The sequence below is a fragment of the Haliotis asinina genome, chromosome 6, assembly GCF_037392515.1.
Source record: "Haliotis asinina isolate JCU_RB_2024 chromosome 6, JCU_Hal_asi_v2, whole genome shotgun sequence".
NCBI classification, from domain to species: Eukaryota; Metazoa; Mollusca; class Gastropoda; order Lepetellida; family Haliotidae; genus Haliotis; species Haliotis asinina.
Window position 1 is genome coordinate 16458768 of NC_090285.1, and position 288358 is coordinate 16747125.

Here is a 288358-nt window from a genome sequence, read left to right on the forward strand (position 1 = left end):
TCAGTCTGTTCACCTGTCGTGCATCACATGTATACACAGGTACATAGTCAGTCTGTTCACTTGTCGTGCACTACATGTATACACAAGTACATAGTCAGTCTGTTCACTTGTCGTGCATCACATGTATACACAGGTACATAGTCAGTCTGTTCACTTGTCGTGGTCTACATGTATACACAGGTACATAGTCAGTCTGTTCACCTGTCGTGCATGACATGTATACACAGGTACATAGTCAGTCTGTTCACTTGTCGTGCATCACATGTACACACAGGTACATAGTCAGTCTGTTCACTTGTCGTGCATCACATGTATACACAGGTACATAGTCAGTCTGTTCACTTGTCGTGGTCTACATGTATACACAGGTACATAGTCAGTCTGTTTACCTGTCGTGGTCTACATGTATACACAGGTACATAGTCAGTCTGTTCACTTGTCGTGCACTACATGTATACACAGTTACATAGTCAGTCTGTTCACTTGTCGTGCACTACATGTATACACAGGTACATAGTCAGTCTGTTCACCTGTCGTGCATGACATGTATACACATGGTTTTCCACTGTCAACGGTACTATCCAACTATCCACGAATACACGCACAGCACACGAGCGCACACATACAAACACACACATCCACACGTTTAGTATCTGAATATATTGTAACAGTAACAAATAATCCCATTTATATTGAAAAGAGGTCCAATGAGATGAGACATTCAGACCATGAGGAAACATAGACTTGCCTCATTTAAGGCTCAAGCAGGTAGGGCTTGACAGGGGAAGATGATGTGGTTCAGGCACTATGAGACAGACTAGCATACACCTGTCCCTTCCGTAAAAAAAAAGAAACAAAAATAACAATACATGTATACGAGTATTGTACAGGGTGCCTCTGGTTTTCAGATTTCCCAGATGATCAACAAGCATGACTCACGGCCCGCGGTGACTCAGGACACAGTACTGCAGCAGTATTCTTCAATACGGTGTTTCCCAGCTGTGATCGGATCGATACCAACAACAACCAGAATAGCCCAAAGCGTGACTGCGACGTGATAACCGGTGTTCCTCGAAATATGACAAGATTTACCGTTCACCTGCTGCAAAGTAATTACATTTTGACTGGAGTTACTTTGACAACTTTAAGGTCTAGGGGTGTTGAAATGGTATGCATAGCTTTAAGCCAACCGGATAAGTCATAATATATATGGGGTTTTTTTGTTATAAAATATTATTTATTAAGCATGCTCTTAGGGTGCTGATGTGGTATTGACATCTGTGCTTTAGTCGATAAGTTTCACATGAATATGCTAGTTGATGTATGCAACACTGTGTGAACATGGAACAAACAAGTGTATAGCTTGTAAATATCACTGATTTTATGTAAATTTGAACAAAGGGTTATTTTTACATTTGTTTAATTATATAGTGCAAGTTTTAATTTATAAGTTAATCTTGCTAATGATGTATGTACGTATATTTATGAATAATACAAATGTATCATTTTTGCTTCTTTGATCCGTGAAGGTCCGGGGTAGAATAGGTCTTCAGCAACCCATAAAAGGTGACTATGCTTGTCGTAAGAGTCGACTAACGGGATCGGGTGGTCAGGCTCGCTGACATGGTTCACACATGTCAACGGTTCCCAGTTGCGCAGATCAATGCTCAAGTCGTTGATCACTGGATTGTCTGGTCCAGACTTGATTATTTACAGACCGTCGCAATATAGCTGGAATATTGCTGAGTAAAACTAAACTTACTCACTCACTCACTCTTTACTTTTTTGGCGTGCATGCAGGTGTATACTCATATGATCAGTGGCTCACAATCAACTGATAAAGTGACATATTTTCACCACGATAAGCACGGAAGCTATCTGGTGCCCGTTCTGGGACTTGTGGGTGATGGCAGAGAAAAATAAAAGTACGTGAGCGAGTTTAGTCTTAAGTTGCTTTTAGCAATATTCCAACAATATTACTGCGGGGAGCGCCAGAATAGGGCTATATACATCGAGCCCATGTAGGGAATCGAACCCGATGCTTCAGTGTGGCGAGCGAACGCCTTAACCACAAGACTATCCAACCGCCCCTCAAATGGACGGGTATTGGGTGGGTCATTTCAGTGGCGATTCAGTTCATTGAAGCAAAGTTAAGCAAATGTAATTAGAATAGGAGTTGAGGGTTGAGTATAAGACTTGGTGATCGATTCAATAACATTCGATCGAGTGTATGAAATGGGGATCTTTTCAATGATTAAGTAAATGAAATGGAGGTGAATGAAATGAGATGAGCATGACTTGCTCCTCGGCAACCCATACTCATTGTTCGAGGCGACTAGGGTCGTGTGGTCGGTCTCACTGATTTGGATGACACTTGCCAAAGTATCCCACCTGCGTAGAACTATGCTCATGCTGTTGATCACTGGCTTGTCTGGTCCAGTTTCGAATATTGCTGATTGCGCAAAAACAACGAATAAATAGTCATTCTATGTACTTGAGGTCTGAGTGATTTATATGTTTCATCTAATGTGGGGCAGTGGGGCTGCCTACGGGTTATTTATAAAGCAGTCGCGTCACGTGTTCGGTTCCCCACATGGTTACAATGTGTGAAGCTCATTTCTGGTGACCCCCGTTGTGACATTGCTGGAATGTTGCTAAAAGCGACGTAAAAATAAACTCCCTCACCCCTACAACTCATACATGGGTAAGATGCATTGAGACGTGACCCAGACTTGTACGATAACAAAAACAGCTTGACAAATAATAACATTCAACGAGGTACAGCCATTAAGATCCCATGTTTCTATGTTACATGTAATCTCCATTTTGCCTATTATATTACAACGACAGCTGGCAGAGCGATGCTGATCATTCTCCTCAGGTTACCTTTTCAATCAGAACGCCTCGTTATCCAAAACATGCATTCGTGGACGTTCGAGTTAGTCCGGTACTTTGTTTCGGAGATTACGGAAGAGACGAGTGGTGACGATTGTCTAGCATTTCATTCGTCACCCACTCGTATTATTCCGACAAGCTTAGTAGAGACTGGTTATTGAAAGGGGCATGTGGTGACAAATGCTTCCATTCGTGGCCAAATCATGTTTGTACCATAAACTGACAAGCAACGGCAGTGGTGACGAAAAGATTGCCGTCAAATATCACGCCATGTTGGATCGTATCATTCCGGAACAGGCCGATTGTAACGGAAAGAGCCGAGAGGCCAAGATTTCTTTTGTTTACGTCAAGCCATGTTTATATAAGCACGTACGTGACATTACCATATCCGTTGTATTCGTAGAACGTAGCATGATCATGGCTAGATAGCGATGCAAGTATGCAGATCATTGGTAAATTTACCTTGAACTATCGTAATCCGAGAGGCTTTAGTGCAAGGTTATCAGTTTGGCGAAAACTTCCTGTGGGTGAGTCACATTGCAGTCTTACACAGACAAATAAATGATCCCATGTGACAGACTTCATGAATTTAGGAACACATACCTGCAAAGCGGTCTAGCTCAAAAAGAACATTTGTCATACTGGTGCTTATTGTGTGTTTGTTGCTGCCCCGCGTGAAGATCCGCCCATGCTGTTCTCCGCGTGAACATTAAAATTGATCTTCAGTAACCCATTTGTTTGTCTCTCGAGAAGATCCGAGTTAGAATTGATCTTCAGTAACCCTTGCTGTTCTCCCCTTGAAGGTCCAGGTTAAAACTGATCTTCAGTAACTCGTGGTGTTCTCCTCGTGAAGTGCCTGGTTAGAATTGATCTTCTGTAACCCATACTTGTCTCCACATGAAGATCCGGGTTAGAATTATTGATCTTCAGTAATCCATGCTTGTCTTAAGAGGCGACTAAAGAGATCGGGTGGTCAGACTCAGGTCGTGGGTGACTCATATCATCATATTACCCGTACCATTAGAGTGAGTGAGTGAGTGAGTTGAGTTTTACGCCGCACTCAGCAATATTCCAGCTATATGGCGGCGGTTTATAAATAATCGAATCAGGGCCAAACAATCCAGTGATCAACAACATGAGTATCGATCTGCGCAAATGGGAACCGATGACATGTGTGAACCAAGTCAGAGAGCCTGACTACCCGATCTTACGACAAGCTTAGTCGCCGACAAGCATGGGTGGCTGAAGACCTATTCTACTCCGGACCTTCACGGGTCCCATACCATTAGAACATAAAGAATATAAGAATATAAAGACTTCGTAAAACATTCCACCACGTGTATGCGTGATATTCTTAATTAAAGGGGTATTTAAATATAGTAATAAAGATTTCTAAATCATTTCAGTGTCAGGGTCATGTCACGAGTGAGTGAGTTTAGTTTTACGCCACTCTCACCAACATTCCGACGGTCTGTAAATATTTGAGTCTGAACCAGGCAATCCAATGATTGTCAGATTTTTTTAGTACCTGAAGAACGTAGGCATCAAAAGAAGTGGTCTGTGTTGTAACAATGCAGATATTGCCACGAAAGACGTGTTTTCCTCAAGCACGTAGGAGGGACTGCGCGTCGTTCAGGAACAGCGACGCCATCATCATGCAGCTTCGACGCGGCAATACAGGTATACAAGCACAATTCCACGACTTCCTGAGAATTCTTCAAGCATCTTCCTCTATCGACGCTGACCACCTTGCCTGATTCCAGCACATTCTAAATGATAAATCAATGAATGGGAAGTAATCATTCAGATAATAGAAACCAAAACAAGCGCTCAGATAAAGACAAAAAAGATAAATGTAACCAGTCGGTCTTTTATAAGCGCACCTTGTAGTTAACTCTAAAACCTAGAAAGTTATTACATACAATAATACTAATTGCGTTAGAGACTTGCGCAAGGCTACTGAACACCCACAGGTTTGCAAGTGTCGCGGGAGGCGAACGGAGTGGCCCCGGAAATACGGGCTCTCGTAAACGAAAGGTTCTTCGGTGTAGAAAGAATCGGTTGCCATGGTAACAGCCGATTTTATAGGCGAAGATGTCTGTAGGTTTGAACAGAGATACATGGGAACAATTAGATTAGTTCTTCTGTAGCACATGATTGTATATTCCATTTGATGTGACGTGATCTCGTGCGTGAACATATGATATTCTCAGGAGCTTTTCAATGAGATCATGCGTACAGCCATATCATTTTGTCCTGTGGTCCGTCAGGGACCGTATATTGGTGTTTTGTCTCGGCTTCCGGAAGGTCAGGCAAATCCTGTGATCCCCTGCCGGGGCGGTAGCATGGCCTAGAGGTTACAGCGTTCGCTCGTCGCGAAGAAAAGATCTGGGTTCGATTCACCACATAGGTACAATGTGTGAAGACCATTTCTGGTGCCCCCCCCCCCCCCCCCCCCCACCCTTGATATTGCTGGAATATTGCTCAAAGTGAACACCTACTCACACTCATGTGATCCCGGGGATGGATATTTATACAGCGTTCGGGTTGTAGTGTAGGCCGGTGGTAGAGGCCTTCTCGCTTTAGTGTTCGATTCCATATTGTGTTCATGGCTTTCGAGTGTGTGGTTATGCTCTGTCGTTACGGGCATTAATACGGCTAGGTGTACGTATGCGACTGTTTATTCGAATCCGGAACATGGGCGTTGGGGTAACACAGTGGTTCAAGCGCTTGCTCGTCACGCCGAAGACCCGGGTTTGATTTCCCACATCGGTGCAATGTGTGAAGCCAATTTCTGGTATCACTCGCCGTGATATAGATGGAATGCTGCTATAATTAAATGCGACGTAAAACTAAACTCACTCCTTGTAGTCCGGACTAACGTTTTACATAGCACCATCCCAGTTAGGCAGCACATATTAACATTGATATGACCACGAGTCCACCAGTCCATATATTATTCCCTAACTGCTGAGCGCAAGGCAGGGTAAAAACAAGTACGATCTCGTAACTTCTCTTGAAAGGACGCCTTAGCGTTCGCTTTACGGTCAACACTATGCATGTTATAACGCGGAATATAAATCCGCTGGTACTGCTGTTGTTGATGTAGACGTCCATAGATAGCAAACAACGTTTATTAAATTAGGCTGTGTGATTACAGTTGCTAAGTGTCCGGATGTTTAGGGTTAGTTTGACGTCCTCTGCGTTTGACAGTATGGTAGCGCTTTGGTCAAGTTTTGAGAGCTCACTCTATCTGTGGTCGATCCACTTTGAACAGTTATTTTTTTCCAGTTATATGTGACATTTGTCAGTTGTTTAATGTGGCTCCCAGCAATAATCCACCTGTATATCGAGGCTTGGGACCAGACAATCCACTGATCAACAGCAGGAGCATCAATCTACGCAACTGGAATATGATGACACATGCCAACCAAGTCAGAAAGCCTGACCATTCGATCCCATTAGTTGCACCTTACAAGAAGTCCATCCTTTCAGTCACCTCTTAAGACAAGCTGAAGATCACGTCTAACCCGCAAACACCTTTACAGGTACATGTAAGCACAGCATGATGCTTGAGTGGGTGCGTGAATTTAGTTTTACGCCGCTTCTAGCACTATTCAAGCAATATCAAGGCGGGAAACATCCGAAATGGGCTCCACACAAATACCCATGTGGGGAATCGAACCCGGTCGGAAGAAAAGCAATTAAGTTTGGATCCCGAATTGGGAGACCTACAAGAGGTCTGTCTGAACACGTATGTAACTCTTTCTTTTTCTAAAGCAGGGGTATATTCTAAGAGGAAAATCTGTCGCAATGCGCAGAATGCATATTGAATTATCCAACTTATCTCATGAGACAAGTTTCAGAAAAACACCACAGAGAAAACGCTGGCTTTCCTTGACACCGCATGTCAATGATCTACCTTGACAGGTTCGCCTTCTGGCAAGCGCGACCGCCCACTGATGCCAGGTATACGATTCAAGAGCCATCAAAGCAGTTACCCTGTAGACAGTATACAAGCGCATTCCAACGCCTTGTGTTATCAGGAATGCCCGTCAGTTTGTGATATGGTTCTACTTCAGTTTCGTTTCTATATCACTGGCTTTTATATTTGTTTGACACTTCAGAATTTGCGAATTTCTCGGCAAATGGCTCTGCATCAAGGAAAACAGGGATTAACTATCCCACGCCATATCTGCTTTGGATATTAATAGTGAGAGGGGGCGGTTGGCGGTGGGTGAAGGAGTGGGGGTGTTGCTGAAGTTTAATTATGAAGGATCGGATCCCGTCACTACATGTGTTTTGGGTCTTTTTTTAACTCTTCAGGCAAGAATATTTCAGTTATGTGACGGTGGTCCTAAAATAATCGAATCTGGGCAAGAATACTGAGTGATCAACGCGATGATCATCAGTTTACGCAGCTGGGATATGCTGAAGCGTGCCAATCAAATCAACGAACCTGAGCTCGTCATCCCGTTAGACAGGGTTACCAGTTCTGGCCGGATCTCCACGGGTATCAGAATACTGCGCATGGACCTTCAAATGCACGCACGAGTAACAAGTACTGTGATGAGGATCATTTACTTGTTAAAACATTGTCTGGAAACGAAATCCTGAAAGTTATTTTAAAAGAGAGAACATTGTTACTATATTCCTCTGGAAGAACACGTTATGCTCAAAAGAAGTCAAGAACATCGAATGTTTTGTGTGAGTGAGTGAGCTTTTAAGTCACTTTGAGCAGTCTTCCAGCAATATCACGGATGGGTACGCAAGGAATGGGCTTCACATATTGTATCCAAGTTGGAAATCGAACCCTAATCTTCATCGTGACGGGCGAGCGTTTTAATCACAAGACTGTCCCACCGCCCAACTTTGTCATGACTACAGTCATAGCTATGGAAAAACAGCCATGCATCTTGAGTGAGTGAGTGTAGTATTACGACAAGTTTAGCAATATCCTAGTGCCATCTATGCGGGGAATCGAACCCGGATCTTCGGCGTGACGAGCAAACGCTTTAACCACTATGCTACACTCCCCCCCCCCTCCCAACACACACACACACACACACACACACACACACACACACACACACACACACATAATCACCACCACACACACACGCCACCAACACACACGCACGCACGCACGCACGCACGCACACATACCACCACTACCCCCAGTAGTTTTTGAGGAGTATGCGTTCTTCCCAGGGTAATGGTATATCTACAAGGATATTAGCACTTCCCTTTGTCTTCAACGACAGATTTATGACAGATGTAAATCTGGTTGTTTAGTTCTGTCTTACTGTCAAGGTCGCCCCACAGTGAAGTCCTGTCCTACTGACGGTGACCTCAACACCCACGGGAAGCCACTGGCCTCAATCGGAATCGAAATATATCCCTTCCCGATCTACACGTCTCAGACCTGTCAGTAGTTTACAAATAGAAGACGCATTTAGAATGACAAGGATTATATGCCATTACGCGTGGCGAGAAAGGTCGACACCAGCGCTCTATGGATATGCTCTAAAGTCCAGTATAGATAGTTCTTCGATAACTATCCGTTGATTATATTGACTCCGGTGACAGAAAATGGGTTTCTGTATCTTTTTAGACTGGTGACGTCAGAAATATACTGCTTGTCAAAGATAAGTAAGCGTGAGCTTGTTTGTGTTATAACTGGTGTCTGGAAAAGGAAGTAATTCAATCAAGTTATCTCTTTCTGTTCTGAAACACCCAGAAAAAGATGTTCTTCGTGGCGAGCAAAGCGGATTGTGTTCAAATAACGCAAGTTAATTCTGTCCTGTTTATAAACGGATTCTTTGATATGATCCTAATGGCGCGGGATCGGATTAAAGGGATAAGTGGTTTAGACAGATGTGAGTTTATAGACAGTTTAGTGCACATTCGTCTTTTTTATTTATTAAGGACAAGACCACCGGGTGAAATCGACTTCTAACAGGATTGGGAGAATATGCATGTTTATGATATTTAATCATTGCTTTGTCAGGCCCAGTGTCGATTAGGGACGGTGGCGTAGCCCAGTGGTTAAAGCATTTACTCGTCACGCCGGAGCCCCGGGTTCGATTCCCCACATGGATACAATGCATGTATGAAGCCCATTTCTGGGGTCCCCCGCGGTAATATTGCTAGAATATTGCTAAAAACAGCCGAAAACTATACTTACTCACTCACTCACTCACCAGACTCGATTATTAGCAGACTGCTGAATAATATTATATATAATTATAATACTTACAGTACACGTCACAGAATATTGGGAATTATCTGTTTCTAAGCCTATCGCTCATGTATCTATCGATTCTGGTGAGACTGTGAGAACCCATAGTTCATTACTATATGCGTCAGTACACCAAGTCCCACTGGGATGCAGTCTGTAAGGAGTTTTGCCATGTGATGTATAGAACCATGCATTATCGACCGATTTCTCACTTAAGAATAAACATATGTATGATGTTTTGTCAAGATTATACTTCATGCCGGACACTGGAACGACTGATGCGACTGGCTCAACATTGTTTGTTGTTTCACGTCGCACATAATAATATCCTAGCTAGGCGGTCTGTAAATATTCAAGTCTGGACCAGACAAACCAGTCATCATCATCATGAGCATCGATCTGCATAGTTGGGATACATGTACTACGACGTGTGTCAACCAAGTCAGCGAGTCTGACCTATTGATCCCGTTAGTTGCCTCTAACGACAAGCTAGAGAATCTGAAGTTTAATTCTACACCGGATGTTCACAGTGTACCCAAACACCGGCGACATGTACACCTTTATAAACTATAGAGTGAGTGGGTTTGTTTCCACGCCAGTTTGTTCCAGTAATATCATGGCGGGAGACACCATGCAGCACGCTTCACACATTGTTCCCATGCGAGGAATCGAACCGGGTCATTGTCGTGCCGAGCGAACGTTTTTACTACAAGGCTACTCCACCGCCCCTGTAATCTATAAACGTCAGGACCGTCTTCCTGTCCGTCTCGCCATTATCACTGCTTCGTATATCAATGAACAAATAATTATTTCCTTTTAATCTTTTAAGTTTCAGCCATGATGTCAAGTGAGCGGTGACACCCCTTTCATGCTGTAGATGAACTTTTTTTCGCTTCCTCGTAGCCAAAATAACAATCTGTGGAAACAACTTCCACTTTCCTTCATTTCAGACAGGTGGCATCGACAAGCATTCTTATCCTTTATTGGCTAGTCAATCACATCGGGCGACAGTAAATTGGTTTGGAAGATCAAAGAGACCGCGGTTTGGTTCAGTTGGCAAACACATCGACTACAGGCGTAGAGCAATAGTGTTGTGGTTAGACGCAATTAGGATTTTGGTTTGAAAAAAAATTCATTATCTCCAATTCTTTGTTGTCGTTTTTTTGTGTGTGGAATCTTTCATCCACAAGTGATGTAAATGGCATTGTAATGAGATAAAACTATACTCCATCATTCCTGATATGTAGTACCGGGTTAAATCAAGAAATAGCGATTTTAACCCCAGTAACCACTCTCGTCATCGCTTCCGAGACAGAAATATATATACGTTATATCTGATGTAGTTTTTCAAAGTGACTTCGCTTGTCGGCGCCAGATATTGGTGTGAGTGAGTGAGTGTGTATGGGGCTGTAATGTGTGAGTGAGTGCAGCTTTACGTCGCTTTAGCAATATTCAAGCAATGTCTCGTCAGGGGACACCAGAAAATGGGCTTCACACATTGTGACCTTGTGGGAAATCGAACCTGGGCATTCGGGTTGACGAGCAAACGCTTTAACCACTAGGCTTTTACGTCGGGGAATGTGCGTCCTGCAATCTTACTGAGTGGGTTTTAAGCCACACTCAGCAGTATTCCAACTACATGGTGGCAATCTGTAAATGATCCAGTCTGGACCAGAAAATAAATCCAGTGATGAACAGCATGTGCATCGACCTACGCAGTTGGGATTCTACGACATGTGTCAACTAAGTCATCTGAAAACCCGATCCCGTTAGTCGTCTCTTACGACAAGCATGGCGTCAGTTCTAAACCTGATCTTCACGACTGCTACCTTAGTGGGTTCCCACGGCAAAGCAGGCATTTGCATAAATAACACAAGCAGTAGCACACAAACGTATTACGCTCGCACGTACGCACGTATGCACACACACACCCAAGTTTACACTGCTTGTTCGTAAGGTTACAAATACTTCGTTTGGGCACATTCAACATCTTCACGCAATACTATTTTACACTTTATTTTTGTTCTATTTTTTAAACTGAATATGTTTAAGACATAAAGGTTATCAAGTTCGTAGATACGGAAGCTGCCTGCCGCAGTCCATTTCATATACATATCAAATGGTATATATAAATAACTATTCTTAGCTCTCCCGGTGAATATTACATGCTGATATTTTGTCGATATTTTTTTCAAACCGGTTAATGTATTCTGAAAGGTAGAAAAAGCATTAATCACTCGTCCTAAAATACAAACAAGATCTCTTCGATCGGTCGATATACATAAACATAGTTACTATTGACGTAAACAGGTTGATGGGAACTCAAGCGGGACCTCTGCTTGTTTTGTTTGAACTTTAACGCCTTACTCGTCAATATCCCAGCTATGAAGGAGGTTTGTAATGTGTAATCAAGCGTAAATTAAATAGTCCTGTGATTGACATAAGTAAAGATTCGCGCAAGTGAGATACGATGACGTGCGCCAACCAGCGAGGGTGGATGCCTGAATTTCACACACCTACAACAAACAACAACGACAAACACCAACAACAACCCCCCTATCCCCTCCCCTGTCCCCAACGCCCCTATAAAACTCCCCCAAACCAAAAACAAAAGAAAACACACAAAATTTAGAAAACAAAAATAACGCTCCCTCCCCCACCCCCAACTCCCACAAAGCAACAAAATATACCCACCCCCTACCCACAAACGCACACACAAAACTATAAAATCAATGACCTACTGAATCCAAATTAACGCGTGCAGAATCGACTCAGGCCTGTTTCCACTACTACTACTACTACTACTACTACTACTACTACTACTACTACTACTACTACTACTACTACTACTACTACTACTACTACTACTACAACACTACAAACACTACTACTACTACTACAAACACAACCAACGCTACTACTATACTACAGTAACTACTACTACAGATGCTGCTGCCACTACTACTACTACTACTACAAACACTACTACTACTACACACACTACAACAAACGCTACTACTATACTACAGTAACTACTACTACAGATGCTGCTGCCACTACTACTACTACTACTACTACAAACACTACTACTACTACAAACACTACAACAAACGCTACTACTATACTACAGTAACTACTACTACAGATGCTAGTACTACTACTACTACTACAAACACTACAACAAACGCTACTACTATACTACAGTAACTACTACTACAGATGCTAGTACTACTACTACTACTACAAACACTACTACTACTACTACAAACACTACAACAAACGCTACTACTATACTACAGTAACTACTACTACAGATGCTAGTACTACTACTACTACTACAAACACTACTACTACTACTACAAACACTACAACAAACGCTACTACTATACTACAGTAACTACTACTACAGATGCTAGTACTACTACTACTACTACAAACACTACTACTACTACTACAAACACTACTACTACTACTATGAGAACATGCAATGCGTGCCCATGGTGTCGGCTCCGCTTCATGTCGGGGTTTTCATTATCTCTTCCACTGAACATTGAGTGCGCTGTTCGGTAAACAAACCTCTTATCTCTTGCTATAGAATTATCTTCGAGTGTTTACAACAGTCAACCGACTGACATGAGCTGCTTTCTACTACACGATTGGCCAGTTTGTTCTCTTCCATTCATCCGATCAAGCAAGGTCAAGTCACGTGACACACATCTGCCGTTACAGGTAGGGTCAACCAGCGACCATGTCGTGAACTCGGTCGATAGGGTGTCAAGGTCACCCATGTTTACAGCGGCACAAAGGGATGACAAGGTGAAGGATGATTCGCCGGCACAATCTCGATCTAGCCGCGCACGTGGTTTTCAAACCGGGCGGATAAGATCGCATTCATGTAAACACGGTATCAAGTCGACTAATGTCAGACAAGCTTGACCACGACTGCAATTCAAAATTCTGAGCTGAAATTAGGTTGGTCGAATTTTGGGAAGGATGTGGACCTTGGAAAGTGTAACTGGACCCCATTCCTCAAATATATGTCAACACGTGATTTGTATCAACAATAAATAATTGATTTATCGCCAGCTTTGTAAACAGCTTCAGCAAGTCTTGTCTTGAGGTGTCAAAAGCACCTGGCTACAGTCTGACCTTGGCATTGGTTCTCGAGGTCTTGCAGCAGACTTGCGAGTAGGCTGTATTTGGATGTACCACGTGCCATACATTTGTTGTCATCAATGGTTCTACAGATATGTACATCGGATACGTTTCAGTGTACGGAATAAACAAAGGCAATCTACAGAAACTGGTGCCCTATACGGGGGGCGAGTCCATGCTTCCGAACCCCAGTCCGAATTAAGACGTATATATGTTGTTGTTCCCGATCAACTGATTGCATGTGGTGTCGTGCATCGTGAAATGTTTGTTACTGTGGCTGCCTGTTTCTTACAAAACGCAATCAAATGCAACTAATTCTAAGTTCCGACAAAAAGAAAACGACTCAAAGCGTAATGGGCTCTTCCTGTGGTACGTTTCTGTATTTTGACTTTGTGTAAGGTACGTGTACTGAAACGTACCTTGGTACACATCTGTAGAACCCGTGCCGACAACAATCCCTTCAGCCAAACTGATGTTGGCTCATTGTCCCGAATCACATTAATTCCACATTCATCAATATTCCAGCCATAAGCGACGATTTGTTAGTAGCCGGCTCTGGTTCAGACAATTCCGTGATCAACAGCATGAGCACCGATCTACCCCATTTGGATACGATGAATTGCATCATCCAAGTCAGTGAGCCTGAGCACCTCATTCTGTTAGTCGCCTGTTACAAGTATCGGTTGCTGAAGATCATTTCTAATTCGGATCTGCACTCGTGATATATCTAGAAAGAATATATTTAAGAAGCCAGCAAACTAAAACGAGGAGACCAATGAAAATATTCACAATTTCGGACCTGGTGCAATCTCGGCTTGTTCAGTCAATCTAGACTTGAGCTGGATTCAGTTTATTTAAGTTCTGGCAGGCAGACAAATGCAGCAAGACTAGATTTACCATCTCACTAGACCCTTCTTCGAGCTAAATTTAGCTGCAAGTTTCCAATATAATTCTATAATTCATTGAAGATTATTAGAGTTGTTGCTGACTTGGGCGTGTTCGCAATGTTCCAGCAATATCGCGACGAGGACTCCAGAAACAGGCTTCACGAATCGAGGCCCAGGTCAGGAATCAAACCCAGGTCTTCTGACAAACGGACGGTTTAACCACTTGGCTACTCTACCCCTCTTTTTTCTCATTGGAGGCGTAAGGAGTGACATGGTTTGACGTTGCCATTTAGATGATTTCTTGCGCGCGTGCGTGCATGCGTGTACTCTGTGTGTCTGTACTGGATTAATTCCGTTTTGATCGTGATCACTGAATCCCCAAGGATACCATACCTGACAGCGACCTAGTTTACTGACTTCGGTCGACCAGTCCTTGTTTTATTCTCTTTATGAAGGCAGGGTATCAACAACTACCGTTTTAACGTCGGTTTTCATGAAGTGGGTGAACATCGAACCACCGACTTACCATCCTCTGTCAAACGCTCTGTCCATAACGCCACAGTGAGGGTCTGCTACCCTTGAGCACTTAATGCGTATGGTTTTACGCCACTTACATATAGCAGAATGCCAACAATATCTATCACCATAGTGCTTGCCATAAAAGGTGACTGTGCTTGTCACAGGAGGCGACTAACGGGATCGGGTGGTCAGGCTCGCTGACTTGGCTGACACATGTCATCGATTCCCAATTGCGCAGATCGATGCTCATGTTGTTGATCACTGGATTGTCTGGTACAGACTGGATTATTTACAGACCGCCGCCATATAGCTGGAATATTGCTGGAGTGCGACATAAAACTAAAACTAAACTCACTCACTCACTCTATCACCATCGGGGACGCCAGTTTCACACATTGCAGCCATGTGGGGAATCAAACCCAGGACATAACGATCGGACGCTTTAACCAGAGTATCCCACCCGCACGGAGTATGTTTGAAAACTGCTACCTTTACTTGATTTGTTTTTTTTTTTTAATATGCGGAAAATTGCTGCTAGCAAGCCCAAAGCAAGTCTAACTTGCACGAGATTAAAAAATGAGCATTAAAAATGATTACAAAGGAATGTACTCTCTAATACCAGATTTCACTTTCGATGTTAATCATTGCTATATAAATGAGTGAGTGAGTGAGTTGAGTTTTACGCCGCACTCAGCATTATTCCAGCTATATGACAGTCTGTGGATACCAGCATCAGCATCGATCAGCGTGATTGAGAACCGATGACATGTGTGAGCCAAGTCAGAGAACGTGACCACCCGATCCCGATATGGCATGCATAGGTTGCTGAAGACATTGGTCCATTACTATTTGAAGCATTTTAGTGTTTGTAGTTCATTGTTTCTGTCAAACCAAAACAACATAATCTGAAAACCAGACTGAAGCTTGGCCGACAACGATCACAGTGTTTTCAAACTCTTTCTGAAACATCTATGCATGATCTCGGTATAAAAGTGATCATTGAGTGGTACGTGCATTTCCTCAGTCTATGCTGTGTTCACATGGTGGAAGGCGTGCATACCCCAGGGCCTATACGAAGCTCTGTTAGCTCTTAAGGTAGTCGTAAGTTACTGTCAGTGTATTGCACTTTGGGCTATCTTCGAAAATCTAGCCCCTGTCTTCTGAGGCGCCGCAGTACCATGTGCAAAGTTGTGCCCTTTTACATGCCCGACATCTATGATTCTGGGTTTGAACCCCCTCCTGTCTTGATAATGTTTCCAGGTTTACAGCACTAGAATATTTTACCCAAGTGGTTAACGTTGGTGGTTAACTACGGGTATATCTCCCTCATCAACCAGACACGCCGTGACTAGTGTAACTGAAAAACTGAAACTCATTCACTCACTCGATCGGTCGATCGATCACTAATCAACCAGAGTTTGTAGTAATAGTTCTTGTATTGATCAGGGCCTTCTTTCTGATCAGTGTTTCACAAAACACTAAGTCACTAAGGTAACCTCAGCGCAATGTTAAAGAATTGGAGATAACCACAATGAAGGCCGTTTCGTGAAAGCAGCCCCAGATGGCAAAACGACCTTTCCGATACACAAACCACGCCTTTGCAACGCGGGAGTGAGTGCACCTTTAGCAATACTTTACAGTTTTAACATTGAACATTAGATTGAGGGACAAATAGTTTCAGAGGGGAAATGCCAACTAAAACTGATCCCCAAAAAGATTCTCGTACATCCTCGTACGATGAGGGCGGTGTAGGGCAGCGTAAAAATAGTTAAAGTGTTCGCTTGTCATGTCTTAGAACTGTGTTGAATGTACCACATGGGTAGAACGTCTGAACCCCAGTTCTGGTCTCCCCCGCGGTAATATTGCTGGAATATCGCTAAAAACGACGTAAAACTAAACTCACTCACTGAATTGTATGGAAAGACAACAAAGTGGACTGGGTGGTCAAACTAGGTGATTTGGTTTAAACAGTGTTATAATACCCGACGGAGTGTTTCGGTGCTCCTAATGTCAGTCACTGGACTGCTTGTCCATGCTCAATTCTCAGACCGTCAGTCAATACCGAAGGTACGGGTTCGATTCCCTACATAGTTACAATTTGTTAAGCCCATTTCTGGTGTCCCCTGCTGGAATATTGTTAAAAGTGGAGTAAAACCCATGTCACTCAATCACAAGCCGTCAGTGGAATCGCACAGCTAAATACGACATAATACATGGATACACAGCTAGGGCAATAATTGTAATCCATTTGCTTTTCCATAACCTCCTCAGTCTTCTCGGTGCAGAATTTCCCTACAAAACAGTCTTGGTTTCTTGCCACATTACCCAATAATGCTGACATCGTCCATTATAAACACGTTGCTAGGAAACAGGTCTCCGAGACCTATGTCGGCAGACGGCAGACGACATCGAAGCAGACGACAGTAATGCATGAGTCTGCTCCAAACAATCCCGATTTTGAAGATGCGCTGTGACCTATGTCAGGTAGAGATGTGACGTAATGCGTCTGAAAATCTTAGAGTGGTTGATCAGAACGCCCCACGTAACAATCATCTAACCGCACAATATTTTGATCCTATGACTAACTGACTGACTGAGTTTAGTTTTACACCGCACTCAGCAATATTCCATATATATGTAGCAGCGGCGGATCCTATGAAGAAAGATATATTCTTTTCGTACAAATTGAAGCGATTGGAGTGAATGAGTTTAGTTTTAGTTTTATTATTTTAGCAATATTCAAGCAATATCACGGCGGGGGACATCTGAAACGGGCTTGACACATAATATCAATGTGGACAGCTGAACCTGGGTCTTCGGCTTGACGAGCAAACGCCTTAGCCGCTAAATCACCCCACCGCCCCTGAAGCCTTTAGATAACATGCTGTGCCATTGGGTAAACAACGTTATACACAGAGCAACTGGATGACTATAAGACAATTTGTCGGCTATATAATTAATTGTCGTGGATGGTGGTGTAGCCCAGGGGTTAAGGTGCCTGCTTGCCAAGCTAACCAGGGTTCGACTCCCAAGCTTTGTACAACGCTGAAAACACATTTATTATGTCAATGCTTGATATTCGCACTACGGCTTTTGACAGAGAAAAACGCCCCCAAACCGATTTGAACCCAACACTTTCAAACAATTCAATAATTTTCCAAAACAAACAGCCTTGTCTTAAGTTGGACAGAAATCGTCTGTGTGGAAAACATGGTATTAAATCGTTATCCGGTTTACACAGACAGTAATTTGACACCTGCTGTAAACAGGAAAGTGTTTACATTTTTTTCAAGCACCACTCCTTGAGCGGAGGAAGATCTGTATTAGTGACGCTTTGCAACAACACAAAATTATCCTGGGTCAGGACGTCATGACCTTTCGTCCGGGCAACATCAAGGATTTATTTTTCATAATCTCCAATAATTGAGTTAAACTGGCAGGAGCGGCAGTCTCGGGGTAATTATATCACGCGAATGCAATGATGACCGCACGTACACACATGCTGTTTGTGAACAAACAAACAAACAAATAATATCATTAAAAAAGAAGGAAGGAAAAGAAACATCTTCCTGTTTACATCCATTTCTAATTTATTTATTTATTTATTTATTTATTTATTTATTTATTTATTTATTTATTTATTTATTTATTTATTTATTTATTCTGCTTTGCTTATGACAAATTTTAGATGGACTTTGTTTTATTATATTTTTTCCCAGCGTTATATATGCACTTTGCATCCTTTGTTGGATCCTAGGATCCTTCATGTTGCATGACTTGCGCTTATGGCTGTGACGGAACATGGGAGAAAATATGCACTGGATAGAACCCGATCACCCGATATTTCTTGATTGGCTAGACCACGATGATCGATCTTTCATTATGTTTAGAATCTATTACGATTACATGATATTTATTATGGATAAGGCAGATCCGGAGTAACCGATACTTAATTATTTATAGATAGATCACGATTATCAGATGTTTAATTATGCATAAATAGATCTGGCGTAACCGATACTTAATTATTTATAGATAGATTGCGATTATCAGATGTTTAATTATGCATAAATAGATCAGGAGTAACCGATATTTAATCATGTATAGACAGACCTCGATGCCTAGATGTTGAATCGTTGAGATACCGCATTTCTCCTAATAAGCGCCCGGGCGCTATTTCTTTAACGGACTTCCAGACCCGGCCCTTATTGTAGACCCGGCGCTTATTGTAGACCCGACGCTTATAGGAGATCCGGTGCCTATTGCGCTCACTGGGTGAACCGGAATTGATTGTTAGTGAGCATGACGTCAAAGTTAAGGACCATTCCCTAATGAATATATTTTTTTGGATCAAGGGAGAACATATTTATTAAACAAGTACCTGGCGCTTACTAGAGACCCGGTGCATATTTCTTAAAGTGCTGCTTTACCTCCGGTGCCTATTACAGAAAATACGGTCGTCTATATCATAGTAAACAAGTTTGTGCCTACTATATAGTTTAACGTTGTGCTTCTACGTCAAATGTTGTGATACTCTCATGTAACGTTCTGATTTTATTATAGTTTAACATTGCCCTCCTTCTAAAATTTAACCTGGCGTTATTAAACTTTAACGTTGTGCTAGTTATATACTTAAGCAACGTGCTTCTCCTAAACATTAACGGGAGCTTCTTGAATACCATATTTCCTCCAATAAGCGCCCAGACACTGTTTTCTTCAACTAAATATAAATATATATATCACGTATCCGACGCTAATTTCTTAAACCACTGTTTTATTCAGAGCGCTTATTAGAGGAAATATGGTATGCTACAGGACGTCACTAGAATCATCAACAAGTCATTCATCGCCAAACTCGAATGACTACGGTTACAGATGATCACGTGACACAGAAAAAAGCCCAAACCTCCAGACAGAAATTATTCACATATTTCTTGTTGAACATATTTGTCGTTCAGTTAAAAGCGTTCTTGTGCATTACTGATATAATATATGACAATTATTATAGATCAATTATAAGCTAAAGCAAGTCTAGTTTCAATGATGAACTCAGTCGAAGTGGGAATATTCCATTAAAAGTAACCCACAGTTGTTTGGAGGAATAATATCTTATAAGAGTTAGTTTAAGGTTCCATACTCGAAAACTATACAGCAGTGTCTCGTCTAACCTCCCGTCATAACCTCCTCGACACCCCAGGTGACTCATACAAAAGTATCGGTTTTGTCATGTCAGCACAGACGGGAACCGATTCCATATTTAGTTTGTTTTTCCAATGATTGAGATTAGTCAGGGTCCCTGCGCTGCACAGCCCCTGCCACATCATGCATCGTCACCAGCGACCCAGCATTATTTAGTATCATGTTCGGAAGTTCGCTCCAAGAAATTCGAGCGCTGAAAGATAAATAAGTGTGGCCGTATCTGACACTTTGCCGTGTCAGTCGGTACAACCGCTTGTCCTCTGCCTCCCTAAATCCTGTTCCCATTTATATCCCCCAGCATGCACCCTGTATGCACTCAACTGTATGTACAACATCCCCATGTTGCATATCCTACCCTACCAACATTTTTTCTCACGGGAACGCCATGTGAACAATGGAAACATAAACCCACAAAAGGACAATCTGAACCATCCCACCAGCAACGAAGATGGAGTCATCTCAACGATTGGAAACAACCCAGATGAAGGCCATCTGAACCTTCAGCATCACATCCTCAGATGAACGCGATCTGAACCTTTCTGTTATAAAACCATCGCAACAACAGTCCCAGATGAACTCCAAATAAACATTCCAGCAGCCCCAGATGAACGCCACCTAAAGTCCCGAACAACAGATGCAGACAAACTCCATCTAAAAATCCCAGCAATTCCAGATGAACGTCATCTGATCCACCCAACAACAACCTCAGAAGAATATCATCTGAACCATCCCAACATAAAACCCAGATGAACGTCATCTGATCCCCCAATAACAACGTCAGATGAATGACAACTGAACCATCCCAACTTGAACCCCAGATGAACACCATCTGAACCACCCCAACATAATATTCATCTGAACCACCCAAACACAGACCACAGATGATCTTCATCTGAACCACCCAAACATAAACTCCAGATAACCTCCAACTGAACCACCTCAGCATTCACCTTGGATGAACGTCATCTATCTGTTCTACTCAACCCAACCATTATATGTTCTCTGCCAATTATCTGTTTGTCGGGGGAAAAACCGTCAGATGAGACTTTACGGGTTATAGTGTGCGACCTTGCTAACGGTGTGTCATCAACGGAGACAGTCACGAATCTGGCTTTGTCTGACCCAGACTTCTTTATTGGCAGATCGTCATCATATAGCTGGAATACTGCAGGCACACTGCACCCCACGCCCCTCCCAAGTCCACCCCAGACTGTTTATGTCAGTGTGCCACAGCTCATATCATTGCCCTATAGAAACATATATATTTAAAGTGAGTCAAACTTCATTCTACCACCTTCCGTATTTGGTCATCGTGTCACGAGCTGTATCCCACTTCCTGTCAATCCAATGGGGATGAGGTGGTAGATTCGTGTGGTATAACGACTTGTCTGAAGTAGAACAATAAAAAACAATTCAATTATTCATTGTCTGTGCTATAAGTGGTCGGGGCACCCCGTCTTCAGAAGGCTGACCTACACGCTGCATAGTAGGTTGATCACAGGGGGACATGACATTCAGATTCTATGACTGAGACTGTGATAACTGTTACAAACCTACATTAGATGTTACTTGTATACGTGAGGAAGATTAGACTTTCACAACCACCGTCACCTAACGTCCTGCCCGTGACGATCCGGGGTAGAATTGATCTTCAGTTACCCTTTCTTGTTTTAAGAGGCGGCTAACGGGATCGGGTGGTCAGGCTCGCTGACTTAGGTGATACGTCATCGGTTCCCAGTTACGCGGATCAATGCTCATGATTGTGATCACTGGATTGTCTGGTCCAGACTCGATTATTTACAGGCCGCCGCCATATAGCTGGAATATTGCTGAGTGCCGCGGTAAACAACAAACAACAACCACACGCTCCTTATTACACGTACGTAGTTGGTCAGCATCAAGAGAGAAAGGCCAACGTTCAAATATGACTCTAATATGCCCATAGTGTACGTAAGAACCACGTCCTTTTCCAGACACCCGTCATCACTATCCGTCATCTTCCTCCATCATCACCTCACACCATCTCCTTAACAACCCCGTCACCACCAGCAAAAGAGACCAGCTTCTCACCGTGTCCGTCACCACGTCCGTCACCACGCGACACCAGAGCGACAAGCATGATCGGGTGTTCAGAGTCGCTGACTTGATTGACACTGCCAAAAAACAATAAAAAAATTTAAAAATAAATAAATAAAACCAACGAAACCAACCCCCCCCAAAAAAAAACAAACAAACACAAAAAACAAAAAACAAACAAAAAACGAAAACAAACAAACAAACAAAACCATCCCAAATTTCTAATGCCTAAAACATTTAAAAAATCGCTGTCATTTTGAAACCTTCCCAAGGTATGGCAGTATGTTATTCCCACGGAACTGAAACAGAATTCAATATTTAAAGTCCACTTTCCCTCAGGTATTTTAGTTCACATACTGTGGTCAATGATCAAGCGAGTGATATACGACGAGTATGACGTTTCTGTGAGGACTGGCTGACAAGGGGAATGTGGTACATGCCTTGCGAATACCACAGTGGTGTGCAACACTAAGATTACAACACTTGTCAGCCGTGATGTGTAATATGTGGGATTAGGACTATTCGTGCCCACCGTCAGCATCGGAGTGGTAACCTGGAATTCAAAATTCATGTCTTAGATCGCGATCTGTTCTCAGTTTTGTCTTGGTTCGCGATCGTGGGTTTGAGCGCTCGCAGTAAGTTCGGGATCTCGTCGCGATCTCATCCTGACAGTAACGTGGACTGTTTTCATTAGGCTGGAGATCTTGCTGAGACTCGATCGAATTTGTAGCTCTGACCGTTAACGATAGACTGTAGATCTTGCCTGGACCCCATTGCTGTTGTATCTCTGACCGTTTACGACAGACTGTAGATCTTGCCTGGACCACATTGCTGTTGTATCTCTGACCGTTTACGATAGACTGTAGATCTTGCCTGGACCCCATTGCTGTTGTATCTCTGACCGTTAACGATAGACTGTAGATCTTGCCTGGACCCCATTGCTGTTGTATCTCTGACCGTTTACGACAAACTGTAGATCTTGCCTGGACCCCATTGCTGTTGTATCTCTGACCGTTTACGATAGACTGTAGATCTTGCCTGGACCACATTGCTGTTGTATCTCTGATTGTTAACGATAGACTGTAGATCTTGCCTGGACCCCATTGCTGTTGTATCTCTGACCGTTTACGATAGACTGTAGATCTTGCCTGGACCCCATTGCTGTTGTATCTCTGACCGTTTACGATAGACTGTAGATCTTGCCTGGACCACATTGCTGTTGTATCTCTGACCGTTTACGATAGACTGTAGATCTTGCCTGGACCCCATTGCTGTTGTATCTCTGACCGTTTACGATAGACTGTAGATCTTGCCTGGACCCCACTGCTGTTGTATCTCTGACCGTTTACGACAAACTGTAGATCTTGCCTGGACCCCATTGCTGTTGTATCTCTGACCGTTTACGATAGACTGTAGATCTTGCCTGGACCACATTGCTGTTGTATCTCTGACCGTTTACGATAGACTGTAGATCTTGCCTGGACCCCATTGCTGTTGTATCTCTGACCGTTTACGATAGACTGTAGATCTTGCCTGGACCCCATTGCTGTTGTATCTCTGACCGTTAACGACAAACTGTAGATCTTGCCTGGACCCCATTGCTGTTGTATCTCTGACCGTTTACGACAAACTGTAGATCTTGCCTGGACCCCATTGCTGTTGTATCTCTGACCGTTAACGATAGACTGTAGATCTTGCCTGGACCCCATTGCTGTTGTATCTCTGACCGTTTACGACAAACTGTAGATCTTGCCTGGACCCCATTGCTGTTGTATCTCTGACCGTTTACGACAGACTGTAGATCTTGCCTGGACCCCATTGATGTATCTCTGACCGTTTACGATAGACTGTAGATCTTGCCTGGACCCCATTGCTGTTGTAACTCTGACCGATTCCAATAGACTCGAGACATTGTCGCGAACCGATCGCGATTGCCTGTTCGCTATGGTTTGGGAATCTATTCCTGTCACACATATATCTTTAATCGTTCGCTTAGGGGTCTAGTCACCACCCTGGCACTCTTATGTAAAGTATGTTAGCTTTGAGAAACGAGGTACTGCACTGTCCGTGATAACAGCAGTTTGTATGCAAAAATATTTCAATTTGGCAATGATAAATCGGTACTCATGGGTTTGACAAAGTAGTAAAGCTTTAAACACCGGAATGGCCTTCACACATTGTACCCACGTTTGCAATCGAACCAGGGTCTTTGGCGTGATGATTGAACGCTTTAACCACCAACCTAATATACAGTAGAGAGAAGTAACGATGTGTGACGTTGCATTGTAGAATTTAGAGCATTTGGGATTTTTATATCTTACTTGCGACGTGACTTTAAAGTACCTGGATATATCCTCAATATATGCTCACAACAAACCACTTTAGATACTCGTGGTTCCGAGTGATTAGGTGTTCTGGGTGTGAAAACATCTGTCTCCTTCAACTCTGGACTGTTGTTGTGTACTGGTGTCGAATGAATGCTACGTACGGAACGTCTGTGTTGTTAACAGTTGAACTAGATTTATATACTCTGGAAGCTGTCATAACCCGAATCTGTCCAATCCGGCAAGTTGTGAACACTGGCATACAATATCAGTTCCATCTGTGGCTTGTACATGTATCATCAGCTCCATAATCCGGCACACTGTCTCAACTATATTATTTCTTCAGACCCAGGGAGTGCCGGTTTACACAGCTTCCACTGTATCAAGCTGTGATACGACAACTGTGTCAACCAAGTCAGCGACCTGACCAATCGATATTATTAGTCGCCTTTTACGAGTGAGTGAGTGAGTTAGTGAGTGGGTAAGCATGGTTTTACGCCGCTTTTAGCATTATTCCACCTATACACCACTTATGACAAACACGGGGTTCTTGCATGGATCTTCACACACGACTCTGTATTTTGTAGATAGCACTACTTAGTCTTAGCAACAACTATCCTTGCATTTTTGTACTATATCTGCGCATATCATTGCTACTCCTAAGCCTGTATTTTCAGTACCTCTACTCAAACTATTTTCAAACTACACTGGAAGCTTTCAAAACCGGCATCTGTCATATCCGGCAAGTTGTGATCACTGGCATACAATATCAGTTCCATTTGTGGTTTGTAGATGTATCATCAGCTCCATAATTCGGCACACTGTCTAAACTGGATTGTTTCTTCAGTCAGAGGGAGTGCCGCTTTAGACGGTTCCCACTGTACTACACCTCATGTATTTGGTAAGCATCCTGTTTAGATATCGAAAGATCGCAAATGGTACGCTAGTTCTAGCTATACCATGAGCTGAATAATGTGGGCTCGCCAACATCTGAGTCAGGACCAAGAAACGAACACGCCCTGGAACAGATCGAAGTTCACGCTGAAGGCGTCTTATACATATCCCAATCATTTGTCTGCAGTTGCTTACACATCGGAATAAACAAGCCACTCACCTGCTCAATAGCCATGATGTTGACAGGCAAGCGGGAGAAACCTTACTCCATAAATTACACGATTTGGATTAAAGGAAAAGCGAAATGATCCTTTGAATGTAACTTTCATTCTTAGTTAGTAGCATTAAATCGCGAGTTCGGGGAATTGGCTCGCTTGGCACAAGGTCTGGCTATGCCAACCCATACACAACACAACACCTGAGTAAAACAAACAATTCATTTTACATGATAATTCAATAGTAATATGTTATGATATACAGTTATTAATCAGCTTTCAAAGAACATAAACATCATACACAGATTCGTTTTACACACTATATTAATCACGACACACACATTCAAAAGTATACAACTGGATGTCAGTATTAAATACTCTACACACCAAGCCAGAGGTCGTTTATACATTGTCAATCTACTCAGTAGACAGTTACAAAACTGCATATTATTCACAACATAATATACAACAGATAATGTTTACCAGTACTGTCATCCGTACTATATACCTATTCCAGCTATCGCAAATAATCGCGTTTACAGATAAAACTTACGATAGTACTGTCATTGTGAACTTCAGATTATGTCATATAGATTGACCAAGGCATCGATGGGCAGTCGTGAATATGCCACGCACGCGATTTGACCACTGGGAACTACAAACAGCCGTAAAGACAGATACATGCATTGCACCTTGTTTCTGTTAGCTTTAGAGATACTGGTCTCGGATTAAGTCCGATACTCGTTATCACTGTGACCTTTGACAGGTTTAACATTGGTCAGCTTGTCTGTAAAATTCCAGTTTTCAATAACACATATACCATAATAATATATTAGTAAAACTTTGTTCAATTTTTCCGTGTTAATAATAGTATAAGCAGACACACATACACACGCATGCACGTCGTCAAATGAGCGAAATATTCATAAGTTCGACGTGAAACCCCCTTTCTCCTCACCTCATTTCACCTCACCTCACCACACCTGTATGTGCGATTTGGGTGAATTGCCTGAAGTGTTGTTTTCTGACTGTCGTCATTTCCTCGCACACCTCAAGTACACATAGACACATGCCCAATGCATCGTTTTGAAACAGAAACCCATTTATATGTAAATTTCACAAATAAGAAAACACTGTGATTAAACTTTCACTTTGTTCTCGCGATTGCGTCTAATTACGAATAGCTTCATTCAGTGCACCCTAAACAACCCCATGAATAAGACAGACATCTCACAAACACACCACCATTATTCTTTGGCACCACTCCCTCCGTACTTCCTAAAAACAAAGCACAACATAGTAGTCTCTAGACTAAGGCTTAGTCTCTGATTATATATAATTTTGATAGCAATACGCAAACCCATTTTAACTGAAAAGGAGCCCCAGAGAGACCAGAGATTCAGAACCTGAGGAAATCTAGACTTGCTTCATTTAAGGCTGTAGCACTGCAGAGAAGGCTTGGCAGTAGGCAAAGTAATGTGGACTGTGAGACACGCGCAAGGTGTGACATTCTTGATTGTGACGGTTTTCAAGGTCATTAATTAATTTTGACAATCATCTTGAATCAGTCTGTTTGTGGTAGTGTTTGTTTCTAGCCGAGGTTTCTATTTTGTTTGCTGGTTGAAAATAAAATCGTATACTCAATCAACTTTCAATAGCGATTATTTTACAAAACAAACTATGGCCATAGTGCAGGTGGCGATGCAATTTAAAAAGATTGTTATCGTTGACAAAGGCAGGCAATTTAATGCACTTCATTTAATCGTGTGTGTGTCCGGTGTGTGTCAACAGAACACAGCCTTTATATACAAAGTCACTGATTCCTGAACGTTTCAGCGAAGCATAGAACCTTCGCCATGTTTCCCTATGGACAAGTTAAACAATCCAAAGGGTGGTAACTCAAAAGTGCTACCTTAAAGGCCGCTAAAATAATAATAACACTGACCATTTATGATACGAAATGTGACCGATTTTAACTATCACTTAAAACTCTAAACAATATGAGCACTAATAATTATCACTTAATTAATATTACAATTTACAGAAGATACACTCTCGCAACAACATTAATTAATATCAACTCAACACTGACTGACTCCGATATATCTCCTATTTCTGGCTTCTGACTGTCAGTCAGCACAGAGCCATTTTTACCTTTTCTCGGCACTGTCCTGGAATCTCATTATATTGGTTTTGTCACAGACATCAACAAAAAACATTAAACTTCCTTTTAAAAGGTTCGTGAAAAAAAGCCGCCAGTATTCCCGGACGGTTAAGGGGACAAAAATACATCTCAAGAAAAACAAACAGCAAGTCGCGCCATGGAACTGTTCGGGAAAAGATAAAGCGAATTAGGTATGTCTACCGTAGAACTGGTCACGAGGATAAAGCCATATTCCCGCAATATGCAACCTGCAGTAGCTTTGCACATTGTGCCCATTCGGAATCGAACGTGCTTTTTAGACGTGGCGCTCGATCACTCTAACCTCTGGGCTACCCTCCCGTTCCACTAGAAAAGTCATCGTACCCGTGAAGATCCTAGTTGATCTTCAGTAACTAATGCTTGTTGTATGAGGCGACTAATGGGATCGGGTGGTCAAGCTCGCTAACTTGGTTGATACATGTCATCGTAACCCAGTTACGCTGAGCGATGCTCATGTTGATCACTGGACTGTCTGGTCCAGATTGGATTATTACCAGCCCACCGCCGTATAGCTCTAATGTTGTTTTGTATGGCGTTTACCTACAAATATTAAACCAAAGCAATAGTGATGAGATACATAGTATTTTTTATTTGAACCAGTCATTCTTTGAGGACAAAACACACGTGTACAACTTGCTGGAATATAATGCCAAAACCGGCTTACAATTCACTCACTTCTCAACTTAGGAAATGATTATCGTTATTAGGCTCTCTGACATTTAGTCAATTACTGAATAATTTCAACAAATTTTATTGACGATCGCTTTATTTGGCCTTTCCTTTACAAATGTAGATAAAAATCAATCTGTGAAGCAGTTCTATTAATAACAAGCGTAACTGGAAACAGACTACGAAACCTGTTGACAGAGAAATGCTTAACATAAAATAACAACTTTAAAAGGAAATTCGTTGACATAGCCATGAGATTTTTTAAACAATATCAAGATCAAATTTAATTCCAGTTTAGATAATGTATGCATTTTTTCTACTAGAAGTAAATGTAGATCTGGAAAATGATGTAAAGCACCTTCAGAATGCGCACGTGGTGTGTGGTCCTGTGCACAGAGCCCATGTCACAAATCATTCGAAGTTAATTGCGGAGAGTACTTGGATGGGTGAGCGTGTTTGGTAGCTTGGCTCCTGAGAATTTCTAGACCTTCACTCCTGCCTCACAACGAAGCACGTGTGACACATGTGGTCTCAAACTAGGTGAGTTTGTTTGAAATTGCTTTTGTTCGCCCAGCAGTGAATGGGTACCCGGTGGGATAGGTCATATGACTGGTAGCCTCCCAGACTCTCATGCAGCTTTGGCTATCATGGGAAATAATATGTCAGCGCCTTGAGCATGATCATGTGCGTGGAAACAGGCGCTTTATAAATAGCCATTATTAAATGACCTTCTAATAGACTGGCCCCGAGCAGGTCAGCTTTAAGATAACGGAAACAGTGACTGAGTCAGACATATGACATACTTGCTCTCTTATTTCCTACGGGTTAAACAAACAGACAGTTTTTGTTCGGCTTATTTTCTGTATAAATATTTATTTAATGAAGAAATGTTTGAAAAGATCAAAGCTGTTTGACCACAGCTGTCTGCAGTCTGATAAGGGTATTGTTGAGCTCATCTGTTGGGGGTTTCACATTGCGAGGAGGACTTAAGTTAATCAAACATAATAATGCACTAGAGAAGACGGGCTGTTACAAAGTCCGTTATTACTGTCACAAAGTCCAGATGGCTGCTACTGGTCAGCCACATGGGACAAGCACCACGAAAATACTCTTCTAATTGAGTGGGTCCCTCAAGCATTATTTTGCCACCGCGAGATTACATGAACGAGAGAATAATAGAATATCGACCAAGCGCTTTCCGATACCAATCACGACAGAAAGTTTGGATTAGGGAATTGTCTGGGTGTTCTTTTCTGCTGAGAGCGATGTGTTAGCCTAGTGGTTCAAGCGTTCGCTCGTCACGCCGAAGACCTGGGTCCGATTTTCCTCATGGGTCTCCATATTTCTGGTGCCCCCTGCCTTTATATTGTTGGAATATTGCTAAGAGCGGCGTAGAACTAAATTCACTCACTACCTTGTATGGAGAGGTAAGTGCATTGGGTGGTTTTGGTTTAAGAAAGTGGATTTGGTTTAAAGGGGGTGTTTCGGTGTTCTTAATGTCAATCACTGGACTGCTTGTAGATGCTCAGTTATTCACAGGCCGACAGTGGAAACGTGCTGTGTGCAGGGCAAACAAAATTAATAAACAAAATTAACAGACAACCATTTTAGGCGGTAACTGTAATCCGTTTGTTTTACCATAACTTCCCAATCTCTTTCTGCGGGCATCACGTGAGGAATTATTTTGTATTCACGTAAAGAATTTCAAAACATCGCCAAAATGGGATCAGAGTGTTTTATTAAATTTATACTGTAAATATGTTTCATAAATTCAAATAAGCGGTACGGTGATAGATGTAAAACAAACTGTAATATGAACCAAATGGTTTGAAATGCTGATTGCTGTGTCCTTTAACAGGTGGATACAAGTAGCCCATTTGTCCAAGGCGACGCAATTCGATTTCGCCGAGTTACGTCCCCACCTTCAGCAGCCCATGCTTGTGGTAGAGGTCACTAAAGGGATCAGGTAGTCATGGCTTCTCACTTGATTGACACACGTCATCGCATACCAGTTGCGTGTGTCGATGCTCATGCTGTTGATCTCTGAATTGTCTGGTCCAGACGCGGCTGTTTACGGACCACAGCCATATAGTTGAAATATTGCTGAATGCGGCGTTAAACACAAACTGACCAGATGTATGTTCATGATATCAATCACTGGATTATCTCCATCGATTATAAACAGACCACCGTCATATAACGACTTTGAACAACAAAACTGAGAAATCGTGACACGAACTTGCTGTAGTTTGGAATAATTCAACCGGGCTTGTTTGAGGGCAACTGTTTCTGGTAAAAACGTTCTATATTTTCAATATCAAATCATAGTAATTTGAAATATGCTTTAATATGCGGACAAAAACCTCTTGAGTACATGTTCTTAGAATGAAATGCCCCACTCAGGTTTGGAACGTTAACAGCAATGTAAACAAACATTATACATGCAGAATTATGCTTTGAAGGCGCATCTTGGCTACATCATCAACCAGAAGAGGGCCTGATTGGGTAGTTTCAAAAGTGAGATCGGTATGGAAATGAAATCATACCAGTGTATACAATTTGGTAAAAACACAAATTGTGTAGGTTTGTTGGACAAATTGTAGAAACATTGTGCTACATTCGGAAAAGGAATTGGGCTTGCAGTATTAAAATTACTTAAATGGTCGTGACACTTTTGGCATAGACCCTGGCATCCTTTTGATTACAGTGCAGCTCAAGGTAGATCACGAGATGAAGATCACTATAGCGTCTGGTGATTAGAACTATAGTGTATATCTATTAAATACGTACTCGTCAAGGGCGGTGTGGTGGCCCAGTGGTTAATGCGTTCGCTTGCCGAATTCCCTGGTTCGATTTCAGAGTTCACTCACGCACTCGTGAACCGTGTCACGATTAAAGGCAATCTAACCAAACAATATCTTTCTTTATAATTCACATTTTAGTACCATCTGTATCTCGAATCAAACCGTGGGTTCGTATGTTTATCTCGAATCAAACAGTTCGAAACACTGGATGGTCTGGTTGATACTTGATTATTTGCAGACCGTCGCAGAATATCGCTGACTTAAAACAACAAACAAACTTCCTTCAGGGGATTCGGACCTGGTTTTTTTTATCGTGACGAACCATTGCTTTAAAGACGAGACTCCCCCGACCATCCCACCAGCATACAGCTGGAATACTTCTGAGTGCGGCTATAAGCAACAAACAAGCAAACCCTTTGTATCAACGAAACACCCCCTCAGAAAACATCGCGGTTCCATTACACCCCACTTCTAATTTTGCGTACTTGGCAGATCGTGTTAGTACCATTTGATTTGAAAAACGAGTTTGTTTACGTTTTGACCATGACCCTGTAAAAGTTACTAAACATGTCATCAACTTAATGGTGTGGATTTGAAACACATGCCGGACGAAAGCGTCTAAATTTACACAACAGGTTCTGCAAGTTGATGCTGTCGCTCAACACAGACTCAAGGACATGGATGAGGTGTCGCCATGGTTACAGAGAAAAGATGCTTCTCTCAACTCTCGTGGGAACTGCGATAGAGAACTCTTAGGGCCAGTGAAGGGCTGGTTTTGTTTTACAGAGTTGCGCCCCTTTACCAAATCAGCACCTCGTTGCTTTAGGTTGGAATCAGAGAATTAGAATTTTAATTAGAATTCTAGGTTTGCCCGCATTTACCCCATAAAGTATGTTGTAAACCATTTTCGATTGCCCCTGAGTTTCACGATCGGGAGTTTGGCCACAAATGCCCAATTTTATGAGGTAAGGTGCTCATTGTCTCTATAACCAAACCAAGTTAATTGACTGCTCAGTTGTTACAGAATGGGTCGTCAGACTATAAATACCCAGGTTTTTGTCTCAAGTATAGTCTGATGTTGGTATCGGTTTACACGCTTTGAGCTATCTAAAAAAGACCTATCAGGCCCACCGTCCTTACTAGACCTATTGGATCCACCCTCCGTATTCCATACTGGACCTATTGGATCCACCCTCCGTATTCCATACTAGACCTATTGGATCCACCCTCCATATTCAATACTGGACCTATTGGATCCACCCTCCGTATTCCATACGAGACCTGTTGGATCCACCCTCCGTATTCCATACGAGACCTATTGGATCCACCCTCCGTATTCCATACTAGACCTATTGGATCCACCCTCCATATTCAATACTGGACCTATTGGATCCACCCTCCGTATTCCATACGAGACCTATTGGATCCACCCTCCGTATTCCATACGAGACCTGTTGGATCCACCCTCCGTATTCCTTACGAGACCTATTGGATCCACCCTCCGTATTCCATACTAGACCTATTGGATCCACCCTCCATATTCAATACTGGACCTATTGGATCCACCCTCCGTATTCCATACTAGACCAATTGGATCCACCCTCCATATTCAATACTAGACCTATTGGATCCACCCTCCGTATTCCATACGAGACCTGTTGGATCCACCCTCCGTATTCCTTACGAGACCTATTGGATCCACCCTCCGTATTCCATACTAGACCTATTGGATCCACCCTCCATATTCAATACTGGACCTATTGGATCCACCCTCCGTATTCCATACTAGACCTATTGGATCCACCCTCCATATTCAATACTGGACCTATTGGATCCACCCTCCGTATTCCATACGAGACCTATTGGATCCACCCTCCGTATTCCATACTAGACCTATTGGATCCACCCTCCGTATTCCATACTAGACCTATTGGATCCACCCTCCGTATTCCATACTAGACCTATTGGATCCACCCTCCGTATTCCATACGAGACCTATTGGATCCACCCTCCGTATTCCATACTAGACCTATTGGATCCACCCTCCGTATTCCATACTAGACCTATTGGATCCACCCTCCATATTCAATACTGGACCTATTGGATCCACCCTCCGTATTCCATACGAGACCTATTGGATCCACCCTCCGTATTCCATACGAGACCTGTTGGATCCACCCTCCGTATTCCTTACGAGACCTATTGGATCCACCCTCCGTATTCCATACTAGACCTATTGGATCCACCCTCCATATTCAATACTGGACCTATTGGATCCACCCTCCGTATTCCATACTAGACCTATTGGATCCACCCTCCATATTCAATACTGGACCTATTGGATCCACCCTCCGTATTCCATACTAGACCAATTGGATCCACCCTCCATATTCAATACTAGACCTATTGGATCCACCCTCCGTATTCCATACGAGACCTGTTGGATCCACCCTCCGTATTCCTTACGAGACCTATTGGATCCACCCTCCGTATTCCATACTAGACCTATTGGATCCACCCTCCATATTCAATACTGGACCTATTGGATCCACCCTCCGTATTCCATACTAGACCTATTGGATCCACCCTCCATATTCAATACTGGACCTATTGGATCCACCCTCCGTATTCCATACGAGACCTATTGGATCCACCCTCCGTATTCCATACTAGACCTATTGGATCCACCCTCCGTATTCCATACTAGACCTATTGGATCCACCCTCCGTATTCCATACTAGACCTATTGGATCCACCCTCCGTATTCCATACGAGACCTATTGGATCCACCCTCCGTATTCCATACTAGACCTATTGGATCCACCCTCCGTATTCCATACTAGACCTATTGGATCCACCCTCCATATTCAATACTGGACCTATTGGATCCACCCTCCGTATTCCATACGAGACCTATTGGATCCACCCTCCGTATTCCATACGAGACCTGTTGGATCCACCCTCCGTATTCCTTACGAGACCTATTGGATCCACCCTCCGTATTCCATACTAGACCTATTGGATCCACCCTCCATATTCAATACTGGACCTATTGGATCCACCCTCCGTATTCCATACTAGACCTATTGGATCCACCCTCCATATTCAATACTGGACCTATTGGATCCACCCTCCGTATTCCATACGAGACCTATTGGATCCACCCTCCGTATTCCATACTAGACCTATTGGATCCACCCTCCGTATTCCATACTAGACCTATTGGATCCACCCTCCGTATTCCATACTAGACCTATTGGATCCACCCTCCGTATTCCATACGAGACCTATTGGATCCACCCTCCGTATTCCATACTAGACCTATTGGATCCACCCTCCGTATTCCATACTAGACCTATTGGATCCACCCTCCATATTCAATACTGGACCTATTGGATCCACCCTCCGTATTCCATACGAGACCTATTGGATCCACCCTCCGTATTCCATACGAGACCTGTTGGATCCACCCTCCGTATTCCTTACGAGACCTATTGGATCCACCCTCCGTATTCCATACTAGACCTATTGGATCCACCCTCCATATTCAATACTGGACCTATTGGATCCACCCTCCGTATTCCATACTAGACCTATTGGATCCACCCTCCATATTCAATACTGGACCTATTGGATCCACCCTCCGTATTCCATACTAGACCAATTGGATCCACCCTCCATATTCAATACTAGACCTATTGGATCCACCCTCCGTATTCCATACGAGACCTGTTGGATCCACCCTCCGTATTCCTTACGAGACCTATTGGATCCACCCTCCGTATTCCATACTAGACCTATTGGATCCACCCTCCATATTCAATACTGGACCTATTGGATCCACCCTCCGTATTCCATACTAGACCTATTGGATCCACCCTCCATATTCAATACTGGACCTATTGGATCCACCCTCCGTATTCCATACGAGACCTATTGGATCCACCCTCCGTATTCCATACTAGACCTATTGGATCCACCCTCCGTATTCCATACTAGACCTATTGGATCCACCCTCCGTATTCCATACTAGACCTATTGGATCCACCCTCCGTATTCCATACGAGACCTATTGGATCCACCCTCCGTATTCCATACTAGACCTATTGGATCCACCCTCCGTATTCCATACTAGACCTATTGGATCCACCCTCCATATTCAATACTGGACCTATTGGATCCACCCTCCGTATTCCATACGAGACCTATTGGATCCACCCTCCGTATTCCATACGAGACCTGTTGGATCCACCCTCCGTATTCCTTACGAGACCTATTGGATCCACCCTCCGTATTCCATACTAGACCTATTGGATCCACCCTCCATATTCAATACTGGACCTATTGGATCCACCCTCCGTATTCCATACTAGACCAATTGGATCCACCCTCCATATTCAATACTAGACCTATTGGATCCACCCTCCGTATTCCATACGAGACCTGTTGGATCCACCCTCCGTATTCCTTACGAGACCTATTGGATCCACCCTCCGTATTCCATACTAGACCTATTGGATCCACCCTCCATATTCAATACTGGACCTATTGGATCCACCCTCCGTATTCCATACTAGACCTGTTGGATCCACCCTCCGTATTCCATACTAGACCTATTGGATCCACCCTCCATATTCAATACTGGACCTATTGGATCCACCCTCCGTATTCCATACGAGACCTATTGGATCCACCCTCCGTATTCCATACTAGACCTATTGGATCCACCCTCCGTATTCCATACTAGACCTATTGGATCCACCCTCCGTATTCCATACTAGACCTATTGGATCCACCCTCCGTATTCCATACGAGACCTATTGGATCCACCCTCCGTATTCCATACTAGACCTATTGGATCCACCCTCCGTATTCCATACTAGACCTATTGGATCCACCCTCCTTATTCCATACTAGACCTATTGGATCCACCCTCCGTATTCCATACTAGACCTATTGGATCCACCCTCCGTATTCCATACTAGATCTATTGGATCCACCCTCCGTATTCCATACTAGACCTATTGGATCCACCCTCCGTATTCCATACTAGACCTGTTGGATCCACCCTCCGTATTCCATACTAGACCTATTGGATCCACCCTCCGTATTCCATGCTAGACCTATTGGATCCACCTCCGTATTCCATACTAGACCTGTTGGATCCACCCTCCGTATTCCATACTAGACCTATTGGATCCACCCTCCGTATTCCATACTAGACCTATTGGATCCACCCTCCGTATTCCATACTAGACCTATTGGATCCACCTCCGTATTCCATACGAGACCTATTGGATCCACCTCCGTATTCCATACTAGACCTATTGGATCCACCCTCCGTATTCCATACTAGACCTATTGGATCCACCCTCCGTATTCCATACTAGACCTGCTGGATCCACCCTCCGTATTCCATACTAGACCTATTGGATCCACCCTCCTTATTCCATACTAGACCTATTGGATCCACCCTTCTAATTCCATACTTGGCCTATTCGACCCACCCTCTTTAATTCATGGGGGCGGTGGGGTAGCCTAGTGGCTAAAGCGTTCACTCGTCGCGCCGAAGACCTGGGTCGATTCCCAACATGGGACATTGCTCCTCAAGTGACATTGCTGGAATATTGCTAAACGGCGTAAAACCACACTCATTCGCTCATTCCATTCTTGGCCCATTCGACCCACCTTGCTTATTCCATACACATGTGACATGTGAAGATCCCGGTAAGAACTGGTCTTCAGAAACCCATGCTTGTCGTAAGAGGCGACTAACAAGATCTGATGGTCGGTTTTAAAAATCAAACCACACCAAAACAAAATGTCATTCTGGATCTACTCTGTTTATTCCACGCCGAGTCTAATCACCACGTTGCCCATATTCCATTCCGGACCTGTTTGACGCTCGGTTTCAATACCATTCTCGCACTTTCCATGCCATTTCCAGACATACAAAAATACACAAACAAGCATATAATTATGTTGGAATTATTGCAGCGTCATCAAAAGAGATATTTTTCTAATTACTATCTTCATTTCTCGTCTTTCCCCGAAATCCATACATCAGATGGGTTTGCGTGACAACGGTCGCGTCAGGGAAGGCTCGCCATGACCGCGGACACAACGTGATAGATGGGAACGACGCCGCGAAAACAGGAATGACTCAGTTACGAAAATAGCAGCCGGACTTGTTTGGTTCTTGGCGGTTCCTCTACGAGATGTTCCGAATGCAGTGCTGTCGCTGTGTCGTTGATGCAGCAAGGGCTGGGAAGAAACATCGTCCTTACATTTTTTACAAATGAACATTTTCACGTATGTTAAAATATTTTTCAAATACTATGTTTTCTATATTTGGACACACTTGAGTGGGAGTTTGCAAGGTAATGAGAATTCCTGGATCTTGTGTTTTCTTACTGTGGCATTTCACTGAAACGTATTCAGCAACCCATGCTTGTCGTAAGAGACGAGATCAGTAGCCTGTCTGACAATCCCTGAATCAGTCCGTGAATTTTCCCTCCTGTCCAGTCCTTTGCTAAAGCACTAAATCAAACCTACATTTTTTCGGTTAATTAGAACGCTGCTTTCAGTAATATTTGTATTAATTTTTTGTAGCAGACAATTTAAATGGAACGCCCCGCAGCATCAACTGACCAATGGAGATCCAGGTTAATTCAGAGCTTCAGTAACCCATGCTTGTAGCAAGAAGTCGCCATATAGTTGGAATATTGCTGAGAGCTGCGTAAAACCAAACTCATTCACTCACTGAAGAATAACTATTTTTTAAACAGTCTTGGACAAGTGTTTCCTTGACAAATATCTCTAATCTTGTCAGTTTGGGTTCTTATTCACGTATCGTATCAGACAATATATTCTCAGCTTAAGATCCAATTGACAATTTTGTGGCGAAGGTTGAATTCCGAACCAGTAGGGTTTCAAGTACTCTGATTAGCGAGTGAATGAACCTCACTGAACAGCTATCCCGTTTTATAACGGCATGTGGGAGGAACTCCCGAAGTAGTGACGTTTTTTACGCACCCTACTTCGTGAAAGCGACGAGCATTGGCATGGTGCACACAAACCAAGAAGCATAATATGGATAATCTGGATTCGAACTCCAGTTTCTCTCAAAGATCGACTGGTTAAATAGTGTATGTCACTGCATTCCAAATGTGACTGGCAATGCTTCTATTGTCAATCATTCAGTGAGTATACTGTGTCATAAAATTTGCTTGCTGCCGAAAACCGGTATTCATTCGTGGTTGGTTACTTTGCTCTGAGATTCGGAAACACATTCCTAACCACGGAAAGATGCGAGTTGTTACGAATACGCCTGTACGTGCATTCGTAACTACTCGTGTCATTCCGGCAAGCCGGATGGCGTCTCTTTTCGAAGGTCATGGAAAGAGACGAGTAGTTACGAATGCTGATGCACGTAGGTTTCCGATTTCATTGGTAATAATCGTTGTGGCTGTTGTAAACATACATTCGGCTGTCTTCGACAAATTCCGTTCTCGGTGTACATCGCCCGATGTGATCGGAACTCATTTGCTGATGGTGGTTTTGGTCGTTTCTTGAAGCACGTTTCATAATCGATTTTTTTCAAGGTGAAATAATACATTCTCACTAATGTGAGACACGTACACAGATGCGTAAATGGGACAGGAGGGTGAGGGTGGATCCAGTGAGACAGGTCACCCGCCTCGCCGAAGACCGGGTTCGATCCCATATCTGGATACAATATGTCCTTCTCTGTGATATCGCACTTTTGACTTCGACCCCAACATCCGTTTTGTGCAGTTGCAAGTACATCACGAAGATGTACACAAGTGTCTGTTGATTGGAACTATAGTACAGCGGAAGCTGTCTAAACCGGCACTCATTGGGACTGAAGAAATAGTCCGGTTTAGACAGTGTGCTGGATTGTAGAGCTGGTGACAAATGTACAAGCCATGGGTGGACTTGAGACTCTGTGATAGTGTTGACAACGTGCCGGATTGGACACATGCCGGTTAGGACAGCTTCTACTGTATTTATCTGTTCTTGTTAAAGACGGTGGAGTAGCCTTGTGGTAAAAGCGTTCGCTCTTCAGGCCGAAGACCCGGGTTCGATTTCTCACATGGGCACAACGTGTGAAACCCATTTATGATGTCCCACCATGACAGTACTGGGCAGACAAACGCTTCAGTCCCTGAATATGTAAAATATTGATAGTAACATATATTCCCATTTGAACTGAAAACGATCCCGGGCGTAATTTGCTTCATTACGGACTCCGGCATTGCAGAAAGGAACATAATGTGTTTCGGGGACCGAGAGACAGATTAATCGCTGGAATATTGCTAAAAGTGGCGTTAAACCATACTCACTATACGGTGTTGATATAATTAACTGTAAATGCCAAGGGTTCCACACAATTCATGTCGGATTAAACAACTTGTTTGCCACAGCGCATTGGAAAGTTGATTGAGCTCTATCACGCGGTATGTGCGAATTTGTATTTCAGATTAATTTCCGCTGACACATGCAAAGATAAACAGTGACTTCTCAGCAATACTGAAGTGTTTAGTTACTTGTGTAAATAGGTAATCCAAGACTTGGCAGATGATCAACAACAACAGGGATTTGGTTTGGTTTGGTTGTTATTAAACGCCGCACACAGCAATATTCCAGCTACATGGCGGCGTTCTCTAAATAACCGAGTTTGGATCAGACAATCCAGTGATCAATAGCATAAACATCGATCTACCCAACTGGGATGCGATGACATGTGTCAACCACCAGATCCCGTTGTACTCGCCTCTTACGATAAGTAACCCGGATCCTCGTGTTCCAATAACAGTGGAGTTGGGCTGTAATATACACGATGTGTACGACGTTGCAGGGACGTGATGATAAACGGCATCGCCAGCAGAGTGACCACAAACTCTTAACGGCCATTATAAGATATTTGTAAAGAGCGCATATCCATGCAACTAGTGCTTGCTCAAGGCGCTGGTATTTGTTTCCCTTGATCAATGGATGTCAATCTCAACGTCACATCGTGTTATCAGTCTCAACTCCCTTGAGAGTATACAACTCTTGCTGCCATTAGGTGCACCGAGTTTATTGTGGCTCACTCATCCTAACGAGGTACCCACTTCACAGCTTTGTGGACTGGGACACATTGTCATAGTACTTTGTTTAGTGCACGTTGCTGTACTACGTGTTTGCGCATATTCATGTGGCCACCACCTGTCATGTACCAACGGATTCATGGGTTCTTGTAAGTGCACAGGGTCGTGTACTGTACATTAGGGGCTGTGACAACATGGGTCTGCATATAAAGTTGACTCCAAGGTTTTCACACCCGGTCACAGGTGGGTTCGATCCCGACACCTCAACCTCGCTGGATCAGTTTGTCTCGCTTTAGTCAGCTGGCGGCCCACCGCGTCTCCAATCACCATCAGTGAGTCAAAGTAGTTTTACGCCGCTTTTAGCAGTATCCAGCAAGATCACGGCAAGGAACACTAGAAATGGGCTTCAAACATAGTACCCAAACAGTGTACCCGTGTGGGGAATCGAACCCTGTCTTCGAACCCCCAGACTATTCCACAACCCGTCTGAAAGTATATCGACTTCGTGGTAGTCGCTTTTTGTGAGAATACTGGTGTTCAGTCGTTGAACAGGAACATGTCAAACCACTTTGCCAACCCTGATGGTTCATTTAACAGAATAACAGCCTGCAAATGACACCAGTTGTTTAAGATAAAAGCTGCGAACCTCTGTTAAACGGTTTACACGCCATTGTTGGTGTCACGTATAACTGCGAGTGTATTCGTTCAATGCGTTTAATAAGGTTCATTTATCCTCGCGCGATATTGCCAACATGAGACGGTCTTCGGTGAAATGAGAAGTACTGGCGAGATATATTGACTTTATGGCGTGTTCTGTGTGTCTTGGCTGCACTTGAGTGAGTGAGTGAGTGAGTGACTTCAGGTTTACGCACCTTTTTGCAATATTCCCGCAATATCACTTGGGGGGTGGGGGGGTGGGTGGGGTTGAGCAGTAAAACCAAGTGTTGTTTTACGCCACATTTAGCAATATACAAGCAATATTATTGCGAGGGAGTACTACAAATAGGCATTACTAATAGTAATATATTTAAATAATAGCAATATATGTCAAAAATGACCCCATGCACATTCACTAGCCACAGTGGGGCCAGTGACTATGGAGATTTTCTGGCCCGCCTCGATTTTTACGAGCCTCGGACTAGAGGACCAATGGCTATTTTGCACACTGCTCGTGACATACGTGAGTGGCTAGTGTTAATGCTAACACTGAACAATCGGTAAACAAACGACGTTGTGTATATGGTGTATGCTCCATCTGGACTAAATCTGCGATACGACGTGGAGATATGTTAACATACGCTCGGTGACAGCCAGCACGTACGCTTCATATATTTTGGTGATTGGGCAATACAGGTGTATGACAACTGCCTGAAGGGTGATTTGTTTTTGTAACACCACAGTGAGCACGTTTCCACATGACAGATGTAATCGATTCTGTCCTGATGTTACTTACAGGTTACAGTGATGTTACATACATGCGGCCGTCATGTTACATATTGCAGTTATGTTAATTAAACGTTGCAGTGATGTTACATACAGGCAGTCGTGATGTTGCAAATGACTGTTAATTAAATGTTGCAGTGATTTTACTTTCAGGTCCCCGTGATGTTTGTAAAGGTTGCAGTGATGTTCCTTACAGGATGCAGTTATGTTTTTCACGGTTGCCGCGATGTTAGAGGTTGTCATGACACAACCTACATGACAATATATACAGTACGTTTAAGTAATGGTGAATGTTCCACAAGATGCGTCCAAAAATCGCTTTACAAGATTATTACAAGACGTCATGACGTTACATGACATTCACGCAGGAAAGAGATGACCTACATTCCATGTACACAGCGTGAGACATTCCATAAAGAGGATATACTGCCAGAAAGTAGGTTTATATGATCATTACAGGCACGTAAAGAGAACCGACCAATATCATAATCAGCTGAAAGTAAACCGAATACCGAACGGAGATAGCCGACTGCAGCCGAATGCATATTTGCAGCCAAGATTGATGCCTGTGACACAGACAGGCGACGTGCACCTGATTACGCACAGATAACCAGAAGGTTCCGAGTGTCTCAGTGACTTTATGACGTTACATGCATGGCTGCACAATTGGAACGCGTTTTTGAAGAGTAAAATACACCGTGATCGATAGTCTCTCGTACAGACCCTGAAGCAATATATAACACCAAAAGCCCACGCAAGTATAGAAAAGGTGCCAAGTATAGATTTCCACAGATTCAAAATTAAGAAAGTCTCAGGACTTCTTGTTTAGATTTAGTTTCTTTCACTATGAACCTTTTTCTGTTCAATATGTTCATTTCAGAGACTAGTTGTTAGTCTACGTGATCGAGTGAGGGTTCAGGATTACAGGCGATAGTTTAGATTAACGGTTCGTCCCTGAACAAATATAATATTGATAATATCAGTTGAACACATTCAAACTGAAAAGGAGATCCGGTGAGTGTGGAAATTCATTACCTGTGGAAATCTAGATATGCTCCATGTAGGGCTTTAGCATTGCAGGGAGGGCTAGGCTGTGAAGAAAATGATGTGGTTCAGGGGCTGTGTATAATTTACCCACACAGGCCCCGAATCACAAACTGTAGTCCTAACTTCCACAACATTACGCTTATGTACAAAGTCGTATCGATACGACTACTTTGTGAAATGGACTCTGTTGAAGATTGGATGGATACAAGGGTTTGCGAGAGGGTGTGAGTGAGTGAGTTTAGTTTTACGCCGCACTCAGCAATATTCCAGCTATATGGCGGCGGTCAATAAATAATCCAGCCTGGACCAGACAATTCAGTGATCAACAGCATAAGCATCGATCTGTGCATTTTGGAACCGATGACATGTGTCAACCAAGGCACCGAGCCTGACCACCCGATCCCTCTTACGACAAGCATAGTCGCCTTTTATGTCAAGCATGGGTTGCTGAAAGCCTATTCTACACCGGGACCTTCACGGGTCTTGCGAGAGGGTGTAAAGGGGACATGACCTACACGGTCGTATGGTGGAGTTCAAGGGTGGACATGGGCGTGCGTATATAATTTTCGTAGGAGGAAATGATTCCTTACTGAAATGCAGAAACACTAACTATTCAGCCTCAATTATACAAACGTTCAATTACGAAAAAGACCTACGCACCTTGCAAGTCGACTGGGTCTGACAACTAGACTAATGCTTAATCACCGAAACAGTCTTGGTCAGAAACAAATAATTCGTTTTAAACTGAAAAGAAGCTCCAGTGAGTTGGAAGATCCTGATTCCCAGGTTTTGGAATTGCTTCATTTGGGGGCTACAAGACGTTGATGCACTGTAAGATGTTTCCACAAGACGTTGATGCGCTGTAAGATGTTCTACAAGACGTTGATGCGCTGTAAGATGTTCTACAAGACGTTGATGCGCTGTAAGATGTCCTACAAGACGTTGATGCGCTGTACGATGTCCTGCAAAGACGTTGACGCTCTGTAAGGTGCTCTACGAGAAGTTGTTGCGCTGTGAAATGCTCTACAGTGGATTGATGCTCTTTAAAATGCCCTTGCCCTTTAAACCCCTGGAGACAAAGTCGTACATGAGATCGATGCACTTCAAGAGGATCTAGTGAGTGAGTGAGTTTTGTTTTACGACGCTTTTAGCAATATTCCAGCAATATCAAGACGGGGGACACCAGAAAACGGGCTTCACACATTGTACCCATGAGGGGAATCGAACCCGGTCTGTTTCAGACCCGATTATTTACAGACCGCCGTGGCGTAGCTGGGATATTGCTGAGTGCGACACAAAACAACAACCAGACTAGTACAATGTGTGAAGCCCATTTCTGGTGTCTGGTGATTTTGCAAGAATATTGCTAAAAAGCGGCGTTAAGCTACACTCACACACAACAACGTTTTATGATCTACAACATCGTGATGTTCTGTGGGGCTTCCAGCAAGAATCCATGTTTGTAAACTCTCCATCACGACAGGTGAACATGGCGGCTTAAACGATACATGCTACGGATACTAGATCAATTCTCGTTATCGCCATTGTGGAAAGGCTGCCCAAACATTACAGTCACGTTCGTCATCCTATCCTCCGAAACTTGAGATGAAAGTAACAGCGGCTTTCAAACTGCGTAAATTCCTGTCCAATCGATAGCATTAATATTACAATGATCACATCTGAATAATACGGCATTTTAAACTGAAATAGGTGACATTATCGGACACTTTAAATATTGATTGAATTTCTTGACGAGAATCCCCTGCTGATCTCTTTAGCCATGTAAATGTGAAAAACACACTCAATTAGATCTAATAAATATTAACAGGATTAGATTAGGTGTAGTGCAGAGAGACGTTGGATAGAAACACGCGATTATCGCACGTTTGACGGAACGTTCATGTAACGCTGTTTGAAGGTGCTGGGGTGTAGGGTCCGCACCTCGTGAACTCATTTTAAGACAAGCTGGTGGATTGGGTGCAAACTCCTTTTAAGACAAGCTGGTGGTTTGGGTGTTTTGACAATACACTGCGTACGTAGTTTTGGCTTTAGATTTAGAGGATGAAGGCTTGAAAAACGATGTGCTTTTGATATGGGGTCTGTTGTACAAGTGAGCAAAGTGGGTCTCTGTTGTACGTTCGGTTTCAGTGCTGTTTCCAGACGAGTGTTGAATCCAGGTTTTCTGGATGTTTTCACAAATGTTTCACGTCAGTGATGACTTCACCAGAGACCATATAATAGATGGGTTGTTTGTTTGTTTGATGTTGAACGACGTGGCCAGTGTATTTATTTATTGTGACTCATCTGTCTCGAAGATTGTGGTCTTTGGTCATGCTATCGACCACTGGTGTAGTATAGTCGAGGGTCAAATTGCCGAGCTGAAATATCAGGAATATTTCTTTTTAAATTCTACCCATATGTAGAACCTCCTTCACTCATTCCTTTCACGGCAGGAACCGAAGAATGCCGACAGGACATACATTTTACTGTTACATTTTACTGTTACATCGTTTATTACATGTCTAATTAAACTAAAAAATACTGAAATGGAAAAGGTCAAATTTAAGATTATTTAAACCCTCCATCTTGTATGGAGGCAGAGATGGTGGCATTCGCTTCTCACAGAGGTTACTTGTCATCGCGTCAAGATATGTCACGGCATCAAGATATGATGCAACCTCTGTGGGAAGAGAATGAGAACGCGGCGGAAGGGCGGCAGTTATACCTTAACGGTCTGCATAAATTTCGTTTGCTCACCTGCCGATGTATTTCCGCTCGCTTCAGCGTCTGGATGAGTGTCTGCTTTCAATTGCAACATTCCATGTAACAACGAACAAGGTATAAGGTTTTTATGGTTGAGTATAATTATACCTTTGACACTGAGTTTTTCCTCTTCGTGTACAGCTCCACGCCCATCGCTGTAGATTTATGTCAGTGTTTGACCCAAGGTTTACAGTATTTAAAGTGTTTGAGTGTACGCGTATTGCGGTAACGTCATTTTGATCTTGAGGATATAGATATACTAAAAATTTTGAAAGGAAACAAACAAAAACATAGTTGTTGGGTGTTTAGTGGTTATGGAAGTGGCTGTGGAAGCGGTTTGGTGGCTGAGTGGTTGTGTGATTGACTGGTTTAGTGATAGATTGCTTGAATGACTGCTTCGGTTGTTGTTACATCGGTTGGATGATTGACTGGTTGATTGATTGAGTGATCGAGTATTTGATTGATTGATTGAGTGAGTGGCGATGTGACTGATTTGTGGAGGAAGGATTGACTGACTGACTGACTGGTTTAGTGATTAAAAAAAATGGTTGACTGGTTGAGTGAGTGGTTGGCTGGTTTTGTGATTGAGTGGTTGTCTGAATGAATGGTTGAGTGTTTGACTGGTTGAATGATTGATTAATTGACTAGTTCAGTGAGTGGTTGATGGACTTGAGTTTGTGAATAATTAAGTGAGGGATGGGTGATTGACAGGTTGAGTCAGTGGTTGATAGCGTGGTTGACTGATTAAGTGTTTGAGTGTTTGAGTGAGTGAGTGAATGGATGGAAGATGACTAACTAGAGAGTAAGTGATTGGTTGACTGTGTAGGAGAGGGGTTGAATGATCGACTGGTTTACTGATTCGGTAATTTAGGCTTTGAGTGCGTGATTGATAATATATTGTTTGAAGAATTGACTCGCTCAGTAAGCAATGAGGGAATGAGTGAATATTTGAGTGATTGGTAAAATGGGTGAATGATTTACTGTTTGAGTAAGTGAGACAGCCATCAGGCGGAGTCACCACACAGCGTCAGAAATCCATTTTCATGATGGACAGACGAACGATTCACAATATACCAACATTCATTTCTAAACCGAATTTGAGAACATTTTAACAAGAAAACCGTCACTCAAAAACACAATTTAAGAAAAAAACACCCAGGGCGTCACCAAACATGCCGAGGAAAGGCAGCTGAGGTTTGCATGGAAAATTGTGTCACCTTTCATTAACTCGTGTCTGAGACTGACACGGATTGATGTGGAAACTCTGACAGACAACACGCTAGGGCAGCCTTACAGGGCTATGTAAATGTAATTTTTAGAATGGACGTGTTTGCACACAAAGGCCTGTTTATGTAAAGTCTTGTTATTTAATCACCCTTCATATCGCACGGCGGGGTATTCAAGGCTGACATTAACTCTGGGGATCAGCTCCGCGGGCAGGAGGTCAGTATGACATGACATATCGACACTGTATTTAGAATTGAGCCATTCGTCCCTGCTGTCTGGGGTAATTAAAAGACAATATGTGAGATGGAAGACGGAGAGCCTGTGAGTGTGAATGTTGTGTAGGCGTGGATGAGAATGTGGGTGTAGGTGTAGCTGTAGGTGTGGGTTGAAATGAACGCAGGGTCAGTTTTTGTTGGGGATCGTTGGTGACTTGGCCAGTATGGGTGTGGACACACAGTTGGTTGGTTATTTTGGTGTTTAACGTCGCTCGCAGCAATATTCCAGCCATATTGCGGCGAACTGTAACTACTAGTAATACAGGACAGATTTTATGGATAGCAACTTCTTGAGATTATTTTCACGACGTTTCGGGGCTTTCGACGAAATCTCACAATGGATGATTGCTTCATCGAAAAATATTGCTTAGCATCACTTATCAGACTTCCCTGTCCAGGTTTTATTGCATGTATGATTAACATGATACAACTAACTACTTTAAAGTGACGACCAATATATTACAAAGTACACTTCCTGTAGTCTTCAAAAAATAATCAGTCATGATTTTTCAGTTAGTGAAGTGGGTTTTCTAAGAATTAACAAGTTTTCAGACCCAGACAACTTCGAAAATATGGCAGTTGTTTCAAGGATTAAAAGAGTACGTCCAAAATCGTTTGCGTTCGATCATGAGAAAATGTGATCGATTGCTTGGTGGTTTGGTCATTGCGATCAATCTTCGATTATTTCAATTAATCGGAACACCGCTAGTGATATACTCCAGTCTGGACCAGACAATCCAGTGGCCAACAGCATGAGCATCAGTCTAAGCAATTGAACACGATGACAACCACCCAGTCACGTCACTGAGCAACATTTCAGCAACATCACTGCAGGGACACAAGAAATGGGTTTTACACATTATGTCCATATGGGGAATCGAACCCTGGTCCTCAACGTGGCGTCCTTATCATTAAGGTATCCCACCACCCAGGAAGAAATTGTATGTTGTGTCTGCACGATGCCTTTAATTGATCGGTAGTGTATCTACCTCGACAGCATCTACCTCAATAGTGTATCTACCTCAATAGTGTATCTACATCGATAGTGTATCTACCTCGATAGTGTATGAGCGCTATAGTCTATCTACCTCGCCTTTTGTAGCAAGAAGAAAGAAAAATATAAATGACAATAATGAGGGACAATGGATGTATCAATATAGCACATTCTAATCGGCCCTGTATAGTTCACAAGCCAAAGGAAACATGTAAGTATCCACCTAAATCACTGTTTCAAAATGTTGTATCTTTATATTTGGGGAGGATCATAGAAATGGGGCACACTGCATCGTTCGTTAGAACATTATCTCGTACATGCATGCCTCAGAGGCCGTCTTACTGAGCGTCAATGGTATCATTGATGAAATGGTATTTTCCAACATTCAGTCACAGTTCATGGATAAATGATGTTACTGAGAACAATAAATATCACACAATTCACAACATTTGAAATCGAAGCCATATACTCTAATTATGCACTCAAGATAAATAAGGGGTGGTCGGGGCACCCGGGTGGCTGAAGCACTGGCTTGTTGCAAGAAGAACCAGGAACCAGAATCAGAAGAACCAATTCCCATAAGGATGCGTGTTTGTCCTGAATCTCCCGTCTCGATGGGTCTGTGTATTTCTGTCAGTTATATTCTATCCGACTCTTAAGAGTATGTTAAAGCAGGAGGCCTTTGGGCGTTTTGAGTGGGTGGTGTATACACTGCTTTCTGGAAATAATCACGTTTTGCCTTTCAACAAATATGAAATTCGTCTTGCCGCCCCAAATTCCCATGTGGAGGGGTATCCTAGTAACACATTATTCCAACTGTATGGTGGCGGTCTGTAAATAATCAGTTGTGGACCAGACAATCCAGTGGCCAACATCATGAGCATCATTCTACACAGTTGGGATACGATGGCATGTGTCAACCAAGTCAGCAAGCTTGACCACCTCGTCGCGTTTGTCGCCTCATAGACAAACATAGGTTGCTGAATTCTAGCCTGGATCTTCACGGTTTCCCGAGACGGTAACAATTGGCATTCCGACATCTCGCAATTATGTCCCGATGACAAGGCAGAAAAATTGGTAAAAGCGGCGTGGAGTCACAATCAATGAAAAGGGGTAAATATCAGGTCAAGCGTCCTGACAGTGCAAGGCAGCAGGTATTCAACGTCGTTTAATGGTATGTGTAGCAAGTATACTTTGTAGGCCTATGGACTCTCCCAAAGTCAATATTTACCCACTTCCATTGAACACACGGTTTATTAAACTCGCCTTCAGTACATTTTCCCTGTAGCAAAGAGTTTCCTCTTCAACTTCTCAAGCGTACACAAGGTGTGTGTAATTAAACTGAAAATGTTTATCGAAGATGTTAGGAGTGTACACCCAGATATTGTGTTCCGCAAGCCATCATTTGTTCCAGATAAATGGCTTGATTTGTAAGCACCATATACCCGTTTTATTTGGATTCTAATGATTAAGACCCAAACCTTAAAGGCAAATCATAAACCAGAACAATATAACTGGAAGATTTCGTCACTGTCTCACAGTCCCTAAACCACATTATTTTCCCCAACTGTCTTGCCCTTATTCAGCGCTAAGCCCAGAATGAAGCAAGTCTAGATTTCCTCTGCATCTGGAATTCTAACCTGACTAGGTCTTCAGTTCAATTTAAATGGGTTCATTGTTACTATTAAAATTCTACATATTCAGAGACTATGCGTTAGTCTACTGAAAACCATGAACGTGGGAATGGTGCTAGCACACCCAGAAACTGTCGCTGCCAAACGGGATTCGAACCCTTGTAATAATTTCTGACGTACCCGAGCACATAAAAACAGAGACATAAGGCCATCAGGAATATTGACTGTTCTTGATGACAGATCTGTGGTAACACTAAACGTCTGAAATAATCCATCCCAAGTACGACTGTATGGTGCAAAAATGAGAAGACATGAAACAGTGCTGATAGCAAGTTTAGGTGACTCAGTGATAGGATGGCGTTCGCCGCCTACACCTAAAATCTCAGGAACACAAACAAACAAAACACATCCAGGTCGAATTTTCGTTCTCTGTTCACCGAAACTGCATTTCCATTACATGCTGGACTGGAAACTGGAGCGGAGTAGAATTGAGCAGAGCGGAGAGGAATGGAATAGAATTTAGAATGGGGCGGAGTGGAGTGAAGCGGAGTCGAATGGAGCGGAGCATAGTGGAGCGGGGTGGAATGGAGAGAAGTGGAACGGAGTGGAGTGGAGAGGGGAGGAATGGAGAGAGGTGGGACGGAGCGGATTGGAGCGGGGTGGAATGGAGAGAAGTGGAACCGAGAGGACTGGAAAGGATTGGAGAAGAGCGGAGAGGACTGGAGATGAGCGAAGCAGAATGGAGCGGAGCGGCGTGGAATGGAGAGGAGCGGAGTGGCGTGGGGCGGAGCGGCGTGGGGCGAAGAGGCGTGGAGCGGAGCGGTGTGGAGCAGAGAGGCATGGAGCGGAGCGGTGTGGGGCGAAGAGGAGCGGAGCGGCGTGGAGCGGAGGGGAGAGGAGCGGAGCGGAGAGGCGTGGAGCGGAGGGGAGAGGAGCGGAGTTGAGTTGAGCGGAGAGGAGTAGAGTAGAGTAGAATGGAGCGGCATGGTGAGAATCGGAGAGGAGTGAAATGAAGTGGAGAGGAGCGGGAATCACCTCCCCAAATAACTTATGTCTATTGTTTCTTATATTTTTCATCTTCTAGACGACAAAAGAAGTTCTAACACGTGTTAGTCTTGGTCTTCAGACTGAGCTAGATGCCTATCCCTGAGACTTCACACCTCACGCCAATTCATTTAATACCAATACCTTTTATACCGATAAACTTCTCAGAGAGCCGTTTTGTTCAGACTTGGTTATCTCGCGTTCGCGATTAACAATTCCTGATTGTCTGTTTCCGGACTAAGGAGTGAGTGAGTGAGTGAGTGAATGAGTGAATGTTGTTTCACGCCACTTTCTGCAATTTTCGGAATCGAACCCGACTCTTCCATGCGAGGAACGAACGGTTTAACCACTTGCCTACCCACCCCACCTCGGATTAAGGAGAAGAGTTACGCATAAGTCGATCACGTTGGAATATTTCCTATCATTTTTTGAAAGACAGTGAAGATCCACGTTAGCATTGATTTTTCTGCTTGACTGTCCTTACAAGTTCTGTCTAAAGAACAAGATGCACATTAAAACGGCTTGAGAGACAATACCGGCTTTGTTAACAGAACCTGGCCCAGTGGAAAAACGATCCTCACCCCGCGAACATAAACACATATCACGTGATCTTGTTTACATCATTGCGGCGAGGCTGTACTGTACCGTGTGCAAGGGAACAAGCGCGTTTCGTGGACCATTTCAGCTTGATATATATTCTCACAAATGCTTGTTTTATTGCAGGAAGATGCCGTTAGTTATACACAGTTGCCAGCCGGGGTGGATTAGCTTGATGACAGTGTTTTCAAAGTAAGCCAACTTTGCGTACTGGGACAACACCGTCATTGTTGTGATGTTGCGCGGTATTCTTTCTGAATGGTGACGTGTAATCTGAAACCGAAACTTGGCGGTACATGCGATACATAAGTTATTATTAGTAACAGAGTGCGTGACAGCAGATGAGATTAGAAGTGCAGGTCAGGGGTCACGTCCTTCACCGACATGTCTTGCAGGAGATCTTTCTCATCCATGTCTACATTAGGACAGCCAACAATTCTCGATTTGTATTAAATGATAGTATTTTGTTAAAGAACGAGGACCACCATGGTTCATAATGGTGTCAGGTGATGAGTTACATTGCAAGGCAGGAAGTAAGTCGAACTAGACTTGATTTGAGTCTCGAGGTTACAGAAAGCAGCACTCCGGTCCATACATGGTGGCGGGAAGACTGGTTGGTTTGTTGTTCAACGCTCAGCAATATTACAGGCGGTCTAAAAAGAACACCTCAAGATTACCAAGTAAAAGCTAGTTCAATTTACTCTGAAAAAAGGTTTGTTTCGTTGGTCGTTTAAGACTCCTGCGATCGGGTTCGATTCCCCACACGGGTATAATGCGTGGCGTCTCCTATCGTGATGTTGCAGGGATATGGCTGAAAGCGGCGAAAAAACCACACTAGTTAACTCACTACAGTTGTAAAATACATGTTGCCATGGTTACTTAAAGCTTTCTCACTTTGCGACATCTCATCGATATATCTAGGCATTTCCAAAAGCTGGCAGGAGGTGCTGGTTATGCACAAACAAAGGATTTGTGCAGATCATCGATATTCTGTGTGTATATAACATGCGTATATTTGACACACGCGACAGGAATGTAACAGCTAAGATCTCCTAAGCTGATGTTGCGGGATGTGTTTTGTTTCTGAAGTGTCAAATTAAATGATAAACCTTGTGTTCGGAAGGATACATATAAATTACAACACTGTTGGATAGATAGACAGATAGGCAACGTAAACAGATATACAACTTAGATAATACCAGTAGCAGACAGTTTTACAACGTAGACAGACAGACATATACAACGCAGACTGATAGATATATATGAATAGATATATAGACAGGCAACGTAAACTGGCAGCAAGAGAAACGCAATTCTGGCTTTGTCAATATTTTTAAAAAGAAGACATAACCACGAACGCTTAATTTTAAAAAAAGATTGCATTGTTTCGAAACTTCCGTTTCTTTTGCTGTCAGTATAGATAGACATACAGGTAAGCAATGTTGATACATAGATAGATATACGGATAGACTGTTTCGTGGGATATAAATAACCATACATTTTGTTGTAACAGGAGATAAACGTTGTTGCCCTTCATACACAACGTGATGACGTTCGCTTACGTTTGAGCTTTACATGACATAAAGTTTGTCACACTGAACATTTTAGATAAGATAACATTATTTATTGAATTAGATATTCGTCCCACAGGTGACCAGTTGCGACATTCTAGTGGGCCATGGTTCTACTCATTTACTGCCACGCTGACCTTTCAGGGAATGGCACACGTACGTGCTGGGGTTTTCACTGGCGAGATGAGTGCTGTTGCTGAATGCCGCTGTATCATATATTTTCCCCTCCTATTTGTTTGTTGTTTAACGCCTGAAATATTTCGGCGGTCTGTACAAAATCGAATCTCGACCAGCCAAGCCAGAGACCCATATCATGAGCACAGATCCACGCAACTGTTTGTTTGTTTGTTGTTTAACACCTACAACATTCCAGCTATATGACGGCGATCTGTACACAACCGAGTCTGGACCAGGCAATCCTGTGATCTACGCACTATGTTGTTTAACGCCGCAGTTGCAGTAATCCAGCCATAGGGCGGGGATTTGTATCCGACGCATTCGATGACATGTGGCAACCAAGTAAGGGTGCCTGATCACCCGACCCCGTTAGGCGGCATCATATAATGGAAAGGGATCCTTCTGGTTCTGAATCTCCCGTCCTGATGGGACAGTGTGTTTCCATCCGACATATATTTTCCTAGACTAAGAGTATGTCTATTGCTGGAGGCAGTGCTGATGTTTGAGCGGGTGGTGTATGCGCGGCTCGTTTTGCTTTTCAGTGGCCACCTAACAACCCCCCCCCCCCCACACACACACACACACACCCCAACCCACCCACCCCCAATGTGTGAAGCCCATTCCTGCTGTCCCTCGTCGTGATGTTTCGAGAAACACCAGAAATTGGCTTCAGACAATGTGCCCGTGTAGGGAATGAAACCTGAGCTTCGGCGTAGCGATTGAACGCTTTAACCAATAGACTATCACACCAAACCCTGTGGTTGCAGACTTCAAGCTAAGCAGTTCACCTGTAATTGTTGACTGAGTATGGTTTTATGCCGCATTTGACATAAAGACACCAGAAATGGGCTTCATGCGGTGTACCCATATGGGGAATCGAACACTTATATTGTCGTGAATAGCGAACGCTTTATCCATTAGGCTACTTCACAGTTATTCTTGTCAGTACGAACTTTCTGTACTTGTGTACTCGTACCTCGCATAAAAAACGGTATTGAGTTTTTTTTAATCATTTTTACGTCGAATCGATAAAACAAGAAATTACTATGGCATTGTCCAATTTTGACAGTCTGAATGTTTACAGTAGAATCTACAATCACATCGTCGTTGGGCACCCTTTGTAATTTGTTTAGCAGTTAAACTGTAAACTTTCTAAACTGTAATTCTGAAATGATTGATATTTAAGCGCTGAAACATCGTCAGAGACATTTTGAACAAAATCCGCTTGGAAAGCAATCCAATCCAGCAATCTTATCATTTTGTAACCAGCTTGTGACCTGGTCAAGTAGCGGGATCAGTGTGACCGTTGATAATGGCGTTAACTCTGACGTGTACAGAAGCACGCGCGTTGTGGTGTCTGGATCAGATAGACAAGAGACAACCGGCGTTATCTCTCTAATGGTGACCGCGACATATAACCTTGTATCATTAAAGCTATCTGTTTGACATGTCTTATAATCCGAACTGATTATATGGCTATGACGTTCTATTGTCTCATTGTAAATGGCACGGGGGTCAAAGACTGAAGGCGGTGGGGGTAGCCTGGTGGTTGAAGCGTTCGGTCGTCACACTCGGTTCGATTCCCCTCATAGATACGATGTATGAAGTCCTTTTGTTGTGCTCCCCGACGTGATATTGCTGGAACAATGCTAAAGGCGGCGTTCAACCATACTCACTCACTCCAAGACTGCCATTTAATAAGTAAGGTTTATTAGGTTTATTCTAAAATGTATTTATCTATGATACAGATCCCCTTTAAGCACAGAGCAGTCTAATTTTCTGAGCACTGAACTGTGTCAATCTAGGTTAGCCAGGTCCGTCTAGACTTGGGCAAGACTCCTCTTAATTAAACTCTGAGTTTGGAGACCCAGTTGGCATCGCAAGTTACTGCATGAAGCTGTGTCCAATATATGTTGAGTTGGAATCCAATATTCACCTTGATGAACTGCTAAACCCTGTTCAGTGACTTTCTTTTGAGAAACGACCCACGAGGATTACAGTTAAAATGGATCTTCAGTAATCTATGCTAATCGAAGAGGCAACTAACAGGATCTGGTGGTCATGCTCACTTAGCTGACACATGCAGTTGGTGCTGTTGATCACTGGATTGTCAGGTCCAGACTCGATTATTTACAGACTGCCACCACACAGCTGAGATGTTGCTAATTGCAGTGTAAAACTAGATCCACTCATTCACTCTTTTAAGAAACATACATTTCAGGAGAAAGCTATCCAAGAAGATAAAGGCTTGCACACACACAGGTAAAGTTTTAAGTTTCATGCAAGAACTCCAAAGAGTTGTCTTTAAAGCGATGATCCTGCTGAACCACCAAACTTGTCAGACTTGTTCTTCTTTGGTATCAGACCCCTGAAGGTCCCCAGCAGAATAGGCCTTCAGCAACCCATACCTGCCATAAAAGGCGACTAAGCTTGAGGTAAGAGGCGACTAGAAGGATCGGGTGGTCAGACTCACGGACTTGGTTGACACGTCATCGGTTCCCATTGCACAGATCGATGCTCATGTTGTTGGTCACTGGATTGCCTGGTCCAGACAGGGTTATTTACAGGCCGCTGAGTGCGGTGTAAAACTAAAGTCACTCACTCACTCTTTGACATCAAGTCCCCCAGAGTAACCATGGAACAAAGAACAACAGAGACCTGTCATATTATCACCTTTATTCCACCCTAATGTTTCGACCACACAGGTGTATGTTATTACTATGTACATCCACACAGGAATTCCTGACAATGCACAGTTACATACTGAACTATGTACACAAAGTGAGAACTATATTACAGGTATACCTATCAAGGTGCTATACAAGCATACATACACATACCTACAGATGCACTGCTGGGAGCTAAAAGGTACAATGCTGGAGTCAAATTTCTCTTGGTCTGAAATCTGTGCCTTGTGTTGAACTGTGGCATTGTGTATCTGAGTTCTTGAAGGGTATAACTGCTATGTATTTTTGTTTGTTTGTTGAACTCTGACTCAGCAATATTCCAGCTACATGGCAACAGTCTGTAAATATTTTTTTATCTCGGATCACTTGCTGTTAGTTTCTTCATATCAGTCTGTAAATTATATGTCTGCACATAAAATAAAATGAAATGAATAAACATCTGCTTACAACTAATTACAAACTAGACATGTTGGCAGATCTGGTTCACAGTGGTTTCAAATCTACTTGGTGAATAACTATGCCTCAGTTTCCACCAGTGCAAATGTATGAATTAGAAAGATTCAAATGGTTCAACCAGTTGGGGACAAAACTGGTCTAGAAATGTGGTCTCCCTTGAGATGACTATCTGGTAGTATAATCTAACACTGCTATCCTGCATACACATGGTGTCAGTAGCCTGACTGCATAACTGATGAGGTGAGTGAGACAAGGGAGATGTCTAGGTCATATGCTATTAGGGAGGAACACATTGTATATAATTACAGGCAACAACAGCTTGCCTGCATGGCCCTCTTATCTCTATCCTATTATGCAAGCACACAAGACTAGTTGACTTTGTCCTCATGTCAATGTCACATGCAATTAGTTCACAATGCGTCCAAGAAATTCAAAGAGTGATAGATGATAGCTAAGAAATCAGTAAATCTGAAAGTTATGGTGTTGGGAAAATTGAAGTAAACACGAGATCTTGTCCAGCAAGTGAAAAGCCTTGTAAAGGATCAAAGGACAAAGTTGAAACAAGAGAACACTGACATAAACTTGATTAAGGAACAGTAAAGTTGACTGAAAACACAGGATGCAACAATAACCCCCCCAAAAAAGTACAACAAAGAGTGAACTGCCAAATAATTGGCCATTTTTTGTGCACTTATTATGAGTTGTTACAATTCACATACAGTTCTGGACATGACCCAGAATTTGAAGAGTTTGTGAGTTTTCTTCATTTAGTTACACATGCACTGAGGATCTGCGACCTTGCATGGTAGTAAAATAAAGTTTGGAAGAATTAACATATCTTGAACTAACCAAGGTGTCAGAAAATAGCACATTGTCATTTTCAGATTGAGTAAGATTATGGTTTTATTCTGGTTTAAGCAATATTTCAGCAATGACATAGCAGGGAAGACCAGAATCGTACTTCAGATATTGTACCCATGTGCGGAATTCTTCAGCATGATGAGAAGACACTGGAACTACTAGGTTTCCACGCACCTACCAGAGTAAGTGCAAAAACAATGGGCATGAATTATTTCTCATTATGCTTGGTTTGGTTTCATTTGTTGTTTTCTGCCACACTCAGCTATATTCCAGCTATATGGCGGGTCTGTAAATAATCAAATCTGGACCAGACAATCCAGTGATGAACAGCATTATGACCCTAAAACAGCAATATGAGATATATCTCTGGATTTGCTTAACTGAATAGCTACAGTAAACTACTGATTGCAGTGTTTCATGTTTCCCCCACAACCATTACTTCTCAAGACAAGATCTGTATCAGCTACACAACTCTCAGCACAGTATAAACCAGCTGGTTGCTCTTAACAAAGCATTACACTGACAACACATACTATTCCAAGATCCCTCAACAAAACTAAGATTCAACCTGACAAGGTAAATGAGGAGTATGAGGAGGCTGTTTAGGTTATAAATGAAGTATCTGACATATAAACCCTTGTCTTTCCTAACACAGACCGATATGCCACAGTTTGTAATTTGCTGATGCATCATGCCCCTTATAATAACTGTTGCATGCCAAGCAAACAACCTCATCTTGTCTGAGTAATCCATCATAATTACATGTGACACAGAGTCAACATCAAGGCCACGAGCCTGGAATGATTAATATGACAGAATAAATTGGACTTCATGGTAAGGTAAACCTATTTTTTAATGATAAATGTACACACATAATCAAGATAAATAACCAGGGATATGAGGATGTGATGAGGGAAAGTGAGCAGAGTCTGTCAAAAGAGACATGGGTTCACCGACTTGCAAGAAAAATTGTTCATATTTGTCGTTTTGCAGAGGTGTTTTTACATCTGAATTCCTTCTGCTGTTACGAACCCAAATTCCTCAGAGATGATGAGGTTGTGCCCATAGCTGAGACAGATTATTAAGCTAATTATGCGGCAAGCTATTCTGAAACCTCTGTGCATGTCTGCTGTTTGTTATCATGACTTAGCTCCTTTTACACATGTAAACCTGATCTCTTTTGAAAGGAAATGAGAAACAATCTATTCTTTTAACAGGAAGGCGATAAGGTTTTAAATAGATTGAGTTAATGCTCACCAGGAGCATTATCCTTATTAGCATTATCCAAGCTATACGACTGTGAAACACACTGATTCTGCAGTAAACAATCCAGTGACTGATGTTATAAACAGTAAAACAAGTATTAAAATATCACTGAAAAAAGTCACTGATCCTATCCCACAACTCTATTTAGTTACAGTGTATTTATCTTATTATTAGTATAGATGCCAGGGACCCTTTGTCACTAAGTATCCCAACAGGGTTCTTTATGCTGGGAACTTTGTTTCACGACTGAGCAACCATGATGTCATTCTGAATGTAGAGACCATGGCCCCAATCCAGAAAGCGTTTTTAACATTACAACCTGTTGTAACACTATAGTCAGTTTTCAGATGAGAACTTAATATTGTGTCATCAAATGGGGGTTCAGATGATTCACAAAAAACATCAAGCTCCACATCCGTGGGTCTACTTGATGTTAATATTAATAGCAACCTCAGTCTGGACTTGACCCTGACACTGTTGAGCTAACCTGGTGATGACAATGTCAACGAGCCCTGTCTGGTGATGTCACCGTCTGCCGATCTCCTGACTCTCTGATGAGGGTTTCAGGAAGAAGAAACACAATTGTCTGACCAAAAATTTATCAGTCATTTCCTTTCCAAAGCTAAAAATATATCCAGTCACATCAGCTTTTCTGAAAGTATTACTTTCAAAGACAGCTCATATACTGGTGACTCTGGGTTAGAAATGGCCATATTGTTTTTAAGAAGTGACAGACAGGATGTGATCATCAGACATGCTGACCTGGTAGACACTTGACATGGTATCCTGAGTAGATTGATGTTCATGATGTTGATCACTGGATTGTCTGGTCCACCCACAATTACTTGCAAACTGTCACCAAACAGCTGAAATACTGATGAGTGTGGTGTTAAAAAACAAACAAATAAACAGAAATCATATCCTTGGTAATCTTCAAAACTGCCTTGTTAAGTTATTCTGACAGGGAGGCGTAGTAGGGGTGTTGGGACCGCTACCCTTCAGCAGCGCTGTTAGAACTATCCCTACCTCTTCTGTTACTCATTGAAGCCAATTATTAAGTTACCATGGAGCTAAACTTGCACAATGTGACTACACACGGGCTGTGTCTCTATGAGAATATATTTACAAGAGCTTCACATATCTAAAACTTGCTGACAATTCATGTTCCGTTAGTGCCCCAAACACTCACTGCATTTGCTATCATGGAAGATTACAGATACAAGGTCAGGTGAACAGGGCCATCGCAATCTGTACCACATCACTCTGTCCTAGTTGTAAGAGAAGATAATGGTCTAACAAACAGTGTAGGGACCATATCCATGTGGGGAATAAAACCTGGGTCATCAGCATGACAAGTGAATGCTAACCACTTGGCTACCTTACACATTAGTAAGGCTTAGTTCCTCTAGACCTGATGCACGTCTTAAACCTCTGCTTTACCTGTAACACTTATTCCAGTCCAGGGGCTAGACTTTCAAAGCTCTCTTTGCTCTAAGATAGTCATAAGTTAATGCTAATATATAGCACTTGTGACTATCTTAGCACTAAGAGAGCTTGGAAAATCTAGGCACAGACTAGCTATTCTTGAAATGTCTGTAGCCCTATGAACTTCTGAAGCCCATTCTTAACACATTGGCTATTTTAAATTATGAATTCTCAGGGCTATGGACGTTTTGAGAATAAGGGTCAGGTGCTTTTTGGAGGAAATACAGTATAAACACAGACCAAACCTACTCTGATGGCCAAGCTGTGCTATTTGCTACACACATGACCAGTTATTACGGACAGTTGTCCCAGACAACAGAATCTACTCAAATAAGAGCTGCCCTCACATTTGCTGACCTGTGTTTTTCATCTGTCGGCTTTACAGGAAAGGCTATTGTGTAATTGAAAGGGAAGCAGTAACTGGCTGCAGTGCAATCTCATTTATGTCAGTCTGCAGCTCATCAACTGTCATATATGTCTGCCCATTACAGGATGGGGACATATTGACATTTTCTTGGCAAGGCAACTCGAAACAAGCAACAACATTACTTGTGGACAGTTTTTTCCTGGCCATATAACATGCACGAATAGGACAAAAATGTGTTCATATTGGTAAACAAATACATCTCTTGTTCATGTTTACGCGGTTTGAATTGCTATCTGACTGTAGTACAATGACTTTGTTAGAAAGAATATAATTAAATGCGGCATCTCACTGATCTTTACCTTGGACAATACATTATCTGAGTGTTCATTACAATGTGGCTGTTAACACATCTTGGGTCTGAAGTGAAATCAGTTCCTGCATGTGTATTACATTAATACCATGTGTTTCTATGAATCTCGTCACATTCTGTGTTCAAAGTGCATCTTCTGGAAACCAGGATGCTGTACCATTGTACTACCATGTAAGAATTTTATGAAGTTAGGGATCCCCTGTTTATAAACTAGTTACTGATGGACCAAATAGCAAAGAATGAGCAGACCTGCTGAGTCGTGTATCCGAAGCCATGACCAGCCACAAATCCTACAGACTAAAATCAGGACTGTTGAGATACAAGACATATAGCTAAGTCAGCAAGTGTGAACAACCAATCCAGTCAGCTACATCTAGACAAACATGGGTTGAACACTCATCGAGTACACAGTTTCTAATAATGCGAGTCCTACGCTGAACGTCTTAGGTCCTCCTCATGGTTCATTTGGAGGAATTCACATAAAAGAAAAATCAGCTGAGGAAACAAAATTCTGATAAAAGTAATGTAAGAATACAAAAGGTGTAAAAACAAGAAGCAATTGTCAGAACATAGGAATTACCACAGTAACACGCAAAACATTGAGACTATAAGTCTTAGTGTCATCCTTCATTACCCAGGATACGTCATCACTGTGCTATTTTGACAAAACCCCTGGATTCCACTGTTTAGAGCCATCTCTGAGCTAAGGTGACCGTAATTCCCATAACATAACAGAGTTATGCTAGTCGTAGCATCTAGGTGTTTGTGCAACGGCACCATGTACCCTCTCACCGCCAGTAATGACAGAAGTGAAATCTTCATCTTCATCTTGGCCATGTATCTGTTAGCATGTAGTGACCTGATGTGAGTAATTTCATTCGATGGATTTATTTGGAGTCAGTGAGTGGGTTAGTTTAGTTTTATGCTGCTTTCATCAAGATTCCAGCAACATGATGGCAGGCGACACCAGAAATGGGCTTCACACATTGTACTCATGAAGGGAATTGAGCCCAGGTCTTCAGCACGACTAGTGAACACTTAAACCATGAGGCTGCCACACTGTTCTGGATTTAGTTGGACTGTGCCTCTTAAATGAAGCTCTTATTGAAGCATTCATAGCTATTGGTTCCAGGGTATTTATCATAACAGACTTGAGATGGCACACCCTTGATCATCGAGGATGATAGTCCATGTCCATTACAGCATCATATATCTGTTTCTGACATAGTAAAACATATCATTTCTTGAACAAACAACAAAAATACATATTTACATGAAAAACAAGACATGTAGAAACCAAGATCCATAAATAAACCTCATCTTCATGTTTGTTGTTTCTTTCGTTATACAGCAAATTTCCATCACCTGTATTTCTTCTGAAAATTCAACCTTGATTATAAAATTCATAAACCCCAACATTTGTAATCAAACTCCACAAAAGTGTCCGTTTTATCACAGATATGAACATAATACAACTCATGTGAGCACTTTTGAAGTTTTCCCAGATGACAAGCAAATTTCACTTAGAATTTTCACCCACAGTTTCTGACAGTTCGTCAAAGCTCAGACTTGTTCCATCATCAATACTTCACTGGCATCCCAAAATTGAGAAGGAAAAAAGGAAAAGTAAATTTCACTGGTATGTATAAACTATATTCCTCACTATATAACACTGATGAACGCACACAGCTGCCTTTTGGCATAGTGGGGTGGTGAGGGTGTCTGTTTACCATCAGCTATTGAAATGATGTCATGAATAAGTCATGAAAGTCAATTATGAACACATCATGCGTGACCTTGTGTAAATCCCATCCTGCCTGACAAGGAAGAAATTAGGGTTGACACCAAAATGCATGTTGCACACACCATTGTCTGTGAATCATGTAAGTGAGTGAGTGAGTTTTAGTTTTACGTCACATTTGGCAATATTCCAGCAATATCTAGCAACATTCAAACAAAATCACAGCTGGGGACACCAGAAATGGGTTCACACACTACCCATTTAATCCTCTCAATGCTGCCATCGAACCCATTTGACAGGAGTGCAGGATAATGACATCTCCAAATAAATCTTGCAATAATTATTCAACGAGTAGGATTTACGTGTCATATAAATTATGTATGGAATGCACCAATTCTCAGCTTTATAAATATATAATCTTCAATATGTATATGTACCTTAAAACGAAATGCCTGTGAATTAAAAATGTGATCGCCAAATTTCTCAGCGCGCAGTCGAAAATAACGGCCATTGTTGACTTTCAAGCACACCACGTTGAGTGGTACCCAGTATAATATTTTCTTCATAATGAAATATTTTTTGATAGTTTAACCAATACTTTTGTTCTTTGACGAAGAGAAAGCTCACACGTTTCCCATTTTCTGAAAATTGGTAACTTTCCGCGTAAATAATTACAAACAAAACCAATCTCAATGTTACATCATCAATTGGACGAACAGGAACGATCATGGCAACGGCAGTAAACAAACAAGTACACATGCATTGTGATGCCCAAGAAAATGTGCCCACGCGAATAATAGTCTTCCAAATGGTGAAATGGAGAGCTCATTGTTCTCTGTAGCCCTAATTTCTTTCTCACTGCAACAGGACCATGACTGAATAATTGAAAAGTGGGACCATATCACAGCAAGTTAACTTTTCAGCTTTTTTTAGCACTATTCCAGCAATATCACGGCTGTGGACACCAGAAATGGGCTTCACGAACTGTACCCATGAAGGTCTTTGGCATGACAAGTGACCATTTTAACCACTAAATTACCCCATCGCTCGACTACATCGCAAGGCAGTCATGAGTGTTCTTGGTTGATGAAGGATGTAATGGATACCAACCTGTGAAAAACTGACGGTGCCTACTTCAGATTCTTGTATTTCAGCTTTCAAAAGAATACATTATTCGCTGCATAAACCAGTATGCTGAACCAGTAACAAACATATTCCTTAAAAACAAACTTCATCAAACAGTCACAGAATGAAAACATCTTGGTACCATCACAACAGAAATATCAGGGTTGTTGAAATCAATATACTTCCGGAGGTCCTTCAGGTTTGTTCATGTAGTAATTGCACCATGGTTAGGGGAGGCTAAAAGGACAGATAATTGGAAACATTGTCGACAGGAAACATTATTGATATGAATAGTGTGCTACTGATGATGTTGTACACATGACTTTTGTGACAGAATCAAGTTCTGCTTCTGTATTAAGTTCAGGATGCTGTTTTGTTAGCAGTCCACACAGAACAAGTCAGCACTTGCAAAAGATGTGAAATATATTAATTTCTTTCAGACTCTTTTGGCATTTTTGGTGAAAGTCACATTTCATATATTTATGAAAAATTGATCGATATTCAGTTTGTGATTATAAGTCTGTATGACCTATATTGACAGGCAGCCCTAACCATTGTACAACAGGTTTATAACAAGGACCCCCAAACTTTCAAGTTTAACTTCCATCACTGCAATAACAATAAAGAAGAAAACCATGTGTCGTTCAGGCCATGATGATCAGAGCTGATGACAGAAACAGTCTGGTATGGAATGTACCGTTGTAACCTACATCAACAATCGAGCATCGATTTGATTCCAAGGGGAGGGAAGATGGGTCTTATAATTAAGCCCCAAATGAACAATTTGCTGGTATAACTAACAAATGTAAAAAATTATGTCGTGGAAAAACAATACACATTAAAAATTAGGAATTGACAGTGAAAATGAATAGATTATCTGACGGTGTTCAGTGAATTGATTCCAATCAGATTGGTCTGTAACACATTAACACCCAGCCCACCCAAACAAATCAAATGGATGCTTCCTAACACAACTGTGATCCTGTTTGCCTATCAGCAGTAAAGAAGAAAATGTAAAGCTTCTTAAAACAACCAAGATTAACACTGAACAATACAGAGAAATGGTCATCTGGTGGCATTTAACCGAGACTCCAAAATTCAACACTTGTTCCCATGTCCCACATATGTACAAGTTCTATGTCAAAGAGTTGGCCTCCTGCTCTATCTGCTTCAGAATCTCCTTCTCCAAGTCGTCATCTTCCAAATCAGCCCCTTCATTTACCATCTCATATTCCTGGAGTTCCTGCTGTAGCTCCTTCTCCCACTGGGGTATATCTTCACCTGAAAAACAGAGGGGGAGAGGCGCTTAGAGACTGTGCAGATGATGAATAGGGGGTTTGAGTCAGGATAGTGATCAGGTCACCACCTCATCCGCATCTGGAGGTGTCCTTCTGAGGTATCTTCTGACTGGGAAAACAGAAAGAGAAAGCTTCTCCCACTGGGGTATATCTTCACCTGAAAAAACAGAGGGAGAGAGACACTTACAGACTGAGCAGATGACGAATAGGGGGTTAGAGTCAGGATAGTGATCAGGACCCACTTGCACAGAGCAATTTTAGTTACAATCAATCTTGGGCCCCTACAATCAACTTTACAATCACCATACAATTGCACTAATCCACTTGCACAAAGACGATCTTAAGACAGCATGGATTTAAGATCGCACTCTTAACTAAGACCGAACTCTTCAATGTTGGAGGTAGAAATTTCTTAAACTCGACTCCTGTCTACAGTTGTCTTGAAGTGTGCATAGGATGCAGTGCAAATAAAACGTGGAACTGCTTACTGCACGCAAATGACATTCCTTCCTTAATCGCACCTTGCAGATTTTTCATGAAAACGAAACAAAACAAAAAAAACCCAAAATCCTAAACCACAAATCTTTCAAGGAAATGATAACGTTGAAGAAGGAAGCGATACCTCCGGGGTTATTCTCTAATTTTTCTACATTCTATTTTTTATAAAGTAAGCGTGATACTGCAACCACAGAAATATCATGTTTTATACAAATATTGAAATACAAACAAATACATTAACAAACTGGGTCTTATTACTGACCTAATAATCACGAAATTAAAAGATAACACATAAATAAAATTTCCTTATGATATAACACCTAAATGTACCATGATTTGTCAGTTGAACATAGTTTGGCATGTGGTCGGTGTTATTTGGAGTAAAATCCCAAATATATCCCACAAGCATTAGATTTGCTAAGATATGAAAGTGACATGACTGTGGGAGTGTTGTGAATAATTCATGACAGGGAAATATGAAAATGTTATTATTTCGTGCATGTTGTATGTGTTGTTAAATGCTCATCCACAGTATATTAATTACTTCATGCTATTTTGTTGATAATTATTTTTTCGTTTTGTTAAAAAAACGTTTTATGCAAATTTCACATACCCCAGCAAGTGTATTTTTTCCGTTTGAAGAATACTTGTATTATATTTAAAATGCATAGATTCAAACTCTTGTCTCTCGTTGGATTCAATTTTTACAAGTAGAAAAAAAACATAATTTTGTACGTTATTCAACTGTAGATTATTTCAATGATAAACTAAGACAAAATCATTACCCGAAAAGAAACATGTGGAGATCTGTTCTGTGACAACAGAACATGCATTGTATTTGGGCATGGCAGATTTTACGGCAACGGCATAATATACAAAGGGAAACCACTCCCATCTTGCATAAAAACTAAGATTAGCTGCCCTTCAGTTATTGAAAAGGTCATGGCCATTGCTAATTGCATGCAGACACCTTTCGTTACTGTCCTTTCCTTGTTTGTCAAAAAGGTATGGTGTTCATACTTTTTCCAACACTGAATCAGGTGAGAATTGTACCCTATGACATCGACTCGATAATGATGTTGTTCACTACCGCAAATAACGATATTTCTGATGTTAAATCGATGTTGCATTCTCCGTGTCGCTGAAGTGTCGAGGCGAATCGTACAGTTTTATGCAATATGAAAGCAATCCCCAAACGCAACTTTAGTCAATTTGCGTGAAATTGACACCAACTTGGACACCATTTTGCTACTGACTACAATGATCTTAGCTCCTTACAATTGGTTCCGACCAATTGTAAGTTTTGATTGTAACTTACAATGATTTTAGCCTACAATCGCTTTGTGCAAGTGGATAGCGATTGTAGCCGAAACCTAAGATCGCAATCTTAAGTCTTTACAATAATTGTAGCTCTAAGATCATTTTGTGCAAGTGGGCCCAGGTCACCATCTCATCCACATCTGGAGGTGTCCTCCTGAGGTATCTTCTGACTGGGAAAACAGAAAGAGAAAGCTTCTCCCACTGGGGTATATCTTCACCTGAAAAAACAGAGGGAGAGAGAGGCTTAGAGACTGAGCAGATGATGAATAGGGGATTAGAGTCAGGATCGTGATCAGGTCACCATCTCATCCACATTTGGAGGTGTCCTCCTGAGGTATCTTCTGACTGGGAAAACAGAGTGAGTGAGTGAGTGAGTGAGTTTAGTTTTACGCCGCACTCAGCAATATTCCAGCTATATGGCGGCGGTCTGTAAATAATCGAGTCTGGACCAGACAATCCAGTGACCAACAACATGAGCATCGATCTGCGCACTTGGGAACCGATGACATGTGTCAACCAAATCAGCGAGGCTGACAACCCGATCCCGTTAGTCGCCTCTTACGACAAGCATAGTCACCTTTTATGGCAAGCATGGGTTGCTGAAGGCCTATTCTACCCCGGGACCTTCACGGGTCCTGGGAAAACAGAAAGAGGGAGAGTCAGGATAGTGATCAGGTCACCATCTCATCCACATCTGGAGGTGTCCTCCTGAGGTATCTTCTGACTGAGAAAACAGAAAGAGGTCACCATCAGGATAGTGATCAGGTCACCATCTCATCCACATCTGGAGGTGTCCTCCTGAGGTATCTTCTGACTGGGAAAACAGAAAGAGGGAGAGTCAGGATAGTGATCAGGTCACTATCTCATCTGGAGGTCGTCCTTCGGGGGTATTTCTTCACCTAGGAAACAGAGGGAGATGATAGGGAGTTAGAGTCAGGATATTGATCAGTTCACCATGTCATCCACTCCTGCAGGTTGTCCATCTGGTATATCTTCCCACCTTGAAAACAGAAGGAGATAGAGGGTTAGAATAGGGAAAGTGATCATTTCTCCATGTCATCCACTCCTGGGGGTTGTCCTTATGGTATATCTTCCCTACTGGAAAACAGAGGGAGATAGGGGGTTAGAATCACTTACTCCTGGATATAGTCCAGGAACATATCCTCTCCTGGACAGACAGGGAGAGAGAGAGTGAGAGGGAGAGAGAGAGGGGGAGAGAGAGAGGAAGAGAGAGAGAGAGAGAGAGAGAGAGGGAGAGAGAGGGGGGAGAGAGAGAGAGAGAGAGAGAGGGAGAGAGAGAGAGAGAGAGAGAAAGAGAGAGAGAGAGCACAGAAATGTCAGAGGGAAAGGAACTCCTACATAAATATTTTGATCAACAAGCACAGCATCATATGTCTTGCTCTAAGCGTGCAGTTAGAATGGTACACCTACAGAATGATGTCAAGACAAATACTGAAGTTAAAACAGACATACATAACAAAATTCTTTTATTTACATATTGGCATATAAAACAGCACTGATAAGAAATAGCAAGTATCTACAATTAATAAATGATAGTGGGCAAAACACACTGCAGGCCAGGCTCTGATCACTTGGTCCTTGTCAAGAAATTGCACATACAGAACACACAAATAACAGCAAGAAGCCCAATCTAATTATTCATTACATTTCTTAAAAGAAATAGCATACAATACAATTGAAATAAAAAAAACCCAAATGAAGAGTTTATGCAATGTGGGGATGTTGAGCACTTGTGGAACATTTGGCTTTCAACTCCTACTCATGTGTAAAAGATTAAAGCAAGGGTAGACAGTGGACTCTGAGCTACCAAACTATGTCACGTCTTGAATATGCAGATACATGCATGAGCTCCATATCCTCGTAAAGGGGCTATGAGTGGCATAAGGATAACATGAAAGCACAAGCTCAGCATATCCAGTGTAGGGACATAGACATAATAAGGCCGTAAGGCCATGCTAAGGCCATGCTAATATAGGCACTTGACAGGTACAAGTTTACTAGAACTAAGCAGTGCTTCCACTTGGTGGCTTGGCTGATTGCAGAGGAGACCATGGGACTCAGCTGATGATGAACCTGAACCAGACACTACTACTACTACAACTACAACAACTACTACTACTACTACTACTACTACTACTACATAAGTAAGCATGCAAGCAAGCAAATATATCTTCATTAACTACTATAGTTCTATGCTTTGACAAAAGATCAAGGGTGTACTTTGATAACAAACAGTGCACTTTTCATCCAGATACTGAAAATACTTAAGCCCCAATTTGTGACCAATTTTGATAAAATTCTAATATTTAATTTATTTTGGCTTCAAAGAGTCCACTGTAGGATCAAACTGGTTGAATAAGGGACTTAAAAATAACATGCACCTTTCTCGGCAGTCATGTCAGAGGGCACCTGAGTTAGGTGAAGATACTGAGCAAAACCAACTGAAAATACACAAAATGTAACAAAACAATTACAAAACAACACAAGGAAAAACTGCAATAGGGAACTCTGGGGAGAAAACAGAGCTGTAATGAATAGCTGAAATGAAACATGCATGTAAGATGTACGTCTTCATCGACTTCAACCCTACAGAAGATGTTCACCAGTATGATCTTGTTGGTTACTTGGTGAGTGTAGAGTTAGAAGCTAGAGGAGATACCAGAACTTCACTGCCATGAAGCTACAAGAAGCCATAGGGGACTGTTCAACCACGACTTGGGTAAACAATAAAGCCCACATATTTCACTATGATATCTGTTGATACAGAGGTACTGGTACCAAGCCCTGCCACCAAAGCTTGTGATGAGTTGTGCAACTGTCCAACACCAAGTCTGTGTCAGGCTCAGTTGGGAACCACTACATCCTGCTTATCTTCGTGGACATCTGACGTTACAGAGACAGTGCTGACATACATATCTCAAAGCAATAATGACACTAATTTGAGAACAGGAGTTACATCCTCACAAAGTTCCATCATGGCACATTCTGTCTAGGTACCCATTTTCTTGATATTGTATTCACAGTGCACAATCTGTTGCAATTACAGTCCCTGAGTTGCCTTTTTCATGAATAATCTTCCTTTTATTTAATCTCTTTAAAGTGTTCCTCAAACAAAAACAATTTATTGTTAATCTTCCTGAATTTAATAAATAAACCCTAGCAACTGCAGCAAAATGTACATGTTACAAAATGGAATTTAGAAAATGCCCACACTAATTGTAGCAAATCATGCATAGAATTTCTGACCAATCAATGACCGTCTCACAGGATGAAAACATTGTCCTTCCAAATCAGGGACAGTCTGACAGTCTTTTGGAAGCAGATGCTTGCCTTTCAGGATCTAGGTTTGATTCCCCACTCTTACGAATTCTAATCCTTTCTGTTGCCAAGGTATTTCATAACTATTGCTAGTCTGTCTTACAGTTCCTGAGCTACATTATTTTCCCCACTGCCAAGCCCCTATCTGCAATGCTAAAACCCCACATGAAGCAAGTCCAGATTTCCCCAGGTTCTGAATTTCTGGTCTCCCTGGAGCTCCTTTCAAATTTATATGGGTTTAATTGTCACTATCAAAATTATATACATTCTGCGACTAAGTATTAGTCTAGAATCTTGTCCCGAGCTTTGTATTCTACTATTTTAGTTAACCAGCAGTATGACTACACTAGGAGCTACTGGCTTCCCAACTGAAAGTGACACACAGGAGCAGCACCAGGTCAGCAAGGTCCCGGAGTGAGTGGATGTCCCTGCTTGTCTTACCTACTGCTTCATCTCCATCAGTTCCTCCATCAGCTCCTTCTCCCACTCCTCACTATCCACATCATCATCATCATCATCATGGTCTGAAGCATGACACCCAGAACCACCTAAGCATGCAACTCTGTATTTATCAGTCACCTCCCTCCACCACTGGGATTGTCTGGGGTATTATTGTGTGCATGTTTTCCTTTACTGTTCATGGCAAGGGTTTTAGCCCTTTTCACTAACCAAGCAGGTATGTGGTTATAAGTTACAAGGAAAGGGGCAAGATATATTCTGTAAATGAAGTTCAGAACAAACGAAAACTTGTGCCGTAAATAACCAAATTAGTCATTGTGTTTCTATACATCTAAATGGGAAGTTGCACACTTTCCCCCTCTGAATCAGTTGGACACTGACCAAAACTGCATGCGACTGCATCAATGTCAATGTTCAATGTCAGCACAGCATACACAATGTAACTATTGATAGGGATATTCTGACTGTCCAGGTCACAACTGCATTTGATTCATTGCTGGGATAAGTTGTCATACAAGTGAAATTCAAATGCCTTGGAACAGATTTAATATCAGCATCATTACACATGGTAATTAATTCAAGCTGTGCTGGTATAATATGGTTACAGACTAGGAAGAATCTGAAGGTAATAATGACTTTTGCCAGAGACAAACAGCACCTAAACATCCACTTTGAAAGATAATTCTTCTATGTCATAACCAAATTAAAATATAACCATGACATTTCAAAATGTAATATAAGTAAGTTGCATAAACTTCTTTGGGCACTTCACTCTCCCACCTACCATTGAAGAATCTGGGCTCTGTTTCACAAAGCTAACACAGCCTATGACCGTCATAGCCTAAGTTACAGTAAAAGAGGTATGACAGCCGTAGCACTATAAGTTTGTGACACTGGGCCCTGTACATTACCAACAGTGATGGTCAAAGGGAACCCACTTTACGGTTGCACTTCAAACAGTCTACATGCAGATAACTGGCTCAGTTCAGGGTGGTGAAATGGCCTAAGATTGTGCTTATGGTGCAAAAAACAAGTGATGACAGTTATCTCATGCTGTTGTGTGCATGCAGACACAAACTGACAGAAACTGTTAAAGACACTGTGAAGCATTAGTACAATATTGGACACTGGTATACAGCATGCTGTTATGGATGTCCATTCAACTGATAAATGCCATACCAGCAAACCTGAAGCATCTATAATCAGTTGTGTGATTTGTTTGCAGAAGACCATGCTATCAATATCAGCTGTATTTGGCCTTTTGATGATTATGAAAACCTGCTTTGAATGTCATGACTTGCTATACCTGACTTGCTGCCTATCATTGTCAGATACTTGCTATCTTATGGGACTCAATCCAGCTTGTCTACATACATAAATACAAGATAGCTCACTTGACACAACATGGCATACACAAGAAATCTGAAACAATATAATCCAGTTTGATGGATATTCCTTATATATATATACACAGGACACAATTTTACATGTCCTGACTGACCTCCAAAATACACAAGAAATCAGACACAAGATGATGTCGTTGGAATGACCTTCCTTTATCAGACACAAGACATGTCTTACTCAGTCTTACACTTCTTGACTGGCCTCCAAAATTCACAAGAGATCTGCCACAAGATAATGTTGTTGCAATGACCTTCCTTAATCAGGCACAAGACAAAAATGTGTTTTGACCTGCCACCTTCATACACAAGAGGTCCTGACACGATACAACAAGTGTTCACTTCCTACCTTCTTTCGAGTCTGCCTCCTTCTTGTCTTCCCCAACCCCGAGCTGCTCCATCTCCTTTCTGATGTCCTCCTCACTCAACTCATCAGCATTGAAAGCATCACTAACAAACTCATTGTCGGCAGGGGGACTCTCTGGAGGGAGCTCCTCCACCTTCTCTGCAGCCTCCACTGGAACTGTCTTTGGGGAGCTGGAGTCTGAAACAGAAAAACATACTTTCATAATGACAGCACAGACAGCTAAATATATAGCCTAAGATACAACTGATCCTATCTATTTTACGAGAAATGCTGAAATTAATGAACTGTCTTTGGGATGCTTGAGTCTGGAAGAAGACAGATGCTTTCATAATGACAGCTAAGATGGCTGATTACATAGCCTTGGATTTCACTGATCTAAGTTTGTTTTAGGTTTATTAAGAAATGCTCAATTCATGTCCATTTTATTGGCAAAATGAACACAACTGATCAGTTCATTTTAATAATAAAGTATGTGATACAGTTGTGTTTCTTGGGTAAGCCACAAATTACTTTCAACCCCAAAACATATGTCACAATCTAACTAACCGAGTTTTAGAAACATATCTTCATCTCGTCCAAACCAAGTTCAAATAAAAATTCCGTCGAGGACATGCATGAGGCTGACTTTTTCAGGAATAATTTAACATGTATTACATATACTAGTATATACTAGTATGTATATGTAACCACTGGCAGAAGGTTCGGGAAATGTGCATGCAAGGTCTTGAAAAACGTTTTGGGTGATTTTTAAGTCCTGGTACATATATTGGCTGAAACCTATGCAGAGAATCCCCTAAAGTTCATGAAGATGACACAAGATTTTGAGGTCCTAGGCATATTACCAGTGACTGAATACCTGAAACTAAACATCTGGGGATTCATTACAACCCAAATTCCTAATTCCAAAAAAACAAATTCCAAAAAGAACACAAAAATTCCAAAGTAGTAATAGGAATATCTGCAAGCAATATTAATCCTGAAAAAATGATGTGCTGTATGAAACACATTTATGTCAGCAGATGTGAAGTCTACATCAATATATGAGGGAGGGTGAGTGACTTCAGTTTACCAGCTTGTTCTTGCAATATTCAAGCAACATTACGACAAGGGACACCAAAAATAGGCTTATGTGAGGGAATTGTGGGAAATCAAACCTGCATCTTTGGAGTGACGAGGCCATGCAACCACTCTCATCAATATGAGAAGATAATCTAAGCTGTGAACAGGGTCACTATCAACCTTACACTCATAAAGCAGTACTTGCAGGGGGTGGGAGGAGGGGACCAATAAATAACATCACGTAAAACTGGTACTGATGTACATATCCAACAACAGGCAGATACACAGACCAAAGACCAGCCAATTTATGACATACACCACATGCTTAAACCATCATCAACACCCACACAAGACTTTCACATCAGATCATTTATCACTTTCTGAAAATTAACATGGCCAAAATGTACCATAATTTCAAACATCAGAAGAAGGTTGTGAAAGAAATGCAAGGAAGATAGAACTGACACAAGTTCATCTAAATGACTGCATTGGCCCAGCTCTCAAACCTGGAAATACATACAAGCAGCATTTTCACAATGCCCTGTAAAATCACATTTGTACACCAGAAATTAGGTTAACCATGCTACATTAAATTGGACAGAGCCAGGACCCAAAAAATCAAGTTGAAAGCCAGCAATGTCAGCTATCTTGTACCTTGCTGGATTTCATCAGGTTATTTTGATTTTCTGTCTGCACTGTCTAGACGCCTGGCTAAACTGGCCTGCATCAGCCAGACAGATCTTGTTACTAGCTGAAAGTTGGCCGATTACCCCGCATTCATTATGCATGCAATCATTAGCTTCTTGCAACTTTATAAAAGTAAGAGTGACTGCTTGACTGCTTAATAGCCATAAACAATTTTCATTCTACGGATTACTGAACCGATGTGAATATTCAAAGAATGTGTGATGGTGAAAAAGCAGGATATTCTTTAAAGATTTCTTTTCAGGAATCTGGAGTAGGAAGAGCCAGTTCATGATGCATAAGGGATAAATATCATTGATCACTTCATCACAATTTTGACTCCAATAATTCAAGGATTGAAATTAGTCAGAGAGAGACGGTTTGTGAGTGTCTATTAGTCATTGCAGAGATATTTATAAAGATCTTCTAAATTGTGGAGATCAAGCCCAAGGCCTGCTGAATGGCAAGCAAACACACTGACCAGTGTCCTACAGGAAGAGAGTTGAAATCTGTGAGTTGGTTACATAATACAGCATACTTTGAGTAAGACACAAGTATAATGATGACATGCCAGCTAGATGCAGGAGGAAAGTAGTGCAGGTTTAAGATGTTTAACATTACAGTGACACCGAAACAAGTTTGCTGCTGAGGAACATAATTAGAAGGGACTGGGATTCAAGTGACAGGACTAGGGATTCAAGTGACAGAATTGGGATTCAAGTGACAGGACTGAGATTTAAGTGACAGGACTGGCGTTCATGTGACAGGACTGGGATTCAAGTGACAGGACTGAGATTCAAACGGGGATTCAACACGATGAACTGGGGGAACTGGGATTCAACAATCAGTACTAGGGATTCAACAATCAACAGTCAAACTTGGGATTCAACTGGCAAAACAGAGTTTCAGTTTGAGGAACTGGGATTCAATTGAGGGAACTGATATCCAACAGGTTTCTCAAATGCCGAGTTAACTCAATGATGCGCAGTTAATTAAGGCACCACAGACGATCTGGGACCAGATCACTGATTATTTGCAGTGATGGCGTAGCAGAACTTTGGAATATGTTGCTTATTATACTAGTGATTTCCTTTGTTTGAAGCGATACTCAGTTATTCACATTTTCATGATCAGTGTGAGCTTTAATTGTAGGATGCGTTGCAAACAACCAATCGCTTGCAAGTGATGTACAGCGATTCACCTCACAACAGAGAACTAACTTTCAGCCGCCTGCAATCGCAGCAATCATTGGATGAGGTCGCTTCATTCTAAAACCAAAATGGTGGCTTTGGAAAATTTGAACTTGAAGGCTGAACGAAAGTGTTCGGCTGCCAAATTGGCAAAAAAAACCCTAAACAGCTTACATCCCAGCATCCTAAGTTTGTTCCACAGGTTCAATGTAGTCATCAACAATCATAAATTCATCATTCATCATTGAGACTCTCCTAATACGCTCGTTATTAGTGCCAGACGAAAGTGCAAAAGTGAAAGAGCGATAAATGCTTGAAGATGTTGCAAGCATAAGAGATTCATTTGCTTATTCTAAGCGATTTTCGGCTTGCAACGCACCCCTAGTTGTTATCAACATGACCACCCAATCCCTTCAGCTCCTTCTCATGAAGCATGGTCCTCAGTTCGTAGGCTTGCGATGAAATAGTTGTCATAAAATACTCATAAACACCTTTCACATGCTTCTCCTCTTTCTTCAGTTTCAAATTACTCGATGACAATTACTATTACGGGTAAAGTGTAATTGCCTTAATGCCAATTTGCCAGATATTTGCTGATTTTAAATCTGCAAATCTTTCTAAAACACGAAAACCAGGATTCTGGATAAATGAGGACAACTGCAACAACGTATCTATCAGAAGAAATTAAAAAATAGAAACCGTGTGTAAATAGAACTGTAAACCTTTAAAGAATAAACACACATATCAATGAAATCTTTTAAACAACAAGTATACATTTTACCATGACCTCAGTAAATACTGGACTGTGATTGGTTAATCAAAGTCATCCATAGGTATATAATCACGTTATATACCTCTGATTTTCCAACACATTAAGCATTTGTATAAAATCTGAATAACATGGTAATGGTAGAATACAGATAAACGTATTGTGTTGGAAAATCAGCGGTATATAAAAAAAATGTAATAGCTCTAAATTTTGTATTTGAAACCTCACGCTACAAAAATAAAATAGCTCTAAATTTTGTATTTAAAACCTCACGCTACGCGTTCGGTCTTAAATCAAATTTAGAGCTATTAAAAGTTCACTATATACCTCTGATTTCCCAACACAGTATGTTTATCTCATAATTATCAAATAATAAAAAGAACACATATATATATATATAATAAGTTTGAATTGTAAAGTACATAATGATACAAGTTAATGTTATAGATATGTATCAAATTGCAGTATATATTAGAAAACACTGTGTTTCATCATCTGTGAAGAAAAATCCCAGATGACCGACTGTCCATCGATCCCAGTGAAATCTCGTGACTGAGAGACAATATGAACATTGATTAATTCCAAGTTTAGTTCAGGTACTGTGTAACATACTGCTGCCCTACTTTCAGCTGTGTGGTGGCCATGTGTGTGTTGTGGGCTGATACGTTATTAAAATATACACTGACATGGATATGTGGTAAGTGTGTTTGCGCTTTGTGAGAGATACACACACACACACACAGACACACACACACAGACACACACACAGACACACAGACACACAGACACACACACACATGAATGTGTGTGTGTTACAAGCAAGTGCTTGCTCCAGATACTCCTCCCATCGGGATACTCATTAACCTGTAGGGAGGGGATAAAGAAACACTTTAGTCATTCAGTTCATCATCTCCTGGCCCTGTTGTCCTTTCTCCTTCTGAAAGTGTAAGAGGGAGTACAAGAAAGCCATTAAATACTCTGTTATTCATCAGGGTTTCATTTCTATTGAGATAATGACAAGAGTTTTTGCATAACTTTATTTAGTTTCTTGGCATAACTTCCAACATTCCTTACATCATCTATCCAAGTGAAGTGAGTGAGTGAGTGAGTATAGTTATCACTCCACTTTAAGCAATATCCCAGCTCTTACAGCAATATTCCAGCAATATCTAGGAAGTGGGGGTGGACACCAGAAAAAGGGTTGAAATATATGGTGAATCGAACCAGATCTCTGTCATGACAAGTGAGGCAGGGAGTGATTTTATGCTGTTTTGATTATATCCACATTTGGTTTCTGGCTTCATGTGCATTTAAAGGACCAAACCGCCTTCTACCAAACACAAACAGTTACATTAAAACATTCCTAAGGAGTGAGTAAACCTGCTCCATCTTCATTTTCATAAAATTGAACAAACTGCTGCAGTTTCGTGCTAACAAATAATATACAACCATCATGTTTCACCCATCCTGACAAAAACACATGCCACCATTTACCTATCCAGATACTACAAATATTTACATCAATTTATACCCAGAGGCATCACTGAAGCTAACCTAACACCACTCAGAGTATTATGTTCCAAAAAAATCCAGTCCAAAATCTAAAATTAAGTTGCACATGTGCAGCTGAGACAACATTAGGCAGCTTTCACACCACAACTGCAACATATCCTACAGCGTAACATATTTCATAATGTCAACCGAAACCAGATACAGCTGTCACTTTGGGTCAAGGCTACTGGAACAACTCAACATGGATGTAAGTTAATGAATGCAAGGTAGAAGGTCACCGATATGAGCTGACTTTTGGTGTATCTATGCAAGGAAAACCACACTTGAGATTCTTTAGTTGCCGAAGTTAGATTGTCAAAATACTGTGTCCCATATTTGGTTCATTTCAAATTTCCAACTGAGCTTGAGTTGGCCAACATTTGTATTATTTCTAGTTAAAGCAGAAGTTTTAATGGTGGTTGATAATGTGAGTATGAGGTTTCACTGGTTTTGTACTCATTAACTGTTCTTTCAAATAACGCACTGAATAAAGAGAAATATATTTTCATCCATGAAAAAAAGATCAAAACCTTTTCATTTGAAAAATATGTTTTGGTGGAAAGGAGTATACTTTTGTATTCTTTTATCTATCAATGACAAAAATGTAAACATTTGCATTTGTAAATATGCTTTGTTTGTCAGTTTACTCCCATATCAGGACCTCAGATTGCAAAGCAGGAGCAACTTGACCATCAAAGTACAGGACCAAAGCAATATTCCAGCTTTATCAGTGATTGAATGATTATGACTATGCCACTTACAGCATTTTGGCAATATCATGGCAGCTAAGGAACACCAGAAATGGACCTCACACACTGTACCATTGTGAGAATCATCCAAGGTCTTCAGCTTGACAAGCAGACACTTTAACCACAAGACTACCTGACCACCCCCTGGTATATCAGGCTTATGTAAATAATCAAGTGTGGACCAGATAATCCAGTGACTGATATCACAATTGGGATATAATGACACATTTCCACCAAGTTAGCAAGCCTGACAAACCGATCCTGTTAGTTGCTTCTTACAAGCACGGGTTGCTGAACATGAAATCTGACTGGTGTTCCTAGGTAAATGATAACTGGGACAGGTAAAAACCTAATCGTGTCTGCGACCAGTGAAGCATGGCTAATATTTTGTAAGAGCAATCTGAAAAACATACAGAACTGAACAACTCCGTCCTCCCGGGCACAAGTAAACAAGTAAATACCTGTGCTATAATGAGGCCATTCATAACACAGATACCTTTGTGATGACATCCTTGACAGTGCCACATTTTGCATATTCAGCAGTTTCTTTTTATTCAGCCATACACATAGTCAGATGGGCTCTCTGATGCTTCCATGCCCAAGTGAAATCAGCGGTGTGTGACAACTTTAAAACTTTATACAGTAGGTGTTTGTGTTTAGAGAAATCTGGATGAATACTTGGACGACAATGCACTGTAAGGAATTTGTTCTGCTGTTTTGCAACATCCAACAATGAAGCTCTATGAGTGAGTTGGTTCATACACCTCTTTCAGCAATATTCATGCACTATGAAGACGATGAACACAAGAAATGGGATTCCTCTGTAGTACCTTAATAATGTGGTAAATCGGACCAATGCCTTTAACCATGAAGTTACCCCAAGTGGGGAACTGAACTCGGGTCTTTGGTGTGATGAGCTAATGCTCTAACCACTTGGCTGCCCTACCCTGCCTCAGGTATGATCAGCAAAGGGTATAGAGGTTGCATGTTTATAAACTATGCATTTAATAATTTCCACTTACACCATAGTGGCCTGTAAATAAATACTGTAAATCATTAAATTTTTGCGAGCATATTTTTGTGAATATTGCAAATGGCTTAAGCTCGCAAAAATATCATGACGCAATTTGCTGGTAGAATGCAATGAATAATCAGCAAACAACCTGTCCTGTCTTCGCTTTATTATTCACCACTTCATATAATTAACAATAGATCTAGACAATACATATATTGAGCAATGACAACAATGACAGGAATGACTAATCACTAGCATTACTCGTACTCATGTGTCACATGTCAAACAATGGATACCTGAACAAAAGTCACTCAATCAGTATGTCCGATACTCCAGACAGGCGCCAAGCACACATTTACACACATTTCTTGGAGACTGTTTGAAAGGCCGAGACCATCCAGCTGGCGTGGATAGCTTTCATGACACTTATCTGGATATCAACAGCTTCGCCGACACTGACTAAACTGGTCCTTCATCAGTGCCAATTTATTAGAGCCATTCCATTTAATCCCTTTGAACTGTTTCAAGCTTATATGGCCTATGCAGCAAGTACTGTTTTTAGGAAAACATCACTGATTGCATACATGCGGAAGTACTACACTAAATGGTGTTCAGGATTAGCGGGCAAACTTTAATATGTGATTGCATTTACTTCAGATAAAACTTTCAGATGCAAGTAAGTGTTGAAACTGTCAAACTAAACTATGTTTTGAAAATTAGGCAAGCCGCAAAAAAATCGTAACGCAAAAACGTCTGTTGGTCGCCACTCGCAAAAATATCATTACGTAAAATTTTCGTGAATTACAGTACATCAAGCCTAGGCCATACAAACCTTGCACAAGTCTAAAGTAGTAATTCAATGTTTAATTGATAATTACTAACAAGAATATAAGCAACAAACTGGGGTCCTGTCTGCCTATCTAGACTTGCCCCTTTAAAGGATATAACAAATGTTTGCCACTAATGTGGCATTGTCCCCTACCGCTAAAGAAGACTGTAATATTAATAACATATTCACTACTTTTTACTTTTTGGTCACAAACAAGATGCATGAAATGACTGGTATCTGCATAATCACCCAATGTAAGCTGTCGACAAAGTTGAAGACACTGGTTGCAATGTTTTATGAGAGATCACATTAACGCAAGTTTGAAAAGTGAACATAGTGTCATGGTCATATTGAAAATAAGATCAAAGTCACCCAAATGATGTCTGTGTAATCCCCAAATGTAGGCTGTCACCAAATTTGAAGACGTTGGGTAAAACAGTGCATGAAATATCAGGTTAACAAAGCTTGAAAAGCGCTCAAAGAATCACTGGTCTCTACCTAATGCCCCAATGTAGGCTGTCACCAAATTTAAAGACATTGGGTACAACAGGTTTATGAGATATTGCGTTAACAAGAGTCATGGTGATATTGAAAATAAGGTCGAGGTCACTCTACTTGACCGGTGTCTGTGTATCCCCTGAATATAGGCTGCCACTAAATTTGAAGACATTGGGTACAACAGTTCATGAGATTTTGCGGTAACAAGAGTTTGAAAAGTGGTCAGAGCTGTGGTGACCTTGAAAATATGGTCAAGGTCACCTAAATCAACTGATGTCTGTGTAATCCTCCAATGTAGGCTGTCACCAAATTTGAAGAGTTTGATGAGTGGGCAAAGAGTCAGGGTGACCTTGAAGATAAGGTCGCGCTAACAAGAATCATGACATACGTTCGGATGCACAGATGCTGCTGAATACATAGACCCCCAGTTCTGCCTTGTGGTTGGGGACAATTACTATGCATGCATGGGCTTACCACTCTGTACAGCCTTGAAGCAAGGCTAGGGCTTTACACACTTAACTCACTGCATGTTCCGTTAGTGCCACAAACACCCACTGCATTGCTATCATGGAAGATTACCAATACAAGGTCAGGTGAACAAGGCCATCGCAATATGTACCACATCACTCTGTCCTAGTTGTAACAAGAGCTAATGGTCTAACAAACAGTGTATAGATATTTGAGATCTAACATAGTGATAACAACTAATGGGGCTTAAATCCACAAAGCAAAGGCTTATGGACATAAATGTTTAACACAAGGTGATACTCCAATTATATGACAGCCCTTTGAAAAACTGAGAAGCAGGCAAACCAGTGCCAGATTTCATATCACAAAGATAAAGAACATTTTGGCCTTGATTACCCTTAAAACAAGGTAGACAGGTAGTGTAGGCAAGTCTTTCTAATAATGAGAGAGCGAGTGAGTTTGGTTTTACGCTGCTTTTAGTGAGTGAGAGTCAAGTTAGTCTTATGCAACACTCAGCAAAATTCCAACTAAATGACAGCACTCTGTAAATAACCCAGTCTGGACCAGACAATTCAGTGATTAACATCATGAGCATCAATCAATGCAGCTGGGCTGCACATAAGTAATATTCCAATGACATTACTGACACACAATCTACCACATTATTTCATACTGAACTGCGATACTAATACTGCATACTAACAGCATAGGATCTATATTTTGAATATTCCTACATTTTGTCACAGAACCATTGACAAAAACTGACTGTGAACATCACAAATATATGTAGGTCACGTAATCCAAACATACTTTCAAGCCAGAAGATCAAATGAGGTATACCTGGCCCGTTTGAGCAACAAAGCCCTTATAGTACTGTTATGTACTGTTATGATGCACGGCTGTGATGGATAAAAAAATGCAAGATTATTCCATGACTTTCCTAAGATCTCATCCATTCTTTTTAAATTCCATGTTTCTTCCAAAACTGGAAAATGGGGAGTGAAATTTCCAGGTTTTCCATGTCTTGTGGGAACCCTGTCATAGTTATGGACCTGAGAAATGAGCTTCACACATCATGGTCATGTAGGGAATCGAACCTGAGCAAAGCCTTAACCACAAAGCCACCCAATAACCCCAAATATATGCACACAGTGTGATAGTTTAAACAGTGCAAAATGAAAATAAAGTCATACAGACAGTGTACATCCTGACAACAAGCAAAACAGGTAGACAGTGTCTAAAGTGTGGCAAGCCATTCCCTTAACACAAATTCTGTGCGTCAACGACAATGGAATGCGGGAAATATTTCACATTAATTTCCTCACATCTATTTCAGGATAAATTCTCATAAACAAAATATTGAAATACATTAATCATTAAACTACCATTACTGTGGTTACAGCTACTATGTACATAAGTACTAGTGTGTGGTAAAGTCACTGGCAGTTGCCTGCATGTGTTCACGTATAACTTGTTTACTCACATTCCCAGACTTTAACCCTGAAAAGCAATGATTGTAGTAACACTATACATGTTATACACACTTAAATCAATTGTGGTCAATATCAGGGTATATTAATGTTGTATCATGATTTGTGAGTAGAAATACACTTGTTATACACTGGAAGCAGACTGAGTATAAGACACATTGATTAAACATTGGACTAAAACTGTATGGATGAGCAGGTTGCTTTTTAACTATGTGTTTATTTGTTGCTTCAGTATTAGAGTTTCCAACATGCAACTGAGTAACAGTTGTTTCCAAATAATTGAATTTGAACAAGATGAGGTGAGGTGAGGTGAGGTAAGGTGAGGTGAGGTGAGGTGAGGTGAGGTGAAATGGTGTTTAATGCATACTTAAGAATACAGTAAAATACTTTTATGACGAACTACAAGGGACCACTGAAATTAGTTCATTATATCCGTAGTTTGCTATTCGCGAAAATCCATTGAAAGAACAGTAAAACACACAATACAGTACAACACATTCCTACTCAGTTTATTCGGACATTCATTCGTATTACGTTCTTTTCACTACAAAGTCAGTAATCTTACACAGGTCACTCGTAACTATGCACCCGTCATTGAATATATCGTATTTTAAAAGTCTCACGAGTATCAAAAGCTTCTGTCCACATTTCTGATGTGTGTTGGAGGCATATACACGGGCCTTTTGATGGGATGCACTTGTCATTTTCTATTAAATCGCCAAAGACCGAGTTGCTGTGCCGAAAGTATACAAAACCAGGTCGTCAGAGATGGGCTTTACAGCCTCCGGCAATCTGACTGGTTAATAATGCAAACTACAACTTCACATGGGTGTAAAAACTGAAGTGTGTTTTGACGTCTATATGATATCATATAGTGGTTTATTCGGGACTTTTAAAACAGTTCGCTATAACCGTAAGTTCGTTATATCCGTGTTCATTATAAAAGTATTCTACTGTATGTCACCCATATGCATGTGTGCGTATGTTGAGGCTGCCTGTACTACACAAGTCTCAAGCTGGTTTTATCATAGCTCACTGAGATGCCATGCCGCAGTTAAGCATGAATACCACCGAGACACATTATACTGACTTTGAACTGAGTAGTTCTTATTGTACAAATCACTGCCAAGCACCAGACAGAGACGACCAACAACCATATTTTAACATGTTATGGTATGACACAGTTGGGGATGGAACCACCAGCCCTCCGATCTCAGTGCAGACTCTATAAGAACTACACCACAGGGCAGATTTGAACCAGACGACCTTATATTTAATTTAGTGAGCAATGTTCCTTGACACAGGGAAGTGATGACAATCTTTCAATGATCACCTGATCCATTTTTTCTTACTTTTATAACTTTTTCTATTTCGTCCAATTGGAGGGTTCGAACCATCCTCACGAAAACTGTACCCGCATATATGCCTTAAGAAATCTGCTAATAATGTTCAAGCACAAAAAGGTTTATCCTGGCCATTAGGCCATTAGGCCACCTCACAAAACAGCATGTGGTGAGTCACTGCTACTTGAGATAATTAATCATAAAATACCACATATCAAGTAAACATGAACATTAATCATAAAGATTCACACATTACGTAAACATTAACATGTCTCCCACTTAACATCACACCCCAGCATAAATCCCATGTCTGGATTCCCAAAATGGCCGCTACTGAAAACAGATTGAACCAGTTTACCAATTAAGGCACAGCGAAGTTCCCATGCCCTACCTGACATGAACCATGCAGGTAAGTTGATTAAAAATAATGTTTGTTTAATGGGTCAGTCAAAATAGACAAATTGATAAGGATCCTGTGTACATTAGTACTCTTCAACAATCTGTTTTTGTTTTTTAGCTGGTCAAACAAACCTTTCAACGACACAGCCTTGAACTGCTAAAAATATTACAGCCCCGAGCAGCCTGTGCCAAAATACCTTGAGTCTACTTGCCCAAGCCGGTCTATTGGCATAATTTCAATGCATATTAATATTAACACATGGACTATTAGTAGCAGAGCTAATAGGCAAAACAACATTTTTGTAGACGAGTTCCAGAACTACAATAGATAAAACATGAAGGTTGCATTCCGCAAGTGGACCACCTCAGGCAATCAATAGACCTTATATATAGACATGAGCACCTTTACTTCAATTCTGATAGCTTGAAACTCAACACAAGCAATTTAAAACTTCAAGGCCATGGTGGTATAACTTGTAGACCAGGCAATCAATTACTTGAACCAGTCTATAAAGCTGCATTCTGCTCACAGCAGAACATGTTTCGCTGCTCTGACAAAACATAGATACTCTCGCAGCAGGACATTGATTATCACTCAGGTCAGGACAGACAGCCATTGTCATGTCTGGCATGCTGCCAACAATGCAGGGGGTTTCAGGTTTTTCTTGTTCGTATAGCAATCATGCAGAACCGGTGTTGAGAAACCACTCGACAGGAAATGAAATGGTATCATGCAATCACAACATTAGCTCTATTGAAGGCCTGATTCGTATTCAGCCACATAAATTAACTCACATTTCCTCCAATCAGGAAGCGGTGTATTCATCAACACAGAAAACTGGTTCGATAGTGGGTGACTGTAGACTTGCCTCTGGCTCCAACATAATATTGGCATAATTTGCTTGCATGCGTGGTGCAATGGATGGAATATTTTATATTCGGGAGGGGCATAGGGCCTGTATTTTGTATGGACAGTATGGTATAGTGACAGGAACTTTAAGTAAATGTATCTCTTTCAATAGGTTTCTTACAACATGTATTTTATTGTGGCAGACAATTCGATTTTAACAGTAAAACATAAATATTTTAAGTATTTTCTAAGACAATACACATTTTGAAAGACAAGACAACCTAGAATAACGAGTTAGTCCTTGGGATATTAAAAGTAACTATAAGGGTTCAAGCTTTTATAGAGATAAAGGTAAACTCCCTCATGGTACAACAGAACTAGCACACAATTCACTCAACACATTTAACTTATATTTACATGACAACACATCCATTCACAAATTCAAAGTCAATCTCCTAATAGTGAGTGAGTGGGTGGGTGGGTGAGTGAGTGAGTGGGTGAGTGGGTGGGTGAGGTCTTATGTAGCTTTTTGCAATGTTCCAGCAATATCACAGCAGGGGACAACAGAAATGGGCTTCACCCATTGTACCCATATGGGAATTGACCCTGGGTCTTCGTTGTGATGAGCCAACGCTCAGGGGGGCAATGGAGCAGCATTCGATGCATATGTACATCACACACAATCACTTCACTGTATATAGTCTTGCCTACTGGTTGAGCAATGACATATAAATAAGCTATGAAGGACAACCTAAAATGGGAAGTTGGGGTAAGAGGGCAGGAGGGACTCCTTTGAGACTGGTGGTAGGGCTGGAACAAATCCACAACGAGACAAATACAATACATATTGTGAATATTGGGTAATGAATACAAGTATTGCAAATATGCCACAACAAGTCAGCAGTTGATGTGCTATTCGATATAATCAGTGAAACAATAACACAATCATTATTTGTCATGTTTTGGCCATGATGGCAATGCTCACTATTGGCAAAACCAAACGTGCTGGCTCGTATCCTCCCTGGCTTGGCTATATTCCATTTTGCTCATTTTGATACATAACACACAAACTCAAACAAAAACACTCCTTTTTTGAATAGCTACAAATATTTGATCCCAATGATCTGAAACAGGAATTGAATTCAAGTGGGGTTACAGTTCAGTTCAATGAATATATGAGTGAAGTGTAACAGCATGAGTCTGAAGGGATTATTGAGTAAAGTAGGTGAGTGAGCTGGATTTTATGTACCAATATTTCAGGAATATCACAGGGGAGACACCAAAAATGGGCTTCACACACTGAGCCGAAGTGGGAAATCGAACTTGGGTCTGTTGTAAGTGAGAGAAGCAAATACTTTAACCACTAGGCTACCCCACAGCCTCTCATTGGTTTGAAAGACAGAACAGGCTTCAGACATTGTACTCATGCTGTGAATCGACCTGGTGATGAGTGACACTTTAACCACTAGGCTACCCCACCGCCCCTGGTTACAACAGGGACCATAGACCACATATCAATGGATCCACAGAAGATTTTAAGTAACAATGGCAACATACACTTAAGAACTGTAGTGAGTGGGTTAGTATGATTTTACGCCACTTCCAGCAACAATAATCCAGCAAAATCATGGTGGGAGGAAACTAGAAATGAACTTCACACAATGTACCCAAATGGCGAATCAAACCAGGACCTTGCGTGTGAGGAGTGAGTGTTTTAACCACTGCCCATTGCCAAACTGTAACTAACCTAATGATTCAAACAGACATACTATTTGCCACCCAGCAAGACTGTTCATGTCATGTCTGTCTGCATGTATGTGATGCAAGATTTTGTGTCCAGTAAAACCTGAGTGGCAATATCTTCGGTCTTGCCATGCAGTGTCAGACAGATAGCTGTACATGATGCTCTCACTGGGACACAAGACACACTGACTACAGTACTGTATACACAGAGAAGATTTTGTTGAAATTTCTGAACACATCTCTTTTCAGCCTTATGGGTTTTCTATACTTTTTCAGGAAAGAACAAATTTTAGTATCTTGGTGGTTAAGTCCTATACAGAATTAGAACGCCACTCAGAGTAAGAGGCACCAAATTCCCAACACACAACCCAAGTACAATGCCATGGTGCTAGAAACCAGCGATCACAGTCCGAATGAATCCTGCATTCAAATCCACAACCATAGGATACTGGTTTGTCTAAGGGAGGGAAATCTGCATGGCAAACTGTGGAGCATCAGATATGTGGGGCACCCATGCCCCTAAACTAAATATGACAGCATAATTCAGTTATCTCTGACACATCATCTGACCATTTGGTAGTAACTAATCAATCATTGTCATCGGGTCAACCACGATTGTCCCAAAACAAGATCCATCGTCCTTAATTCCTGAACATCTTGTAATCACTCTCAAGGACAGAGACAGACAATACAAGATTAAATATACTCATTGATTCAAAGACCTGAACTAAGTCTACCATACTCTATCAAAAAGCGATACAACAAGGTTTCTATCCTCACAGAGATCGTCGATATGGTCCATGACAAATACATGCATAAAAACTTGCATCTGTGTATTGCTTTCAGGTCCAAGAAGAATACTACACTTTTTTGCAAATCCTCTGCCTTGCTTAACTTAGCTTCAGTATTTCACCATCCTTAGGGAAAATGCTAATCACTGTCAAGTAAGCTTGATGAAGGACCCAACCGTTACACCTGATGCATTGCCGACTGTCACAGAGATAGCTACCATACATCACTCTTGGTTATTGTAATACCACTGAGAAAACTAGTGTAGTTATTATTGATTTCAATGTTTTCCATGTTAAATGCCTTTGTAATGCTCTTGATGTAAAAATCATGACTGCAGAAGGTAAAGATCAACATTATGAATTATTTGTGTTTAAAGACGTTGATTTAAAGATCAACAGTATTATATGACTTAATGCCAGGATCAAATCTAATTGATTTTGCAGAATACATCTTTAAGTTAGAGTCTCTATGTAAATAACGAAGCTCTATGTAATAAAGACTATTAGTCTGAGATACTGAAGCCAACAATGATGAAGTGTAGAATTTGAACCTGTCAAAATAGTGGTATGAGTCAGTGAGTGAAGTTAGTTTTATGCCACACTCAGCAATATTATATGGAGCTGTTCTCTGAGTTTGGGTCAGACAATCCTGTGATCAACAGCATGAGCATCTGTCTACGCGTTTAGTAACTGAAGACATCGGTCAACCAAGTTAGCGAACGTTACCAACAGATTCCATTAGTTTACCACCTACAATAAGTATTGGTCACTGAAGATCAATTTTAAGCCAGATCTACAGAGGTCTGTAAACAATATGAACATTTATAAAGAGTTTTGTTTTGTGTCTTGTTTAACACTGCACTCTGGAACTTTCCAGCTATATAGGATGGCAGTCTATAAATGATTCAAATCTGGATGAGACAAACCAGTGATTGACATTATGACACCTATGAAACTAATATTCAATGACATGTATCAACCAAGTCATCCGGCTGAAGCCAACTGCTTGATTCTGAGTTAGGGGTCTTTGTGATTCTCATGAAGTTTCTCTCTTCTCCTAGGAATCAAAGTGGTGACATCACAACAAGAATATTGTGATGAAGTAAGTCACATAGCACTTCATTAAGGAAGGCAAATTCAAAACTTATTCCAGATTGCATGAACCACAACACAAACTTATTAAAAGAACACAACAGACTGGTTGCATTAGCCCAGTGTACCCAGTATTACGTTTCTTAGATAATAGATTGCTTATCAACTACAAACTGATGGACATTCCAGTTAGATGATGTTTCTTGAAAATATTTGGTTCGAAACCATGCAATCTGGTGACTGATATAGTGAACATCTATCTAATTCTGACCAACCATTTCATTAGTCTACATCTTACAAATTACAATAATGGTGGTGGAGAACCAGTTTTGTCTCCTAATACAACACATGATCTCCTGTCACTCAAAGTTCTTCATGGTTAAGCTGTCCATAAGATCTACCAAAACTGTGATAATCTTCTTTTGAAGTATATCATAAGGAGGATTATTTACTTAACAGATTCCACGACTGGTGTTCAAGCACCTTCTAAAACAACCATCATCTCTATCCAAGCCGTACAGTAAGTTGACAGTCACCACACCTGAAGAGGAATTTTCTGAACTATTTTCTGCAACTTAGCCACACAGAAACACATTACATACTGCATGCACATGGGCAATCAAAACTGTCCAGTGGAATAGTCTCCTCTGTCTCCATCCATCTCAAACTATTAAACACACACAGCCATCTGTGTAATTACCATGACAGTATATTTCTGACTGAAGAACATCAACGAAGGTTCTAATTATGTTAGGACTAAAAGCAACTGTCAATAAAAAGCTAAATAATTTTTTAAATACAAACATGCTCAAATGAGCACATTATTTATAATACACAAATAATACACAAACTGAAGAAGCAAAGCTGGTATATTTCTTGTTTGGCATAAACTAGAGTACAATATAGAGAGTTAGTATGGATCATTAAATGAGCAGAGGCTGTTAGTGCTGGCACAAAGTGCTTCTGGGATACGATTAGTAAAATGCTGCTTTCACTTAGTGTGGCAATATTCTGCAAACAACGATGACTCAATTTGAGCTCAATGAAACCCTTTCAGCACTTTCTAGTCTAACTCAAAGGGCAGACAAGGTTAAGTTAAACTTGTATTTGAAAACATTTAGGCAGGGAGTGTTTTGTGGTTTCCTTGTCTGACTTCGTGAAGATGTAATTTTGCTGTTTGGCTTCTTGGTCAATAATACGGTTGCATCTGAGTTTGAGTAAAGTGATAATCGATAGTATACAGCGTTTCTGCTATATAACACTCACTGCTAGATTTGCCATGACATTTACCATTATCAGTCTTCCTTCATCCATGCTGCATATTTCATTGTTTTCAAGACAGGCTTCTAAAACATGTATATGATACTTATCATTTTACATAAGAAATCAGAGCTTCAGCTTACTTTGTATATTCTTTCAAATTCTTTATCTCTTGACCTTTCATCCTTCTTAAATCTGATTCCTATTTCTAAATCGGATCTTTTTGATTACTTCTTTCTAGGTAAAAATAAAATCAAATCATCTCTGTGGGTTGAAGTTACAATACTAATCAACTGTATTAGATGTTCCAAACAAGCTTTCTGAGAAACGTAAAAGTCAGTGCAAATGATTCATATTTGTCTTTTATTCAAGTAAAATATGTTGATATTTATTTGCAAAGTTCTGAACATGCTAAAGTGTATATTACAAACTGATAAAACACTACAGCTTGAGTGAAATGAGAGTGATTTACGCTTCCCAAATATAATCATCAGTGGAGCAAATGAGCTTAACACTGCGCCTAATCTCCATAAAGTTGGTACCAGGGAAGATCTAGGTAACTGGTCTTAGCAACCCATGCTTGTCATAAGAGGAGACTTAAGGGATCAGGTGGTCAGGCATGCTGACTTGGTTGGAATTTTTCATTATATCAAACTTGCACTGATTGATGCAGATGCGGTAGATCACTGGATTGTCTGGTCCCAACTTGATCATTTCCAGTACGCTGTCATATAGCTGGAATATTGCTGAGTGTGGCGTAAAACTAAACTTACTCACCCTAACAACCAGCTTGGGTTTCTGAGGAACACTCAAGGAGCACAGACAAGTCTTTAGACACAATTGTTTAAGTTTCTGTGATGTTCCATACTTTTTGAAATTTTAATCCAACCTAACAAATGTAAAATGTCTATATTAATTTATAAATAAACATTACAAATAGAGATGTTTACCAAGATAGATATTCAGGCATTACTAGTGTGAGTCCTGCTGGCAAAACAGCCATAAATTTAATTTTCTATTTATACAGTCTCACAAAGGACATTGACAATTTCTTTAATACTTTGTAAGCCACCATTATGGAAACCATTTATTGGCGAATATCCTGTCTAAAAAATCACTGTTCCTAAATCAATACTACTGTCTATTTCTACTGCTTCTAAATTCATCATGAAGTGTCTGTTGTATGCTAAATATGGCAGCATATTGCCACACAAGTACATAATTACTCTGCGATGCAAAAGAAAGTCCCCAAGATACCTTCACTGCTGGCTGCGTCTGTCCCTTGTGTAGCTTCTGCAAATAGCAAAACAGTCACATGACCTTCTACTCATGTGGACCAGGCTCACAGCGCTTGGGACCTAGAGATCATTCATGTTACGAAAGGGACATATTCTGTCATTCATCTGATGAAGGGGCAAGAAGTGGTCCAGAAATGTCGTCTTGTAAACATTAAAGGTCACATGCAACGCAAAACACAACTTTGCAGATCCTGATACCTTTCTGTTTGGATTTACAGAAACAAATTATCAGCAAGAATCATCAGAAAATGACTGTGGCCCCCACATAGTTGAAAGGACAAATCATCTGACAGTTACGATGTTTTCTTAGATTAAGTTTGAATCGTATATCCATGGAAGTCATGAAAAATATTAATGCCATATATCTGTAAACAACAAAAGGCACCAATTCAAGATGTGTCTCATATATCTGCCAAGATCTGTAGAAAGATATGACATGGTTTTCGAGTTGTGCTCTGGAAATGAAGCCTATCCCTCCATTTTGAGACTAAGTCAGAACTGTTTCAATGGAAACCAGGAAAAACATAAATGCCCAAACATTGTAAATAGCAAAAGGCACCACTTTGTGGTCTGCCTCAAATATCTGCCAAGTTTTGGTGTAAGATATTCAATACTTTTTGAGTTGTGCTCCAGAAACGAAGCCCGTCCCTCCATTTTGAGACTAAATCAGAATCGTTTCCATGGAAACTGGGAAAATGATAAATAAATAAAATCTGTAAATAGCAAAAGGCACCATTTTGGGGTCTCCTCTACATATCTACCAAGTTTTGCAGAAAGATATTAAGAAGTTTTTGAGTTGTGCTCCGAAAACGAAGTCCATCCCTCCATTCTGAGACTAAGTCTGAAACGTTTCCATGGAAACTCAGAAAAATACTGAATGGTTTTTGAGTTCTGCTCTGGAAATGAAACACACTTCTCATAAAAACCTGTAAATAGCAAAGGATACCACTTTGGAGTCTGTCACACATATCTACCAAGTTTTGCAGAAAAATATTGAACAGTTTTTGAGTTCTGCTCAGGAAAAGAAGCCCACCCCACTATTAGACTAATACCAAAATGTTCCATGGAAAAACAAAAAAAAAAGAGAAAAACAATGAAAATGCCCAAACTCTGTTGATAGCAAAAGGCAGAACAATAGGTTGAGATTATTTATATCTATCAAGTTTGGTCTAAAAATAATGAATAGTTTCCAAGTTATGCTCCGGAAACAAAAAGATTATGGACGGATGGACTGACAGACAGACATACATACATACAGACAGACGAGCCATATAAAGTTGATGAATAACTGAAAATAATGAAAGGACTGTGAAATTGCAGTTCAAACGATTCACTAATGCTGGGGGGAAAAAGTGGTTTCACCAGCTGTGTTACGCTGCGCCAATAGTGTGTGTGCAGTGATTAGGTTTGCGCGGCTTGAACTGGAAAGGCTACTGGTATAAACACAGCAAGTGACATGTGAAAGAATTATCGCAGTTGAAGTTGGAGAACAGAGATGTGTCCTGTGATTACAAGCATCTTGGGTCTCCAGTAAATATACACTGGATCCATACATGCAGATTTGCAAACCAAGTTTTCAAGAGAGTGTAGCATTATAAATACTGATTTAATACTTCAATCACTGACCACATGCATTTAACACATATCAGGCTATACACCATAAACAGCAAATACACTGATTTATGGCTTGTGCACCTGGGTTCTCTCTTTGTCACATTATGTAATTACACACAAAGGCTGCTGTGATACTGGTACACATGACAAGCTATTATATCTGTGGGTTGAAAACAAACTGCATCTATTTTTCCCAGATGACTCAATCGGACAGAAACTGGTGCAAACTCAAATTGTCAGTTTCAAGTTCTGCTTCGTACTTGGATGAATGACAGTTTCCAGCCACGCAGTAGTTCACCATCTCAGTATTTGTTGATTGGATCGAACGGAAACGCAGAGAGCATGACTTCACAAAACCCAACATCTCTATATACATTATTTATGGATAACAACTTCTTCTACTGTATATGATGCAACATTTTGGTATGGATTCTTATGTCATTATCTCTCTTGCATGACAACGGTATATGAATCCATAGTGAAACATTGCATCATATACAATAAAAGTAGATGTCATCCATAAAAAAATCTTATTTCTTATCACTCACTCACTCACTTCTGAAATGCCAATCAAACACATTATCTCTATATACACACAATGAGCTTCTGCGTATCGCCAAATGAACCAGCCAATGAAAAGTCTTCATTACACTTGAGTGTACACCCTCCTGCTCCTACCGGGTTCGGTCTCCCAGGTGCTTCGTTTAGAAGAAGATTATACCCAAGTACAAAATATTGCATTTTAGATTTGCACTTTTGTGTGCTTATAATTCTCTTTATTTCTTTATTCCCAATTCACAATGTATATTATAAGTCATGAATAAGTGATACTTGTGTTTTAATTATTTTTTGGCTTTTTGTTGCATATGACCTTTAAAGATGTAAATCCATGCCATATGCTTTTTAAGTTACCCCCCAAATGTCAATCAAGCATCTGTGTATTACTATGTTCTGAATATTTGACAATACCATTTCACCTTCTTTCATCACTGTACTTTCCTTGACTTCGAGATCTTTATTTGCATGATGATGTTTGCCACCTTTTAAATATCAAAGACGAGGTGATATCACTCTTTTTCAGATGTAAATATCAAAGACGAGGTGATATCACTCTTTTTCAGATGTAAATATCACAGAAAAGGTGATATCACTCTTTTTCAGATGTAAATATCAAAGACGAGGTGATATCACTCTTTTTCAGATGTAAATATCACAGAAAAGGTGATATCACTCTTTTTCAGATGCAAATATCAAAGACGAGGTGATATCACTCTTTTTCTGATGTAAATATCACAGAAAAGGTGATATCACTTTTTTTCAGATGTAAATATCAAAGACAAGGTGATATCACTCTTTTTCAGACGTAAATGAAAGAAGCATTCCAGCTTCAGTCAATCAGTTAGCTTTCTACACTAGCTTCACTTTGTTTCCTTACCATTTTCATTGGGAAATTATGACCATATCAACAGGGAATGAGTGAGTTGGTTTTACACAGCTATTAGCAATATTCTAGCAATATCATGCTGTGGGAACACCAGAAATGGGCTTGATACATTGTACCCACGTGGGGAATTGAACCCAGGTCTTTGGATTGATGATAGAAAGCTTCAACCTACCCTACATCACTGTCCCCATATCGACCGTGATATGCCACAGAACACAAATACATATGCCATAGTACAATCTTTTAGCATGTCTATACCATGGTGCCCTGAAACACTGGATCGACAAGATATCCACACCAATAGCCCAGCTTTCTTTCGTAGCATTCAGGATTCAAAAACTATAGATACAGAAATCAGATATTCTTGCCTCACTGCTTCATTCAATCACATTAAGTATTCAAAAGCTCGATGCTCAAAGCTGATTTATCAGAAAGTACATCTGATGTAGTGATGTTTCAAGATCTGCGCCATCAGGGCACAGTGACTCACGATCAGTCAGGTCAAAGTCTCTGATAAAGCAATACTCATTATATAGCTCTTGACATAAACAAATTGGTAAACAAGTCCTTCAGGTACATATCAAGTTATCATACAATTAACATTCTTGCAGGGTGCAAACTGACAAAAGAACATACATAATAACAGCAAGGGACCTTTTATTGCCTAAATGCCACCTGGGCATGTCTACTAAACCAAAATGGTAATACACTTTATAGATGACAGAATAGTTGGGTTATTTGGTATGGATTGTTTTTCAATGAGGTACTCAGCAATATTCCAACTATATTGTCACAGTCTATAAATAATGAAGTTTGAACCAGATAATCCAATAATCAACAGCATGATCACTGATCAACACAACTGGGATATGATGACGTGTCAAGCATGGGTTGTTTAAGACCAATTCTAACTCGGATCTTCACAGGTTGAAAGAACAGACTTATTTACATTTCAACTAGACACTGGGATGCTATTTCATATGGATTAACAAAAACAACATGATTGTATGCATGAAAACATACCTGTCATGAGACATACACTTTTATTATTCATGCAACCCTCTCATGACAAAACTGATAAATGTCAAGCCAAATTTAGCATGCAGATTTTAACCACTTAAAATCACACAAACGGACCTGTTCAGTAAGTTTGCTGGGAAAGGAACTTGCAATTATGGGTTGGCTTCAAAGAGGCTTAACTCCAACCAGGTACCACTCTGGACATGGTCCTTAGAACCTGCATCTCAAGCTGTTTTCTATCTTGTGGCTGGTAGCTCTATGAAAGGGATCAACAACTCAATCTCTATTAAATGTACATAAGTTCTTTACTCGTGACAACAGTGTATGAAGGATTGAAATAGTGTTTAATTTGCATTAAAGTAGCACAGATGAAATATCTTCAATGTACTCAACAGCAAGACTAAAAAGTCCTCAGAAGATGACATATCCCTCCGGCTCCCACATGTTTGAAAGGACAAATTTTCTGACAGTTACTTATTGGTTTTTTAGACTATGTTTGAATTGTTTCCATGGAAATTGTGAAAAATATATGTGCCATGTATCTGTAATCAGCAAAGTCACCATTTCAAGATCTGTCTCATATATCTGCCAAGATCTGTTGAAAGATATGAATTGGTTTTCGAGTTGTGCTCTGGAAACGAAGCCCATCCCTCCATTTCGAGACTAGATCTGAAATGTTTCCATGGCAACCCAGAAAATACGAAACCACAAAAACCTGTATATACCAAAAAGGCACCACTTTGGGGTCTGCCACACATATCCACCAAGTTTTGCTGAAAGATATTAAGAAGTTTTTGAGTTCTGCTCGAAATACTTGAAACACACCTCTCACTTTTGAGACTAAGTCCGAAGCGTTTTCATGAAAATCGAGAAATAAAAAATCATAAAAACCTGTAAATAGCACAAGACATCTTGATTGATTGATATCTCAACCAAGCAGAAAAATACTGAGCGTTTTTTCAGTTCAGCTCCAAAAACGACGCCTACCCCACTGTTAGACTAACACCAAAATGTTGCACGGAAAAAGAAAAATACCCAAAATCTGTAAATAGCAAAATGCACAACCATAGGTTGAGATTATCATATCTATCAAGTTTGGTCTGAAATATTGAACAGTTTCTGAGTTATGCTCCGGAAACAAAATGATTACGGATGGACTGACAGACGGACAGACAGACGAGGCATAGACTATATCCCCCGCATTACATGCCGGGGCATAAAAAATATAATGCCAAAGTTCATTTAGTAGAAAATGTGATTGATTTGACCAACTCTATGATAATAAACCTATTTTTGGCACCCTATCAACCAATGGGGTTTTTTTCCAATATTTTTATTCATCTGCCCTATCAAATTGTTAATGCTGGCACTTTATCTTCCAGTTTAATATGGGTGTGGTCTTTTCGAATTCCACTGGATTAACAGGAAATCCTGTTCTGGACGGTAACATAGCTTGTGGGCTAGTTTACGGGTCCATTACAAATAAAGCTGAAAATATTCCTGTAGCCACGATAAGAGTTCAGGAAATCTGCCTCTAAAGTGTAAGGGTTTACAAACTGATTACAAATCATTAAACAATTTACCAAATCTAACACTAGTTGTGATGCTTTGAATATAATCAATCATCACTAGGTATGGCCACACATGAATTTACAATGGCACAAGTACAATTTCTCTCTGGTGTCTATGTCACTCTTTGAAAAAAACTTGCATTTCTATCCCTGAAGAATCTCTACCAAAGCATTGCATCATAATATATTAAAGAAGCTGTCATGCATCCTCATCTACTCCTACAATGACAAACAGATAATACTTCATGTAAGACGAATGACAGACTGTGTACAGATCATGTCTACTAAAGAAATATACTGAGGGAAAACAAAAAGGGACCACATGGATTATTTTCCAGATTTTTTCACAAGTTATGCGATACAAAGCTTGTGAAAAAACCTGGAAAAAATATAAAGGAACAACTTCACTTTCATGTGGTCCCTTATTTATTTCCCATTCTTTTTCAACAGAAGTTACTCCTGTCATATCTTACTATGTAACCTCTGTTCTAATATCGCCAATTCTTGGTGTGAGTGTTCTGGATTCGTGATTGGTTGCAATCAAATTTAGTAGTTCAGTCAGCAACGTCGTTTCAAAAGTGATGTCTCACAAAGTCTCGGTAATTTCTGTAAGCTTTGGGAAAACTAGAACCTCTTTCTTCCCCAGCACAATGCAACGTTTCATCTAGACAGAATCCAGTCATATAATGGTGGATCAATGGTGTCTCCATGCCCCTCATTGACAACAGACAAGCCATCCATTAGATGTCTTAAGTGCCACATCAACAAAACCATCTTGTCCATTTTGACTAATTCATGCACTCTGTATTGTGCTAGTTTCTGCTTTCACTTGAAATATGTGATATACTGTGATAAACTGTCCTGCAATTTTTAGCTGAGGTATTTTATGAGAAACGAGGAATATGGCTGTATTATAACAGAGGTGAGAAAGGAAGCTATGACAAGAGCAACCTCGTTGGGAAGAGAATATTCTATCCCAACAGGGACCTGAAAGCCAGTGACCTTCACAATAAGGATAAGAAACAGTGAGTGAGTGAGTGAGTGAGTGAGTGAGTGAGTGAGTGAGTGAGTTTGATTTAGTATTAATGCAGATGTGGCATGTGATCATTTCAATGGGAGCTCACAGGTACTAATGTGTTTATGAAGTGTCAAACATTTTCTAAGTCAAACATTAACTAAAAAAATGTGGCCATAAACGTAATATATGTTTGAAATCCATGACAACTGTCATTAGCAATAATACATACGAAATACCACTTCAAAATATTCCATGTCACAAGACGCATACATAAGTAATTATGGGATAATAAACCATGACAATTCATTACTACTGATCATTTTCATCCTCCTCCACTTCACAAAACTGGCAGTCTATTTTATTATAACATCGAGGAGGAGGGGCAGTCCAGTGGATAAAATATCCACTTGTCTTGCCAAAAGACCCTGGTTTAAGCCTTTTTCTGGTGAACCTTGATGGAATATCACTGGATTTTTTTTAGTTCCCACATGGGTACAATGTGTACAGCAAACTTCTGGTGAATCTTGCTGGGATACTGCTTTGATTCTCTACATGGGTACAATGTGTGATGCTCACTTATGGTGAACCTTGCAGGAATATTGCTGAAATATTGCTTTGATTCTCTACATGGGTACAATGTGTGATGCTCACTTATGGTGAACCTTGCAGGAATATTGCTGAAATATTGCTTTCATTCCCTACATGGTTAGAATGCGTGAAGCCCATTTCCAGCAAACCTTGCTGGAATATTGCATTTTGTCCCATTTTTGGTTCTTTTTGATGTAACGTTCCATCATGAATTTATCTGCTATTTCATGTCAGTCTTTAAATATTTTATTCAGGACAAGACAATCCAGTAACTGACATCGTTAGCATCAATCTGCACTGCTGTGATACTATAACATCATTTAAGTCAGCGAGTCTGGTCACCTGGCCCGTCTAGCCTCTAATGGCAGGCACTGGTTGCTGAGGATCAATTCTTCGTGGGTTTGTCTCATGGCACCTGCAGAACACTCTTCCTTTTTCAGTGAATGAAACACACTACACGCAAAACTACTGAACTAATGCCAATCAACATTCACGATTAAACATCTCGGTGAAGATTATTTTGGAATTCGCTGTATACATATGTCATGTGAATCACACAGCTGTCAACCTTTTTGAAAACATTTAAAATTTGTCACATTCAAAATAAAAAGTTGTGAAAATCTTAGAATCATCTGATTATGGTCTGACAAATATATTTGGATTCATGCCATAGCATCAAAATATCAAATGCAATTTACTACTCAAACAGAAAGTGGGTTTGATGACTCATCAAACATGTGGCAGTATTTCACATGCATCTATATACAGTTTCTCTTGATCAGAACACATCCATCAGGAACTAATAGTGATAATCTTTACCAATTTTATCCACAAATGAAAAATATCCAAACAGAAGTTCAGAAAAAAAAAACACACCAGCACTACGTATTTGGCACAGCGCCAACATGACAAGTGTAACAAAATGTCACCACTGTAATTCTGGATAATGACACCAAATTTGTAATTATCGCCATTACTAATTATCATATGATTGCAGATACTGTTTGTTTGGTCATTATTTCTGCCACGTTATCTAAACGGAAAATAGTCACCAGATTGAATGTGATATGCAGTGTTGTAATGTATGCCATGTCATGTTGACAAAATGAAACAGAAAACAGACACCGAGTCTCCAAACAAATACACAACAAATGACAAACACAATACCTCCCGCAGAGCATCAAATATCAACTAGTTTCCTTAATGCTCCTAACAAATAGACCATAAGAATGCCCAATTAATCATCATATTTGTAACTGCAGTCAGTCACAGATCTTCCGAACACTAGACATGTGAAGACCCAGGTTAGAATACGTCTTCAGTTACACTGCTTGACATAAGAGGTGATTGATGGGATCGGGTGGTCAGCCTTACTGACTTGGTTGACATGTGTTATCGTATCAGAGTTGTGTAGATTGATGCTCATGCTATCGATCACTGGACTGTTTTGTCCAGAGTTGATTTACAGAGTTATTTACAGATCACCGCCATATTGCAGGAATACTGCGATATGTGTAAAGCTCACACCCTCGCTCACTCAGAACCCTTGCAGCTTGGGTGACAAAGACTTTCAGCATGATGAGAAACTGAAATTGTAAATGACTTTATTCATAGCTGTGTGCATTAAATGGATGATCCCAATTTAAAACAGGTTACAAGAAGCACTGAGGATCCTGTTGCCTAGCAACATATAACTACTGTCACAGATACACCTGATAACCCTCCCAAACCAAGCTTTGCATGATGATGGGGACTGTACATTAAATAGCATTTTAAAAGCAATTTTGAAATTGAAGTTCAAAGTTACATTTCGTAAAACGATCTTAGCTCTGTCATCTCTCACATTCGTTAATCATGTTCTGTGGAATGGAACCATGACGAATAAATCTCAAACAAACCAACATATTTGTTTCTCAGGGCTATGTGAGACGTATGACCCTGATGATCTTGTCTTTATAAACTTCAACCTTGTACATCCGTGCTGGAATCAGTTACAGCAGCAATAATGCTTTCTTTACTGGAAGAGATAAAAAATTAATTTCAAACACTCTCTTCAACAGACATTTGACTGTATTTATGGACTATCATAATTCCATTAGCCATATCTTACTTTTATTATTTCTTGTACATTCATTCTTTGAACATGACTATTCTTAGTAAAGCTATCAAAATATAAAACAATTTGATAGACTTTTGCTTTGGAGTACATCAAAACCTGCATTTTGATATCATTTTATATGATTTCAAGGATCAAATAGCCCAATTAACATTGGTTGTCGAGGAATTTTATCCGGGAATAAATCAAACTCAGTATTAGGTGACAGCTGTAATCATCTGCCACTGTTCAAAACGGATCATGCTCATTCCTTATCCTCTAAGGGTTATTCTTATATCGGGGCGGTGGGGTAGCCTAATGGTTAAAGCGTTCGCTCGTCACGCCGAAGACCCGGGTTCGATTCCCCATATGGGTACAATGTGTGAAGCCCATTTTCTGGTGTCTCCCGCCGTGATATTGCTGGAATATTGCTAAAAAGTGGCGTAAAACTAAACTCACTCACTCACTATTCTTATATCATTTGAATTTGAACTTGAAGAAATCATAAACTTTGCTTTTCCATCTTAATTCAGAATTCAAACCGCTGTCTATCCCAGTGTGTTCCAATGGGCAAATCTGACATTTATAAATTAGGAATTAGCTAAAAACTTTACTGAAAACCAGCTGAAGTCACAAATCAGTGCACCTAGCCTTAAACCTCAGTTTCATCAGATAAATGTTTACAGTTCAGTTTCATACAGTGTTTTCACTGAACTAGGAGTTCTGTCCTTAAACACACGGTCTCCATAACGCTGTGTGTCAACCCTGTGTGACAATCCAGGTATTCAGTACTTCAATCACTAGGTCTCCACAACCCAGTGTGTCGACCAAGGTATTCAATACTTCGATCACTAGTTTTCCGCAACCCTGTGTGTCGACCAAAGTATACAATACTTCAAATCACTAGTTTTCCACAACCCTGTGTGTCAACCCAGGTATTAAGCACTTCAACTACTAGGTCTCCCAAACCCTGTGTGTCTAACCAGGTATTCAGTGCTTCAATCTCTAGGTTTCCACAAACCCTCTCTGTCAAAAATGGTATTCAATACCTCAATCTCTAGGTTTCCACAAACCTTTGTGTCAACCTAGGTATTTCAATGCTTCAACCACTAGGTCTCCACAAACCTGTGTTTCAACCCAGGCGACCCGTAAAGATCCTGGGATAGAATAGGCCTTTAGCAACCCATGCTTGCCATAAAAGGCGCCTGTAATGTCGTAAGAGGTGACTAATGGGATCGGGTGGTCAGGATGGCTGACTTGGTTGACACGTCATCGGTTCCCAATTGCACAGATTGATGCTCATTTTGTTGATCACTGGATTGTCTGGTCCAGACTCAATTATTTATAGACTGCCACCATATAGCTGTAATATTGCTGAGTGTGACGTAAAACTAAACTCACTCACTCGCTTCAACCCAGGCATTCGGTGCGTCAATCACTAGATCTACACAACCCTATGTGTCAACCCAGGTTTAAGTACTTCAATCCCTAGTTTTCCACAACCCATCCAACCATCCTGTGTGTCAAGCCAGAGATTCAGCACTTAAATCACAAGGGATATCAGACCTGCAGTATCTAAGGCACACCCTCCCATGCCCAACATCTGAAGAATGTACTCACCTCTGTGTTCACTGCCAGTTGAAGATCTCCGGGAGCTGCTGGAAGACCGACTTTCTCCTGTGCTACCTGAAATCATTTAAAAGGACCTGAATCTATATGGCACATCTTCCCAAGGCTAGGGATTTAATTGTCCACTTTCTACTCTTGCCTAACAAGGCAGGAATTTAAGAGAAATAGTTCAGTTCGTGGCATCACTAACAACAAGTAATTTGAAAGAATATATTTTGGTTAAAGTGGGTGGGCAAGAACTGAATGGGAACAGTTAAAACTTCTTTCTCTACATCGGTTTATCATCAATTAGAAACCTCCACTTGGTCATAATATGACATCCTATACAACAGCAAAACAGAAAAACAATGACAAATCTCCCACCTAAAATAATCACATCTTTACTATCATTTAATACCTCTCCATTAAGAATTATCCAAGGCGGTTGTTATCAAGTGACCATTGTTAAAATAATATTTGTCTGGGTAGATAGAATGACCACTGGTACTGACTGGATAAATTATTGTGATGATTAGCCTGCCTTATAGACGTACATAAAAACATATTGCATGATTTGTCTTCACTTCAGTGCTTAACTGCTCATCAGAAATTGATGAAAAATAGTCATAAGATATTTAATGACATGGTAACAGTGGAACAGTGGAACTATCAGAGCAATCAGACAGATATACAGTGATTAAACAACAATGAAACCTAACAGTAAGTGCGGGATTGAACAACCACTCCAACACTGGAACATGCTGTTCAAGGGGAGGCAACTCCAAATCCCCTGCTACGTCAATTAACACTTTGCCATTCTGTTGGATGTCAGAGTTTTACTCTCCTTAAGCAATATTCCAGCAATATCCTGGTAGGTGACACCAGAAATGGGCTTCACACATTGTATCGATGTGGGAATGGAACCTGGGTCTTTGGTGTGACGAACAAACACCTTAACCTCTAGGCTACCTCACAGCCCCTATTCTAGCAGTACTCCAATGTCAGATCATAATGCTCACCACTACTTCAAACATATACATGTGACAGTATCATGTGACAATGGGGCAAGATGTATCCTGGCAATGTGAAACTGGAGTCCGGCAATATCCCATCAATGATACTTTTTGGATAAGCACAAAAGTCAAAAAAGCTCCCAAATGACACAAAAAATAAGTTCTAAAGACAAGTATCTAACACAAAAGGTAGTATGTGTAAAAGTGTAAAAAAACATATGGGAAGTGGACTGCCAAACTCACCTGAAGACTGAGCAAGGGAGGTAAGTTGCGTGGACTGTTTGATGAGAGAGACACGGTAGAAGTAGTTCCGCCAAAACACTTCCTCTTTCACACTGAAAATGACATCTTGAGTATAATAATAATTCTAGAGCTTAATTTAAAAGAAACAACTTGATATACCTGTACCTGTATACCAGTTTTAGGATATATATGAAATTACAGAGTTACAAAACACCAAATGTAATAATTCTGAGACCAAGAAAGGTCTTTAGTAGAATGATCTAGGGGAGTTAACTCTTACATAGTTCATCCCACAACAGGTGTTCTTATTCAACAACAATTCACAATATCCATGATACTTCCACAAGAACTTCTGCCCACAAGATTTTTACCAAATTTTCTTATGAAAATAAGATAGGAATGTTTTAGTTAATTAATTTGTAATGCCCTATTTGAAACATTTCTGCAACAGTCTATAGTGACTCACAGTTTGGGCACAAGTTCAAATCTCATTTTTTGCAAGTTTGGATCCTCCTGGAGTGTTGCCATGGCAACTGGCTGGATGGTGTTGAAGTCAAACTGGAACTGTACCCCCGATGGGGGGTTGCGTAGGAAGTTCCTCTTGTCCTGGCATCAGAAAATGTTTAATCAGGGAAAGCCCTTTCCATAGTTACATTTACATTATATAGTTACAAATAGGACAAAACAGTTACTCATTTATGACAAAGTTAATTGTGTTGAAGCTGTTGGTAATGATGCTGTCCAATAAAATTGTAGACATAAAATGAACAGGTTTACAAAAAATGGTGCAACAACAGAATTAACTGATAAGGATTTGTTGATACAAAATTTCCGAAGACTGACCACAAGAAGCGGATGAACAAAGGATGGTGGTTCAGCTTGTATATGGAACATACCGTTTTCATACAGACTATAAGGGCCAAGCTAGGACTTTGGTTTATCTATGGTACTATGCAGTATTCATTTTGTTTTTTCGACTCCATTAACATACAAACAATCCAGTTGCTTGATCAAAACAACATTTGTAGCCACCAAAATATTCACAGAAAAAGGGTGTCAATGAACAACTGATGAAATTTTTAGATGGACTTGGATTTGACTATCATTTGCATGGGGTGTGCTCAGACCACTAGCTTGGCTGATAATTTTTCTTGTTCTCATTCTGATTACTATACAGCAAAAACACAGGGCTAGCAAAACAATGCCAACTTCATCTTAAAAAATGTAATTTTCCGAATAAAATCGATATTCTATACTTACCCTGAGTCATGCTTATTATGCTTATTTCCTCCCTCTAATCGAAGATAGTGGAACACCTGAAAACCCTTGAAGTTCCCTTCTATCTGAAGCAGTTGTATGATACACTCACCCAGCCTCCCATTCTCTCCATTATGGTCACATGACCAGCCACGCCTGTCACTCTCTCCGAAATCTCCATAAGCCCAACACGAGAATTACTGTGTATTCAGCGTGCATGGGAGGGGAGGTTGGGAGGGCTTAACACCATGAGTCAGGGTAAGGATAAAAAATAAATTTCATTCAGAAAATTAGATATTTTTCCTTATCCTGACTCACGCTTATTATACTTATAGAATCCAATAGAAATGGCCACATTTGATTCTGTTGGCTACCATATAAGTACGTCCATTACTCCCCACTTCGGGAACTATAATGGCGGTAGTTCAGTCCTGTTCTTCCAATGTACACAATTAAGATGGGGGAAATCACATCCAGTCAAACGTGTCTTCTCATGAAGCATTCATTGAGTGGAATATGATGATATATAGATCAAGATTTCAGTCAAGACCAGTTGCAACCCTTCTTCATGTACAAGCATCTTCATTACAAGTATTGGGTCATAATCACTCATGCTAGCCTGTTTAAGACGTGTGCATGGACTTCTAAAAGCAGCCCTCCATCATGGATGTCAGCGAACAATTTTCTTCGTGGGTGTTATTATGGAGGTTCCTGCTGCTTTGTAGACACTCAGCACAACAGATCTCATCCATACTGAGACAGTGTTGCAGGATACTTCCATAAGTGTCTCAGTAGATACTGGGATGAATAGGTGGTTGAACTTTTGTCCCCTTTACTTAGTTCACTGAAGATGTATTTTCAATCCTCTGACAGGGCATAATGATAAATCCTGTGTATCATGTAGCTTAAGGACTGTCAATAATGCTGGGATGTGTAATTGTCCAGGCAGATGTCCAGGCAGTTGATTTTGGGCAATAAAATACCATCACAGTCCTTGGTACGAAATCTCACAATGATTGGTGTCAAATCGTGTACAATTGAAGTCCAGAGCATGTATTTCTGACATCCGTGCTGGCAAGTAGAAACACCTGTGTCTGTGTCAACAGTCTGAAGGATGTCTGATCCAGAGGCTCGTGTGTGTCACTGGTGAGATGATGAAGTACAACATTCAAGTCCCAAGCTACTGTTTGTTGGTCGAGCTTTTTAGGGCGAGTAAAACTGGCACTTTCATCAGCTTGACCCCAGATCTCCTGGTGATGATGAAGCTAAACAGGTTGATGGTGTCGAACCTTGAAGTTTTTTAATATTCCATAGGTGATATAAGTCGTCTGCTACTTGAGGATGTGTGGCATCCATTGTAGTGAAGCCTTTCCGCTTGCTGTATGGCTCAAATTGCATCCATTTATTGTCGTATAAGGAGTGAGTAAATCTATGTAGAGCTAAGGTGACTGCCTTCACCGCTCTACCAGAATATCCTCAATGTTTCCAGCAGGCTTTGGTATGATCCATATGTGTAGTTGGAACAATGTCTGAGTGCTTGTTTGGTAACAATGTCTGAGTGCTTGCTTGGTGTGCAGATGGACTAGTAGGTTCTTCCACTGACGAAGTAGGCGTGAAGAAGTCAGTTGCAGCATCATCGTCTACTTTATCTTACTGAAGACCTTCAGTAGTATGACTGGAGGTGGGAACGTGTAAGGGTTCTTTCATCCCCATGAGATGCTGACAGAGACTCTTGCTCGTGTAAATCGATCCAGTACTGGAGATGCGAATGTTGGTATATGTTGAACCTGGTGGCAAACAGGTCTATTTGTGGTGATCTGAATGTCTGACTGATGAGCTGAAACGCCTCCTGATATATCCTCTCTGTTGGAGATCATGTGCCCTCCCTGTCTGAAATGATGCTGCATGCACCTGTGATGTGGCATGCCTTTATGTAGAGATTCAAGTCATCGACAATGTCTCAGAGTGGAAAGGTTAGCTGTAGCAGGCTGTGAGATCATGTTGACCGTTGCTTGTTTATGTAGAATGCTGCTGTGGACTTGTCTGTGTTGACCATCAGTAGTCTGTTCCTCAGTGCAGTTGACCACTGTAGAACTGTGTTGATTACAACTTTCATCTCCAGATGGTTGACATGCAGAGTGTGTTCGCTGCTTGCCCAAATTCCGGTTGCAACCTTATTGTCCAGAAGGGCACCCCAACCTTACAGCAAAGCATCTACATAGAGATGACTGGTGCAGTTCAGCTCTGTCAGATAAGTCTCTGCAACACTGTAATGGGCGTAGTTGCAGTTTTTCCCTTTGGGTCAAATGCTGCGTCAAGGCAAGTAGATCAAGAAGATACTGCCACTGTCGTAGTGATGATGTAGAGAGTAGAACTTCCGATGGTGATGATCTTCGTGAATGAATGCAACACAATTTAGTTTAAAGGACTGAAAAATAAAGAAAACTTATCCGCCATATCGCCATGCCTCCAACCATCCTCGTCGGGTGCTGAAGGAGAGAGTGACAGGCATGGCTGGTCATGTGACCGTTTTGGTGAGAAATAGTGGCTTCCAGTGGGTGAGTGTATTGTACATCCGCTTCAAATAAAAAGGCACTTCAAGGGATTTCAAGTGTTCCACTATCTTCGCATAGAGGGAGGAGATAAGCATAATAAGCATGAGTCAGCACAAGGAAAAATGATACATTTGAGACTTGTTTTATTCCAACTTTATGAAATGAAAAGTTGGATCTGAACAAGAACTCATATAAATGAAATGACTGTGACGTTTTTCCTACTGTGGTCATGAACTCACTGCGGATAGTGCAAGGATCTGCTCCTTCATCACTTCCTCCTCATTGTAGCCGATCCATGGCGGCACTGACGCATCCTGCTGCTTCGTCAAGTCCTTCTTCTGAGATACAAACTTGTCCTGCTCCTTCACAAAGTCACCAATCATCGTCTGAACGCAACAGAAAGCAGATCATTTTCAAAGGCACAATGTCACACATTTTCAACAATATTTTGGCATATACTTTACATATTGTGGCACATGCACTTGTTATCCCTAAAGACTTGTCTGAAATGAATATTTGAAACTTTGAGGCAAACAGCTTCCAAACAGATTACACTTGCCATACATGGAATGTAAACAACTGCTCAGTACATCGACAACTGTCACACACGGTGTTGTCGGTGTTTCCAAACCTGGTTTTCAATAATAAGCTGTACATTGTATATTCGTGAAGAGAGTTCCAAGAGACATAACTCAATGGGGTTTAGCACACAAAATACATACATTACTTTAGTTATTGAGACATGAAGAATTCAAAGGGTTATTTTGCAATGGGAAAGGACTTATGACATTTAACCCCCTGGATGCCACAGGGACATATATGTCCTTCCTCTACATACCTCACCTGGAAGTCCAATAAAATTCTAAATATACCACTCATATATAAATACTTCACAGTTTTGAATTCTGCAGAAAATTCCCAGTTTCATGATACCATCCACTATTATCTCAGACCAAGCTAAAGTGCTTAAAATTGCCTTTCAAAATAGGCTTCATCGTAAATGTCGCCATTTTTCAAACTGTACAAAATCGAGATTCACAGCGTTATTTGCAGTATGTTTTGAAATGTGAAAATCGGATAATTACTGTGAGTAATGAATTTCAAAAATAGCACATTAATGATCACTGATATCAAGTTTTCATGTAACCAGGAATGATAATTCTGAAACGTCACCGATGTACCAAGAATCGGTTGGGATGTTTTCGAAAATACACTTACACGAACGCCGAAGTGCGCTTTCTGCCATATTGGATAGTGTTTACAAAATCACGTTTCGAGAAGGCTGGTATTGAGAAGCCTATTACATCATGTATACTTCATAGTTAGCTGCGACAAATGCATCATTGAATTCCCCAAGCATCTTAGAATCAAATTACAAATGGGCTTTGTCACCAATACCAACTGTTTAGACAAAACGAAACGAAATATACTTTGTATGGAAACGAACGCTGTGCTCGAAAGACAGCGCTTGACTGAAATGTAAACACAAAAAAAATTCCAATTTTACACTGCGTAGCATTTTCGGAAATTTTCCAACATCCAGCCCTCTAATCATTGCTTACAATGGCTCAATACGGTTAGTATATTCAGGGGAAGAGGATCGTGGTAAAAAAAATAGCAAATTGAAAATAGATACAATGAAATAATTTGGTAATTCATAAGAAACTGTCAAACTGTTAGTGCAGTGTGACGCCATGACTGACGCAAAATCACGCAGAACGACAACGGTACTTATCGGCATTTGTGGCTTCTTCCGTCATTTACAATGTAAACGACAAGAACATATCACAATACACAGATAGTCAGAATAATTCTGATTACTTACATCTCACATTTATACACGAAAGATCCCTGAATCAAGCAACACGTCGTCGCAAAATCCTGTGTACCCTTCTCAGTGAAGCTGCCATTTTGAAAGAAATCGGTCATCGGTAGTGATGTCACACGTCAACATTGTTGCACATATTAGGCAATTTCTTTGAGGTGAAAGTCGGTTGAACAAGAGTAAACACAATGCCCATACCATTCCGATTGCACTTTTAGTATTGTGATGTATATTTTGCGCATCGTTCAGATATCTTTTCATGAAATTGATATCAGTATCTACATATATCCATGTTCAACACCATATCATGTGTGGATATAAGGTATCCGTTTTTTTTCTTTGAAAGCTTTTGATTGTTTGAATAATATTTACATGGGAAATTGACTCAGTAAGTGTATTATACCACATTTGAAGCCTCTACACAAGTGTTGAAAGATCACTCGCAGCCATTACTGCAACATGTGCTTTAGTTCCCGTGATGTGCAATATTCAATACGTTGGGACAAATATTGCAGTTTCATATCAACAGGTTAATAAACAGTGATTTAATTCCAACTTATCCGTAAAACGGATAATATTAATGAAAATGATTTGTACATTTTATCAAATGTAGGGGCACACATACTACTATTTAAAGGAATTGTCTTGTTCATTGTATTGGTTTGAGTCGTTTTTACAGACAAAACTATTATGAATATTAATTGACCAGGTGCGAGTTTGTCAAAACGTTTCATGATTCATTATCATTTTTTTCGATAATAAAGTCAGTTCAAATGCGATTAAAATATATCTGATGGCAGAATGTCTCACTCAAACAATATTTATACGGATCTTAATTTGGACAAGCCTTACGTCCATTTTCTAATACTTCTTTACTGAAAAAGCGATCTCTGTACCTTTCATTGCATACTTATGAAGGGAATTGATTTCATAATCATGAGAAGAAAAGTCTTTTTCCTAAATGAATACTCAATGAATATTCAGGTTTTGTGAAATTTTCATTTACGCTAAATTGATGCAGGTGCGCGTGTTGCTCACAATAAGATATGTAGTAAAACCGTGTAAATGTTGATATATTCAGGACACTATTTCAGTGATAAAACCATTCATTTTATATTTTGGCTAAAAAGTGTTGAATTCTGACACAGAGGCCGAGATCTTTTACACATTGAGTGGAAATTAGGTTAGATATATACTATTCAGCAACCAGAGTAGTCTTTTTCCGACGTCACAAAGTGCACAAAACATGACGTGACCTCAACTAAAATATGTTGCATTATTTTCAGTTATTACATTACGTTTGAAAATGTGGCTGTTACTCCGTTAATAATGATGGAAAATTAATAAAAATACATACACACAAACAGGAGAATATGGCAATCTAAGAACTAAAATATGTATCAGATAGGGACATCCAAATCGCTATTGCCTGCTTTTTGATGTAGTACACTTGCATCTTTTCTTACAAATTGTGAAACTACCAAAAGGTATCCTCTCACATTGGGGAAATTTGTATTGGAATAGTTCGGTTCACTGTGAACAAAACATCACGAAAATATACTGTCCATATCCACAGCAAATTCTCTCCATGTGATCGGAGTTACATTGACCTAATGTAAACCATAGTTGAGTTATGCCCCCTTATCTTTATACGTGCATGACCTCTCTGTCGACGTTTGACGTCATAGTAGAAAATCGATTTTTGACATTTATTGCAGGTCATTTTTAATTTTGTGAGTATGACGTTATGCATTAGCACATACATCCATTTCATATACACTTATGTAGTTCAGATATCAAACTGTATTTTCTTCGCTCACACTTTCCGTAAAGATGCCAAATTAAAAAAATCGTAGCAGAGTGCTTTTATTGGTGCACGATAAAAAACTGAGAAATTTACTGTTTTTTAACGCACACAAAAGTTTTGGACAACTTTTAGCAGTGTCTATTTCTCAAACCACTGAGGTAGCCGCAATTATATTTATACCAACGGATAGGAAATTAAATATTCTACATGTCTGTGCAATTTCATAGCCGTACGCAGATCCAGAACCACGCGAGCGCAAATCTCGCACAACGTTCACTTTTCAAACCTTATGAAAATGCGCGTCTGAAAAAAAACTCGGCATCCAGGGGGTTAACGCATGCCTGATGCAACAAAAAAAGAGTTGTTAAAAGATGAATAAATATACTTGGCTTCATCATACCTTTTCCTCCACTGTTGTTTTGAGTTTACTTGCTGTATCTGCAACCGTCTTCCCCGCAGCCTTGCCGAAGCTGAACAGGAAGCCTACCAAACAAAGACACTCTAGTAAGTACGAGGAACATTTGAGTCAATTTATAGACACCGCACAATGGGGAAGCGCCAGATGGTAATGACATTAGTTTATTTACAGTATGTCATAATACATGTGAGTGAGTGAGTGAGTGAGTGAGTGAGTGAGTGAGTGAGTGAGTGAGTGAGTTGAATCCAAGCTCGATGTTATTCAGAGAGTTGATGGCGACAAAACCTTTTCAGATGTCAGCTGGTTGCATGTCTTAAATATTATTCACTGTAAGCCAACTAAATACCATTGCAGTCCAAACATAATAAGACACAGTAAAGGGCCACTTTTTTTTCAAGTCCACACTGCCTCAATTCATTTGATGGTCAATTTCCTTTCTAAATTTCTTTTTAGTGACAACGCAAAGATGTAATAATTAAGTGGGATTTATGTTACCAACATTTGAGCTATATCACAGCTGGGGATTCCAGAAATTTGAACACACTGCAAAAATTTTGAGAACTGAAATCCAGGCCTTCACCATGGTGAGCAGATACTTTAACCACTAGGCTACCCCTCCTCCTCCCCCTCCTATGCATGAGTAATTTATGTGACACTGGCTGCTGATCAGATAAAGTTGGATAAGTGTATGGGACCAATGTGCCACCTGGTCTTGTTTGGTGTTTTTTAGTTCATGTCAACATGCACTTTGAGTGAGTTTAATCAATCCCCTAAATCAAGCTTGGGAAAGGCCTTAAGTCAAAATACATTAAGTGCCAAGAGCATTTGATCATTTTACAAATAGATACACTTCTCATTTGAGAAATGTTACGTGACAGAGCTTAAATTGCTTTTTTAAGGATAGACAAATAAAATGTAAAACTATTTCTTCATATTGTTTCTACAGTACACACATAAGCTTTGAAACTTTGAAATTTTTACGAGTCTCCCTGTATTAGTAAGTGAGTAAACAGTAGTTATTAGTAAACAGAAAGAAAATGTCTGTTTGTAGCCATCTAACCAGTCAAGTTGGTATCTAATGCTAAACTGAAATGTTTACAACTATTATCATCCACATTCCCTTAAAAACATCACACTGAGAGTGATATTACCTGCACCAATGTAATGTTTTACTGTAGGACAAATAATCATGACTTTGTGGGCCAGATCCAATTGTTCAAATGAAGCTCAAAGCTACTAACAAACAGTTGGATAAAACTGTCTTAAGGTTATTTCTCTGTATCCCTAAAACTTACACAATTGCCTATAGAATATGTCAAACAAACAACATCAGCTTAACTGGGTGTTAAGTGACATGCATACCAGGATATCCAGAAAGACTTTGCAAAAATATAAATAACTGCTGAATGAGATCAGACTGTAGATGTCAAATAGGTTGTTCAGCCAGGAATGACAATGGCCTTCGACTCACCTGGTATGAAATGCATGGGCTGCCTACAGGCACGGGGGTAATCTTAAAGATATTTTATGTTTTTATATTTTTTTTTATATGTGTTGAATATGTCTTATTTATAGATTAACATCTCATGTGTCTGTCTTTCAGAAAGTTACTGTTGAGATATGAAAAAGTATATATCCCTAAAAAGCTAAAGTCAGCCAGTGTATTAAATGTCTCAAAATATTGGTTGCACGAACACACGAAGATCGACAGGACTGGATGTAATTTGTGTACTGCTATGACATGCACTCCCCGTCCCCTGAAGGAGTATTATATCTTAGCTGTTATCTCGATGTCCTCAGTCAAACATTTGCATCATCAGATTTCACTTTTGAGATGACCCCCGACACCTGCTTCTTTTTGTAGTGATACTGAGACTCCACTGTAGCTACCTCCTTCATAGTTTCAATATTAAAGTTATTAGATTTTACATCTGTGATTGTCTATAATGCAGCTAAGTCTAATTTCAAACTTATTTTGCATAAAGCCATGGTCTGTTCCAAATTAGTTACTTTGGACTTTAAAAACCTATCCTGCTCATTTCTGCACTAATCTCTCCTTAGTAAAGTCCTTTCTTTATATTTTATATCTCCCTACCATTAAGACTGTGGTTAGGCAGAACTTAGTTTAACACTACATATTTCACACTTTCACATATTATCTACATATAAGCACACTAGAGTGCAGTCATATTTCAATATATATGATTTGTTAGAAGTTTTCAAGGTGTTTCCAGCATTGTACTCATGATCACTGAAGTTGAACAGGCATTCTTGCACATGTCAAAACATTTAACAAAACAAGAACTTGATCCATTTACGGTAGACAGATGAAATGTGTTCTCAAGACGGTTTCCCTGAGTACAAGAGTCTACCTTAGAGTGAGTGAGTTTAGTTTTATGCCACATTCAGCAATATTCCAGCTGTATGGCGGTAGTATGTAAATAATCGAGCCTGGACCAGACAATCCAGTGATCAACAGCATGAGCATTGATCTGCGCAAATGGGCACCTATGACAATCTATGTCAACCAAGTCAGCGAGCCTGATCACCCGATCTCGTTAGTCGCCTCTTAAGACAAGCATAGTCTCCTTTTATGGCAAGCATGGGTTGCTGAAGGCCTATTCTACCCTGGGACCTTCACGGGTTGATCTACCTTAGAGGAGTTCACTCATTCCCATGCCTGACTGACCCTGGATTTAATAGGGTCAGTTGCTTCAAATAGTACCTCAGAGCCATCTCTCGTGGAATGTTCTGTCTCTCTGTCAGATGGACATGATAACTTTTGTGCATTGATTAAAGTATTACAGTCATAAATTCTTTAAAAAGATTCTGCATACTTGCATAAAATTATATTTAGACTGTAACAATGAAACTCACAAGAAGTAAAAAACCCAAACCCAATACATAAATACAATCAAGTTGTGTTAATCCGACATCTGTTTATCCCACAATTGCCTTTATCCGACGGTAACAAATTGAAAACGTAATTTAGTCTCAATTATTTAGTCCAACATCCTTTTAAATCTGCAACGGAAGACGTCAGATTACTGAGACTTGACAGTAGTTACTTAATACATTTAATACTATCATCATACTAGTTTTAATATCAACACACCTGAATACAGAGACCATGCACAGATAAAATCATCATGATCCTTTTCTGTGAGTATTTACTGTGCTCAAGCACAGATCCTAATTTATAGGGTTTTTTTATACCTCAAAAGATCAAATCCATTCCATAATGAATTGAATTCAGTAACACATGCAGTCATGTGATTATTGATTAACTAATTGAGCAAACTTCATGAAAGACCAATGTTTTTTCTACACAATATACACCGTCTGAAGAGTTATTTATTGCGAGCGACTATTGATCTTGGAATTCACACATATAGATGCCCTATTCACAGTAGGTTTTCACTATCAAAGGAGGTACCGACAGTTCATTTCTAAACATTTGCTATGATTTATCAATAGTTCATTTCTAAGTACGTCAAGGTGAAGAACCATTGCAAAATACATTCATTTCTTTATGAGGTAATATCTTAAGGGCAATGAATGGTTGGAAATCTTCCATCAGGATTATCATCTACCTGCAGTTGTGCAGAGGCACTGCACCTTTTTTGAGGGAAATGACGTCACCACCTCTATCATTTCTTTTCCATCTGAGTGCTATGTGATTGAATAGTTAATCTGAGCTGTCATTCCCATAGCATTCAAAACAGAGATATGGTATAGTCTGTTTGCAGTGAATTTCAGTGAATTTCACTTTAAACAAAAAAGTAAATAAGTGAAATTAAGATTGTGAATCTTCATAATTTTACCTTGCCAAATGGACTATGAAATCTCTGAATTTTATTGATTAAAGCTCAGAGCTCTAGACAATGTTTTCAAGCAATTGGGTATTTACTCCCATGTCTGTTTATGTATGAGTAATTGCAGTTTTTGAGGAGTAACTAGCATTTTGTATACTCCCACTAGTCAAAAGAATCGAGTACTTTTACTCAGAGCTTCTTATCCTTATTGGGTAATTAACTAAATATATAAACATAAATATATCTCAACAGACGAAACGTTTCTAGTATTATCATATTGCCAAACAGATGGCAGCCATTTCTAAATACTGAACGTGGCAGTCATGTGACTATTAAAGTAAACCCTGGACAGGGGCTACAGCTATATAATGTTATGTGTATATATAGGCATCGCCTTCCATTTGCTAATGCTGTTGTGGAGTTCAGGCGATCATGAGCAAGGCGATTTCGTTAGTAGATTAAAATATGCAAAGTATTATAGACCTATTGGGTTTTAAGTGATTCTTACGCGTTTCTTGTACTCCCAGATTTGTAATTAATCGAGTAAATGTGATTCTCATTGAGTAAAATACGCAAATACGCACCCTATCTGGAGCTCGGAAAGCTGTTTAACAAATATCATAGTTTCAAATCACCATTACTGGTTTGTATTACAAGGGGGTAAGTGCAGTAGTTGGAACAGTGAAACAAATGCACATGCTGTATGTGATGAGTGTTACTTATACCACCCTACTTATTGTTTCAGTCAATGTGCACCATACAAAGGCACCACTCTAGGGCCATAAGAACTTACACCACTACAATGACTACTGTATATAATGTTAGCCAAACAAACGGTAACCACGTGAACAGGAATATCTTATTTGTTCATAATCAGCATGCCAACTAAAACAATAAGTCTTTGATTAAAACATATAAGGTTTAGAGAGTTCGTGGTTAAACACATCAATTAGAGTTAAAAAAAAGACAAGACAACCAAGTGGTTGATAGTGTCAGCATCGATCCAAGCTGGGTGCAATATTCCCAGAACCTAAGCCAATCAGATATTAAACACCGATCATTTAGGCCAAGACCTATCTGGAAGAACTATTATATAAAACCATCAAAAATGAGCAGTGGACAAGCTAGGGCCAACGGTGTCTATTCGAGGGACAGTATGAGTTTGACAGTTACATAAACTACCAGCGAAGCTGCATGCTGTAAAACCATCAGCTCAATATATTAGGCCACACTTGAAGTTTTTTTCACTCAGGAACATAAACAGAGGATACTAAATGATCTTCTGTGCAATAATATTTTTATTGAACGAGCTAATGATTTGGTATCAAACGACTGAAAGTGAGTTTACTTTAGTATTCTGTTTATTACTCTCCAACATAAATTACCAGAAATGGCCTACAGTGTTATGAATCTCAGCTTTCTGCAAGTCAAGCAACATCTAATGCCATTGTGAGTTATTATCATTGTGACCTCCCTGTAAACCATCATTATGATCATCATGTTATATGTCTAGTGTAAATATATTACATCGCTATATCTTCCATGGGCGTGTTATAATGTAAGTTAAGTTAACTACAGTATGGTTCAAAATTATTGAGAATAGCTAAAGCATTTCATATTATTAAACGAGAACAAATCAGAGAAAATTGAATGTATTGTGAAAGTGAACTGACCTTTTCATGTTGTGTAGGTAACAAATTAATATTTTATCAAGTCTCCTTGAGCTTCACGGCACAGTCTAAGACGGGTAGGCATACTTTTTATCAGAGAGGTTAGTGTCTCGTGAGTTATGCTGTCCCAGTATCGGACCACTTCTCTCTTCATGTCTTCAATTTTTGTCAACCCCTTTTGATTCACACATTCCTTCATCATCCCCAAATGTTCTCAATGGGATTTAAGTCAGGACTATATGCAGGAAATGGTAATGCAGTCTCATTTTTCTCCTGAAACCACTGCTTGGCATGTTTTGCGGTGTGTTTAGGATCATTATCTTGCTGCAAAATCCAGTCATTTCCATAAAACACATGTGCACTTGGAAGGAGAAAATTATCTAATATGTTAGTGTAGCGTTGACTTGTCAGATTTCCCTCAAACACACACAGCGGGGTCGTTCCTAATAAGGATATCCCTCCCCATACATGAAACTTTGGGCTGTACTTAGATCGTCGATACAACGGTGCTGACGCAGACTTTGTCCATATTTTCACATTATTGGGATATACCCATATTGAGCTTTCATCAGTAAAAATCACATTTTCCCAGTCAAAGTTTTCATGTGCCAAACACCACTCAACACGCCTGTCTTTATGTTCTTGTTTCATGAGAGGAGAAGGAATTCCAGTCTTTTTCTCCCATCCAAGATCAATCAAATTTCTTCTAACTGTAGATTTTGATACAACTGTTGATCCCCTTTCTATCATTTCATACCTGATGTTGGAGATGCTTGCCCTTTGCTTTTTAGACGCTAAAATTCCCAGCCGGACGCGATCTGAGAAGTCCAATTTTCTGGGTCTCCCTGCTCCTTTCTGATGCCCAAAATCCTATCCCTCTTTAAAATTCTGCCTAATCCTATACACAGTTGAAAGAGGAGTTCCTGTTCTCTCTGCCAATGTATTTACATCATCAATTCCTTGATTACACAACTCAAAAATCAACCTTCTTTTATCTTCAGCACACATTGTTGACAGTGCTGAGGAAAATGACGTCTGCTATAAATTCAGGGGAGGTAACTCTAATTGTACTATACTCAGTAGGCCAAGATGAGTTACCTCCCTTATACCATTACCTAGTTTTAAGTATCAGTGAATCAATTGAGTTGTTAGGATAGCTCAAAGTAAGAAGAAAAATTCTCAATAATTATGAACCAGACTATACATCTTTTTGGAATCAGATGAAATCCCTACATCGACCATAAGCTCCACATAGAATCATAGTAATATCAGTGACTGGTGTTTATTGTAAATTACACCACTAACCTAACACAAACCACAAACTTAGTCTCAGTATTATATGTTACTTTCAAACCCTAGTAGGAAGTCGCGTCAGGTGACTTTTGAGCGACCAATGACCATCCAGTCAAACACGAGACGGCCAAATGGATGCATCCAATCAGACAAGGCTATACTTTTTAGTGTTTGGCTGGACTTACAAAACTCAACAGTCACTGTCACTAATACCTCAACAAACAAAAATCTTCATAAAGCACAGGTACTTGACCTGCAGTATTAACGCTTTGGGTTTTTGGTCACATGGTTACCATTAGCCAATACTTCCACAAGATGACATCCTTGAATATTGACAAAAATGCTACTTCGGAAACATTCGGGTACAAACGTTTTTGAGGCAAAACATCAAGAGGTATGTGCGAATGTTCATGGTTTGGTAAGCTGTGTCCTGATTGGGCAATCTGAAAAGTTATCTGAAGCGACCTCATACTAGTGTTTGTTAGACTCGGTAGAGGATTATAACGAATAATCATGATAATACTGAGACCAAGTTTACGTAGACTGACCTTCACTTAACATGCCTATTTCATCTAGCTGTTTCACGGAAGGAAACTGGTGGCAACAATGGGAATATCTATCTGCCTCTATGTGAACCTTTGATGTGTATCAAAGATCACTTTAATCACTTCAACTTAGCTGCGAGCAGTGCAGATTTCATCAAGTGGTCAGTTTCTGGGGTTACAAACCACATCAAATGAACTTTTCACCTCAATTTCTATCTAGTCGGCATAAGATCTGAGACCGACTTGACCTTTGTACTTCTATTTATGTACTGCTGATTTCCTGCAGGCAAGAAACACAAAGGTCTAAATGAGGGATTAAAGGTTATTGATCTTTCTAAATAATATCAAGATAAATATAACCTGTTCTTATACATAATGTTACAATGTAACTTACATCATGTCACTGTCAATCAGGACATTGTCACAGTTAATGAGCTATATAATCACTGTTACTACAACTGTTGGTTGAAATTTGACTCTGGAATACTTTTTGGAATAATAACGATTTGAATCTGATTTTCAGAGCGAGCCAGTGGAAGCTTTAGGCTGATTTTACTTTTAGCAATATCGCGACAGGGGGAACCAAAAATGGGTTTCACTCAATGTACACATGGGCAATCGAACCCTGGTCTACAGTGTGACAAGTGAACACTTACACCACTAGGCTATCCTACACCCTCAGTCTCATTTAACATGCTGCGCAGAAAAAACTAACATGAACCATCAACTACAGGTTTGCCTCCATTGTTTTCAACATTTTCTAAGTAGTGGAGTCAGTATTACTGAAAACAAAAGAGCTTGAGTCAGAAAACTCTTCACAACTACAACTCATTATTAAAGTTTTTTTCAACAGGACCTGACATATGTCTAATGTCACACATCCTCAAGAACCATCTCAACAAGGCCAAATAAAAAAAATGTCGTGGTTCCCATTACATTGAAAGTTAAGGTAGGTGTGGTAGGATTTTGTTCACATTTTTTCAAAAGTAAAGTACAAAGTAAAAAACGTATTTCTTTTTATGTAATTGTTTATTCAAAAAAGCTTCGGTCATCATGTTGACTTTTTCTATCACCAGTATCAAAATGACTGATGTCAATCAATGGTACCTGAAAGCTTGTTCTATTCATACCGCTTAAAAACAATAAGGTCAACACCAGAATTCAAGGGTCAGTCGGGTAACTGGAACCACAACATTTTTTAGGCCCAAGGTATATGAATTTATGATAATACCAAAACTGATGTGTCGAGAGTTGCTGGATACAATCATGCTCAATGAAGCCCTTGGCATCATTGATTCTGGTAATCTTATCCTATCAAACAGGAAATGGAAATTGATGGAATCGCCCTGAGCTGGTTCACCTCCAACCTGGCTTGCTGGTCGCAGTCTATTGTGGTCAATGATGAAAGGTCACTTGCAGTGTCATTCAAGGTTCTTTCCTTAGTTTTGTGACCCTAGCAGAATCTTGACATCTTGTCTCAGACATATTGTTTTCTCATTAAAATTAAAATATTTCTTCAAAACAAAATAAATAAAGAAGTAGCCTGAACAATTCTGAATTCACAGCTAAGGCAATCTGGACTGGTCCAGTCACTCAAGACTTGAGATGGACTCCTTATCAGAAGCATTCTTGAGTGTCTGGGACACAGTCTGAGGAAACCTCTCCAAGGACTTATCTAGATCTGTTTCGTAGACAATAGCAATTCAGTTACAAGTCTGCAGCAAACGATAAAATTATAAGGACAATTTGGATTGAAACTTTACTACTTTCTCACACGCAAAAGATCCTTTTTGGGGACAATACCAGGATAGTGTTCACAGTCTGTCAGTCAATGTTTAAATCATAGATAAGTCACTGCCATGGGGGGTACATAATAGGAGTCTGCTACTGGACATGATGTAAGATCTGACAAATGACAGTTTATTATGACAGAACCCCTTCATGTTGTCGCATCAAGTCATAATTGAAAGATACTATCATTCAAACAAGTGGAGGTCTGGTTGTATTCAAGTCAAATGGTCTTCGAGCAACAGATACACATAACTGCATGATACAGTTCCCTCGTAATAACACTCTTCGCAATCCACAGATTCGGTTAAACTGCAGGGTTATCGGTGGCTCCCATAAAAGAAGCATCAGCCTTTAGAGAGTTGTGAGCTCTCACCACACTCGCAAAATATTCCAGATATATGGCGGCAATCTGTAAATATTCAAGTCTGGATCATACAATCCAGTGATCAACAGCTGGATCATACAATCCAGTGAGCAACAACATGAGCCTTGATCTACACAACTGGGATACAATGACATGTGAGCATCTAGTCTTGTGATTCACCTCTTATGACAAACTTGGGTTGCTCAAAAACAATTTTAACCTGGATATTTGCAGGTGCAACCTTTAGTGGGATGTTATCATGGTTACCAGTTAATGTTGGTTAGTAAAAGTTGGGCAGTACAAAGCTATGAGTTTGCAGCTAATATATATGGAAGCATGGTAATCTTAGCTCATTCAGCAATAATCGGTTACTATTTTGGGGGAAGGTTCATATCTGAAATATGACTTCACATACTGAGTCAAAAGTGAGTGAGTGTAGTTTTACGCCACTTAGGTCATAAGTCAGATCAGTTGAAGTTCAGCAACTTTGGAAGTGGAGAGTCTTTGGAATGGGTTTCAATGTGTGACAGTTTGACTCCTTAGAGTTTCTAGGCTTCCTCACCTTAAGTAAGTGAGTTGTTCATAATTGCCTCTATTCACCAAACAAAAAATGGGTATCCTGTGGGATAAATTGTGTGACTATTAACCCTCTAGCGCCTCACAGGCAGCTTGGGTTGTCCGTTATAAAAAAATACTAATCTAATTGTGATCAGCACCATCAAGCACAATCCGATGAGAACTAGGAGCTATACAAATCCATTATTATCACTATAAAATAATGATCTAAATTTCCTCTTGTACATAGTTTTATGATTGGAAATGAGCTGTGTTCATGTACATTCACTGTCATCAGCTCTTCTTGTTTTTACTATAAATGACACCATGTATCATTCATGATCATGATGATGTTCTATATTTAATGATCTACTACAACAGACATGGTAGAACTGCTGCTGTGGAGGCGATGGAGCAGAATGTTTTGATATTCCAAGGAAATGGAGTAGCATATTTCATGGATGACAAATGAGGAAAAATTGATGTTTTGTCCTTAAGAGAGAAATATATATCTTCATATGGTTTGAATTGAAAACGGTAGCTTCAGTATTTGATGATGATTCATTTCACTGAAGAAGAAAAGTTGAAAAATGAATAGCTATGACCTTAATATTAAAATCAGCATAGGAACACACATCAAATACAATGCCAAGCAAACTTTCAACACAGTGTATTGTTGATCTTGTGAAAATAAACGAAATGGAGTATCCAGTTGTTGTTTTTTTAAGAAGGAGTATTCCCATTAACCTCCAATGTTTCTTACAGTTTCTGTTTTCTGTGAAAGGGAACCCTCTTTATCTCAAGGACTTTGTTTCAGAATGTTGAATATTGTTGATTATGATGAAGAGATTTTCTGGCAACAAAAATGGCACTTGTAAAACCCCTTCACTGTGACTGCACTGAAAAAGTGTGCATGCATTCTTGTTACATGAACATCTCTTTGTAAGATTATCTATTTGTCTTTCTAGTTTGGGGACTAAAATACTCGAGGCTATCCACAACATTTACATTGTGTGATCATAATGGACGGTATTAGTAATACTGCCCATTATGATCACACAATGTAAATACTATTACAAGTGTCCAAATTTCAGATCCACAAAATGTTCTTCACACTACGTCATTCATAAGCCCATAACAAAGCATACTGTTATGATAGGTTGTGACATTACAAATGATTTGTCAATTAGGACCCAAGCTCTTGATTATACATTAATGTAGCAAATATTTTACTCAGGACAAAAAACTTATGATTTATAATTACTTTGCATCTTTGTTTACACCCATTTTATGCAATGACTTGTACACAGATATCCTATGCAATTAACAGAACATAAGCACTACTGTAACCTTATCAGAACTTGTCTTTAGTCTTACTTGTTCTCTGGACAGAGCTCAATGACTGATATGCATGATTGCCTATTCCCAGCTGTCCTTGACAATAACTCTTAATGCTGACCTTTGCATATCACCACTGGTGCAGTTTCAAGATATATACGCATCTACAATCTACCAGCAATTTGAGTTTGCACATGTCAAGTTGATACCAAACATCAATAAATTTAGGGTTCCTTGACCGAGATATGAGTCTGTTATGACGACACTAGTACTAAATTTGTTATCATTTGTTTTATATTGGTGCTAAAAAGAACCAGTACGGCAATAAAAAATAAAAAACTCACTCCCAAACTCTTTAGCAGTGTTGATGGCATTTGCAGACAATTCCTCAAGAGTTTGTTTTGCTGTTAAATCTTCCGTTTCGGAGGTAGACGTAGAGTCCTCTGTTTTCGTGTCACTTATGCTACTGACACTTTCCGTTGGGGATGAAACACTTGTGTTTTCAGACGTCTGATTCTCTTTATCGTCGTCAGAGGATGTTGGTGAAGATGGCTTTTCACCAACACCAAGCCAGCTCGTCACAGAACTAAACATTTTTCTTGACAATGGCTAAAATTACAGCTGATTCAACTTCGCAAATGAATCCCACCTGGGCATAGGTTTATAAACATATGTCACGTGATCAAACTCGAATTCTATTTTTATTCACTATTTTTTTGTTGAATACATTCTTGTACCATGTGCTCTTAATACTTAATGGAGAACGTAAAAATTAAATAATTTTATCAACATATTTAATGCTGTCGTTGAAGGGAGAAAATACGATATGTAAATATTCAACATGGCGACTTTCTTTGGCGAAATCTTGCCAGTCACGTCCCGTGCTGTTGACGACGATGATGACGAAGAAGATGACGTACCCGTTGCAAGGTTTTATGCCTGATTTATATAACAAGCTTAAAGTATATAACCTGCTTTCTTACATATGTTAGGCAGCCCATGATTAGTTCTCAACCAGCATGTTTCCAATGACGCACGTGATTTCTTACCGCAGTGTCACATATTTTCGTGGCACATAAGCAATGATAAATGACAAGTGTTCGTTTTCATGATCATAGGAAATGCTGCAGGTTATCAGCGCCCAACGAAAGAGTATACCGACTTCTCAAGCAGGACACAAAAAATCTGTTACTTTGTTGTTTAACGACGAACTCGGCAACAATATCTTTACCATTCGCTTTACTTGTATTCGTACGTACCATCCTTCTTAACCCGGTGTGTTGTGCAGCTTGACAAAAACTGGATTGGTGTGGAGAGCAACTGCTCTTTTCAAGTGGCTCAGGTGTATTTGAATCATCGAGATCAGATGCCCTGTCAGTTGAAAAATACTGCCATTTTCTTTTTGCTAACAGGTCTTCATCAATCACCATGATCATGATCACACCCCAACAGTTTCGCCTTTCATTTATTCTATTTTTGTTGCAATTTATTGCAATTAGCCATGTTTCAAATACATTTCAAAGGAAGTTCAGTGACTTCTGGTACTTTCATCATGCTTCCATTTCATCAATTTCATCTTCTGATTGGGGTTTGCGAATTACTTACCTGTCACACAGTCCACTTTATAAGTGCTCTCATGGTACCCAGATATTTGCAATCTCTTAATCGGTGCTTGAGTATTACATGTTCTGAGTGATGCATGTTCAAATTAGCCAACTGCACCACACTTGGGATGGCAGCATAGGTTTGTAGGCTTCATCCATCATTTAACATGTGCTGTCAGTCAAGACGTGACCACCATGTATCAATACATATTTTAGTAGTTAATAAATGAATTTTGATATGCATTATTTTCATAATTTATGGTATTGTTGAACTTTGGAACACTGTCTTGCATTCGGTTCTCAGTTCCACTATACTGTATTATGATAAAAGGTAATGTTCATCATATTTATAATCATATATTATATTATAAATGTTGATATTGTTTGATCAGTTCCTCCTTTGTACACTGGTCGTCAAAGACCAGAGAGGAAATGGAGATGACATCCATGAAGAAGTTGCCATGTGAGACCCTCATCATTGCTGTGGGTCCAGCAGCCACAGGTAGGAATTGCTGTTGTAGTCCTGCAGTAAAAACTTGGTAACTATGGTAACAGTTAGTCAGATGTTTGAAATATTCTTATGGAAACAAATAAGGTTAACACATGAAAATACATGTGTTCTTTTATTCTTTGTTTTTTGTTTTTCTTTTGTGTTTCTCAGTGAGTGAAATTCTAGAAAATTATAAAGGAACCTTCATGCGTTCCCTTATTTGTTTCTATGAATATATAATAATTCCTGGATGTTGACTAAACCTGAAAACCATTTCTCTAAAATTTCGGTGATCTGTTTTCAATTTTTTTTTATATGGTTGACAACACGAAAGTGATAACAATCAGCTAGAAGCTCGGTTTTCGTTAGGGCTGCCACAAGTTCATTATGAGTGAGTGAGTGAGTTTAGTTTTATGCTGCACTCAACAATATTCCAACTGTACGTGTGGCAGAGGTTTGCACATAATTGAGTCTGAACCAGACAGTCCTGTGAACAACAGCATGAGTGTTGATCTATACAGTTTGGATATGATGACGTGTCAAAAAAATCAGCGAACCTGACCACCTGATCCGGATAGTCGCCCCTAATGATAAGCATGGGTTACTGAAGGCCAATTCTAGATTTTCGAAGCTCTCTTAGCACTGAGATAGTCATTAGTTAATGATAATGTATGGCACTTATAGCGCTAAGAGAGCTTCGACAATCTAGGCGCAGGTCTACACGGGTTAGTACATTATAATGTGAATTTGATATGTATCCTAACCCTGTCCTGTGTGACAACCCTGTGTGACAGTCCAGGTATGCAGTACTTCAAGAACTAGTTCTACACAATACTATGTGTCAACCCAGGTGTTTAGTACTTCAATCACTAGGTCTCCACAACCCTAGGTGTCAACCCAGGTATTTAGTACTTCAATCTATAGGTCTCTACAACCCTAGGTGTCAACTCAGGTATTTAGTACTTCAATCACTAGGTCTCCACAACCCAGTGTGTCAACCCAGGTATTTAGTACTTCAATCACTAGGTCTCTACAACCCAATGTGTCAACCCAGGTATTTCGTACTTCAATCACTAGGTCTCTACAACCCAGTGTGTCAACCCAGGTATTTAGTACTTCAATCACTAGGTCTCTACAACCCTAGGTGTCAACTCAGGTATTTAGAACTTCAATCACTAGATCTCTACAACCCAATGTGTCAACAGAAGTATTTAGTACTTCAATCACTAGGTCTCTACAACCCTAGGTGTCAACTCAGGTATTTAGTACTTCAATCACTAGGTCTCCACAACCCAGTGTGTCAACCCAGGTATTTAGTACTTCAATCACTAGGTCTCTACAACCCTAGGTGTCAACTCAGGTATTTAGAACTTCAATCACTAGATCTCTACAACCCAATGTGTCAACAGAAGTATTTAGTACTTCAATCACTAGGTCTCTACAACCCAATGTGTCAACTCAGGTATTTAGTACTTCAATCACTAGGTCTCCACAACCCAGTGTGTCAACCCAGGTATTTAGTACTTCAATCACTAGGTCTCTACAACCCTAGGTGTCAACCCAGGTATTTAGTACTTCAATCACTAGGTCTCTACAACCCAATGTGTCAACTCAGGTATTTAGTACTTCAATCACTAGGTCTCCACAACCCAGTGTGTCAACCCAGGTATTTCGTACTTCAATCACTAGGTCTCTACAACCCAGTGTGTCAACCCAGGTATTTAGTACTTCAATCACTAGGTCTCTACAACCCTAGGTGTCAACTCAGGTATTTAGAACTTCAATCACTAGATCTCTACAACCCAATGTGTCAACAGAAGTATTTAGTACTTCAATCACTAGGTCTCTACAACCCTAGGTGTCAACTCAGGTATTTAGTACTTCAATCACTAGGTCTCCACAACCCAGTGTGTCAACCCAGGTATTTAGTACTTCAATCACTAGGTCTCTACAACCCTAGGTGTCAACTCAGGTATTTAGAACTTCAATCACTAGATCTCTACAACCCAATGTGTCAACAGAAGTATTTAGTACTTCAATCACTAGGTCTCTACAACCCAATGTGTCAACTCAGGTATTTAGTACTTCAATCACTAGGTCTCCACAACCCAGTGTGTCAACTCAGGTATTTAGTACTTCAATCACTAGGTCTCTACAACCCTAGGTGTCAACCCAGGTATTTAGTACTTCAATCACTAGGTCTCCACAACCCTAGGTGTCAACCCAGGTATTTAGTACTTCAATCACTAGGTCTCTACAACCCAATATGTCAACCCAGGTATTTAGTACTTCAATCACTAGGTCTCTACAACCCAATATGTCAACCCAGGTATTTAGTACTTCAATCACTAGGTCTCTACAACCCTAGGTGTCAACTCAGGTATTTAGTACTTCAATCATTAGGTCTCCACAACCCTAGGTGTCAACTCAGGTATTTAGTACTTCAATCACTAGGTCTCTACAACCCAATGTGTCAACAGAAGTATTTAGTACTTCAATCACTAGGTCTCCACAACCCAGTGTGTCAACCCAGGTATTTTGTACTTCAATCACTAGGTCTCTACAACCCTAGGTGTCAACCCAGGTATTTAGTACTTTAATCACTAGGTCTCTACAACCCAATGTGTCAACAGAAGTATTTAGTACTTCAATCACTAGATCTCTACAACCCAATATGTCAACCCAGGTATTTAGTACTTCAATCACTAGATCTCTACAACCCAATGTGTCAACAGAATTATTTAGTACTTCAATCACTAGGTCTCTACAACCCTAGGTGTCAACTCAGGTATTTAGTACTTCAATCACTAGGTCTCTACAACCCTAGGTGTCAACTCAGGTATTTAGTACTTCAATCACTAGGTCTCTACAACCCAATGTGTCAACCCAGGTATTTAGTACTTCAATCACTAGGTCTCCACAACCCAGTGTGTCAACCCAGGTATTTAGTACTTCAATCACTAGGTCTCTACAACCCAATGTGTCAACCCAGGTATTTAGTACTTCAATCACTAGATCTCTACAACCCAATGTGTCAACAGAATTATTTAGTACTTCAATCACTAGGTCTCTACAACCCTAGGTGTCAACTCAGGTATTTAGTACTTCAATCACTAGGTCTCTACAACCCTAGGTGTCAACTCAGGTATTTAGTACTTCAATCACTAGGTCTCTACAACCCAATGTGTCAACCCAGGTATTTAGTACTTCAATCACTAGGTCTCTACAACCCAATGTGTCAACAGAAGTATTTAGTACTTCAATCACTAGGTCTCTACAACCCAATGTGTCAACTCAGGTATTTAGTACTTCAATCACTAGGTCTCTACAACCCTAGGTGTCAACTCAGGTATTTAGTACTTCAATCACTAGGTCTCTACAACCCTAGGTGTCAACCCAGGTATTTAGTACTTCAATCACTAGGTCTCTACAACCCAATATGTCAACCCAGGTATTTAGTACTTCAATCACTAGGTCTCTACAACCCTAGGTGTCAACAGAAGTATTTAGTACTTCAATCACTAGGTCTCTACAACCCAATATGTCAACCCAGGTATTTAGTACTTCAATCACTAGGTCTCTACAACCCAATGTGTCAACCCAGGTATTTAGAACTTCAATCACTAGGTCTCTACAACCCAATGTGTCAACTCAGGTATTTAGTACTTCAATCACTAGGTCTCTACAACCCTAGGTGTCAACAGAAGTATTTAGTACTTCAATCACTAGGTCTCTACAACCCAATATGTCAACCCAGGTATTTAGTACTTCAATCACTAGGTCTCTACAACCCAATATGTCAACCCAGGTATTTAGTACTTCAATCACTAGGTCTCTACAACCCAATGTGTCAACCCAGGTATTTAGTACTTCAATCACTAGGTCTCTACAACCCTAGGTGTCAACTCAGGTATTTAGAACTTCAATCACTAGGTCTCTACAACCCTAGGTGTCAACTCAGGTATTTAGTACTTCAATCACTAGGTCTCCACAACCCAGTGTGTCAACCCAGGTATTTAGTACTTCAATCACTAGGTCTCTACAACCCAATGTGTCAACAGAAGTATTTAGTACTTCAATCACTAGGTCTCCACAACCCAGTGTGTCAACCCAGGTATTTAGTACTTCAATCACTAGGTCTCTACAACCCAGTGTGTCAACCCAGGTATTTAGTACTTCAATCACTAGGTCTCTACAACCCAATATGTCAACCCAGGTATTTAGTACTTCAATCACTAGGTCTCTACAACCCAATGTGTCAACAGAAGTATTTAGTACTTCAATCACTAGGTCTCCACAACCCAGTGTGTCAACCCAGGTATTTAGTACTTCAATCACTAGGTCTCCACAACCCAGTGTGTCAACTCAGGTATTTTGTACTTCAATCACTAGGTCTCCACAACCCAGTGTGTCAACCCAGGTATTTAGTACTTCAATCACTAGGTCTCTACAACCCTAGGTGTCAACTCAGGTATTTAGAACTTCAATCACTAGATCTCTACAACCCAATGTGTCAACAGAAGTATTTAGTACTTCAATCACTAGGTCTCTACAACCCAATGTGTCAACTCAGGTATTTAGTACTTCAATCACTAGGTCTCCACAACCCAGTGTGTCAACCCAGGTATTTAGTACTTCAATCACTAGGTCTCTACAACCCTAGGTGTCAACCCAGGTATTTAGTACTTCAATCACTAGGTCTCTACAACCCAATGTGTCAACTCAGGTATTTAGTACTTCAATCACTAGGTCTCCACAACCCAGTGTGTCAACCCAGGTATTTCGTACTTCAATCACTAGGTCTCTACAACCCAGTGTGTCAACCCAGGTATTTAGTACTTCAATCACTAGGTCTCTACAACCCTAGGTGTCAACTCAGGTATTTAGAACTTCAATCACTAGATCTCTACAACCCAATGTGTCAACAGAAGTATTTAGTACTTCAATCACTAGGTCTCTACAACCCTAGGTGTCAACTCAGGTATTTAGTACTTCAATCACTAGGTCTCCACAACCCAGTGTGTCAACCCAGGTATTTAGTACTTCAATCACTAGGTCTCTACAACCCTAGGTGTCAACTCAGGTATTTAGAACTTCAATCACTAGATCTCTACAACCCAATGTGTCAACAGAAGTATTTAGTACTTCAATCACTAGGTCTCTACAACCCAATGTGTCAACTCAGGTATTTAGTACTTCAATCACTAGGTCTCCACAACCCAGTGTGTCAACTCAGGTATTTAGTACTTCAATCACTAGGTCTCTACAACCCTAGGTGTCAACCCAGGTATTTAGTACTTCAATCACTAGGTCTCCACAACCCTAGGTGTCAACCCAGGTATTTAGTACTTCAATCACTAGGTCTCTACAACCCAATATGTCAACCCAGGTATTTAGTACTTCAATCACTAGGTCTCTACAACCCAATATGTCAACCCAGGTATTTAGTACTTCAATCACTAGGTCTCTACAACCCTAGGTGTCAACTCAGGTATTTAGTACTTCAATCATTAGGTCTCCACAACCCTAGGTGTCAACTCAGGTATTTAGTACTTCAATCACTAGGTCTCTACAACCCAATGTGTCAACAGAAGTATTTAGTACTTCAATCACTAGGTCTCCACAACCCAGTGTGTCAACCCAGGTATTTTGTACTTCAATCACTAGGTCTCTACAACCCTAGGTGTCAACCCAGGTATTTAGTACTTTAATCACTAGGTCTCTACAACCCAATGTGTCAACAGAAGTATTTAGTACTTCAATCACTAGATCTCTACAACCCAATATGTCAACCCAGGTATTTAGTACTTCAATCACTAGATCTCTACAACCCAATGTGTCAACAGAATTATTTAGTACTTCAATCACTAGGTCTCTACAACCCTAGGTGTCAACTCAGGTATTTAGTACTTCAATCACTAGGTCTCTACAACCCTAGGTGTCAACTCAGGTATTTAGTACTTCAATCACTAGGTCTCTACAACCCAATGTGTCAACCCAGGTATTTAGTACTTCAATCACTAGGTCTCCACAACCCAGTGTGTCAACCCAGGTATTTAGTACTTCAATCACTAGGTCTCTACAACCCAATGTGTCAACCCAGGTATTTAGTACTTCAATCACTAGATCTCTACAACCCAATGTGTCAACAGAATTATTTAGTACTTCAATCACTAGGTCTCTACAACCCTAGGTGTCAACTCAGGTATTTAGTACTTCAATCACTAGGTCTCTACAACCCTAGGTGTCAACTCAGGTATTTAGTACTTCAATCACTAGGTCTCTACAACCCAATGTGTCAACCCAGGTATTTAGTACTTCAATCACTAGGTCTCTACAACCCAATGTGTCAACAGAAGTATTTAGTACTTCAATCACTAGGTCTCTACAACCCAATGTGTCAACTCAGGTATTTAGTACTTCAATCACTAGGTCTCTACAACCCTAGGTGTCAACTCAGGTATTTAGTACTTCAATCACTAGGTCTCTACAACCCTAGGTGTCAACCCAGGTATTTAGTACTTCAATCACTAGGTCTCTACAACCCAATATGTCAACCCAGGTATTTAGTACTTCAATCACTAGGTCTCTACAACCCTAGGTGTCAACAGAAGTATTTAGTACTTCAATCACTAGGTCTCTACAACCCAATATGTCAACCCAGGTATTTAGTACTTCAATCACTAGGTCTCTACAACCCAATGTGTCAACCCAGGTATTTAGAACTTCAATCACTAGGTCTCTACAACCCAATGTGTCAACTCAGGTATTTAGTACTTCAATCACTAGGTCTCTACAACCCTAGGTGTCAACAGAAGTATTTAGTACTTCAATCACTAGGTCTCTACAACCCAATATGTCAACCCAGGTATTTAGTACTTCAATCACTAGGTCTCTACAACCCAATATGTCAACCCAGGTATTTAGTACTTCAATCACTAGGTCTCTACAACCCAATGTGTCAACCCAGGTATTTAGTACTTCAATCACTAGGTCTCTACAACCCTAGGTGTCAACTCAGGTATTTAGAACTTCAATCACTAGGTCTCTACAACCCTAGGTGTCAACTCAGGTATTTAGTACTTCAATCACTAGGTCTCCACAACCCAGTGTGTCAACCCAGGTATTTAGTACTTCAATCACTAGGTCTCTACAACCCAATGTGTCAACAGAAGTATTTAGTACTTCAATCACTAGGTCTCCACAACCCAGTGTGTCAACCCAGGTATTTAGTACTTCAATCACTAGGTCTCTACAACCCAGTGTGTCAACCCAGGTATTTAGTACTTCAATCACTAGGTCTCTACAACCCAATATGTCAACCCAGGTATTTAGTACTTCAATCACTAGGTCTCTACAACCCAATGTGTCAACAGAAGTATTTAGTACTTCAATCACTAGGTCTCCACAACCCAGTGTGTCAACCCAGGTATTTAGTACTTCAATCACTAGGTCTCCACAACCCAGTGTGTCAACTCAGGTATTTTGTACTTCAATCACTAGGTCTCCACAACCCAGTGTGTCAACCCAGGTATTTAGTACTTCAATCACTAGGTCTCTACAACCCAATGTGTCAACCCAGGTATTTAGTACTTCAATCACTAGGTCTCCACAACCCAGTGTGTCAACCCAGGTATTTAGTACTTCAATCACTAGGTCTCTACAACCCAGTGTGTCAACCCAGGTATTTAGTACTTCAATCACTAGGTCTCTACAACCCAATATGTCAACCCAGGTATTTAGTACTTCAATCACTAGGTCTCTACAACCCAATGTGTCAACAGAAGTATTTAGTACTTCAATCACTAGGTCTCCACAACCCAGTGTGTCAACGCAGGTATTTAGTACTTCAATCACTAGGTCTCTACAACCCAATATGTCAACCCAGGTATTTAGTACTTCAATCACTAGGTCTCTACAACCCAATGTGTCAACCCAGGTATTTAGTACTTCAATCACTAGGTCTCCACAACCCAGTGTGTCAACCCAGGTATTTAGTACTTCAATCACTAGGTCTCTACAACCCAGTGTGTCAACCCAGGTATTTAGTACTTCAATCACTAGGTCTCTACAACCCTAGGTGTCAACTCAGGTATTTAGTACTTCAATCACTAGGTCTCTACAACCCAATGTGTCAACTCAGGTATTTAGTACTTCAATCACTAGGTCTCCACAACCCAGTGTGTCAACCCAGGTATTTAGTACTTCAATCACTAGGTCTCTACAACCCAATGTGTCAACCGAAGTTTTCAATACTTCAAATCACTAGTTTTCCACAACCCTATATTGACCAAGGGATTCAGTACTTCCTCAACCCTGTGTGTCAATCCAGGTATTAAACACTTCAACTACTAGGTCTCCCAAACCCTGTGTGTCTAACCAGGTATTCAGTGCTTCAATCTCTAGGGTTCCACAAACCCTTTCTGTCAAAAATGGTGTTCAGTACTTCAATCTCTAGGTTTCCACAACCCTTTGTGTCAACCTAGGTATTTCAATGCTTCAACCACTAGGTCTCCACAAACCTGTGTTTCAACCCAGGCAACCCTTGAAGGTCCTGGGATGGAATAGGCCTTCAGCAACACATGCTTGCCATAAAAGGCGACTATGCTTATCGTAAGAGGCTACTAACAGGATCGGGTGGTCAGGCACGCTGACTTGGTTGACACATGTCATCAGTTCCTGATTGCACAGATCGATGCTCATGTTGTTGATCACTGGATTGTCTGGTCCTGACTCGATTATTTACAGACCGCCGCCATATAGCTGGAAAATTGCGAAGTGTGGCGTAAAAATAAACTCACTCACTATCATGAAAACAGGGTAACAAATGCAAATATTAATTCACAATGCTCTATGTTTGACATACTGAGATGAAAATAAGAAACCCCTCATGCTATTGCTTTGGTTGAATAATTTTGTTGATTAAATTTTGTAAAGCAGTCAGGGTATACAGCACAACAATGTCCCTTATAAATGAATGTTTTGACAGTATGGGTAGACTGACCCAAGTTGAACAACTTCTTTGCTTTTTGGCATGTCTAACTTTTATACATGTTTATACTACAATCGTGTAACCTTGTTTCATGGATATAAGGGGAGTGCAGTGAAAATCATATTTCAGATGCATGGTTTCATGCCTAATATTCCACTTGTAAATGAAACGTTTGATTACTGAGGCCATTTGCAATTGTCACTCTTGTGTGTGCACAAAACGAGATGTCACCTTTGTTCATGAATTACCTTGTCGGTAACTGTTTATGACAGCCCATTACAGTAAGTATTGACACCTAGGAAAGCACACGATGAGATGTGAGAAGGTTCGTGCAAACGGTATATTTTTCACTTGACATTTTGTTAAAACAAAATTTGGTATTAGTATCATTAGTGACCTTATCTCAGGGTTGGACAAATAGATTGTGGTGTATTTATGTATAATGCAATGATTTAGAAATGTTTGCCAGTGAGGCATGGCACTGTATGCTCATTCAAAGTACCGCTTCTTGACATCATACAAGACTTGATTTATGATATAACATGATAATTACCATGTTCCAGAATCAAGGTTATTCCTGAATTTAGTTTTCTGTTCTGTATAACAAAGTTCAAGTAGAAAAAATTTTCCATATGCAAATTTGTAATTATCCCTGCAACACGTTTTGTGGAGGGTATTAAAATGGGCTCTGTGTGTCTGTCCTTGCACAATTATGTTTTATGGAACAGAATTTCAAAACTATTCACTGTTTCTTCACAAAACTTGGCACAAACATGGCACCGGTGCTTTTTGGTATTTTTGGAATTCTGAATAAAATATATACTATAGCCAAAAAGTATCAAAACACCCTAAAATTTGATAGTCATATATAATTATATAATTAAACATGGTGAGGTCATGTATACTCTGTGGCAAGTGTAACTTTGTGTGTGATTAATGGGCACTTCAACCGACACGTTAGAACATGCAGTGAAGCAACTCATTCAGTATTCGCTGAGTTTGAGTAAAATGAAAAAGTGTCAAAAACAGTGAAAAACAAGAGAGCTGAAACACACCAGCACTGGGTGGGATTCAGTCACCCATGCACAATAGGCTAGTGCATGTGGAAGAGATACAGTTTTCTTGAACCCACTGCCATAGCCAGAGCTTTCAAATTCAAGTGTCAGACATGTTAAGTAGTTAACAAAAAAATCATTATATCAACCACTGGTCCAGTCTAGAGTATTATAATTATCTTTGTGTGATATTACTGTGTTAAACATCAGACAAACAGATGTGACGTTGCCATTATTGCTGTTATATACTGGACAAAAATAGCTAGGGATATGGACAAAAATAGTTAGGGATAAATTTTGAAATTATGAATGATGATCTATCTATTCAGGCATAAAAATACCAGTATCCAGTATAACTTATTTTGTTCAGTATATGTCAGTTTTTTTCTGATCTTAATTTCAGGATTCACACAAACATTTATTATGCAAGATAGATATGAAACTCTTGGTGGAGTCTTCAGCGGTCTCAAAGATCGTGATATTGTGACACTCGGTCAGCAGTCAGCTACGGACAAAACATGCTTCCTGTATAGATCCCTTGACTGTCCTGGGGTGGTTGTGTGTCAGTGTAAAACTGATGTAGCACAGGAACAGTGTTTCTCCTGGGTGCAAGAGGTAGGAGGAGGATGATGATGATGATGATGATGATGATGATGATGATGATGAGTTTAGTTTCACATGACACTCAAGAGATATTCCACCTTTATGGCGCGGTTTTGTTACTGAGTCAGGACCAGACAATCCAGTGATTGATCTATGCAGTGGAGATCCAGATTGGCGAGTCTGACCACCTGATCCCATTAGTCCCCTTTTACAAAAGGCATGGGTTACTTAAAATCAATTCTATCTCAGACAATGATGATGATGTTGATGATGATGATGATGATGATGATGATGTATTGTAAGTTGATGATGGTGATGATTAATTGATTCTAATCTTCAGATAGTATTGATATTACAAAAACAGCTGGAGTTTTTTAGTGGTTTAATTTGAAATATGCATTAAAAAGCAATGGAAAGCGTGAAAGAGTATATGCATAGGAAGTGTCTTTAGTGTTTCATTATTTACTTCTGTGTTGGTATTCTCAGTTCTTGATATTACTTATTTGCAGTAGTCAAAGAATATATCTAACTCACACACTCATAGTTAGGGTTTTCTTTCCAGGTTCTAAGTAGTTTTGAGCTGTCCAGTTGTTATGTGGCTGTGCTGTGCTCTCAGATGACCAGCGAATATAAAAGTGACATTCCAATATCAGAACTCACAACCCCGTTTTTGCGAGGGTTGAAGACAGCACATTACCCAGCATCCCCTGCATGTGCAATCCTGGAGCAGCCGAGCATGCTGACGGGACTTCCAGCTCAAGGTGAGTTTGATAAATCCATTTGTCTGTCTCGTATTTGATTGGACGGTCGATGTAGAGATTTCATGCAAAAAGAAGTAGTTAACTCAACTTACGATATAACTCACCCATGGAAGATATAGCGATGTAATATATTTACAGCAATCTTACACGTGTGTAATACCACTAGATATATAACATGATGATCATAATGATGTCACAATGATAATAACTCTGTCACAATGATAATACCTCTGTCACAGTGATAATACCTGTCATAGTGATAATACCTCTCTCACAATGGCATTAGACGCTGCTTGACGTGACCCTAAACAGTAGCTGTTGTCTGATTGGTTAAGTCTGTCAGGCTGTCTCAAGTTTGATTGGACGGTCATAGGTCACTCAAAGGTTACCTGACATGACCTCCTACTAGGGTTTGTTAGACTCAGTAGAGGAGTGTAGTGAATAATACTGAGACTAAGTTTAATTAGACTGGTGCATGTTCCTGTGTGTTTGCCTCCCAGTGAATGTAAATGTATCATATGTATCATGTATCACAGTGATGAGCTACTGTGAGGTGCACAAGGTGAAGGCAGTTGTCTACATCAGCTATACTGACTCTATCTTCCTCGACCTGCCCACAATGAAGATGTTTAAACCTCTGCTTAAAGCTACACCTCTCAAGAACATTGTCAAGGTGAGTTGAGTATTTATCAGAGTAAATTTAAGGCAACATCTCTCAATAACACTGTCAAGCTGAGTTGAGCGCAATGTATTTGTCAAAGTGAATTTACGGTTGCACATCTCAAGAACATTGTCAAGGTGAGTTGAGTATTTGTCAAAGTAAATTTAAGGCTGCACCTCTCAGTGTCCCTCACCCACAATTGCAGAATGCTTGTCTGAACAAGAAGTATCCAGGGCCTCCTTTCACAAAGCACTAAGGTGATTGTAAATCATGAAGGTAACCATAGAGCAGTGTTAAAGAATGGGAGTTAATGTAAACCTTAGCAAAAGTTGCCCCCGCATCATCTTGGTCACAGTATTAGTTGGTGCCTTTTTCATTTGCACAATATCAGGATTGTGTTCCGTTATTGCATGCATGAGTTTTCTTGGAGGGTTTACAATAACAACTAAGCCCCGATTATCTATCAGCATATTGTGAGCGATAAGCAGCACTAGTAACATTGAACTACTGCTCAGTGTTATGCTTTCAACTACTAGATCACTCAGTTCTGGATCCTCTTGGGAGATAAACATCATGTGTTCGCCAATTTCTGGGTGTTATTGAGTATTTGAAGCACAGGCATCAGCCGGAGGTTTCAAATGAAATATTCCCGGGCTTCAAATACTCAATAAGACCCGGAAATTGGCCAACACATGTTTATCGACATTGTAAACAAAAAAGTAAACCAGAGGGTTTTACTGTCTGCACTCGTTTACTCTGAGTATGGGTATAGCAGTGAAGTGTCATCAGGTGGCCGTTTCAGCTTGTTTCTGTGGTAGCATCTAGAGCTGCTCATCAGTGACGTTATTCTGACTTTACGTCACTATGTGATTTGAATGACGTCACCACTGTTGATGACAACAACAAAACAATTGTTTGCAATGTTTCTACATGTCAATACACAGCGAATAGTCTTGCAGTTTCTGGGAATCAAATACCACTTGATCATGTTTTTCAACCAATCAGATTACAGAACACAGTGACTTTTGGTTTACAATTGTATATAAACAGTGTCAATCCCATATCTTTCAGAGCAATCCTCAAGGCGACAAGATGCTGTTGAAGATCGTTGACCAACATACAAGTCAAAACACTTTGTACTTGTAGTGATTTGCTTTGAGTATGACCCCTTTGTGGACACTTCTATTGAAGGCAAATAAGATGAAGACTGTGGACCTATTGGAGCTTTCCATGGAAAAACAATCAATGATTGCATCAGTTTTTGCATAGTCTTTGATATCTCTGCTGGCGAGAGGGTAGTTGAGCGGTCTGTCTTGTCACAGGAAGGGCATGAGTGTGAGACCATGTGGTACATGGGTAAAACCCATTCATGCTGTGCCAACATTATGACACTGCTGGAATAGTGCTGAAAAAAATGTTAAACTGGGAGGGAATAACCCAGAGTTATCCGCCTTGACTAAAAGCAGAGGGGTGGCACACTGGTTCAAGTGCTTGCCTTTCAAAACAAACTCCTGAGTTCAATTCCCATCGTGAAAACTTTCAAGCACTGGACTCTGCATATGACCTCCCTTTAATTTTGTGAATAAGTTTTGTAACATGAAGTTAGCAGGAGACATTGAGGATACTTCAAGTGTTCCCAGTATTCAGTGTGGATGTCTATCGCCCAATTACAGTCCTTTGTTTGTATAATCACTGAAAGCAGTATTCCAGCTGTGTGATGTTTGTCTGTTAATCATAAGCCCGGGCCAGACAAACCACTGACTGACATCATGAACCACAAACAGGAACCATCTATCAATGCACTGGTGGAAGGGGACTTATGTTTGCCCCAGAATGTCTATAAGTGATGATTACACAGATGCTATTGATAACCAATGAATTATACTACAGTCTGCTAACTGTAAAAGGGATGCCAATGAGTGCTCTGACCAACAAATGCAGAGATTACAAAACGATGGTGATCCCATATTGAACAGAGCATTGGGCGATCTTTCTCACAAAATATTACCAAATTTTGGACTGACCTTGAGATGGTACACATTTCTATTAGTGCATTAGCCAGCTGTTGAAATGTAGGTGATCCAAGAATGTGACATGATAGTCCATGATTACGATCCAGGCGTCTGTTTCTTTCAGCTGACGTCTGCTTCATTCAAATCAAGACATGATGTTGATTATAGTTGTGAAACTGACATGTTTATTTTGATAGATGACAAAGAATTCTGTACAGAGTGAGAGTTACCGACAATGCTGTACACAGTACAAACATGATACATGTATTGATGTAAATAAACAAGACATACACAACCTCGTGTGGTTTTGTGGATATCCATGATCACAAACAGTCCTGGTTGCCTGGAGGTAAAGAATGGTTTCAACCACGCATAATCATCAAAGAGTGCTATGGAACAGTATTCCACAGTTAATCCCCAAACTACAGAAATGAAGACATTTTCTTAGGTAATCAACCGAACTTGAAATTTTGATGAAATTGAATGAACAGAAAATACAAATGTCACACAGTTTGTGTCAGGATATATAAAATCTAAACTGAACACTGATTGATATTGGCACAACTGAGTGAGTGAGTTTAGTAGTTTTACTCCGCTGTAAGCAATATTTCAGCAATAAGACCGGATGACCAGAAATGGGCTTCAAACAACGTATCCATGTGGGGATTTGAACCTGGGCATTTGCCACGATTGTAAGAAAACTGCTGAGTGTCAGACTGCAGATTGCACAAAGTCCTAATAAGATGTATTGATACAGTTTTGTATTACAAGAAGAGGCACACAATATGATGCGTCGACCAACATCTCTAGTACAGTGATACATTAAATTACAAGTTTTATTCATGTAAAACCATGAAGAATGCCTGGGTTCAAAAGTTTTTTCAAAAGCCTCTTACCACAGGGCAAGTGATTTAAGAAAGATAACTCTACTTCATTATCATTGTGTAAACGAAAAGCTACATTTTAAGTGGACATGAAACCAAGTTTATTTGAAGTTTGAAACCATAAGCAGAAATTATCCAGTAGCCATTGGACAAGTAAGAAACCATTATCTGATTGCCCAAAATGAAAACTGAATTGCGTCGGGCGATGGGATTTTTTAACCCCTGCAATTTCAGAAACTGTTCAAGAACTAGCTTATGCACATTCTCCAGTACCTTGCGTCTGGCAGAATCTTAACTGTTCCTGTAACTTTATGTGTTCTCCCCTTTATCATCTCTGAGATTTAAAAAGAAATAATTCAAGGTTGTGATACACTACTGCAATGGGATGTGGATTTTAGTGCACCCATATTACTGGGACACATGCAACCTCATCTAAAATCTCATATCACATTTCATCTCAGCTGTTTAACAAAGTGGTACTAAGAGTATTATAAATTCTGACTCAGTGTAATGGAGTTGGAATCATCTTAGCACAAAATACATGTTCCATTAACACGCACCTGAAACTTAACTTCATGATTTCAGGGGCAGTGCGGTAGCCCAGTGGTTAAAGCTTTCCCTTGTCATGCCAATAAACATTAGTTTGATTCCCCTTGTGGGTACAAAATGTGAAGCCCATTCCTGGTGTCCCCTATCATGGAATATTGCTAAAAGCGGAGAAAAACATTGTCAATGTTGATTATTGGCATGGCCAATAATCTAGGCCACTAGTTTTCATTAGTCCCGCTGTCATGGATAACATACAAATGGTGGGTCTTGTAATGATCCCATCATTATGACTTTTCACCACAACACTTGGTGTCTTTGTGAACAACTGCCTCTGTGGTTAGTATGTCCGCCCAGAGAGCAGAAGGTTGCGGGTTCAACCTCCGGCCATGTCATACCAAAAAATATGGTACTTGTTGGTCCCTGGCGCTCGGCATTAATGGGTACAACAAGGACTGGTTTACTCAGAGTCAGTATAATGTGTCTGAGCTAGCACTACAGAACCAGCTAAAGTCTGGGCTAGTACAATCAGCCACACATACACCCACATGCACGTAGTGTGAGTGAAATATTCTTAGTGCGCGCTAAGTCCCATTTCGCCTCATCTCACCCCTCTTTGTGAACATGGGCCATTCCAACAGCAGATCCTGGAGCTATGAGCTGAAGTCTGTCAGTTATAATCAACTTAGTTCCTTTAGGAGTCAGTGAATGAGTGAGTTTAGTTTTACGCCACTTTTAGCAATATTCCACCAATATCACAGTAGGGGACACCAGAAACTGGCCTCACACCTGGGTCTTCAGGTGAATGTTGTAACCATGTGGCTACCCTACAACAATGGTTACAACATCATGTCTGTGGCTACTGCAGTAGCACTGACCTTGTACACTGATTTGGTTTGATGCGGAAGGTGAAATAAAATGAAGGGTAATAAAGTAATACATTTTAGAAGCAAATTATGCTAAATACAATGTTATCAGTTAGGGAGAAAGTCCTTTTTGATCTGTAATTCACAAAAACAATCTCACAATATAATTTTGACTTTTACCATCTCTCTTCAAGAAGCATTTCATTCAGTTTCACATGATGCACACGTCTTCCACATAAAACTGCAAATAGTATTGCAAGACTAATTCTCATTAGATGAAGAGTCTTCCAGTCCAATCCAATTCTATGAAGTGGCCCCAGAGAAATATTTAAACAGGTGCCTACTGATACTTAACATACAACACTCACACAAACTAGATTCTGAATTTTTAAAATAATTTCAGAGGGATCACTATTGCATGATAATAGATTTACTGGCAAACAAAGATAAGTTGGACTGTTGCAAAGAATGCATTTACAAGATGTAGGTGGTGCACTGCAGTGAGCAAACCCAATTGGTTTGTGAAAGGGAGAACAGATGAAGGCTAGTGCACATGACAATAAAATTGATTCCATGCATAGCAGCACACGCCTTGCTCATAAGACTCTCACATAATCAGTGTAGCAAGTCGGTGATATTTAACCTGGGCTCCTTAGCTCACAAAGGCAAGTGTCAGTGGGCAGCGCTAATACATGCTAAAAGGGGTCAGTTGTCAGGGCGATGCTCAACTTATCCTTGTTTGCCAGTTTTTGAAACCATTTAGCCTCCATTTCATTATTCAACTGGATCAAAAAGCCAGTATAACAGAAATGGATAGAAATAGTTGAAATTTGCTACCATTTACCATAGCTTCATCTTTAATGGATGGGGAACATACTAATGTGCCTTCCATAAAACAAATGAGGTTGACATTGCACATAGCTCACAAAAAAGAAACTGAAATTTGGATAGAGTCTCAGAAATCTGGATAGGGTATACTGTGATATGTAGTAAAAGTTAAGGTCTTTTACGCACAATGAGATCAAACAACACTGTTTTTATGATCACATGTCAATCTAAATGCCCAATTCATTTTGTTTTTGTTGATTAATTTAACATTTAGCCACAAAATCAAAGCAGGATGAAACAGTAACAACTACTTCTGACAAGAAAAAAGCAGAAAATGACACTTGTCCCTCTCACATATTCCATAGATTATTGACATTTTTACACCACGTCAAATGCAAGACACAAGAAGCTCCGCTCTCAAAACATGCTCCATTCACCAGGACTTGAAAATAATGGTATTTATACACATGATAAGTTTGATATAACTTCTCTAAGTGTTTTCAGAAATAACAAGTGAACATTTCAAAATGACTACACATAAGAATGTCCATATAATTCTAAACTTTGTAGAAATAGTGATAATATAGCTTTCACAAGGAAAGAAAACTCTTCCTCCTAAATCATAACACGGATAGTAATATAGCTAATGTTTTTAACAAATTATTAGAATGGAACAAGACATTACTTAGTCCAGTTATTAGAAATTATTTTTCACAAAGCAAGTTTCGGATGAACTCATTCTGCAGACAATATCTTTGATTATTATGTTTCAAATACCAAAATTTCAAGGCTAACAGAACACACAGTCTCCAGATATAGAGAGGATGAACACTGCTTTCACACTTCAACAGGAACGACAGTCTCTGATCAGTCAGATTTACTTTTGTCATCCAAGGCCTTTAACCTCTCCAGCAATGGAGGATGAGAGTAGTGCCACGTTGAGAACAGCCAGTCAGAAACAGGGAAACCAAGATTGTCCTTATTGAGCTTGACGAGGGCTGACTTGAGGGCTGTGGCCCGCTGTAGGGTTTTTGCGAACGCATCTGCCTGGAACTCAAATGTTCTGCTCAGCATTGTCATAAGGAACGATAAAATCTGGAACATAAAAAGTACATATTAATGTGTTGGTCAGATGGAAAGCAATTTCTCTTCGACATTGTTATCTTCCCTGTTTCCATGACAACATGGAAACAACAAAGCATGAAGTGTTATATTTACTATAGTATACATAAAAAGGATTTGTTAATATAATGTGTAAAAGTAACCTTTAAATACTATTTTTTGATGCCTTACATCCAACCACCTCACAAAACATAGGGATGGTGGGGGTAGCCTAGTGGTTAAAGTGTTTGCTTGTCATGCCAAAGACTCAAGTTTGATTCCCCACATGGGTAAACTGTAAACTGAAAACGTACCACTGAAACAGCTCTCCACTTTTTTACAATACCCAGCTCTGCCATTTTGTAACGTGGTGCAATTTTACCTTGACTATGCCAGGATTAGAATCCCAGGCTGGTGGATCATGATATTTTTGTGGATTTCACTGAACCGATAACTTGATTTAATCCGTTCTAATTAAGATTCAATATTCCAGCTGTTCAGTGTGATTTTGCCAGAGATAACATGACTAACACATTACAGACCTCTTTATAAAACTAGTGTATTACCTCATTATAAGGAGAGAAGATGAACTGGAAGATGATGAACAGTCCGATGAGCTTTGGTTGTGTGTTGAAGCCGAACGCTATAAACAGGTCCTTCCGGTTGATGAGCATGGCAAACACCATGAAACACAGGAACATGTTCACCTGTAACCATGGCAACCACAGACAGAGTGGCACTTTAGTAATGGGTCCATAACAAATTTAAACAATGTCTCTCATAGGATATTAAAGTGAGCGAGTGAGTTTAGTTTTACGCAGCACTGAGCAATGTTACAGTTATATGGTGGCGGTCTGTAAATAATCAAAGTCTGGACCAGACAATCCAGTCATCAACAGCAAGAGCATCGATCTGTGCAATTGGGAACCGATGACATGTGTCAACCAAGTCAGCGTGCCTGACCACCCGATCCTGTTAGTCGCCTCTTACAATAAGCATAGTCGCCTTTTATGGCAAGCATGGGTTACTGAAGGCCTGCTCTACCCCAGGACATATAGGATATTAAAACATGATAAGCACATTGATGTTGGGGTTCAAAATAACAATTTTAGTTTTTGTCTAACGTAATATCTCCTCATATTATTGGTCATACAAATTTATACTATGGATTAAACATGGTCAGCAATAGTGCACAAAGATAGTTCTCTGCATAGAAATCCGGAATGGAAACACCAATTAAAATAGTTGACAGTGAAATATGATCAGATACATTGCTATAACAAGACTACATGCTTTGTACAGCTGGGTGTGGAGTCATCCTGCCTCTTTGGTCATGTGGACAAGGCCGTGGTTCAAATTCCAAGTGGGACTAAGATATTTTATGGCCACTGCACTGGCAGCCAATGTGGGTCTGAGCATGTTCTTATGAAATTTGAGCAAGAGTAGCCTTGTTTGTGAACCAGGATGTGCCTTCTGTTGACAGGGGGAGATGTTACCTTTTCAGTTTGTTGCCAGGGTTAGTCTCTTTGGTCATGTGGGGGCGCCTATGCAGCAGCCATAATATTTCAGTGTATTTCTGGGATTTGAACCACAGACCTTCTGAGAAGGTAATGATGTCATCTATGGGATGACTCCACAATGGCTACACTAGGCATGATCAGTCCTGTAGTTCAAATTATATGCTTCAAATTATCCCTCTGACTAGACTTGAACACATGAAAGACTTACCTGTGATATGATAAGATTTTTCAGGTTATGGCTGAGTTTCCAGTGGCCAAGCTCATGAGACAGAACAGCTAATACTTCCTCATCATTACAGCCCTGCTTCCTCTTCTCCTTCTTCTCTGTCTCCTCATTCTTCTCCTCCTCTGCCGCTGATTCCTCCTTGGTCTGGCAAAACACAAGATATGTACATGTAAATACAAGGCATTATCAAGGAATACAGAGTTGATACAAGGTACTATCCAGATGTAGACAGTGTTAATACAAGGTTCTATCCAGATGTAGACAGTGTTAATACAAGGTACTATCCAGATAAAGACAGTGTTAATACAAGGTACTATCCAGATGAAGACAGTGTTAATACAAGGTACTATCCAGATGTAGACAGTGTTAATACAAGGTACTATCCAGATGTAGACAGTGTTAATACAAGGTACTATCCAGATGTAGACAATGTTAATACAAGGTACTATCCAGATGAAGACAGTGTTAATACAAGGTACTATCCAGATGTAGACAGTGTTAATACAAGGTACTATCCAGATGTAGACAGTGTTAATACAAGGTACTATCCAGATGAGGACAGTGTTAATATAAGGTACTATCCAGATGTAGACAATGTTAATACAAGGTACTATCTAGATGTACACAGTTTAAATACAAGATACTATCTAGATGTACACAGTGTAAATACAAGGTACTAACTAAATGTACAGTGTAAATACAATGTGTTATCAAGATGTACATAGTCTAAATACAAAGTACTGTCAAGATAAGGTACTTTCCAGATGTAGACAGTGTAAATACAAGGTACCATATAGATGTAGACAGCATTAATACAAGGTACTATCCAGATGTACACAGTTTAAACACAAGATACTATCTGGATGTGAACAGTCTCCTGATATAATAGTGTAAAGACCTCATATGTACATAGTGCAAAAACAAGGTATACAAAACACTGCTGAAACAATCTCTCACCTCGGCATCCCCTGCAGCTGAATCTTCTTCCTTTTTCCTTTCTTCCTCCTGTCTCTTCTCTTCTTCTTTCCTTCTCTCTTCCTCAGACTTGTAACCTTCTAGGAGGGTGTCGAACAATACGATACGCTTGTTCTTGAAGAACCCGTAAAAGTAGGCATTACTGTGAGAGGAACGCTTGGAGCCTGCAGAATTACAGGATGGTTCATCATAAAATTTTAATCTTTAATTATTTACTTAATATGTAAAACTGGCATTTGTATTATAATTTTCTTTGGTATGTCATTCTTATGTATTTCCCAGGGTTCTGGGTAATTTTAAGCCAATGTGAAAGCAGTTACCATGAAATATTTCTGCATAAACAATTAACGTCCTCATTTCAATCAATACTAAACAAAAATAAAAACATTACACTCGTTTCAAAGTCAATAATTGGAACAGTTTGGAAAATGGGTTTGAAATAACAATTGTATTCGATTCTCTTGTCATTAAAGATGCCATAGCATACAGATCATGTTTGTCATGGAATCGGTTCCACCGGCAATGCGACTATTATGTCCATGATCAAAAACTGTGAGTCACAACTGAGTAAGTCATGTCAATATCAGGTGTGTCCTCCATGGGAGTTCACAACTGGGATACAGCGTCTCCTCATGGATTGGATGATGCGTCTAAACACAGCTTGGGGAATGCGCCACCATATTTGTACCAACATGGCACCAAGCTCCTGCAAGTTCTGTGGAGGATTCCTTACTTGACGGAGCTGCCTGTCTAACACATCCCACACATGCTCTATGGGGTTGAGGTCGGGAGATCTTGAGGGCCACTCCATGGTATTGACACCAGCGTTCCTGAGGAAATTCGTTTTCAAATTGGCTGTATGAGGTCTGGTGTTATCCTGTTGGAAAGTCAGACCTGGGCCATGAGCTGCCATGAATGGCAAAAAGCTCTGGAACGAGCACCTGATCCCTGTATGCTACCTCATTAAGGTTTCCCTGGATGACAATGAGTCTGGATCGAGCATGACCGTTGATAGCACCCCAAACCATAACGCTACCGGCCCCAAATCGATCCATCTCCTGTACGCAACACTGCGTTCTCCTCGTCTTCTCCAAACTCTAACCGTTCCATCAGCAATGGTTAATGTGAACCTTGATTCATCACTAAACACAACCCTATTCCAATCTTGCTGGGTTCATCTCAGGTGCCGTCATGCCCAGAGAAGATGTTGGTGTCGATGGAAACAGGTTAGAATTGGTCCATGATATGGTCACTGTGCATGACAACGAGCAGAGCGCAGGCGACTTTGAATGGTTTGGGCTGTCACTCGACCTCCAGTCTAAGTAAACTTATCCTCAGTACTTTTTGTTACACGCCACTACTGAGTCTAACAAAACCTTATGGGACGTCGCGTCAGGTAACCTTTGAGATTGACCAATCAGAAAACAGCTTACCAAATCGCGAAAGTGCACATTCGCACATAACTTTTGAACATGTATCTTGAAAAGGTTCGTACCCAAACAATTCTGAATGCTATTTAGTGTACGCTCGCTTCCGGGTGATGCACACGGCGTACGTACAACCATGACAACGGTGAGTAAACAGTCGTTGAAAACAGTGGTTTTGGCAATATTCAAGGATGTTATCTTGCGGAAATACTAGCTAATGGTAACCATGTCAAAAGAAACCCAAAAGCGTATACATGTATACTGCAAAATAACTTTGGTCATTGGTCAATCAAAGGGTTATCTGACACGACCTTCTAGGTTTCGTTAGACTCAGTGGTGGAGTGTAACGAAATACACTGAGACTAAGTTTGCTAGACCTCCAAACAATACATTCCCAGTGGATGTGGCAGTGACAAACCGATTACACAAATGACGTCAGTGCTACTGCATGTGACGTCCCACGTGGTCGACTAGGACAGGGGCGGTCAGCTGTGGTGCCAGTTTGAAGGACACGTGTCTGGAGATTATGGATGGTCTGTTGACTGCATCCCATAACCCTCGCAACATCAGTGACAGACATTCCCGTATTCAGCATGCCAATGGCACGCTCACGTTAAATGTTTGACAGTCGTGGCATTGCAAATTAATGAATAATTAACTGTAAAACCATGTTTTTCTGAGATGACACTCTACTCTGCTACCGTGAGATCAACTGCATGTGTATCAATAGGTCACGTGACTTGTGGCACATGGAAACGTGATTTTAGCGTGCAGTGCTCTAGTACGTGCTACATAGGCCCAACCAGTAGAATGAATGTGTGACGTAATGCCCTTGACAATGCATTTAACCAAAATCACAACAAGAACTCTTTCAAGAAAAGTTTCAAAACACTATTTGAAAAATAATGAGTGTCAAGTTTTTATTTTTGCTGAGTTTATATGCCCTGCCTTCAGAGATATACTTTCAACAACATACAGATATATCTCACATCATGGTGATGTACCAATATTGCATCTATATGGCATCGATCTGTAAATAATCAAGTCTGGAGCAGACAGTCCAGTGATCAACAGTATAAGCATAAAATCCATGCAGTTGACGTGTCAACAAGTTGGTGAGTCTGACCACACGATCCCATTAGTTGCCTCTTATGACAAGTATGGGTTACTGAAGACCATTCTAACCTTAATGTTCAAGAGACACACCTTCAACTACATACAGCTTCTTGAGAGGAAAAGAGATACTGTCGGCCAATTTTTCAATCTGATTCCGTAGTGGTCCATCGGGAAGGGGAGTAAACTTATCAAACAGTGGCGCAATATAATCAGCATAGATTGTGATAAGTACCTGAAAGACAACATTCAAAACCATTAGACCACCCCTCAACATGGTGAAGACATTTTCACACATCACCAAGGTGATGAAGCGAATATGTCAACTTTGAGACAACTCCAAGACCTGCTCTACAGCATGGCTCCAATTCTCCCATCTAGAACAAAACTCTTTTTTCACATTTTCTATCAGCATGGACCAATCTGCCACAATACCTTGGCATTGCGTCACAATCTCAATCTCTGAATTTATCATCAGCTTGAAATGAATAAGTACTCACAATGATTTTCATGAAAACACTATACGATGGTGTTGGCATATTCACGGTCTTGTTTATGCATGTATTAAAGAGGATTTTGATTTGTGATATATGAATGCGTCCATGAGCTCCACACGTTATGTAAGTGAGTGAGTTGACACAAATAAATATGATAGGTACGTGACTTAAATTGCGTGACAGGTCGCTTCAGTTTTCATTTTTTGTGGGAGGTGTACATTATTGGAGGGGAATCCCGCAGCCTGGATGCGACTCTGCATATGTCAGTATACCTTACGGAAAGGTAACTGCAATATGCTTTTCTTGTTCTGATAAAATGGTTATGTGACATGACAAGATATGATATGTTTCATTTTTTCAGAGCGTTCAACCAAATCTACAAAGTACAAGCAGATTCATTCGTAGAAAGACATTTCTGTGCACATTTCACTGATGAATGGTGTAAACACAGAAATGACTTTCCTCTTAGATTAGTTTTTCTCCCGTTTCCCTGACTAAGTAATGATTGTAAAGAGATACAGGATCAGCTCGTACTATCAGAGAAAATCAGACGAACATCTTAATTCCCAGTATATATCAGCTTTTTATTGTGACTCAATGCACACCCTTTTTCTGTATGCACAGATCTACATTTGACCGTGTAACATCACATGAACAAGCGTTTCATTAAGGGAAGGGAGGTAACTCATGACATTCCAAGTTGTATTGGTTTGTTTGATGTTTAAAGCCACACTCACAGTGACAAAGCAATATTCCAGCTATATGATGGCAGTTTGTAAATAATCGAATCTGGACCAGACAATCCAGTGATCAACAGTATGAGCATTGATCAGCACAGTCGGGAACAGATGACATGTGTCAAGCAAGCCCGCCACTCTGACCACCTAATCCGTTAGTTGTCTCTTACGACAAGCCTCTTACTGAAGGGCAATATTCTAACCCAGACCTTCATGGGCCTTATACTGTTTAGGATAATATCATTCTGACACAGATGACAGCAGTTATTAACAAAAGGAAACTGTAACTATGATACAGAATTAAAATCATTCTAGATATGACTAACTTACCAGTGAGACAATGAGTGTGAAGAGCCAGGCATAGATGAAGAAGTAGTCTCCGCCAGCCTTGATGATGTAGACAAGTGAGGCAGTGATGGGCAGTGTGATCAACTGCATCACCACAAACTTCTTGGCCTGATCTTTGAAGAAGAAACCTAGAGTCTGGAACATAAGAGAACAGGGTTGCAGAAGATCAATTCTAACCCGCATTTTCACAACTTGGTAACTCTCTTGAGATCCACAAGTATAACTGAGGGGAAATACATTCAGCAAATTAAAATTGTGAAATGAGATTTGCTCACTGACATCTTACGAACAAAACAAAATTCTGTACAACGACATGAAAATTTATTGCCTAAGCCAGAATTTAGAAAGAGGCCACCAGGGGAGATGCACGGCATGTGGATAATATACATTTCGGACACAGTCTGCAGTGCTGGGGTTCGCTGATGGAAAGTCAATTTACCTGTTTGTTAAAGCCATGTTTTTCTTCAACAACAAATGTGCTGTACAAACTCCATGGAAGAGAGGTGAACGTTGAGTACAGCATCCAAATGATGGTGAACACCACTGACTGTAGGATCTGAAATTCACAGGATGGCAAACAGACTGTCGGATCTGTTTTATGGAATACACAAGATAGTGAACAGACTACAGGAGCTGTTTTATGGAATGCACAAGATAGTGGACAGACTGTCGGATCTGTTTTATGGAATACACAGGATAGTGAACAGACTGTAGGATCTGTTTTATGGAATACACAGGATAGTGAACAGACTACAGGATCTGTTTTATGGAATACACAAGATAGTAGACAGACTGTAGGATCTGTTTTATGGAATACACAGGATAGTGAACAGACTACAGGAGCTGTTTTATGGAATGCACAAGATAGTGGACAGACTGTCGGATCTGTTTTATGGAATACACAGGATAGTGAACAGACAGTAGGATCTGTTTTATGGAATACACAGGATAGTGAACAGACTACAGGATCTGTTTTATGGAATACACAAGATAGTAGACAGACTGTAGGATCTGTTTTATGGAATATACAGGATAGTGAACAGACTACAGGATCTGTTTTATGGAATACGCAAGATAGTGCACAGACTGTAGGATCTGTTTTATGGAACACACAGGATAGTGAATAGACTACAGGATCTGTTTTATGGAATACACAGGATAGTGGACAGACTGTAGGATCTGTTTTATGGAATACACAGGATAGTGCACAGACTGTAGGATCTGTCTTATGGAATATACAGGATAGTGAACAGACTACAGGATCTGTTTTATGGAATACGCAAGATAGTGCACAGACTGTAGGATCTGTTTTATGGAACACACAGGATAGTGAATAGACTACAGGATCTGTTTTATGGAATACACAGGATAGTGGACAGACTGTAGGATCTGTTTTATGGAATACACAGGATAGTGCACAGACTGTAGGATCTGTCTTATGGAATACACAAGATAGTGCACAGACGCACAGACTGTAGGATCTGTTTTATGGAATACCTAGAATAGGGGACAGGCAGAAGGATTTGTTTTATGGAATACATGGGACAGTGGACAGACTGTAGGATCTGTTTTGTAGAATACACAGGATAGTGGACACACTGTACATGATCTGTATTATGGAATACACATGATGGTGAACACATTGTAGGATCTGTATTATGGAATACACAGGATGGTGAACACCACTGACTGCAGAGTGTGAAATACACACAATGCTGAAAAGAGTGTAGAATCTGTACTGGAGAAAACTCAAGATGATTTGACTTATCTGAAACGTGTCAGCAGATCATCCTACCTCGTAGTCTGGTCCATATCCATGTCTGGCAATCATTCCTCCTGCCACTGACCACACGAAGGGCATCCCCCCAAACACAAGGATCAACTACAAAAGAGACACCCTAGTATCATTCCTCCTGCCACTGACCACACGAAGGGCATCCCCCCAAACACAAGGATCAACTACAAAAGAGACACCCAAGTATCAACATAAGTCTAATATCCACTTTTAAAGGGAAGAAGTGGCTTTGTGGTTAAAGCTATTGCCTGTGAACAAGTTGAGTTCAGTTATCCTTGTGGGTTACAAGGTACAATATACAGTATCACATCGTGTCTCGGGAAATACAGGGTTTTATCAGTCCCTTGTAAGGTTGTATTCCCCGAGCTGGCGCTTGGGGTATACAACCTTACGAGGGACTGATAAAACCCCTTTTCCTGAGACAGGATGTGATAACGCATTTATCTAGCTGAATGCTTTCACTAAATCAAAACAAAACAACACGCATCGAATCGACTTGCTGCCATGTTGACACCAGCTGATCGTATGACCTCAATGCACCGCACGTTACTAAAGGCTTGTCGATGCACGCTTTTCTCACTTCGCGTCATCACCGAGGTGAAGCGGGCTGATATGACTTCGTAGCGGGAGTACACGACTTTTATACTACCGCTCGTGGATCGTGATGGATGTACATGGTATTTTATCAGAGTCAAACTCGACATTCTTACATGAGGCTAGATAATGTGCAATATCCATTTATTGTGTTTCAGATGGTGGATTGTTGCCAAAAATGTATTCACATTCACTCACTACTTTGAAAAAAGTGGTACAAGTACCTCTTTGCATATAATAAGTTATATCGTAAAAATCTGAGTTGAAAAATGTCAAAGATATCTTTTTATCAACACACTTTTCATCATGTTTACAACATGACATGACGTTTGAGCAGCTTGAATCTGGACACTGTGACGTACACAACAACTAAGGACTCTACACTTACCGTTGATTCAATCTGGGAATACAAGTCATGATAGAAGCTGAAGTTACTCTTGTCCAGCTGATACAACCGAGCTTTCTCAAATGTCTCAACATCAAGTACATTCTCAAGGGCACTTGGCACCTTCTTTGCTGTTTTGTACACATTTCTCTGAAAATAGAATGTTGTTTCTGGGGATGCAATAAATCCATGATGAGGGAAATATCACACATATAACAAATGAATATTATTATTATTTAACAAATAGAACAAAAGTTGTTACATAATTCAATATATTCAGTGAAACGATAACAAATTATATTTTTGACACATTTTATCAAGCTGACTGTGTTAATTCATCATTACAATGACAACATACTGGTCACAATAGTGCGACTGTTATCCACTCTGGTGTGGTTATATTCCATTTGGAATATCTTGTTTTGATTAAATAACAATCAAATTCAAGTAAAACACTTCATTACAAAACAAGAACCATGGACATATGACTTTACTATTCATGAAAAAGTAACTGATTTCATGAAGGACTCTGTTCCATTCATTGATTACACAAGTTTATCATACAGCCCTACTTCTCCTTGGATTGAATCCTTGCACTAACTAGACCACAAAGGATATTAACATCCTATGATTTGGTTTGCTTATTGTTAACGTGGCACTCAGCAATATTCAAGTTGAATCACAGCTGGCTGTAAATAAAGAGTTTGAATTAGACTATACCATCGAAGTCTAGGTCCCTGTTCAGGAAAATAATAATTTTGAGCTTGGTATTCGCCCACCCCTATCCCCTACCCCAAAACAACACATCCTGCTTTGATGCTTTGAATCGTTTGATTTGAGATCAGGCTTAGACTCGTAACATAATGTGGAAGATATTTAACTTCTAGGGGATTACATCAGAAAATCACTACCGCATGGAAAGTTATTTACAAAAATGAAGCATGTTCAGTTTCAAGAACTATCGAGTCATGTTATGAAAGTTTAATAACCTGACTCGAGAATTCTTGACATTGAGCAAACGGGGAAACCCGGAAATAACTAACCAACACTTAATCAACCTACAATTTTGCGATCATGTGAACAGATGACACATTCCATGTTGAATACTTGTCAAACCTAATTTACGTTTGAAGAGGGTTTTCTTCGAGATAAAGATGATAATGATCAGGCTGATAAAGGTTTTCAAACCTTTGTATAGACGCGCGTTTGGGTATCCAATATGGGGGTTCACCCGGCATGTCTACCGGTTTCGCCCTGCGAACCGAATTCGTACATAAACTACTGAGTGGAAACTGCATTTTACCTGGCGAGATGAAAGATATGTTTCCCAGAGGTAAACAAACCACAGGAAACAAACAACCGATTGAAATATGAGTGACTCGTCCATGTCTGCGATTAATCAAAAGATAGTGCAACAGTAATGAGAGTTGTCTGCCCCAAAGGTAGACAATCTGTAAACCAAAGTTCTTTGGAATACCACTAAATATGTCTTGTATTACGCTGTGCTCGTCAGTTCGCGCATACGAACACAAATCTTGATATAAATCTCACCTTTGATGTAAATAAACTAAGTTATTACACCAGAATTAAAAAGTACATGATCGTGATGTGGACGGTTGCTCACTATATTAATCACTGGATTGCAGGGTCAAATTAATTATCGGGTGCCCCAAACTAATAGCGGCGTTAAACAATATTCATAACATGTATGTAAATTACCATGAGTGATGATTTATCGCAATAATCGTCGCTGTCACACAGTTGTTTTCGTAAGTTTGGATCAATCTGGCTTTTTAGTTCAACATTCTCAGACACCCGAATAACTAGCCACTGTTTTCTGTTACAGATTATTGAAATCATAAACAAAGAATTTTTTAAGACTACTTTTTGCATAGCTTACACACCTTTACTAGAACACGGGTTTTAACCGAACCAAACACTAACGGTTTTTAAAATGTGTAAGTTAAAAATTCAATCGTGAAAACGCTCGTCTGTAATGTCTATAATGAGACCGCATGTATCATATATGCTTCGTTGTGGGGCAGGACTGAAGTCCTAGAAACTCTCAGGTGTCAAGCTGCCAAACATGGTCACTCTCTCTCCGTTGCTTAATTAAGTTCAGCGATTTGTGACCTGAACTCTCTGCACTTGACTACACGCCAATACTAAGTATAAGGAAATGATATGAAACGAATGGCATCACCCATAAGTGTGTAGCTGGTGCAACAGTTCACAGAACCTCCTGTGTGTGTCTGGATTCAGAACCATCAGGTATGGCCTTTGTATTCTACGCAGCCACGAAATGGACCAATCTCCGCCAGTCTTAGAACTGCACAAACCTTTTCACCATTCAAATAATATCTGAAAACCTTTTTTGTTCCCAGCAGCACACTCACAAGGCTAGCCCAACTCCCGATGTGAATGGCATACTGTTTAGAGCAGCGTCACTCAATCATAATCCTTTCGATTAAAACTACTCATGGCGTTGATTTGTATACATTGTTTTATCACAGAAACAGCAGAAAACATGACTAATTTGGATTTCAGGAACCGCTTCCATAATAAAACCATTCACGATTGCCAAGTAGGGCTATACAAGACATTTGTCTTTGAACAAAATGGATTAATGGACATATATAATACAGAGACCTTTGGACAGGGACATATAATAATGAAAACTAAACTAACATAAATTATCAAACACTCTCTCTTACCAAACCGAACCCGCCCATTTCCCTTAACCTCAGTCTTTTAGAAACGTCTCTTCTATATGTAGAAATATACCTAAGCAGAATCTCCATAGCGACGCCGGAAGTTCCTATTCCATACGCCATGACGGATGTCACCATGCAAGTGACGTCATAGACAGAGACTCGCCAAGAAGTCGCCCTTACATAGTTTTGTCTCGTGGTGTAAACGCACAGAATGTCTACTCTGGCTTCAGCCGCTTCAGCATTTGCTGCACAGACATTAAACAAGTAGGTGAATGTGTGAGTGAGCTGGGTGTTACGCCGCTTTTTAGCAATATTTCAGTAATAACACGGCGGGGGCCCAGATATGGCCTTCACACATTACAGCCATTTAGGGAATCAAACCCGGACCATCGCGCGACGAGTGAACGCTTTAACCATTTGAAAACCCCGAACATGTAGGCATAGGTTTCTTAACTGCATCGGAAATCTGAAATAGTTAAGGATTGTTCTTCGTTGTTCTGTACTTTATGGTTGGTTTTGACAAATTACTGTACCAGAAAGGACAACATTTTTGTTGCCTACCAGAAACGATTTTATGAGTCAGATCATATCATAGCGACACAGACAAAGAGTTGTCAGTGAATAACCCTGAAGTTTCTTACGTAAAACGTTTCTGTCTCCGTTCAGTAGACCAAAACATTTGTACACGTGTTTACAATTATTATGTAAATTAATATTAAACTAGAATATGCCTTCAATCCGGTGGTGCCTACAAATTATGTTTTCTCAATTTTGCACCAACGTCGATGTATTCTACATCAATTTCACTTTGGAAGCGCCAGCTATTGTACTGTAAATTTCGCAATATTGTGCAAAATGCAAGATAACCCTCCTCTTCCACCATCGCCCCTCCCAACCAACTTCATCCCCCTAACACACACACACACACGCACGCACGCACAAACACACAAACACACATACACACAAAACACACAAACACACACACACATGCGCTGAAAGCCGACAGATGACAGTGTAACGGTCATACGAAGAGTTTTGTAAATGACTGCCGCTGAAACTATTAGATACTCCACAGTAAAGTTTCAGCTTCCTAGTAATTGTTGTGGACAACTGGACAGACGACACATTTTACAAACAAAACTATTTAAGATTCTGTTTCTGTTACAGATTTTCAAGTCACCATTACGGGTCTGCCATCAGTGCAACGTTGAAAGGTTTGGATAACGCGAAAGGATTTGGTAGTCTTTAATATCAGTATGGAATTTGTTAAGCTTAGGCATTTTCAACAGCGCTTGACTCATAAGTAAACAAGAGCAACATAAAGAAAAAAACCACATACACACAAACAAACAAACAGACAAAGAAACAAATAGGGACAAAAAAACCCCCCAAAAAACCAAACCCAAACAAACTGTCAACCCTTGTTAACTCATTCTCAGTATTGTTGATTTCATGACCTCTGCCAACCCCCTCTTGGTACCCATGAGTCGGTGTCTGTTGAGACAGGCTGGTACTCTCACCACAAAAGAACTCTTGCTTGATAATGTTTGAAGATTCACTTTGTGAGACTATCTCTGTATCCGTTGGTAACAGCTGATTCGATTATGTTTCTGTGATTTTTTTCAGACTTAGGATCAAAGTTTCATGATAACTCTAAACTTATCGGCGGCAGCTTGCTTGTGGGAGCAGGTAAGGTTAGGCCACTCAGCACCATTCGCCGCTTTCCGTAACTTACAAGAACAATCGTCATTATTCCGCAATAGCGACACGTGACCATCTCTTTGCCATTTATGCGATTGGGTTCCCTCTTAGAGCAAACGTGCAAAGCTAGAAGCATTGTCAACTTGTACAACTTTATTCTGAAGATTATTATTTTCCCTGTGAGAAAAACGACGTATATAAATATTACATACATCCTTTTAGGACGGACTCCGTTTCGGAAACATGTCGCGGAGTTGAATGCCATTGGAAAGTACAGTTTATTGACACGTTAGCATTTGAAAAAAACATTCTAATACAACAAACTGTTGAATATTAACACCACTTCACGTTTTAATTAAGTAAAGGAACATGTTCTAATGAAGTTTATTTTGTCTGTCCAACTTTCAGCAACTACTGCCGGTGCCTATTTTTTGTGGAGGAAGGTCATGCAGCCATACGCCATTCCTGCTTGGCAAAGATGGAGGGATGGGCCACGTGACAGCGTTTCCGGTGGCTATATTCCGGTAGGCGTCGGCTCGGAGTCATCAGATGATGGCGTTGATGACGTTGCAGCAGACGACGTGGATTACGATGGTGATGATGAATATGAGGAGTTGGCAACGGAACGAGGAAATGGATGCATCATATTATGAAGAGATATTCAAGTCATTCTTGTGCCAAAGTGGTTCATACCTGTGGGTGACTGACAGTCCAAAATGGTTCATGCATGTGGGTAACACACAGTCCAAAGTGGTTCATACCTGTGGGTGACTGACAGTCCAAAGTGGTTCATGCATGTGGGTAACACACAGTCCAAATTCTTTCATATGTGGAAGTAATTCACGGGAAACAGTAGATCAGGGCCCAGAAAGCGGCGTGTGCATGGAGGTAGTTCTTGTAGATAAGTGGTCCACGTGTTGAATCGATACTTCACGTGGTTCAAGTGATGCTTGTAGAAACTGATTCTCAGGTGCAAGCAATGTCTGTGGAAATGTGATTTTGTGAACAGGAGCTGCCAGTGGAATAGTGATTGACGTGGGCAAGAGATGCTTGTGGAAATGTGAATTTTATGGGCATGCGATGTCTGTGGAATAGTGATTCATGGTAGCAGTCGATGCCTGTGGAATAGTGATTCATGCAGCAATCGATGCCTCTGAAATAATGATTCGTGGCAGCAATCGATACCTGTGGAATAGTGATTCATGGTGGCAGTCAATGCCTGTGGAAAGTGATTCTAATGTGCCAACGATGCCTTTGGGAAAGTAAATAGGACAGGAGAGTGATGCCTTTGGAAACAGATTCTTATGGGCAAGTGATTCGGGACTATAGAGCATGTGCTACTTGCGGAAAGTACGTCTTATTGGCAAGTGATTAATATGGAAAGCGATTCTAATGGGCGAGTGCAGTCTGTGGAAAGTGATTCGTAGGAACAACTGATGCATATGGGAAATTGGATCTAATGTAAAACTGATGTCTATGGAAACTGATTCCAGTTGCCATGTCATGCCAGCAGAACAGTGATTTGTGCTGGAAACTGAACCAATTTCTCTTCGAGGGAGATATATTACTTCCCGAGTCATAACATGTTGGAACTCAGTATGAGACACAAAGGGAAGAAATACTGGGAAAAATCATTTGCTGATACGTTAGTTTTATGCATTTTTTAAAAAAAATAAAAAATAAAAAAATAAAAGCCTACCAAACATCACCATGTCGTGTTGATTGATTCTGCGATGTGATGATATGGCCTACCTACCTCCCTACCTACCTACCTACCCACCTACCCACCTACCCACCTACCCATCTACCCACTTACCACCTACCCACCCACCCAGTTGTGGTCATACGCTTCATGACCCGATGCCCATTTCTGTGACAGAAGACACGTTGGCATTTCTCAGCTGCTTGGCTCCTCTACATCGTCTGCCTCAGCTAACAGAAACATAGTGGGTTGTGTTTTTTTATACCAGCTATTTGACTGTTGCCTTGTATTAATCTGGACCAAACAATCAAGTGATTAAAATAATTGATTATTTCTGAACGACACACTCAGTAATATATTTGCTAAATGGCGTCGTTCTGTGAGTCTGGACAAGACAACCCAGGGGTCAACATTATGAGCATCGATCTACGCAATTGGGAGACGATGACCTGACCTGACCCGAACTGGATTTGTATTTGAATGTGAATTTGTAAAGGGCACGCACGCACGCACGCACGCACGCACGCACGCCATCCCCCGACCCGATCCCCCGCCAAATATCACAGACAAGAAAGAACCCCTATCTCAAGAGAATATAAATAAATACGAAAAGGAAACAAAACATTCTTGACATCCGGGGCCTACTGTAGTAGGCTTTGTTAGATATATGAGTTATAACCGCCTTAGCGCTAAGATCGTATTGTGCATGGGTGCCAAGAGGTTAAAGCCAGTCTCATTCACTCACCATTTATTTGATATTGTTCACGGCAAATCCTATAATCCTGATATCAGAAAGATCAAGCTACAAAACAAGGTCATGGAGAAAGGCCTACATTTGCTATATTACCCAGAGGCCTCTCTCCTGAAAAAAATACATTGAAAGGAACAACCAGGTGTGGATGGAGACGGCACAGCACGGGTAAATGAATCAGTAACTTTGTCGGCACTAGCACGTGCTGTAGGTGCTCCTAGCTCCTGACCACAGTTTCAAAAAAATTTTGGTGACATACAAATTCTACAGAAAATCTCCGAGTTGGTCTGATATGTTGATTATGATAAGCGTCTCTTGAGTATTATATGTTTATTGGTTGTTTTTTTTATTTCAATTCGTCCGTTTGCTTTTGAGTCAACGGACTACAGCCATTTGTACGATCTCCCGTCACGCCGAAGTTTCGGGCTGATTTTATGCCTATGAAAAGCTGATGTTCCAACCTGTGGAATGTCTTGGAATGTAATGAGCATTGCTGGAAGTATTCACTCATTCACGAGTGATAAAGGTTATCTGGACTAGATTTCAGGATTATACGATAATCGATTACCAAGTAGGACTATATTATGTGATCTCTTGTAATAAAACAAAATAGTGTGTATGTAATACAAAGGCTTTTGAAGAGGTACACATTATAACTAAAACCAATATTTTTATTTTATAAAGAATCATTAAGACATTTATTAAACATTCCCCACCACCAAACCCAACTCCGCCCCAATCTTTCAGAAACATCACTGCTATATATAGAAATATACTCAATCAGCATCTCCATAGCGACGCCGGAAGTTCCGCTTCCATACGCCATGACGGACGTCACCGCACAAGTGACGTCACAGACAGACTCGCCAAGAAGTCGCCCGTCCACAGTTGTGTCTCGTGATGACAATGTTCGCGTTGGCTTCAACCGCTTCAGCATTAGCTGCACAGAGCTGGAACAGGTAGGTGAATGTGTGAATTGGGTTTTACACCCGGTTTAGCAATACTGCAGCAATATCACTGCGGGGGACCCAGAAATGGGCTTCACACATTGTACCCATTTGGGGAATAGAACCTGGGCCTGCGACGTGACGAATGAACGCTCTACCCACTTGGCTATGAGGTATATATCAATATACATGAAGTTTCAATGGATAATCCTGAAGTTTTTTACCCACAAGATTTCAGATTTCGAAGACCGATAGTTTAGTTAATAGTTTATAAATATGTAAGTTGATCTAAAACAAGCCTAGAGTGCGGTGGAACCTACACGAACTGTTTTCTCAATTATGTTCTTCGATGTATTCTACATCAATGTCTCTTTGTTGGCTGCATATGGTGAAAGTTAAAACTTGACATAATGTGCCAACATGTCGACAAGTAATATATTTTTAATTGAACGCTGTCGCTGAACCCCGTAGCAAAATTTCAGCCTCCTTTTTATTGGAGTGGACATATAGACGCCTGGACGGAGGACAGTCAGCGTGACACAACAAAAATGTACATGGCCAAACAAACCTGTTTCACATGCCATTGAATGCTTTTGGCTTTTTGACGCTTGTTAAAATGAAACAAAAACATTTATGAGTCTGTTTCATTTACAGATTTCCAAGATTCCATTGCGGGTCTGTCATCAGTGCAACGCTGAAAGGTTTGCATAACGCGTTAGATTTTGGTAGTTTATTATGTCAAATATTCAACGCGCCTATTTTCCCAATTTGCTAAGTGAGTTTCATTCATTTGCTGCATATCCCGTGACCACTTAAACGATTTCGCTATAAAGAGCTGTTTCCCCTAGTTGTGCCAGAATCCGCTGATGGGTGGATAGAAAACAAGAGTAGCCCTATAGTACCATTGCTTTATCAGCACCATAACTTCTTAATTTGGTTTCGTAATCTGAATTAAAACGATCTCCCCAGCAGCAGGATATTTCTGAGGGGTGGTGTTTTGTTTGTTTGTTGTAATGCCGCACTTACCAATATTCCAGCTATATGGCGGCTGTTTGCAAATAATCGGGTCTGGACCAGACAATTCAGTGGTTGACATCGTGAGCATCGAACTACGCGACTGGGATGCAATGACATGTGTCAACCACGTGTTAGCATCATGAACAAACAAACAAAATTAAACAACTGCTTACTTAATAATATGTATCCAAGATCCAAACTTGAAATACAGGTTCAATGCTCAATGACAAAATAACGGTGTCGGGTCACATGTCCTTTCCATCATTTGTGGATACTTTTCAATAATAAAGTGTTGTATCCCGAACTTTTCTCTGTATTTTCAGATTGAGATTTTGAGTACACGGCACTGGGAAATGATGCTCGCTCATGCTTCTCTGATTTCTTTTCAGACTTAGGGTCTAAGTTTCATGACAACTCTAAACTTATCGGCTGCACCTTGGTTGTAGGAGCAGGTAAGGCCATTCGCTACATTCCGTACCATGTAAGAACAATGAACGACGATGATGTCGTGTTATTCCTGAACATGCCGAAGAGCATCTGGTAGTCTTTTTGCGATTTTCCGTACCATGTTGAGTCTTAGTGCAAAGGGACAAATCTAGACATTGCCAACTGGTGCAACTACTTCCTACGCCTTGCATAATGATTCGCTTCTGTTTTTCTAATTTAATATAAATACTGCAGATGTTTTACTGGATATGGCTAAACGTGGCGTAAAACAATAGTCAGTCATACTCGCGTTGGATACCCCTGACACTGCTCAGCGCGACGTTAAAGGCAACTCACTTGGTATTATTTAAAGTTTAACAGTGCAGTAAAGATACTTGTACGTGTACTAGTTAATTTTGTCTAACCAACTTTTCAGCAACCACTGCCGGTGCCTATATTTTGTGGAGGAAGGTCATGCAGCCATACGCCATTCCTGCTTGGCAAAGATGGCGGGATGGGCCACGTGACTTTGGTGGCTATATTCCGGTAGGCGTCGGCTCTGAGTCGTCAGATGATGGCGTTGATGACGTTGCAGCAGACGACGTGGATTACGATGGTGATGATGAATATGAAGAGATGGCAACGGAACGAGGAAATCGATGCATCATATTATGAAGTGTCGAATTAATGAAATGGTCTACATTTTGGAGGTGTATATAAGTACATGTGCTACTGACTCAAATGTGGTCCATGTGTTGACGAAATCCATGTAGCCTATACGTGCAAGTGATTCCCGTAGAAAAGTGGAACTTCTACCAGTCGAACAGTGAATCTAATGGACAAAAGATGCCTGTGGAAATGAGTAATGTCTGTAAGCAATGCCTGTGAAAAAGTGTATTCTTATGGGCAAGCGATGCCTGTGGAAATGTTATTCTTACGGGCAAGTTATGCCAGTAAAAATGATTCCTATGAACAAGTGATACCTGTTTAAAAATACTTCTACTGGACAAGCGATGCCTGTGGAAAATTCATTTTCATGGGCAAGTGGTGCCTGAGGAAAGTGATTCTTATGGATAATGTCATTCGAATGGGAAAGTGCTACCTGTGCCAAAAATGATTCTATCGGGCATGCAATGCCTGTGGGCAAAGTGAATCGTATGGGCAAGTGGTGCCCGTGGAAAAATTATTCTAGCGGGCAATTGGTGCCTGAGGACAAAGTGAATCGTGTAGGCAATTGGTGCCTGTGGACAAAGTGAATCGTGTAGGCAATTGGTGCCTGTGAAAAAATGATCCCAACGGATAAGCGATGCCTGTGGACAATGTGAATCAGACGGGCAAATGGTGCCTGTGGCAAAACTATTCACGCGAGCAAATTATATCATTGAAAAAGTGATTCCTATCACAAGCGGGACCTGTAGAGAAATTATTTGTTTTGAAAAATGGACGAAGTTGGTTCGAAAAGGTTCATAGGACAACTATTTCAAGTAACTCCTTTTGGGAAGAGATTTGTGTTCAAGCCAGAGAAGGAAAGCAGATCACACGTCATCGACTATGGAGCGATGTGTTTTAAAAATAGTTCATTATAATATGTTTGGATGTAAATTTTTATTTAAATAAAAAACTACCATACACCTACCGTGTTGCTTCATGATGTGATGTAAACACGGCCCATCCACCAAGCTGTGGCAATATGTTCCACGTACGGCTATTTCTATGTCTGAAGTTAAGACGTTAATACGGCCTGTATTTAGGATCTTTCTTAAGGCTGGCTTACATCAAACAAGTTTACCCAACAAAACGTCAACAGTGGATTGTGTTTATTTTCTTGGGGTGTGAGTGTGATTTACACCGCTATCAGTAATGTTCGCTCAACATCAGGGATTCGATCGCATACTCTCGATGTAACCCACTGACCTGGCTTCCACGTAAATGGGATGAGAGTTGTCCATTCATCATGACAGCCTCTAAGTTGGCTACAGATTTAAAGGAAATAAATAACCAAATTGTCTCATAATATGGATTTTGTGTGTATATCTTTCGAAATTTGTAGAAAAGAGATATTTCGTGAATATAACTGAAACTAACTGAAAAAAATAAAAATTCCCAATATTTCAGTGAAACTACAAATAACGGTAAATCAACGTACTTACAAAAACATTATCGAGGGAACACGAAAAATTTTTAATAAACTGTCTGTAAAAGAATCTATGCTATCAAAGTGGCACCATTAGACTTTCATAATTTTGTAATCAAATATTGGGCCACGTGTGTAAAGGGATGGACAAATCGGTGTAGACTTCCTTGTTTTCAACACGTTTATAACCAAGATAGTCATAGGTTTCTTGACATTCTTCATCAATAAACTGAACTTTATTGTAATCCAGATGAAGCCGCCATTCCTGGGACGCTCTTGCAGAATTGGCTTTAGAAATACACATGGAACAGTTCTGTTCGTGCCCTTCCATCGTAACATTTCTTATATGCTTCAAAACAGAAGGCATCATGGGTAAATTGACGACGCTGTATAACTGTCTAGACACACTGAGAGGACGTTCTGCTAAATGTTCATAAAGAACTCTATGGACCCTGCTTGGATCCTTTTCTTTAATTGCGTCAGTTGTTTGGAGATCTGTTAATAACCTTTCGCAAAATGCTCCAACGAATTTCTCAAAGTCTGTCTGCTTGTAAACTTTGAACCGCCCTTGGGACCATATTGTTGCACGGGGATCACGAATAAGATGGATGACACGTAATTTGGAATCTGAATCCATCAAGTCTTTGGTAATAATAGCGCTGAGCGAGACAGTCTTGGCGAGGAGTACTTTTGCGCTGTAGCACGCTCTGCTGAGGTGCTGCAGGCAAAGAAATACGCCCAGGACCCCTGGGTTTGCTGTCAAACAGTTATAGTAGGGTTTGGTCGTACGGCTGTTTTGAAGATGGAAGTCACTTAGCGTATCAATGTCTATCTTTTCAAAGTCGCAGTTCAGTAATGCAGACATGGTAAGTTTAGTTAAATACCTTTTGTGAATATGTTCCACTTTTCTGAAACAAAAAAAACCCAGTTACCGATTTAATAAATGTTTTCAATGATGGTAATTACTGACATATGTCAGCTAAAAAATGGGTACCAGAAAGTATGTAGGTCGTATATGTTGCCTTGTTTTGTTTAACGCGGTATTTGCGAATGTTCCATTCCCCAAATGGGTACAGTGTGTTTAGGCTATTTCTGGTATCCCCGATGTGATATTGCTAGGATATTGCTAAAAACCGCTTAAAACTAAACTCTCTCCCTCTAAACGAATGACTACAACATAAAGCGAATACCCACTGATTACCCTTTACGCAGTGGTAACGCTAACCTAACCCAGACATGAGACACTATATAGGGTGTGATAAATTCGTATATATGTTCACGGCTGGTAAACGTTCAATGCATGACAAAGCTTGGTCATGCGATTATGGCTTAAGGTTTGTATATCTTTTTGATTTATGAAGAAAAATAGACCCATAATTAGTTTCATCTTGGAATACTGGCATCCGCGGATCAGACAAACAAACGGCCTTGGATCGGTACAGGTGTACCAAAACAGTTTTGACACACAGCACATAACATGTATTCTACAATGACGTCAGTAAATACTGGATTATGATTCGTTAATCAAAGTCATTCAGATTTTTTCCAACACTTTAGGTATTTGTTTTAAATCTAAATACCACAGTTATGGTAGAATGGAGATAAACGTATTGTGTTGGAAAATCAGAGGTATATAACGAAATTATAATAGCTCTAAAGCTAGCTACGCGTTCGGTTTCAAATCAAATTTACAGCTACGCGTTCGGTTTTAAATGAAATTTATAGCTATTATAATTTCGTTATATATCTCTCATTTTCCAACACAGTATGTTTATCTGCTAATTATCAGTTCCCGCACACATATAAAACTATGACCGAAACAACCGACCCAAAAAAGTAAAAGAATCTCACTTTTGTCGTAGTCTTAGATAATCAAATACGGTATGCTTCTCCTTGGACAGGAAGTGAAGTGGTTCGAAGACGTAAAACACATCCGGGTGCGCAGAAAGGATGTCTCCCGTTAATGTCGAGCCACTGCGCATGTACGTTAGCAAAATGACCTTTGTGTGAGCTTTGGGTCGACAGGGGCTAGTCGTGTCGCACGGCAGAGAGTCTTTAGAGAACACTGTAAGGGTAAAACAAAATATTGATGATTTTAAACGATGAAACAACAGGTAATTTAGCAATGCTGTCATTTCATCATTTTAGGATAACCAGTGATCGTGCAATTACACATAAACACTGTCCTAGTTTTATTCGAGGGTCGTTTCATAGATTTTCGGGGGCGGTCTTTATTTATATAAACATATGTGGAATCGAACTGAACCCTTTGACGTGATGAGTGGACGCTTCTGCCACTAAACCCGTCCCGTCCTTCTCGAATCGTCTGACCACGGCACTTGATTGTGCCTAAGATGCACATTGCTCAATTTCGTGATATAATACGTTACTCGATGCTGTTGACAGTGATCACTGGATTGCCTTCTCCAGACTCGATTATATACAAACCGTCGCCATGTAGCCGACATAGTGATCACTGTGGCGTTAAACAACAAGCAAAATAGACGATACCTACAGAATCATTCTAGTGTCTTTTGATATCAAATATATCACCACGAGTTGATAAAGTAACAAATATCTGAGGGTCGCAGAGGATATGTTTACTTTTATCAACGAGCGTTGATTTGTTTGATATCAGAAGAGACGAGGGTGAGATTCTATTGTTCATAAGAAAAATCACTCTTCTCTAGTTTTCAATGAAAAATTTACATCTCTGAACCGAGTACTGTTATTAGATGTGTTGTGTAGCGATGTCACAGCACTGTGGCGTCATCAAGTTCATCAAAACGTCTTCTATCTGATCTATCAAAAGCAATATCTCCCGTGTAACAGTTGTAAATAAGTTACTCCTCTTCTCTAACTCCCAACACCGCCACCTGTTTCAAAGCGTGTAAAACCGCCGCTTCATGAAGTATCAGTTAACTGATTTTACAAAGAGCTAAATATCGTTTGTAATGTGTATTGATCATCGTATCAATGGAGAATCGCCTCTCTGTAATTATGTTTAAAGACCAGGGACGACATATGGGCTGTTACCTGAATAGTTAATACTTATTCTTGATATGGACTGGAGAGTTACGTCTGATATATATGTCCAATTGATCGAATGATAAGCAGGTTGAAACGTCATAACCATCACCTCGTTCTGGATGTCCTTGGGGATCGACCATCTGGACAGAACATGAAAGCATGTCTTCTGTTTTCGTATCTGCAAATGTATGAATAATTATATAAATAAATGAGCCAGTGACTGAAGGCATGAATGACTTCGTGCACTAATGGATGAGTGAAAGAGTGAGTGCGCGCATGCGTACCTACGAGGGGATGTCAATAAGTTGTGAGCCTTGCATAGAAGAACACAAAATATTGGTATGAACCACATTTATTTTTCAACATAGTCCCCTTGTGAGTCAAGACACTTGTTCCATCTTTTCTGCCAGTCGCTGATGCCATCACTGTAGAAGGCGCCATTTTGGTCCTCAAACCAAGCCTCAGTAGTAGCAATAAGCTCATTATCATCCTGAAATCTACGACCACGCAAGTGTTTCTTGAGATTTGGGAATAGATGGTAATCACTTGGTGCCAGGTCTGGAGAGTAGGGGGGGATGCGGCAAGATTTCGTACCCGCATTCCTGGACAGCAGCGGCTGCAACGCGAGAGATGTGTACTGGAGCATTGTCTTGATGTAGAAGAATGCCACGTCTGATCTTGCCCCGGCGCTTCTCTTTGATTGACTGTCGCACTTGCATCAAAAAGTTAGCGTAATATTCCCCATTCATTGTTCTTCCTTTTGGTAAGTAATCTATGTGGACGACGCCTTTGCTATCCCAGAAGACTGTCTCCATTACCTTGTGCACTGATCTGGAGGCTTTGAACTTTTTGGTCCTGGGAGAAGTGATATGTTTCCATTCCATGGATTCTTGTTTTCTCTCAGGACCATAGTGATGGATCCAGGTTTCATCACAGGTTACTAGCCTAAAGTGAAAATCTTCTGGATTCTTGTTGTATCTGGTTAGCGTGGAGTTGCTTATGGTGACCCTTGTTTGCTTCATTTCATCTGTAAGCATTCTTGGCACCCATCTTGCGCACACCTCAGACATGACGAGATGTTCATGAAGAATTGTCTCGATGGATCCGTGTGAAATGCCTGTGGTCTCCTCTAACTCGTCGAGTGTGATTTTCCAGCACAAGTCTATGCACTCTGTCAATGTTTTCCTGACTAGTGCTTGTTCTTGGGCGACCTGGACGGGGGTCATCTTCAAGACTCTCTCTACCATGCTTAAATTCATTGACCCATCGTTTGATGGTAGCAGATGAAGGGGAAGACTTCCCATAAACTGCTGAAAGCCTTTCTTCAATGTTCTTCGCCGAGTTTCATTCAAGAACTAAAAACTTAATTACTGCTCTATACTCAATTTTATTCATTTTCACTGCCGGGGATGGTGGTGTGGGTGGGTGGGTGGTGGTCTCTTTCTGTCAATGTGAGCTATTCAATAACTTCTGAGAGTGGGCCACATCAGCCACACCCCAAGGTTCAATGTCGTACCATAGGGTATGACACCTGGGTATGAAAAATGCTCAAGGCTCAAAACTTATTGACATCCCCTCGTACGTGCGTGCTTGGATGAGTGGGTTTAGGAGTGAACGAGTGAATATGGTTTTAGGTCGCTTTTTGTCCAGCAATAACCTTTGCTGGACATTTGGCATTTGCGTCATACATTGCACCCATGAGGAGAACCCGGGATTTGGGGAAGCGCACGCGTGAACTACTAGGCCATCCTCTTCGTGTACATTTAAACTGGTGGTGAATTGGTAATTCCAGTTATGCTTTCTGATCTGTGAAGTGTCAATCTAAGGCGGGTAATTTGCGACCATTAGTTTGTAAATTATCTTATCAATGATAGAAATATTGGGTATGCACGTAGAAGGTATGACCTTAGTGATTTGTCGAATCTCTTGCGTACATTGAATTAGTATATTCATTAATATGAACAGGTTACACTATCGACTCAGCAACAGGTGGTGCAGTTTCGTTTGTTGTCAGTATTACATACTTGCACCTACAGACCTTGAGGATCTGATATAAGCAATGGACATGAGACACTTGCAGCCCAAAGCCCCAGTGACCATTTTCTTTAAAATGAACTAGTGAGAGATTGAGTGAGAGAGCGTCGCACTCAGCAATATTCCAGCTATATGGCCTGCGTGGTCTGTAAATAATCCAGTTTGGACCAGACAATCCAGTGATCAACAACATGAGCATCGATCTGCGCAATTGGGAACCGATGACATGTGTCAACCAAGTCAGCAAGCCTGACCACCCGCCTCGTTAGTCGCCTCTTACGACAAGCACAGACGCTTTTTATGGCAAGCATGGGTTGCTGAAGGCCTATTCTACCCTGGGACCTTCACGAGTCAAAATGAAGTTCAGAAAGCTGAAGCGCGAAATCATTTTGTTGAAAGAGCTCCAATTCTTTACAACGGACTTGAGATACTGGCAACGCGAAGATAGCATGAAAGATTTCATGTCCTTTACTATGAACTTAGATAGCTGTAACGTAAAGATGGCTTCAGGCAAGGAACGTGACACAATCCTAACTACAATCTGTGTCAACTGGATTATGAATATTATTCCATACAAATGACAATACGGGATTTTATGAGAAACCCGGATGTGAAGGTATTTGTTAGAGATGGGTGACAAATGTGAAATTGAAATTGGTTTTGTTAAAACCTAACAGGATATCGTTTGTACAACTCAAACTCAAGTCAGCGAGCCTGACCACCCGATCCCATTAGTCGCCTCTTACGACAAGCAGAGTCACCGGCTATGGCAAGCATGTTCTGCTGAAGAACTACTCTACCCCGGACCTTCACGGGTCGTGAGGTGTTAAAGGAAAACAAACAAAAAACAACTCACCTGTCCTAACGCTGTTTAGTAATCAACGGCGAGCTATGTTCTATGTTCCAGTACGTTAGGATATATATGAATTTATACTTACATAGGATATATATGAATTTATACTTACATAGGATATATAAGCACCATACACACAGACCCAGCATTGCCGGTCTGAGCCACATTCGGAGGGACCTCTTCATAGCATCCAAATCATCGCATCCCCAAACGGACAGCTGACGCGGCGTTGGTGGTGCGGTTTGTGTCAAGAGAAACAATATCGACTTACGTCCAAACATATCCGAGTCTCTGTTCTCGTCCAACATGTTGCAGATGTTGCAGAAAACAATATGGACATCATGACAATCTGGACTACATGACTCAATATGAACACAATTCTTTATTACCTCATTGAAATAGGTAGTTTTATTAAATAATAACATAACTTGGGACAATCATCATCCAAAATATCATTTCATAAGTAAACTACCGCATCTCCCCCAAATAAATAAATAAATAAATAAATAAATAAATAAATAAATAAATAAATAAATAAATAAATAAATAAATCAGTCTAGTTTTTTCTGATTCCGTGAGTACTTTGGCTGATTATTCTCAGTTCGGAACATAAGATGGAACAACGCTTACGGTAGGATTAGCATAAGCCGAGCCGGCCACCCGTTTTAGTTGGCGAAAACCGTTGGATGCGGACTGGGAACAGTGTTCACGGGGGTTCTTTTAGTCATCAGTGCAAATGCTGGTCACATCTGATTATTAAATTTTAAGTTTTACCTCACCTCTCTTCTAGAGTGAGTGAGTGAGTTTAATTTTACGTAGCAATATTCAAGTCATCATCGCATCCCCAAAAGGACAGCTGACACGATGTTTGCGGTGTTTGTCGATATTGTTGAAGATAAATGAAATGAGGCAGGAAAAAATATTTTGTCATAAAAATACTGGCAATAAAAAGAACATTGCGAGATATTAGACACTTGGGACAAAGCGAATCTGTCTCACCATTCCCTGATATATTTACTTTATAGAGCCCGTAAGTCTCACGAGGTGCTACTTCCGGTACCAGATTTTCGGTGACATGCGAATGCTCATGAACCAGTTTTGGTTCCACATTGCGCGACCGCCAAATATTACTTTATTACAAATTAGAATACGTTTAATTTGCTGTTTAGTGTACAGCAACTATTCCAAATTATAATTATTTTATACATATTTATATTTGTTAGCAACTATTTAATAAAAATGTGATCAATGGAGACACATGGCTTTATGCAAGGTAGAATGCATGCGCATAAATACTTGAGTTGTTAACACATATAGTTTGTAAATATATACTTAGGCTCAGAACATAATAAAGTTCAGGTGACAGAAGACAACAATACAATAAATATATTGTTTGCATTTAAAAGTTCACAGAAAATGTATTTACTTTAGTTCTGACAGATGAAAGGAACGACATCATATGTCAAATCCTTTTTATTCGTTAAAACCCTCACCCATATGAATATTCATCATGGAACAATTATTTATAATGTCATATAAACAATATGATAGTCAAGAGATAACTTACCTCTGGTTGTTTCACAATATCACTTTTACACTTATTACTTCTGCTTCCATATTGCTGATACACATGAAGGTCCCGGGATAGAATTGGCCTTCAGTAACCCATGCTTGCCATACAAGGCGACTCTGCTTGTCTTAAGAGGGGACTAACGGGATCGGGTGGTCAGGTTCGCTGACTTGGTTGACACATGTCATCGGATGCCAATTGCGCAGATCGATGCTCAAGTTGTTAATCACTGGATTGTCTAGTCCAGACTCGGTTATTTACAAACCGCCGCCATGTAGCTGGAATATTGCCGAGTGCGACTTACAACTTAACTCACCCACTCACTCAGTAATGCTGAGTGGTCAGGAGCATGTGTTCTCAGTGATGTGTTAGTTATGTACAGGGGGTAGCGACATTGAACCGCGTTAATGACATTTCCATGTGTACAACATAACATTTGGACTGACGTGGATGGAGCACTAAGGTAGGTGATGCATATTAACATTTTATGGCTTCAAACAGGATTTGGTTACGTATGGATGTCCAAAGCATTTGAGAATGAGTCATATTTCATGAGTGAGTGAGTATGGTTTTACGCCACACGCAGCTACATTCTAGCTATATGGCGAAATGATCGAATCTGGACCAGACAAACCAGGAATCAACAGCATGAACATGGATCTACGTAACTGGGACATGATTGTGTCAACCTAATCAGAGAGCATGACACCCGACCCCGTTAGTCGTCTCTTACGATAAGCATGGGTTACTGAAGATCAATTCTAACCCGGATCTTCACGAGTACCGGTTACTGAAGATCAATTCTAACCCGGATTTTCACAAGTATCAGTTACTGAAGAACAATTGTCACTCATTATACTTCTTAAATCGAACACATGTGTGAACCCGTGGTTAATGAATGTATGCATATTCAATTTCGTGATATGGATTGTCGATAATCCTAGTGCTATCATAGACAACACACTGTATGAGGCCAACATCAGCTGGTCTCCGCACTTCAAGAAAGGGATTGTCAATAATTCATGTACATATAATCACTATCAGCTGTTCAATAGTGAGTGAGTGAGTGAGTTTAGTTTTACGCCGCACTCAGCAATATTACAGCTATATGGCGGCGGTCTGTAAATAATCGAGTCTGGACCAGACAATCCAGTGATCAACAACATGAGCATCGATCTGCGCAATTGGGAACCGATGACACGCGTCAACCAAGTCAGCGAGCCTGACCACCCGATCCCGTTAGTCGCCTCTTACGACAAGCTGAGTCGCCTTTTATGGCAAGCATGGGTTGCTGAAGGCCTATTCTACCCCGGGACCTTCACGGGTCAGCTGTTCAATAAACGTGTAGAAGTTGGTGTAGACGTATTGGAACGTGCAGGATGCACTGGGTGTGGATGTGTAGCCTTGTATTCGAACATGCGTTACAGCCAGATTGTGAAATCAGTTGTCATTTCGTAAATGACTAAATAATTCATTCATTTCGTGAAATGACTAAGAGGCTCAGCCATTTGTGCCTGCTCTGGACACAGCGGGTGTCAAACAAACAGGTGTAAATGCTTCGAAGTCAAGCTGCAGTGCAACAGTCGCTCCCACAATAGTTAACGACAATAAGTGATGTTGAAATTGTGATCCGCTCTTGAATATGAAGTTATTAAGTGTAACTGCATGGAATGGCTGAGCATATTGATTTGTGTCACACAAAAATGACGCGAAATGGCTGACCCTGAGAGTCATTTGACGAAATGGCAGATTTCACAATCTCACTGTAACTTTACACATCCTGAAGGACGTCGGCCAGACGAACCCTGCCAAGTCGACTGTCATCAACTGCGCTGCACCAACAGAGATCATCTCTAGTAATTCAAAAGCTGTTGTAGACAACACACTCTATGACGCCAATATCAACTGGTTTCTGCATAAGACGCACTTCACACATAAGAAATAGTGAATTTACATAGAGCCACTATCAGCTATTGAATCCACGTACAGAAGTTGGTGTAGCGGTCCACTGAATTTAGAAATATTGTAAAGCACCTAAAACCTTGAAATTGTTCATACGTATCGACAGTAGTGAGTGACCTCGCCTACTGCCATACCGACTGTCATTATTTTCCCTTTGATTTCAGCTTGTCGCCGGCTGTCATCTGTTGAGTTGTTGTAATAGAAATGTTTAACTAACCAACTGTGATGAGTACATTGATCTGTTCCATGGAGGACACGCTTCTGAGTGCCCGGTTCTAGGTTTCCTGCAAACGAGTATGGTTTTAGTAATATTCCAGCAATTTCACAGCGGGGGTCCCAGAATTGGGCTTTACATATTGTACCCATGTGGGGAAGGGAGCCTGTGCCGTTGTAACGACATTTTGCTTACACATATTTTTAGAAAAATAAACTTAAAAGTAAAAGTTCACTTTTAACGAGTTCAATGTATACTGGACAAAAATAGTTAGGGATATTTGCAAATTTTGAATAATGATCTATTTATTCATTCACATACTGATAAAATATAAGCCATCATTAAAAATACCAATATCCCTAACTTATTTTGTCCAGTATAGATTGTTATCAGACTTTAGGAAGATGTTTGCTTCTTTTCCAGTCTTAATTCAACTTTTCAAACAAATACTGACAAACATTTATTTTTCAAATGTGTAACAACGGGATTCTGAAGATAATTCATGAAGCTTAATATATACGAATAACCATACTTTCATAGTCTCTACTGAGTGAAGACACTTGCGCCTCCAACATTAGGAATTGTAAAAGACTGAATATAGCATTACATTTCGCTAAAGTACTGTCGGAAATAGTAAAAAACCCTCTTTCTCAGCATTTATATCTACAATGTATGTAGTTACTGTGAACGTGTGGAATATCTGTTCTAGGGAGGCAGTTTAGTTTTGCGCCGCACTCATCAATATTCCAGCTATGTGGTGGAAGGCTGCACCAAACAATAGAGGCTTAAACGGTAAATCCATTGGGTTTCCAGGGACCCTTCCCCCTCCCTGAAAGAAAGTGTTGAATAGTTGTTCATCAAGTAGTATTTCATTGCTATGGAAGGGGCACACAAACAACATAAGGATGTTTCCTTACTCCAGACCATTATTTTTATTATTTAACAACGACATGCGCAAAAAGGATACAAACTGTCCTGAATGGCTAACTTACAAGTGACCTTTGCCATATTGCAACAGACGTTTCGACAATACATTATCTTCCACAATTTCTTAAACAATATGGCTTGTTACTTTCTGTGTTCAACACCGTCCTTAGCAATATATCAGGAATATTACCATGACTTGTCAATCATATAAGAAATATGAAAACAATCTATTGTAATTGATGTTGTGAGCAAGTGTGATCCTAACGATGTTGTAGGGAGCTTATACGACAAAATTCCAAGCTCGTTTGTTGTTTAACGACGCTGTCCAGATTATTTGAACTTTAAAAAAGCGAATTGTACGTATTCGAGTCTGGACCAGAGCATTCAATGATTGACATCACGAGCATTGGCATACGACAGTGACATACGATGACATGCATCAATGACGTTAATCACCCGATCCCGTTAGCTGTCTCTCACGACAAGCACTGGCTGCAGTAGACAGTTCTAACCTTGAACTTCAAAAGTCAGTACCCTGAATTCCAACGGGTCTACATCACATCACACAAATACATCCTTTGAATTAAAGACCTAACCAATGTCTAAACTCATTTGATCAAATGATAGGCCACGAGTGTAAAGGGATGGACAAATTGGTGTAAACGTCCCTGCTTTCAACACGTTTATAACCAAGAAAGTCATAGGCCTCTTGACATTCTTCATCAATATACTGGACTTTTTTGTAATCCAGATGAAGCCGCCATTCCTGGGACGCCCTCGCAGAATTGGCTTTAGAAATACACATGGAACAGTTCTGTTCGTGCCCTCTCATGGTAATGTTGACCACGTGATCATACACAGAAGGAATCAGCGGAAGTTTCATGACGTCATACAACGCCCGAGACACGTTTATTGGATGCTCTGCTAAATTTTCGTAAAGAACCACATGCGCTCGTTTTGGAACCTTCTTTTTGATTCTGGCAATAAGTTTTATGTCTTCCAACAGGTTCTTGCAGAAAGTTCCAACGTACGTCCAAAAGTCTTTCCGTTTGTAATAACTATACCGACCTTCTGACCAAATAGTAGCGCGAGGGTCTCGCACAAGATGGATGACGCGTACCTTTGAGTCCTTGTACATCATTTCCACAGCTATCTTCATGTTAAGGGCGATGGTTTTGGCAAGAATGACCTTGGCATTGATGCAGATCTTGTACAGGTCCGGCAGGCAGTGGAGAATACCAAATATGCCGGGGTAGACGTGCAAACAGTCGGAATAAGACTTCGTTGTGCGGCTGTTCCGGAGATGGAACTGACTGACCGTATCGATGTCCATCTCTTCAAAATCACAGTTTAGTAAGCCCAACAATACCTTTCTGATGAGGTACCGCTTGAAACTGAAACCAGAGTGCCTGCAAAGGAGAGGCATGATATATAGGGTAAAGATTTTGAGTGGGGGCCCATGTGATATTCGAATGGCGGTATAGGTGAGGACTGACATTGGTTTCATATATGTGTAATGTAGAATATTATTTCTTATTAGTAACAAAACGGTAGTTTTTCAAAGAGATACTAAACTTTTGCCACCAATATCAGTACACAGATACAATTATAAGGCCATGCAGTAATTAATGGATGTATACCTTGTTTAGCTTGACCTGAGCTAATCTATATATTCATATATAAATAGGGGATCAGATAATGTTATTAATGTTGCGTTCATGCTAAGCATACATACATCGGAAACATTAAACCATCGTAGCTTATCTTTCAAAGAAAATCAGTACAATGCTAACAATGTCTCGACACTGAGATGTCATACGGCAACCTTGTCTCGCCTGTTGACAATCAACAGATGAAGGTGCACCCCTTCACAGTTATGGACCTAACAAGCTGTGACAAGGTCACGCAATGCATTAGTAATGACCTGATCAGGTTAAACTGAACTATCTGTAGATTCCAACGTTGATACAAGAAAACAGAAACTGATTACTGGGTGTAGAGTCAAACCTTGCTACCTCAGACAGAACTGTCTACTGGGTGTAGAGTCAAAGCTTGCTACCACAGACAGAACTGATTACTAGGCGTATAGTCAGACCTTGCCACCAGAGACAGAATAGTGTACTGGGTGTAGAGTGAAACTTAGATATCACAGGCAGAACCGATTACTATTGGGTAGAATTAGCTGTTACCCCAGTTACGATCTGAAGACAACCTTGGTACCATAGGCTGGCAGTAATTATAAATGAGTATCATTGTTTGTCTGAGAGGTTCTTTCGGTTCATTTTACAAGTTGATGGCTGTGCCGAAAAGAAAGAAATATCATCATCTTGTAAACGTAGTTCTAATTTGAATCTGGAGGTTTATGAAATACAGTGTGACGTAAAGTCTTAATCTCAATGATATTACAAAAACCCCATCACTCATTTAGTTCTGCCAACACGACCAAAAACGAGTGCTCTGAGCCTTTCCGTTTCCCCCAGTTTCTGATCAGATGATTAAGCAAATATCCCATTTCCATGACATGAACAATTCACACTAAAGTGACACATATCTTCAACTTATTTGATCCATCCTGATTTTCTGGATTGCTGGAAACATCAAACAAAGGTTTGAACAAGGTAAATTATTAGAATTTGTTTTAATTTCTTGAGTGTTATAAAATCTTAATCCTGTAGTTCCAACACATGGTGCGAATGAACCCTTATGATGCTTGAGAAAGAGTCACAAAACTTTTTTTCGGATTTGATCTGAAACCTTTGGTTACTTCAGAAAACACTGAAACCATACTGACCTAACCCCGAACATTCACGTCAGTATTGGCCATGGAGAATAAAAGAGACATTATGCAGCAACAGCTAGATGGTTCAGTCCGGAAAATTACCGTGTTTCGCCCGAGTACGATGATTTTGAATGTGAGTTTAGTTTTAAGGCGTTTTTATTGCAATATCACTGTAGGGGACACCAGAAGTCGCCTTCACACACTGTACTCAAGAGGGTAATCGAACCTGGGGTTTCAGCGTGACGAGCGAGCGCTCTGACCACTAGACTACTCCACCGACCATTTTGATGGTAAACATGACGTGAAGCTTACCGAGTGTTGTTGCGATGGTGATATCGACTGAAATGCACATGATATGGATTGGCCTTCAACCTACGTCATATACACTTATATCACAGTGATGGGGATGTTCAGTCTGGGTTTTACACAGGATTGTTTTACATCGAGATCAATACTGTACAACCGTCTTACAATCAGGTGACATACCTACGGTCACCACAACACCACTTTGACGATAAATCATGCAAGTTATTGAGTTTGGTGTTACGCCGCATTTGGCAGTTTTCCAGCATTATCACGGCGGGGAATACAAGTAATGGGTTTCACACATTGTGCCCATGTGGAGAATCGAACCTGGGCTTTAGATGCGATGAGCAAACGTTTTAACCACTAGGCTACCCCACCGTCCCACAAACCACATGTCATAGTATGGTTTTCGCCGCGTTAGCAATATTCCAACACACAATCTACTCATGTGGGGAATCGAACCCGGATCTTCAGCATGACGAACAAACGGTTTACCCACTAGGCTACTCCAGCGCACCTCACTCAAATGAAGATCCCATTCAGACAGAGTCACTGGTAGGGAATTATATACTCAGAAAATCAATATTACAAGAGAGTTGAATTGACACTATGTCCAAATCCGATTCACTGACCAGACTGGACTAACCATACTCCGTCTGCTATATTTTGGGACTGGGAATTATCTGTGACAATGAATGAATTCTCCGTTACATCAATTTCGTAATCACAAAGAATCTGTGACATTTGACAATTCATGGAAATTGATACGCACGGTTCTTTCCGCAGATAAAGACAGTAGACGCTTTATGAGGAAAGGGGATAAACCCTCACTGGAACACTTTGTATTATTTTTACACTTTTTTGGGGGATCATTGGGGCCAAAACAAAACGATTATTTATCAAAGACTCTGACATATTGCATGGTGTCCGTCACAAAAATCACAAAGGCTTCACTGTGTCCAAGTTCCCTACCAGTGACGTAGCTACGGAAAGGTATGTAAAGGAATCGTGCTCTTCAATTTCATTTTGAGTAGTATAGTTAAACAACAAGTGCATGTGCGAGTCAAGGTGGCTGGTTAGGCTGTCTTTATCCACAACAATACTGGGATCCCCAATCCATAGAGATGCAGCTCTGCACAAAGCTCAAGCTGACCTCCACTGAGCTCGGGGCAGCTTCAGTCTATGTAAACTTATCCTCAGTACTTTTCGTTACACTCCACTACTGAGTCTCAGTGGTGGAGTGTAACGAAATACACCGAGATTAAGTTTAATTAGACTGGGGCAGTTTAGTGGTTAAAGATCGATTTAGTGGTTAAAATGGGTCGATTCACCATATGGATACAATTTGGGAGACCCATTTCTGGTGTTCCCCGCCGCGATATTGGTGGAATATTGCCAAATGCGGCGTAAAACTGAACTCAATCACTTCACTGGGCTCTGTGTGGGGTGAGCACCAAACTACTCAGTAAGAATATTCTTTATTCAGTAATTTGACCGACTTGGAGTGGGACTTACGCCTTTTTACGGCGATTTTATTAGTATTCAGTACTGCACCAAGTTCAAGGGCTGGAGAACTGATAAAAAAGATAACAATGGTGAATATCGTCGATATGGAAATTATTAGAGGTTTGATAATAGTGCCATCGATAAAGTCCCACATGCAGTTTGTTACAAATGTTTAAAGCTTTAATTTACTCACGCAATACACAAAGTAACGTTTGTGATCATTTACTGATTCTAGCTGCTGCTTATGACGCTGTTTGGTAACCACTCAGCAGGTATGTGAAATATTTCAATTTCTTTCAGACATTTTGAGCATACTTGTTCAAAGTTACATCGCCGATATCTATCAATAATCGACTGATATTTAGTTAACGATTATCGATCTCTGTAATCCGTATGGATAGTCAGCCCTATCGGATGGGGTCGCCGAAAATGGGCTTCCAAAATTAAAACGTGGGGAATCAAACCCTGGTTTTCGACGACGTAACGAGGGAACACTTTAACCATTAGGTTATCGCCAGCTGGAAAACCAGGGATTCGAATCCGCAACACCAGACCCATGTAGGACAGTCCCAAGAGATGTGATTTCGTTGCAAACCCGGCTAATATCATATCCAGTAATTAAATTAAGTGAGTGAGCTTAGTTTTAGGCCGCACTTAGCAGTTTTCCAGATACATGGCGACGATCTATAAATAATAGCGCATGTACCAGACAATCCAGTTATCAACGGCATGAGCACCGATCTGCGCAATTGGGAACCGACGACATGTGTCAGCAAGCCTGACAACCTGATCCCGTTAGTGGCTTCTTACGACAACCATAGTCACCTTTTGTGGCAAGCATGGGTTGCTGAAAAGCTATTCTACCATGGATCTTTACAGGTCCAGTATTCAAAGGTTACAAAAAGTTTCGACTTGAAACAACTAATAGGCCATTCAAGACCCAGACTTTGTGAGAAACAAAAGGTGTACAAAAGCAAAATAAGAAGATTAACGGACTCACAATTTCCGTTTCCGCAAATAATCGAATACAGTGTGCTTCTCCTGCACTAGAAAGTGAAGTGGTTCGAAGAAGTAAAACACATCCGGATGCGCAGAAAGGATATCTCCTGTAAAGGTCGAGCCACTGCGCATGTACGTGAGCAGAATGACCTTTGTACGAGCTTTGGGCCGACAGGACTTGGTTGTGTTGCAAGGGAGAGAACGATTAAAGAGGCCTGCGGAAGGAAATAAAAATACTAGTAAGGTCTTCCAGTTTATATTCATCTCCACCTCAATTCTACCGGTTTGTACTTTACCCCATCTGAACTCTACCAGTTTTATTCTCATCCCCATCTGATCTCTACCAGTTTATACTCATCTCCGTCTCGGCTCTACCAGTTTATACTCACCCTATATCAGCTGTAGTAGTTTATACTCATCCCCATATCGGTTCTACCAGGTTATACTTACCCGTGTCAGTTCTACCCGTATCAGTTCTACCAGTTTATACGCATCCTCACCTAAGCTCTAGCAGTTTATTCTCATCCATATCCCGGTTCTACCAGTATATACTCATCCCTACCTCAGCTCTACCCGTTTACACTCCATAATTCCCCATAATTTTATAAAACAAACCCCACCATCTCACCCCTACCATTTTACACTCCTCCATATATCTGCTGTGCCAGTTTAAATGCATCCAGTCACAAACACAACGGGTGAAAATATCACTTTCAAGATGGATGATCATTTGTCAATAATAGATGAGTCTAGACCAGACATTCCTGCGATTAACAGCATGAGCATCGATCTACGCAGCTGGGATACGATGGCATGTCAAGCAAGTCAACACAATCCGGTATGTCGCCACTTAGGAAAAGCGACCATGTTTGCTATAAAAGGCGACTATGCTTGTCGTAAGAGGTGACTAACGGGATCCGGTGTTCAGTCTGGCTGACTTGGTTGGCACATGTCATCGGTTACCAATTGTGCAAATCGGTGCTCATGTTGTTGATCACGGAATTGTCTGGTCCAGACTCGATTATTTACAGACCGCCGCCATATGGCTGTAATTAAACTCACTCCCGCACGCTTAGGACAAGCGAATCTTCGCGGCTGACAGAACCAGACTTGCTTACGTACCTGAAAACTGTGCGAAGAGGCTTACAGGCTCTGGAAAAGATGCGACCATTATGAGTTCATAGGGTAGGATAACGGAATTAAACAACCTGGGACCACTTTATTGGTAGCGAACTTGGTGACAGTCCGTGTAGAGTCTTTGTGATTTTTGCGATGGAAACTTTGCGATATATCAGAGTCTTTGATAAACAATGATCGTTGTACTGGGAAAAGCAATACAAAGTATCCCAGTGAGGGTTTATCGAGTCAGTTTCCACTGTCAACTGTCAAATGTCTCAGAAACTTTCTGATTACGAAACTGATGTAACGGAAAATTCATTCAGTGTCACTGATAATTCCCAATCCCAAAATATAGCTGACGGGGTATGATTCGTCCAATCTAGTCAGTGAATCGGTTTTAATTCAACTCTCTTGTAATATTGATTTTCTTAGTATATAGGACAATTATAACTTACCCCTCCCTTGGTGATGCTAATATCACAAAGATTCTGTGACGTATCGCAAAGTTTCCGTTACGAAAATCACAAAAAAAAACACTCTACTACCAAGTCCCAACCAGTCTCTTGATCCTAGTGAAGCAGCTAAGCAGCTGTTTATTGATAAAAGCACAAGTTTCAAGACCTTTTCTGAAATAATTTCAGATATAGAGGCACATATTTCTATATATGTGCGCGCAGACAAAAATGTTTTCAGGCTTTCCTCTTACATGGTCGGCATAAACAATAAATACAAACCAATAATTTCACATTAATTAGAAACATCCCCAAACTATAAAAGCTCCTCCCATCAGGTTGCAGACAACTTTTCGAATATGGAGCTCCATGAGAAGAGAAAACTATGTTATGGCATCACCTGATCAATCCTGACTACAAATGTACGTACTATTTTGGCAAAAGAATTCAAGGACAAGTTAACGTTTTTGGATATTTTAAACAATGAGATCAGTAAAACGTTACAACACTCAACGGCAACTGTGGCAGATAGTCCTGACTTGTGTTTCGCAAGCTAAGGAAGCAGTAATTATTTTATTAGAGTAAACGTAATTATGAAAAAAATCAATTATACTAGGCGATAATGTTGCCTAACTTCAGCATAATGAACTTGTGGGGTTTTGGTTTTCAAGATGGTTGCTGGTAATACACATTCATAGACATTTAATTTGAAATAGGAAACTTATGGTGACACATTAATCGTCTTCGCTTACAGGTCTCGAGGCAGTTATACTACAAATGACAAATTACCATATATTACGTAATACTGAATTTGGGCTTCATGCTCAAGGTCATAATGAAATTTACCCATGATCATTAAAATCAGTACGAAGGCACATGGTGCATACATAAGCTTTGAAAACCAAACCTCCACGGATACAAATGTAACTGGAATAAACTTGAGACTGATTTCAACAACAACAAAAACAACAACAACAACAAAATCCACTGAAACATGGTAGCACATGACTGCAAGAAGAATACACAGACATATTAACATCAACAATGCTGAAAAAAGGAATGGTCACCATGACTACACCAGAAATCGTATTGTTTTGGACAATGGTTGTTCTGATTGTAGGAGTGAGTGAGCTGTTTTACGCTGCACTCAGCAATTATCCTGCTTTGTGGTGGCGGTCTGTAAATAATCGAGTCTGGACCAGACATTCCAGTGATCAATAGCATTAGCATCGATCTGCTCAAATGGGAACCGATGACATGTGTCAACCAAGTCAGCGAGCCTTACCACCCCACCTCGTTAGCCGCCTCTTACGACAAGCAGGGTCGCCTTTTATGGCAAGCGTTGGTCGTTGAAGGCCTATTCTACCCTTCACGGGTCTCTGATTGTATGAACCACCACAGCCGACCACACGAGTGTCGTGAGCAGCCATTTCTTGGACTTACAACATCTGCACGTCTCCTGCTCATACTGCCACCCAAGAGTCGTGTTACCAGCATTTGATTCCTCTGCCATTCCAGATACAGTGCATGTCTCAATTCTTCACTTTGAATTGCTCAGATCAATGCTCATGCTGTTGATCACTAAATTGTCTGGTGCAGACGCGATTACTTCAGACCGTCTAGCTGGAATATTGCTGAGCGCGACGTAAAACTAAACTAACTCACTCACTCTTCACTTCGAACAGGATAAGGTGTAGCTCGAACTTAGTCCGTGCTGACATAGTCCGAAGGTGTTCCTTATTCCTTGCGGGCCATGGCTATGTTTCAGTGGAATTGCTCCCTAACAAGGGCGATTGAATTGTCATCCATGAGTATCTGACGATTGGCTAAGTTAACAAAATGTGTTCCCATGCCTGTACTTTCTATCGAAAATTTGACCCTTGTGCTTTCCAGGTACAGCAGTTAAATCCAATTGGCAGCCGTACGAAACGCAAACCCAAACCCCCACTACTGATAGGGCCATCTGCATAGAATATCTCCTGAGATACGACGTCTGTGTAGTGACAACGGAAGTCGGCAACGTGCCAAAGAATGAGACACCAAGTAACTGTAAGCAGTTTGCATCACACCAGGATTTCTTCCTGTTCCTATCTGTGAAAAGCGGCGTCTGATCGGACGACGTACTGTCAGACGTCGCTGACATGGCATTGAAATAGTAACTGCAGATGTTGTGGTGCTTACGGTAACGTTTCCTTTTGCACGATATTTTTCGGACGACCTCGCACGACAGATTTCGCTCACGTTGAATTATCAGTAATTGTTTCCTTTTCTGCGTTTTTGACGCACGACGTGGTACGACGTCTTTTTCTACCGCTGCATGTAGCGATCTGGTCGTGTGATGGATTCCGTCGTACGGGTTTCAAGGGGCAACTGTGCTAAAAATAATCCGGTAAATTCCAATTTTCAGTTTTGACCATGTGCTTCGAACTCTGTAATGGCGAATGTAGAAAAATTCATTGAACTTGTGAGGGTCCAGGACATCATTGTATGATGTTTCCTGTCCCAAATAAAGGGATGACCAGTATGTCAGCAGCGCTTGGGATGAGATCGCCACAGAAATGAAAGTCCACTCTATGAAAGGTGAGTTGACTGAACTTAATTTGTATACTCTTGTAAAAATGATAGGCTGTGAATGTACCGTTATGTCACTTTGTCAGAATCTGAGTGGGTCTCTTTTTTAAAGTATGACTGAATTCATATACGTGTCAATGGACGATGGGGTACAAACAACTACATTGTGTGTTTTTCTGAAATTGTAATGAAACTGCTAAAGATACACACATTTGAAGACAAATGCTTTTTTACATTTGGAACTGTTTGTGATTATACACAAAATTGGAATATGCTTAAAGATATGCACTCTTTTCTTTTAAGGACCAGAGTGAAAAAAGAAATGGCGGAATCTCAGGGGCACCTACGTAAGGAAGAAAAGGCAGATAAAGGGGAGCACAAGCGGTCAAGCTGCCACCAAAGTGAAGAAGTGTCCCTATTTTGCAGTCTAAGTAAACTTATCCTCAGTACTTAGGTATGTGTGCGAAGGTTCGTTCGATCGAATTCGAGGATGTGTTCGAGGGTGTGTTCGAGGGTGTGTTCGAGGGTATGTTCGAGGGTGTGTTCGAGGGTGTGTTCGAGGGTATGTTCGAGGGTGTGTTCGAGGGTATGTTCGAGGGTATGTTCGAGGGTGTGTTCGAGGGTATGTTCGAGGCTGATGTCGAGGTCAAGCTTTAGACCCATAAAGAATATAGGCCAGGCACGCTGATTCGGTTGACATGCCACTATACCTCATAAGCATAAATTGATGCTCATGCTATCGATCACTTGATTGTCTGGTCGAGTCGATTTCTCACACACCACTTCCATGTAAAAGGAGGAAGCAGTAATATTTCTGTTTGTCACCATCTCCGCATGAGCAAAATGAAATAATTTTGACTGCCTCCATATCTGAAAATGTTCACTTGCATCATTCAATAAATGTTCAGTTTTATGATAAAATGCTCAATATATCTGTTATCACCAGCTAGTATGTATCTCCATCAAAAGTCAGTTTACACAGAATGTAGCAATATTCCATCAATATCATGGCCGGGGCCCCGGGACACCGGAAATAGGCTTCACACGTTGTACCCATGTAGTGAATCGAACCCAAAGTTTCGGAGTGACGAGCGACATATACCCCACCACCCCTGCCTGAATTAGGAAAACATAAAAGAATTACCTGGCTATATTTATTAACCAATTACAATTTCATGACTTGCTGGAACTCTATGATCTACACGAAACACGTGCTCTCGTGCTCGTGATCAGAGGCCCTTGTGCCTTTGTCAGAATTAAAGCTTAAGAAAAAATATATTTTGAGACGACCCGACTCAATACTTCATAGTACAATACATCATTATGTAGTGAAACATTTCGAGTCCGGGTCATCTCAAATGTTTATGTGTTTTAAAAAAGTATTTGATACTCGCAAAGACACGGGCCTGGGCTCGTGATCACAATTATAGAAGGCTATTGAGTGCCCCTAAAGGAAATATCTGACAAATCAAATTTATACTTTTGCTATGAAAGGGCGTCCAGTCAACACCAACGTTGCTGGGAAGCTGGTAAATGCAAAGGCACAGTGAGTGAGTTCAGTTTTACGCCGCACTCAGCAATATGTCAGCTACATGGCGGCGGTCTGTAAATAATCGAGTCTGGACCAGACAATCCAGTGATCAACAACATGAGCATCGATCCGCGCAAGTAGGAACCAATGACATGGGCCAACCAAGTCAGCAAGCCTGACCACCCGATCCCGTTCGTCGCCACTTACGACAGAGTCGCCTTTTATGGCAAGCATGGGTTGCTGAAGGCCTATTCTACCACGGGACCTTCACGGGTAACAAAGGCAGAATACAGTGAGTGAGTCAGTGTACTCTTACCCCACATTCAGCAATATTCCATGTATATGGCGTCGGTCTGCATAATAATCTGCCATGCGGTGAGCCTGACCACCCGATCCCAATCTCTTACGACAGGCATGGGGTGCTGAAAATCATTACTGACCAGGATCAAAGGTTCATTTAGATATTATCACGTTGGTACTTTTCCCGTGACTTTACGTAAACGGTGCGATGTTGCGGTGCGAATCATGCAACAGTCCCGTCGTTGACGTCAAAGGGACAAGCAGCTACAACGTCGAACACTGTCTAATGTACAAATCTCACCTTTGTTAGAGGTGACTTGTCTGGGTGCCTCGGTAGTCCTGACAACAGGAAAGGAATATGGCAGATACTCTCTCCCCGTGTTGTCTGCGAACCAGAAGATTTAGTGAGTGGGGTTTGTACAGTATTGGAGTGAGTGAGGTTGGTTTTACGCCGCGGATATAACGCAAGAAGAAGTGGGTGAGTGAGTGAATTTAGTTTCACTCAGCAATATTCCAGGGTTGCGGTCTGTAAATAATCGAATCTGAACCACCCGATCCCGTTAGTAGCCTCTTACGGCAAGCATAGTCGCCGTATGGCAAACATGGGTTGCTGAAGGCCTATTCTATCCCGGACCTTCACGGGTCGGAAGAAGAAAAATGAGTGACATTTTACACCGCTTTTAGCAAATATTCCAGCCATATCACGGCAGTGGGGACACCAGAAATGGGCTTCACACATTGTACCCAGGTGGGGAGTCGAACCCGGGTCTTCAGCTTGAAGATCGCATTAACATCCACGCTACCCAAATGCCATGCATAGTATTTGAATGGAAATTATATCAACTTAAAGTTGGAATCCCGGAACTGATGTACGTACCGGACGTGTATGAAATTGGTGATTGAGTTTAGTTTAGTTATACGCCGTTTTTAAATAGTAGTCCAGCAATAACACGACTGGGGACACCAGAAATGGGCTTCACACATTGTACCCATGTGGGGAATGGAAACCGGCGTTAAGAGCGAACGCGTTAATCGCTTGGCTAACCCTCATCCATTGGCCCACTATAAGAATGATAGTCTGTAAGAACGAGTGTGACTGAATCTGCAACTTAATTTATGAACACGTGCTAAACTTTCCAAGCTGTATTTCTGAGAGAATAAAATAGATATTCTTCTTCCTCGTCACTTTTTTCTATCAAAAATCAAACACAAAGTTATACCGCCCTCGTCACTTTTGAAAAAAATGTGCCCGAAAAACATTTAATTTTTTCATGCAACCTTACTGTAACTGCCTTCCCAGCAACGTCAACCGAGACCAGCTACGTCGCCATCAAGCCTTCAACACTGCTGCAAAAATCATTACTAAAGTTTAGAGTCTTCGATCATATTACTCCAAAACTAACAGATATACACTGCCGACCAGTCACCACAGGACCTGTCTACAAAACCACTGAAATGATGTCCCAGAAGACCTCGCAGAGTTACTGCCCCTGTATCAGCCCTCACGCTCACAGAGATCACAAAAACAAATGCTAGTGACAGTGCTAAACCTCAAAACCAAATCTGGCAAAATGTCGTTCGCTTCCAGTGCAATGACGTGGAATGCACACTGCTTGAACTCTAAACTAGAGTATCACCACCATCATTTAAGACTGCCCTCAAAACATATCTTTTTATGTGTCATTTTCCATCCCAAGCGCGCAGGGCTTTCACTAGTAAATTATGCACTGTAAGTGTAAACATTATCACCATCATTAAAAATAACAGCGGGTTTTGTCCTAGCGTCACTATCGTCAAAAACACATGCAAAGGCATGGCAATGGATCACCTAAAACTAACTATGCAGTCGTTGACTGATTAAAGATAACTGCAATGCTGCTTATCCTGTGGATATTTCGGTTTCAGCCATTAGTCGAGACTCGGATCGGTGGGGTGGCCTTATGGTTAAAATGCTTGTTCGTTGGGTGTCCGAGTTCGATTCCTCGCATGGTTACAGCATCTTTTAGGTCTCCGTGATCATATTGCTGCAATAAAACTTGCGTTACAACCAATCAACTCACTGGTCCAACTTCCATATATGATAACAATGACATGTAATGTTAGTAAGAGATAATTTTGACTCGGGACCAAAATGAAATAGTGAGTATAGTTATAAATGTTTTTCAGTTGTAGTAATTTCCTCCACTATCGCGCTGGAGGGACACCAAAAACAAAAAACTGACATTGTAACGTACTCATTAGGGGGAATCCCCTACTGGGATACTCCACTACCCCTTTAAGAGTATTAGGTAAATACCCGTAACCACCCCTTGAAATGTAGTGGTTTAGGTTTATGGTTTAGATTTAGCATTATGTTAGGTTTAGGGTCAGATTTGGGGTTGAAAAATAAGATGACAAAAATAATAACAACAAAACCATCTATTCATTAAATCATTAAATCAAATCAAAAATGCATTAAATCATAAACCCATAAAAGGAAAATCTTTCTGAACACACTAGGGGCGATGACAAATCCATTCACTCCGACTCAAAGAACAGAAGGTATGATTCCATGAATTCTTTTGAGTTAGGGATGTAAAGACTCATAGAACAATCGATGAATAGCAAGTACTCGATGCATCGCGGTCGACAGTATTCTATTTACATGAATATTTCTACCCGGTGTAATATTCCAACACTGAAATAAGTTCATTGGCTGTTGGGTTTTTTTCATACCTGTTCTAGTTGTGTATATAGGTTCAGGTATGCATGCCAGTTTGTAATTTTGACTTTTGATTGGAGTGGGAGATACTCTAACCATCGATAGTTTATTAATTGACTTCCGTTGACAGATAGTTATGTTGTTTTGCATTTTGATATTGGTTGGGTGCAGACTTGCAGTTTCTTTGAGTTTATGTTTTATATGTTTGCTTCGTCAGGGTATCTAGTTTGTTGTCAGTTATTAAAAATAGACTGGGACTACTTCAGTTTGTATGTCGTATGAAGTATAAAATCATTTGGCAAGTGACTTCAAATGAGACAATTCAAGGAGGAAAATATTATTGCAAATTCAATAATTGCTCGCAATAGACTATCTCTTTCTCTAGAGTTGTCTCCCCTCAATAGTCACCCCCTAACAATAAGCACTTACCTCTAACATAAAGTACATACATCAACGCGATACATCCAGCAATGATAGGTAAAATCCTTTTCTTCGCTAGCTTTCGCATGTTGTTTCTCTTCTTTTTAATGAACGCCCGAAACGAGCTCACGCACACATACAAACACTCATCCGCCAGGCAGTCTAAAAATACGATCCTCGTTTCGCACGTGAAAGTCGTGCTGAATGTCATAGCGATTCGCGCACGCTCCTCGGTGGATGGAGGGGGTGCAAACATTATTGATATTTTAGTGTGAGTGAGTTTAGCTTTGCGCTAATATTCTAGCAATATCCCGGCCGGTGTTACACGAAATGGGTTTAATAGATTGAATGTGGCATCGAACCCGGGTCTTCAGTGCAACGAGCCAACACAAATATAAGTGGACCTTTATTGTGACGTCATTCAAAAAGCAATAACCTGTCTGTAAAAATGATCTTAAAGCACATGATCCGTGCATATGCAGTTGGTACCTCTAACATAACTACTGGTTGTTGTTTAACGGCTTACTCCGAAATATTCCACTAACTTGGTGGCGGTCTGTAAGTAATCGACTCTGATCAGATAATCCGGTGATCGATATACTGAGCATCGATCTACGCATCTGGGATACGATGGCCAGACCACACGATCCCGTTAGTCGCCTCTCACGACACGCATGGGTTTTTGAAGTTCAATTTTAACCCGGGTCTTCAATGGTATCAATTTATTAATAAAAGTTCCACTGCACATTTGTACGTTTTCACATTTTTTGCTTTTAAGTAAAAATACATATCTTATTATAGTGCATGTAGTGTATCAATACACAAAGGTTGGTGGAAACCTTCTTTCGTGGTGTCTAGATTCAACGTCATAATTCCTAAACTAACAGCAAACACATCAGTTGAAATCTACAAGCATTTCACATGCTACACACAGAAAATATATGTAAATATGTCGTATGTAAATCTGGAGAGAGAGTCAGCTCATGGGAAATGTTAGACACCACAAAACCTTAAAATCATGAATTTCCGTGAAATGGTATTGATAGCGTAGATGTAAATTCATTTAAGTAGATATTCTATAGGAGAGTTTTACTGTCACAAAACACCATTACATGTACATTCTAAGTCGATTAATGAAGCTGGCAACCATAAACGCTCTTCCTCGTGTGTATCGCGAAAAGCCATTGAAAGATCGTTTACATGCTGTAAGACGAAATGATCTTATCGAACCCCGACTACATTTGCTATATCGATGTTCTAAATCATCAGTACAATACAATAAAATGTTTCCCGTTAAAACGTGCCGATGAATTTCACTAAACAAAAAGGACCCGCGAAGGTCCGGGGTAGAATAGGCCTTCACTAAAACATGCTTGCTACAAAAGGCGACTATGCTTGTCGTAAGAGGCGACCAACGGGATCTGGTGGTCGGGCTCGCTGACTTGGCTGACACATGTCATCGGTTCCCAATTGCCCCCATGTTGTTGATCACTGGGTTGTCTGGTCCAGATTCGATTATTTACAGACCGCCGCCGCCATATGGCTGAAATATTGCTGAACGAGGCGTAAAACAAAACTCACTCACTTAACCTAAAATGTATATAGAAAAAAGTGAAATTACGATTGCGAATGATCATAATTTTACCTTGCCAATTGAACATTTAAATGTCAGAATTTTATTCAAGTTAGGAGAAAAGTCGTTTAACATACTTACCTCACTCACTCAATCACTCTTTCTTTGTTGGGCTTTCTTCGGGCGAATGAGACACATTTGGCGAAGGCGTACGAATATACCCCGAAATGTCATATTCCACAAAATAAAGACTTTGACAACCATGAAATTCTCGCTTAATTCTGATGTCAGAAACGTGAGAAATACTTACACAACACGCACAGGACACAGGTGAAGATGCACACGACCAGAACGCTCTTCGCATGGTTGGCCGACATCTTTGAAATGACTTTTGATGGTGAAGACAATAAACTCCCACTGACCGGCAGCTGTAGATCCACACAAGCGATGCCCTTTATTGATGTATTGTATTCACTTTGTGTGACCAGATCAATACTTCACTACACATCGTTTGTGAGTGCGTACATAGAGAGAATTTGAAAACCTTTAATGTATTCTTACCAGCAAATATGTGAAGAAGTAAATGAATAAAGGAACTGATGAATGAATGAGCGAGTGGAGCAGTGACGTGAGTGGATGAGTTGGGAGTGGTGTGTGTGTGTGTGGGGGGGGGGGGGGGGGGAGGAGTGAATGAGTGGATGGGTGAGTGAGTGAATGTGTGGGGTTGGTTGGTGGTGTATGGGTGAGTGAATGAGTGTGGGTGAGTGAGTGCGTGGGTTGTAGTGTTTGGGTGAGTGCATGGGTGTATGGGTGAGTGAGTGGATGGGTTTTGGGTGAGTGAGTGGATGGAGGTGGGGTTAGTGGTGTTTGGGTGAGTGAATGAGTGGGTGGGTGAGTGAGTGAATGTGTGGGTTGAGGTGGGGGTGGTGTTTGGGTGAATGGATGGGTGAGTGAGTGAGACGTTGAGTTTTGGGTGAGAGAGTGAGTGAGTGAGGTAAACGATAACCACATCATGTTCGGGAGACATTAAGACTTTGTGTCATCGGTGGAATTAAAACCTTCTCTTCTCAGAAAAAAAACCCCTCTTCACACTTCTTCAGACAAGCTGCTACCAAATATCTCTGCAGGCATTTGGTTGTCAGGACGAAAAGGAAAAGTAGACGATTTGTCTTCATGATAACGGACATGACCTTCTGCTGAGAAGAAAAGGAGAACATCCCCTTTTCCCTTCTTCACCTGTACCATATCACACCCCTTCTCTACCTATACTGTACGTAGTTTCACCATCCTAAGTGATATATATCACGATTTTTTACGATATATATCACGATGCATCGATTTCTGTTTGTGTATTGAGACGAACCGATAATCTTTTGATAACCTTTTGATAATCTTTAGCATACACTACAGCACAACAATGTACAACAATGACAATGCCATACACGGCGACGACAATAACCAGCAGTGAACTATAACATGGACATCTCCTCCAGACATACTCACGTTCAAAGAGGAAAGAAAGACACCTGGGACCCGTTTCACAAACTCCCATCAGCCTAAGGTCTCGTAACTTTTCTCGTAGCACTCGTACCTCTCATAATGTAATGCAGGAGGAACACATGCTCCGAGAACGAGGTGAAACGGGGCCCTGGTGTTTTGGGGTTGTTTTTCCAAAAGCAGATGAAAATATTTGGATTGTTTTTAGACTTTCGCCTCAGTAACATGTGCAAGTCACAATCAGAACACTTTCCAAAGTTCAAACAGTTACGTGGTTTTTATTTCAAACGAATCTCGAAGTGCTGGGGTGTACAGTTTCTTTTGTACACCAGTTTAGTCCGCCTCAAGGTCCAACCATGTTTTGTCTCTTCCCCGCAGCGCAAGTCTAGATTTTGTTCACTGACTTTGTTCACACATACTGTCGTGTTCTAACTGATTAGATCGATGATCATGATATTCATCACTGGATTGTCTGGTTCGGGTTCAATTATTTACAAACAGCCTCTATTTAGGTGGAATAATTCTGAGTGAGGCGTTAAATTACAAACAAAACGAAGCCAAAGATTTTGCTCAGGTTCTGTATCTTCCTTCCACTCCAGTTTTAACAGAATCCTGACAATATATTCCCAGAGACTAAGCGTCAGTCTAGTGTGCAGCGAATTCCAAGTTCGTTTCATACTGATCACCATCTTTACAAGAAACCTAACGCTCAAGCCGAACCGAGCTGTAATCCCATCTATTGATGGTGTCTCGCAATATTGAAGAAGCAATGAACTGCCTCTGACGAAAGTTGAGATCATTTCAAGCAGAGGAGCCGTGTTGCTGACGCCTCAGTAGACTCAATATCACGAAGTCTGTTGCTTATATTGGCTTTATTGACCTTTGAGATACAATTGATAGCAGATGTACTCTGTAAGAATATCCGCTGATCGGAATTGAAATTACAGTCCAATGTGATGACGGCTGGATACATGTACTATATCGATCCTGATTAAGCATCGATCTCATGTTGCAAGATCACATATACTAAAGGGAGTGCAAATGCATAGATCACTAATTGACATCGTTATAAATGAAACCCCTTCATAAAAACTGCTCAATTCGATCCTTTATTACCTTAAATCGACCTTTTTGACAACAGTGCACAATTATCAGCCGTAAACGAATTTCAACCAATTAGAGCGGCGCGTCTCCGTGATGTAATAGCAGGTATAGATATGTGGGTCTATGCAGAATTCATCTACATTTCACCCACACAGGTTTGTACAAACCTGAAATCGCGACAGCTGTTGTGAAAACTGAAAGCTCTATGTTCTTACAATCTACTATCATTTAGTGTTGTGTCCTGCTTTGGCTAGTTTCTGAGTTACAACCCTTGTTTTCATAGACGATTCTGTCAAAATCACTTGGTGTCGCTAGGTTGTAATCCGTGTTAGGTGGTATAAACCTACACGTTATTTGTCATCATTCAGTGATGCTCAGTTAATGAATTTATAACAGGTATAATTAGTGGTAACGCCACTTAGATTACCCGACAAAGGTCCCCATTTGGCATTTACTGTGTCTGGACCGATCAAAGGACTAACCGATAACACGTTGATTGATTAATTACTTTTATGCGGATTTCAATGGCGATTTGTCAAAATGTATGTACATTTACTAATCTGTACTGAATACACTCTATCGTGTATGTGCCTATGTAGAAACACACCCTTCTTTCAGAGGATTAACCGCCAATACATTGATTGATTGCTCATTATTGGCTAACTAAATAACTTTTTAAAAAGAATGACCTACATTATGCAATTAGTTGCCAAGTGTGCTATCTTGGGTGACCAGTGAGACTATACAGCAATGTGAAAAACCTGAAACGATGCATTTCGTATATTAGACTGTTAAAAGACACACCACTTGGGAAATCCTCAGATGAATTATATATCACTCGTTTTTGTGGATACTGATGGATACATTCCTCCAACAAGGTAAGAGCCTAACATTCCTCCTATAGCTTTAATTTGTTTTGATTTTAATAATTGCATTTTGTTTTTATTCAGTTGTCGTAGCTTTCAACAGAATCATTGTTTTCGTCGTGACGTTGTAATGATACAGACGACATACACATGGGCGTGCGTGCGAATTGTGATTCATATAGGCAAACTATAAAATGTCTAGACATTACATTCCTGTTATACATTCCCAGATCGCTTACAAGTTGTGTCATCAAACTCCTTTTGGTCATGATTCAAATACATATTTAACTACTAGTAGAAAGTAGTTTTGATTTTCTAACTTGATGAAAACAAACCATAATCTCATTAATTCAAATGGACTTAAGTCCGTGACTTCACGATTTTCAAAAATGGCGACGCCCTATCTGAGAATGAATGCTATTTAAGTTTGTTTTCACTGACTTACAAAATCAAAATTCCTTTCTACTGGTAGTAAAATATGTATTTCATTGTTGGACAATAGGATTTTGCATGATATTGCTTATAACATAAAGATTTCACTCTTGGAAGCGAGGGGGAGGGCAATATAATATTACTTGCAATATTAATGTCACTTCGACCCCACCTTTCTTCCGTGGAAGAAGTCGTTATGTTACAAGTTGTGTAATGCAAAATCCTTTTGGCCATGATTCCAATAAATATTTAACTACAAGTAATAAGTAGTTTTGATTTTCTAACTTGATGAACCATAATCTCAATAATTCTTCACCATTTTCAAAAATGGCGGCGCCCTGTCTGACGATAAATGCTATTTAAGTTTCTTTTCACCGACTTACAAAATCAAAATTACTTTTCACTGGTAGTAAAATATGTATTTTATTGATGGACATTATGATTTTACATGATGTTGCTTATAACATAACAATTTCACTCTTGGTATCGAGGCGGGATTGGGTATTATATTACTTACGATAATATTGGCACTTCGACCACAATCTCGCGTCCGAGGAAGAAAGCGTTATATTCAAGCAAAATACTTTCTTTTGATGCTATACCATCACGGTATTAGATGGGTGTTTAAATGATATTGCATAGTCTTGGCAGGCGCTCAGTAGATTACTGCGTGTGGGATACGGCACCCCACATCATGACACCATCACAACCATATCGGTGAGCTTTGTCAGTATTTGGATCATCCTATACTGCTTCCATATCGGGACAGAGATGCATCTAGATCTAACGAACCTTGAGAAGGAGCGATTGCATAGAAGGATGTGATAGAAAGATATTGCCATTCAAGGTCACGGAACGATGTGAAGGAACATCAATATATATATCAATGGCACCGTTCCCTCGTATCATTTGTTCGTTTTGTCGCTCAACATTAGCGTTCAACCTTTCATTGGCCTTGCTTCATTGTTTCAGTGCTACATTCTTTCGTTGGCGAGAAATAAATTGTCACAAGGCACCTTTCGTCTAAAAATACAAGCGACTGACTGCCCCCATGAGATATTTCTGCTACACGCAGAGTTGATTCAGTTGATGAGTTTATTGATCACCATTACACTTTACTGATGTCCAGGGCCGTTACGGAAAAACGGTTGTACCTGTAACACAGGACACAAACAAATACAAACGCAGGTCAATTTTTATCCCTAAAATAAGTTGCTAATCACTCTTGTTTAATGTTTACACTAAAGACGTTGTCGAAAGCATAGAAATCAATATTCATCTATTTGCAGACGACACGTCCATACATATCCCAGTTGACGATCACATCTCCGTAGCAACTTGTATCAATTACGATTTTGCAAATATTTCAAACTGGGCCGCAAAATGCAAGTCGGATTCAACCTGGATAAGACCAAAACTATAACATTTAGTCGTAAAGTCGGATCTTACGCAGACCCCACTGACTTTAAAATTCCGACTTTATGTCGTTTAGTTGTACGACTGTACATTATGTTCAGCATCATCTCAGTCTAAATATACTTAGTCTCAGTGTATTTCGTTATGCTCCCCCACAGTAGTGGAGTGTAACGAAAAGTACTGAGGATACGTTTACTTAGACTGAGCACCATCTATGTGTACTAACCAGCAGTTTCAACACATTACCTGGACAGGTGTTTGCATAAGTAAATTTTGCTATGTTACCAATCCAGATTTCTGTGAAGTACAAATATGTTCAAATCATACAAACGCAGTTCCATTTTCAACCTTAAACACTGACTAACAGGATTAATATCACTTTGCATATCTCTCTCAGTTATGAAAATAACTTTAAATGAAAACAACATGTGTGTATTTTATGTTTACTTCGTGATGAACAACTGATACTAGAGAGTAAAAAAGCAATAACATTTTGAGAAAATTCGAAAAAATTATATATATTTTCTAATCCTAACATTACTTGTTTAATATGGACATTAAGATACTTATAGAGACATCAAAATATCGAGAGTTATTTTTGACTTCATATTGCGATATTTATCGAAATAATTTGAAATGTGACTCTTTATGTATTTGTAAAAATAGCGTAGAACGTTATGTGTGTACTTGTGGCTCGAACAACTTCTTTCATTGTGAATCTTAAGAACGTGACAAGAGAACATGGGAGTTACCTGCCCTTGTTCAAGTACGCTTCAAAATAATTACTTGAGGTTTTAAGTATGTCATTGGAGTTTGGTTTTCCAAAGTACTTTTCTGATAACCATCTGAAAGTGTGTACTGTATGAGCAGGTTTGACAACAGAACAAATGTAGAACAGGAGAGTTATTCGGGAAATATATGGAACTAGCGTTTTTACGACCGTCAGCTTATTTATAGATGGCGCTGCAGGGAATATTACAGCAGACGACATGGGGGGCCGACTGACTGTTTACAAACAAAAGTAATATTGTGGCCCTAACCTGTCGTGTGGTGGGCGTCGTACATGGCTGTTATTTTTTTCAAGAACAAACGTGGCAGGTATGTTACCTCATACCCCTTTTATGTAGCTCATGTGTTTCCAGCGGTCAATAAGACCTCTCTGAAAAATGTATACACTCGAAGTCGAAGACTGAAAGTCCTGATGATTTCTGGCGTTACCGTTTATTCGGGGATTGGGAAAGAGAAATTTGGCAATGGTCCATTTTCAGGATTATTAGCCATTTTCTGTCTTTAGAATGGACCATTGCCCTTGTCAGTGTTCACGATGGTGTTTCAAAGCAACAGGACATTGGGTCCTGTAAGTTTCAGATTCTGTCTGACCCACTGAAAATTCACAGGACCCACAAAATAAAGTTAAACAAATATTTCAGATTTAACATTTCTTATGACTAGCATTGAAATTATTAACATTATATGATAACAAACATAAGATTTCTAAACAGCAAACAAGTGTCAGATGCTGCAAATAACAACTTCACACAAAGTCATTGTGAAATATTCAGACACTGGGGCTGGCGGGTTGGTGATTTCTATCTGACCACTGGCGAATCTGCCAGATTTGTCAGAGGGTCAGACACTATTCGTGAACACTGCCTTGTGTCAACTGTAAACTTCAAAATTTTAATGCGCCATTTTCATTCAATCTGCAAAATGGCCCATGGCTCCTGCCTTTCCGTATCCCTGTTTATTAACCTAAAACTGTTACAGGGCTTAGGCACCATTGCATTTTAGAGTAGCCTATGCTTGTCTGTTGATAAAGGTATGAATTAGCTAAAATGCGAAACTAAAAATTGATGTATGTTTCATTTATGTTGACTGGACCACAATCACTGAATCAGTGTGAATAAGCAATATTTCAGTTTTCCAAGTAATTATGTCTAATGTGGTTGATAATTTGAGCAAATCCCTTTGCCATGAGTTTCAATGATATATATTTTGTTAAGTGAGAGAGAAACCCTGGTCCCAAGTCTGTGATGTAGACATGATGTTGAGGTAAAACAAGAAAAATGAATGTGGAAAACTAGAAGTCATTTGTGTAGAGAACTAGTTACGTCTAATTATTTGACTTATTTTCAGAATAATTTTCCTTCTAACAGAAGACCCAACCAACAGAGGAGAATTACAATTCCACTGGAGTTGAAAACGGATTCTGGAAGTGCTGAAGTGAAAGTGGACAATGAAACAAGCAAGGCCACCAGTATTCAAACCACTAACACAAACAGAAAATACATCTTTGTTCAGTTTTGAGGTATGTTGAGACTATCATTGTTTGACTTGTTACAAAAGAAAAATTCTTCAGGGATTTATATCTTATAATCTATCAGACTGTAAGTAAATATAAAAATAGAGACCACTAAGATGAAGACTTGCAACAAACAAGAAACTTATTCAGTTTATGATTTTCAAGCACCCATCAGTTTTTGATATGACATTTTTGTTGGAGAAAATATATTTATAATATTTAAAAGAGTACATTAAAGAGACCCTGTGTTTCAAATACAAATCTGTTGTTAGTCCACCATAAATTCATTAAACCCTTAAAACTTTCAAACTGAAAATTTAAATACTATCAGAATAGATAGAATACAATGTATGATTTATATAGCTGTATTTCTGCAGAAATTTGAAAGGGAGTACAATTATTATATGTCTACACATTTTGCTTTTCTTTACAACAGCCTCCAGCTTCAACAGTAAGGACTTCAGCTCCTACTCCTTTCCTCCGTTCAAATGGTAAGTAGTAACCCTGAGCATGCCTGCAAGTAACATTGTGTTATTTTAACTACGAAATTATGGTTTAAATGTTGCCTATTTTCTGTCTGTTATATTCTGGCATGGCTCATCAACAGTTTTTTGCCTGTTTTTAGAGAACCAAAATGTCAACAATCAGAGTAAGCTGGGTCAAAATCAGGATGGCACAGAGCGTCTTTCATCACTCCATGCAAAACTTCATCAAGAAGCAGACAAAATTAGAAAGTGGAAAGTTCAGACTGAAATTGAACTGAAACAAAAGGTAATTTAAAACAGTTTATGGTTTATTTTATTGTATACTGGTGGGTAAAAGAAACTTTCTCCTGCAAAAGTGTTCATTATGTTAACATAAAGAATTACAAGCAAATGCATATTGCCCCATAGATATTGCCAACAACAAAGGTGCGATTCTTACCAACATCAGCGCGCAAATGCACCTCTTGACATCTTTGCATTTAAAACAGCAAAATGCATGTGTTTTGCAAGTGAGGGTAAAATGTATGTGCATGCATGGTATAAAACCACCTAACAGCACAGAGCAGATTGTGCTTCAGCAGAAAACATTACAATGATGAGCTTAAGTTCAGCAGAGCTAGAGAGGGCCATCAACATGCTGCATATAGGCGCTACAATGGGTCACATTACAAGAACCTTCAGTTGCTCTGTCATGACTGTCAGGAACCTTCGTCGGCATTACCAACTGACTAGTCAGACCCTCGGCCCCATGGTGACAACTGCTTGAGAAGACCTCCACCACCTGAGGGCGTTACACCATAGAAACCGCTTACTGACGGTAACGTCATCAGCGTCAACACCACTTATTCACCCAGTGCATCAAAGGACAGTGACAAGAGACAACAAGCCTGTGGTATCAGGGTGTACCAACTGTAATGAGGAAATTGCTGCGGATGGACACACATCTTCACTTGAGTTATCCAGAATTTCTTTCATGCAAACAACGTCTGTGTCCTGCCATGGCCTGCACACTCTCCTGACATGTTGCCAATCAAGGATGTATGGGACCACCTTGATAGAGTTATTGATAGAGTTACAGTACCCCAAATGACTCAAGCCCCTGTCAAAATATGGCGGCATATCCTGGCTGACGTCATCAGATGTCTCACAAGTTCAGGCAGAAGATGTGTGTTTGCATGTATTCTGTTGAGAGGTAGACAAACTCGCTATTAGAAACTTGTGTTCACACTTTGCTTTGTTTCTGGAAAGGACCCACTGATCGTAGTTTGACCCCATGTCGACCACAACCTATTCAGTAAGTTATCAGCTATGTTAAAATTGAATGTTTGTACATAGCATGTGCCTATGTCATTGCTTCACAAATCAGGCCCCCCTAAGTAATTGAAGGAATTACAGCAAATTTGAAGGAATTGCATCTCAAATGTAAACAAACGCAGCCCACTCGCGAAACGATTGCAGCGATATCGGTAATTTAGCGGTAATAAAAGAAATACATCGGCCCTATCGGAAGCAATGTCGGTAATACTGGAAACACGATCGGCCATCTTCGGAGATTTTTCGGTCGCGAGCGGAAATTCACGCAGCAAAACATGGCGTCGTTGGAAGAAGCACCCGTCTCGGTGAGATTTGTTTTTAGTTTCTACTATTACATTTTTATACTTATCCATCTTTGACCACCTGTGTTGAATGCGTTTAGGTATGAGGTGTTGTCGGGGCAATAGCTTATGTTTCTAGGAAAAGATAGTCACTCTAGGAGAGCGTCACAAGTCATGCCCCTGTAGTTTGTTTACATCTGAACATCGAAGTCGTGTCGATGATTACGAACGTGCGCCAGATATAACATCATTTTTTTTGTAAAATGTGTTTAAATTTGTCAAGTGCACTTCGTAGCAAGAAAAATTATGGCTCATAAACTTCTTCATGCGCACGTTCAAGATGTTCGTAATCATCGGCACGACTTCGATGTTCAGATGTAAACAATCTCCAGGGGCATGACTTGTGACACTCTTCTGCAGTGACAATCTTTTCCTAAAAACATAAGCTATTGTCCCGACAACACCTCATACCTAAACGCATTCAACACGGGTGGTCAAAGATGGATAAGTATGAAAATGTAATAGTAGGAACTAAAAACAAATCTCACCGAGACGGGTGCTTCTTCCAACGACGCCATGTTTTGCTGCGTGAGTTTCCGCTCGCGACTGAAAAATCTCCGAAGATGGCCGATCGTGTTTCCAGTATTACCGACATTGCTTCCGATAGGGCCGATGTGTTTCTGTTATTACCGCTAAACTACCGATATCGCTGCAATTGTTTCACTAGTGGGCTGCGTTTGTTTACATTTGAGATGCAATTCCTTCAAATTTGCTGTAATTCCTTCAATTACTTAGGGGGGCCTGCAAATAATACATTGCAAACTTTGAGTTGTTCTTGTTGTTTTTGAGTGAGATGAAACTAAATGAGGAGAAAGTTTCTTTTGCCCATCAGTATAACATCTTAATGTAAAATTTTGTATTAAAAAATGTATAAATTTACTATTGTAGATCTGTTTCTGTGTACAATGTAAATAGTATGGTAATTATGACTTTGAAATTCATATCCTTTAAAAGAATATTTGACATTCTTAGGAGAAGAAGATACATGAGGCATCTACAACAAATGAATCACTTCGAAAGTCAATTTTAGAGCTTCAGGTGAGTGTGACTTTCTTAGATCTATTGTTTGTGAGGAGGAAAAGAGACTGAATGCCAACTCTTTATGGCTTGCATTTTGTACCCCACATCAGTAAGTCAGTTTACCTTATAAAGTTTCTTTTTTTTTATGGCTGCATAGTTGTCAAAGAAAGCCTTGTCTTCCCAGGGAGCATCTGACCAACATAAGACATATCATCCCTATAAGTATTGTTTGCTCAGTGCTGAGATGCAAGTTCAACACAAAAAACTGTGGCAGATCATGTATTTGGAAAATCTATGCTCTCACAAAACTGTATGATATGAAGTTATGATTCCTGGTTTTTTGACAGAAGTTAAAACTGTGCAAGTGGTACTTTCTTCCCCCTTGTTAAAAAAATACCCCAAACAAAATGTGTTCCAAAATGAACATTTTGATTGGTGATATTTTTTAACCCCAAATTGATAAATTTTGTTAGGACCAAATGGAAAGGGATGCTTCTGTTCGACAGTTAATACAGGTAATGCACATTTGTGCCTAGATATACTGAAATGAAATTTGTCCTAATGAGTAATTTTCAGAGCATATTGACTATCATAACCACTGTATGCTGCACTGGATAAAATTAATGCATTTTGACATCTTATGATGGATTGCAGGTATTTACTGTAGAGCAGCTTAGAGGCTAATGTTCAGTTCCATGTCTGCTGTAGATTTCAAATTCCTTACAGTTAGTTAATGACAATGTTAAAAGTGACCTGACCCGTCCTTATTTTATTCCCTCAATGCTAAGAGCTAATGCTCAGCAATCAAATACATATACCAACTGTAGGCATATGAAGCAGATAGGGAACTGAATCATAGACCTTCCCCTCTCTGGGCTGATGCTGTGTCCATGTCAATGGCAGTGAAGGGTACAGTTTTATGAAGCCTGGAATATACAAAGAGAAGGTGTTTGAATGGATTGTTTTAAACACCCATTATCTATTTTGGAGATGGGAAATCAAAACCAAATGAAATATCCCGTGTGGCAAAGGGATTTCAAAAACTTGCTAATAAATGATTACACCTAGAAACTGAATTGTTTGTTTTGCCTGTTCTCAGCTCCAAAATGAAAATCTAAGCTTGAAACTACAGGAAGAAATGAGCAACAGAGAGGACATTGTTCAGAGGTAATGTATACTATAACCATGATTGCATGTTCTCTGTACACCCTGAGTCAATGAAACCATGGACCATTCATACGACTAAGGACAAAAGAAAGATATAAAAATTTACTGGTACCAAGCGTTTGAATTAGTAAATATAGATGGAGAGGATTTAAGAAGATATTGCAAATTTAACCATGTTTTAACCATGATGTTGCTTGTCATTGTATCCGAAAGGCATGGATTGCTGCTTCCACTATCAATCAGCTGCTTGTCTGGTTCTTACCTGATTACTGAATCAATGACTTACTGTAATTATTGTTACATTGTAAACTAGTTTGTAATTGATGAAGATGCAGAATATGAAGTGATTGTCTCTTTGAAAATGTGCTATTGTTATAACCATGGCAACTGTGTTTTACAGTGGATAGTGGCAGATATGTACTGAATCACACATGTCACCTAAATACCAGCATCTGATTTAATGCAGGTGTGGAACTAACATAATAACGTTACCTATAACTTACAGAAGGATACACAAAAAGTTAGAGACAGAGTCAGTCAACCTAAACAGGTAAAACAGTCCCTCTTGGATTCTGCAGTTGCAGAAAAAATTGCGGAATTTACTTTTCCATGCAGAAAAACATCTGGTCCGTGGAAAATGAGTTTTCTTGCAGAATCCGTGCAGAATTTGCCACTTTTCTGCAGAATTTGCTATTTTAAAAAATGAGTGAAAACGGACTGACAGCGGAAATGAAAAGTAGAGATAATGTCAAATTTAGGATCGGTTACACACAAAAAGAACTGACATATTTACTGTGACAACATATTCAAGATAATCATGATTAAAGATACTTTACTAATAAAGCAAGTTATGGGCATCTTTCAAGTAATATTAGATGAACTTCACACTGCAATTAATCAAAATCAATCATTTTGAAAATTGAAATTATTTCAGATTTTGTTTAAATATAAAATTGTTATTTGCATGAAACAGGAAGTTGTTGGTCTGTATCTAAGTTATGAATGAGAGGAGAGAAATAACTTTCAGCAAGTGTTTAATTCTCAAACACAGAAAAAGGTGTGGATGCTTTGTCATCAAACTTACTCAAGATATGATGTGTACTGTCAACTTAACATTATATCTGTGTTTGAGAATTAAACTATAAACATCTGTATAATGTTTTTGTTGTTTTTCCTAGATGTTTTAACCGCAGAATGTTTTGCAGAATATTGAAAAATAGGGTGCAGAATTTGCTTAAATTTGCCGCAGATTCTTAAAAATTTGCTGCGGAATCCAGGAGGGACTAGTATAATGGTGTTAAATAAAATAGTTACTTAACTTCACCAAATTTCAGAATCAGCTCTACAAGACAGCTCTGTAATATTCTCAAGGACCATGCCATCAAACTGGAGGAAAAACTGCAACATTGTAAGTAAAGTCAATATTTGCACAAAATAATGAACTTGTATGATTGGGAGAAAATGTGCTTTTCTGCCTGCAATAACTATTTTGTCGATTAACAATAGCTTTTATTTTCAGTTTTCTTCAGAGGAACATTTTGTGGTTTATTTTCAGGCGAAACGGAAAGAACAGAACTGAAGTATTTAGAAAAGGATCACCTTCAGCAGTTTGAGGTAATTGTCATATCATCCATTATTCATGTCTTGCAGCATTACCAGTCCTGACAAATTCTGTGGCTTTAGCATATGGTGTGGCTACTGTAACACAGTCACATCTTTTTTTTAAAAAAAAAGTCATTCAGCATTAAGTGATCATGTTTCATATTCTGCAGGGATATATATGATGGAAAATTCAAACTCATCAATGACACTGTAGGATTTTGTTTTAAGACAAACTTTGCACTGCATTGATTATGTTATGATATGTCATTAGCTAAAGAATAATTGTATTATATATGTATGTGTGTATGTATTTGTATAAATATATGTATATGCTGTATTAGAAATTAACCTTAGTCTTCTAAATCCTTCATTGCTGCCTTATAAGGTACGTTGCCAGAACGTAAAACCAACCAAATGAATCTATGAACAAATGGCTACCATTATTTACAGCATGGACTGATGTGTCAGGACTCTTTAACGTGTACAACCTTGTGTGATATAAGATCATTTCATATGAATGCATACACTAAGAGGGAGAAATAGTGGATAAAAAGAAGAAGAATTATTGTAGTATGGAATTTGCTATTTTTGTATTTCTCAAATTATATGTGACATCTGTATCAAGGTGAACAGCAGAATCAATGAGTCTTCTTTCAGCACAAACCTGGTGTTTTGTATGTTGTATGTAATTATGAACCCAGCTGTAATTAAAAAACTCAACTGATTTACAGTGCCATCTTTTGATCCAATGACAGTTTTCACTTTGATCAGGACTGTTCATTTTTACAGAAACTGTGTACTTCATGTACTTTATGCATATATCTGATTCAAGGAGCTGTCTGCAGAATTCAAGAAACTTGAAATAACAACCACTGAAAGCTGCAACAGGCTTGTCAATCAGTGTAAGCAAATTATTAGTTTGGGTCAACGTATCTCTTGTTATGGAGTATCAAGTGTTATAAGCAATCATAATGTTTCTCTGGTCAGTACATTTACCATATTCAGTTTTTATCTACCTGTGAGCACCTGAGCTTATTGCAGTGAAATGTTACAGGACTTTGACATGAAAGCCTGGAAATTGGATCTGTACTTTACTGAGAAAGTGTAATTCCAAAAATTTATAACCTATGTATTATTTGTTTGCAATTGTTCCATCTCGGGGAAACACATTTGGCTCGTTGTGCATGGTTTCAGTAAGCATACCCTTTGTCATTTTTACAGGTATGGCAATAATTGTAGAAAAAACTGTAATATCACTACTCCTACACACATATAACAACTCAAAAGTAACAAGTATTTTACACATTCTGTGTAAGGATCTGAGGTCATTACTTAATTTTACTAAGAATAAGCATTTGATGGGTGTTCACAAAATGGTGTTTCAAAGTAACAGGTCACTGGGTCCTATAATTTTGATATAATTAGGTCTGACCCACTGAAAATTCACAGGACCCATAGAAAATTTATTAAACAAACATTTGAGAAATTAACATTTCTTATAATTGGCATTGAAATTACTAACAAACATAGATAAACACACATATGAGCCACATATGACAACTTCAGTCAAAGTCATTGTGAATTATCCAGTTGGACACAGGGCGATGGGTTCTATATATCCATTGGACTATTGTCTGAGGGTCGGATGCTAATCATGAACATGTGGTACTTGTCACAATATTGATCATGCTCATTATTTAGAATGTTTTACATATTCAAATACCAGGTACAACTGTGATTAACTGCACTGTTTTCAAAATCTATAATGAATGAGAGGTTGTTATTTAACAAGATATGCCCAAACAGTTGCTTTGGTTTGTCTGCAAATTGATGCAAGTGAAATTGATGACCCTTACTTGTAATTTGTAAAGCGAAGTTTTGCCTTTCATGCACTACCAAACTTAATCTTAAGTTATAACTAGAACACCTAGAAAATAATAATTGGCTACAGCATATGTTGCTAGACATATCCTATGCACCACTGATTCCAGATATTTATGACAATATTGAATTTTTCAGTGCAACTTGAAAGGGATGACCGTAGGAGGCTTGAAGAAGCACTAGAAACCAAACTGACTGATGCTGAAATTCAGGCATGGACCTGTCATGGTTTTGTTTTCTTTACTACTGGTAACGTCTGTTGTATCTTGCTCTGTAACTTGGATAGAGAACCCAACAAACTCTTGGGTGTAAATATGTGAATGCAGATGCCAAAAATTATTTATTTTGTATTTAAGTATTTTGTGATTGGAATTAATTGTTTTAGAGGTAGATTCAATGATGATATGTAAAGCACATCTAATTATTGATCAGTATAATGTCATTATATGTATATGTTATAATGTTTCAACCACTTTTAGTTTGTAGAGCAAATTAGTCAGATTAAAAAACATTGAAATGTTGATTTATCTGTGTCTGTGTTTCAGCTCAAAGTCTTAATGGATCAGTGTGATGAGAAAGATATAGAAATCAGAGATGTCAGAACAATGCTGCAGAGAAATGATGAAAAGATACATACTTTAGAACAAAGCAACGGTAATAAAGTGTTATGTTTACTGCCTTATCTATTCCCTTCTCCACCCACTCTCATATATGGTTATAACAATAGTGTTGCTTTCAGCTATCCCACCCTTCATGAAGACTGACAACTGTGCATATTATTACACAGATAAATTTGTGGGCTTTGTAGTACACATAAGGAATTGATAGCAAGATGTTAATTATCACATTATTAGCTAAATCCTAACTTAAAATGGTTAGGTTGGAATGTAAAAGTCCAATGAAACCGATTCAGCAAAGTTTCAATAAAAGAGTTAGACGGAGTCATGTATGTAAGTCTGTTACTGCAGTAACTATTGAAAAGCCTACTGGAATGGAGTTCCAGCAGCTGCAGGAAAGCTTGCCTGTAATCACTGTATTGAGCTCCAGTAGCTATTGAAGAACTTGCCTGAATTGAGCTCCAGTTATTATTGAAAAGCTTGCCTGAATTATGCTCCAGTAACTATTGAAAAGTGTGCCTTGAACTGAACTATTTGTATTTATGGGATGTACTGAAGTACCAAAGAGAAAGGAAAAAGAATTTCTAGTTCATGCTGTATCAATACCCACAAATGCTATGAAATATTTTGCCAGTCAGTATTCACATTTCACAGAACTGTTCTTTGGGACAATAAATATTAAAGTTGCAGGTAGGACAATTTGATTATGTAATCAAGAATCTGATAGATTGCTGGAACCCTGTCTGTTAAAGAAATCAGTGAGTGAGTTTAGTTTTACGCCACACTCAGCATTATTCTATGGTCTGTGAATAATCGAGTCTGGACCACACAGTCCAGTTATCAACAGCATGAGCATCGATCTGGGCAAATTGAAACGGATGATGTGTTCAAGTTAGCTAGCCACTTGATCCTGTTAGTCACCTCTTTCGACAAGCTTAGTCGCTCGCCAATATGTGGCAAGCATGTGTTGCTGAAGACTTATTCTTCCCTGGATCTTCACATGTCGTTAAAGTGTCAGTTATGACCCTGCCATTTCTGTTTTGTTCCATGCTGGTTCTGTCGCCCTCAAGAACCAATGGCTGGTTCTTTCTCAAAAGAATGCAAATATGTGATTATATCTCTCACTGAACAACAGAATACAGGAAACTTAACTTTTTCTTACTTGCACGTCATGCATCTATGGCTTTAGGATGACTTGTCAAAATGACTTTGATTGCAATGTTTGAAGTCATTAGTAATATGCATGCTTAAACACTTGAAAAAAGCATATGACCAAGACATCATAGATCAGATGTAGTTGTATTGTGTGAATCAAAAGTTTGCTCTCTTTACAGCCTCATTCCATCAGAAGTCTGAACAACAGCTTGCAGAAATTAAATCCAAAGAGAATGACTTGGTTTCAACGTCTGAGCAGCTTCATAGTTTACAGGTTGTTGTCAGTTGTAAATGTAGAACTGAACTTCAGCAAAGAAATTAAATGCAGATTACTGTAAATCAACTAACATTGTACAAACTTAGGGGTGTTACTTCCCCTTGCTTAAAAAAACACCCTCCATCAACACACTAATACTTGTATGTTTATGCAAGATTAACTGTTATTCAAATATTTTTACTGGGACATTACACATCAGTATTTCATTGTTGTCGTAGGAAGAAAAAGTCAAGAATGAAGAAAAATTAAAGGTGCTAGTTGTTGAACTGGAGAACTTGAAAGAGGTCAAGAATGTTCTGGAACAAGCTGTGGTTTCTACCAGTGCAGAATATGAGACTAAACTTACATCCCTGCAGCAACAGATTGATGGTTTAAACTGCAGCCTTCTTTCACAAGTTGAAAAGTATGGTACCAGTTTGATTGTTTGCCATCATATTCAGTTATCAGAGATTATAGTGTGATTATGTCTGCACATGATGCATAGGCAGATCCAGAGGGAAAGGCATGGGTGTGCACCCCTCTTTTGTCCTGAAATTTGTTAAATGACCATTGAAAATGAAGGGTGCACCCCTCCTTTTAAAAAAAAATGTATCCGCCCGGGATTCATCATCTCACTCAGGTAGCTAATGTTTCACTTCATTGTTAACATCAGTAACACAATAAGATCTTGTGAAACTGATTGGTATTAATGAATGGAGAGTGTATCAATATTACTTGTTTGATTATGTTTGAAAGCTTTAAGTTATTTCATAGAGTGTAGTTATTTCACAATTGTCATTGCATTTTAGAAAACCATTGATCAGTAAAGGATTTACATAAATTTATTGTATTCCTGCCTTTAAACATTAAAGACTATTTAAGGTATGTTTGATATGTTTTATGCCCTCTCCTCTATTTTCTTTATCTTCATTCGGGTACATGATTATTATCTGGATATATATAAACGATGATGTACTTTATTTCAAATGCTACAAGAACACGAATGTATTTTTAGAAATCTGTCCATTTATAAGCAAATTTCCAAAGTAAACTTTTTCCTGAGTGGCAAAGGACAGTATTTTGGCATGGTGTTTAGCTGAAGTTAGGTGCTTGTTTCATAGTTTTTTGTTGTTTTTTTTCAGCTGTAAAAAGTATGAACAACAGTTATCAGAAATGTCATCTCTGTCTGAAAACCTAAAGAGTTCCAAAGGTAAACCTCACTTTCAGGCACCATGACTGCTTTGAAATATTCCTGATACCACTCACAAGAATACTGAAACCATTTTTCTGGGGATGTTAACCTGCAATATAGTATTTGAATAAATATTTGAATGTTTGTATTTGGATTATGATTTTGAACATTAATTTGAGTATATTTGAAGGGATTTACTCTGAAACATACACATCCATCTATTCAGTAAGTGATGAGAAGGATAGAAATGCAGTATTTTTGAAGGGTGACCTAGGGCAATGTTGGTGTGCCTTGTGACAGTATGTGTGCCTATCCCTTTTGATGATTTTGACATGAAACATCAGAACAATTATGTTATCTCTATTCATTGTTAAAAAAACCCAGTAAACGTTATGTAAACCTGTAAACGTGAGAGTAGGATTTCCTGAACGCTATCAAGACAGTAAGAACAGTTCAAGTTCATTTGCCTGGGACCCATAGACTATGCAAAGTGTGATCTCCTGTCATGGGCACTGGAATTCAAAATGGCCCCGTTCATGTTAAGTTGTTAGGTTGTAGTCCAGTCATCCTAGCTCATATACAGCTCAACCTAGAACAAATTGCAATAAAAGCTGACTCTTCTGTTTTGTAATCCATATAATGTGTATTTTAAGATACAAAAAGTATAGGACTGTATAATGAACGAAAATTGCATTTTTCCCGACAAAACGCACGTGCATGTTTGTTCGTCACAAGACGATTGAATGAGCACACTATACAGAGATTTGTCACGAAAAAGGGCATTTGTCACTGAAATTAAATTTATGTGCACAGCCTATTTGTGATATATATATATATATATACACACACACACACACTTGTAATATAAAACTTCCAATTTACCGTATTTAACATAAATACAAGCAACAAGACCATAATTCTGTGTATACATATAACAGCAGGTTGATCCATGTGTCTGTTACCGAGGGATTTCTAATCATCATTTCATTTTATGTGTATGTTGAACACCAGACAGTATGAACTAAACGTGTGTAAGTATTTACCGTATTTACAATATTACCCGAACGTAAATCAGTATAATAACATTGTCAGAAAATGCAGAAGGTACAGTCACGTCACATAAACTTTGATAAGACAGGATGTAGTTAGTGAACGGAATTAAATGTTTTTAAACAAACCTCACATGATGATATGAAGCCAATAGTGATGCATCGTGCGACTCTAATATTATATTAGATGTCATCTTCAACACGCATTGAGTTGCTGCAGCTGACTCCCCTACATTCACCACATCCTGGAGAGCATTCCAGACCATGTTTCTTACAGCTGCACCGTGCTGAGCCGCAGTCAGTCTTACAGTTACATCTGATAATTCTAAGCAAGTGATCGGGGGCTGGTGGCAGATCTGTGAGAATGGGATATAGACGACCATTCCATCCCCAGTTCTCAGGCAACATGTCCGACGACCTCTGTCCCATCCACTCCTGAACTTGATAGTAGACACGCATTGAATGATATTTTGCTGCAGCTGCAGTTGGAGGCAATTGTTTCGGCTCGACGAATGTTGAATATGCTGCCACTTTTTCACAAAAGCGGACATGGCGCAATTTGTCCAGACCTATGTCTGTGTCATCATTGAACAATTTCACGAAAACTCTTTCACCAGCTTTTATGATATCTTCTCTCTCTGTAGCCACACTGAATGCAGATGCCTGTTGACGAAAGGACATGTCAGAGACCAGTTCTTTTACCGCCGACGATTTTCCAATTCCAAACACTCTACTTGTAGTGTCGCATCCTGTAAAAGCGTGGATGAACAAGATGTTACTGCAGATGACTTCTCCTACCTTCCGCTTTGTTTCCTTTATTTGCCAGACTTTCCTTTTCTTTTTACTGTTACTCTTTGCCTCTGTCATATAGTAGATTTCTGATGACTCTTCTGATAAACTAGCGTGGTAGCATAGAAGTACCAGCAGGTCTGTGTCCTCACCAATTACAACAGTCGTGTGTTCCTTTGCAAGTTCCACAGCTGTCATGACAATTTCTAGGTCTGCATCACTACGTGCGTGTTTCACTCTACATCCCTGTTCCTGTAAGGCTGTACCAAGGAGATTGATGAACCTCTGTTTGTTAGATTGGTTGGCCAGGAAGTCTTCCTTTTTAGAATTGAGTAACAGGTTCTTTTCACACTTAACTTCTACTCCAGCATCCCCCCGTCTAAGGTGAGCTATATCCCCTATTGTTGGTCCAGCTTCATATCCATCAAACACAATGGTCGCCGTTCCATACCTGTTACGGACATATTCCATGTAGAGCTGAAGGATGGTGTCGTAAGTGCATCCTCGAGGCCAAACTACACGTTGAAGTAGAGCTCCACCATCAAGAACATATTCTCGCTGGACCGTGTGTATTGGAGGTTGCCAATCAGGATTTTGTAATAAAGTGCAGCTTTGTTGGCTGGTAGAGGAAGACCTGATGGTTCAAAGAGTGCAGGAGGAATGTTGCACAGTTCAAACTCCAGCACTGATGCCAGATTTTCGCCCATGTTCCTTGCACTGGTTACAATTCTTTGGAACAGAAGTTTAGGATCAACGTGTACTTTATCACCCTCAAACTGTACAGATGCCTTAGAGTGAAGTGTACAAACTTGGTCTTTCTTTTTGAAGACATAATCTTGAACGGACACTCCAGTCATTTTGTCAAGTATCTTCTGTCCAACATATTTGGCATTCTCAACATTTACAGGTTTGTCAGCTATTTCTCCGGTTGCAATATTGCGGAGACTAGTGTCATCACTGAAAAGATTCCTCTCTTCTAAGAACGATAACACTGTCAGAATGTCCTTGTTGTCCTTGTCCATTCGAGCCTAGGTAGCATCCTTGTGTTGCTCATTAGTGCTGTACGAGATTCCAGTGAATGCCTGCATGGCAACGTTCATACTAGCACATGCTGGCATGGACAAGACCCATGTAAGACGTTGAATTTCTCCAATGCCTTTACCCCGAGTCAAACCTCCATTGGTTTTGATGCTACGCATGAGCATCTGCTCTATTACTAGGTCTGTTGGCAAGCCAGCCCACAAACGGTCGCTACGACGAACAACATGGAGTCCTCTCTTGAAATCTCTGTAGACTTCTTCATGAGTATTTTCCAAAGCCAACATCTTTTGGAGATACAAACGACTCGACTTGGCATAAAGAGAATGTCCAGAAGCTGCAAAGTAAGGAATCATTTCCCTGAGAGATTCAAGATGGAGATCCCAATTACCAGTTCTTTCAGCCTTTATGAACCTTCGCAAAATGTCTATCATCTCTGTGTATTGCAGCCATAACTTTGATGTTCTTCTATCTTTTAACTGTGTCTTGTACTCATCCAGTCTAGACTTTACTCTCTTTAGGACAATGTCTTGACAAATGTCCTCAGTTGATAATTGCCCTCCTAGAAGGTGTTCAAATAGATATACTGCATGTTTGAGATCGTTGTTGGTCACGTCCTTTGTGCTGCACCATCCATTCTGAGGAGTACGTTCTGAATCAATATGTTCATCACACTTGCAAATCCAAGGATATTCAAACGCCTGGCCTAAGAGGAGTGCATTGAGAGCTGTGTCCACAAGAAAGTGGCCTCTGATGGCTCGGGAAACAGCTTTACCTGTCATCATGTGTGGAACTGCATTAGGAGCATACACTGTCTCCAAGACCTCACAAAGTCCAGAACCCAACATAAGGTGACCAATACAACCCAGGAAGGACATTTCTGTATGAAAGGATCCAAGTCTTAGAACAAATGCTTGGAGATCTTTATCTGCAGTTGCACTTGATACAATGGTAGTTGCCTTCCACCAAAGTGGTTGATCAAAGGTGATAACAGGTGTTACATTTTGTTGTCTTGCTTGAGCCCCAACATACTTCAGTGTGGAATATATGCATGACATGTCACCAGGATTCATATCAATCATAGGCAAGAAGGTGACAGTTGATATCCCAGCGTGATCTCCTCTGTGAACTGACTGCATATAACCTGACCAGGAGGGTCTCGGAGACTTAAGTGGCCACATAATCTTCCAGAGAATGTCCAATGCTGATGTTGGGTCAGAAGACTCTTCACGATTACAAGATGAAAGTTCTTCATAAACTGTACATGCCAGTCCATTCCAGTCGGATTTGTAGAAATGCATTCCAATTCGGCCAACTGCTACAATGTCTTTTATGCTTGGATTGCCTCTTGTGATTGGCTTGATGGTGTTTCTCCCTGGTGTGGCTGTTGAAATTATGCCCATTCCATGGAATGTGTTATTACCATCTAAAGTGTGCACGTTGTGGTCGATGTTATCGGCAACGAAATTGCAGGGATGACCCAAGTTCGGGGTGTGAGACTTCAGGACTTCCTGTTGCTGCTGCATTGGCTTCAAACCGCTTAACCTCTGTATATGATGAGCAGAACCCATGTTGATGAAGCGAGTCTATCAAGAATCGTGATGCAAAGTGGTGATGCATTTGGACACCAAGTCCAATTTGAAGTGGTGGTACCAATGATCTCGGCCGAGTTGCTTGTATGACAGCTTGCCCAATGGAAGCAACTTTAACTTCAGAGCCTTTTCCATTAAATAGGTGAGTCAACAGAAGTCGAAGGGATTGTGGCAGGTATTCAAGTTGAATTTCAGTTGACTTGATATCATCAATGCTAGGATAAGTTGGATGGCTTCCGCTTATGGCTTTTATGTCACATTTCAGGAGGTCAGCAGTTGCTCTAATCAGGCGCATCTCCTCTCCATCTGGATCTGACTTTTGGGGGGTCTTGTAGAAATCATACAGAATAGATGAAGCATTGTGTCGGAAGGTTACAACATCTGGTTTTCCATCTGCTTCAGCAATGATTATTTTATAACCAAAATGTTCACACAGTTTTCGTTTCATGTATTTTACACTGTAGGGTTCTTCATTAGAGTTCAAATAAGAAGCCATTTTTGAAACTAGATTTGTTACTGTAACCTGTTCATCATCATTTGCTTCAATGTAGTCAGCAACTTGCAAGAATGCAGCAAGTTTCACAGGATCCTCCGGTCTTCCCTGGCGTGGCTTCTTTCGAGGTGTTGGGGAATAACTATCTACAGCTTGAGGCAACTTTCTGTTTGTCCTGAAATTCACACTGCATGAGTTGTGGTAAACCGCATCCACTGCAAAACAATCGCCAGCATACTCAATTCTTGCAAGAACTTTTGTAGACCATTCATCACCTCTTTTCAAGCAAATATTTTTTATAGTTTCCTGGAACTGCTTTTCGGTCCTAACCGGAATCATATTAGATCTGTGAGTCTTCCAATCTGTTTTTACAGTCTCTCCACAAAACAAGCAATCTGTTTGGAAGCTGAACTCTTTTTCTTGCGACCTTAAAGATCGTGTTTGATTTTCTTGGTCTTGATCCTCATTTTCCATAAATTTTCTTTTATTAGAGGCAGCAATACTGAATTTATTGATGTGTTTGCATCTGCACTCCTGGTGTATATATTGTCCTTCTCTTGTTTGTGTGCTTTCTTCGCGCAGAGCACTTGCTCTGTTGATGCTTGTGCTTCCTTTTTCACCGTGTTTTGATGTAGGTTTTCCATTTCCAAGCAGGTCTCCACAGAGGACACACACATTTAGGTCATCGTAACATCTGCAAAAAGTGTTTTGCATTACTGGCCAGGACTCACAAGTGAAGCTTGTACATTGTTTTGGAAAAATGTAAAAGAGCCCTCAGTACTCTAGAGCATTTCTGCTCATGCACTACCCTTTTCTATCGATTAGAAAAGTAATACCATGCCACTGCTTGTTTTTGTGTGTTTCGACATTTCGACTGGCAACGTTGAATGGGGTCAACAGCTCTAAGTGAACTATCGTCCAGTATCAACTACTTCAATAGTTCTCCGCCTTGGCGGTTAATATATGCAACCTATGAATATATCAGACATCAGTCATGTCAGTTAACTTGTACATGTTTGAAAATAATTACCCAGATTGCGCTGGACTGCCAGCGACGGTACGTTCGTTCGCCATCTTGTTTACGTGACGCAATCTACGGCAACACAGCGAATAACACTGGCCATCTGATTTTTCGTATCAAATGTGCGCGTTTTGGCATTACAAAAAATAACTTTTTCGAACAAAATCGTTCATGATACTTTTCTATACTTTTCATATGTTGAAAGTACACAACTTAGTGACATGTTCCAGCAGAAATTGTTTTTATTGCAATTTGTTCTACCCCTTTTGCCAGTGTTACTGGACTATTGAGGATATCAATAAATAGTTTCATGGGGTGCAAAAATAGGTTTTCAGTATGAATCGGTCAGATTCATTGCATGTTCCATAAAATGAACCATGGTGAAAATTATTAAAGTATATTTTTAGGTGTACCTCTAGGTCACTGAAAATATTTCATCTGGGCCATTTCAATATTTACTGTTGCCATGCCACACAAACTATGCACTATTTGATCACTGATGATTTTAGTCAAATACATTAGCCTCTGTTCAAATATCCCTAATATCACATAATGCATGATGAAATGTTCAGATTAAAAAGCATACAAAACTTCAGTGTTTTATATCAGTGTTGGTTTGTATGGATTGAGGACAAATAATCTTATTGTGTACTTCATCATCATACTTGGTTTCTGTACCATGGATATAGAGGCTATTGTTACCTAAATGTAACAGAATTAAATATACATTACAACTGTACATGGGATTCTATTCAGGTAGTGAAAGATGCCTATGCATAGTTTTCATTTTTGTGCATGTTTCAAAACACAGATGTTCTAACACTTGAGAAGACTGAACTGGAAGGAACCGTGAATGCTTTGAACAGGGACATTGTAAGTAGATGTTTTTTCATTTCTTACTGATCATGTAGGACAGAGTAGGTCTGAACTCATTGTGGAATAGTTGACAAGTATTTATAAATATTGTCAGAAAATGCATGGTTAGAAATAATGGTAGTAACAATGGTATTCAGATTTCTTCTTGTGAAATAATCTGAAAAGGTAAAAAGTTCTACTTTTTAGAAATGGTTGGAAATCTCTTTTTCTTGTTCTCGGCATGACCTCAGATATGACATTTGATATTGGTTTCGGTGTTGTAAGGCAAATCAGTTGTTAAGATGCATATCACTTTCACAAAAAAATTGATTTGAGTGAACAAGAAATATTTTTGTTTAGCATATAAACTTGCCTAGTGTTGTTCCTGTTTTGGTTCTGAAGGGCTGGTCCTATTTAAAGTAATATTTTATGTGTGTCAGTGTAGATATCATGGAACTTATAATACTATGTTTAGTGAAAAACGTTTTACTCTAACAGAGTGAGTATCAGAGGACTATTGATGAAAAGATGAATGACAATGCATGCTTAAAGGAAGATCAAAGACGACTTTTAGATGAACTGCATGAAACTAAGCAGCAGGTTTCGGAGCTACAGGTATTGGTATTATTATGACTTATGTTCATGGTTATGACATATTTTGTATTATTTGATACAAAATAATTCATCAAGTTACAAAAGTATTTAAAACACCAGTTTCTATGAACATAGGACCTGGATATATGTGGAAACTGCATAATGTTTATTTGTTCACTGGAGTAGCCTTTAAGCATCCTAAATGAATTTGAAATTTTGTCACTGTGTACTTAGGTAATTGTAAGCTTTAAAATGGGTAGTCTCATAAAAGTTAAGGTAGCTGACTAAGTGGTGGTTGAAAGTCCTTAATCAGACATGCAAAATCATCTGAATCAGCAGTTTTCTATAATAATTCACTCTGACATCATGGATCAGAACATAACTCCACAGGAATATTTGGCTCATGAATATACATAGCGAAATGAGATTAAATCCATTTAATCTTATTCCAGAAAAATGTTGAGTGTGAACAAACAGAAAAAATTCAAAAAGAAGAAGAGAACAAATGCTTGCTTGACAGAATCGCCACCTGTGACATCACAGTTCAGGAGAAACATGTTGGTACAATTAAACCTTTTCAACTGAACATTAAACAGTTCGATAGATCGCTGTGAGGCACTTTATGAGAGAAAATTCATGTTTTGGAATCTTAAGTAGGTAAATGTACACCCAAACGTAACTTGTATTTTTAGCTTATCTGACTGAATGTCAAGTGAAGTTATGTTACAGCATGCTTGGCCTGTGTTTATCAGTGTCTGTGTTGCAGTGAACTCCATCAGCACAGATTCATCTGGACCAGTGAAGCTGAAACATCATTTCCACCAATTGATGATATCTGAATTTGCTAAAGGAGTTTGATTCAGGGTTTCATTGTGACAGCCATATTGAAAACATACTTTTCTGGACATTAAGCGATAATTTTTACTCAACTTATAACTTGAATTTAGGCATTTATGTTTCTTCTTTGATTCCGTCATATTTCATGGAACTCATATGGCATTGATGTTAGTGACAAATAACACTTTGTGCAGAACGTATTTGAATATCCATGCTGACACCAGCCTTTGATAACTTGTCTCTGCTGACATTGTCAATGGTTTATCCATGCGTGCTACAGTGACATGAAACTATATTTTAGGAAATATTTTAGCACCGATTATTGATAAATATTTTATTGACTCAATTCTTCGTGAATTTTGACTTCTCATCTTGATGCAAATTGCTTATGATAATCATGATTTATTTGAAAGATATACAGTGATAATAATGTTCAAAATGATTCATTTCATTTTTCACATTCACATTTAACCAACAGGAGGAAATTCTAAAGATAAAACAACACTGTCAGAATTTAGAAAATCAGCAACAGGCCTTCAGTTCAGAATTTCTTGATCTCCAACAGTCTCTGATGGCGGAAAAGTAAGTTTGCCTTTGCCAGAAAGTTTCTCCACACATCATGATGAATGGTTTTCTTAAAAATTATTTTCAGTGATCTGAAAAATTCAAAGTGTGCAAAATCCTTGAGATATGTGATTGACAATAACAGCGGGAGGTGGAATCTGAAACATTGATATGATTCGCATTTGTGTATGCTGGCACAATTATTTAAAAAAAAAATGTTTTTGATTAAATAATATGGCCATGAAACTAAAGATTTAGCGTGATGTGTTTGAACATAGTTTCACATTGGATTTGTTCAGGATATGGAATAGAAGCATTTACAGATGAATTAAGAATGATCTTGTGAAAAGGAGAAGCACAAAAAGTTTAGCAACATTATAGATTGAAATGATGACATTAATGTTCTTTGTCAATCACTGAAATGTATGTCTGAAACAAATATGATATAAATGTAAACAATCAGATATAATAGTATCCAGTGGTCACTGTTTTCATACATGATTTTAAACTAAGTAAGATTACATCTCAGGAATATTGAATGATACTTGACATAGATCTTTCTTACCAGAAAATGTTTGTTTTCAAGATTTCTAGGGAAGCAAGTCAATGCCGCTCACATCAAAGTGTCCACTCAGATCAATGCAATAAAAAAACCAATCACATTACATACACTATCCATGTACAATATATTTCCAGTTACTTTAACATCCACACAGTCTTTAATGTGCTTGGGATCTCACCCTCTATATAATAGTGATGTCTTGCACTGAAAATACCTTAAATGTCTTTGAAAGAGTGTCATTCAAGAGCTCCTTTTTGCCTCTATAAACAATTTACTTTTATAGACTATCTTTGTTACAAAATGTAGAGAATGTTATGATATAATTCCAAATTAATTATGGATTGTGCTATCTTTCTTCAGAGAGAAGGTGACCAATACTTCCTTTTTGCTTGACAACACTCAAAGAGAACTTAGAGCCAAAGAACAAGATTTTAGATCCTTAGATAGTGAAGCTAAGAAGCTGAATAAAGACTATGAGGTTTGTTTATGTTTTTTGAGTGTACTGACATATCAGAGCTCCAGATAATGCGCATATTTCCATATTTTGTTGAATAGAAATCACATTAACTCAATTGATTACGAATCTGGGAGTACAAAAAATGCATAAGAATCACTTTAAACCAATAGGTCTATAATACCTTGCATACTTTACTCAGTTAACTAAATTGGCTTGTGTATGATTCATCAAGGCACCCAGACTCCAGTGTTCATGAATAGCATCTGACCCTCTGACAAACCTGACAGATTCACCAGTGGTCAGATAGAAATCACCAACCCACCATTCCCAGTGTCTGACTGAATATTTCACAATGTCTTTGTGTGATGTTTTTATTTGTGGCATGTGACACTTGCTGTTCATGAATCTTATGTTTGTTATCATATGATGGTAATAATTTCAATGCCAGTTATAAGAAATATTAAATCTAAAATGCTTGTTTAACTGAATTCTGTGTGTCCTGTGAATCTTCAGTGGGTCAGATAGACAGTCTGAAACTTACAGGATCCAATGTCCTGTTACTTTGAAACACCATCATGAACACTGAGACTCTACAACAGCATTAGTAAATGCTAGGCAATGCCTATATAAATTATACATATACCTTTATAGCCACTATCCAGAGTTTACTCTAATAGTCACATGACTTCCATGTTGAGTATTTAGAAATGGCTAACATCTATTTGGCAACATAACAATTAATAACAACTTTTAGTCTATTGAGAAGCAATTATATATTTGGGAGAGTTAATTATCCAATAAGGATAAGAAACTCTATGTAAAAGAACTCAGTTCTTTAAACTAGTGGGTGTGCAAAATGCTAGTTACTCCTCAAAAAATGCAGTTACTCCTACATAAACAGACATGTTAGTAAATACCCAATTGCTTGAAAAATTATCTGGAGATCAGATAGATTCATTATTCTCTTTGAAGTAATTGGAGAGGTAATATTTTTTTCACTGTAAAAATTGACTTTCGGTGTTGTTAAACTAAAACCACAGCTTATTACCTTATTATGCAGGTGAATGAAGTTTTATGTTCTTTTTAATTATATCCAGGCTATGAAATAATGGGGCTATATTGCATTCATTCTGTCCTTCTGTCCCAGTACTTTGTCCAGAGCACATCTCTTAAAGTTTATATGCTAGGTTCACCAAGTTTATCACGATTACATCTTTTGATGTTTCTATGGAAACATGACCTAGTGCAAAATGTGATGATTACTAGTATCTTGTCTGGAGCATATCACTTAAGCTATACATGCTAGGTTCATCAAACTTAGTACGCAAGTTAATCATCACCCACACATGTGTCTTTTTGCTATTTTAAAGTTTATCAGAATTATCTTTTGCTGTTTCTATGGAAACATGACTTAGTGCAAAATGTGTTTGATGCTTCTCTTGTCTGGAGCATATCATTGAAACTATACATGCTATGTTCAGCAAACTTAACAGTAAAACACAAGTTAAACATGACCCAGAGATGTGCCTATGGCTACTTTAAAGTTTTTTAGAATTATATCTTTTGCTGTTTGTATGGAAACATCACTTTGTTCAAATTGTTTGATGCTGATCTTGTTCAAGGCTCAATTATTTATGTAAGCAGTAAATGGCAAAACTATTGTCTATCATGTAGATAAAGTTTCATGGAGTCATGGAGAAAGTCTTGTGAGCATTATGAGTGTCAGATATTTCAATGTCCCAAACTGGGAAGCAGGTGTATGTGAGCTGTGCTTACATCTACACTTGTTTTGTGGGTTGGTTCATGATGCTTTTTGGTAGTTTGCATAGCCCTTGAAATGAGTTCTGTTTGCTTGTTTGTTGTGTTTGGACAGATGCAACAGAAGGACCTTAGGAAAACACAGGATGATTGTAGGAAGTTAAATGAAAGTCTGACCCATATAAAGTAAGTCTTTGCGGATGGTTATTTCTGAAACAGTCTTTACCAAGCTCTTCAGTGATTTGTTTTCGCCATCATTTTTCAACTGTTGTCAGTGTTGTTCATACTTCTTTGCTCACTAAAATTTGAAAGGGCATACATAAACATCCAAAGACTTGAAATGTACCCTGTACCAATTTTTGAACAATTAAACATTTGCATCCTGGAAATTGATGAATAATTTTGGTTAACTGTAATCAGAGAAAAAGGACGAGGGACCATCTCTCATGCATGAACAGTAACACACATACAGGTATAGAAGTGAGTGAGTGAGTGACCGAGTGAGTTTATTTTTACACCATTTTGTGCAATTTTCCAGTAAATATAATGGCAGGGGACATCAAAAATGGACCTCACATATTTTACCCATGTGGGAAATCATACCCAGGTCTTTGGTTTGAAAAGTGAACATTTTAACCACAAGACAACCCCACCGCCCTAATATCACAGGAAGTCAGTGGGTATATAAACATGCTAAGCAAAATCTGGCAACACTCTCTACCCATGTAATAAGTACACTCATTTTTGTATGTAATAACACCCATAGCAAGTTTGAGAAACAAGGAGGCAACCTGCCTGTCATGAACAACATACTGACCATGTTGATCATATTCTCATAGGAATTTATACAATAAGTTTTTTCTTTTGCTCTTTGATCATATCTGATTTTACAGGTTCAGCAAAGGTTTAGTGAGTCCAGGGATGTCACTGTACCTTATAGCTATGATGTCGAGAGGTACATGTTGAATAATTATCGAAGTTAGACTCATGCAGATGCCTATGTTAAATTTAATTTGTCTGCAAATATCACATCATTATATATCTTTGTCATTATGATTATCTTGAGGGAGGAAAATGAACAACTGTCACAGAAAACAAAAGAACTGCAAGACGTCATTGACACTTTGAGAGATGAAAAATCAGAACAGGTAAGCAGGCTAATTTGTCTCTGTCATTTGTTATTCTTGATGTTTGTTATTCGGTAAACCTGATAGACATGTTTGTGCTTTACAGTTTTTGCCCATATTTTCAAATCAATTCTGAAATATTAGATTATGAAGCAGTTTGTAGTTACATTGTTCCGATGTTATTCAGAACATTAGTTCCATACAGTGAGTGTCCAAGGATGTATAAGTAGATTAATGATTACAGTGTATGTATGTTGACAGATCTGTGGTGTGTATAGTTTACCATTTTGTTCATTTCATACAAATAGGGCCTGAACACATAACAATGTATATCATTGTTACAGGATAAATATTTGGATAAGGAGATACAGTCAAAGACAAAACAAATGTCAAGTTTAGAAGGAAAACACAAAGACTTAAAAGGAGAGATTATTACAAAGAATAAGCAGATCAGAGAGCTGGAAAAAGAGGTAAATATAACAAGTTCATAATCATTTAAGAAAAAAATAAAATATTTCATTTTCAAAGTAATCACTCTTCTTGCTGTGGTATACCTACCGCCAATATACAGGGGTTTGGCAGATTCACAGATCTTTTCACTTTCAAGGCTTCAATACAAAACTGGATTTTGGAAGACACTAGTTTTGTTTTAGTTTCTTTGGTAGTCTTTGTACCTACATATGTGTGATATGTCTTCAAAATGTTTAACTTACTATGCCTAAAATTTTCAGCTGCAGTCATTTATTTGCAGCACATTAGTAAATGTACATCCATGTCTGTGCATGTGACTAAAACATGCATTCTTTGGTGTATGTTGATGAACTTGTGTATTCAATGGCCATGTTATGAAAGAAGTTTTTCAGGATTTTGATGCAAAATAGATCCCAACACAGTTTAGTGCCTTGATAGTGATGGTCATTGCTGTGAACACTCATCTTGTTCTCTGTTGCCAAACTGCACGCTCAGCAATATTCCAGCTGGCTGGTGGCTGTCTGAAAATAGACCAGGCAGCCAGGCAGTGAGGCACACAAGTGGGATATGTCATATTACCAGTAAAACAATTCACTAAGCATGATCAACAACTTGTTTACTTTCAGATCAAAGCCTTAAAGTCAAAATTAACTTCCCAAGCGAAGAGTACTGAATGTAAATCAAGGGAGTATGATAAACTACAGGAAGCAATGGACACATTAAAACTTGAATTTGATGACATGAAATCAAAACTAATGACATCAGATGATGATCTGAAGATGGCAAAGTTGAGGGAAGAACAGGCAGTGAAACAGGTACTAACTACTAAGCAGTGTTTATGATCATGAAATCTGAAGTGTCCAGTGAAACATTGATATGAAAGTTTTTTTTACCATAGGCTTAGTATTTAGAATATTGTTTGCCACTCATTCTCATTTACATTAGCATTTCATCTTTAAGTGCTGAGAAAAATCGAAAAGGTCCAAAGACTCCAAACACAGAGTCCTCTACATTAGGTTTGTTATGTAAATTATTTGTTGGTGGTTTGTATGCTCGTCTCCAAGGTGTGTGGAATCAGGTCTGTTAGCTGCCAGATAGGTGACGTTTACCTGGTCGAATTCCGTACCTGCGATGGACGGGCCCTTACCCGAACTACGGTATACCCCCGTACTTAGGTCCTGACGATAGGGGATGTGCGAGAGGTACAATGTCAGTACCCGGGGGCCCTTGGAGCTTTACCGTAGTTCCTCCAGCAACCACAAGACGATGATCTTCGTTCAATAGTTTATTTGGAACAGTGATGCTGGACAACCCACTCTATGGTCACTCTATAAGACTTCAGCTTCCGTCTTAAGCCAAATGCTGGTGCCTTTTAAGATAGTTCTTCCGACGATTCCTTGTGACCAAACACCAAGAGTGGGAGCGCACCAGACTCCCGACCCTAGGCTTTGCTACCGCTTAAAGCTGGGTCCCTACGTCACAGCCAACGCCCTCTTCTTTTTGCCCATTGGTCAAAAACCCCTAACCCTGCATACTTTTTCACTCCCCCATCCTTATTCCGTACCCCCAATACCATATTTGTAAAGCTGTGAGGTGGATTCCAAGAAACCCAAAGTATCTACCTCCTAACCATATATGTCCCGTGGAATACTACGAACTGCTGCCGAGGTCCCCGGACAAGTTGCTCCATCTTGATAGCACCGTCCCTATCCTTTTTCCTAACCTATGAGTCATCTCGCCTTGCCCCCACTAAGTTCTAATGACCTACTTTCATGCTTATTTCCTCCGCAGCCGATTACCTACCTCTCCTACATTGTATATGTTTTCTACCTCACTGGCCTTTATCTATTATTTCCCATTCTAAATATACTATTAGTACCCCTTGATCACTTATTATTAATAACATCATTCCTAGATCTAAATATTATAACCACAATAATAATTCCTCGCCCATGATTCGCTATTATCATAATAATCATAATTCCATGCCTCTGATACGATCCCTCCTCTGCCGAAGAGTGTGTCCCCACACTCTGAAGGACTGTGACGCCGCGACCCAGGCTTTTGTCAGCGATCCTGTTAGTTTGGCTTTCTGCCTATTCTTGTTGTGACCATGGAGTTAATTGTTCGCAACCATCTAATACAGGTTACAACAGTATACATGACAGCGGATATATATACAGGTTAATTCGAGACAATAATTTAGGGTACAATATGAGAAACTAACAATTGATACATGGAGATAGGTACATAGTATAAACCAACAAGTCATGATGGGTATATATTTATATACATATATATATATATAGAATACTGCAGTCAGGTTAACAAAATATATATTTTTTTTTTTTTTTAACGGGGCTTCCCTCGACGCAGCGGTTGGGTGGGCGGATTATGGGGTTTGTGTCTCTTATTTTGTATTGATGGCCCAGCGTCCCTAATTTGCCGATGCCCCCCACTCAGTCCCCGAAATCTGTCCACACTTGTGTAAATGACAGTCGGTACCAGAAGGCTTGACTTTGTGGGGGGTTAAATAATTTTAATTTTGTTGTCAGCCGGTCAATGACATACGGAGCCATCCACCCCTTGATCTTTGCGACGAGACCTTCGGTTAGGTCGGGTGATGCTGACAGCCTTCCTAAATACAAATAAACAGCTGACTCTTCATCGACAATTTTAACCCTTTGTGGGCGGAAGTAATGTATTGACGTTATGACGTCATACCAGTCAAGAAAGTTGCTGGGTGGGAACAACACCGGATGCTGTTTCAGGATGGGCGGAATGGCGCCCGATACCGTAATGATCGAGCCCTCATATGGAACTTTGCAATCGGGGCACTGTTTTGTATCCAGCCAACATGGTAGTCGGGAGAGTGGCGGACCCCTGTCCAGGTAGGTTTCCAATCCGTTGTTTCGGGGTACATCCAGGCGTACGCATGTGTGCTCCCCTGGTTCCATGTCCCCGCGAGATACCTGGCGGAATCCACACCCTGTGATTTTCAGAAGTGTGGCCGCACACTCTGCGTGTTGAATACGACGACACCATTTACAGAAGGTTACAGGCGAGGATTTCCTACTGCCATCACGGATTGGGAATATTCTCTGGGTGCAAAGGGCACAGTAGCCCAGAGTCTCCTCCGCGAACACGAATCCCGTCCTAGTAGATTGGAAGCGGGATGCCGCTTGATTCACAAAAGCCCTTACCTCCTCCGATTGTATATGGTAGAGGGCTGACCAAACCCTAGACCTCGGAATAGGTAGGAGCTGCCAAAGTATTTCCGCGTAACCTCGAAGTTCCGCACCCATGTCAGTGTGAAGTGTAGTCAGCTGAAACAAGATAGTCACGTCTCTATCTCTAATTGCCGCTTTGACGCCAAGGCCCACGAGGAGAGGAAAATCAAAGTACAGGCCGTACATTAGGAGTACCGCCGCCCCGATATCCAATGCCTGATCTATGTTTTTCTGATGGGACGGGTTCCTCGCGGCCAGGCGTGACGGCCTTGCGGCCACGAATAGCGCCTCCCTTATCCTGTCAGCCAAATCAGGGGGGCTGGGCGTGAACAAAATAGCTGGCTGCCATGAAAAGACGCCTCTCTTTAATTTTCTGCCTGCTCGTTGGATAGTTGCATTCCGCGGGTGCCCCATATTATAAACGTACGAAAACAGGCATTGAAGGACAAGCGAGAGGCGACACAATTTACCCCATACTTTATAGGGAATACTAACTGTCGGGGATCTTTGGGTGAATGCGTCGTCGAGGATATCAACCACGCGGTGGGTGTTTGCTGAAGCCATGATACAGTAAATGGTTCTGAGGGGTTACCAAATTGAAGTATACAATATAATGTAACAAAGGGAAATAATTGGATAATTAAGGAGAATAATTATACTCTCTATCTACGCAAACCACACGTAAACACCTCTCTAAAGCCCTAGTGACAGTGGTAGTTCCAGGGGTAACACCCCTGCCGAACTGTGGAATAGTGGATTGCTGGCTTGTGTGAATCAATTGAGACTCAACCACGATCAGCGATCAATGCAATTCACTATGACTTGTGAGAACAATTGAGACAATTGATATCGCGTCACGATCAGCGGCCAATGCAATACCCTATGACTTGTGGGAACAATTGAGACCCAACCACGATATTTCGTCACGATCAGCGGCCAATGCAATTCACAATATTTCACCAACAACACGGGCGTGCAAGGGCGTAGTAGTTATTCCAACAATAACACCCGACACAGCTTTGCTGGTAAAACCTCCACTAAGGTACGTTTCCCGGCGTCCTCACTATCGTAGCTAGCACGGGCCAGGATCAGCCATGTATTCCTCCAAGTAGTGTAGGGTATGTGTGCATGTCGTAGGTGTGTGTATGCATGGTAGTGAGGAGTGAGATACGCTTGCTTACCAAGACGTGTAGTGATGGGAGCCGATTGGATGGTTTTGTGTTTTTACGACATGTTGTTGTAACGGTTTTTGTGGTGCTTGTTAATGTCATGTAATCGTCGCAAACGTCGTGTATCTCTGTGACAGCCCCTAAACATTAAGAGACGGATAGAGTCCCCCCAGCATTCTGTTAGTGGACTGGTCAACCCTGGTAGCCCGAGGAGGTATTGGCGGGCTGGCTGTGACCGGATAAGCTGTGCGAAATTGCACTAAATACAAAAACAATAGGTATTTACCTTGTAGAACGCGGTACAGACACCCGGCCACATATCGCGGAACGGTTACTACCACTGGTAGCGATATTTGGGTATCAGTAAGTGTATTGCATAGCGATATATTGTCTGTGGGCCATTTAATGTGTACTTCTGATGTGAGCCAGCGGTGCTTTATTTGCACATTTTCTGGGATATATTGGGGTTGAGATAGTGCCAGGACTGTAGGTGGGGCATCGGCCCGTAAAAGACTGATTCGAACATTGCTCTGAGGGGACGAAAAGCTTAAAAAGAGGGTGGTAGAGGCGTCAGTTTGGACCTTATAAAAGTAGATAGCCAGAGCAAGAAAAAGGATTACCACAAATAAGAGGACTATCATTTCGAGGTTCCACAGTGGTTTAAAAATGGAGGCGACCGACAGAGTTGGGGTGGTAGAGGGTCCTCCCGTGGTAGTCGGTGGCGTCCATATCAAAAGGCCCTTAGTAGTGGTCATGCTCGTTGACAACCCTGTCGTCGCGGCTAGGGCCGAGCGCATTAATAACTGTGACTGGATGGCAGCAATGCGACGGTTGGTGAAGAATATTATTAGCGCTAGAACAGCCATGACGCCCCACATGGCGAAAGTGGAATATGCCACCAAACCAAACCAGTCAGTGTTCCCCTCTGAGTTGGTTAGTGCGTTCATATATACTGGGTCAGTGGGGTCGGTGTAGATTATTTCGTTCGCTTTGGCCTTAGTGACTGCATGATGGAGATTGACGCTGAGTTGTTTATCTGTTTGGATCAGTTTAGTGAAAGACGCATTGGCCAAACGGAATTGCGCCGTTTTATATTGTACCGGTTCGTCTGCGATGAGCGTCGGTATCCGATTTAGAATGTCTTGAGATGAAAAGAAATGTCGTAATAAGGCCACGTTTAAGGTATAGTTGAGGGAAGACGTATCGCTAGCTTGTCGGCAACCAGTAAGTCGGGGAGGGAGCCTCATACCTTCGGCCTAAATCGAACAGGAACAATAAATAGGTGCTATACAAAAGTTACAACCTGGCTGTGTTTTTGTTGAATTTGGGCACGTGTAGATAACCTCCGAAACCCGTATCAGTAGTAATTGGTCGGGACGAAACATTTATCTTTACGGGAGATAGCCATATAGGGAGCCAGGTTCCGAACTATCGTGGTGTCGTTCGACTCCTCGTGTAGCATGACTGGGACTGTTGTTGATCGATAGAGGGTGACATCGTCCTTGGCTGGTGTAATGGGGACCAAGAGGGACAAGAAGAGTATATTTCCCTTCCGTCTAGTTTGTACGTGGCCCGAGGTATAGTATGCCCGGGGGTCGTGATAAACCAAGTCAAACTCTGGGTAATTGAAGGCGAGTTGTATATTGATACGGTTTAGGACGACCCGAAGTGTGGATAGGGGGACAAGTTCCTGTGGCAGTTGGCCTTTCAGTAGTTTGGCTGTACTACGCATTAAGTCTTGTGATTGGGAATTTAAGTGGCTAGTGAGGTGCAGTTGCTGTGTAGACAGGAGTAGGAGGAGGGAGAATAATCGCTTACACCAGTTAGCTTCGCGCATTGTGTTCTGCGAGGCACTTACTATTAGGTCATGATTTATCTGCACTACCTTAACCAGATTATCGATTCGGGAGTTAGTTTTAGACATAAAGGAGGACATAGCATGGTTCGTGAGATTAAAGGCGATGTCCCGCATGTGTACTTGCCCAGCCAAGAATCTCACGTGGTCTGCAATGACTTTCAAGTCCCTTTCTGTGGCGACCCCCGCGAGTCCCTTAGCAATGTCTCCCAGAAAAGGTAACAAGCTTCGTTGCTGGCGGGACTGGCTTTCCGGCTCTTCCCCCTCCGGGATAAAGTGTCTAAGTGTGTCCAGGGTATCGTGTATGCGGGTGGTGGCGGCGTTATGTATGTTGCGTGTATAATTCAGGATTTGTTGTGCGGCGTCCCTAGCCTGCCTACATTGGGTGATGGCCCCCTTAAAGGAAGCAACGCATCGTGGGAAAGGATAGGTCTGTGGGTAGTGCGTTTGGTAAAGTGAGAGCAAAAGTGTGCACCCACTTTTGATCGTACGTCTTAAGTCTCCCGAGATTTTTAAACAAGACCCCAAAATGCAGCCGTTGGATGTCGTCATCCTCCATGCATTCGGCCTCCCATATACTCCAGGACAGTCCTATCAGGATAACCACCAACAGCCAGGGAACCATCATTTCTGGGAACAAATAAATATACGGGGATAATGACAGCGTGGATGTATAGACGGCAACGACAGTGCAAAGACCGTATGGTGTTGGTGTTTTAATTGGGGTGAGGTGATGTCTAAGCGCATAGGCAGCATGACGACGCAAGAGGCAGGCGCGGTCCCAGTTGTTCGTTGTGAAGTACGGCTGGTGATGTATGCCGCCGTCACGTGCACTTGACAGCGGCAACCTCACCTGGATACTAAATGTCAACCCTATTGTTACACGCTCTTTCCCTACACCGCGAACCAGTAGTCAAGAATCGTCACCCCTGACACTGGTGTATTATGATTGAGCAACACGTGTATTGACGGACAACATGGTTTCCCCTTACCATTTCGTCGGACAAGATTCTCTTTACAGGCTAAGTTCACCCCCGTGGTGAACTATTTAATTGGTCCCGTCATGCAAGCAACTTTCAATATAACGCTCTCGTCAGACAAGAATATTTCAATATGTCGCTCCGTCGGACAAGAATCTCTCAATAGGTCGCTCTCGTCAGACAAGAATCTCTCAATATGTTGCTCTCGTCAGACAAGAATCTCTCAATATGTCGCTCTCGTCAGACAAGAATCTCTCAATATGTCGCTCTCGTCAGACAAGAATTTCTCAATAAACTATGGCACGTATAACTATATCTGATCTAACCAGAGTCTGCCATCCCTAGGCTACTATATGTTTCGTCCGACAAGAATCCGCCAGCATCAGGCGATATATCTCTCTTACGGGGCAGACTGTACTTCAACCGACCATTATAAAAATAAATATATGTATATATATAGCATATTTCGAGGGACAGCCTAAACAGGGCAGTACACGCCTCATTCGCCATGCGTTCGCCATTCGTCGGCTACCCGTGTCTCGTCTGACAAGAATCCGCCTCAACAGGCCCAGTAGAAAAATATAGATCTCCGTATAAACAACCTCCATGACAGGCCGATACCTATCTCGTGCGACAAGTATATTCGCGTTCAACCGATGATTAATTGTGTAATTCTAGGGATGAGCGCCCGCCTCTTACCAGTTAATCAGGATAGGTATGCGTGCCATGTAATGTGAATTCCGACTGATGTGTGATCTGTGCGTGAATGTAATGAGTGTCAGTGCCTACGTGTCAGACGTGTGCCCCTAGGTTTGTGGGGTGGTTGATGTGTTAGAATGTTGCTGTCCCGGTGACTGGTTTTGTTCCCGTTTGGTCCTGAGTCGGGTTTTCATGTTCCATGTTCGGCTGGCATGGAAATCCTCCATGAGTATGTCGGGAAGCACCGTGTGTGATACCCAGCGGCTCCGGGTTTCACCTGCATATTTCACCTTGTAGTGTCTGATTCCTCTCATACGTCATGACTGCAAAATTTTCTCTACGACAGGTTCGTCTTTAGTAAGATCGTGGCACGGGGGTACCAAGGGTGGTCGAGTTTCTGTCTGGATTTTTCTGCGCAGGACCGACAGTGGGATGTCATCATCAGAATCCCACTCTTCCCCCGTATCAGTGTCCACCGTCTCCGTTATTTGCGTGTCCGTGGGGCCTGGCAGGGGTAGGTCACGTGGCCGGTTTTCCGGTCCCAGGTATGGCTTGAGACGGTTAGCATGGACAGGGGCCCGAAGTGGTCTGTGTGTCCCACAGCGACGTAGGAGATAGTTGGGGGTTTCATAAGCGAAGACGATGTAGAATGGACCCGTGTAAGCCCTCTGAAGTTTCCGTGAGACATGGGGCTGCAAGGTGCCTTTCTTTAGCCATACTTTCTGTCCCACTGTAAAGCTGGGTTCCTGCGCTTTGAGGTCATATCTGGCCTTATAGGCCTCTTGTGCTGTTTTAACATTGGCTTGTGCAATATTTCAAGCAATCTCCAAATTGTCTAGGAGTTGGCGCAGGTCTGTTCTGACTGTGGATGGAAGGCCATCTGGGAGTGGTTGTAGGATATTGTCAATAGGAAGCCTGGGTTCCCGTCCATAGACCATGAAGTATGGTGAGTAGCCAGTAGAATTGATAGCTGGGCTCAGTCTATATCCCGCCATTATGCTTGGAAGGAGATGTGGCCAGGCTTCCCTGGCATCATCACAATAAACCCGGATAGCTTGGGAAATAACACTGTTCATTCGCTCCACGGTGGCATTAGTCTGGGGGTGAAATGGGGAGGTCCGTAGCCGCTTAACATCCAGCAGTGTGCAGAGTTCCGTAAGTAGGCGAGAAATGAATTCCCCTCCATTATCCGAGTGTCGGGTGATTATGCCATCATAGAACGCTGTTGCGACTTCCTTAGCTGTCTTTGTCTTAAGGGGAAAGGCTTCACACCATCTTGAAGCGGAGTCCACACAGACTAGAACATACTGGTACCCCTCGCTGGTAGTTGTAAACTTGCCTAACAAGTCAATGGACCAATGGTCAAACACGTCAACGAGCTGCAAGGGTTTAAGTGGCGCAGGGCGATAGTGGAAGTCGCGTTTTGCCACCTGGCATTGTGTACATGTGGCAACCCACATTTTGACGAAGTTGTACATCCCCTTCCAATAATACTTGAGCCGCATGGCGGCGTAGCATCGATCTACCCCGGGGTGTGCAGCAAGGAGATGGTCGTGATATGCCCTCATAATATCTTGTCGAAGTGGCGCAGGGATACAAATCTGTCTATATGTCCGCATTGGTAGTTCCGTGCGATCCCTGGGAGTGTAGAAGTGAATGAGAAGTCCCTCATCCAATTCGTAATCGGCCGCCTCCAGTATTATGCGCCGAGCGGTTTGGTCATCCTTGGGTAGTGTCCCTGTTTCCATGTAGTTCATAATGTCTCGGAAGGAGGGGTCTCCGAGTTGTAGGTCGCGTAGTCTATCCGGAGGTATTCCCTCTGGGTACTGTAGTTTGTGTGTACCTTTACTTGGAGCGGATGACTCCTGCTCTGTGGCCTGAGTAACCTCCCGGTCAACTGTTGATATGGTGTGGCTGATCGTATCAATCCCTACTAGTTCCTCCTGTTCATTATCCTCTCTAGGGGGGTAAGGTCGTCTGCTGAGGGCGTCGGCATTGCCGTTCTTGGCTCCGGGAACATAAGTGATGTGCAGGTCATATTGAGATAGCAGTATACTCCAATGACCGAGCCGGCCCGTGGCGTCTTTAATGGTGTTCAAATACTGAAGAGCTGCATGGTCAGTGACAACTGTACAGTGGCTATCGGCCAAGAATGGGTGAAAGTGTTTCAGGCCCAACACGATAGCCAGGCATTCCTTTTCCGTAATGGAGTACTTCTTTTGTGTTGGGGATAAACTTTTCCCTGCAAAGGAAATCGGGTGTTCTTTGCCATCCTCCCCCTTCTGAGATAGCACAAAGCCTACACATTGTTCCGACGCATCACACGATAAGATGAAGGGTTTAGTGAAGTCTGGGTATGCTAGGATAGGGGCAGACGTGAGTGCTGACTTCAGGGTTGTGAACGCCTGTTCTGCGGTAGTCCTCCAAACATAAGGGGTATCCTTCCGTAGCAGACAGTGTAAAGGCTCGACAATATCAGCATAACCCTTGATGAACTTTCTGTAATATCCTGCCAACCCCAAGAAGGAATGAAGCTCTTTGGTGCATGTGGGTTGAGGGTATGTAACCACACTGTCGACTTTCTCCGGATCCATTGCGACACCCTCTTTTGAAATCACATGCCCCAGGTAGTGAATAGTGGAGAGGGCAAAATGACACTTGGAGGGCTTCAGTCGTAAATTCGCTGTGCGGAGTTTGTCAAAGACTGCCTCCAGGTGCGTCAGATGATCTTCAAACGTTTTGGAGTAAATGAGGAGGTCATCCAAATAGCTAAGGACCGATCTCCACGACATGGAGGAAAACAAGGATGATATAATGAAGGAAAAACAGCTTGGGGCATTGACAAGGCCGAAGGGCATGACCTTAAATTGGTATGTGCCCTCCCCCTGGACGATGAAGGCCGTCTTTTCCTTGCTATCCTCGGCCATGGGTGATATCCTGACATAAGATCCAGGCTTGTGTAATAGCAGGCGTGACTGGTGCCTAAGGACATCAGCGATTGATCGATATTCACCAGAGGCCAATGTTCAACGGTCGTGATACGGTTCAACCGGCGGAAGTCCACGCAAAATCACTAGGAGTACTGGAGCAGCCCAGGGAGAGAAGGATGGTTCGATGATATCATTATCCAACATTTGTTGTAGATGTTTACTAAGTTCCTCTCGTTGGTTTGGATTGACAGGGTAAGGTCGTTGACGCAGTGGTTGATGTGTTCCAGTGTCGATGTGACACTCAAAGAGGTGAGTTCGTCCAAGCTCCGTGATGTCCTTTGCAAATACGTCCCTATGACAGCCAATCAACAACAGAAAAGCATCTTGTTCCCGGGGGGTGAGGTGAGAGTTAGTTAAGTCAATGTCTAAGTCCGCGGCCTGGCGCCGATATTCATCCTGAGTGGTGAGATCCTCTTGTAGTAGTCTGTTCAGTGGTGAGGGGTTGGGTCCCGGGGATGGTGACACCGATGGTGACAGGTCATCCCTGTGGTCAGGGGACCTGGTGACATCTGGGCTGGGTGGCAGTCCCTCATGGGTGACATGTGACATGACACCACTTGACCCTGGTGACAGATCCGCCTCTGTAGTAGGCGCCTTGGGGACAGTTGGCTTGGGGACAGGTGACATCCCCACAGGGGTGGCGACCGGATTGAAAGCGTCCGTCTGTGGTAACAGGTCCTCACTGGTGACAGACGGCTCGGGGACAGTTGACATAGGGACAGTTGACACCAACTCAGAGGCGACGGCGCGATGGTTGACATCCGACCTCGGTGACAGATCCTGGTTGGTGACAGGCAGCTTGGGGACAGATGACAGAGAGACAGGTGACATCGCATCAGTGGTGACGGCGAGATGGTTGACATCTGACCTCGGGGACATATCCTGGCTGGTGACAGACGGATTAGGGACAGATGACAGAGGGACAGGTGACATCACATCAGTGGTGACGACGGGATGGTTGACATCCGACCTCGGTGACAGATCCTGGCCGAGGACAGGCGGCTTGGGGACAGTTGACAGAGGGACAGGTGACATCACATCAGTGGTGACTGCAACATGGTTGACATCCGACCTCGGTGACAGATCCTGGCTGGTGACAGGCGGCTTGGGGACAGTTGAGCTAGGAACAGGTGACAACACATCAGTGGCGACGGCACAGTGGTTGACATCTGAACTAGGTGACAGATCCTGGCTGGTGACAGACGGATAAGGGACAGATGACAGAGGGACAGGTGACATCACATCAGTGGGGACGACGGGATGGTTGATGGTTGAGTCCAGTCCCTCGACGTCGGCATGCATAGGTGGCGCTAACGAGTACCCGTCAGTTATTTGCATTCCCATATCAAAATCACCTTGCAGAGTTTCAAAGTGGGCAACTTCAGTCCCTTTTGTAATGTGTACATGAGTGTCCGTGGGATTGAGAACTTGGAATGGTGCAGAATTGTTGTCAACTGATACCAAGCAATGACAACCAATGACTGAATATAATTGTGCAAGCTTTGGTGAAGGTTTCAGTAGCCCCGTGTGACCAGTTGTGTCAGAGTCGAGTAGTACTGAGAAGCATGCTTCCGCGCGGGGAGGGATAGACAGTGAGTGTGGTGTCCGAGCCGGTGTGGTGGTATACGGTGTGAGAAATGGTGTGGCGGTGAGCCCCTGCTGTAATACTAATTGGCCTTTTGTGAAATCAATCGATGCTGCATGGTCGGTCAAAAAGTCTAATCCCAGTATGACGTCTTGTTGTAACCCGTCAACTACGTAAAATGTTTGGGATAATTTCAAGTGAGCTATCAATACAGGCAATGTGACCACCCCAATGACCGTGAGAGTGGTTCCATCTGCTCCCGTGAGTTTAACACGTGGAGCTGACAGTAACGGAAAAGATCCTTGCATCCCTACTTGGTTGTAACGTTGTGAATTAAGGCACGATGTGGATGCACCTGTGTCAACCAATGCACGCAACTCCTGAGCCCTAATGGATACTGGTATCATGCTGTTTGCTAAGTGTACACTATTGATGGTGTGAAGTGATGGCACCACGATCGGTGGGGGAGAGGGAGAGCGTACTTGTACCGGGAGAGGGGAACTCCGAGGTTCCGTAACATAAGTTGCTTGTGGGTCGGCTGTACCATGTGTAGCCGCCGTGTAGTGCTGGTCAGATACGGTACTGAGAGGTTCGTCTACGGGCGGAGGGGGTTCGGGGGGAGTACGGTTTCCCATTTCGGCCGGCAACCTGTCCTGGTCATGTTTCATTTGCGGAGGAGGGGTGCCCGGGGGCTCTGTAATGGGTCGCCCCAAGGTTTGATGGCTGAGTGATAAGACGGCTGATGGGGCAGGGGCGAAAGGAGAGGAATCCGGGATTGGAGTGTGGTCTACACGTGCCGGCACCATGGCTGGGGGCTTATTGCCTGGTTGGGGTTTGGACGAACTGGTTGTACTTTGGTATGTCGGGCTGTCTAAACGTTGCGAGGAATGAGTTGGGAATGGGATTTCGTTATGCCCGAGATACTGTGTGTTTTGGTTATGGGCTCTCCCCCAGTCTCTGTGTAGTCATGCGGTGGGTTGGCGGACTTGACACCACCGAGCTATATGACCTTGTTGATTGCACCGGTAGCAAGTAATCAGTCTGGCTCTACATTCACGGGGGTGGAAGTGAAACATACCACAACCCTTACATGTGAACGGGCGTCTGTCCTGTAATGGATTTCGAATACCATAAGAATTTCCCGGTTTATTGGCGTAGTTTCCCAATGGGGCAAAACGGACATTGCGACTATTTGTACTTCTCCCGGTGTTCTGGTTGTTGTTCTGCGGGCGATAGGGCATTTGTTGTGTATGTGTAGGTGTGAACTGTGGACTGTACATGGTTGGCTGTGGATTTGCTGTCGATGGCTCTGGGAGCATGTGAGTGTTCTGCTGTGTTTGATGGTGTAAGTACTGACTCAAATCAACTACATTTACTGGTTGTAGTGGAGGCTGTTTGGTATGAGTTGTAAGTTCATCCACCTGTTCGCTCAATAGGTGGATGGCCTGCATGACTTTAGATTCGTCCTCAGGGGACCCAGTAGCATCAGCAATTTCTGCACTCTGTACAACTTCGGCGAGGGTAGTGTGTGGCCTAGTTAATACAAAGCGTTTGACATTCTGGCATGCGTTTCTAAGAACGAGATCCCTGACAAAATCATCATTGTTCCGGCCGATCAAGGCTGCCTGATGCCTGACCGCCTGTAAGAAGTCAGCGAAGGGTGCGGATGGTTTTTGTTTCCTGTCTATGAGGTCATTTGCTCTCTTTAACATGACAATAGAATTTGGAGCATAACGCTGCAGGAAAGTTTTCTTCAAGGCTGGCCAGGAACACTGGTCCTTGGCCAAAGTCCCGTCAAACCAGTGTGAGGCCTGCGAGGACAGATATAAAGGGAATAGTTCCTTCTTTTCCTCATCTGTATAACCATGCACCTTACAGTATCGCTCAAACTTTCTTAACCAACCTTCAGCTGCAAGCGGGTCCCTACCATCAAAATGGCTCATTGGTACTGCAGATAAGGAGACGGCTCGGGTAAATGATTGAGCTGGGTTTACTGTGGGGACGGACTGCGCACTGGTGCCATTTGTCGTGGCCATACTAGACTGATACGTGGGTGGGGCGGGGCCACCTTGAACCACTGCAGCTGTGTGGGTCACTGGTGTACTGAAGATATCCGTGTGTAATAATTGGGGACCGGCCATTGGAGACGAGAAGGGTGACCATTCGACTGGCATTGGGGGGCGATTGGGACTGGCGTTACTAGATGTTGTGGTCGTAGTGCAAGAGGACATGACCGGTGTGGTGTCAACAATAGCGGCAGGGCTCTCGAAGTCAGATGGGACGGTCTTACTACTCGGAAGTGGGGAAGCAAATAAAGTAGACCAATTGGAAGATGTAACTACAGGAGACAGGCATTGGTGATTGACAGGACGTACAGAGATGGATTTCCGCTACCGTTAGGGGTTAGAGGCATGATTATCTCAAAGATCTCGTTCTTTTACAAGTATATAGCAAAGGCGAAATTGGCTTACCTAGGTGTGCTCAATCCTGCCGAATGCGCACTATTTGATATACCGGTAGTCTAAACGTCTCACAACAGTTTCTGTCACTTTCCTATAAGTTCATAGTCACATAAAGTTCGGAGTAGTGCTTCCTTGGCGTCCCACTGTTCTGTACTGTCCGGTCCTCCTGTGGTTCCTGTGATCTGGTGTCGTCCTCCTGCCTTCCTCAGTAGCTGCGGCCCTCTCCCTTGACCAGTTGCGTTGGTGGTGTTGCCCTTCCTCGGACAGTCCCAACGTCCCCGTTTGCACCTGAATTTACTAGTGTTTACAATTTAAGCAGCCAAGCGTCACTCTGCTTAATGCAAGTTGCCGTGTGTGCACCCGCTGCACAGCACTTTACGCCTCTCAACAGTTTAAGCAGCCAAACGTCACTCTGCTTAATGTGATTTGCCGTGTGTGCACCCGCTGCACAGCACTTTACGCCTCTCAACAGTTTAAGCAGCCAAACGTCGCTCTGCTTAATGTGATTTGCCGTGTGTGCACCCGCTGCACTGCACTTTACGCCTCTCAACAGTTTAAGCAGCCAAAAGTCGCTCTGCCTAATGCAAATTGCCGTGTGTGCACCCGCTGCACCGCTCTCTACGCCTCTCAACAGTTTAAGCAGCAAAACGTCACTCTGCTCAATGCAAATTGCTGTGTGTGCACCCGCTGCACAGCACTTTTTCTCTGAATGTCTGTACTCACAATTCTGGGAAGTTACCCCCCATCTCCACCATGTCTCCAAGGTGTGTGGAATCAGGTCTGTTAGCTGCCAGATAGGTGACGTTTACCTGGTCGAATTCCGTACCTGCGATGGACGGGCCCTTACCCGAACTACGGTATACCCCCGTACTTCGGTCCTGACGATAGGGGATGTGCGAGAGGTACAATGTCAGTACCCGGGGGCCCTTGGAGCTTTACCGTAGTTCCTCCAGCAACCACAAGACGATGATCTTCGTTCAATAGTTTATTTGGAACAGTGATGCTGGACAACCCACTCTATGGTCACTCTATAAGACTTCAGCCGCAAAGCTTCCGTCTTAAGCCAAATGCTGGTGCCTTTTAAGATAGTTCTTCCGACGATTCCTTGTGACCAAACACCAAGAGTGGGAGCGCACCAGACTCCCGACCCTAGGCTTTGCTACCGCTTAAAGCTGGGTCCCTACGTCACAGCCAACGCCCTCTTCTTTTTGCCCATTGGTCAAAAACCCCTAACCCTGCATACTTTTTCACTCCCCCATCCTTATTCCGTACTCCCAATACCATATTTGTAAAGCTGTGAGGTGGATTCCAAGAAACCCAAAGTATCTACCTCCTAACCATATATGTCCCGTGGAATACTACGAACTGCTGCCGAGGTCCCCGGACAAGTTGCTCCATCTTGATAGCACCGTCCCTATCCTTTTTCCTAACCTATGAGTCATCTCGCCTTGCCCCCACTAAGTTCTAACGACCTACTTTCATGCTTATTTCCTCCACAGCCGATTACCTACCTCTCCTGCATTGTATATGTTTTCTACCTCACTGGCCTTTATCTATTATTTCCCATTCTAAATATACTATTAGTACCCCTTGATCACTTATTATTAATAACATCATTCCTAGATCTAAATATTATAACCACAATAATAATTCCTTGCCCATGATTCGCTATTATCATAATAATCATAATTCCATGCCTCTGATACTTGAATACAGTAAACTACAGTGTAACATACACTCTTCTGATGAACTGATGTATATAACTGTTTCTTTTGTCAGGACACTTGCTCTGTATCCAATGCATAAAACAAACTATGGTTATAACAAAGGTAAAATTATCGATGGGGATCTGACTTATTCAACACTTTTATCAGAAATATGCCATGGTACTCCTTATAATAAGAAGAGCCTGTTTGTTTTCAAAACAGGTCAAGAAGTATTTATTAAAGGTGGATGAAACAATGTTCATGATCAATTATTATGGTTTGAAATTCCTTGTAATAATGTGTGAGTAGCACTGTTAAAATAAGTCACTTAAGGAACACCTTGGAAACATATAAAAAAATATTTCCTTCTGGAAGTGTGTTATTAGTTACAAGCAAAGAGACATGTATTTTCTTCAAGTTAGTTCAAGTATGCTGAAGAAACACAATGTAAAACATGTTGCTTATTGTAGTTGTGTTTGTTGGATCTACTGGACATTGCATGTGGCTCATTCATTTAACAGCTTACAAAATGTTTTGCAGATGGAAGATATGAAAGTCAAACTAGAGAGTAGTTTAATGGAGAAAAAAGACGCAGAGGAGCGATGTGAATTCCAGCTTTCACAGATGATGGCTACCATGGAAAAGTACAAACAAGAAAATGGCAAGATTGTCCAGCAGAAGGAAAAAGAGCTTGAACTGTTACGATCAAAATCTGATCAGTTCACGTCTTTGAAACAGGTGTTTTCTCTCTTTTCCTCACTGACACTTGAATGTTTTCCTTGTGCTTGATATATTATGACATGAATCATAATGGACATTGTTAATGATAATTACCATGATTACTGATTTAGACAATACTGCAACAGAAATGCCTTTCAGTATGTATCATAAAACAATAAATTAAGATGCTTTGATTGGTTCTCAGATATGATAAGAATTCATCTGTTTACTTGCCAAACAAATTGTAGCTGTAGTAATCTCATGAGTTTTTTTAACAGCAGTGACAATAATTATACTACTGTTTAAGCGTTACATTTATCAGTTCTTTCAGATTAATTGATTTGGTCTCACTTGGAACATAATATTGTTTTTTTGAAAACTGTTGTTTAAGGTGTATTAATTTGGATGATAGAACTTTAAGTTCACTGAATGTGTGATATTAAGAGAAAATTGAACATCTGACATTTTCAAATAAACTTGCACACATTGCTTACCTTAGTAAACATTAATGGTTTTTATCTTTTTATTTTGCTTGCTCATTTTTGTCTCATTTCTGATATTCAGTGTATTATTGAGAAGCCTCCCTCTTGAAAAACTTAAATTTTGTTTGTGGAATCTTTTAGATTGCAGTGTCATGAAAAACTTTGCATATCTAACCTTTCACTGTAATAATTACTCAAATGAAAATATTTCAGCAAAATGATGAGCAATGTGGAGAGATGAAGAAAGAACTAGAAGAAATAAAAATAAATTTGGACAAGGAAATATCTGAGAAGGTGATCAAAACATTTTTTTATCTCCAGATGAGTTACAAAGACAAAGAAATTGGTCAAAGAATTGATGGATATAAATTTAAGACAAAGCTATCATCTTTCTGCTTATAATGAGCCGCTGACAATTTTATTCCATTCACAGAATGAAATTTTGTCTCAATTGTCACAACAAAGGAAGAAAACGGAGAACATGGAAAAGAAATTTGGACAGAAGGTAATAAGGCTGTTACGGTACACTTGCATATTTGGTGAATCAAACTACAGCCCTCCATGAATTCAATTCGTTATTTGTGGTATCAAAACTGAATATAAATGACTATTTACATTTTGAATGGAGCATGTTTTACTTGAGCCCTTGCATCCTTTTTCAAAGTGAGATATGCAGGAATGGAACATGTACTAGCCTTGCAGTACTGCAAGCAATGTTTGTTTGCAATGGCTACATATGGTACTATGGACTATAACTATTAGTCTATTACATACCAAATTTGAGTGTCATGTGAGATCATTGGTTATTAGTATATTACTATGACAAATTAACAGTCAACATGGGGGTTCCATATTGTGCAGCAATCACTTAACTACAAAATTGTATTCATGAATAATTATTCCTATTCGTTACCAAATATTCGTAATACATATATTCGCCACATAGTGTATTTGTTGCAGCCCTAGAAGGTAAGGGAAATTTTGATTTGACAGCTAAGTTCTGACTTGTTGATTAAATCCTGTAATCCAGAGATGTTTATTTGTCTGATTTTGGTTTGAGTGTGCTGACTTACTTGTTTATCATAAGAGTTTGCAACATGACATTTATGGAACAGACTTGATTTGTCTCAGATGTATTCCATCAAAGGTACATTTATTATCATCTTACCTCACACATAAATGAGCTAAGCGCTCTTCTATTATTTTCAATGTAAAAGAGTTACAAGTGAGGTACATTGCAGTGTACCCTACTAACAATGGCAACTCATTTGGAACTCATTTCATGATAGTACTTCTTTATTGCGAATGACTTTGAATCACACATACTATTAATGCATGGAAATTACTGATGTCTTCCAAATGCAAATCGATGGAAGGGACATAACTCTTAAGTTTGTTTTTCTCATGTTGTCTGCAATTTTATCGATGGCTACACAGAGATTTGCCTTGCATTCCAATAAATAGATTTTGACAAAACGTTCAAATGCAGTCCCTGTGAATATTAAGAAGTGGAATTACACCAGTGATTTTACTAGGACAATACCTGCGGAAAAAAACAGCAAGGTTTCAATTCGTTTGATTTGCACAGGATGGTGAAGTGTACTATACACATGCTTCAAACAGTTCAGAATTAAGATTGAGGTGTTTGGGAAGACAAATACGGTGTTCACTGGCTCTTCAGGGTCCATGGGTTGATGGACCCTCAATATGTTCCCCTTGCCCTTGGGGCTGATCGAACAGAAACAAACAACAAATGTACATCAACCCATGTTCCCCTCATAACCAGTGAACAACTTATATCGTTGCAATATTACATGTTTACATGTTCATATTACTGGTACTTGTATATGTATTCAGATTACTGGTATATGTATTTATAACCATGATATAAACTCCCTTCTCTTACAGGAGACTAAAATATCTCAGCTGCAGGACGAGATAAGGACCATGAAGCAGTCCAGACAGAAGAAGCGTACATCAAGTGCTCTTACACAGACAAGCCCAATGTCATCACCTGCAGCAATCGTAAACCCTCCTGTTGGTATTTTTACCTGTTACTCATTTTCCAAGTGCTGTATAAACACAGATATCAAATATACATGTTGCAATTTGGCGGGATTCAGAACATATGTTTAATGGCCTTTGCACTTTGACCATGCTCCTAAATTCTCAATAAATGGATACCCCTGCACTATTAATACATTATCCACTTAGAATTACATGACATATAAAGCTGAACCATCAAAATCTTATTTCCACTAACCTTTCATATGAAACATTATCTGTTTTCTTTGGCTGAGATTAAGTTTATGGCCAGATCAGCTATACTGGTTTGTTCTTTAGGCAACAACACCACAAGTGTCAAAGCGAGACAGCTCACCCAATAGCCCACAAACAAGGACACCTCAAAGTGCACTGAAGACTCCACAGAGAAGTATTTTGCGGAATGTGAATTCAGTATCAAAGAGGAGGAAGGTTGCCTTTGTGTCACATGATGATTCAGGAAACCACTCGGCATCAGACTCAGATTCTTCGACAGAATTGATGGAGGTTGAGGTATTTGTAATCTAAACTGGATATCCTCACATTGATCAGAGCTCAAATTCCGGTCATAAGCATGAATGGTAATCTAGTAGCATCGGTCAGTCTTGTCTCTAATAATACATGACACGAGTTGCTTGTGTTGAGGTAATCCCCCTTTCCTTCAATCTCAATTCTAGACTGATATCATAAATCTTTACTATAGCAGAGATACATGATGCTGGAAATTACAGTTGACTCATTACATCTAATTCAAGTAATGCCATATCATATTTCGTTCCCTTCTGACTTTCTTGGTGTAAATGTTCTGCTAATTGTTGAACAACTACCTCTTGGTTAAAAATAATGGTATTAAGTATGTAATTGTTAAAAAGAATCCAATGAAGCTATTATTATACGTTAGATTCCATCATGGTCCAGCATATATGTTACATTGATTATGGATGTGGTATGGTGCAGTATTATTGTTACTTCTTGTAGCTGGAGAATATTGATGTAAGGCAGATGAAAAATACCATAACTACACCAGTCTTGATCCGCCCATCACCTAAAGTGAAACTATCTCCAAAGGCAGCAACACCTGAGATGAAAATTGAGACAACACAGAAAACACCTCTTGTTAGAATCCCGCGAGGTCCACCTGTTAAGCCCAAGGAGAAAAGAGAGGTAAAGTTTCATAAACTACAGCTCCTTTGTCCAATATTATACAGTAACTAACTGAATCATTAGTTAAACACAACTGGGCATGTTATCCAATATCATCTGAATTTTAACAATTATAAAAGAATCCATGTAGCCACATGTTCTGTACAGAAGTTTAACTGTGGTGACAGTGAAAAATGTGTTGAATTAAAACTAAAACCTTACATCAAGTCTCATATTGTTTTTTTCAGTGAAAAATTAATAGGTTTTGAGACAGTACCATTTATGTTATTCTATACATATTACATATCTCCAATCATGTAGCAGAACAGATAGAAGTATAACATAAACCAATAAAAAGTACTTTTGATCAAGGGTAAAATAAAGTGCTTAGGTATTCGATAAATGTTCCTGAGGTGGTCCTGTATGACATGATAACCTGGCATTTCAAATAGTTTGGTGTATGTGCAAAAGGATAAGGGAACTGATAACACATGCTATATGCAGGTGTTCTCCCTCTTACGCATTTAGTTGTTGAATATCCTTTTACATATGGTTATTCTAAGACATATTGTACTGGATATGTTGTATGATGATTTGGTCATATTGCAAACAGTAGTGTTAAAGAACAGTCACCCCTCATAACCAAATAAATCATCACACTCTGTCAGATATGTTAGAATTGTTGTTTTTCCATTAATGCAGATCAACCTGGATGAAACTTCTCATTCTTTATTCTTGTCATTGTTATGTGCTGACCTGATAACAATGACAATGTCAGCTCAAACTCAATGGCTGTTATTCATGTAATGATCAATCTTCATGGCATCACAACTTGAATCTGCATCTACTTGAGGGAGCTCCATATACTTTTGACCATTTTGCTATAGACTGGCTTTGAGTTGTAAGAATGGTGTTGGGTGTCAAACTAAATAAAAGTGAAAACAAATGAACATTAAATTAAATACATTGCAGGTATCAAAATGTGCCATGCATGAAGAGAGGGAGAAATTTAGAGAACTCTTTCCAGACCAATATGGAGAATTGATTGGCAGAAGGGAAAATACACAAAAGGTACTACATCTGAACTTATGTACATCATACAAAAACGAATTTGCTGCCCATGAAAACTTTCAGGCCATCTTCAAGGTTGTCTGCTGGTATGATTTTGTTTCCTTTATGTGACATTTGTAAAGGCTGTTACTCAGATGAAGCAGTACAGGGGTATAGCTGAGATGAGGTCATTGCCAATCATTGTAATAGGTTATCAAGAATCCAATATTAGGAAAAGGAAAATGCTTATAAAGAGACATCTAAAAGGGGATAAATACATAATTGCAGCAGTTATTGGCAGTAAGTTCAAACTATATGATATTGTAAAACAATTTTACAAAAGTGTCCTGCTGCTTTCAAAATATTAGTTCAGTAGGCATATTTATATTTATGTTAACATTATGATAAGTCTTGTCCATTGTTGATACAAACCCAGTTTGTGATTCCATGTTTCATTTGTATTTATGTTTACTGCATGCTTAATGTTTATAGTTCTACATGTAACCTAACTCTTGTATACATTAACGATACCAATGAATGTTCAGTTTCAGATGCAGGTAAACAAACAACCAGCTCATGTCAGACACACTCCTTCCAAGAATACCACAAAGTTTTTCAAAGAATCCCCTAGGGAAAGGCTGTACCAAAAAACCAAGAAGGGCGAAAAAGATGATATAGCCTGGTTTGATTTAGACTCAGTATTTGGATTTGGTCCTGAAGATTAATTTTTGCATCATTTTTAATTTGGTTGCTTTGTACAGGTTGGCTAAATGCTTGAACCTACCCGCCAACATTGATCATTTGATTATACACTTGTGGGATGATTTGTTTACATCACTACATAATGTAAAGATGAATCCATTATTATCTTTAAGTCATGACATACATGTCATGGTTATTGCAAAACTGTTGTTGTTATGAGCACCCAGTGTGCTTTATGTTTTGTTTGTAATAGAGTGAGATAAAGATTTGGATTCCCCAGCCTGATAAATTGATTTACACAATTTTTAATGATTTAAATATGAAACATCTATGATGAGTACTGGTACTTACTAATACCCTGTCTACAATTTCTTTGTGGTTTGTCAAAACATGAAGACTATTGTTCATATTTGCATTTGTTGACTTCATAAATCATTGTTGATATTTCCTGCTTTCTAGCTTATTTTGTCACAAGACTCATCCACTAATGGCTACAATAGCAAACTTTGAATACATGATGCCTTCCAGAAACTGGCCAGAGGAAGCCTATGTTCTATTTAGGATTACACTTCCTCAGTTACCGGTAAAGACAGATTTTAGTACTTTTCATGTTTGATTCCACATGGGATTCAAGACCATACTCTCTGTAACCTTCATAAACTTGGCATTTGCTGCCTCAACTCTAAAAAGTACTGGTGTTTGTATTTTGCTGAGAAACTGTAATTCATAAGTTAACATGTTACATTTGACCACTGTGCTTATTCACAGCTTTTAGGCAATGGAAGCTATGCCAGTGTACACTTGACAGAGGGGTACACAAAGAATGTTATCTAGACCACCACAAATTTCTATTATGTGTTGGATTACCATTTGTGTTGGCAATTAGATGCCTTACTCAAATGTGTTGGTTTGAATGCTGGATAGACTCGGACCCAAAATGTATTACAAACTGTAATTGTCTGTGAAAGTGTAATCCCTAATACAGCACATTACATTGACAAAGTTAGCAAAATAATGATTTTGGCATCTAAATATCAAGAGAATTCCATGGATATTGGTCTTTGTAGAAGGTAATTTCATTTTGACAATGTGAACGAGTGAGTTTTATGCAGCTAAGAACAGCATTGTGAATATAACATGTCATCTCAGCTTATTGTCAGAGAAAACCCCAGAGTGATACAGGTCTAACTGACCACTGTATCTTACGTATGTAGAACCCTCTCAAACTTGCACATGCCTCCTAGTGGATGTGTTTTGAATGTGCACTGTTTGATAACATCCTCAATAATACTGGATTATCTAGTTCAGAAACTGTATAAGATTAGACTACATCTTCTAATCCAGAAGGCTGTAATTTTGACATAACGGTGAAGACATGCCACAGATTACCAGATCCCTGCCATGAACACATGATAGTACTCCCTGTTGAACAAAATACATTTGACATGTATTGATGTCAGTGTATTTTATCTCAGTATCAGCATGGCATATCAGCTTGGGAAGAGAGTGATAAAATGTCATATAAAACACACAAATTATACCTATCTGCTTGAGTGGCAAGTATGAATCAATACAAATCCTGTAATTTTCAAATAGAAAACAATTTTATTTACAGAAGCTTATGAATAACCCAACAACAAAATCTTGTACATCATAAATTAATGTACAAGCAAACATGTTATTGCACTAACTTTGCGCGATTTCATTATAAAAGAATGAACAGTGAAGTTATAACAAATATGTTACATTACTGACCCCTCCTGCTTGGAAACAAGCCATAAACAGACAGAGACATGTTACCTTGACAATGTCATATGGTAAGTTTTGGATGTTTATTTGTACATGAGATCACTCCTTATCTTCTCTGAGAGTTGAGAACAGTTTGCTGACTGCTACTCATTGACCCGTAAGATTTGGGACGCTTCATTCTTTTTGCTGAAATGGATATATTTGGAAGAATTAGTCTGGCATAAACTAGGGGTGAACTAGGGGTATCACAGTTTTAGTAGGCCTGCAGTATTTTGTCTTCGGTCTGGAATGTCGTAAAGCATTAATTTATTTTATATTTTTGTTTTTCGTACTGTGATTTCTATCTAGTCATAAAATGACAGTTTACTTCATTCAAAATAACAAAGATTATGGTTACCTTCTTATCAATGTTATCAAACAATGCAAGGTTTGGTTCTTGTCAGTTTCCTGCATAAAGATCATATCTCACATACTGAACTGAAAAGGACAGTACTGAAGGCCTTGTACTGCAATACATACTACACCGTGGTAAGAGCATACTGTTTCATTCCAAGCATAAAATGTGGAACTGAATCTATAATGTGCACAATATCTTATGCTTTGACAGATCAGTGAAACATTAAATTACAATGAAAGTTCAAATTTAATATGAGGGCCTTTCTGCTGGATAACTAAGACATGCTTTCTTCAAGCAGTCCTGTGGTTGGCAAATGTGATGTCAAGAATAAAGCTTAAATGAATGTTTCAATGTACCAGGACATTGGGTCCAATAAGTTTCATATGTTGTCTGACCTACTAAATATTTACAGGGCCCCTAACATAAAAATTCAACAAACATTCTCAGATTTAACATTTGATGTATGATAAAGGGTATACAGATGAGTACTTACGCACAACAATTGTTCTCTCATTAACTTGTCCAGTCAGTCTGTTGGCAACATAGAATATCACAGGCAAAGCACATATAACCCCAGTTATGACTAACACTGGTGCAAGATCTCCATTACGATGAGAACAGTTGTAGCCTGAACTCCACATCAGTCTTGTGTAGTTCATCTGAAACAATGCCAGAGACCATCCAACTGAACTGAATAATTCCACGGATAATTTATTTGTATTGATGTTGATACTTATTTTACAAATAAGTGTACCTTGTATTTTGGAGTTGTTGCAACGTGTTAAATTATGATAAATAAAATCACATGTGTATTTCAAAGGTTCATTATATACTAGTAGGCTATGAAATTTAGTTAATATGAAATTAAATAAGTAGGTATCCAATGCCTCATATTTCCTACAGCAGAGGACATTATCACATAACCTTTTGTCATAATATTATTCACAGGTTTGCCAAATCAAGAAAGCATACAAACCACTGTTGCATAGCTGGAATATTGCAAAATGCATTGTCAAGTCACTGAATTTAACTCACCATATCCACAACATCCATACAGATTTCTGATGACGTCTCCTGCATCATTGCTGTGAATTTGTCATTCAGAGCCTTGTATTGTGCTTGACATTTGGTACAGAAGGAAGAATTGCCATGTTTCGTCCCCTCAGGATCGATATCCTGTTGGCAAAGACATAAATTAGATTTCAACCATGCAGTCTTGATTGATATAATGTTGCATAAACGACCATAGGAGCTGATCTAACTGTTTAGTAGGCAAAGATGAATTAATGAGATGTGACAGTCTATGTAAACTTATCCTCAGTACTTTTTGTAACACTCCACTACTGAGTTTAACAAAACTTTATGGGAGGTCGTGTCAGGAAACCTTTGACAATGACCAATCAGAACACAGCTTACCAAATTGCGAAAGTGCACATACCGCTTGAACTTTTTATCTCGAAAAGGTTCGTACACAAACGATACGCTCACTTTGGGGGGATGCACTCAGTGTATGTACAACCATGACAACGGTGAGTAAACAGTCGTTGAAAATAGTGGTTTTGGCAAGGATGTTATCTTGCAGAAATATTAGCTAATGGTAACCATGTCAACAGAAACCCCAAAGCCTATATACTGCAGGTCAAATAACTGTGTTGTATGCGGATTTTTGTTTGTGGAGAGATCTGTATCAGTGCCCTGAATATTTTGAAAGTCCCTCTGATCCCTAAGTAGTAGTCGTCTGATTGGTTAAATTTATTTAACCGTCTCGTGTTTGATTGGACGGTCATTGGTCGCTCAAAGGTTACCTGACGCGACCTTCTTCTAGGTTTTGTTAGACTCAGTGGTTGAGTGTAACAAAATACACTGAGACAAAGTTTACTTAGACTGTGAGACGTGAAAGCAAAGACAAATGAACCAGAGGCACAAGAGCGCACCTTCATGGAACTTTAAACAAATACAAAAGTACACTCAGTCTCAGTAAATACATACAAGCTCTCACATTATCTCAATAAACATCTGACAATATACCAGAATGTTTTGTGTCGTGTCAGAATGACCTTCATCTGACCATTGAAAGAAATAGATGTGTTTTCTAATCGGCCAATCTAAAAAAGATTAAGAGCAGTTACTAGTTCAGCTTTGACAATCTCTTGCAACAAAGCCAAAAACATTTGAAATGGAACATATTATGCATAGCCTGTGGAATGTATTAAGAGTACAAAGCTTGGCCCTCTGATAGATATGACATAACTTGTTGTGTATTGTGGAGCAATAATTTCTTTAATGGAAGTCACCAGTTTGAAACTAGTCCTGTACGACATGAGAAAAGTGCCATAAGATTGGCTAAAGTCAACATCTTGTAAGTTGTTTCACTGCTCCCTCACTTTGTAAAAACTTTTTTTGATGTGACTCATATTGTCATAATGGGATGCCCTATGATCTTATGAATGCACAATGCCATTTAGAAAGTGGACAGATGTAACATGTTCTGTTTGGAACTACACTTTCTGAGTAAAGTACAGATTCTAGTAACTCTGTTGGGTTGAGTCCCATCTGGGATTTGAACCCATATCCTTCGAGTCAGACACTTAATCGCCAGCACACCTAAGCTCTTAGCTTAACACTAGTGAGGCCTAAAATATGTTTTAATGAGACAGGAAAGACAGCTACACATTAACTGGAGGGTATCTCATCAGATGGAAATCTGCAATCCATTCACAAATTGGTGAATCACGACCCACTAGTAATAGTAGTTGTGGTAATATATATATTGTTATTATCATAACATAATTAGACAAGATGCATATGTGCAGCCAGTTCACACAAATATGTAGGATGGATACATTTTGTGTCCTGAGAGAAACAGCATAAGATTCACTGTACCAAATTCTTGATAAGATATAAAAGGTTCCTGCATTTTCTTTTTTATTTTCATAGTACCAGTAAATTTACACTTCATAGCACAACACAATGTCATTATTTCACAATCACAGAACCCTCATATTTCCTATATTACCCGTCATGTCCGTAATTGGAAGTCATCGGGACGCCTAGTTTTGACAGCCAAGATGAACCCTTTCATGCAAAAGTGTTTTTACTGTAAAATGGAAAATGCAGTCCTATCACATAAGAATACCACAGGGGTTTGAATCTGTTTGGACAAACACTGTCAAAAATAAAAATGCTGGCCTTTGCAATACCATATTGTTTTTATATGTGGTGGTTAACATATATTTCAAATCTCAACAAAATCACTGAAGAAATGGACCTTTTAGAAAATTGTACTGCGAGACACATTCCATAAAATACATGTAACAATGTACATGCAATAAAGCAAAACATTCTACCACTACACACCTGTAGGAGGAGAATTTTCTAAAAAGTCCATGTATTCACCGATTTTATATCACACAAAAACAATATATGATTGCAAAAATCTATATTTTTATTTTTAAGAATCATCATCCAGAGATTTGAACCTTTGTGAACATTACTGTCAGTGTCATCGTCCTTACCTGCATTGTGTTGTTCATACAGAGTGTCATATTGTTAAACAGATCAAAGAACTCCAGTGTGCTGTCTGCAAGAGTTGAATTGACTGTGGCATTCTCACTCTCTTCGGTTATGCTGGCAAAACATTCTGAAATGATTTAATGTTTATGTTTATCATGAAAAGAAATATTTGGCAACATAGCATTTTGTCAGAATGCTAGTTGGATATAATCAAGATTTGACACTGACAGGAATACATGTATTTTAGGGGTTTATCATGTTTATGGAACTTTAAATTAAAACACTTTATATTCCTTTGAATCACTTTTGATATATGTATTGCAGCTTGAACTGTATATCAGTAAATAACCAAAGGTGTAACAAAACTTCAAGTTGGTCTTAAATTTCATTCACACATCCATGATCAAATACACAGAGATAAAATCCAGGTTGGAAAAGGTGTCCAATTTTCACCAGTCCCTGCTTGGCGTCAGAGGTAACAAACAGGACTGGGTGATCAGACTCACTGACTAAGTTCCTACATGTCATATATCGATTGCAATGATTGATGCTCATAGCACCAATTATTAGATGATCTGGTCCAGACTTGATTATTTATGGAGAGCAATCATTTTGCTGACAAATCACTGAGTGTGCCACTAAACAACAAATGAATAAATCATGCAATACATGCAAACAATTAAAAAAAATAATATCGTACGTGGACAGTAGGCTTTAGCCCAGACGTCATTCATGTTCTGATACACCAGTGTGAGCACTTGCACTCGATCGGCCATCAGCAACTCCTTGACACAGTTAACATCCGTTGTCTGAACACAGTATAGAAAAGAGCATTAATAACGTTAACAGCTGGAACACATAGCGCACATCTTTGGTGTAGAAGACATTAATGAATAACGTGTACAAATTTTGCGGGTAAGTTGCTCTGCCCTAATGATTGCCTGTAAGTAAGTAATTTTCCAAGTAAGTAATTTCGTGAAAGCCTCAGATATCAATGCAGTAATACATTGTTTTCCCCCACTGATTTTAAATAATACATATATTCTCACCCATCTTTTCTCAATATGAAAGATGTCGACACTTATCAGTAATAGATAGGAAACCGTATTAAGAGCCAGGATACTGCTACTTTCATCTAATTCTGTAGATATATGTAACAAATACTTTGTAACGTGAGGACAAATTTGAAGGTTGAACCCTGCATTGAAGATTGTTTCACTCATGTGGCAACAAGAATGCAACTGTGTGCAAGGTTGCTTGTACCGGTCCTGGGCCCAGATTTTCGAAATTCTCTTAGCTCTCTGTCAGTCATAAGTTGATGTTAATGTATGGCACATACGACTGACTGACTATCTTAACATTAAGAGAGTTTTGAAAATCTAGGGCCTGGGGTTCCAATCCATAAAATGTTTGTTGCGCTACAATATTCGTAAGCCAATGATAAACGACAGAGTTACGACAGGTCATAATGTTACAAACAATTTGTTGATCGGCGCCTAGTTCCGCCGGGAATTAGTCAAATGGGCCGACAAGTGCCAAGTCAAAACGACCTATGGAAAAAGTTAGAAGGGCACAGGTGAAGGCAAATGGGCCGTGACAAAAAGTCAAAGGGGCCTTATTCCTAGTCATATGGGACGAACTGAAAAAACAAGTAGACAGTTTTTACATTATTTATTGACACATATAGCACAAACATAATATCGTAACATTAATAAAATTATAATGGCATGTAGTTATGCACCACATATAGTTCATAATTTACTTAATAAACACAGGTTCTCAAAATTAATTTGCGCAAGTTCATTTGTTCATAATTTAAATTAGTGGGGTGGATGGGGTAGGGCACGAAGCATCTTTCGGATGACTTTGACAGTTTGAATGTCCCATCCACAAACCACTGTTGTGCCATGGAGGATGATTGATCTACGTAAGAATCAGTTTGATTCATTAACATCTCCAAATAACAATATAATAAGGAAGTTCAATTATCAACTTAACTACTTCTAACTAGGAATCAGTCAATATGAGGTACTGCCCACCTGAGCTCTTACCTGGACTGAAACAAGTTTGCCTGCCTCTGTAGTGAGACAGTTATGTTCATATTTCGATTTAACAACAACAACATCTAAAACAAACATTCCAATGTTTTAACTGGATTTGGATTAAAAACTTACACCAACAAACACAAACATCCCATACGGATAGTCATGACCCTGAGTCAAGAAGAGTCATGTTCAAATTTCAATAAAAGTCACAACAAACCAAACACTATTTTACTATGAAACTTATTAAATTTTTATTTTCTGCCCTTTCTCTGGCCATCTTGACTTCTCATTTCGGCCCTTCTGACTTTTGTGCTTGAACCCTTTTGACTGCAACTCCTTAAGCCAGCTAAGCTGACTGAACTAATCGGCACCCTGGTGGTTTCTTGGTGTAACTGTTAGCCCATAAATATGGATGCCCTATCAGAGGATCATTTGAACACAGCATATACCAGTTCTTGTATTGACATGCAGTGTAACAAGTACCATCTAATAAAGCTCTTGTTGATATAAAGTACATGCCCCATCAGCGGTCCACATTAACACAGCATATACCAGTTTTTGTATTGACATGCGGTGTAACAAGTACCATCTAATAAAGCTTTTGTTGATAAAAGTACATACCCTATCCCCATTCTACAGATGCAAGTAAGTACAAATGAGGGGTATTTTAGATAGTTATTACTTACCAAATCCTTGTAGACTGTTGATGCCCGCTCGAAGGGGGTGACACAAGTCTCACAAAATCGAAATGGTCGTGCATTTTCAACCAGGCATTTTGTGAAAAGAGAAGATTGTGTGGCAAATATGTCCAGGAAAGCTTTACACGTCTTCACTATACCACTGGAGGAAGAATTACTTATATCTTCAGCTGGGAACAAACTGCTTACAACACCAACAGGGTTAACTAGATTCCTTAATGAGTCTGATAATTCCAACTGATCTAAAGTCTCTGAGCAAAACAAATGGTTACATAGCAATATTACTGTTACAAGGAATATACGAGTCTTCATTGTTGAGAGGTACTATTTCAACGTCCAGTCGTACGCACGAGTATGAATCCTACCACTCGTTCTCAAGCATCATACAGGTACCGTACAATCCAATTTTATACGATGTCGCTGATCATATGATACTCGTTTTGTTTCCTTCCTGAGTCAGTTTCATACTGCAGCAACCATCATTGTAATCACGTCACAGTCGCGAAACAAAGTTACTGTAATGACGCTACAAAGCTTCAACTGATAGAATATCGTTTACCGACAGACTCACATAGACAAGTTCTGTCTAAACAGAGACAATATAATAGACTAAATCATTACTATATGGTCTCTGGTCTGAAGTAGCTGCCAACATAAACACGGAAGTTGTCGTCACGTGCTAAGTATAAGCTCCGCACCGAGTTACTCTCTAACGCACGCTGTCTAGGAGTATGATGTGCATGGTGAGTAAGGTTCGCAACATACAATACTTAGGGTGAAATAAATAAATAAATAAATAAATAAATAAATAAATAAATAAATAAATAAATAAATAAATAAATAAATAAATAAATAAATAAATAAATAAATAAACAAATAAATAAATAAATAATACTCTTCAAAATATTTCCAGACTCTCACTTTAACTGCAGAGTGTTTTCACACTTTTTGTATAGTTTGTATTTTCATTTTTCCGATTTTTCCATCAGCAGTTCATTTTCGTCATAAACATAAACAAATTAAAATATACACCAGTTACCTCAACCGCATTACGTAATTTGTACTGCCAATAGTGATTTAATTTTACGATAGTGTACCAGTTTTAAATTTACATAGCAGTGATACTCGAGTATTTATATTTTTCTTCGATGACAGCAGAGACCATATAATAGATTATATGGTCTCTGATGACAGGTTTTTAAGTTCTGATTTTCATATTGATATAAACAAGATTGTTCTCGTCGCGATAAATATTGCCGATGTGTTAAATAATAACTCACTCAACTCTGTTACGTAAGGTGATACTAACTCCTATAAATTTCTAGGATCTAAACTAAAATCCATACTACTCTGAGACAGTACAAAATGTCTCCACGTCTCAACAGCCAGGTTCCCTGGGTCTGATGCTGCGATTTGCAATGCTCGCAAGAAATGTAAGGCAAATGACTCTATCCTTCGTCAACATATTGTAGCAACAGGGGGCATATTTTGGCAATAATTAAGATTTAATTTGCTCCAAATCTGATTTGGACTCCAGTCGATGGGGAATTTCCTAGATCGTGCTGAGATTCGAACCACGAAATCTTCTATCAGACGCCCGACGTCCACATGAGGTTGACACCGCGAGCAAGCTGATTGGCGGTGGGACAACCTCGCGGTAAAGGTGTTCCCTTGCCACATGGAAGATCCGGCTTCGAATCCCCTCATGGGTACAGTGTGTGAGCCCACCCCCCCCCCCACCCCCACCCACCCACCCCCACTCTCAGCAAGGTGGCGATCATATCGCTGGGATGGCGCCGCGTCCTTTTTGTGCGTTTCGCATGACCTGGTGCGAGAAAGCTGATTTCTTTCACTACTTTCGAAAACAGTATCTTACTGTCCATGCAGCCACCACCCGTGAACACCCAGACGTATAACTGGTTTGTCCGCCCTTGGATGTTATACATGAGCGCTTCTGTTGCGACGCGCAGGAATCTTTGCCGTCGTATGTTCATCCTCGTAGTTGTATTGGTGAGTGCGCCCATAGAATATATCTGGGATACAGGAAACCAGAGCTCTCAGGGATACGTTGACAGCAGAGTTTACATCATTCCAGCTTAGGACAGACATCAGTGTAGCCTTCAACATGAGATCAGCCATAGCCGTGATATGTTTCTGCTTATGCTTACCTTCACTGGTTTCAGGTGAGTCAACAGGTATTTAAAAACAGTACCGCGTGCAGTTAACGTTCAGCCTGTGGCTGGAATACCTGGCTTCAGTCATCCAGCGCTTTATAATTACCTCGGTTTTCCGGATTTTTCTTCAAAAGCCTCTCAAAGAGGACATAACGTGCGTGTACTGTGAATTATGACAGCTTTTTAATTCTAGGTCATGGGGTGGAGACCAAACAGAACTGTACCTCCGATGCTTCGATTACATTTGATCTCACATGCTCGGGACGGGATATGCTGCATTTCATCGATTTAACCATACGGAATATGACAGCCGATTGTGGACAAGGTGCTTGTAAGTCAGGGTTCGCCAGTTCTGATGACGTCGACTGTATGGGGGTGTCATCGTGCCAGAAGACTGTCAATAAGACAATGATAGAGCGAGCCTGTGAGACCTCGGAGAAATATCAGCCAACGATATCATATGAATGCATAGATGGTAGGTGTTGTCTGACTGTTTGTAGTGTCATGTGGTTGTTTGGTGGTGCCGGGTGCGTATTTATGGTGTCGTTTGTGTGTTTGCAGTGTCGTCTGCTTGTCTGTGGTGTGTTCTGCTTGTTTGTAGTGTCGTCTGCGAGTTTATGGTGTCGTCTGAGTGTAGAGTCATCTGCTTGTCTGTCGTGTCCTCTAGCTGCTTGTTTGTTGTGTCGCATCGCCTGCGTGTTTGTTTCAACAAAGGTTTCACGTTTCTGTTTCGTATTCTGCTGCACAATGCATCACTTGTCAGACACAATCATAACTTCAAATTGTATAAGATCTCACAGGAGGCAGCGTACTATTTGTGCTTTGTGTCGCTAAGGCCATGCCATTCATCAGGGGCGTGACGAACACTCGGATACATAACGTTTGTATTCCGTCCCTGTCCCCGTTAGCGACAGTACCTAGCCTAGTCTGCTGTGGGAATTATCTAAATCAAGCAAGTCTAGACTGCCACAGCGTTTTGATACTCCTGTTTCATCTCGCTTGATATGGAATTTATGTTGTAGTCTATACATATTTAGAGACAAAGCGTTGTTCTTGAACGATATTCATCTGTGTCAATTGAGCCCCCTTTGCATCATTAATATCAGTTCCAGAAACGACCCGCGAAGGTCCCGGGTTAGAATAGGCTTTCAGAAACCCATGCTTGCCATAAAAGGTGACTATGCTGGTTCGAGGCGACTAACGGGTCAGAGGCTCGCTGACTTCGTTGACACATCGGTTCCCATTTGCACAGATCGATGCTCATGTTGTTGATCACTGGATTGTCTGGTCCAGACTCGGTTATTTACAGACCGCCGCCATATAGCTGGAATATTGCTGAGTGCGACGTAAAACTAAACTCACTCACTCACTCTCTATAGAAACCTGACGAGGTTGGGATGCGCAAGCTGGAGACTGTGGTTTATATTGCATTCTTCCGCATTGGTCTTTGTCCTGGAACCGGTGCTATTGTACCCGGCTCGTGTTGGATAAGTTGTTTAGATCCTTAATAGAATGTAGAATTCCGAAAGTCAGTGATCAGTCAAGGAGATGTTTCCACATTTATTGCGAGGCCGTGTGTTTTATACATAAATACATAAATACATATACAAAAAGATATTCAAACAGCAATCTATACAAATTTTATGGGAAATAAGCATCTCAAAAGGTCGAGCTTAAATGTGTAACAGTTACATACAACATTATGGCCTGTGTTAATTATCCTTGCTAAGTGCCTTACATCAGCTTGAGCCATAACATTAAGGCTAATTAAAGTGACATTTCAATATTAACAACTCTTCAAAATGAATGTGAACGTTCAGGCAAATATATACAAAATACATACATACATACATACATACATACATACATACATACATACATACATACATACATACATACATGCATGCATGCATGCATGCATGCATACATACATACATACATACATACATACATAAAAATATATGTGGCAAATATATACAAAATACATAAATGAAAAAAGTAATCAAACATGAAGAGTACAAAGATAAATTGTGCACTGTCACAGTATATGGGATGCTCCCTGATGATGTAGGTAGGACTGGACAGTCATACTGATCTCGGGTGAGTGCGCTGTTGTGCTCATTACACTTCCCTGACTTGTCTGATGACTGGCCAAGTCAGACAATTGGGAGTGAACTTACTGGACGGTTTAAGATGAAATCGTTTACAAAAACCGATGACAGACACTTCATGCAGTGTCACAACATAATGGCTGTTGCGTTTCAATCAAACATGATGTTGATGTGTTTCAGCACCCGTGTTTTTCGCTGTTGTCGACATTGCTTTATTTCACTCAAACCGGACAAATACTGAACCCATGCTTGTATCTGACGGGATCGGGTGGTCAGATCCCCGGACTTGGATGACACAATCGCGTCACCGCACCCCACTTGTATGGACCGATGCTGATGATGCTGACCACTTGATTGTATGGCCCAGACTGGATTATTTACAAACAGCGCCAAATAACTGGGGTAATTTGCCAACCACTCTTGGCAAAACTTCTTGCTTTGGAAAAATCGAAACTGGCCAAAATGGCTTCCTTTGTATTACCATCACACTGCTTCGTGTTTCAGAGACACCGCTGGATATCTGTAGCACAGCTGGGGCGGTATCTGATCACGAGATGACGCTGTTTCTTGCATCACCAAACTACCCAGGCAACTCAAATGCTTCAGATACAAACAGAACCTGCACGTGTGACCTTGCAGGGTCAGGCATGTCTGTTGAGATCCTCGTGGCCTCCTATGGAAGGAGTGATGGTAAAATGGACAAATTCAACTTGACATCAGGTTCAGAGACATACACGCCGACGATTGCTAACTCTACTCTGGGACATCTTATAATTGGTCCGAAAGCAATGGAGAACAAGTCCCAAATAACCCTGAATTATAATGCTATTCACAAGGAAGGGAGGGATGGCGATTATCTTTGGCTCAGAGTTCAAGGTAAGGAGTATAGATGCACGTGTCTTGGTTGTTGAATGAGTGAGTTAGTGAGTGAGTTTTACACCGCTTTTAGCAATATTCTATCAATATGAAGGAGGAGGACACAAGAAATGGGCTTCACACATGTATCCATGTGGGGAATCGAATCTGGTTCTTCGGCGTGACGAGCGAACGCTTTAACCACTAGGCTACCCCACTGCCCTGTGGTCCGTACTTAAAAGGCCACAGGACTATAGTGCATTACAATATAATGTAACAGTACACAGTATATACAACCATGTACAACCATACACGCATATGTAAATATAAACAAACACACACACACACACACACACACACACACTACACACACACACACACACACACACACACACACACACACACACACACACAAACAAACAAAATAAAACAACAACAAAAAAAAACGTTTTCACCAATATAAATATAACAGAAAAATCTTCCTGAATTATTTGTGATTTATACATTTTGTAATAAAAAACATTTACTTGATAACGCTAATGATGCAGTCCATGTCAGGATTGAATATCTTTTAACCTTTGTGTTAATGATAAAACCAAATCTAATTGTGAATGTACGTTCTGCTTATGCCAAACCTGCCCATAACCATCATTAAAAAGTAACACTCTTACACCTGTGACCCAATTTCTTTTTCCGTTATTATCATAGAGCAACATCATATTATAACATTTTTTTGAAGCCTGTATGAGGCCATATCAAGAAGTCATAACCAGAATTTAATGACCTTAATATCTGACTATACAAAAAGAGGAGATCGGCCACACTCGCCATATACCATCAGGCTAGATGTACTTATTTTCAAACCTAAGAACTTTTTGCAAACATACAAGTGAATTTATTCTAACACATCAAACTGTTACAAGCCCCACACTTCTGAACCGTATACTAGTATTGGAAGTATTTTGATATCAAACATTTTGAAGAATGATTGGTATATTATATTTCCCAACAATCTCAAATGTTTGAAAACACTTACAAAAGGTTTTGACTTGCAATGCAGCCTGGTTTGAATGCATGTCCTTGACAGATTTCTACTGAAATAGACACCTAGGTATCTATAAAATCCTGTAGTATCTAAACTCCCTTCTCTAAATGTCCATTACTCATTACGTGATAACTGCCCTCCATTCTTAAATACAAGAACTTTTGTCTAATTCCTGTTCACTGCCAATTTCCATTCATCACAGTTTCAAGTTCATCTATTTGTCTCTGAAGCCCTTTTAATGTGGATGAAAAAGAACGATATCATCTGCAAACATCAGTAGGAATAGCTGTGTTAAATCTGGATGAAGATGGACACCATAATGACAATTCTTAATTTATTTGCAAGGCTAATTCATTGATGAAAATGATAGATAGAAACGGACTTAACGGCACCCTTGCCTCACTCCTAACTAATAAATGTTTTGGAGATCTCATTATTGTTACGTACAGACACATTTACATTATCATGTATACTACATAACAGTTTATTCCTTTTGCTGCACTGAGTCAAATGCCTTAGCAAAGTTAACAAAGAACACGTAAAATTTTCCACCTTTGATGCTAAGATATATGTTAACAATGGTTTGTAAGGTAAAAATATAATGAATCGTTGAATATCCTTCTGTAAAAACCTGCTTGCTATTCGTTAATTGTGTTACGGGAATCTGCCCCCAAAACACTACTCGTTTGTTAATTGTGTAGGTAAATGTTTTGGCAGATATACATAGTAGGGTAATACTTGTGTAATTGTTAATTTTATTCAGATCTCCTTGTTTGTGTATTGGAACAATGATACATACAAACCATGATTCTGGAAAAGTTCCATTTTCAAGAATGACATTAAAGACAAGTTCAAGATAAGGCACGATAACATCAGAAGAGTATTTAAAAAGTTCTGGAATTATCTGGGATGATCCTGGTGATTTGTTATTGTTAAGATGGTGAATACTCTCCAGAATCTCCTCTCTACAAATACGGAAATCAAGATCATCATGTATCAAATGAGTCTCTGAATGTGGTTGAGTATCATCATGTGTCTCTTGAGTCTGGTTGTCAGAGTTAAATTCTCTATCTGAATGAAAATACTTCCATAAAATAATTCTACCAGTCATCACTGTGTATATAACTCACCTTCTGATCTTTACTAAGATTATTGAGCTCTGACCAATTTTTTTTAAATCATGGGCATTGTTTTGCAAGAACTGACTTTTCTCTTGGAAGTGCCTTTTACTCCTTCCTTTCCAAGTAGCAGCATATTATTTTCTAAAGTTGTGATAGTATCTGAGAGAATCTTTATCTTTTATCTTCTAAACTGATTGATTGCTTTCTTCTTTTCTTATTTGAATGGTCACATTCAGCATCATACCCTTTACGCATTCGTTTAGACTTTGGTTTTCCAACAGGCTTTTTCCTATTTGAACCAGCCAGCTTCAAGCCATCTGCTAAGTAATTAATACTCAAATCAATATTCGACAAATGTGTCAAATGCATTATCAAGTAAATCTTGAGCTGCATCAGAAATCTTGAGCTGCATCAGAAATCTTGAGCTGCATCAGAAAACAGCTGATTTCTAAAATCTTGTAAATTGTCATTATTCCAGACAAATTTAAACGACTTACTGTTTTTATCGTTCATATACTTTGAAGGGTGATCGAACTTAGGTGCGCTCAATGTCAGTGTTACTGGGAGGTGGGTAGAATCTGAGAGGGATTCAACTCCAAAATCAACAACGTTTTCAAATAATGGGGAGGAAGTTATAATATAATCAATAACACTTATGCCATTTACACCGATAAAAGTAAAATCCCCAACATTTTCATCAGTACCACATCTTCCATTCACTATATGAATATTAGGAGCTGAGCATAAATCAGTTAAACATTTTCCAAAGTTTCTGACAATTTTATCAAGAGAAAAGCGTTTCAGATTAAAATAGTCAGATATGAAATCAGACATGACGTGACTATGGTTCTCAGTATACCCAATTATGTCACCTTCAAAATCTGAATTAGTTCCAGTTCTGACATTAAAGTCACCACCACACAATAATTGGACAGTTTCATGGTCTGATAATAATTCTAATAATGTCTCATGGAAAAGAGTGATGCCATTTTTGCAGTTTAACCTGACGTTACCATTATGACCAAATCATATTCTGTTCTACAAAGTGATTTGCCAAATAAAATGAAAACAGCATTTTCTGAAATGTGAGTCCATTTTATCGATGTAAACAATTCTTTCCCACGACGGATGTGCCTCCAGAGGTCGTAGTGTTGAATGTGGCGTTAAACAACAAACATAGCACGTTAGTGGCGCATGTTTTAGTGTAGCGTACACATACCACAAGTCAGGTGAAGTTAATCAACTTTTACGTTTAAAAAGAAACAAGACTGCAGGTACACATCAAGTTTACAACGGATACTTAGTCGAATCATTTGAAAAAGTCACGTCAATGTGACTCTTGTTAACCTTGTCTTAGACACAGGCTCCATCACAGACGTGTGGTTCTGCGGTACCTTTAGGCCTATTTACAAAAAAGGAGATCGAAACGATCCAAATAATTATAGACCAATAACATTAGTAATTTGTTTTTGGAAACTATTTCCAAGTATTTTGAATGATCGATTGACTAAATTTATAGAAAGTAATAACATAATATCGCCATATCTGTCAGGTTTTCGGAAAGGGCTTTTCCACAATAGACAATTTATTCGCTGTAAACATGCTTATGCAACTCTGTAAATCAGCAAAGAAAAAACTGTTTTGCAATGTTATTGATTTCTCTAAGGCCTTTAATAATGTTTGGCGAATTCGAATGTGGCATAAATTGCAAATATACGGCGTTAAAAGAATTTTTTTCAGTTGTCGAAAACATTTACAATAAGATTAAATATCGCGTCGCTATAAACAATATACAATCAGATTATTTCCACTATCCTATTCTCTTTATTTATAAATTACGTTGAGTCTCAACTTCTCAAAGCAAGCTCAGAGGGAGCTCAAATTACATGGAATGTGTTATATGTTACAGTTTTTAGTTTTTCTCTATGCAGATGACACCGTTTTATTCGGTTATACCCCCCACTATGTGTTATATGTTACAGTTTTTAGTTTTGCTCTATGCAGATGACACCGTTTTATTCGGTTATACCCCCCACTATGTGTTATATGTTACAGTTTTTAGTTTTTCTCTATGCAGATGACACCGTTTTATTCGGTTATACCCCCCACTATGTGTTATATGTTACAGTTTTTAGTTTTTCTCTATGCAGATGACACCGTTTTATTCGGTTATACCCCCCACTATGTGTTATATGTTACAGTTTTTAGTTTTTCTCTATGCAGATGACACCGTTTTATTCGGTTATACCCCCCACTATGTGTTATATGTTACAGTTTTTAGTTTTTCTCTATGCAGATGACACCGTTTTATTCGGTTATGGTCCCCGCTCTATGCAACAATCCTCAGGTACATTTAATGAACACTGTAAGCGCAGTAAGCTGGACGTTAATATCTAAAAAAACAAACAAACAAAAAACAAAAACAAAACACACACAAAAAAATAAACCCCAAAACCTGGCAATAATCAGAAGACACGTTTTATTCTAGGTGATAAAATTTCCCTTCACTATTCCAATACATACCTTGGCATATCAGTTCAAAAAAATAGAAAATTCAATTTTCAATTAAACAGTTGAAACCTAATGCATCTAAGACCCTGTTCTGTCTTAGATACCCCTTTTAAGGCATTCGATGTCATGATTGCCCCCATTTTACTGTATGGATGTGAAATCTGGTCCAGTAAAATGTGGAAATTATTGAAAAAAATTCATCTTAAGTTTCTAATACCAGCAATCGGTTTAAGAAACTCGGCAGCAAATCTCTTTATATATGGAGAGCTAGGGAGAGAACCAATGGACATTAGGATGGCGAAGAAAATTATAATGTTTTCGGATAACACTTTGAGCAGTAATAAATGTAAGATATCGAAAACAATCCTCGAAAAAATGGTAAGGAAAATGTTTGGCTTAAAAATGTAGAGGATATACTGAATACGTGCTGACTGAATGATGTGTTCAGAAATCCATATAATTGCTCCCCTAAGTGGGTTTCATCACAAGTAGAAACTACCGTAAGACACCATTTCTACCAATCCTGGCGAAGTTCCGTTAACAGCAGCTCCAAAGTAATCAGTTATAAATTAATGAAAGAAATCCAGTCTTTTGAACAATTTTTACTTCTCGACAAGTCACTGTACCTCCCACTTTTGAAATTAAGAACAAGTAACCACAATTTTCTAGTAGAAACAGGCAGATGGCGTGTCCTATCCCGTGAGGACAGAACACGTGCTCTGTGCCATTCCCCAGCCACTGCAGATGAAATATACTGTATATACCGAGAATAAAAAGTTAAGCGCCAGCCTATTTAAAAACTAAGATGTGAAGCTGTGGAAATGTTAGGCTGAACTGATTTGGAAGACCAATCCACACTTAGAGAAGGTTCGTCCGGTAACCGTTTTAGGGATGTCATAATCATTTGAATTTGCAATTAAAGGAAATATTCTTACAGATATGATGACACTGGTTTTTCAGTCAAAATAACTATTCCTGTTACAAGACTATTAAATTCAGTTTGCAAGATTACTAAATCTAGGTTTCACTTGTTAAAAGTGACAATCATGTGACCATATAACATTCATTTCTGATTTTCACTTGTCAAAAGAGGGTACCCTTTTTAAGGAAAACAAATTGCTTTTTTTCCAAAAGCGCATGCCTCCTGTTTAAAGCAAAAGATAATTTGCATTATGGTTTTGATTTTATTCTAAAAGTACTAAACCAAATTATGATATCACGTTTTTTTCTGAAAGATTTCCTATGTGCCAACCTATATTTTTGCAAAATATACTGAGTGGCGCTTACCTATTTATTTACGGTAGATGCACAGCCTTGAAACAGAACGTCGTCTCCATATTAATGAGTTTTATTGTAAATGACCAAATATGCACAAATATAAAAGTTTAATTTGCACAAGAAAAAATGTCAGAACTGAAGAAATTGTCATTGTCAAAACACGTGTCATTGGTTCCCATTTACGCAGATAGATGCTCATGCTGTTGATCACTGGATGGTCTGGTCCAGACTCGAATATTTACAGGCCGCCGCCATATTGCTGGAATATTGCTGAGTGCGGCGTAAAACTAAACTCACTGATTTACTAGTAATTGTAGATATACCCTTGTAAATTTTTTCAATTACATCAAAGAAGCTCTTGCGTATAGAAAAATGTTACACCATTGGCGATTTAATTGAATGAATAAAAGAAGAATAGAACAGAGTACAGTGGAAGCTGACAAAACCGGCATCTGTCCATTCCGGTAAGCTGTTAACACTGGCATAAAATCTTAGTCCCATTGGTGGGTTTTAAATTTATTATCTGCTCTCCAATCCGGCACGTTATCTAAAATGGATTATTTCTTCAGTCCCGATGATTGCCGGTTTAGACAGATTCCACTGTATGTACATGTCTTGTTACCGCGCATTTCAGTTATTATGTGTAAATATGCGCGCTTATTCTGACACCAAGGGGGACTGACCTAACGCAAGCATGCGCTCTCCATGTAGTTTTACTTATTATGGCACAATTCTCATTTTAGATCATTGGGTTTTTAAGAATAATCGCTCTGTAATCATTGCATATAGCGGGATCAATCTTTGTTTTGCCTTGTCAGTGTGAGTCACAGCAGTAACACAGTACCACACTTCTTATTTAAGGTACCTCCTACCTGACCGTGGCATGCAACGGAGCAACACCACCCTCAACTCCCCGTCCCACCACAATGCCCACGCAAGGAGCATCCCAGCTTGGAGGTAAGTACACATTTCAAGATGCCACGGTGCAAAGTTATTACATGTGACCACTGGTGGCTTATGTAATAAATATCATATAGAAAAGCAACAGATCGTCGAACATTGCTTAAAATGATTGAATAAGGTTTCACGCCGTTTTAACACCATTTCTGCAGTGTAACGACGGGGGATACCCAATATAGGTAGGCCCCAAAGATGACGTCAGTTAATTTTAAGTGGGAGATAGGGGTAGCCCACTGGTTAAGGCGTTCGCCCGTCGCGGCGATGACCCGGGTTCGATTCCCCACGTGGGTACAGTGTGTGAAACCCATTTCTGTTGTTCCCCGCCGTGATATTGCTGAAATATTGCTAAAAGCGGCGTAAAACCCTACTCACTCATTCACTTATCTTAAGCGCTTCGTATACGTGGTGTTGGAAGTTATTTTACGCTTCATCTTCGCCCCGATTGCTTGTTTCAATTTTTATGAAATATTTTTTACATTAATAGTTTGTATAACAGCTAGAGAGCCAGTTCATTAAAACACGTTCACGAACCAAAGTGTTAACAGAGGATCTAACACGATCCGGTGGTTTGGGTTGAAAATGTAAACGTGAGAGCGAAGGGACTCCGAATGTATGCATTTTCAGCCGAAACCAAGGGAGAGTGTTATATCTGTCATATAAATCGAAGGAAAAGACGACAATTTTATCAACATCGGTCATATGAACCGTCAAAGATGGATAATAAGATGATCAGGTAATGAAGCTACATAACAGTAACCGAAGCGTTAGTAAAATCTAAATTAACACCAACATCTTCGCCGGCTCAGTAGCCGTGCAGGTAGAGCGGCCGACTTATGAACTGTGTCATGAGGTTCTAGTACAGAGAGGAGAAAACATTTTCTCCTTCTCATCATAATCTTTGATGATATTTTTCAATTGATTTCAGACACTTGAATGTTGATGTTGAAAGAATTCATTTTGTGAAAATCTACTTTCAGGGTCAAGTTTAGTGTATTGTATAGATTGTCCCAGGGATATTCTATATGACCCTGACAGGAGGTTTACCTGAGAAAAACATAACCTCCAAAACGACGCAAATATGAGGTTGTTATTGTAAATGAATGGCGCCTGTGTATTTTTTTTCAGGTATCCTCATGCTGACAGTGGCTAGTATCTTCGCTGCCACAGGCTTTGCCATGACTTTCACCATCTAGCATAATCCAGACGCCACAAGGATGAAGTGATGGCAACCTGAGAGCACTTGGACGTGAATGTTGAAGAAATTAATGAGTAGATTTGAACAGAATTGGTGGTCTGGATTTTATGTAATACAGTAAACTGCCTTTTAATGAATACTCTTTTAACAGTCTTCACATGCATGCAGCTTACCGTTTCGGCACTCGGAATCCTTTTGTTTATACTACAGACGTTACACATCCAGCTTACTATCAGCTGATCAAAGGTTTTCATCAGTCGGAATCCTTTTGCGTATACTACAGACGTCACACACCCCCATCCTACCATCAGTTGATTAAAGATTCTCATCAGTCGGAATCCTTTTGTTTATACTATAGACGCCACACACATCCAGCTTACCATCAGCTCAACAAGATCCCTGTTTGTACTACAGGCTTAGCGGTATAATCTGATCTTTGGCGATGTGTAGTTAAGTATATATCCCCATGCTGCAACATGCTGTCAGTATTATTCTGTTCCTTAACACCGTTAACATCTACACCGAAACACCGCTCCTTATGTAATATAGACACTGTTCATATATATAGTGGACAAAATAAGTTAAGGATATTGGTATTTTTATGACTGATATTTTGTCAGTTTGTCAGGGAACTAATACATCATTATTCATTTTTTCAAAACATACAAATATCCCCAAACTTGTTAGTCCAGTGTTTATTTGTCGGTTCATTGCCTGTAATTTTGGACGTTTTGTGCAATACAAATATGTATTTACTGTAACATTGTTGTCGGCTTGCACTATGAATTCTGACATGAGAGGTAATTTAGTAGAATTATAGAAGAATAGTACCAAACTGATTATCAACGTTAATAATGTAATATGCTTCTTATCAGCATCGGGAATCGAACGGATGTCTTTTTCACTATAAGGCTAAACGTTAAGGTTTTAGGTTAAGCGATCCAAAGCTATTTACTTTTCATGTGCATCTAGTTACACTGAATACATACTGGGATTCGAAGCAAGACTTTAGACATGACGATCAGACCCTGTAATCACTCGATTGCCCCGTAATATTGCATCCATTTGAAACATCGACATAGCATCTTTGGGGAGTCACAGATCACTAAGCTAACCTACTTGCCCTGTATCCACGGGGAGATTAGGACAAGGTTCGAGGCGATCTAATGCTGTAACCATTAGGTCTTTAGTGGAACTGCACTCATTGCACCCACGTAGGGAATCGAACCGGGGTTGATACGAGCTACGCATTATGCACTGGACCACTTGTTGTATTACACCCATGTTGGTAATCAAACCAGGGTCAAGGCGACGAAGCCCTCTACCTCTATGCAGTAACATAACACAATGGGATTAATAGGTGTCGCCTCATTCGGACACAAATTGCTTTCCGTACATCTAACATGAATTAAAAAACGACTAAAACGTTTTGAAGAGATTATTTTCTTTGCAGTGTGTTTGTAGTTATATTACAGGGCGATCAACGATTTAAAAAAAAGAAACCAATAGATAACTGACGAAATATCCCATGAGGAAGTAACTGAAATAAAAGTTACAAGATAAATAGTGTAAGTTGTCTTGAATTGAACTGAAAGTTACAGGATTAATTTGTAATTTGTCTTGAATTGAGTTGAAAGTCACCAGATAAACATGTAATTCTTCTCTACTGCGACAAGCATTAGATGAGCCAGCGCAGTGAACGCGTTTGTGACAAGCAGGCGGGGCAAATAATCTGGACCGATGCACTTGGTTGCTACAGGTAGATTGGCGATTAATCACGTGCAATAAATGCTGACCGTGGCGTGAAATCAATACCACTACTGTTTAACACGTGTCTCGTAGAGCGATTTAGTTCAGTAAAACACCACCACAACACGATTCGCACGAGAAAATTGAACTTTTCAATATTTAGACGACAACCTGTTTCCCTCTTGTTTCAAATGGAATGTTCTGGCGGGCGTTCCTATATATGCAAATTGGGGTCATTTGTCAGGTCGTGTCTCATCCAATACTTGTCAAGCACTATTTCCCTGTTTACAACCCATGGAAGAAAAGACAAAACTGCAGTTTCCACATGTCTATCATTTCTTTTTGAAACATAATACACACAAATGTTACTGATTTAAAAGTGAAAAAGTAATAAAGGTTAAATAACAAATGGCAATTTAACAGCCCCAGTAAAAATTCATATCAAATTTTCTAAGAATTTCATTTAAAATGAAATAGCCATAAATGAATTTTTCATTGTTAATTGTATAACATGGAATGGATTTTGACAACTATTTTTGATAGTTACATTGACTGAATACTAGTTAGAAACGAATTCGGGATTCGAATCCCGAATCTGAATATTTGTTACTTGATGTTGCCTGAGCGATGCAGCTTTACCTGATCACGTGAACGAAAAAGTATCTTGAGGGATGCACATTTTGTTATTGCAAGAGAGGTCAATACGGTCAGAATGAGCAACATACACATCCGTTTCTCTCTTCTTTCCTTTCTGTCATTTAATGTGTGAATTGGGAATTATTCTAATGGTGACAGCCTTGCGATAACTGTTTCAAACCCTCTCTTTCAAACATATTTCTGGCGTTCCCCACCGCAATGTTGCTGGAATAATGCTGAAAGCCGCGTAAAAATATAGTCAGTTAGTCAGTCAGTCAGTCAGACAGTCAGCCTCTCTTATTGATAATATAATTAAGTAAATAAACAAAATAAAACAAAACAAAAACAAAACGCGTTTGCGTTTGTCTGGCGAAAGAAACTCATTGAAACACTCATACAATATGCACATCGCGATAAGTCCCAAGTTTTACAGTCCGTGCGGCTCAGCTTTTGGACCAAACAGAATGTAGTTTAGGGAGATAATGTATTGCAATGAGATGACCGATGCCATCAGATGGGTGGAGCGGGGCAGGTTGTGGGAAGGGTGATGAGTCATTACGCAACACAGGGGTTCACCTAAATTAATAACTTCAACAGGGGAGGGGGACATAAAAATATGACACTAATACAGGTTTCATCACAATATATTAATTTTCATAGAGTTAGCTCTTCAGGTACCTCAAAATGTCTCCTTGAAGACGATACGAAACCTCCCTGTCCAATTAAATAGTTGGATGGTTTCTGGAAGTGACATATGGTATTTAATAAGATCGATAAAAACATGAGAATAAATCATCAAGAGAACGACTCTTCTACAACTGATCTTGTCTAAACGAAAAGGGCGGTTGGGTAGCCTAATAGTTAAAGCGTTCGCTCATCACTCCGAAGACCCGGGTTCGATTCCCCACATGGGTACAATGTGTGAAGCCCATTTTCTGGTGTTCCCCGCTGTGATATTGTTGGAATATTGCTAAAAAGCGGCGTAAAACTAAACTCCCTCACTCTTAACGAGAAATCCTAAACTAAATGAAGCAGTCGTACAATATCATGTTCACGTATGAAATAACCGCGCATGGCTTCCTGTTAGTCGCCTCTTACGACAAGCATAGTCGCCTCTTAATGCAAGCATGGGCTGCTGAAGATAGTGTCTTCGCGGGTCGTTAACAGGTTTGAAAGACTCGATTAGCCTGGCTGAAAATCCGGTCAAAAATGTTCTTCAGCAACCTTTGTACTTGTAAAAGGAATCGAGTAACGGGCAGAGTGTCTACGTTTGCGAGAATGCCACGGTAGTGTCTGATCATGTGTCTGAGCCGTGTGACAATGTAACAGCATAACCGTATGACAATATGACAGTATAGCAATACAAGATGGATATGCGAGCGTAGTGCATGACAGTGAAAAAGTAATGTATGACAAAGTAACAGTTCATGTATGACAAAATAACAGCATAATATGACAATATGACAGTGTGACAGTAGTGGATGAAAATGCGTCAGAAGTGTAGGACAATTCGACAATAAGGTATGACATTTTGACCGTAACAGATGACAATGTCAATATGACAGAAGTGCAAGTGAAGGGGACAGAAGTGTGAGACAATATGGATGAGTGAGTGAGCGAGTTTTACGCCACTTTTAGCAATATTCCAGCAATATCTAGGCGTGTGCAACACAGTGTGCCCATGTGGGGAATCGAACTCGTTTCGTGCAAACGCTTAACGACTAGGCTACCCCACCGCCCCTGAGCCAATACATGTACGGGGGTAAAACATGACAATGTGAAATTTGTGTGTGGCAATATGAGATATGTATTACAAAAATATGTTAGATATTTTCCCACTTACTACAGCTATTGCAACAACACAGAAACAACACATTGTCACTTGTTCTTTTTCTCGTTTGGCCATGTTGTAGTCCACTGTAGTCCACCGTTCCTCAGTATTGTTGAATAAGTAAAAATATTAAATAAATTGCATTCTTGATAGAAATCATTGAGACATGTGAATCTTGCAAGCATCGGTTCAACTCTGCTGTCTGGTAGATCAATACATATACTACTTCTGTTGACATGAAAACCGGGCATCAAGGATATAAATTGTCCGCTCGCTATTTGTAAAAATCACAATACCGTAAAATTACGTAAATGCCGTAGGTAGATTATTTTGGTTCTTTAATTTCATGCAAGTATTCCTTTCCAATTCCAGGCCAATTCCAAGTATTTGATCCGTGACAAAGTAATACCGTAAAAACCTACATGAGTATATGTCTTGTTGCTATGGGAACCTTGCTGCTCTATCTCGTCATTGGTCATATCTAGTAGCATGACACATGTCAATTCTGTTACCATAGAAACAGACACAGATAGATATGGTTACGTTTAGAATGTGTTCACTGGTAATTGAATCATCCTTTAAACACATATGCATTTAATCCAATTGGCAGTACTTCATACCATGGGCAGTTCATATTTACATTGTATTCAATATACGCCCTCACTTTCAAACATTAAATGTAACAGCAGTGTCTCCATTATCATCCGTAGCAAATTTGATTGCGTAGAAGAAATAGTTACAAAAACCTATATGATCGGATCATAGAAATTCAGTTTTGACAAAAAGTGATCCAAAGGCAGGTAGGTAAACATGTCTTGCGCAGACACGTGTACATGGAGTTGAGGCACTACATCACACTTCTACAATAAAATATAATGCAGTTTTCACCATAATAGTATCAACCCCCAGGGAAGCTACCATACAATGTATTCCAGAACAAAATTATATATGAAGATTATAGTATTCTTTTAAAGTGTTCGAACGAATTAATTAGTGACTATTAACGCCAAGAATGATACCGTCACTAAGCTGAACAATACCAACAACCACCCTGCCGACTGATCCAAGAATACACGTGAACCCCGCCCCACAGCCATAAAATATGTGTTTGCAAAAAGGTCAGCACATTATGTCCCAGAGGTACCCAAACTCTAAAGTGAATGAGTTTAGTTTTACGCCGCATTTAGCAATATTCCAGTCATGGCGGTCGTCTGTAAATACTCGGGGCTGAACCACCCAATCCAGTCATCCATAGCATGAGCAGAGATCTACCAAGACGTTAGTTGTCTCTTACAACAAGCATGGATCTTCACAGGTTTGTTGTCATACAGTCCTGCCCACATTCCTACAATCAAAATCTCATTTTTGAAAGAATGACTGAAAATTAACGATGACACCAGGTGTTCAGGACCCAGTTAGACACATCCTGACCCACTGGCAGCACAAGGGGCGGAGAGGTAGCGGAGTGGTTAAAGCGTTGACTCTTCACGCCGAAGACCTGAGTTCTAATCCCCACACGGATACAATGCGTGAAGTACATTTCCGTCGTCCCCGCCGTGACATAGCTGGAATATTGCTAAAACTCACTCACTAACTCACTGGTAGCGAAAGTTAATCATACTGTCTTGAACTAGTCTGCAACATCGATTAATTCAAGCATTACAACATATGGAAAAGAGATGTTCACCCACGTATTATATATGTCTTCATAACTGACAGGATAGTGGGTGGAATTCCATGTTATTTTGTTACAACAAGACAACGTAAACGGAAGCCAGCATTAAATACGTCAAGACGTATTTACGTGCAGACTGTCCTTTACGTTTGGACACGAACCCATATGTTATCTCCAGAGAAGATGACCTTATCAAATTGTGGTGCTCATGTATGGAACATTCGCAACTTTCTGGTGCGTCAATCTGCTTTAGCAGTGACTTATTTCAAATTAGTTTTGACCTTTTCTCGCTATTCGCAGAGCCGTCAACTCGCGCCTCCGTATAAAATTACCATTGAAACCTGTTGATAAGTTTATAAAAACGTATAGCGATGAACGCGTGCTGGCGTCTCTCTGAAAGGTGCTGACGGGGCAGAATCGGGCATCGGGGACTTACATAATATAGATATACATATCTTTGATCTTATTCGCCCAACTGCTGAATTTGAGGCGAGGCGTGCTGAGGTGACATTTAACATTGCGTTCAAAATTAATGTACTTACGTCGCCATGTAAATAAACTACTTTATCGAGCAAGCTTATTATGATTTTACGGATATAACGGAATGATGTTTGTTCTACTGTCTGTATATTTTAGTCGAAAATAACTATTGTTACAGAGAACTAGAATTGGTGGTTCGTTATAACTAGTATTTACTCAGAAATGCGAATAAAATCAATAAATTGTTGACAGTGGCGAGGACGGGTAATACTTTATATAATAAAAATACTTATTGGTTATGGCAGGACCAAAATTCTATCCCGGTTTCGACAGTGTGTCGGATTAGACAGGTGTCAGTGTTGGCAATTTTCAGTACATTATATTTCAACATAGTTGTAGTCAGATATAAATTACATGAAAACACGTGTTTTCTTACCTTTCAGAAATGGATATCTAACTGAACATGATCTATATCAAAAGGATGGATTTAATTTTGTAGGTGATTTCCTCTCAAATCTAAACACAGGAAAGTCTTCTACCAAATTGATAAAACCAAGAGAATAAGTCTGTTCAAAACACAAACACCGTCGATCATGCCAATACTGAAAGACTTTCCACTGAAGAAAACATATTGCCATTTTCCAATTACAACAATAAATTATTACTGTAGAGTATAAAATGTGAATCACTAGATTGTATCACTCTCAGTATTGAGTAATGTCACCTTCATGCCTGTGATCTTTCTATATACCCAGACTCAAATCAGGTGCTCAGTTTATGTGCGGGTGAGCGGTCAGACAAAGAATTACAATGTCGGTATTCATTTCGGCAAACGGTGTATATACGGTAAATCAGAGTCCAGTGATCTACACAGATTCATGGTCACGTGGTAGTCAGCTGGTTGTATTTGATAGATAATATCTCACACAAGACACTGGCGATGGATTTACTGTGAGAATTTGTCACCCATATGTTGACATGTAAGTTCCGTCATACATGATCGGGTCACGTGTACTTCAGTCGGTTTCATGAGGTTACAACAGAAACATACTGGATTTCAGTCTTTATCAACACACTCTTGTTTTGGTAAACCTAAACCCAGTGCCATGGCCAAATTCCTGGAAAGCAAGGTACCACTTAGTTTCGTAATTATGCTCCTATTGTCTCTGTAGATAGACGTTGCAAGTATACTACCATGGACAAAGTCATACCTATTGCCATGGAAACAATAGTGAGACATTTTAACATCTTAAAATAGCACAGGACTCTAGTTCATAACGTATTGCTCTCTCTCTGTTGTGAATCAATACGCGTAATGTTTGAGATATTCATTTGGGAGATAAACATCATGTGTTGGCCAATTTCCGGGTGTTACTGAGTATTTGAAGCACGGGAATAAACGCCGACGCCGTCGGTTCCAAATGTATTCCCGTGCTTCAAACACTCAGTAACACCCGAAAATTGGCTAACACATGATGTTTATCGACATTGTAAACAAAAAAGTAAACCAAAGGGTTTTACTGTCTGCACTCGTTTACATGGAGTATGGGTATAGCAGTGAAGTGTCATCAACTGGCCGTTTCAGCTGGTTCCCATGGTAGCATCTGGAGTTACTCAGTTGTGACGTCATTCTGACTTTACAGAGTCACAGTATGATTTGAATGACGTCACTACTGTTGATGACACAACAAAACAATTGTTTGCGATGTTTCTACGTGTCATTACGTAGTGAATAGTCTTGCAGTTTCCGGGAATCGAATACAATTTGATCATGTTTTTCAACCAGTCAGATTACAGAACACAGTGACTTTTGGTTTACAATGTAATTTTAATTACAGTCGGATGCTTACAAGCTGTAAACTACAGATACACGTGTGCGCGCGAGCGCACACACACACACACTATAGATCAAAACATCATCTTCACCATATTGATAAGGGATAGTTCTCTTTCAGATATGCTCTTATGTTCCTGAAGTTGTGTTTTTTTACCCATGAAAATAGAGAACATACCAATGAACATAAATGTGTGTCTCAATATGAGATTCTAATAATTATTCACTGGAAATTGTTCAATATTTCAACTTCTTACCCATCCCGTACCCACTACCCCTACCCCTTAAAACAGGACTTAGCATCATTACTAATTACTATAGCTCATGACTAATTACTTCAACTACATGTTGAAAACACTCAAATCGTTTCTGTACCAGTTTCTTGGCGGTTTTGTCACATTTTGACCATTTCCAGATGACGTCACTTATGATATCCAAAGGTGATTCATAGTTGACTATTTTAGATTTGGACTGGTTTCCCGGACCTCCGTTTGGCCCTGCTTCGCTTCCTTCCAGTCTCCCTCAGGAAAGAACGGGAAGCACTCTGCTATACAACAACTCCGTGGTGACAGGCAGGCAAACTAAATTTGGATTATGTTGTAAGTATATATCTGCTTCATCTGGACAACCAGTAGTAGTGGGATTAGTCGTTAGACTATACGAAAATAGGAACAAAACCTCTGGAGGACTATAACCGACATGACGAAATACAGATTATAAGATTGCTAAGATACTCCCTCGTGTAGGTATATCTGGATTTATAATACGTCCTTTAGCCTGATGTCCTTTATGGAAGAATAAACCTTTTCACATCACTGGATATCGTCAGACAAATGAAATTCATACATCATATGAACGCTTGTATCTGTGTATCATATTTACAATCCAAAAGGGAAACACAGGTACCAGATATATTCTGATGTTTACAGGTGATCCATCACTGTGACCAGGTGGATGATTCTATATTCTCGAATGTCTTGTAAGTTGTGTAAGCGAGTGACAATAGGTTTTATGTCGCTTTTAAAAGGTTTCTAGCGGTACAATGAGTGAAGCCTTTTTCTGCGGAATATTGCTGTTATAATACGACCGACCGACAACGATCAAAGTCATGTTATTTGGAAGCCATTAACTTGTAACATTGTGGGTATTCCCAGTTATGATGACGTAAGATGAAATGATGATCAACGTCGCAGTTAAGAATATTTCGTTCACATGACGATATGCACGTGTGTGTGTGTGTGCGTGCGTGCGTGCGTGCGTGCGTGCGTGCGTGCGTGCGTGCGTGCGTGCGTGCGTGTGTGTGTGTGTGTGTGTATGTGTGTGGCTGCTTGTACTAGCCCATGCTTCAGCTTGTTTTATAGTACTAGCTCACTGAGATACCATGTCGCAATTTAGCGTGAATACTGACTCTGAGCAGCCAATATCTTATACCCATTAAGGGTAGGCAGGGTCCAATAAGTACCATATTTTAACGTCTCTTTGGTAAGACGGGGAAGGAACCCGCGACTTTCCGTTCTCCGGGCGGACGCTCTAACCAGTACGCAACGGGGGCAGCCTTCTCGTTTATGAATTGATTTCCATGGTCTTTCAACTGAATGATTTTGTTTGTTGCTTAGCGCCTTACTCAGCAATTTTTCCCGGGATCCAAAGGAAGTCGAGAATGGATCAGACAATCCTGTGATCAACGGCTTGAGCATCCTTATACGTAACTGACATGTATCAACCGAACGAGCATGACCTCCTGATTTCGTTAGTCGCCTCAAACGACAAGCATCTGCTGCTGAAGATCAGTCCCAACCCGGATCTTCACGTGTCTGTATGACAAGAGGGATGACTTCAACGTCCCTTTGTATCGCTCAGAAGCTCCAGTCTTTGGTTACAACAGTGAGTGAGTGAGTTTAGGTTTACGGCACACTCAGCAATATACCAGCTATACGGCGATGGTCTGTAAGTGATCGAGTCTGGACCAAACAATCCAGCCATAAACAGCATGAGCATCGATCTACGTACTTTTGATACGATGTCAACCAAGTCAGTGAGTGTGGCCACCCGATCCTGACTGTCGCCTGTTACGACAAGCATGGGTTGCTGAAAATCAATTCTAACCAGAACCTTCACGGGTATTAGTGGTAGCAATGGAGTCACAAGTCAAGTCAAAGTTTCTTCTCATGAGGCACATACATGACATAGAGTAATCAAACAAACATAAGAAACACAATGAAACACATGTGTATTATAAACTGACGGCAAAAGAAACTATATCAATTTTCGGATTCCAACATTTTGAATATTTCAAGTGAATTTTGTTTCCAGATTGCATACCACAAAAACCCATCACACAATTTGAACACGAGTTATGTGAAAATGCACTGGTTCCTGCGAAAATCGGTTTTAGTGATGAAAAATATAATGCGCGAGCATCACATGATGGAAATGGTAACGGGTATAAAAACCCTGCAGTCGCTATTCCAAGACCATAAACAAGAGGATCACTGCAACCGATATGCCGAGACTAACTGCAGAACAGCGGGAGGGGACGATTGATATGCTCCAACTGAGGCCAGACATGTTCATGTGGCAAGAATCTTTGGTTGCACTCGGACAACAACAAGGCTGTAGACAAGACTGAGGCAAACAGGTAGCAGTGCTGACAGGCCAAGGAGCGGCAGACCACGAATTACGTTTATGTATCTTCGTAATCGCTTCGTCATTGTGACATCATCAGCAGCGACATCTTTCAATCATGTGGTCAGTCGAAGAACAGTTACCAGACGACTGACCCATTATAGTAATCCATGGGATGACCTTGACCCCTCGTCATCGACGTGACAGACTGAGGTGGGGCCGCACTGTGCAGCATTGGCAGAACCGGAATTGGTAACGAATTCTGTTTACTGATGAAAGCCGTTTACAGTTATTCCGTGCAGATGGTCGGGTTCGAGTCTACCGCCGTAGAGGTGAGAGAACAGCACCCTGCTGCATTCAAGAGACGATTCCTTTTGGTGTAGAGAGTGTTATGATCGGGGGCTGCATATGCAGATATTTGACGACACAGCTGGTAGTGTTCGATGCAAACTTAACAGCCCAGCGTTACATTGTTCAAGTTTTGCGTCCTATTAAGCTGCTATTATTACAGCAACATCGGCGTGTCATGTTTCAGCAAGATAACGGAAGGCCCCATACTGTCAGGATTGTACAGGACTTTCTCCAGCATAATAACGTGTTCTGCCATGGCCAGTTCGATCCCCAGACCTCTCGCCGATTGAACACTTGTGAGATCACCTAGACAGACAAATTCATTCACGTAGCACACCGCCTCCAAATCACCAAGACTTGGTAAATGCATTGATATTGGAGTGGGAGGCCATTGGAAACAACGTTATTCGACGATTGATTGACTCTGTTAGACGTCGTGTTCAAGCATGCATCGATGCATATGGAGGACATATCCGTTACTGACATTGAATTGTGTCTGATAAAGACTTCTCTGATCTGATCTAATCATTTCACCAAGCTCCAATAAGTCTCTTAACAAACCGCATATTGTCAAACCCAGATGCTGTAAATTTTATGAATATCCACTGAAAAATGGATGGTTGAACAATGAATAACATAACTTTTGACATTTCTTCTTGTTACATTTTCCCAGAGACAAATTTGTATTTGTATAGTTTCTTTTGTCCCTCAGTCTATTAACGGAACGTATGCAAGTCCCGTTTCACAAAGAGAGGAAGTTTAACACGTATCTAATGATTAAATGAAACTAACAAAACATCAACATTTCCTTTGTAGACAACACATCAACAAATATTTTTATTTTTATCAGTTATCCAAGATTATCAAGACAGGGAGCATATGCCCTTTGTACACGAATAGTGAATACACATCGAGTCTTCTGCGGAAGAGTGAAAGCTTTAACCACTAAGGTACCTCATCGTTCACATATGATTAAGCCATTTTAAAATAAAATCTGAGTGGGTTTTTTTACAGAAAAATGCACCCACATCCGGGTCGAGAGATCACAACATCACAAACCACACGGGTTTTATGGTGAAACAGATCGACTTTATCTTCAATACGACATACTAGACATTGGTCCTGAGTTCAAGGCCTTGTAATGTTTCTATGTTTGCTATCTTCATACCAGCACTAGTGGGTTTCAGCAAGGGTGTTTTCTACCTCATTATATATTTGGAATTCTATGTAATGCGGCATAGAATCAAATTCACTCACTCCCATGTTTCAGTTTCTTGTCTTGAATAGACCTGGTGAATTCACGACCCAAAGATATGTTACACTGATGTAGCTCTAGGGCCAGTGTTGCTTGAGGAGAACATAACTGTGATACAAATGACGAAAATCAATTGGTCCAGGTCCTTCAAGAATACTATCACGTCCGATTTTGTGTACAATCGAATTTGATCACATGACCTATATCGATTCCAATGTCGTAACACATGCTATGTTTAAAATTAGTTATCAAATCCAATTCAATTACTAGTATTCGCGGAGAGCTCAATTATAATGTTCCGATTTTGTAAAAAGTAATTAGGACTATAATACTGTCAACACAACCAAACCCTATGTTGTATGTAGAGTAAGGTTGTGTCGACTGTGTGTCCTGTGAAGGAAATTGTGTTCCTTTGCGTTTTCTTCTTGGTTTCGGAATAAGATTTACTGTGGAAAAACCTGCAGATATTTCTGACATTAGAAGCCGTATGCCGGAATAGATAGATGCAGCATATACGTGTCCAATTATATTTTCCTTAAAATATGATCGTACACAGTTCCCAGTTTTTGAAGCCATAAAAATTGAAGCGAGCAAGCACAAAGGAAATGTTAAAATGGTAACGATACGTAGTGTTTCTTGCATTTTATATGAACCCGAGTGTTATTATTTTGCTTATTTGACCTACTGACACTCAGCGAGATTGGTAAAAAGCAGAAGCCCAGTGATTATAGTGAGCGAGTATGCCTTTACGATATCTTTAGGAATATTCCAGCAATATCACGGCGAGGAACAAAAGAAATGGGCTTCACGCATTGTACCCACGTGGGGAGTCGAACCCGTGTCTTCGGCGTGACAAGCGAAAACTTTATCCATGCTTGTCTAATGGCTACCCCACCGCCCCCAGTGATAACAATTTACTCAGACATACATAAGCTGTCCGACCATTTTACAACTCACACAACAGCACCAATAGAAGTGATGTACAGAGGTTTTACAATAATGACTTTATGTTATAATAAGAAACTTTGTACGTCTTAAGAAGATATACAATGTAATACAGAAGTCAAGTTACACAGCTTGTGCAGACCTCATATATGAAACCCAGGTCTTGGCATGGGGATGACACACCATGGAAAATGAACCAGGAGTATCAACTCCAAACCATAAGATTCTACGCACAACTACAACTACCGTACAACACCAGCATACGAGCATTCCTACATGTAAGGCATTCTTATGATAGATGTGAAACATTAGCCGTCATATATAGGCACTACTATAGTCCTAGAAAAAACTAAACTTTATTGGAAAATGCTAAATCATACAGAGTGTGACAGACAAAATATCAACAGAGATTTTGAAGAAATTTAACCATCCCATCAGGCAATAACTCCTGAGAGAAAATGTGTACTGTATTTTACTCAGATTTCGGTCTCCATAATATGAAACGGTTGATCTATGTCAATTTACATGATATTTTTTACAATATTGCGATACTTAATAGACAGTCAGACGTATCAGTTACACGATTCTCTCAACCTGTTTTTCTTGTTCACTCTGGTAGAGCACTCGGAGTTGATCACTCCGACTTCACTACCGTTTCTTACTCGATATATGAGGTATAACAAATTAGTCTCTGTTTTTGCTCTTGTCTAATGGACTAATCTTTAACGAAAATGCGATATTTTAACCGATCATTTGGCATATATCCATGCAGACAAATCATTTCAATTCATTTAAACTTTTGTTCCCTATCGGATCCAATTACTTGAGATGTGAGACACGTGATTCGTGTACATACTCGTGAAACAATCATAGTCGTATAATCGATTTCTTGTGGTTGTGGAAAAGGTTTTGTTGCCTTTAAACATTTACTCAACAGCCATGTTTCCTACAGGAGGGTGGTTGTCTTTCAAGTTTCCTTTATGAAATAGTTTGCTAAAATGATTGATTATGATGTTCTTGTGAGGTACAGTCTGGATGAAGATGTAATCAGTGGAAATACGCCCTGAATTAACGGTTTAATGGTATATAAATGCAAAATGAATAGTTTGTTTTTTGTTTCCCTAAGATGATATGATGAAGTCTTTGACTCAAACCGATGATAACAGCACATTATTTCTGCACATACATATGACACAAAACAAGCATCGCTGGACGTGTTGTTGCTAAATGTTGTCTCCATAAAGACATCATAAAGGTAAAAATCGTCCTTTTAGAATACAATTTGTCCTGAGCATGTTGATGTTCATACCAGCAATACCAAACACAATGTTTTCAACACGCAGAAGTCAGTTGTCTGCTGTGTGAAGATGCCTTGCAATATTTACACCCAAATTTCACATCTGACCTTTCCCGTTGTACTTTGCCGTGTCCGATGGTGACTTAAAGTTGACTATTTTAGATCTGGATTGGTTGCCCGGCTCCCCATTTGGTGCCAATTAGCTTCCTTCAATTTTTCTGCTATAAATTAGTTTATTGGACAACTAACCATTGATGGCAGACAGGCTGGCTTATATATAAGCTTGGAATGGGTGGAACTATATCTGCTTCATCTGTACAGACAGTAATAACCGGATACGCCCTTAGTACTACACAGAAACAGGAACATGTCACTTTGTTATTTGAGGACAATAACACATTTTCTACCACCTTGGTAAAATACATTACTTTTAGACGAATGTGGGCTTCTAATCCATTGAGTCTTATTTTTCAGACCTTTACATGAGCCTTTTCATATTGTCTGACACATTGTCGTTTGGGTGTGTGATGCGTACAGCCATTTGACTTTGAATACACTCAGTGATTTACATAACGTGCTTATGATTTAACTGAGATTGTTCTAAAAGGGTCCGGTTTTAGTACAGATGTGGGTCACTGAAAATAAATGCTGGCCACGTGTCTTATATGAACCTTTGTGAACTCATTCTGGCATCATGCTTTTGAATAAAATCAAATGAATATTGATCAACAGATCCTGACACACTAAGACACATAATGCTTTGACTTATGTTAATGCGTGATACAAAGCACCGACCATTACAAGATTGACTTGGCGTTGTCTGAAGCGTGGCGCATTTCACAGAGTGAATAGGGATGTCTAGATGACAGGAATCGCCCACAACAATTCGAAGTCATCTCTCCGATTGCACCAAGAAGATCAATTATTCAATGACGGATCTTATTGTTGATGTAAATCAGGCCGTTTTAAGATGATCACGAAATTACATTTAAGAAAAGGTATTAAGATCAGTACAGAACTTATATAAGACCAAGCAACACACCACAAGGGACAATCATACCAGTACAGTAATGTTAGCTGAGTCCATATTTCGATTGCTTCCTTGAGGTTGTCTTCTCATCGTAGATTTGATTTAGAATATTAAAATGACAATGACATGAATGACTCGTGTCAACACCATGAACTGTCGCGCAAAAGAAACAATTCCCCAATGTTTTATGGTGTCCTAAAACCCATAAAACGTTATTTGGTGATGTCGTATTTGCTACCGGTGTCACATGTGTGTCATCAAAAACAGAAAATTTTGATACCTTTCGTATTTCATAAGTACATTCAAGTATTCATTTGGAATACTGTGAAGCCCTCAACCCTCCTGTTGAAAACAAATTGCGGAAAGCAAGGCAGTACCTCACAATATTAGAGAAGCCAGACATGATAAGTTACTTTAGAATAAATGTGACCAATTACATGTCAGAGAAGAAATGTCGTACATGACGACACTTGACGGCTGTACTATGTTATTTGTTGTTCTATTGTTGAAGAAAATACTAACAAGACGAAACATCAGAAGAAACAACCGTGATTCAGCATCGTACAGAGGATAACCAGATAAACCTAGTTTTCAATGTTACGTACCTGCAAACAATTTCACAACCGTCTCATTGGGCGTGTATGCAGTGAGTGGGTATGAACAATATCATGGTGGAGATGAGCTTCACACATTGTATTAATTTGGGGAATCGAATCGGGGCCTTAAGCGTGTCGAGCGGACGCTATAAAAAGTAGACCACCCCACAGTCCCGGGCGTGTATTCCATTGCTTGCCTCGTGAACACTGCAGGGATGGAAAACCTATGCTTTTTTGTTATCAGGCAATATTTAAACATGGGGAGCAAAAGAGGCACTAAGAATAGTGCCAAATGAGTACTAACGAACAATGTAATGACCCAACGCGTCTCCTCTATTGCCCGTGTTTTAAATTGTATATATGCCAGAATGTGTACATGTAAATACGACCTGTGAAGATCCTGATAAGAACTTTTCTTCATTAACCCATGCTGTCAGAGGCGACTAACAGGATCGGGTGGTCAGGCTTTGTACACTTTGGTTGACACATGTCATCGTGTCCCAACTGCGTGGATCGATGCTCATGATGTTGATCTCTGGATTGTCTGGTCCAGACTCGATTATTCGCAGACTGTCGTAGTTGGACTATTGTGCAGAGTAAAACTAAACTCACTCACATGAGACCCATGTGTGAGGGTTTCGAGCCTGAAATATAGCTGATGCGATGTCAAAATCTAACTGACTCACCCACGAATATTTTCGATTTTAGTAACCCTTACTTTAAATGTAGTATCCACAATTAACACATGTGATCACCCCATAAAGAGCCAACTGACAACACATCGTCTCCCAAGTCAATCAATTTGCCAAGCGAACACAAATGCCATCATGAAAACATTAACGTTTTAGCGACATGGTTCCACTGTGAAGGAGATTAACATCACAGATATCCACGGGAACACGACAAAATGTTTTTAATGATGATCTTCAACAGTCGTTCATCAAAACATTCAATCTCAATACGGGCAGCCTGAGAAACTATTTACTTTCGTCGTTATTTCAATGTGGATCACACGGTGATGGCGGTTCAAAGCGCATCCTTGGTTGTAGCCTCGGTGTATGTTGAAAGTGCTGATGTTGCTGAGGACCTAATGGACACAGAAATGTCACCCCAGCTGAATAGACGAAACTTTGACAAGAAGGTTACCATGACGTAACTTGAGTTATTCACGTTCAAACGTTGACGTGAACCTGAGTGTTATGAATTTATAAATCATACTTGGTAAAAACGACACAACCCTTTCCAAATCCGTAAAAATCTCGTCTTGCAATTGTGACTATAACATGAGAATGTGTTTATTTGACGCTACGTCCACTATAGGGCTCGGACGGGTAACCCAGATACCCAGGACGGGTCGTTAATGAGTTGGACCCGGGTACCTGTCTCAATACCCGGACCCGTTATGAAATGTGTGTCATAGATTAAACAATGTAATATGTTATTGATATTCATATTCATACGGTATTCTTTCATGATTATACGGTCGTATTGTGTTTGAAGATTAAAACAGTATCTACCGTAATCTGTTTTGAATATTATACATGATTAAGATATTGAAAAAGATCGAAATTTTAGCCTCCTAGCTAAAGAATATGTTGCCATTTCCTACAAAATTGATGTAAGGAATTAACATTTGGGGTATCCGGGTGGATACAACATTCATACAACATTTATTCGGCTAATTACATAGGTTATAGTTATGGCATAGTTCCAGTACAGACATATAACTTATACAGGTGTTCTTAAATTTTAATAGCTCCGACATGTAAAAAGGTAATGCTCGTTATGACCACAAGAACATATGTCGGTTATATCTGTTAACTTCAGGCGACAGTGGGTGATTTGATATAATCCGGTACAGTTAGAGAATACCAGATACCTGGTGTCACGTCACCCTAACCCTAACCCTAAACCTTACCATAAAACTAAAGCAAACCCTAACGCTTACCCTTACCCTTACCCTTACCCTAACCAAACCTAAACTCGTTTGCTTTCAAAGACGACAGAAGGTGTCCGGTATTCTGTATCTTGTCCTAAATCAGGCTTAATCTAGTCCTAAATCTAGTTTAATCAAAGTAACCGAGAATCCGTTGGGTTTATCATGGTTTTATGTTGATCCAGTGAAATAGCGTTAACAGCTGCACTGGGCAATATATTACACAACATACATACATACATACATACATACATACATACATACATACATACATACATACATACATACATACATACATACATACATACATACATACATACATACATACATACATACATACATACATACATACATACATACATACATACATACATACATACATACATACATACATACATACATACATACATACATACATACATACATACATACATACATACATACATACATGCATGTTTGGAAGATACCGGTAATAGGATGTGGGAGACCCGGCTAGAAAATAAGGACCCGTCCCAGCCCTAATCCAGCAGTATTGCAGCTGCAGGACGCTGTATCTAAACAGTGATTTACACTGAGAGATGCAATGACAGAGCATGTGTTAATGAATTACTATCAAATACTAATGATACCAGGTGTTAGCGAAAAGGTTAACAACGATGGTGCTCCGACGGCGTCATAGACTCTAAGTCTACCCATCTCCTCGCCCGATGTCAATGTCACGAAGTATATGATAAGATCACGGAAGTATCCCCATGTTTTACTGTTATGTTAACACTTGACAAGTATGAGCCAGCACAGTGAACGCGTTTGTGACAAGCAGGCGGGGCAAGTAATCTGGACGAATACACTTGGTTGCTACTGGTACCTTGGCGATTTAAGCATGTGCAATACATGCTGGCCGTGGTGTGAAATCAATGCCGCTACTGTTTAACACGTGTCTCGTAGTGAAATTTAGTTTTCAAAACATGATCACGACACGAGGAAATTGAACCTTTCAATATTTAGACGACAACCCCTGTTTCCTTCTTGTTTCATATGGGATGTTCTGGAGGGCGTTCCCAGATGTGCAAATTGGGGTTATTTGTCAGGTCGTGGCTCGCCTAATACTTGTCAAGCGGTAAGTTCTTGCCAAACAGAGTAGTAACGTGTTTAAACTGTTCCATCTGTGTGGGAGACAGATAATTCTCCCAGTCTTTCAGGAAACGAAATTGCCATTTTTTAAATTTCTGTTCATTTTAAAACAGTGTAATGGATTTAGTACCAGCTGTGGACGATAAACACATCTAGGTCCACAACCTCGACGCAACGAAATATACTTACACAATTACAGTGTAGAATAGCCCAACACGACCCATTTCTAAATGATAAGATTCTTCTGAACAAATACCTCAGGGGAGATTGAATCAGATTACATATCCAAATAACAGAGCATTACAAATGCTGCAGATAAATGCTTGTCCTGTGAAACGAGTGTTACTTAGTCCGGCCATTAGATCCCCTGGCACCTGTAAGGCAGAAAACACCCCAGTTGTCAGAGATAGTGTTATCGTGGACTTTAAAACAGTTTGAAGCTCCCTATTTACCATCCCAAGGGCATAGTAACCATATGCAATGAGAACATGTTCACGATCAGGGAAATACTGTCACGGATCTGGAAGAAGAATTGTTTGACAGAACATATAAATATCGCATTTAAGGCCAGAAATACTGCGTTATTCCTATCCAAACATGTACAAAACCTGGATCATTAACAAACTATGTATAAAACAATTTTGTATGCTATGTTGTTTGTCATTTCTGAGATGTACATTAATCATATCAAACATAGCTACAATACATTCCTTCCCGATCCTTGATGCTCAGAACCCCACTAAAAATCACTGGGGAGGTTGAAGTACATTTAATTTTCCAAATAATATTTTTGAAAAATTAAAAATGTCTGAGATAAATTCTTGTCCTTTGTGCCAAGAGTAAATGCGTCTGGTCGCTAGACTCGCTGGCACCTCAAAGCACATAGTGTCAGAGAGAATGTTGGTGTGGCAGTTTAATAGCACCATTAAAAGTGTTCTATCAGATAGTGGCAGAAAGTCAATCACTGTGCTGCATTTATCAAATGTTTCAGTGCATCCATGGCCAACAAGTGTACATTGTTATTGCAACAGTTTAAAGGCGGCAGTCTATTCATTGTCCGCAGGACGTAGTCATCTCATGTGAGGAGAACGTGTTCAACAACAGGGCCCCTCATACCAACAGTACTGTTGAATCTCACAAGCAATGTATTCTCATCACACGAACATTAGTCTTTAACAACAGAAGCTACTATAATCGGATTGAAATTGGTCTTCACCAACCGGTTTTTGTCGTAAGACGCGACCAGGAGGATCTTGATGGCTGATCTGGTTCACACATATCATCGTAACTACATTGATGCTCATGATGTTGATCACTGGTCCAGAATCAATTATTCACAGCTCGAGTATTCCTGCTGAAACTCAGATCATTTGCTATGGCAGAGAAATTAATGAAATTGAGCATTTCCAGTAGTGGATAAAACCTTAGCAAAACATGTTTCCTATGCTCGAGTCTCCATCTACCGACCGGTTCCATGTTAAAGCTGTCATTTTTAATACAAAAATAGAATATCAAGAACAAATACAGACGTATCGATTATACCAACCAAGGCCTTCACTGTGCGGAGTCCACAAAGTGGATCAATCAGTGTTTCCAACACAAGGTGAAATATGTGCTGTAGCTCCTTGCTTAATTTACGAGGTGGACGAAACAGGTCTCTGCTTTTTATCTTATCTAATAGATTAATCTTTTACAAAATCGTGAATTGTTTTTCTTTTCACATCCATGCACACAAATCATTTTCTTGATTCAGTTTGTTTTCTCTTGTCGGAACCAATTATCGAGCAATAAGCCATATGATTTGTAAACACCAAGAAGTTAGAGCTGTTTTTTACTCTGCGATTCCTAGTGGAGAGGGTTGTGTCGCTTTTCATTT

At 40.1% G+C, this 288358-nt stretch overlaps 8 protein-coding genes across 12 annotated transcripts; 3 read left to right on the forward strand and 5 right to left on the reverse strand.

The window, feature by feature from the left end:
* Window positions 1–55625: 55625 nt before the first annotated feature.
* Window positions 55626–123210, reverse strand: LOC137286396 (synapse-associated protein 1-like). 5 transcript variants are annotated; one of them, XM_067818240.1, is made up of 10 exons: window positions 122875–123210; window positions 111142–111224; window positions 107349–107495; window positions 103764–103903; window positions 103298–103389; window positions 102054–102119; window positions 91043–91078; window positions 71988–72182; window positions 68843–68902; window positions 55626–64605 (listed from the first exon to the last, which is right to left on the reverse strand). In XM_067818240.1, the coding sequence occupies exons 1-10, from the start codon at window positions 123122–123124 to the stop codon at window positions 64460–64462; spliced, it is 1215 nt and encodes a 404-aa protein (XP_067674341.1). In that variant the 5' UTR covers window positions 123125–123210; the 3' UTR covers window positions 55626–64459. The 5 variants fall into 5 exon arrangements, with proteins under 5 accessions (XP_067674341.1, XP_067674337.1, XP_067674338.1 ...); XM_067818239.1 differs by lacking the exon at window positions 68843–68902 and adding an exon at window positions 70225–70303 and having other exon boundaries at window positions 64506–64605; XM_067818238.1 differs by lacking the exon at window positions 68843–68902 and adding an exon at window positions 70221–70303 and having other exon boundaries at window positions 64522–64605.
* A 136-nt stretch (window positions 123211–123346) lies between these two features.
* Window positions 123347–139003, forward strand: LOC137286508 (proteasome assembly chaperone 1-like). Its single transcript, XM_067818422.1, has 6 exons — window positions 123347–123460; window positions 124527–124636; window positions 135075–135286; window positions 135837–136035; window positions 136572–136708; window positions 137768–139003. The coding sequence occupies exons 1-6, from the start codon at window positions 123372–123374 to the stop codon at window positions 137840–137842; spliced, it is 822 nt and encodes a 273-aa protein (XP_067674523.1). The 5' UTR covers window positions 123347–123371; the 3' UTR covers window positions 137843–139003.
* Window positions 138968–153994, reverse strand: LOC137286505 (CAAX prenyl protease 1 homolog). The gene is made up of 10 exons (XM_067818419.1): window positions 153854–153994; window positions 152554–152700; window positions 151572–151658; window positions 150216–150332; window positions 149759–149911; window positions 148288–148429; window positions 145637–145818; window positions 144662–144823; window positions 143500–143640; window positions 138968–142927 (listed from the first exon to the last, which is right to left on the reverse strand). The coding sequence occupies exons 1-10, from the start codon at window positions 153935–153937 to the stop codon at window positions 142700–142702; spliced, it is 1443 nt and encodes a 480-aa protein (XP_067674520.1). The 5' UTR covers window positions 153938–153994; the 3' UTR covers window positions 138968–142699.
* Window positions 153995–160069: 6075 nt separating this feature from the next.
* On the reverse strand, window positions 160070–170223 carry LOC137286580 (uncharacterized). The gene is made up of 6 exons (XM_067818523.1): window positions 169972–170223; window positions 167082–167150; window positions 165794–166007; window positions 164827–164850; window positions 163445–163525; window positions 160070–160368 (listed from the first exon to the last, which is right to left on the reverse strand). The coding sequence occupies exons 1-6, from the start codon at window positions 170165–170167 to the stop codon at window positions 160095–160097; spliced, it is 858 nt and encodes a 285-aa protein (XP_067674624.1). The 5' UTR covers window positions 170168–170223; the 3' UTR covers window positions 160070–160094.
* A 4290-nt stretch (window positions 170224–174513) lies between these two features.
* LOC137286581 (carbohydrate sulfotransferase 4-like) lies at window positions 174514–189440 on the reverse strand. The gene is made up of 5 exons (XM_067818524.1): window positions 189226–189440; window positions 186397–186480; window positions 181245–181274; window positions 180124–180337; window positions 174514–175941 (listed from the first exon to the last, which is right to left on the reverse strand). The coding sequence occupies exons 1-5, from the start codon at window positions 189425–189427 to the stop codon at window positions 175149–175151; spliced, it is 1323 nt and encodes a 440-aa protein (XP_067674625.1). The 5' UTR covers window positions 189428–189440; the 3' UTR covers window positions 174514–175148.
* A 7605-nt stretch (window positions 189441–197045) lies between these two features.
* LOC137287291 (synaptonemal complex protein 1-like) lies at window positions 197046–245733 on the forward strand. The gene is made up of 31 exons (XM_067819528.1): window positions 197046–197202; window positions 198241–198412; window positions 198843–198897; window positions 199032–199177; window positions 201519–201584; window positions 202666–202733; window positions 204068–204141; window positions 204289–204347; window positions 205168–205237; window positions 206355–206428; window positions 206762–206870; window positions 208168–208262; window positions 208484–208668; window positions 209387–209454; window positions 216230–216291; window positions 216772–216888; window positions 217320–217424; window positions 218183–218286; window positions 219191–219308; window positions 221161–221231; window positions 222112–222193; window positions 222517–222642; window positions 223270–223458; window positions 239860–240057; window positions 240735–240815; window positions 240955–241026; window positions 242430–242558; window positions 242865–243077; window positions 243543–243728; window positions 244680–244778; window positions 245303–245733. Exons 2-31 carry the CDS (start codon window positions 198341–198343, stop codon window positions 245480–245482), a joined length of 3273 nt encoding a protein of 1090 aa, XP_067675629.1. The 5' UTR covers window positions 197046–197202; window positions 198241–198340; the 3' UTR covers window positions 245483–245733.
* Window positions 245734–247041: 1308 nt separating this feature from the next.
* On the reverse strand, window positions 247042–254557 carry LOC137286310 (osteopetrosis-associated transmembrane protein 1-like). Its single transcript, XM_067818087.1, has 6 exons — window positions 253850–254557; window positions 251819–251927; window positions 251121–251245; window positions 248641–248781; window positions 248099–248264; window positions 247042–247394 (listed from the first exon to the last, which is right to left on the reverse strand). Exons 1-6 carry the CDS (start codon window positions 254171–254173, stop codon window positions 247315–247317), a joined length of 945 nt encoding a protein of 314 aa, XP_067674188.1. The 5' UTR covers window positions 254174–254557; the 3' UTR covers window positions 247042–247314.
* A 1146-nt stretch (window positions 254558–255703) lies between these two features.
* LOC137286839 (uncharacterized) lies at window positions 255704–267872 on the forward strand. The gene is made up of 5 exons (XM_067818850.1): window positions 255704–256044; window positions 256229–256510; window positions 258651–259022; window positions 265818–265913; window positions 267042–267872. The coding sequence occupies exons 1-5, from the start codon at window positions 255987–255989 to the stop codon at window positions 267107–267109; spliced, it is 876 nt and encodes a 291-aa protein (XP_067674951.1). The 5' UTR covers window positions 255704–255986; the 3' UTR covers window positions 267110–267872.
* Window positions 267873–288358: the final 20486 nt, after the last annotated feature.

Excerpts from the sequence above, each read along its gene's own strand:
- LOC137286508 (XM_067818422.1), top strand. The coding sequence starts at position 123,372 with ATGGCGACTTTCTTTGGCGAAATCTTGCCAGTCACGTCCCGTGCTGTT. Across the intron at positions 123,461-124,526 it reads GATGACGTACCCGTTGCAAG|TTCCTCCTTTGTACACTGGT; the intron begins GTTTTATGCCTG and ends TTGTTTGATCAG. Across the intron at positions 136,709-137,767 it reads CTCTCAAGAACATTGTCAAG|AGCAATCCTCAAGGCGACAA; the intron begins GTGAGTTGAGTA and ends CATATCTTTCAG.
- LOC137286839 (XM_067818850.1), top strand. The coding sequence starts at position 255,987 with ATGAGATCAGCCATAGCCGTGATATGTTTCTGCTTATGCTTACCTTCA. Across the intron at positions 259,023-265,817 it reads TCTTTGGCTCAGAGTTCAAG|GTACCTCCTACCTGACCGTG; the intron begins GTAAGGAGTATA and ends TTCTTATTTAAG. Across the intron at positions 265,914-267,041 it reads AGGAGCATCCCAGCTTGGAG|GTATCCTCATGCTGACAGTG; the intron begins GTAAGTACACAT and ends ATTTTTTTTCAG.
- LOC137286310 (XM_067818087.1), bottom strand. The coding sequence starts at position 254,173 with ATGAAGACTCGTATATTCCTTGTAACAGTAATATTGCTATGTAACCAT. Across the intron at positions 251,928-253,849 it reads CAACAGTCTACAAGGATTTG|ACAACGGATGTTAACTGTGT; the intron begins GTAAGTAATAAC and ends TACTGTGTTCAG. Across the intron at positions 248,265-248,640 it reads GTATGGATGTTGTGGATATG|ATGAACTACACAAGACTGAT; the intron begins GTGAGTTAAATT and ends GCATTGTTTCAG.
- LOC137286505 (XM_067818419.1), bottom strand. The coding sequence starts at position 153,937 with ATGGACGAGTCACTCATATTTCAATCGGTTGTTTGTTTCCTGTGGTTT. Across the intron at positions 149,912-150,215 it reads AACATGGCTTTAACAAACAG|ACTCTAGGTTTCTTCTTCAA; the intron begins GTAAATTGACTT and ends CTTATGTTCCAG. Across the intron at positions 142,928-143,499 it reads TCTTCTCTCCTTATAATGAG|ATTTTATCGTTCCTTATGAC; the intron begins GTAATACACTAG and ends TTTATGTTCCAG.
- LOC137286396 (XM_067818240.1), bottom strand. The coding sequence starts at position 123,124 with ATGTTTAGTTCTGTGACGAGCTGGCTTGGTGTTGGTGAAAAGCCATCT. Across the intron at positions 91,079-102,053 it reads AACTGGCAGTGAACACAGAG|AAGCTACACAAGGGACAGAC; the intron begins GTGAGTACATTC and ends TGCTATTTGCAG. Across the intron at positions 72,183-91,042 it reads AGACGCAGCCAGCAGTGAAG|ACTCCAGCTCCCCAAAGACA; the intron begins GTATCTTGGGGA and ends TTTCTGTTTCAG.
- LOC137286581 (XM_067818524.1), bottom strand. The coding sequence starts at position 189,427 with ATGACATTCAGCACGACTTTCACGTGCGAAACGAGGATCGTATTTTTA. Across the intron at positions 181,275-186,396 it reads ACAAGTCACCTCTAACAAAG|AGCCTGTAAGCCTCTTCGCA; the intron begins GTGAGATTTGTA and ends CATCTTTTCCAG. Across the intron at positions 180,338-181,244 it reads CCTCTTCGCACAGTTTTCAG|GCCTCTTTAATCGTTCTCTC; the intron begins GTACGTAAGCAA and ends TTCCTTCCGCAG.
- LOC137287291 (XM_067819528.1), top strand. The coding sequence starts at position 198,341 with ATGAAACAAGCAAGGCCACCAGTATTCAAACCACTAACACAAACAGAA. Across the intron at positions 208,263-208,483 it reads AGCAGCTTCATAGTTTACAG|GAAGAAAAAGTCAAGAATGA; the intron begins GTTGTTGTCAGT and ends TTGTTGTCGTAG. Across the intron at positions 208,669-209,386 it reads CTTCTTTCACAAGTTGAAAA|CTGTAAAAAGTATGAACAAC; the intron begins GTATGGTACCAG and ends GTTTTTTTTCAG.
- LOC137286580 (XM_067818523.1), bottom strand. The coding sequence starts at position 170,167 with ATGTTGGACGAGAACAGAGACTCGGATATGTTTGGACGTAAGTCGATA. Across the intron at positions 166,008-167,081 it reads CCAAGGACATCCAGAACGAG|TGTTCTCTAAAGACTCTCTG; the intron begins GTGATGGTTATG and ends TTACCCTTACAG. Across the intron at positions 164,851-165,793 it reads TATCTAAGACTACGACAAAA|AAAAGTGGAACATATTCACA; the intron begins GTGAGATTCTTT and ends TTTTTGTTTCAG.